Below are 288,358 nucleotides of genomic sequence, written 5' to 3'. Positions count from 1 at the left end.
TTTACCCCAGTACAGAGATCTGGGCCTAATTCCATTGCTTTTTTGCTCACCATGCCATTCCAGTTTGGAACCAGCCGTATGCAAATTAGTCTTGACCCTGCGCCCAATGGGAAAAGTCCAGCCCAAAGTGCCAGGTCAGGTCCTCTCCGGACTGGAAAAAAGCATCCTAGGACCGATTTCGGGCTTTCAGCCCTCATCAGCCAGAATAGCTTGAATTAAAAGGCATGGAGGGCATGGGGACCCACGTCTGGTCATTCCTGTCCCACTCGGGGTGGAAAATGCAAAAAGAACAATTGATGAACAAACTGCAGAACAATGTTATACATTCACCCCAGTACAGAGATCTGGGCCTAAATCCATCGTTTTTTTGCTCACCATGCCATTCCAGTTTGGACCCAGCCGTATGCAAATCAGTCTTGAGCCTGCACCCAATGGGAACAATCCAGCCTGGACTGCCAGGCCAGGTCCTCCCTGGATTAGAAAAAATGTATCCTAGCACCGGTTTTGGGCCTTCAGCCCTCATCAGCCAGGATAGCTTGACTTCAGTGGCATGGAGAGCACGGGACCCACATCTGGGCATACCCATCCCACTCGGGGTGACAAGTGAAAAAGGAACAATTGATGGACAGAATGCAGGACAATGTCGTACATTCACCCAAGTACAGAGATCTGGGCCTAAATCCATTGTTTCTTCCCTCACCAGGCCATTCCAGTTTGGACCCAGCCATATGCAAATCAGTTTTGACCCTGCACCCAATAGGAACAATGCAGCCAGAACTGCCAGGCCAGGTCCTCCCTGGATTAGAAAAAAGCATCCTAGGACCGGTTTCAGGCCTTCAGCCCTTATCAGCCAGGATAGCTTAATTCCAGTGGCATGGAGAGCACGGGACCCACGTCTGGGCATACCAGTGCCACTCGGGGTGGCAAATGCAAAAAGAACAATTGATGGACAGAAGATTGCAGAACAATGTCATACATTCACCCCAGTACAGAGATCTGGGCCTAAATCCACATTTATTTGCTGACATGCCATTCCAGTTTGTACAAAGCTGTATGCAAATCAGTTTTGACCCTGCGCCTAATGGGAATAGTCCAGCCCGAACTGCCATGCCAGGTCCTCCCTGATCTGGAAAAAAGCATCCTAGGACAGGTTTTGGACTTTCTGCCCTCATCAGCCAGGATTGCATGACTCCAGTGGCATGTAGAACACGTGAATCATGTCTGGGCATACCCGTCCCACTCGTGGTGACAAATGCAAAAAGAACAATTCATGGACAGAAGGCAATACAATATCATACGTTCACCCAAGCACAGAGAAATGGGCCTCATTCCATTGTTTTTTTGCTCACCATGCCATTCAAGATTGGACAAAGCCGTATGCAAATCAGCCTTGACCCAGCGCCCAATGGGAACAGTCCAGCCCGAACTGCCAGGCCAGGTCCTCCCTGGAATGGAAAAAAGCATCTTACGACCAGTTTTGGACTTTCTGCCCTCATCAGCCAGGATTGCATGACTCCAGTGGCATGTAGAGCACGGGAATCATGTCTGGGCATACCCGTCCCACTCGTGGTGACAAATGCAAAAAGAATAATTCATGGATAGAAGGCAGTACAATATCATACATTCACCCAAGCACAGAGACCTGGGCCTCATTCCATCGTTTTTTTGCTCACCATGCCATTCAAGATTGGACAAAGCCGTATGCAAATCAGCCTTGACCCAGCGCCCAATGGGAACAGTCCAGCCCGAACTGCCAGGCCAAATCTTCCCTGGACTGCAAACAAGCATCCTAGGACCGGTTTCGGGTTTTCAGCCCTCAGCAGCAAGGATATCTTGACTTCAGTGGCATGGAGAGAAAGGAAACCACTTCTGGGCATACCCATCCCACTCGAGGTGACAAATGAAAAAGGAACAATTGATGGACAGAATGCAGAACAATGTCATACATTCACCCCGGGTACAGAGATCTGGGCCTCAATCCATAGTTTTTTTGCTTACCGTGAAATTCCAGTTTTGACCCAGCCGTATGCAAATTAGTCTTGACTCTGCACCCAATAGGAACAGTTCAGCCTGAACTGCCAGGCCAGGTACTCCCTGAACTGCAGAAAAGCATCCTAAGAGCGGTTTTGGGCTTTCAGCCCTCATCAGCCTGGATAGCATGACTCCAGTGGCATAGAGAGCACGGGAACCACGTCTGGGCACACCCATCCCACTCGGGGTGACAAGTGAAAAAGGAACAATTGATGGACAGAATGCAGGACAATGTCGTACATTCACCCAAGTACAGAGATCTGGGCCTAAATCCATTGTTTCTTCCCTCACCAGGCCATTCCAGTTTGGACCCAGCCATATGCAAATCAGTTTTGACCCTGCACCCAATAGGAACAATGCAGCCAGAACTGCCAGGCCAGGTCCTCCCTGGATTAGAAAAAAGCATCCTAGGACCGGTTTCAGGCCTTCAGCCCTTATCAGCCAGGATAGCTTAATTCCAGTGGCATGGAGAGCACGGGACCCACGTCTGGGCATACCAGTGCCACTCGGGGTGGCAAATGCAAAAAGAACAATTGATGGACAGAAGATTGCAGAACAATGTCATACATTCACCCCAGTACAGAGATCTGGGCCTAAATCCACATTTATTTGCTGACATGCCATTCCAGTTTGTACAAAGCCGTATGCAAATCAGTTTTGACCCTGCGCCTAATGGGAATAGTCCAGCCCGAACTGCCATGCCAGGTCCTCCCTGATCTGGAAAAAAGCATCCTAGGACAGGTTTTGGACTTTCTGCCCTCATCAGCCAGGATTGCATGACTCCAGTGGCATGTAGAACACGTGAATCATGTCTGGGCATACCCGTCCCACTCGTGGTGACAAATGCAAAAAGAACAATTCATGGACAGAAGGCAATACAATATCATACGTTCACCCAAGCACAGAGAAATGGGCCTCATTCCATTGTTTTTTTGCTCACCATGCCATTCCAGTTTGGACAAAGCCGTATGCAAATCAGCCTTGACCCAGCGCCCAATGGGAACAGTCCAGCACGAACTGCAAGGCAAGGTCCTTCCTGGACAGGAATCCAGCATCCTAGGACCGATTTGGGGCTTTCACCCATCATCAGCACGGATAGCTTGACTACAGTGGTATGGAGAGCACGTGCCCATGTCATAGCATACCAGTCTCACTTGGGTGGCAAATGCAAAAAGAACAATCGATGGACAGAATGGAGAACAATGTCATACATTTACCCCAGTACAGAGATATGGGCCTAATTCCATTGTTTTTTTGCTCACTATGCCATTCCAGTTTGGACCCAGCCGTATGCAAATCAGTCTTGAGCCTGCTCCCAATGCGAACAGTCCAGCCCGAACTGACAGGCCAGGTTTTCCCTGGACTGGTAAAAAGCATCCTAGGACCGGTTTCGGGTATTCAGCCCTCATCAGCCAGGATAGCTTGACTCCATTGGCATAGAGAGCACGGGACAAACGTCTGGGCATACCAGTCCCACTCGAGATGACAAATGCTAAAGGAACAATTGATGCACATAATGCAGAACAATGCCATACATTCAACCAGTACCGAGGACTGGACCTAAATACATCTGCTTTTTGCTCACCAATCCATTCCAGCTTGGACCCATCCTTATGCAAATAAGTCGTGATCCTGCGCCCCTTAGGAACAATCCAGCCCGAACTGCCATGCCAGGTCCTCCCTGGACTGCAAACAAGCATCCTAGGACTGGTTTCAGCTTTCAGCCCTCATCAGTCAGGATAGCATGACTCCAGTGGCATGGAGAGTACAGGAACTACTTCTGGGCATAGCCGTCCCACTCGGGTGACAAATGCAAAAAGAATAATCGATGGACAGAATGCAGAACAATGTCATACATTCACCCCAGTACAGAGGTCTGGGCCTAAATCCATTGTTTTTTTGCTCACAGTGCTATTCCAGTTTTGACCCAGCCGTATGCAAATAAGTCTTGACTCTGCACCCTATAGGAACAGTTCAGCCTGAACGGCAAGGCCAGGTACTCCCTGAACTGCAAAAAAGCATCCTAAGACCGGTTTCGGACTTTCAGCCCTCATCAGCCAGGATAACATGTCTCCAGTGGCATGGAGAGCACGGGAACCACGTCTGGGCATACCAGTGCCACTCGGGGTGGCAAATGCAAAAAGGACATTTGATGGACAGAATGCAGAACAATGTAATACATTCACCCAAGTACAGAGATCTGGTTCTAAATCCATCGTTTTATTGCTCACCATGCCATTCCAGTTTGGACCCAGCCCTATGCAAATCAGTCTTAACCCTGCACCCAATGGGAACAGTCCAGCCCGAACTGCCAGGCCAAATCTTCCCTGGACTGCAAACAAGCATCCTAGGACCGGTTTCGGGCTTTCAGTCCTCAGCAGCAAGGATAGCTTGACTCCAGTGGCATGGAGAGCACGTGCCCATGTCAAAGCATACCAGTCCCACTCGGGTGGCAAATGCAAAAAGAACAATTGATGGCCAGAATGGAGAACAATGTCATACATTTACCCCAGTACAGAGATCTGGGCCTAATTCCATTGTTTTTTTTCTCACCATGCCATTCCAGTTTGGACCCAGCCGTATGCAAATTAGTCTTGACCCTGCGCCCAATGGGAAAAGTCCAGCCCAAAGTGCCAGGTCAGGTCCTCTCCGGACTGGAAAAAAGCATCCTAGGACCGGTTTCGGGCTTTCAGCCCTCATCAGCCAGAATAGCTTGAATTAAAAGGCATGGAGGGCATGGGGACCCACGTCTGGTCATTCCCGTCCCACTCGGGGTGGAAAATGCAAAAAGAACAATTGATGAACAGACTGCAGAACAATGTCATACATTCACCCCAGTACAGAGATCTGGGCCTAAATCCATCGTTTTTTTGCTCACCATGCCATTCCAGTTTGGACCCAGCCGTATGCAAATCAGTCTTGAGCCTGCACCCAATGGGAACAATCCAGCCCGGACTGCCAGGCCAGGTCCTCCCTGGATTAGAAAACATGCATCCTAGCATCGGTTTTGGGCCTTCAGCCCTCATCAGCCAGGATAGCTTGACTTCATTGGCATGGAGAGCACGGGACCCACATCTGGGCATACCAGTGCCACTCGGGGTGGCAAATGCAAAAAGAACAATTGATGGACAGAGGAATGCAGAACAATGTCATATATTCAAGCCAGTACAGAGATCTGGGCCTAAATCCACGTTTTTTTGCTGACATGCCATTCCAGTTTGGACAAAGCCGTATGCAAATCAGTTTTGACCCTGCGCCCAATGGGAATAGTCCAGCCCGAACTTCCATGCCAGGTCCTCCCTGGAATGGAAAAAAGCATCTTACGACCAGTTTTGGACTTTCTGCCCTCATCAGCCAGGATTGCATGACTCCAGTGGCATGTAGAGCACGGGAATCATGTCTGGGCATACCCGTCCCACTCGTGGTGACAAATGCAAAAAGAATAATTCATGGATAGAAGGCAGTACAATATCATACATTCACCCAAGCACAGAGACCTGGGCCTCATTCCATCGTTTTTTTGCTCACCATGCCATTCAAGATTGGACAAAGCCGTATGCAAATCAGCCTTGACCCAGCGCCCAATGGGAACAGTCCAGCCCGAACTGCCAGGCCAAATCTTCCCTGGACTGCAAACAAGCATCCTAGGACCGGTTTCGGGCTTTCAGTCCTCAGCAGCAAGGATAGCTTGACTCCAGTGGCATGGAGAGCACGTGCCCATGTCATAGCATACCAGTCCCACTCGGGTGGCAAATGCAAAAAGAACAATTGATGGCCAGAATGGAGAACAATGTCATACATTTACCCCAGTACAGAGATCTGGGCCTAATTCCATTGTTTTTTTGCTCACCATGCCATTCCAGTTTGGACCCAGCCGTATGCAAATTAGTCTTGACCCTGCGCCCAATGGGAAAAGTCCAGCCCAAAGTGCCAGGTCAGGTCCTCTCCGGACTGGAAAAAAGCATCCTAGGACTGGTTTCGGGCTTTCAGCCCTCATCAGCCAGAATAGCTTGAATTAAAAGGCATGGAGGGCATGGGGACCCACGTCTGGTCATTCCCGTCCCACTCGGGGTGGAAAATGCAAAAAGAACAATTGATGAACAGACTGCAGAACAATGTTATACATTCACCCCAGTACAGAGATCTGGGCCTAAATCCATCGTTTTTTTGCTCACCATGCCATTCCAGTTTGGACCCAGCCGTATGCAAATCAGTCTTGAGCCTGCACCCAATGGGAACAATCCAGCCCGGACTGCCAGGCCAGGTCCTCCCTGGATTAGAAAAAATGCATCCTAGCACCGGTTTTGGGCCTTCAGCCCTCATCAGCCAGGATAGCTTGACTTCAGTGGCATGGAGAGCACGGGATCCACATCTGGGCATACCAGTGCCACTCGGGGTGGCAAATGCAAAAAGAACAATTGATGGACAGAGGAATGCAGAACAATGTCATATATTCAAGCCAGTACAGAGATCTGGGCCTAAATCCACGTTTTTTTGCTGACATGCCATTCCAGTTTGGACAAAGCCGTATGCAAATCAGTGTTGACCCTGCGCCCAATGGGAATAGTCCAGCCCGAACTTCCATGCCAGGTCCTCCCTGGAATGGAAAAAAGCATCTTAGGACCAGTTTTGGACTTTCTGCCCTCATCAGCCAGGATTGCATGACTCCAGTGGCATGTAGAGCACGGGAATCATGTCTGGGCATACCCGTCCCACTCGTGGTGACAAATGCAAAAAGAATAATTCATGGATAGAAGGCAGTACAATATCATACATTCACCCAAGCACAGAGACCTGGGCCTCATTCCATCGTTTTTTTGCTCACCATGCCATTCAAGATTGGACAAAGCCGTATGCAAATCAGCCTTGACCCAGCGCCCAATGGGAACAGTCCAGCCCGAACTGCCAGGCCAAATCTTCCCTGGACTGCAAACAAGCATCCTAGGACCGGTTTCGGGTTTTCAGCCCTCAGCAGCAAGGATATCTTGACTTCAGTGGCATGGAGAGAAAGGAAACCACTTCTGGGCATACCCATCCCACTCGAGGTGACAAATGAAAAAGGAACAATTGATGGACAGAATGCAGAACAATGTCATACATTCACCCCGGGTACAGAGATCTGGGCCTCAATCCATAGTTTTTTTGCTTACCGTGAAATTCCAGTTTTGACCCAGCCGTATGCAAATTAGTCTTGACTCTGCACCCAATAGGAACAGTTCAGCCTGAACTGCCAGGCCAGGTACTCCCTGAACTGCAGAAAAGCATCATAAGAGCGGTTTTGGGCTTTCAGCCCTCATCAGCCTGGATAGCATGACTCCAGTGGCATAGAGAGCACGGGAACCACGTCTGGGCACACCCATCCCACTCGGGGTGACAAGTGAAAAAGGAACAATTGATGGACAGAATGCAGGACAATGTCGTACATTCACCCAAGTACAGAGATCTGGGCCTAAATCCATTGTTTCTTCCCTCACCAGGCCATTCCAGTTTGGACCCAGCCATATGCAAATCAGTTTTGACCCTGCACCCAATAGGAACAATGCAGCCAGAACTGCCAGGCCAGGTCCTCCCTGGATTAGAAAAAAGCATCCTAGGACCGGTTTCAGGCCTTCAGCCCTTATCAGCCAGGATAGCTTAATTCCAGTGACATGGAGAGCACGGGACCCACGTCTGGGCATACCAGTGCCACTCGGGGTGGCAAATGCAAAAAGAACAATTGATGGACAGAAGATTGCAGAACAATGTCATACATTCACCCCAGTACAGAGATCTGGGCCTAAATCCACGTTTATTTGCTGACATGCCATTCCAGTTTGTACAAAGCCGTATGCAAATCAGTTTTGACCCTGCGCCCAATGGGAATAGTCCAGCCCGAACTGCCATGCCAGGTCCTCCCTGATCTGGAAAAAAGCATCCTAGGACCGGTTTTGGACTTTCTGCCCTCATCAGCCAGGATTGCATGACTCCAGTGGCATGTAGAGCACGTGAATCATGTCTGGGCATACCCGTCCCACTCGTGGTGACAAATGCAAAAAGAACAATTCATGGACAGAAGGCAATACAATATCATACGTTCACCAAAGCACAGAGAAATGGGCCTCATTCCATTGTTTTTTTGCTCACCATGCCATTCCAGTTTAGACAAAGCCGTATGCAAATCAGCCTTGACCCAGCGCCCAATGGGAACAGTCCAGCACGAACTGCAAGGCAAGGTCCTTCCTGGACAGGAATCCAGCATCCTAGGACCGATTTGGGGCTTTCACCCATCATCAGCACGGATAGCTTGACTATAGTGGTATGGAGAGCACGTGCCCATGTCATAGCATACCAGTCCCACTTGGGTGGCAAATGCAAAAAGAACAATCGATGGACAGAATGGAGAACAATGTCATACATTTACCCCAGTACAGAGATATGGGCCTAATTCCATTGTTTTTTTGCTCACTATGCCATTCCAGTTTGGACCCAGCCGTATGCAAATCAGTCTTGAGCCTGCTCCCAATGCGAACAGTCCAGCCCGAACTGACAGGCCAGGTTTTCCCTGGACTGGTAAAAAGCATCCTAGGACCGGTTTCGGGTTTTCAGCCCTCATCAGCCAGGATAGCTTGACTCCATTGGCATAGAGAGCACGGGACAAACGTCTGGGCATACCAGTCCCACTCGAGATGACAAATGCTAAAGGAACAATTGATGCACATAATGCAGAACAATGCCATACATTCAACCAGTACCGAGGACTGGACCTAAATACATCTGCTTTTTGCTCACCAATCCATTCCAGCTTGGACCCATCCTTATGCAAATAAGTCTTGATCCTGCGCCCCTTAGGAACAATCCAGCCCGAACTGCCATGCCAGGTCCTCCCTGGACTGCAAACAAGCATCCTAGGACTGGTTTCAGCTTTCAGCCCTCATCAGTCAGGATAGCATGACTCCAGTGGCATGGAGAGTACAGGAACTACTTCTGGGCATAGCCGTCCCACTCGGGTGACAAATGCAAAAAGAATAATCGATGGACAGAATGCAGAACAATGTCATACATTCACCCCAGTACAGAGGTCTGGGCCTAAATCCATTGTTTTTTTGCTCACAGTGCTATTCCAGTTTTGACCCAGCCGTATGCAAATATGTCTTGACTCTGCACCCTATAGGAACAGTTCAGCCTGAACGGCAAGGCCAGGTACTCCCTGAACTGCAAAAAAGCATCCTAAGACCGGTTTCGGACTTTCAGCCCTCATCAGCCAGGATAACATGTCTCCAGTGGCATGGAGAGCACGGGAACCACGTCTGGGCATACCAGTGCCACTCGGGGTGGCAAATGCAAAAAGAACATTTGATGGACAGAATGCAGAACAATGTAATACATTCACCCAAGTACAGAGATCTGGTTCTAAATCCATCGTTTTATTGCTCACCATGCCATTCCAGTTTGGACCCAGCCCTATGCAAATCAGTCTTGACCCTGCACCAAATGGGAACAGTCCAGCCCGAACTGCCAGGCCAAATCTTCCCTGGACTGCAAACAAGCATCCTAGGACCGGTTTCGGGCTTTCAGTCCTCAGCAGCAAGGATAGCTTGACTCCAGTGGCATGGAGAGGACGTGCCCATGTCAAAGCATACCAGTCCCACTCGGGTGGCAAATGCAAAAAGAACAATTGATGGCCAGAATGGAGAACAATGTCATACATTTACCCCAGTACAGAGATCTGGGCCTAATTCCATTGTTTTTTTTCTCACCATGCCATTCCAGTTTGGACCCAGCCGTATGCAAATTAGTCTTGACCCTGCGCCCAATGGGAAAAGTCCAGCCCAAAGTGCCAGGTCAGGTCCTCTCCGGACTGGAAAAAAGCATCCTAGAACCGGTTTCGGGCTTTCAGCCCTCATCAGCCAGAATAGCTTGAATTAAAAGGCATGGAGGGCATGGGGACCCACGTCTGGTCATTCCCGTCCCACTCGGGGTGGAAAATGCAAAAAGAACAATTGATGAACAGACTGCAGAACAATGTCATACATTCACCCCAGTACAGAGATCTGGGCCTAAATCCATCGTTTTTTTGCTCACCATGCCATTCCAGTTTGGACCCAGCCGTATGCAAATCAGTCTTGAGCCTGCACCCAATGGGAACAATCCAGCCCGGACTGCCAGGCCAGGTCCTCCCTGGATTAGAAAAAATGCATCCTAGCACTGGTTTTGGGCCTTCAGTCCTCATCAGCCAGGATAGCTTGACTTCATTGGCATGGAGAGCACGGGACCCACATCTGGGCATACCAGTGCCACTCGGGGTGGCAAATGCAAAAAGAACAATTGATGGACAGAGGAATGCAGAACAATGTCATATATTCAAGCCAGTACAGAGATCTGGGCCTAAATCCACGTTTTTTTGCTGACATGCCATTCCAGTTTGGACAAAGCCGTATGCAAATCAGTTTTGACCCTGCGCCCAATGGGAATAGTCCAGCCCGAACTTCCATGCCAGGTCCTCCCTGGAATGGAAAAAAGCATCTTACGACCAGTTTTGGACTTTCTGCCCTCATCAGCCAGGATTGCATGACTCCAGTGGCATGTAGAGCACGGGAATCATGTCTGGGCATACCCGTCCCACTCGTGGTGACAAATGCAAAAAGAATAATTCATGGATAGAAGGCAGTACAATATCATACATTCACCCAAGCACAGAGACCTGGACCTCATTCCATCGTTTTTTTGCTCACCATGCCATTCAAGATTGGACAAAGCCGTATGCAAATCAGCCTTGACCCAGCGCCCAATGGGAACAGTCCAGCCCGAACTGCCAGGCCAAATCTTCCCTGGACTGCAAACAAGCATCCTAGGACCGGTTTCGGGCTTTCAGTCCTCAGCAGCAAGGATAGCTTGACTCCAGTGGCATGGAGAGCACGTGCCCATGTCATAGCATACCAGTCCCACTCGGGTGGCAAATGCAAAAAGAACAATTGATGGCCAGAATGGAGAACAATGTCATACATTTACCCCAGTACAGAGATCTGGGCCTAATTCCATTGTTTTTTTGCTCACCATGCCATTCCAGTTTGGACCCAGCCGTATGCAAATTAGTCTTGACCCTGCGCCCAATGGGAAAAGTCCAGCCCAAAGTGCCAGGTCAGGTCCTCTCCGGACTGGAAAAAAGCATCCTAGGACTGGTTTCGGGCTTTCAGCCCTCATCAGCCAGAATAGCTTGAATTAAAAGGCATGGAGGGCATGGGGACCCACGTCTGGTCATTCCCGTCCCACTCGGGGTGGAAAATGCAAAAAGAACAATTGATGAACAGACTGCAGAACAATGTTATACATTCACCCCAGTACAGAGATCTGGGCCTAAATCCATCGTTTTTTTGCTCACCATGCCATTCCAGTTTGGACCCAGCCGTATGCAAATCAGTCTTGAGCCTGCACCCAATGGGAACAATCCAGCCCGGACTGCCAGGCCAGGTCCTCCCTGGATTAGAAAAAATGCATCCTAGCACCGGTTTTGGGCCTTCAGCCCTCATCAGCCAGGATAGCTTGACTTCAGTGGCATGGAGAGCACGGGATCCACATCTGGGCATACCAGTGCCACTCGGGGTGGCAAATGCAAAAAGAACAATTGATGGACAGAGGAATGCAGAACAATGTCATATATTCAAGCCAGTACAGAGATCTGGGCCTAAATCCACGTTTTTTTGCTGACATGCCATTCCAGTTTGGACAAAGCCGTATGCAAATCAGTGTTGACCCTGCGCCCAATGGGAATAGTCCAGCCCGAACTTCCATGCCAGGTCCTCCCTGGAATGGAAAAAAGCATCTTAGGACCAGTTTTGGACTTTCTGCCCTCATCAGCCAGGATTGCATGACTCCAGTGGCATGTAGAGCACGGGAATCATGTCTGGGCATACCCGTCCCACTCGTGGTGACAAATGCAAAAAGAATAATTCATGGATAGAAGGCAGTACAATATCATACATTCACCCAAGCACAGAGACCTGGGCCTCATTCCATCGTTTTTTTGCTCACCATGCCATTCAAGATTGGACAAAGCCGTATGCAAATCAGCCTTGACCCAGCGCCCAATGGGAACAGTCCAGCGCGAACTGCGAGGCAAGGTCCTACCTGGACTGGAAACAAGCATCCTAGGACCGATTTCGGGCTTTTACCCATCATCAGCCAGGATAGCTTGACTCCAGTGGCATGGAGAGCACGGGAACCACGTCTGGGCACACCCGTTCCACTCGGGGTGACAAATGCAAAAAGAAAAATTGATGGACAGAATGCTTGTTTCCGTTCTGGGAAGGACATGGCTTTTGTAGTTCGGACTGGACTGTTCCCCTGGGGCACAGGGTCAGAGCTGATTTGCATATCGCCATTGTCTAACCCAGGGTGGAGTGGAGTGCAAAAAAACGATGGATTTGGGCCCAGATCTTTGGACTGGGGTGAATGTGTTTTCAACAAAACAAGGGAACCCAATAAGTACCTAGGGGCCATGGGCAATCGATTATTAAGGAGAACAACGGTCCTTAGCATTAGAAATTCAAAACAATACAATGGAATATAGACTCAAATCAGTACTATATCAGAAAGTTTTTCAGTACCCAGCCGGGCCTGAATCTTTTTAATCAAAATATATAAGCCAAGATAGGAGAGACCACCAGAGGGGTCCGATTCAGAAGCTGATAGGGTACAAGCCTGTACCTATCCAGAGCACACTTGAACAAGGTTCAGAGGTGAGAGAAATAGGAAAGAGAGAAAAAATTAAAGAATATCAGGCAAAAAGAAAGTGGGAGCCAACTGTCCCTTGCATCATTAACACAATTGTAAAGCAAGTTCAGACAAACAATTACTGTAACAATATTGACACAATCGGAAGTGATTACAGAATTGTTAAAATGTCGACGACGTTTCGATCCCTGGCTCCTAGTGAACTGGGATTATCATCAGGACTTTATAATAAATTGCCTGTTTGTACTTTTGTCAAAGCCTGTTCATAGTGGGTAAGAATGAGAAGAAAAAGACAGAAGGTTCTTGTTTAGATACAGCACTTGTGTCAGGTCATTATATACAGGAATACACATTTCAACCATCCGTGGCATGCCAAGGTGTTTGACGGTAGATTGTGCAGGCATTCTCATAAACATTACATTTATGGTGTTTTAATTCCACTCCATGCCTTCTAATAAAGTGCACGCGGATTTCAGAGCCGAATCGATCGATTACGCTAGGTGACTGTCGACAATATCGTGACTGTGGCTATGGTGTCGATGTCGATTCGGGAGCTGGTGTGGACGCTGATTGTGCATGCAGATCATGAGGGTTGAATGGATCAAGGTAGCAAGACTAACTTCGTGCCTATTGTGATTTAGCCAGTGTAATGGTGAGCAGCGAACAAACCTTTCCGAGCAAGATGCTCCAATAAGACGGCAGAAAGTGGGGTTCGGTAGATGGAGGACAAGACGCCTATAAAGGAGAAGGGCAATTATAATTGTGCCAGGTGACAGGCAATGCAGGCAGTTTGTGGCAAGACATATAAATTTACCTCGGGATTATTATCTGGTGGACAAGTTATTGTCAACCGCTCGTGGTGATGTTTTCCAATGGAAAATACGCATTGGATTCCGCAACCTAGGGATAGGTGCTCGAAATAACTCAAGGTCTGGAAAACAACGAGATTCTAATTAAATGACAACATTGACTGCCTGTGAACGGAGACGGTAGGGGCCACCTTTTTAACCCTTACCTTGGAAAACAGTCGTTACTGCCTTGCTCGAAATCGGAGCAGAATTCAACCGGCGTGCTCAATGGCCCCGTGCCGACTATGCGGGAGTCCGGAAGTGATTACCGGCCGTCATGGTGCATATAAGTACGCAGGGAAAGGGGAGTGAGGATATGTGTCATAATGGCGGCCATCTTAGAGAGGTGTCTCTTATGTGATTCGTTAGCTAAAAACGGGTGATTCAGTGCTTCTTCCGCCCCTGACATCGCCATTGCCATCCCCGATGACTATAAGATCACACGCAAGGACCGCACTGACCATACAGGAGGAGGAATCGCTATCGTCCATAAGAAATCAATCCGCATCTCAACCAGCTCTGACGCCAACCTCACTAACTCCGAACACCTTCACTTCCAGATTCACATCGACCCCAAGACCACACTCAGAGGCACCCTCCTCTACAGACCACCAGGACCCCGCGCAAAATTCAGTGAAGACATCACGGACTTCATCACCCCACACGCGCTCCCCTCCAAAGACTACATCCTTCTGGGAGACCTCAACTTCCACCTTGAAAAGATCAACGACCGCAACACCGCCACCCTCCTGGACAACCTAGCCAACCTCGGACTTAAACAACTGGTCACTTCCCCCACCCACATCGCAGGTCACACACTCAACCCCATCTTCACCTCCAGCAACCATGTCTCCTTCAGCCACACTACAGATCTCCTCTGGACTGACCACAGCTGCGTTCACTTCACCTACAACAAGCCAAAACACACCAACCACCTCCAACCAACTCTACAAATAAACTGGAACAAAATCACCACGGAGCAGATCTCCACATCGCTCCTTCAAACCTCCCCAGCCCTCTCTTCTAACGCCAACGACGCCGCCTCTAACCTCACCCTTTGGTTATCCAACACCGCCGACACCTTAGCACCACTGAAGAAACGTCAAAGCAAACCTGGCAGCAAAAAGGCCTCATGGTTCAACGATGATCTCAAGAAGTCCAAGAAAATGTGCCGCTCCCTTGAAAAGGCCTGGAAAAAAGACCCATCCACCAGCAACAAAGACGCCTTCAAAAGCGCCATCCGTACTCACCACCAACTGATCCGAAAAGCCAAGAAAACAGCATTCAAGGATCGACTTGACAACAACGCCCACAACAGCAAGGAACTTTTCAACATCGTCAAGGAATTTTCCAACCCCTCGGCCAACTCCAACGACATCACCCCCTCTCAAACCCTCTGCAATTCCCTAGCCTCTTTTTTCCACAACAGTTTCGACAACCAACCCGGAAGCCAACCCACCCTACCATCAGCTGACCATCTTCCCCCCGTTAACACCCTTAACGCCTGGAACCCTATCTCCACTGAGGACACCATCCGCCTGATGAATTCCATCCACTCTGGATCCCCCACAGACCCTTGCCCTCACCACATCTTCAACAAAGCAGACTCCGTCATAGCTCCGCACCTCCGAGACGTCATCAACTGCTCCTTCAACTCCGCTACCTTCCCAGAACATTGGAAACACGCTGAACTCACCGCCCTTCTGAAAAAACCAACAGCAGACCCCACCGAACTCAAAAACTACCGCCCCATCTCGCTTCTTCCATTCCCGGCCAAAGTCATCGAGAAAGCTGTCAACAACCAGCTCGCCGCCTTCCTCGAAGCCAACAATTCACTCGACCCCTCACAATCTGGCTTCCGAGCCAAACACAGCACTGAGACCGCTCTCATCGCAGCAACTGACGACATTCGAACTCTACTGGACAATGGAGACACAGTCGCCCTCATCCTCCTCGACCTTTCTGCAGCCTTCGACACAGTCTGCCACAGCACCCTTTTACAACGCCTTAGAAACATCGGAATCCAAGGAAAGGCACTGGAATGGATCACCTCGTTCCTCACCGGAAGAACCCAGAGAGTCCGCCTCCCACCTTTCAAGTCCAAGGCCTCTGAAATCATCTGCGGCGTACCACAAGGATCCTCACTCAGTCCCACCCTTTTCAACGTATACATGAGCCCCCTCGCGGTCATCGCCCGCCAACACAACCTCAACATCATCTCTTACGCAGACGACACTCAACTGATCCTATCTCTCACCAAGGACCCCAGCACCGCCAAAACTAACCTTCACGAAGGAATGAAAGAAGTCGCCGAATGGATGAAACAAAGCCGACTGAAACTGAACTCAGACAAGACAGAAGTCCTCATCTTGGGTAAATCCCCCTCTGCATGGGACAACTCCTGGTGGCCAGAAGCCCTCGGAAATGCACCCATCCCGACAGACCACGCACGGAACCTTGGCGTCATCCTGGATTCTTCACTCTCAATGAACAGACAAGTCAGCGCCGTATCGTCTTCCTGCTTTAACATTCTTCGCATGCTCAGAAAAACATTTCGCTGGATCCCCACCGAAACAAGGAAAACAGTCACCCATGCTCTGGTCACGAGCCGACTGGACTACGGAAACACCCTCTACGCAGGTACCACCGCTAAACTCCAGAAGAAACTACAACGAATCCAAAACGCCTCAGCCAGGCTCATATTAGACATCCCACGCAACGAACACATCTCTGGTCACCTTAAAGATCTCCACTGGCTACCCGTCAATAAGAGGATTACTTTCCGACTGCTCACCCACGCACACAAATCACTCTACGACATCGGGCCAGATTGCCTCAACTCTCGACTGTCCTTCTACACCCCCTCCCGCCAACTCCGCTCTTCCAGCCAAGCCTTCGCCACTGTACCTCGCATCAACAAGACCACCATGGGAGGCAGATCCTTCTCTTACCTGGCTGCCAAAACATGGAACTCACTCCCCGCTTACCTTCGCCTCACCCAGAACCACCTAGCGTTCAGAAAGCAGCTTAAAACGTGGATATTTGACAAATAATCCTCCCCCCCTTCCTAAGCGCCTTGAAACCCTCTGGGTATGTAGTGCGCTATATAAATTATATGACTTGACTTGACTTGACTTGCTTGAATTTATACATTTGACAATTGTTTTAAAACATATACAAACAATGAATAATGCGCTCAATTGGGAATTACTTAGACCAATCTTTTGGCCAGCATATATACATTATTTGAAACCATCCTTGAAACAATCTTTTGACCAGCATATATACATTATTTGAAACCATCTTTAAAACAATCCTCGGTTGTCATAATTGGAGATTATTTAAAAAAAGTCTTTGGTCTGTGTTTGAACAGTCTTTTGAACAACCCTCTGATACTTTAAAGAAGTCCAGCCCAATCTTCAGTGCGATTCAAACCATTCTGTATAGTATCCAGAAGTATAATACATTTCAGTTCCTCTTTATTAAGAAGCTGGCTCATGCTTCCTCCTCTAGGTGGGAGCTTTAATGCCTTCAAGACGGTCCAACGTAACTCATCCTCCTTGTGCTTGGCATTGGTGAAATGTTCCACAAGTGGGGCATTAGGAGTTTGACAGCGAATCCGACTCTTGTGCTGGCAGATTCTTGTTTTTACCTTCTGTGACGTTTGGCCTACATACATTTTGTTACACGGACATTGAACCATATATATAACATTACAGGTGTTACAGTTAGAAAGGGAAGAACTTGTAAAAGTAATGTTGTTAAATACTCTTGTCTTTCCTTCAATGGTCATATCACACCACACTGCAGTTAATAATAATAATAATAATAAAGGATTTTATAAAGCGCCTGGTGACGCCATCTCGGCGTGTCCCCGCGCTGTGGAGAGAGAAGCAGGGGAAAGTGAGCGACCTAAAGGGTGAAAAGGTGAGTTTTTAAAAGTCTCCTAAATAAGGTCTCTGTCTCAGCCAGTCTAATATGCAGAGGAAGAAGGTTCCAGTTCTTGGCCGCCAGCGCACGAAAGGAGCGCCCTCCCATTCTGGCTTTGTTTATCCGGGGGGCACACAGAAGCCCGGTACCCTTGGAGCGCAGTTCTCTGTTGGGCATATAGGGGATTGCGAGATCCTTCAGATATTCAGGGGCTACCTGAGAGGTAATCCTGTAGCATATAAGGAGCGCTTTAAACATGATTCTCTTTTTTATAGGGAGCCAGTGAAGAGCCACTAGTGTAGGCTTGGAGGCCGCTCTTCTGGGAAGCCTGAGGAACAGACGTGCCGCCGTGTTCTGGAGAACCTGAAGTTTTTTAATGTTCTTCTCAGTAGTTCCTAAGAGTAGAACATTACCGTAATCAATACGGGAGGTAACTAGAGCTTGAGTCATCGTGCGTCTGTCCTCTAAAGGAAGGAGGTCCAGGGTGCGATTTAAGGTCTTCAATACACCAAAGCACTTTCCTGCTAGCTTCTGGACGTGGCTGTCATAGGAGAGTCTGGGATCAACCCATACACCCAGGTTCTTTGCTTCCTTGCATGGAAAAGGCATAGGACCTAGACAGGAAGGCCACCAGTCCAGGGTCCAACTGGCCGAGTTACCCCCAATCACATTTCACATGTCCGACAACGGGGGACAGACCCCATATGGCTTCAAGTGTGGAAGATTGATTGGGACTTGGTAGTGCTGCTCGGACTAAATGGTCCTTCAAATTTCTACTTTTTTTAAAAGCAAATAAAGGACGTTCAATTTCCAGTGCGCCTGCATTAATGATAGGCCAGTGGTGAAGTACCATTTTCCTCATTTTGTTAGACACTGGGGAAAGAGTTGTGACACATGCAAGTCTTTCTTGTGGTGTCTTTGGGGTAGGTGTAAGCAAGGTTTCCCTAGGTCTGTACCATGCTCTCTTGAGAGCGGTTTTCACAATTCTCCTTGGGTAGCCCCTATTTTTCAGTTTGTCTGCTAGAATGGCACTTTCTTTGAAGTAATCCTGCCTGCAAGAACAATTTCTCCTGATTCTCAAGAACTGGGAGAATGGTAGTGAATCACGCAGAGCTCTCGGATGATTACTAGAATAATCTAGCAATGTGTTACGCTCTGTAGGTTTTCTAAACAGACGGGTCAGGAGGACTCCATCCTGGTGAAAGATGGTAAGATCCAGAAAGTCAATAGAGGATTTATTGGATGTCAAGGTAAAGTGAAGGCCACAACAATTGTTATCCATCCAATGCAGGAAGTGGCGTAGATCATTGACTTCACATTTCCAAATCATGAAGATGTCGTCAATGTATCTACGCCACATACTGATCCCTGAATGAATGGGGTTAGATTGGGACAGTATCACCTCATTTTCAATCTCGTTCATAAACAGTATGGCCAAATTTGGAGCAAAAATTGCGCCCATACTCGTGCCCTTTATCTGCTGGTAAAAGTGACCATTGAATGTAAAAAAGTTCTTGGTCAAACAGATTTCAAGGAGTTGCAAAATGAAAGAAGTCGGTATTGCATGTGGTCGTGGGCGTGTGTCCAAGGTCTTCTGAATAACCCTAAGGGCAATCACCTGAGGGATATTTGTATAAAGGGACTCCACGTCCATAGTACAGAGAGTATCTGTTACTGGATCAAAAGGGAGATTTTCAATCAGTGAAATCATAGACATGGAGTCTCTCACATAACATGGGGTAGAAGGGACAAATTCCTTTATGAAAAAATGAATGAAGGCTCCTAGTGGCTCGAGGATTGATCCACAAGCTGAAACAATAGGGCGGCCAGGTGGTGAAGTTAAACTCTTATGAATTTTTGGGAGAGTGTATAACACTGGTGTCTTAGGGCTTTTGATATTTAGGTAATTAAATTCTTTCTTGGTTAACAAGCCTTCCGATACCGCATCTGTGGTGATTTTATTTATCAGTTCCTGAATTTCTTTTGTGGGGTTGGACGCTAACCTTTGGTAATGTTCCCTATTGTCTAGCTGTCTCTGTATTTCCGTGGTGTAGGAATCAAGATCTTGGAGAACGATACTGCCACCCTTATCGGCACTTTTAATGATCAAAGAGTGGTTCATTTTTAGTGTGGTAATGGCCTGTTTCTCTTTCAATGTAATATTGTAAGGAGTGAAACTGCGTTTGTTTTGCAGGATGGAAAGGTCTTTTAATACCATTTTCTCGAAGGTATGGGGTGAATGTGTGACATTGATCCACATTCGGTCCATCACCTGTTTTGTTTGCAAATTCGCCATAAGTGCGCTGGGGATGCTCAGACGTGGGTCCCAGGCACTCCACACCACTGGAGTCAAGCTAGCCGGGCTGTTGAGAGGTGTTACCTCGAAACCGGTCCGTTCCTCGGATGCTTGTTTCCGTTCTGGCAAGGACATGGCTTTTGTAGTTCGGACTGGACTGTTCCCATGGGGCACAGGGTCAGAGCTGATTTGCATATCGCCATTGTCTAACCCAGGGTGGTGTGGAGTGCAAAAAAACGATGGATTTGGGCCCAGATCTTTGGACTGGGGTGAATGTGTGACATTGATCCACATTCGGTCCATCACCTGTTTTGTTTGCAAATTCGCCATAAGTGCGCTGGGGATGCTCAGACGTGGGTCCATTCCAGTTTGGACAAAGCTGTATGCAAATCACTCTTGACCCTGCGCCAATGGGAATAGTCTAGCCCGAATTACCAAGCCATGTCTTTACTGGACCGGAATCAAGCATCCTAGGACCGGTTTCAGCTTTCAGCCCTCATCAGCCAGGATAGCATGACTCCAGTGGCATGGAGAGCATGGGAATCACATCTGGGCATACCCCTCCCACTCGTGGTGACAAATGCAAAAAGAACAATTCATGGACAGAAGGCGGTAAGATGTCATACTTTCACCCAAGTACAGAGATCTGGGCCTCAATCCATCACTTTTTTGCTCACCATGCTATTCCAGTTTCGACAAAGCCGTATGCAAATCAGTCTTGACCCTGCGCACAACAGTCCAGCCCGAACTGCGAGGCAAGGTCCTCCCTGGAATGAAACAAGCATCCTAGGACCGGATTCGGGATTTCAGCCCTCAACAGCCAGGATAGCTTAACAACTTTGGCATGGAGAGCAGGGGACCTACGCCTGGGCATACCCGTCCCAATCGGGGAGACAAATCCAAAAAGAATAATCGATGGACAGAATGCAGAACAATGTCATACATTCACCCCCGTAGCGAGATCTGGGCCTAAATCCATCGTTTTTTGCTCACCGTGCCATTCCAGTTTTGACCCACCCGTATGCAAATCAGTCTTTAGCCTGCACCCTATGGGAACAGTCCAGCCCGAACTGCCTGGTCAGGTACTCCCTGAACTGCAAAAAAGCATCCTAAGACTGTTTTCGTGCTTTCAGCCCTCATCAGCCAGTATAGCTTGACTCCAGTGTCATGGAGAGCACGGGAACCACTTCTGGGCACACCCGTCCCACTCTGGGTGACAAATGCAAAAAGAACAATTGATCGACAGAATGCAGAACAATGACATACATTCACCCAAGTACAGAGATCTGGGCGTAAATCATTGTTTTTTTGCTCACCATACCATTCCAGTTTGGACCCAGCCGTATGCAAATCAGTCTTGACCCTGCACCCAATGGGAACAATCCAGCCCAGACTGCCAGGCCAGGTCCTCCCTGAATGAGAAAAAAACATCCTAGGACCGGTTTCGGGCCTTCAGCCCTCATCAGCCAGGATAGATTGACTCCAGTGGCATGGAGAGCACGGGACCCACGTCTGGGCATACCAGTGCCACTCGGGGTGGCAAATGCAAAAAGAACAATTGATGGACAGAAGAATGCAGAACAATGTCATACATTCACGCCAGTACAGAGATCTGGGCCTAAATCCACTTTTTTTTTGCTGACATGCCATTCCAGTTTGGACAAAGCTGTATGCAAATCAGTTTTGACCCTACGCCTAATGCGAATAGTCCAGCCCGAACTGCCAAGCCGGGTCCTCCCTGGACTGGAAAAAAGCATCCTAGGACTGGTTTTGGACTTTCTGCCCTCATCAGCTAGGATTGCATGACTCCAGTGGCATGTAGAGCACAGGAATCATGTATGGGCATACCCGTCCCACTCGTGGTGACAAATGCAAAAAGAAAAATTCATGTACAGAAGGCAGTACAATATCATACATTCACCCAAGTACAGAGACCTGGGCCCCATTCCATCGTTTTTTTGCTCACCATGCCATTCCAGATTGGACAAAGCCGTATGCAAATCAGCCTTGACCCAGCGCCCAATGGGAACAGTCCAGCGTGAAATGCAAGGCAAGGTCCTCCCTGGACTGGAAACAAGCATCCTAGGACCAATTTCCGGGCTTTCACCCATCATCAGCCAGGATAGCTTGACTCCAGTGGCATGGAGAGCACGGGAACCACGTCTGGGCACACCTGTCCCACTCGGGGTGACAAGTGCAAAAAGAACAATTGATGGACGGTTTCAGCCCTCATCAGCCAGGATAACTTGATTCCAGTTGCATGGAGAGCACAGGACCAACGTCTGGGCCGACACATCCCACTCGGGGTGACAAATGCAAAAGGAACAATTGATGCACATAATGCAGCCAGTACAGAGATCTGGAACCAAATCCAACTGTTTTTTGCTCACCATTCCATTCCAGTTTGGACCCAGCCGTATGCCAATCAGTCTTGACCCTGCACCCAATGGGAAAAGTCCAGCCCGAACTGCCAGGCCAGGTCCTCCCTGGATTGGAAAAAAGCATCCTAGGACCGGTTTCGAGCTTCCAGCCCTCATCAGCCAGGATAGCTAGGCTTCAGTGGCATGGAGAGAATGGGACCCTCGTCTGGGCATTCCCGTCCCACTCGGGTGGCAAATGCAAAAATAACAATTGATGGACAGAATGCAGTACAATGTCATACATTCACCCCAGTGCAGAGACCTGGACCTAAATCCATCGTTTTTTGCTCACCATGCCATTCCAATTTGGACCCAGTTGTATGCAAATGAGTCTTGAACCTGGGCCCAATGGGAACAGTCCTTCTTGAACTGGCAGGCAATGTCCACCCTCGTCTGTAAACAAGCATCCTAGGGATGGTTTTGGGCCTTCAGCCCTCATCAGCCAGGATAGCTTGATTCCTGTGGCATGGAGAGCACGGGACCCAATTTAATCGCTTAGCGATGGGCTATAAGAATAGTTCAGGTGTGTTTGCTGCCCGCAGTGCCTGTCTCTTAGACAGGGTAGACACAGATGCGTGTTCATATGTGGATGACATATATCTCATGGACGACGAGCTTTGGGCGCATCTGTATCGCGTTGACTGCATAATTTTTAACTTTGTGGACTTTGGTTACAAATGTAATTTTGCAAAGTCTCACATTGCAGAGTACACAGTGTTGTTCCTGGGCTACGAGCTCAACAATGAAGTTCGAGGATTGGCTCATCACTTCTTGGAGAAATGCGCAAATCTGCGCGCTCCTACTACTCTGAAAAAATTACAGTCCTTACTGGGATTTTTGAATTTTGGGCGTACTTATATTCCCGAATATGCCCAGCGTATCAAGCCTTTGTATGCTTTGATACAACCTACTTTTACCAAATCTTGCTGGCTGCCAGAACATTCTGCCATTTTGCGATCTTTGCAAGCTGATATTCTAGAATCTAAATTCTTGCTAACTCGTGATAACTACACCAACCTGGTGATAAGAATCATCCCTGAACTGTGGGTTTCACGTACCTTACTTTTAACGAAGGAGACACAGTACCTATTGCTTACAAGTCACACTTGAACACTTCGGCTGAAATGTGGTTTTCATCTGTGGAAAAAGTTTTGACAGCAGTGCAAATGGCGATTCTTAAGTAACGTGCACTGTCGCAGGGAAAACGCATGTTGGTTGTTACCCAGTATACTGCATTAGAGGCAGTGACGAAGTCCAGTGTACCAAATTCTAAAGCTTTGCACCCACGGTGGATACAATGGGCAGCATCATTGACATTTCCGGATGTCACGTTTAGTTTCGATGCCTCCTTACAGTCACAGGAGTTTTTGCAATATGAATTTGTTCATCCTGCGTGTGAGAAGTTGGCCTGATATGTAGTGTTTCCAATTCTGGAACCACTGGGTATCAGTCCAAACAAACCCCAAAGATGTCTGGTTGTAAGTCAACCTTGTTAGACAAGCTATCCTAGTGGTAGCATGGACTAAGCAGCCTAAAGGCTAAACTTAAGAGGTCGTGTTAAGCGAGCTGTTTTACCACATACAATCCTGTAATCAAATGAAAGGACACCACACAAGTATATATTGTAAAAATATATGTATTTATTTCTAAATTACTCCCCAGTACTCTTTATGAGGAAAGGGGCACAAGCGTTAAATCAAAAGCACTGTTAAACATATAAAGTTGGCACAATTATGGCTGAGGGCGGGGGGCCACTCAGACCATATACTAAAAAAATGGTATAAGTAACACTTATCGAGCAATGGTTAGGCCTAGGGCCTAGAGATTCGCTGGGAGCAGTCAGGACAAGCAATGAAGAAGTCGGGAGTAGCCCACAGGATACGGGTGCAGCACGGAAAGTGCGGCGCGCACCAATGTAAAGTCAATGGTGCGTAAAAGTTAGTTAAAGTGAATTAAATGATACTTCCGCTGAACCTAGGAACACAAAACTTCAGACACAGACCCTAGAGGTGTGTGCCAGTGTAAGGACACCGGCGTTGCAAAGTTACCTCACCCACAGGCCGTGGGTGCACAGGGTCGAAGTGGCGTCGGGTTCTGTCACGCAGGTTCTTGGTGCTTGGAGCTGTTGCAGCTGCGGGCGCTGTGAAGCAGAAGTGTCCAATGCGATCCAAGGGTGGATCGAAGTAGAAAAGTACCTGAAAGCAGAGGGGACAGAGTCTGGGTCACTCAGCAGTGACCAGGGTGGAACCAGGACGGAACCAGGCAATGTCGGGCGCAATCAGGCGGTTGTCGATAGGCTTCTCTCCGCTGTCACGTGGGCTCTGGGGCATCTGCGACGTCCAGGAGCAGGTCACGATCTGTCCCACGTAGGCTCTCGCCGTCAGCACCGTCGGCTTGAAGATTGTAGCAAACAGCACTTGGCAAAAGCAATCCACGCGGAACCGGGAGATTGCTTATCACTCGAACCAGGAGGGTCAGAGTGGGTGCTCCTTTTTACGGGAGCTGGTGCAGATCTGGAGCAACCAGAAAAGCAGGTCGGATTTCAAGTTTCGTCGGCACAGGGGCCACAAGCCAGCTGGCAAGTGACCGGGCCAACGCGTCGAGCACACACAGGCAGAAGGGCCCCACGCAGCACTCGTCGAGTGTGGAGGGGTGAGCTTTGGTGCAAGTGGAGCTCGGGGCTGGGGCTTCTCAAACCCCGGTGCACAGCTTCGAGGGTCACTCGTGGGCTGCACGGTCAGCGTCTCGTGGCCTTTTCAAGATGGCGTGCCCCACGCTTCCGGTCGCCTCCACGGGTCTCAGCTCTGCAGGGACTGTGGATCGGGCAGGTAGAAGGCAGGCAAGCTTGATCTCGTCGATCTCTGTCGCTCGAGTTCCGGCGGGAACTGCAACAAAGCAAGGGTCGAGGGCTGGATGGTGCCTGTTTGCACAGGGTGGTCACTCCTTGACCACAAGGGAGATTCTTCAGTCTTCTCACGTCGTGTAGAAAGTCGAAGGGTCCAGATTTCGTTTCTTATGTTTCTTCAGGATGATCTCAAGTCCGTTGGGACTGCTCCCCCTCTTATTCGAATCTAGGGGGTTGGACATCCTGCTAGGTCCCCTCCTATGGGTGGGACCCAGGAAGGGGGTGGTTACACCCCTCTCCTTTGATCCTGGCCACGCTGGGACAGGGGCTGGGAGGCCCCAGAACCGGTTTGGCCGGATCCTGCAAGGGGCAGCCTTGTGCTCCCCAGGCAGTGTCTGGTTTCTTTGAAACCTCCCTACTCCAATCCACTATCTCCTGTCTGGGGTGGTTTGACACCGCCCTGTGACAGGAAACTCTTTGTCCAGGCCTCCTCTGCCGGGTTTCGGTCAGCAGCAGGAGGCCAGACCCGTGTCTGTGGCAGGGGCATCCATTTTGTGGATCTGAGGCTCATTTTAAATCAACCGCGTTTCAGTAAAGTAACATGTCTTCTCCCTCTAGAAGGGTGGAATGCTACCCCCGTCGCCAGAACTGGCGAGGGGGTAGTATTCCAATTCGTATGACACCTTACACGACATGTTTTGATAAAGCCAAACCAAAGTTGCTATATAACCGCGAGGATTATAAGGCGCTTAAGAGTATATGGTATGGCATTATCCCGGATCAGCTTAGGGAGTTGTTCCCGACAGCTGCAGACAGGCTCAGCTCATGCCAGAGCTCCATCTCACATAAAACCACGCACTCTGCCTCCAGGATTGATGAGGCCTTCCATAGGAGTGGCTCACAGGTTATATATGTGTCCAGATATAGGTTTAGATATAGGTATACTATATCTAAGCAAGGGGTGATTACACCCACTTGCCCCAGCTGAGTGATCAGCCAGTTGTGTCAATTTAAGAACCAGCCAGGGGTGGCAAAAGCTATGCTTCAGCCCCTGGTAGGCCTTGGTGGCACCTATGCCCTGAGCACCTATAGTGCATGGTACAGGGGCTGACAAGGAGTCCATTTCCAATTGTGGTATGTACCTATAGCACATGTACTATAAATTTAGAGAGAGAACAGCAGGCTGGGGGTCTGATTAGCAGGCCCACAGCCTCAGTAAGTCGAAAACCAGTGAAGCAAAAAGCAAAAATTGGGGTGACCATAGGATAGCAGACCCTACTCTCCTACATAACCCCCCCCAAACGCAGGGACATTAAACTTAACCTTGACCAGATAAGTCTTCATGTTCTAAGTGGAAGTACCTGGAGAGACCATCTGCATTACCATGGTCAGTCCCTGGGCGGTGCTCCACTGTAAAGTCCATCCCCTGTAGGGAAATGGACCACCTGAGCAGTTTGGGATTTTCACCCTTCATCTGATTTAGCCACAAGAGGGGCTTATGGTCTGTCTGAATTAGGAAGTGAGTACCAAACAAGTATGGCCTCAACTTCTTCAGGGCCCAAACCACAGCAAAGGCCTCCCTCTCAATAGCTGACCAACGTTTCTCCCTGGGGGTCAGCCTTCTGCTAATAAAAGCAATGGGCTGGTCTTGACCATCTTGATTAAGTTGTGAAAGCACAGCTCCCACCCCCAACTCAGAAGCATCTGTCTGTACAATGAACTGTTTGGAGTAGTCAGGACTCTTCAGGATAGGTGCAGAGCACATGGCCTTCTTCAGGTCATCAAATGCCTTTTGACAGCTAACTGTCCACTGAACCTTTTTGGGCATCTTCTTGGATGTCAAGTCATTCAATGGTGTCACAATGGACCCATAGTTCTTTACAAATTTTCTGTAATACCCAGTCAGGCCCAAGAAGGCTCTGACTTGTGTCTGGGTAGTTGGAGGAGCCCAGTCCTGTATGGTCTGGATCTTGCTCTCCAGTGGTTGAACTTGACCCCCACCTACTAGGTGGCCCAAGTACACAACCTTGCTCTGCCCTATCTGGCACTTAGTAGCCTTGATAGTCAGGCCTGCCTTTTGCAGGGCCTCCAGAACCTTCTTCAGGTGGATCAGGTGATCCTCCCAGGTGGAGCTAAAGACAGCAATATCATCTAGATATGCTGCACAAAAGTCATCCAACCCAGCAAGGACTTGGTTCACCAACCTTTGGAAAGTGGCAGGTGCATTCTTCAAGCCAAAGGGCATTACCACAAATTGATAATGTCCACTAGGGGTCGAAAATGCTGTTTTGGCTTTTGACTCCTCAGCTAGTCTGATTTGCCAGTAGCCAGCTGTCAAATCAAATGTGCTCAGAAACTTGGCAGAAGCCAATTTATCAATGAGCTCATCTGCTCTTGGAATGGGATGAGCATCTGTCCTAGTGACAGCATTGAGACCTCTGTAGTCCACACAAAACCTCATTTCTCTCTTCCCATCTTTGGTATGAGGTTTTGGCACAAGGACCACTGGGCTAGCCCATGGGCTCTCTGATGGCTCAATCACTCCAAGCTCCAACATCTTTTGCACCTCAGCCTTTATACAATCCCTGACATGGTCAGGTTGCCTGTAGATCTTATTCTTCACAGGCAGATTGTCACCAGTGTCCACCTCATGGGTGCACCAGTTAGTCTGACTGGGTGTGAGTGAAAACAATTGTCTGTGGGCCTGCAACACCTGTCTGCAGTCCACCTGTTGCTGCTCAGTGAGGCTGCCTGCCAAGGCTACTCCATCAACTGAACCATCATCAGGGTTCTGGGAAAGCAGGTCTGGGAGAGGGTCACTCTCTTCCTCCTGTTCCCCATCTGTGGCCATGAGGAGACTCATGTCCTCCCTGTCAACAAATGCTTTCAATCTGTTCACATGGAGCACCCTGTGGGGGCTCCTAGGGGTACCAAAGTCAACCAAGTAGGTGACTTCTCCCTTCTTTTCAATGATAGGGTAGGGTCCAGTCCATTTGTCCTGGAGAGCTGCTGGCCCCACTGGGTCCAACACCCACACCTTCTGTCCTGGCTGGAACTCAACCATAACAGCCTTTTGGTCATGCCAGGCTTTCTGTAATTCCTGACTTGCCTCAAGGTTTTTGGATGCTCTTTCCATGTATTCAGCCATCCTGGAGCGGAGACCAAGTACATAGCCCACAATGTCTAGTTTGGGCTTTTTGAGAGGTAACTCCCATCCTTCCTTCACCAAACTCAATGGACCTCTTACAGGGTGGCCAAACAAAAGTTCAAAAGGGCTGTAGCCAACCCCCTTCTGTGGGACCTCTCTGTAAGCAAAGAGCAAGCAGGGTAAAAGGATGTCCCATTTCCGCCTAAGCTTCTCTGGTAAACCTTTTATCATTCCCTTTAGGGTCTTGTTGAACCTTTCCACAAGCCCATTGCACTGTGGATGGTAGGGTGTGGTAAACTTATAGTTTACTCCACACTCTTTCCACATTGCTTTTAAGTATCCAGACATAAAGTTAGTACCTCTGTCTGAAAGAACCTCCTTTGGAAAGCCCACTCTTGAGAAAACTGCAATGAGGGCTTTTGCCACCACAGGAGCTGTGGTGGTCCTCAGGGGAATTGCCTCTGGGTACCTGGTGGCATGATCCCCTACCACCAGTATAAATCTGTGCCCAGATGCTGTTTGAGGATCCATGGGACCCACAATGTCTATTCCAACTCTTTCAAAGGGTACCCCCACCACAGGTAGTGGTATCAGGGGGGCCTTTGTTGTGCCACCTGACTTACCACTGGCTTGGCAAGTGACACAGGAGTGACAAAACTCCTTGACATTTTCTGACATGTGAGGCCAGTGAAAGTGTGGAACAAGCCTGTCCCAAGTCTTATTCTGGCCTAAGTGTCCTGCAAGGGGAATATCATGGGCCAAGGTAAGAAGGAAGCCCCTAAACTTCAAAGGTATAACCAACCTCCTGGTGGTGCCAGGCTTGGGGTCTCTAGCCTCTGAATAAAGGAGCCCTTCATCCCAATACACCTTATGGGTACCTTGAGCATTCCCTGCAGCCTCAGCAGCAGCTTGCTGTCTGAGGGGTTCAAGTGAAGGGCAATCTAATTGGGCCTGCCCCAGGTCTGCCCTTGAGGGTCCCCCTGTCCCCAGAAACTCAACCTGTTCAGGTTCAAGCTCATCTGAGACAGTCTCCTCTTGGACTGCAGAATCAGTTTCCTGTGAAACTTGATCCTCAACCTGGGGCAAGTGGGAAGGCACAGCCTTAACCCTCTTGCTCCTCCTCTTGGGTTGTGGTTGGTCTATTGTTTCAAGATCCACCACTGGTTCAGGAAGGCACTTCTTAGCCTGAGACCTTGTCACTGCAAGGACATGAGCTGAAATCCCTAGCATTTCTGCATGAGTCCTGTACTCCACTTCTGACCAAACTGAGCTTTCAAGATCATTGCCTAACAGACAGTCTACTGGGAGGTCTGCACTCACAACAACTTTCTTTAGGCCATCTACCCCTCCCCAGGAGAAGTTCACAACAGCCACACTATGGGAAGTAGTGGAGTTGCTTGCATTGGTCACTAGGTAACTTTCACCTAGTACAATCTGTCCAGGGTCCACAAAGCCAGGTGTCACCATTGTGACACTGGCACAAGTGTCCCTGTAGGCCTGAGCCAGTTTCTCATTAATTAAGGGAGTCTGCCTATATTTGCCCAGGTTACTGGGGCTTACTGCAGTGGGCAAAGATATGTCCACATCATATAGGAGAACTGCCTGTGTGGGGATTCTGACTAGGCCAGATTCCACCTCAGTACCCAGGGTCAACCCTACTAAACCCTTTGGCTGTGTACCACCACTGCTGACTGTACTAGGGGGTGCAGTTGCTTTAGGAGCTGCAGTGGTGGGGACTGGATTTTTCTTAGTGCATTCACTGCCCCAGTGTGAAACTGATTTGCAGGTATTACACCAAGGTTTCTTTGGGCCATCATTCTTCTTTTTCTTGTTTCCATTTTGGGAACCCCCCTCCTTATTGCTAGTTTGGGGGCCTGAAGACTTCTGGTCCTTTTCTTTATCTTTCTGATTCCCACCCTTCTGGTCTGTTTTCTTCTGGTCACCTTGGTTCTGGTTTTTCTGCTTAATCCTTGTTCTGACCCATTTGTCTGCCTTCTTTCCCAATTCTTGGGGAGAGGTCAGATCAGAGTCAACAAGGTATTGATGCAACAGCTGGTTCTGACAGTTATTAAGGATCTGTTCTCTCATCATAAGATTGTACAATCCTGTATAGTCTGAAACTTTACTTCCCTGCAGCCAACCCTCCAGAGCCTTAGTGGCACAATCTACAAAATCAGTCCAGTCCTGAGTCTGTGCTTTTTGGGTGTCTCTGAACAACAACCTGTATTGCTCAGTGGTTAGGCCAAACCCTTCAATAAGAGCACTCTTCAGAACAGAGTAGTTTTTGGCATCCTCAGGTCTAACAGTGAGGAGCCTGTCCCTCCCTTTCTCAGAAAAGGAGTACCATAAAATTGCTGCCCACTGATCCTCAGGGACCTGCTGTACCATGCAGGCCCTTTCAAGAGCAGTCATCCATTTGTGGATATCATCCCCTTCCTTGTAGGGAGGCACAATTTTTGTCAGGTTTCTATTGTCATAGGCCCTGTCTTTTTCTTTAGGAACTTTGCTGCCACCAGTGGCATCTAAGCCACACAATTTTCTCTCTCTTGCTAAAGCAAGTTTAGCTTGAGCCAAGGCTACCTCTTCCCTTTCTATTTGGAGTTGGACAGCCCTCATCCTGGCCCTATGCTCTTTTCTCTGGGAGGAAGTCATTCCTCTTTGAGATTCTCTTGAGGCACTAGATAGGTGAGAGTCCCCTGATAGAGATCTCTCCCTCCTATTACCTGGGAGAATTTGGTTATGAGATCTGGGGTGGTGCTGGCCCCCCCCATTCCCATGTAGGTCCAAGTTGGCCTGGTTAAGGCTGGCAACCTGTACCTGGTTTCCCCTCTGATCCTGATCTTCAGGCTCTTCTAAATCAGAGCCTTCCTCTTCCTCTTCCTCCTCCACTACATCATCATCTGGAAGATCCTCATTCTCAGGGGAGTTTATCCCTTCACCTGATTCTAAGGGAGCCTGACTCACCTTATCTAGGTCATCCTTTTCTAGGAGAGCTATTAGGGAAGGAATGGTAGGGCCTCTGCCCTTTTTTAGCCCCCTGGCTGTGCACAAGGCACTCAGGTCTTTGTGGCTAAGGTTGTCATATCTGGATGTTGTCCCTATAGGATCAACTTCTACAGGAGCAGAACCTGAGGGTCTACCTGTATCAGACATGACTGCTAGTGAGGTGTAAGTGGTGCACTTACCTACACTAAGTGGTTTCCTACTGTACCTTGCTAGTGAGTTGTAGTCAGGGTGTGCTAATCCCTTTAATCTACAACTACTAAGTTCAGTAGAACTTAATATGCTAAGCTTTTGATTTATATGTACCTAGAGGTACTTGATGTGATCTTTCAATTTGATAAAGATTGCAATGGTAAAACAAACAGCAAGCTCAAATCCGCACCGCTGCACACCAATGTGAGAAGTTGGCCTGATATGTAGTGTTTCCAATTCTGGAACCACTGGGTATCAGTCCAAACAAACCCCAAAGATGTCTGGTTGTAAGTCAACCTTGTTAGACAAGCTATCCTAGTGGTAGCATGGACTAAGCAGCCTAAAGGCTAAACTTAAGAGGTCGTGTTAAGCGAGCTGTTTTACCACATACAATCCTGTAATCAAATGAAAGGACACCACACAAGTATATATTGTAAAAATATATGTATTTATTTCTAAATTACTCCCCAGTACTCTTTATGAGGAAAGGGGCACAAGCGTTAAATCAAAAGCACTGTTAAACATATAAAGTTGGCACAATTATGGCTGAGGGCGGGGGGCCACTCAGACCATATACTAAAAAAATGGTATAAGTAACACTTATCGAGCAATGGTTAGGCCTAGGGCCTAGAGATTCGCTGGGAGCAGTCAGGACAAGCAATGAAGAAGTCGGGAGTAGCCCACAGGATACGGGTGCAGCACGGAAAGTGCGGCGCGCACCAATGTAAAGTCAATGGTGCGTAAAAGTTAGTTAAAGTGAATTAAATGATACTTCCGCTGAACCTAGGAACACAAAACTTCAGACACAGACCCTAGAGGTGTGTGCCAGTGTAAGGACACCGGCGTTGCAAAGTTACCTCACCCACAGGCCGTGGGTGCACAGGGTCGAAGTGGCGTCGGGTTCTGTCACGCAGGTTCTTGGTGCTTGGAGCTGTTGCAGCTGCAGGCGCTGTGAAGCAGAAGTGTCCGGTGCGATCCAAGGGTGGATCGAAGTAGAAAAGTACCTGAAAGCAGAGGGGACAGAGTCTGGGTCACTCAGCAGTGACCAGGGTGGAACCAGGACGGAACCAGGCAATGTCGGGCGCAATCAGGTGGTTGTCAATAGGCTTCTCTCCGCTGTCACGTGGGCTCTGGGGCATCTGCGACGTCCAGGAGCAGGTCACGATCTGTCCCACGTAGGCTCTCGCCGTCAGCACCGTCGGCTTGAAGATTGTAGCAAACAGCACTTGGCAAAAGCAATCCACGCGGAACCGGGAGATTGCTTATCACTCGAACCAGGAGGGTCAGAGTGGGTGCTCCTTTTTACGGGAGCTGGTGCAGATCTGGAGCAACCAGAAAAGCAGGTCGGATTTCAAGTTTCGTCGGCACAGGGGCCACAAGCCAGCTGGCAAGTGACCGGGCCAACGCGTCGAGCACACACAGGCAGAAGGGCCCCACGCAGCACTCGTCGAGTGTGGAGGGGTGAGCTTTGGTGCAAGTGGAGCTCGGGGCTGGGGCTTCTCAAACCCCGGTGCACAGCTTCGAGGGTCACTCGTGGGCTGCACGGTCAGCGTCTCGTGGCCTTTTCAAGATGGCGTGCCCCACGCTTCCGGTCGCCTCCACGGGTCTCAGCTCTGCAGGGACTGTGGATCGGGCAGGTAGAAGGCAGGCAAGCTTGATCTCGTCGATCTCTGTCGCTCGAGTTCCGGCGGGAACTGCAACAAAGCAAGGGTCGAGGGCTGGATGGTGCCTGTTTGCACAGGGTGGTCACTCCTTGACCACAAGGGAGATTCTTCAGTCTTCTCACGTCGTGTAGAAAGTCGAAGGGTCCAGATTTCGTTTCTTATGTTTCTTCAGGATGATCTCAAGTCCGTTGGGACTGCTCCCCCTCTTATTCGAATCTAGGGGGTTGGACATCCTGCTAGGTCCCCTCCTATGGGTGGGACCCAGGAAGGGGGTGGTTACACCCCTCTCCTTTGATCCTGGCCGCGCTGGGACAGGGGCTGGGAGGCCCCAGAACCGGTTTGGCCGGATCCTGCAAGGGGCAGCCTTGTGCTCCCCAGGCAGTGTCTGGTTTCTTTGAAACCTCCCTACTCCAATCCACTATCTCCTGTCTGGGGTGGTTTGACACCGCCCTGTGACAGGAAACTCTTTGTCCAGGCCTCCTCTGCCGGGTTTCGGTCAGCAGCAGGAGGCCAGACCCGTGTCTGTGGCAGGGGCATCCATTTTGTGGATCTGAGGCTCATTTTAAATCAACCGCGTTTCAGTAAAGTAACATGTCTTCTCCCTCTAGAAGGGTGGAATGCTACCCCCGTCGCCAGAACTGGCGAGGGGGTAGTATTCCAATTCGTATGACACCTTACACGACATGTTTTGATAAAGCCAAACCAAAGTTGCTATATAACCGCGAGGATTATAAGGCGCTTAAGAGTATATGGTATGGCATTATCCCGGATCAGCTTAGGGAGTTGTTCCCGACAGCTGCAGACAGGCTCAGCTCATGCCAGAGCTCCATCTCACATAAAACCACGCACTCTGCCTCCAGGATTGATGAGGCCTTCCATAGGAGTGGCTCACAGGTTATATATGTGTCCAGATATAGGTTTAGATATAGGTATACTATATCTAAGCAAGGGGTGATTACACCCACTTGCCCCAGCTGAGTGATCAGCCAGTTGTGTCAATTTAAGAACCAGCCAGGGGTGGCAAAAGCTATGCTTCAGCCCCTGGTAGGCCTTGGTGGCACCTATGCCCTGAGCACCTATAGTGCATGGTACAGGGGCTGACAAGGAGTCCATTTCCAATTGTGGTATGTACCTATAGCACATGTACTATAAATTTAGAGAGAGAACAGCAGGCTGGGGGTCTGATTAGCAGGCCCACAGCCTCAGTAAGTCGAAAACCAGTGAAGCAAAAAGCAAAAATTGGGGTGACCATAGGATAGCAGACCCTACTCTCCTACACTGCGCCTTTGGCTATGCGGCCTTTGGAGGATTTCTATTGCATCATATACACTGATGGTACAGCGCAAGTTGTGCATGGGTCTAAACACGCATACATTTCCGCTTGCGCCATTGTGGTAGGTGCCATGGTGAATGATGAGGTCAAGTCCAGGGTCGTGCACACGCAGACTTTAGGGGACTGCAGCGCACAGTTGGCAGAGCTTCGTGCTCTGATGCTTGCATTGGAGTACGCTGATCCTAGTGTGACAACTCTTATTGTGAGTGATTCTTACAACTGTGTTCAGTCTTATAATGAAAACCTGTTCTTTTGGATTCAGAATGATTTTCGTGATTCCAAGGGTAGCACAATAAAACATAAAATGATCTGGGTCCGAGTAGCTGAGCTTAAAGAGCAGTTGCCACTCGTTTGTAATTCACACTCTCAGTCATCAGAGCCTAGGAGTCCATGCTGTTGGCAATTCCTTGGCCGATGAGGCCGCAAAATCAGCAGTATCGACATATTTGGTTGCAGCAGTTACACTTTCCAAAAGTAAGATCCATGATGATATATTGGCAGCTGTTGCTGCAACTGAGAAGGGAAGTAAATATCCTAAAGGATTCCCTTCGAAGTATTCATACCACTTAAGTCCTGATAAAGTTCCTTATGTGAAAATACCTGACGTTGGTGAGAGGTTAATTCCCAACGCAGACCGCAGGCCCACACTGATTACAGCGGCCTATGAAGGAGTTGCGTCTGCGCTTGGGGGCGTTTCGGCTACTGTGGCTCAGTTACAACAACGTTTCTGGTGGCGGGGACTGTACAAACAGACCCATGATTATGTCCTTCAATGTGACATTTGCCAGCAGATTAAGCCTTCGACTGCTGCGCGTCTGCCCAGATACAGTTGTACATTTCGTCTGTAAACAAGCATCCTAGGACCGGTTTTGGGCCTTCACCCCTCATCAGCCAGGATAGCTTGATTCCTGTGGCATGGAGAGCACAGGACCCAATTTAATCGCTTAGCGATGGGCTATAAGAATAGTCCAAGCGTGTTTGCTGCCTGCAGTGCCTGTCTCTTAGACAGGGTAGACACAGATGCGTGTTCATATGTGGATGACATATATCTCATGGACGACGAGCTTTGGGCGCATCTGTATCGCGTTGACTGCATAATTTTTAACTTTGTGGACTTTGGTTACAAATGTAATTTTGCAAAGTCTCACATTGCAGAGTACACAGTGTTGTTCCTGGGCTACGAGCTCAACAATGAAGTTCGAGGATTGGCACCTCACTTCTTGGAAAAATGCGCAAATAAGCGTGCTCCTACAACTCTGAAAAAATTACAGTCCTTACTGGGATTTTTGAATTTTGGGCGTACTTATATTCCCGAATATGCCCAGCGTATCAAGCCTATGTATGCTTTGATACAACCTACTTTTACCAAATCTTGCTGGCTGCCAGAACATTCTGCCATTTTGCGATCTTTGCAGGCTGATCTTCTAGAATCTAAATTCTTGCTGACTCGTGATTACTACACCAACCTGGTGATAAGAATCATCCCTGAACTGTGGGTTTCACGTACCTTACTTTTAACGAAGGAGACACAGTACCTATTGCTTACAAGTCACACTTGAACACTTCGGCTGAAATGCGGTTTTCATCTGTGGAAAAAGTTTTGACAGCAGTGCAAATGGCGATTCTTAAGTAACGTGCACTGTCGCAGGGAAAACGCATGTTGGTTGTTACCCAGTATACTGCATTAGAGGCAGTGACGAAGTCCAGTGTACCAAATTCTAAAGCTTTGCACCCACGGTGGATACAATGGGCAGCATCATTGACATCTCCGGATGTCACGTTTAGTTTCGATGCCTCCTTACAGTCACAGGAGTTTTTGCAATATGAATTTGTTCATCCTGCGCCTTTGGCTATGCGGCCTTTGGAGGATTTCTATTGCATCATATACACTGATGGTACAGCGCAAGTTGTGCATGGGTCTAAACACGCATACATTTCCGCTTGCGCCATTGTGGTAGGTGCCATGGTGAATTATGAGTTCAAGTCCAGGGTTGTGCACACGCAGACTTTAGGGGACTGCACCGCACAATTGGCAGAGCATCGTGCTCTGATGCCTGCATTGGAGTACGCTGATCCTAGTGTGACAACTCTTATTGTGAGTGATTCTTACAACTGTGTTCAGTCTTATAATGAAAACCTGTTCTTTTGGATTCAGAATGATTTTCGTGATTACAAGGGTAGCACAATAAAACATGAAATGATCTGGGTCCGAGTAGCTGAGCTTAAAGAGCAGTTGCCACTCGTTTGTAATTCACACTCTCAGTCATCAGCGCCTAGGAGTCCATGCTGTTGGCAATTCCTTGGCCGATGAGGCCGCAAAATCAGTAGTATCGACATATTTGGTTGCAGCAGTTACACGTTCCAAAAGTTAGATCCATGATCATATATTGGCAGCTGTTGCTGCAACTGAGAAGGGAAGTAAATATCCTAAAGGATTCCCTTCGAAGTATTCATACCACTTAAGTCCTGATAAAGTTCCTTATGTGAAAATACCTGACGTTGGTGAGAGGTTAATTCCCAACGCAGACCGCAGGCCCACACTGATTACAGCGGCCTATGAAGGAGTTGCGTCTGCGCTTGGGGGCGTTTTGGCTACTGTGGCTCAGTTACAACAACGTTTCTGGTGGCGGGGACTGTACAAACAGACCCGTGATTATGTCCTTCAATGTGACATTTGCCAGCAGATTAAGCCTTTGACTGCTGCGCGTCTGCCCAGATACAGTTGTACATTTCTAATAAACCACTTGGCTGTGTTTATTTAGATAATTGCGGTCCTTTTTCTTCTGATGCTGCGTATAAGTACATCTTAGTAGCAGTTGATTCATGCACACGCTTTGTGTGGGGTTGGCCACACCGCAGCGCTGATTCACGGACTGTCATAAGAGACTTGCGTGTCTTGTAGGTATTTTTCCCTGTGGTACCTTCCATTCGGATCAGGATCCGGCTTTCGCCTCTAAGGCGTATTAGGATACCATGACTTCGTTGGGTGTCCAAGTCAAGTTATCGTCTCCATACAGACCTGAGGGTAATAGTGTTGTGGAACGGATGAACCGAGATTTGAAGCAGTCTTTGACAGCTCGAGTTATAGGCACTGGCAGGAACTGGCTGGCCCACCTCAATAGCATGCAGCGTGTTCTTAATAATCTCCCTAGAGGGTCTCTGGGTGGGCGGGCCCCATACGAGATGCTCTTTGGTATCAAGATGTTTGTACCGGACCTTGACGGTCTAGACCAGGCGGCTGTTGCTGCCTCTTTTGACGTAGATGAACATTGCAATGTTTTACAGGATCTACAAAAGACAAGAGACAGTCTTGCAAAGGAACATTTGCCCTCCACCTCGGATGATGCGTTGCAGATCCAGGTAGTTGGCTGGCTACCCCAAGTTGGAGAACTGGTTCGAGAGAAGATTGAGAACAAGACAGAATTTGTTCCCTCTTATCGTACTCCAGTTCCAGTGCTTGGTGTGAAGGGCACTAGAACAGTCATTTTACCTCTACTTCCAGGTCATAAGGAAAACAGGTATATCTCCATTGACAATGTCAAGAAACACAGAGTGGCCAATTCTTCTTAGTATGACACCGGTGGTCTCATGTACTTCGATTTTGAGAAATTGTGTTTTGGCCCCGGTTTCTAATCCAGTGCCTGATGTTGCCCTTGTGATGCCTGCGATTTCGAGTCCTTTATTGAGTACACTGCCTGGTGCTCAACTTGATGAAACTGACTACATTTACCCAACTGACTTATCGATGCCTGATTTGCAAACTCGCTTGGCTACAGAATCCAGATTTTCATTTGACACTGATTAACACACATCGAGAAAGCCTTCAAGGATTTCTGTTTATGTAAGACTGTTTAAGAAATATTTTTTAATACCCCTTGGACCTATATTTGGCTGGTGCTTTTTTCGATTTACCTTTTTATGTCAATTGGTTTTTTGTTTTATTTTTTTCGTCTCGTCAATAGACACTATGTCGAGGAGAGAACATGAATTTGACATATCAATGGAACACTAGCTCCCCATTCCTCATCACACAGATTGAAGAGAGACTTATCTTTTGTTAACATCACAGCTTGGCCTGAATTAGATGGGATTGTATGGGATGCTGTTCGATTTCAAATCCATGGGCCCACTGAGTTTATAAATGTCCCTAATGTTCTGTGAGTTTCTATGGGGGATGTAGTTAAACAAAATATACGTTTTGATGATTGGGATGTTCAGACCATAGAAGCTTTGTTTTCTGATTTGAAATATTATGCTGCCTTTGACGCTGAAGATTTGTATTTAGAGTCTGCTAATTACGGTGATTTATATTGTTATCAACATTTTGGCAATCATTACCTCCATAAAGCTAATACCAGGAGAAACATTGTCAATTATACGCAATGGGAACATTGTCCAGCTCTTATACAAGGCAGTTCTGCGACCTTTTTGAAAAGGTTCACTTACTTTACAGATTTTAATCAGTCGAATCCCAATGCATTTTATTTTAAAATGACTGAAAAGTCCACATCCAAAGTTAGACATACCAATACTAAATTATTGTATTCAAAGTCCTTTCTAGACCAGTTGGAGGTTGGGGGCTACGAGTTGTGGAAGGATACCATTGACCTTAAATCTGTTTGGGGTTCTAAAAGCTGGCAAGTGCAAGGCACTGAGGCTTTGCACCGTGCATGCCTCGTCCCGAACCATATGTTGTTTTTGAATTCTACAATTTTTCAGACAACTTGCTTTGGATTGGCTACTACAAAAAGATTAAATGCCCCTTCTTTTTCTGAATTAGAAGAACATTCTGGTTGCAGTAATACTACAAAATTTTCTATCAGAGAATTACAAACTCTGTTGCAAAATTCTACCTTTAACATATCCAGTTTGGATCCCAATGGCTGGTTACTCTGGCACAGGAGTGCTGACGCTTGCCAGCATCATTTTCTGGGTTTGGCTCAAGGTTTTATACAGGTCAGGGTGGATCCCAGTTTTGAAAGTGGCCTTTCTGTGACTACCTATTCTGTAGGAAAATTGTGCCAGAATTGGCTTAAACATTCTACCTTGGCGTCAGTTAAAATGCATTTATCTAAACTGACTGGCGATGTTGATCTGAATGATTTTGCAAAAGGCCGGGCTAACGGCAGATTTAAAAGAGGATATATGCTATTTACAACGAAGTCTGGAAAACGTCCCAGATTGAGGCGGCTACCCGCATTAAGGCTATAGATCAGGCAAATTTAGAGAAGGTGCTAGCTGTTATAGATAATAGCATTAACAAGCTTTCTTCCTGCATTTACACATTAGACAATATAGTGGCATCTGTTGTTGATATTGTGCAAGATGAAGTGTCTGTTTTGTACGATGGTCAAAATCATTTGCGTTCTATTATGCAGTTTGCAAGGACACTGCAGACCCTTAAGGCAGGAAAAGTGCCTTGGCATTGCATGAATGCCTCTTCCTTGTTTTTGCCCCATTTAATTTGACTGACAAGCAGCGTTTGCTTTCAATGAAATATGCATCTTTTTCTATGATGCACATTGAAAGGTTGGAGCCTTTACCGTTTTCTGTGGCAGATGCCAATACGGCAACGTGGCAGTTTCAATTTTAAAACGTTCGCGCTTTACAGCTCCCGGCTTCCGCCTCAGGAGACACAATTGCTTACAAGCGCCGCTCTGGTCAGTGGCGCTTAAGTAGTCGATTTGCAGTGGGCGTGGCCTCACGAAGGGGCGTGGCCGTGCTTCTCGCTACAATGGCGTTCTATGAGCGTGGGTGTTTGGGTCCCGTTACAGCGATAGAATCCGCTGTGCGGGTGACGAAGATTGCCTGGGATGCAGGTGAGGGAAAGTGTTGCTTTTTTAAAATCAAAGTAACAGTGACAGTTTCAATTTTTAAAACATTCGCGCTTTACAGCTCCCGGCTTCCGCCTCAGGAGACACAATTGCTTACAAGTGCCGCTCTGGTCAGTGGCGCTTAAGTAGTCGATTTGCAGTGGGCGAGGCCTCACGAAGGGGCGTGGCCGTGCTTCTCGCTACAATGGCGTTCTATGAGCGTGGGTGTTTGGGTCCCGTTACAGTGATAGAATCCGCTGTGCGGGTGACGAAGATTGCCTGGGATGCAGGTGAGGGAAAGTGTTGCTTTTTTAAAATCAAAGTAACAGTGACAGTTTCAATTTTTAAAACATTCGCGCTTTACAGCTCCCGGCTTCCGCCTCAGGAGACACAATTGCTTACAAGCGCCGCTCTGGTCAGTGGCACTTAAGTAGTCGATTTGCAGTGGGCGTGGCCTCAGCGAAGGGGTGTGGCCGTGCTTCTCGCTACAATGGCGTTCTATGAGCGTGGGTGTTTGGGTCCCGTTACAGCGATAGAATCCGCTGTGCGGGTGACGAAGATTGCCTGGGATGCAGGTGAGGGAAAGTGTTGCTTTTTTAAAATCAAAGTAACAGTGACAGTTTCAATTTTTAAAACATTCGCGCTTTACAGCTCCCGGCTTCCGCCTCAGGAGACACAATTGCTTACAAGCGCCGCTCTGGTCAGTGGCGCTTAAGTAGTCGATTTGCAGTGGGCGTGGCCTCAGCGAAGGGGCGTGGCCGTGCTTCTCGCTACAATGGCGTTCTATGAGCGTGGGTGTTTGGGTCCCGTTACAGCGATAGAATCCGCTGTGCGGGTGACGAAGATTGCCTGGGATGCAGGTGAGGGAAAGTGTTGCTTTTTTAAAATCAAAGTAACAGAAAGAACAATTGATGGACAGAATGCAGAACAATGTCATACATTCACCCAAGTCCAGAGATCTGGGACTAAATCCATAATTTTTTTGCTCACCATGCCATTCCAGTTTGGACTCAGCCGTATGCAAATCAGATTTGACCCTGCACACAATGGGAACAGTCCATCCAGAACTGGCAGGCAAGTTCCAACCTTGACTGTAAACAAGCATCCTAGGACCAGTTTCGGACTTTCAGCCCTCATCAGCCAGGATAGCTAGACATCAGTGGCATGGAAAGCACAGGAACTCGCAAATGAAAAAAGAACAATTGATGGACATAATGCAGAACAATGTCATACATTCACCCCAGTACAGAAATCTGGGCCTAAATCCATAGTTTTTTTGATCACCCTGTCATTTCAGTTTGGATACAGCCGTATGCAATTCAGTCTTGAGCCTGCTCGCAATGGGAACAGTCCAGCCCGAACTGCACTGGAAACAAGCATCCTAGGACCGGTTTTGGGCTTTTTAGACCTCATCAGGCAGGATAGCTTGACTCCAGAGGCATGGAGAGCACAACATCCACGTCTGTGCATACCCGTCCCATCCGGGAAGACAAATGCAAAAAGAATTACCGATGGACAGAATGCAGTACAATGTCATACATTCACCCCAGTACAGAGATCTGGGCCTAAATCCAGTGTATTTTTCCTAACCGTGCCATTCCAGTTTGGACGCAGCCGTATGCAAATCAGTCTTGACCCTGCTCCCAATAGGAACAGTCTAGCCTGAACTGCCAGGGGAGGTCCTGCCTGGAGTAAAAACAAGAATCCTAGGACCGGTTTCGGGCTTTCAGCCCTCATTAGCCAGGATAGCATGACTCCAGTGGCATGGAGAGCACGAGACCCACGTCTGGGCATACCTGTCCCACTCGGGGTGACAAATGTAAAAAGAACAATTGATGGACAGAATGGAGAACAATGTCATACATTCACCCCAGTACAGAGATCTGGGCCGAAATCCATTGTTTTTTTGCTCACCATGCCATTCCAGTTTGGACCCAGCCGTATGCAATTCAGTCTTGACCCAGCTCCCAATGGGAACAGTCCAGCCCGAACTGCCAGCCCAGGTCCTCCCTGCACTGGAAAAAAGCATCCTAGGACCGGTTTGGGGCTTTTTAGCCCCATCAGCCAGGATAGCTTGACTCCAGTGGCATGGATCAGATTTGTGGAGTTCTGGACTTTTTTGGTTCCGTCCAGAGGTGTCAGGGTACAACACCCAAAGACCCCGGAGTCCCACCTGCCTTGGTGCACAAATGAACAGAAACACGGGCTTCTCGATGGTGGCGTCAAAGACCAAAGGTTTATTACTGCAGGGACACAGAAGTCACAGAATCTACACACGGGCAGAATCTAGGAGACTGTTCGATTTGTACAAAGTGGGTTGCTCCTTATATACTAAAAATTGTGCTCTAGGCAAATATTTCACATGTCGGTACATTCCCAAACCTTTGTGTCTCTAAACAATAAATATTTGGCGTTACACAGGAACTGTCGATAATATCTGATACCAAACATCACGAAGAGGGGTTCCCACCAGTCCATCACAATCCCTTGTCAATATTGCATTCAAGACCCGGACCGCCTCATCGTAAAGTTCGTTACCTCCCCCTAATAAAGGCCCAGAAGGAAAGGAGCAGAGCCAGGTGCAGAAGATAGAAAAGCGGGATAAGAGATGTTTGTGGGTTGTAAATGGGCAAGGCTACCGGCTTCGGCCGCCTAATCATGATCAGGTACAATGGACAGGAAAACCAGTTCAGGTGGGCTGGCCTCGGGCAGAGGAGGCAGCCTTTGTCGAGTCATGCAGCTTCAGCGTGATCTGGTTTAAGGTGCACGTGTCACGTAAGAGGTGAATCTCCGGCTAAGGCTACGTGTCCTTAATCAAAGTGAAGTGAATGAAATGATCAGAGGCTATTGCATATGTGAGGGCAAGGAACCACAAAATGGCGGCCATGATCTAAGATGGATGCCGTGTGTATATCAGAAATGTGTCAGTGGAAGGAGTGCTCTTGCTCGTAGCGTAGCGAAAACACTAGGATATACTAAATGGATCATTTGCGGTTCGCTGATACTAATTTTATGTATTTCCGACAAATTTGAAAACACGGGTTCAAGTCGTCACGGAACCGTCACGGAACCTCAGACCCTCCTTTTGCCCTTACATAGGCAATTACTCAATCTATGTCTGAATCTAGTTCTATGCTCATCAGGTCAGTGACATGCTGTTGTATCATCATCCTTTCTCGTGTCTTTTCTCCAAATGCAGGTGGTTTCCTAAAACAGGTTGTAGCACAAAGACTACACAGAGCAGGACCACACTGGATAATCAGACAACATGAGAATAGTAATATTAAGATGACACCAATGACCATTAGAACCTTCCATCCCCACGCTGAGATCAGAGTCCAAACCCACTCCATAAAGGACCAGTTTCCCTCATCTACATGTATGGAGTCCGAAATCTTGTGCAACTTAGAGATCGCCTCGTAAACTGTTGGAGCATTATTAGGAATAAAGACACAGCAGCTCGATTGGATCATTCTGCATACCCCACCTCGATCTGCAAGTATAACATCTAGAACCATACGGTTCTGCAATGTCATGAGCCTATCCGCCTGAAGCTCAGCTGTCAGATTGCTAAGGGCACCAGCAGTTTCGGTAATAGTAGATTCAACTACCCGTGTTAGCTGACGTATGTTTCTACTATTGGCCATAGGCCCCCAGAACGGAAGGAAGCCTTTGAAGAAGTCTCCAGCTTCCTGACCAGCTGTATCTTCCTTGCTGAAGACACCTCTCGCTACTCTTGTTCTGTGGTAATCAGGTGAAGCAGTGTATGTCGGAGGCAATAATCGAGCAATATAACATGATCCTGAGAAGTCGGCAGGCAACCATGTATAAGCTCTGTCTCGACAAATGAAATAGGTACCCCTAGCAGTAAGAAAGGCAGGGGAAGAGTTAGCCGGAAACACATAAGTCTCTACGCACTCACTCCTCCCTAGCTGAGCTCTCGGATTTCTCCCATTACCTTGCAAACAGACCTGACCTCGGTGAGGTACGACCCAGATTGGAGTTGAGCTTTTACGCTTGCTTTCTCCTAAACTAAGGCGATACTCTGAAGTATTCCAACTTAAATATACTCGCAATTCGTCTCTAGGGTATGATGGAGTATTATTGACGTCTTTGACCATGTCAATAATTCCCTGGACTAAAGCTTTGTTGGCAGAGTTATATTTAGTGGAACGTGGTGGACGTGGAGGATAGGTCTCAAGAGCATAAGCAAAGATGGTTTGAAGGGCCTGAAATGATCCATTGTAGCTGAAAGGCAAAACCAGATAGGGAATACCTTTATCCATAGTGTGAGGTATCAAGCCACACACCCAACAGTCTGTCGTGTTAACTACCAGTTGGTGTTGGTGCAAGAGCTGTACAAAAGTATTATTAATGAATTCTGAGCGTCGAGCTTGCTCATGTTCCGGAAACGAGTGAAAAGAGTGTATAGAAGAAACAGTAGAAATAGCAGGATCAAGGGGAGGTACTGTAGATACTGGCACAAAAATCAAATTTATGCTAAAGACAATTCCACCCACCAGTGTTGCTAAAACAATCAAAAATGTAATGGCACATTGCATCAAGAAACATTTGCTATGAAGAATTCTATTTAGTCTGTTTCTGCGAACGTAAATCACATTTTCTCGTTGCAGCGCAGGAAGTTCCATCTTCTACAATCCGCTCGCGACCACTGATGATGTGTACGTAGATGAAAATGCCTCTGTCAGCCCTGGGAGTTCCCAGTACTAACAGAAAGATCGACCTTGTGTCAGACCCCTGCAAATTCAAACTAGGCACACAGCCACGACCCTACGGCTACCCAGACGGCAAGGCAATTTATTAAAAACAATAAACAATAGCAAACTTCCTGGCTGAAAAGCAAAAAAGTCCAATGTATATAAATATCAAAATCACAATATGCAGTTGCCTGCTTTATTTGTCCTTTTTATGGCTTCTAAGGTTGTATTTCTGCTTCGCTGGTACTGTCTGATCGGAAAATAGTGTATCACTAGCAGCTGTTGCAGAGTTTACGTTCGCAGATGGCAAAGTTTCTTCTGATGCTGGAGACAAATTTTCAATGTTCAAAGCAGTCTTTTCAAGAGGAGAGTCACGTTTCAAAGTGTCAGAAATCAAATCGGCATCGCTGAAAGGGACAAATTTCGGAGTTGTTTCAGCTTCGGAGGCATCAATTCCCTTCTTCACCCAGTCGTCGTAGGGCAGCGGCAGTGGAACACGCTTTACGTGAGAAGCGTGGATCCAGTGCTTGCGACCAGCAACACGTACAGCTGTCCTCGTCGCCAGCAGGATTTGGAAGGGGCCGATGTAGCGAGGCTGAAGATTCTTTGTCCTCGCAAAATTTCTGACCACCACGTGGTCGCCGGGTTTCAGCTGATGCCCTGGACTCTCCGGAGGTTTTGGCAAAGCATCAAAGACCTGTTGATGAATAAGACTTAATTTAGCAGTCAAGTCGTAAAGATAGTCTATCAACATAGGATATTCAATGGAGCAGAATTGTTTAGGCCTTGGCACACCCCAGACATTTGCCGGGCGGCCAAATACAATCTCATATGGAGAAAGCCCTATTCTAGAATGCACTGTTGCTCTCGTTGATAACAAGGCCAAAGGAAGTGCGTCTGGCCAAGCCAAACCTGTGGATGCTTGAATTTTGGCTATTTTAAGCTTGAGGGTGCCATTGTAACCCTCGACTAAACCAGCAGACTGGGGATGGTTCGCACTATGAAATTTTTGTTTCAATCCTAGACCAGCACACACACTCTGCATAACTTTCCCTATAAACTCACTTCCGTTATCTGACCATACAATCCGTGGCATTCCAAACCTAGGGAAAAATTCTTTGAGAAGAATTTTGGCAGTTGATAAAGCAGTGTTGTCCTTTAGTGGGTATGCTTCTATCCACCTGGAAAAAGCACAAACCACCACCAGGACGTATTTTAAATTGTTGCAGCGTTCCATGTGAATGAAGTCTAACTGTATTACTTCAAAGGGACAGGAAGGAGGAGCAAAATGACCAGCTGGAGTTGGAGTTCCCTTGCCAGGATTATGCATCAAGCACACCATACAATTTTTCACCACTCTCTCTGCACACTTACTGATTCCCTCATTCTTCCAAACCGGAGCTAACATCTTACATATCCCTTTAGAACTTATGTGCGCCAACCCATGCGCCATCGTCACTACTGCAAGCACATACGCATCAGGCAACATCCAACGCTGCTGTTCTGTCAAATCGATCCAACATCCATTCGAGTCCAATTTGCCCGTACTTTCTCTCCATACGCGTTTCTCTTCCTCAGTCGCTTCTTTCTGAATCTCTTTCACACTTTCCATTGTGTCCTCACACATTCCAGACTCAGCAATCCATCTTGCAGACGTAGCAACATACATTCTACTCATCATGTCTCTAGCTGTCTGTTTAGCGGTTTCATCAGCAAAGGCATTCCCCCGACCAACATCATCCGTGATTGCTTTATGAGCACTGCACTTCACAATCGCAACTTCAGTCGGTAAGGTTAGAGATTCTAACAAGTCGTTAACTAGCTGACCATGTTGAATCTTAGTCCCATGGGACGTAATGAAACCCCTTTCTCTCCACAACCGGCCAAAACTATGGGCCACGCCAAATGCGTACTGACTATCTGTAAACACATTCACTCTCTTTCCCTCAGCTAAAACACACGCTCTCGTAAGAGCTATTAACTCTGCAGCTTGGGCAGAATTCTGACTCACTCTTGCAGTCTCCACAATCGTCTTCAAAGTCGTTACCGCGTAGGCAGCAGTCACATCACCATTCTCCAATTTAAAACATGACCCGTCCACATACAGCGTACCATCTGGGTCGGATAGAGGAGTATCTCTCAAGTCGATACGACCTTTTGTCTCTTCTTCCGTTTTGAAATAACAGTCATGTGGCTCAGAATCACTCGACTCTTGATCAGTCGGCAACAATGTTGCTGGGTTCAATACATTGCATCTTTTGATCTGAATATGACTCGCTAATAACGTCAGCTCGTAACCAGATAATCTCGCACTAGTAAGGTGTTGTGTCTTCGTTCGGTTCATGAGTGTGTCCACTGCATGAGGAACCATGACCACTAGCATATTGTTCATCACCAAACCAGCAGATTGTCGAATGGAAGCTGCAGCTGCCGCTGTAGCCCTCAAACAACTAGGCAATGCTCTAGCTACCGGATCTAATGTTGATGAGAAATACGCACAAGGGCGTTGTTTATCACCAAACTTCTGTGTCAAGACACTCAACGCGCAACCTTCTCTTTCGTGAACGTAGAGCGTGAATGGCTTACTGTAATCAGGTGTGCCCAATACAGGAGCTGAACACAAAGCTTTTCGTAATTCAGCAAAACTCTCTTGACATTCATCAGACCATGGCACCGGACTCGGAACATTTTTCCCAGTCAAAGCTACCAATGGCTTTGCTAAAAGTGAAAAATTTGGTATCCATTGCCTACAGTAAGAGGTAATACCTAGAAAGGCACGTACTTCCCTCTGTGTGCGTGGAACACTCATCTGCGTAATTGCTTTTATTCTTTCTGGGGTCAACTTCCTTCCCTCCTTTGACAAGAGATGACCTAAATAGGTTACTTCTTGGCAGCAATATTGCATTTTGGAAGGTGACACCTTATGATTCAAATTAGACAAATGATGCAATAGTGAAATTGTAGCTGCTTTGCAAGTTTCCTTGTCATCGGCAGCCACCAAAAGATCATCTACGTATTGTACTAGGGCAGAACCTGGAGGAAGGACAAAAGAATCTAACTGGCTTTTTAAAGCTTGACTGTAAATAGATGGACTTTCACAGTAGCCTTGTGGAGCGCGTTTAAATCTGAAACTGCGACCTCCTAAACAGAAGCCAAAAATATCTCTGCTTTCCTCGGCTATCGGAATGCTGAAAAAGGCATTCTTCAAGTCGATGACTGAGAACCATGTAGCTGTAGCAGGAATCAATGTTAACAAAGCAGTAATGTCTGGCACTACAGGAAACTGCGGAATTACCATCTTATTAACTTCTCTAAGGTCTATGACAAACCTATAGACTGGAGGCTTTGTAGGATCTGTTCGTTTCAAAATCGGCAATACAGGACTATTACAAACATTTCCTCGCGTTTCTTCAACCACACCTTTTTTAATCAAATCTTGCACAATCAATAAGAGTGCACGCTCACCTTCATTCGATATTTTATACTGGGGAATTCTTGGAAATTTCACATTCGCTTTCAAAGTTACTACATACGGTGGAATCTCTAGCAGACCTACATCATTGGGACCAGTCGCCCAAAGAGAATCAGGGAGTGAACGTAGCTCCGGCGGGAGTGCGTCCATTGACAAGTACATCGGAGAGGTGAGTCTTTTACCCAAAGTAAGCTGTACTCCTTCCGGAGAACAGTACAATGTCGCATATAGTCGTTTTAACAAATCTAAACCAAGCAGATTTTCATTACAACCTGTCGTCAAAATTAAGGGTGCTTTCAATTGACACGGTCCAACAGAAATAGACAAAGGACCAGATATCGGGTTGTACACAGGGGCGCCTGAAAAACCTACGGAAACATTTGTTGAGCCAGACAAAGGTGCGCCAGGGAGTTTCGCATGCATGATAGAACTTTTTGCGGCACCAGTATCCAACAGAAACGGTTCGACTACACCTGATGTTGCTACTGCGACATAAGGCCCACTCTGATCCACTGGAACTGATACTACTCCCTCTCTCTGTCTATGGCTGTCCTAGTACCCATTTTGTTGAAAACCCTCTTCAACTTCACAATAATCCTCAACAAGATATTGCTGAGATCTATTCTGTTGAGCTGACTGTACATTTCGCTGATCAAAGTGATTAGAAGGACGATCATTAGTTTGTGGAGGCATAGCACCTCGTCCCCGACCTCTAGAATTCTGTGCAAAACCACCACGACCTCTCTGAGCTGCTGCCGCATTATTTTGCGCTAAGATCTGACAATCATTTTTATAGTGACCCTCTTTCTTACAGTACGCACACTGATTCCACTGGTATTGAGGCCTAGTCGAATTATAATCTGTCTTTTGATACGAATTCTGTTGCATATTAGTCTGATTCGTGCGAGGCGGATACGCCTGCTGTAAAAGAACTTTAGTCTTTAAATCTTTCGTTTTCTTCTCTGATTTCTCCTTTTCCTCTTTATCCCTATTTTCATAGTACTGTGCAGTCGCAAGTATTTGCGCTGTCGTAGATACAGCCCACGCACTTTCTGAGTCTTTCAATTTATTGCATAATTCGGGTAACAAATTATGCACAAATTTATCGACAAACAATCTCTGTCCTCCTTCAGTGCTCATATCCTGACCACTATGGTCTACAAAAGTCTCTTCGAACCTCGTGAAGAAGTCGGAGACACTTTCGTCTTTCTTCTGCTTGCATGCGGATAATTTATCCCAATTAACACGCAATGCTGGCATCAGAGTCTTCATTAAATCTATTATTCTACCTGGAAGATTAGCAATTAGGGGTTCGGGTTTCGCACCACCTATTTGTTGAGCATCTGCTGCAGTGATAGCTGCCCAATCACCACCTAAAGCAGCCTGATGATCCTCTCTACGAATTTTAGCCCACACTGGTTGTGGAACTACATTACCAAACAACATATCAATGTCGGCTAAGTTCATTATACAAGCCTCAACTGTCTGTGTCAATTCCTTGTAATATCCGGCTGGATTCTTACGTGGATCTGGCAAGGCCTGTTTCACTGCTAACACTTCTGCTCGCTTCCACGGAATATGTATCCATACTCTTTGGAACTGTGCTGGAGCAGCTGCAATACCCGCATTATCATCACGTTGTACTGCTTCGCGCCAAATTGGAGGAACTTCCCTCATAGGATATTGGCGACTTAGCTTCATTCTACCTTTCTCTAAATCTCTCGGCGAACGAAGAGATGGATCATTCCTAAAACTCAAAATGAGTTCCATCGCTTCCTTTATATTATCGCCCACTATCATTCCAGCAGCAAACTCTTTTTGAATCTTAATTAAATCTTCCAAATCTGATTCGACATCGTCTTCTTCTATTTCCTCACGCAACAACGAGCACATCTCGCCGAAGACGTATCGCTGTGTTGGCTCTCCCCATTGCATAAATGTCTCTAACACATCTTTCGTACTATATCTTCTAACTTTTGTAATCCATCTGAGAGCTGTGGAGTCTAAAACTCCCCGTTCCTCAGTACTTGGAAGCTGACTCCGTCTCTGAACAGAGTCAGGAGTAGGAGTCTTAATCAAGGTTTTATATATAGGAGACAGCATATTAGTAACAGAATCAGTAATTCTTCGACGAACAGAAAGTGGAGTTAGTACACTCGCAGACATAGAGAACGCAGTAGAGGTAGGAATAGATGACGAAACAGTAGGAGTATCGAGGAAAATAGTTTGAGGACCAATAGGTACAGTGGTAGGTATAGGAGCGGGCAGTGCAGGAAGAGGAGGAGCTGTAGGAACATTTACATTCACCACAGGAGGTATAGGAACTTGATTCTGAGGAACAAGAACACCAGGTTGTCCAGCAACCGGCAATTGAACATTCGGGATCAGTGGAGCCGTAGCACCTTGTGCATACGGTGGAGGCGACCGTAACAGATAAGATAGCAGAGGATCGTTTTCGGAATCCTCCAGTATCTTAGCCATTTTCGATGGCAAGGCAGGATAGCACTTGTCAATCGCTAAGTTACGCTCTCTAATGGCTACATCTATGGCTTTCTCACACTCATTAGCCTGCAACTGCTTAGTCGCTTGCTCTAGAGTTAACTCTTCTAGTTCTTTTTGCTCTTTCTTCAACCTTTTCATTTCTCTCTGTTTGGATTCTTTCCGCCAATAACGAAAAGAGTCAAACATTGCCGGCCGGGCTTTCTTCCTAAACAATTTCTCTTCTAAATTGTCGAGAATCTCTTGTTCAAAACTACCATGCAGTGGCCAACTAAGGACACCATCCTTCTTACAATAGCGGACCCATATCTCATTATAAGTTATAGGACCCACACCATACTTGCAATATAGATCATAAAGGGGAGTCCCAATCGGAGGAACCAGACAGGAATCCTCTAATTGTGAGTCACTGTTGCAACTAAAACAAGACAACATTTTCCGACTTACCATTCTCAGTCCGGAACACAAAACAAACAAAACACGAAACAAATTGTGCACTTGAACCAAGAACTTAGGCCTACCAAAACGAACTGATGTATCGATACCCAAAACTGAACCAAATAGATTATCGTAACCAGAACAACTAGTGATAATCTTACAAAACCAAACCAAACCAAGAACCGATCAAGGATTTTTAACAATCCTCACAAAAGTAACCAGCTAGCTATCACTAAATACTTAACTGAGGCACTGAAGACGTCACCAAGGAGAAACCCGTCACGTTTCGCCGTACTAAGGACTGCACCACTTCGGGTCCAAGACAGGGCGACGGTCAAGGCAACGGCCCACTGCAGCCGTCCTGAACGGGAACCCTCGTGGAAGAGAACTTCAGGGCCACTTTTGCGATATGCCGGGATCGATGAAGTGGGGCGCCTCCCTCAGGAATCTTCACACGAAGCTTCTCGAACTCTTCAGGCTTTTGGACCGGTACCGAATGACGTCGCCCCACGTTGGGCGCCAATTGGAGTTCTGGACTTTTTTGGTTCCGTCCAGAGGTGTCAGGGTACAACACCCAAAGACCCCGGAGTCCCACCTGCCTTGGTGCACAAATGAACAGAAACACGGGCTTCTCGATGGTGGCGTCAAAGACCAAAGGTTTATTACTGCAGGGACACAGAAGTCACAGAATCTACACACGGGCAGAATCTAGGAGACTGTTCGATTTGTACAAAGTGGGTTGCTCCTTATATACTAAAAATTGTGCTCTAGGCAAATATTTCACATGTCGGTACATTCCCAAACCTTTGTGTCTCTAAACAATAAATATTTGGCGTTACACAGGAACTGTCGATAATATCTGATACCAAACATCACGAAGAGGGGTTCCCACCAGTCCATCACAATCCCTTGTCAATATTGCATTCAAGACCCGGACCGCCTCATCGTAAAGTTCGTTACCTCCCCCTAATAAAGGCCCAGAAGGAAAGGAGCAGAGCCAGGTGCAGAAGATAGAAAAGCGGGATAAGAGATGTTTGTGGGTTGTAAATGGGCAAGGCTACCGGCTTCGGCCGCCTAATCATGATCAGGTACAATGGACAGGAAAACCAGTTCAGGTGGGCTGGCCTCGGGCAGAGGAGGCAGCCTTTGTCGAGTCATGCAGCTTCAGCGTGATCTGGTTTAAGGTGCACGTGTCACGTAAGAGGTGAATCTCCGGCTAAGGCTACGTGTCCTTAATCAAAGTGAAGTGAATGAAATGATCAGAGGCTATTGCATATGTGAGGGCAAGGAACCACAAAATGGCGGCCATGATCTAAGATGGATGCCGTGTGTATATCAGAAATGTGTCAGTGGAAGGAGTGCTCTTGCTCGTAGCGTAGCGAAAACACTAGGATATACTAAATGGATCATTTGCGGTTCGCTGATACTAATTTTATGTATTTCCGACAAATTTGAAAACACGGGTTCAAGTCGTCACGGAACCGTCACGGAACCTCATTTGACCCTGCACCCAATGGGAACAGTCCATCCAGAACAGGCAGGCAAGTTCCAACCTCGACTGTAAACAAGCATCCTAGGGACGGTTTTGGGCCTTCAGCCCTCATCAGCAAGGATAGCTTGAATTCAGTGGCATGGTAATCACAGGACTCACTTCTGGGCAAACCAGAACCACTTGGGAGTGGCAAATGAAAAAAGAACAATTGATAGACAGAATGCAGAAAAATGTAATACATTCACACCAGTACCGAGATCTGGGCCTAAATCCATAGTTGTTTTGCTCACCATGCCAATCCAGTTTGGACCCAGCCGTATGCAAATCAGTCTTGAGCTTGCTCCCAATGGGAACAGTCCAGCCCGAACTGCCAGCCTACTTCCTCCCTGCACTGGAAACAAGCATCCTAGGACCGGTTTCGGGTTTCAGCCCTCATCAGCCAGGATAGCTTGACTCCAGTGGCATAGAGATGACGAGACCCGCGTCTGGGCATAGCCATTGTGAGAAGTTGGCCTGGTATGTGATGCTCACTACTTCTAGTGATCACCTTGTACCATGCCAAGCAACCCTTATGATGATTGGTTGTAAGTCAACCTTATAGACCAGCTATCCTAGTGGTAGCGTGGACAAAGCAGTCTTAGGCTAAACTCTGAAAGGCATGTGAAGCAAGCTGTTTTACCATACACAATCCCCTTGAATACCAAATGAAAAGACACCACACAGATATATATATTGAAAGTATATATATATTTATTTACTACAAAATCCCCTATACTCTTTATGAGCACAGAAGCAAATGCGTTAAAACAAAACACAGTTTAAATACACAAAAGGTGCACAATATGGATGAGCCCTAGGGGCCACCTATACCATATACTAAAAAAATGGTATAAGAGATACCATTCGAAAAGGAAATAGGCCTAGGGCCTTGGGAATCGCTGGAGCTGATCGGGACTAGCAGTGACTAAGTCGGGAAAGGCCTGCGGGACTCGGGTGCAGTGTTTAAAGTGCACGCATTCACCAATGCATTGTCTATGGTGCGTAAAAGTTGCAAAGTTAGTGTTTTAGGAACCTTCCGAGTGACCTAGAAGAGTGAAACTTTAGACACAGACACTAGAGGTGTGTCCCAGTGTAGGAACACCGGCGTTGTTGAGTTACCTCACCCACAGGAAGTGGGTGCACAGGTGCGAAGTACTTTCTGGTTTCGCCAGCCAGGTCGATGGTGCTTGGAGCTGGAGATGCTGCAGGCGGCTCGATGTGAAGAGTTCCGGTGGATCTAAGGGCGGATCTGAAGTGGTGAAGACCTGAGAGCAGAGGGGACAATGTTCAAAGTCACTAGTCAGTGACTACCGTGGAACCACATTGGAACCAGCCGATGTCGGGTGCAAACAGGCGATGAAGTGTAGCTTCTCTCTGCAGCCACATGGGCGAGAAGAGGTCGAGGACGTCCAGGCGTCGGTCACGAGCTGTCCCACAAAGGCTCTAGCTGATGGCGGTGTCGGCAACTTAATCGGAGCAAACAGGCCTTGGCTAATGCAAGCCACGCAGGAATTGAAAAAGGCTTATCACTCGGACCAGCAAGGTCAGAGCGGGTGCTCCTTTTTACAGAAGCAAGTAAAAGTCTGGAGCAACCAGACCCGCAGTGTAGATCATAGGTTTCGTCACCAAGTTGGCCGCTGACCATGTGGCAAGTGGCCGGGATGGCGCGTCGAGTGGCACAATGCAAAAGGGCCCCACACAGATCGTGGAGATGCTGGGGGGTGATCTTCGGTGCAAGGGCTGCTCGTTTGTGGAGCTTCTCAATCCCCGAAAGCACAGCATCGAGGGTGCCTCGGGTGCTGCGCAGTCAGCTTTTCAGGGGTCTTCCGAGATGTCCGGTCCCACATCTCTCGATGCCTCCAGGGGTCCCTTCTTTGCAAGGACTGTGGATCAAGCGGTGAGAAGTCTGGGAGTCTGGGTCTTGTCAGGCTCTGGGCTTGGGCTCCGGCAAGAGGCAGCGGCAAAGCAGACGTCGAGTTGCTGGATGGTGCCTGTTTTCACAGGGTGGCCTCTTCTAGGCCACAAGGGAGATGCTCTTCAGTCTTCTGTGCAGCAGAATGTCGAAGTCCGGCGTCTTCTTAGTTTTAAGTCGATTTCAGTATGATCTGAGGTGCTATGGCACTGCTCCCACTCTTATTCCCAATCTGAGGGGTGGATCACCTGCTAGGTCCCTCCTCTGGGTGGGACCAGGAAGGGGAGCTTTCCTTTCCTTTGTCCAGCTCCTCACCAGTCCTGGGTCTGGAGAGTCCCAGGACCGGTTTGGACTGGCTTATGCACAGGGACACCTTGTGTGCCCCGGGCATGTCTGATTCTATTCAGCCCTGTCCTACCCAATACACAAAATCCTGTCTGGGGTGGTGCTCGCACCTCCCAAGGCAGGAAACCCTTTGTCCAAGCCTCCCTCACTGGAAGGACTCTCAGCAGCAGGAGGTCAGACTTGTGTCTGTGGTGGCAGCATCCATTTTGTGATGCTGAGGCTCTGGTTAACTTTAACAGGGGTTAAGGCTATGTACATGTCGTGTCCCTCTAGAAGGGTGGAATGCTATCCCTGTCGACAGAACTGTCGAGGGGATAGTATTCCAAATCGTATGACACCTTACTCGACATGTTTTGATAAAGCCAAACCAAAGTTAGCACATAACCGCGAGGATTATATTGCACTTAAGAGTATATGGTATGGCAATATCCCGGAACAGCTAAGGGAGTTGTTCCCGACAGCTGCAGATAGGCTCAGCTCATGCTAGAGCACCATCTCACATGAAACCATGCACTCTGCCCCCAGGATTGCAGGGGCATTCCATAGGAATGGCTTATAGGTTAACATGTGTACAGTTAAGGTTAGATATAGGGATACTATATCTAAGTAAGAGGTGATTATACCAACTTACCCCAGCTGAGTGATCAGCCAGTTGTGTCAAATATGGAGGCCAGGCCAGGGGTGGCACAATACATGCTGCTGCCCCTGGTAGGCCTTTGATACACCTATGCCCTGGGTACCTATAGTACACTGTTACAGGGGCCTATAAGGTGAACCCGTTCCAATTCGTAATGCACCTAGAGTGCATGGAGTCCATTTTAAGGAGAGAGCAATAGCCTGGGGCCCAGAATAGCAGGATCCCAGGCCACCTATGTCAAAAACCAGCTAAACACCAGGCAAATAGTTTGGGGGTAACCATAGTCAGTCCTATACCCGTCCCACTCGGGGTGACAAATGCAAAAGGAACAATTGATGGGCATAATGCAGAACAAGGTCATACATACACCCCAGTACAGAGATCTGGGCCTAAATCCATCGTTTTTTTGCCCACTATGCCATTCCAGTTTGGACAAAGCCGTATGCAAATCAGTCTTGACCCTGCGCCCAATGGGAACAGTCCAGACCGAACTGCCAGGCAAGGTCTTCCCTGGACTGGAACCAAGCATCCTCGGACCAGATTCGGGCTTTCAGCCGTCATAAGCTAGGATAGCTTGACTACAGTGGCATGGAGAGCACGGGCACATATTTGGGCATACCAGTGCCACACGGCTGCCAAATGCAAAAAGAACAATTGATTGACAGAACTCAGAATAAAGTCATACATTCACCCCAGTGCAGAGAGTTCATGGCCTAAATCCATTGTTTTTTGCTCACCATGTCATTCCAGTTTGGACCCAGCCGTATGCAAATCAGTCTTGACCTTGCGCCCAATGAGTTCAGCCCGAACTGCCAGGCCAGGTCCTCGCTGGACTGGAAACAAGCATTCTAGGACCGGTTTTGGAGTATCAGCCCTCATCAGCAGAGATAGTTTGACTCCAGCGGCATGGAGAGCAATGGTACCATTGGCTGTGCATACCCGTCCCACTTAGGTTGACAAATGCAAAAAGAAAAATGTCATACATTTACCCCAGTCTGAATATATGGGCCTACATTCATTGTTATTTTGCTCATCATGCCATTCCAGTTTGGACCCAGCCATATGCATATCAGTTTTCACTCTGCATCCAATGGGAACAGCGCATCCCAAACTGTCAGGCAAGGTCCTCCCTGGACTGGAAATGAGCATCCTAGGACTGGTTTTGGGCTTTCAGTCCTCATCACCCAGGATGACTTGACTCCAGTAACATGGAGAGCACAGGACGCAAGTCTGATCATACCCGTCCCAATCGGAGTAACAAATGCAAAGAATGCAGAAAAATGTCATACATTCACCCCAGTACAGAGATCTGGGCCAAAATCCATAGTTTTTTTGCTCGTAATGCAATTTCAGTTTGGACCCAGCCGTATGCTAATCAGTTTTGACCCTGCGCCCAATGGGAACAGTCCAGCCCGAACTTCCAGGCCAGGTCCTCCCTGGACTGGTAAAAATCATCCTAGGGCCAATTTCGGGCTTTCAGCCCTCATCAGCCAGGATAGTTTGACTTCAGTGGCATGGAGGGCATGGGGACCCACGTCTGGGCATTCCAGTCCCATTCGGGGTGAAAAATTCAAAAGGAATAAATGATTGACAGAATGCAGAACAATGTAATAAATTCACCCCATTACAGAGATCTGGGCCTAAATCCATTGTTTTGTTGCTCACCATGCTATTCCAGTTTGGACACAGTCGTATACAAATCAGTCTTGACCCTGCACCCAATGGGAAGAGTCCTGCCCGAACTGCCAGGCCAGGTCCCATTCGGGTGACACATGCAAAAAGAACAATGGATGGACAGAATGCAGAACAATGACATACATTTATCCCAGTACAGAGATCTGGGACTAAATCCATTGTTTTTTGCTCACCATGCCATTCCAGTTTGGACCCAGCCGTATGTAAATCAGTCTTGACCCTGCACCCAATGGGAACAGTCCATCTCGAACTGGCAGGCAAGGTCCACCCGCAATTGTAAACAAGCATCCTAGGACCGGTTTCGGGCCTTCAGCCCATATCAGCCAGGATAGCTTGACTTCAGTGGCATGGAGAGCATGGGACCCATGTCCGGGCATACCAGATTCACTCGGGTGGCAAATGCAAAAAGAACAGTTGATGGACAGAATGCAGAACAATGTCATACATTCACCCCAGTACAGAGATCTGGGCCTAAATCCATCGTTTTTTTGCTCACCATTCCATTCCAGTTTGGATCCAGCCATATGCAAATCAGTCTTGACCTTGCGCCCAATGGGAACAGTCCAGCCCGATCTGCCAGGCCATGTCCTCCCTGCACTGGAAAAAAGCATCCTAGGGCCACGATATCCTGACTTCAGTGGCTTGGAGGGCATGGGGATCCACGTCTGGTAATTCCAGTCCCACTCTGCCTGACACATGCAAAAAGAAAAATTGATTGACAGAATGCAGAACAATGTCATACATTCACCAAAATAAAGAGATCTGGGACTAAATCCATCATTTTTTTGCTGACAATGCCATTCCAGTTTGGACCCAGCCATATGCTAATCAGATTTGACCCTGCATCCAATAAGAACAGTCCATCCAGAACTGGAAGGCAAGTTCCCCACTAGACTGTAAACAAGCATCCTAGAAACGGTTTTGGGCCTTCCGCCCTCATCAGCAAGGATAGCTTGACTTCAGTGGCATGAGAGCACGGGACCCACGTCTGGGCATACCCATCCCATTCGGGGTGACAAATTCAAAAGGAATAAATGATTGACAGAATGCAGAACAATGTAATAAATTCACCCCATTACAGAGATCTGGGCCTAAATCCATTGTTTTTTTGCTCACCATGCCATTGCAGTTTGGACCCATCTGTATGCAAATTAGTCTTCACCCTGCTCCCAATGGGAACAGTCCAGCTCGAACTCCCATGCCAGGTCCTCCCTGGACTGCAAACAAGCATCCTAGGACCGGTCTCAGGCTTTCAGCCCTCATCAATCAGGATAGCATTACTCCAGTGGTATGGAGAGCACGGGAACCACGTACGGGCATACCCAGCCCACTCGGGGTGACAAATGCAAAGAGAACAATTGATGGACAGAATGCAGAACAATGGCATACATTCACACGTGTACAGAGATCTGGGTCTAAATCCATCAGTTTTTTGCTCACCATGCCATTGCAGTTTGGACCCAGCCATTCTTGACCTTTCGCCCAATGGGAACAGTACAGCCCGAACTGCGAGGCCAGGTCCTCCCTGGACTCAAAACAAGCATCCTAGGACCGGTTTTGGTCTACCAGACCTCGTAAGCCAGGATAGCTTGACTCCAGTGGCATGGAGAGCACGTGACCATGTCAGGGCATCCCCGTCCCACTTAGGTTGACAAATGCAAAAAGAACAACTGATGGACAGTGTAGGAGAGTAGGGTCTGCTTCCTATGGTTACCCTCACTTTTTGCTGTGATTCTCTGTTTTTTTTACTTTAATCCGGTTGTGACCCTGCTAATCAGACCCACAGCCTGGCTGTTCTCTCTCTAAATTGATACCATATACTTTAGGTACATACCAGATTGGTTACTAGGTCACCCTTGTGAGCCCCTGTAGAGTGTACCCTAGGTACCCAGGGCATAGGAGCACCCTAGGCCTACCAGGGGCTGCAGCATGTATTATGCCACCCCTGGTTTACCTTACAAACTGACACCACAGATCTGTTTACCCAGTCTGAGTAAAGTGGTGTAATCACCCCTTACTTAGATATAGTATATCTATATCTACCTTATATATAGACACATATGTTCCATGTGATGCATTTCAAGTCAGGTAACGTCCCCATTATGATTGTCTCTCAGTTTCTCTTCTCTCGTGCATTGCCTGCCCACACCTAAGCTTCTACATCCCCAAAACCTAACTTCCCATACAACCCCTGCATCCCTCCCCCCCCAGAACAGGACCTAATATCAGTCTATCAGTCCCCATCCAAACTTTACAACAATACACACAATATTAACCCACAGTAGTCACTGCAGGACGCCTTAAGGGCAGTGGGATGTTGCTCCAGTGTCGACAAGCGGCCGCCCTTGCCCCAGCTCCGCCACCCTGGATCCCATCATGTGGCACTCTTTCTACTTGTATAGCCAGGGAGCGCCTGGTGCCAGTACTATGCCAGGCAGTGTCTTGTGGCCCATCACTTTGTATCAAGTAACATTAACAGTTTATTCGTTGACCATTCCATCTGCTGTCCCCGGTGTGACCAAAGGCCCTCTGCTACTGTCTGTCTCTGAAACCTCCGTGTCCAATTTCCCTTTGTCTCCATCCGAGTCTGCTCCCCTTATGGAAGATTGTCCCTGTGAACCCGTGACCTCCGCCGTAGCTGCCAATGCCCCTTGTCTGTCCATTGCCATCTGACCCAGCTGTTGTTTCTGCAGGTTTTTATTTCTTTTCCAGAGTCGTTGAGACTTGCGCACCTGATTTGGGCGGATAGGGGTGTTCCTGAGCTTGACGATCTGTGCCCTTTCTATATGTCTCAAGCCATGTCCAGGCCTCATCAGGCGACATGAAGAACTGAGTCATTCCATCGACCACAACTCTGAATTTCGCTGGGAAGATTAGGGAATACTGGATGCCCTCTTCTCGGAGTTTCTTTTTGACTGCTACATAGGTGGCCCTACGTCTCTGAATTTCTTGGGTGTAAATTGGGAATATCGTAACTTTGCTATTATCGACATTAAATGGCCCCGCTGACCGCGCTCTATGGATAAGCACATCTCTGTCTCTATAATGGAGTAATTTGGCCACCACTGGTCTAGGCGGGCAGCCAGGCAGCGGTGGCCGAGCAGGCACCCTGTGCGCCCTTTCTAGTCTAAAAAAGGGAGATAGGCCCTCTGGAGCCACGTCTGTGTTGAGCCAGTTTTCCATGTATGCGATCATGTCAGACCCCTCCACTTTTTCCAGAAGACCTACCACGCGTATGTTGTTGCGTCGGTTTCTACTTTCTGAATCCTCTGCCCTCTTCTCTAGAATTTCCAGGCATCCCATTACATCCTTCAGTTGTCGTTCATTGACAGTTTGTGCTGGTTTCAGCTCTTGGAGGGTCATTTCATGGTCTTTTACTTTGTCCGCTAATTTCGAGTGGTCCGCCCGTAGCAGTCCCAATCCTGTTGCTACTTGTGCTATGTCTTGATGTATTGACTCCTTCATGGTCGCTATGGCTTCCAGGATCTGGTCAAGGTGTTGGTGTATCCCGACTTCGGGTATCGTCTCCCCCGATCCGCCCTCCGCACCCTGGCTATTGTCCTGCATCGTGGGCTCCCCAGATTTCGGCTTTGGTTTCATTTAGATGACGTAGGTAGGCCACTATCGGGCGTATGCACTCTCTTTGTGACTCGGATCTGTGTATTTGCAGTGAGGACTCAAATGTCTCCAACTAAACAGTTTCCAGGCATTGTCAGCTCTCCCTCACAATCGTTCGCTATTACTCCAACCTTGGTGCCCCAAGGGGTGCTGTAATTCAGTTCCTGGCCACAGTCCTTTCACCACTTGAGCAGTACTGGGGGAATATCAGTTATGTCAACGTTAGCGAAGCTAGTGGCCCTGGTGCAGCAGGTCTCATGCGTCGCACCCTAGGAGAGTTCTCCACCTGTAGTATGCTTTCGGGGCTGCTGTGCCAACTGTCGATCCCCGCGCTCCCACCAGCTTTCTATTGTATCCCCTATCGGTCCCAGTTGCCAGGTTCCCTGCTTCTGTCTGTGGTGTACCCGGGGACCCTGCTGTGGCTCCCGCGCTTGCAGCTGCCGGTCTTCTGCCGTGTGCCCACAGGTCTCGATCCCCTCTGGTGCCTATCTCTATCGTGGTTCGTGTGGCTTCACAGACCTGCCCCCCACCCCCACCTCCGCAGCGCTGCGTGCAGGCCCGTTCCACCCCACTCACCGGGACTCTCTATGCACCGTAGGTCGGCCGCCTCGCTGTGCCGTCCGTGGGAGCTCATCCACCTCCTCGTCCAGCGAGTGTCGTTCAGGGCCTCTCCGCATCTCCACTGGCCCGCCGTTCTGTATCCGGCTGCCGCCGTGCACAGGGGGTCATCTAGTGCAGCTCCGAATCTAGCGCCAGGCAATCAGTACTCCAGTACCGGGGCAGTGCCCCGCTGTAGGGCCCCCCTCGCTTCCTTCACTTCCCTCTGTTTTGCCGGTAAGCAGGGCCCAGTCTCTCCGGTCTGGCGGCCGTTCTCCCACCATCCGCCATCTTGGAATCGGCGTTGGAGAACCACAGCCTTAAGGCCCGGCGGCGCAGGGTACACCTAAATCCCCGGAGTTCACCTGCCTTATCAAATACAGAGACACAGACTTTTCGTCTGACGTAGAAGATGGTATTTATTAGCTGCAGCTGGTACAGTGGTCTTAGAAGTCGTCAATGCAACAAGGTTCAAAAGAGACTGCCACTTAACTCCGTGGCGCACATGTTTATATATAGCACAACACAATGCAAAAAGGCAATTTCACAGGAGCATGAGTTATAGGCAAACGTTAGAAACAATGTTTTAAGACTAAGGCAACTCAAATTCCCGGTCCTGTTTGTCACTCGACCTCTTAAGTAAATTACAAATGAATCCACATTATTCAGTTTACGAGCAAAGACAACACACAGCTGTGTGTCGTAGGAGGACAGTCGTAAACAGGAGAATACAGGAGACATGTAGCGAAGGACAGCAGATAAGATAACCTAAAGGAAACAATGGTGTGAACCAACATGTAGTCCAGACAAGGATTAATCAGCTCAGACTGTAATTACTGTACTCGGCCAGACCCTGACACTCACTAGTAAACATTAGCAGAGAAGCCACCTGACACGCAAGGGCAGAAACAACAAAAACATTGCGTTCGCCAAGCTTCCTGAGTGAGGGCAACACAAAATGGCGGCGATCACAAAATGGAGGCAGAGTACGAACGAATTCGTAATTTTCAGAACCTCAGACCCTCCTTTTGCCATTACTCAGGCAAAGACAAACCAACTCACACTAATCTGAGTCAGAGTCAACACTGATGTTCATAAGGTCCTCAAGTTGTTGCTGCACCATCATTCGAATATTCTCTGTCTTCTAAATAGCAGATTGTGGAACACATAAAGTAGCCAACAGGCCGCAGACTGCAGGACCACATTGCACACATACACAACAAGAGAATATGACGGCTAAGATTGCTCCAAGAAACATTAAGATCTTCCATCCCCAAGTTGACAATATTCCCAAAATCCATCCCATAAAAGACCAATCTCCTTCTTCCTGATGAATCGACTCAGAGATCGTGTGCAATTTGGAAATGGCTTGGTATATTGCCGGAGCGTTGTTTGGAATATAAATGCAGCAATTAGATCGATCAATCTACAGACACCACCTCGGTCTGCTAGGATGACTTCTAATGCAATTTGATTCTGCAACGTCATGAGGCGGTCAGCCTGAAGCTCTGCTGTAATGTTACCTATCGCACCTGTAGTAACATTAATACTGGTCTCAACCACTCGAACCAGTTGCCTAATATGTCTGCTGTTAATCATCGGACCCCAAAAGGGAAGGAATCCTTTAAGGAAGTCTCCTCCCTCTTGCTCTGCCGTGTCTTTGGCATCAATTACACCTCTGCTATGTCTAACTTTGTGATGGTCTGACGGAGCCGTATATGTAGGGGGAAGGAGAAAAGCTATGTAGCAAGTTCCAGAGAAATTAGAAGGAAGCCAAGTATAAGCTCAGTCATTGCAGACAAAATACGTTTCATGTGACGGGACCAACGGAGGAAAATCAAGGGATGAAAAGAAGTATGTATATGCACATTTCTGCTGTATGTCAGCTTTCTTGCTATTCATTTGGAGACAAACATGACCTTGATGAGGCACAGTCCATACTGGGGAAGACTCACCCTTCTTAGTTTTGTCCCCAAGAATAGAGACATCGTGGGTAACATTCCATCCATCGTAAGCTTTCTTCTCATCTAATGAAATCTCACTCTTCTCTACGATTTTAGCCATTATTACTATGCCTTTTATCAGAGAGCAATGACTAAAATCTAGTCCAATCCCAGAAGTTCTTACAGGGCTTCTAAGTCTGTTGTGGTATGCGGCTGAGAACATTGTCAGATAAGACCAAACTGAAACTTCATATGAAAAAGGAAGAACCAGATATGGCATTCCCTTTTGCGCATTATGTGGCATAAGACCGCACACCCAACAGTCAGTCATGTTAATAGCCAACTGATGTTGGTGCAACAGTTGAATGAACGTATTGTTCATATACTCGGCTCTCCTAATCTGCTCATAAGGGGGTAGACTATGCATTTTATGTGAAAAGACAGAAAGACGAGAAGGCAAAGAAGATGTAGAATTAGCAACATTTCTGGTTTGCAAAATATGAACAATCCATCCTGTGCAAGCTAATAAAATACATAAAACCATCAAAACACACAAAGTTACGCCAAAGCGGCTAAGCAGTAATTTACAGTACTTGGTTCGCATTTCCTTCTTCCTGTTTTCCCTCCCTATGGTTGTTGCGCCATCCATCTTTGTCTAAAAAAAATCGTCGCTCACGGCACTCTTCCTTAATCACTCAGCTACTTCTTTCTGTAAATCCTGAGGCACAAGCCACTTACTAAAAGGTCAAAAACCAGGTTACAGTCTGAGACTCCTACCGTGACCCTGCGACGGAGACAGATGGCACATCTAAAACTAAAAAATTAACTCAACAAGGAAGCAAAAAATATGGAGAGTTCAAAAAGAAATGTCTTTAAATAGGAGAATGTTCACAAAAAATTCAGTTCCTTTTATTAATTCTGGGTCTTAAATCATAACGTGTTTTGCTCGGCACAGTCTGGCCCTGAAATAGAGCTTCTGGATTTGTAGTGTCTATCCGACGATGCAAAGGCACAGCAGCTTGAAGAATGTCATCATCCGCTTTTTCTGACTGAGTCCCATAGATTTGAGCGTCACTGAAGGGATCGAAGCGAGGGATAGCTGCAATGTCCGATTCTCTCACACCACTACGAATCCACTGGTCAAAGGGCAACGGCAGTGGCACTCTTTTACAGTGCACGCCGTGGACCCAATTTTGTTTTTCCACCACCTTGACAATTGTGCGGGTGACGAGCAAAAATTGCGTAGGCGTAGACCAGCGAGGCTCCAGATTCTTCGTCCGTTGAAAATTCTTCACACAGACCCAGTCTCGAGGTCGAATCGTATGACTTGGGTCTGTGGAGGCCTCCGGCAAAACAGTTTGCACCTGTTGACGAATAACACTCAATTTAGTAGTCAAATCGTGCAGATAGTCAATCAACAAAGGATATGGTATGTCGGAATATCTTTTGGGACGAGGGACACCCCAAACATTTGCCGGGCGTCCGAATACCACTTCATAGGGGCTAAGTCCCATATGAGAGTGTACAGTAGTTCTGGTTGACAAAAGAGCTAGGGGTAAAGCATCAGGCCAAGCAAGACCAGTGCTAACTTGAATCTTAGCCAATTTCAGTTTGAGTGTGCCATTGTAACACTCAACCAAACCTGCTGATTGTGGATGGTTTGCTGCATGGTATTTTTGCCGTATACCAAGACCAGAACAGACTTTCTGCATAATCTGGCCCTCAAATTCACTTCCATTGTCACTCCAGACAATGTGCGGCAAACCAAATCTAGGGAAGAATTCCTTTCTTAGCACTTTAGCAGTCGACAAGGCAGTATTATCTTTCAAGGGGTAGGCCTCTATCCACCGGGAAAAGGCACATGACACCACCAGAACATACTTGAGGTTGTTGCAGCGATCCATATGAATGTAATCAATCTGCAATACCTCAAAAGGATATGACGGAGGAGCAAAATGACTTGCTGGAGTTGGGGTACCCTTTCCTGGATGCATTAGACAAACAATGCAATGTTTAACCCATTTTCTGCACATTTCGGAATCCCATCATTCTGCCATACCGGGGCCAAAAGCTTACATATGCCCTTCGCACTAATATGAGCTGGACCATGAGCCATAGTCACAACCGGTAACACATAAGCGTCCGTTAATAACCATCGCTGATGTTCCGACAATTCTGTCCAGCAGCCCATCTGGTCTAACATTCCCGTACTTTCTTTCCACATACTCAATTCCTTTTCAGTAGCCTCTCCCTGAATCGTTTTCACAATCTCAATCGTGTCTTCACCCATTCCAATTTCCCTAACCCAATTTGCAGGGCCTGCCACATACATTCGGCTAGCGGTTTTTCTAGCTGTTGCTTTCTCTACCTCATCTGCAAATGCATTTCCACGACCCACATCATCTGTAACTTTCTTATGTGCACTACACTTTATGATCGCTATTTGTGTAGGTAAGGTAAGTGACTCGAGAAGATCCGTCACTAACTGGCCATGTTGAATCTTTGTTCCATGGGAAGTGAAAAATCCTCTCTCCCTCCACAACTTGCCAAAACTATGTGCAACCCCAAAGACGTACTGGCTATCCGTGTACACATTCACTCTCTTTCCGTTTGACAACACACACGCTCTAGTCAAGGCTATTAATTTAGCTGCTTGGGCTGAATTATGTTCAATACGTGTCGTCTCAACAATAGCGCATAAAGTAGTGACAGCATAGGCAGAAGTGGTTTCTCCATTCGGAAGCTTAAAACAAGAACCGTCCACACAAAGGATCCCATCCGGGTCCTTGAGCGGAGTGTCCTTTAAATCAATCCTACCCTTCATTTCTTCTTGCGTTCAGAGAAAACAGTCATGTTTCTCCTGATCATCTTTCTCATCTAGGAGTGGCAACAACGTAGCTGGATTTAATGTGTTACATCTTTTAATGTGTACATGACTCGCTCGAAGTGTCAGCTCGTAACCAGACAAACGAGCACTCATGAGATGCTGCGTCTTAGTTCTGTTCAGCAAGTTGTCCACTGTATGTGGAACCATAACAATGAGTGTGTTATCCAATACTAATCCAGCAGACTGTCTAATAGAGATTGTGGCAGCTGCTGTAGCTCTGAGACAACTGGGCAAAGCTTTAGCTACTGGGTCTAATGTAGTGGAAAAATAGGCGCACGGTCTTTGCTTAACTCCAAATTGCTGTGTTAAGACTGACAATGCGCAACCTTCTCTCTCATGAACGTACAGTTTAAAGGACTTGCTATAATGTGGGGTACCCAACACCGGAGCAGAACACAAGGCAGTACGTAAATCAACAAAACTTCGCTGACATTCATCCGTCCAAGGGAGCGGATTGGGGTGTATCTTTTAATGTTAGTGCCAGCAATGGTTTCGCCAGGAGTGAATAATTAGGAATCCATTGTCTACAATAAGAAGTGATACCCAAAAAGGCACGCTCTTCTCTCTGTGTGGTAGGTACAGACATCTGTGAAATCGCATGAATGCGTTCTGGGGTCAATCGCCTTCCCTCCTTCGACAAGAGATGACCTAAATAGGTCACTTCTTGGCGGGCATATTGCAGCTTAGAGGGTGACACCTTATGATTCAAAGCAGACAAATGATGCAACAAAGCAACAGTCACACTCTTACACACATCTTCCGTATCGGCAGCCACCAGTAAGTCATCCACATACTGAATAAGCGTAGCACCTGGAGGCAAAGAAAAAGCATCAAGCTGGGATTTAAGAGCTTTACTGTAAATAGAAGGACTTTCACAATAGCCTTGAGGAGCTCTCTTAAAGCGGAAACTTCAGCCACCTAAAGCGAAACCAAAGATGTCTATACTTTCCTCAGCTATAGGAATGCTAAAGAAAGCATTCTTTAGATCTATCACTGAAAACCAAGCTGCCGAAGCAGGGATCATCGTTAACAAGGCTGTAATGTCCGAAACAACAGGGAACTGAGGTACCACTATTTTATTGACCTCCCTCAGGTCAATAACAAATCGATAGACAGGAGGCTGTGAGGGATCCGTTCTTTTAAGGATCGGAAGAACAGGACTATTACAAACATTGCCTCTCGTTTCTTCGACCACACCTTTCCGAATAAAGTCATCAACAATAGCCAACAGTGCTCTTTCTCCATCACTTGAGATACGATATTGGGGAATACGTGGCATCCTAATATTCTCTCTAACTGTAACAACATATGGCGGGATCGCAAGACGACCCACGTCATTCGGACCCGTGGTCCAAAGACTTTCCTGTAGAGAAAGCAACTCAGGTGGAAACTGATCTCGAGACAAACAATTTCTTTCCCAATGTAAGATGCACACCAGAAGGGGAACAATACAATGTTGCATGCAATCTTTTTAAGAAATCCAAACCCAGCAAATTCTCCCCACAACCAGTTGTCAAGATAAGGGAAGTTTTAAAATCATAAGGGCCAATTGAGACAGGCAAAGGGCAAGAAACTGGATTACAGACTGGGGCGCCAGAAAATCCCACAGATGTATTCATAAAGCCAGACAAAGGTGCCCCAGGGAGTTTAGAATGCATAATAGAACTTCTCATCGCACCAGTATCCAAAAGAAACGGCTCTAAAACGCCCATAGTATTGACAGTAACATATGGCCCATTTTGATCTACTGGAATCGACACAACTCCCTCACTTTGTCCATGGCTGTCCTATTCAATCTGAAAATCGTCAACTCTATTTTCAACATGATAATCATCATTGTAATATTGTGTCGACGGAACTGCCTGTTGATCAAAATAATTCGAAGTAGATGAAGGAAAAGATCGTTGCTCCTGGGAGGACGCACCTCGTCCTCTACCTCTACATCCTGCCTGAAAATTACCACGACCTCGAGGAGCAGACATCCCATTATTACGCTGTAATCAAACCGGACAATTATTCTTGAACTAAGGTCGCTGCGCATAATACTCGGGCTTTTGTAACAATCTCTGAAACTGTGGGGGCTGTTGGAACTGGGAAGACTGCTGATTCTGATTCGAGCGAGGCGGATACGCCTGCTGCAAGAGAACCTTTGTTTTCAGATCTCTATTTTTTTTCTCCTGTTTCTCTTTTTCCTCCTTATCTCTGTTCTCATAATACTGTGCAGTAGCCAATATTTTAGCAGGGGAAGAGACAGCCCATGCACTTTCAGAACTCTTGAATTTATTCGATAACTTGGGAAGCAATTGTATACAAACTTATCCACAAATAATCGCTGACCACCTCCCACACTCAAATCCTGACCACTGTGGTCTATAAACGTCTCTTCAAAACGAGTGAAGAAATCCGAGACACTTTCGTCTTTCTTTTGCTTGCACGCGGCCAGCTTATCCCAATTTACTCGCACTGCAGGCATCATTGTCTTCATTAATTCGATTATTCTACATGGAAGAGCCGTAATCAAATCCTCAGGCTTCCACTGCCTACCTGATTCGCATCCGCGGCTCTAATAGCAGCCCAATCGCCACCTAATTCAGCCAAGTGATTTTCCTTGCGAATCCGTGCCCATATACCTTGCGGAACCACATTTCCGAATAGCAAATCAATGTTGGCCAAATTCATAATGCAAGCGTTGACTGTTTGGGACAATTCTTTATAGTATCCAGCAGGATTCTTATGAGGGTCCGGAAGAGTGTTCTTAAGTGCTAAAACTTCAGACCTCTTCCAATGTTCATGGACCATATACGCTGGAAATGAGCGGGGACAGGAGGTGGACCATTTACCACTTCTCTCCATACGGGAGGAACTTCACGCATCGGATAATTCTTACTACCTTGTTTGTTGGCGGTGTTAGCCTCAGAAACAGACAAGGACAAGAACATAGTGCGGAAAGCAATGAGTTTATTCACTGCCTCTTCAACCCCGTTTCCTACAATAACGCCTTTATTGAAGTCAGCCTGTAACTTCAGCAATTCCAAGGAAACTGTATCTGACTCCATATCATCCCAACCTTTAATAAGAGTTTGACACATAACATTAAAAACATATCTCTGCGTAGGTTCTGACCACTGATAGAAGTTACTCATAATATCTGCAGTACTGTATTCTAATCCCTGCTCAATCCATCTACGAGTGAGAGAACCCAAAACCACTTTCTCGTCCGTAAGAGGAAGCTGACAACGAGATTGTCATCTAGAAAAAGCTGGAAACAGATTGAAAGACCCGATGAGAGGAGACAGGAAACTTGAAACAGCATCCGCTATCCTCCTCTGTGAAGTAGGAGAATCCTTCAAAAGAATAGGAGGCATAACAGATGTAGAAGACAACGGAGACTGAAACATAGCAGACTGAAGAGTAGGAGCAGGAGAAGACGGATGCTGAATCACAGACTGCAAGGATGGAGCAGAAGCAGGAAAAGAAGTATTGACAGGCTGAGCCTGTTGCTGAACAATTGGCAACTGAGCGCCCACTTGCTGAGCGACAGGAGGGGGTAACGGAGGGGGTAACGGAGGTGCAGTAGCATTTTGCACATTGGGCGGAGGGGAACTCAGCAAGCAAGTCATTAGGGCATCTTCTTCTAATTCCTTATTTTTATCTGAAGAGGAAGTAGGCAACATGGGATAGCATCTATCTATCGCCATACGATGTTGTCTCTCTGACACCTCCTTCACACCATCTTTTTCATTATCTTTAAGCTGTTGGGCAGCCTGTAAAATCGACATAACTTGTGCTTTCTTATCCTTTTTCACTTGTTTAATTTCTTTCTGTTTGGCTTCTTTATGCCAAAGGTGAAAGGAGGAACATAGCCGGCCGGGCTTTTCTTTTGAAAAAAATCGTTTCTAGATTATCTAGTATAGTGGGGTCAAAGCTACTTTTCTGGGGCCATCTTAAAACTCCACTATTTTTGGTATATCGGACCCATGTCTCGGTAAGGGTAATGGGACCAATACCATGTTTCGAGTAGAGCTCATAAGTGGGAGTTCCAACTGGAGGGATCGGGCACGATTCCTCTAACTGGGAATCCCTTGTACTACCTAAACAACAAAATCTCTTATACTTACTCAGCCCAGGCATCGTTACTTCTCTAGACTGATCACAAACAACAAGGGGTATAGAACAGTAAGACAGTACAATTGTACTCACCCCTTGGCTTCAGGGATTGCAATACCTGAATGTAACAAAAACAAAACTAAACAAAGGTCTATGGGAGCCACCCACCAAATACTTAACTAAGATTCGTTCCACACCAGCGAAGGTCCGTCTATCGTCTCGCTCTACCAAAAGTCAAAAGAAGGGTCTAAGACAGTCTCCCTGGCAGTCATCAGCAGCCGTCAGAGAGGAGTAGCCGCGCTGTCAAAGACCTTCGGTCCACTTCCGACATACAGGGGTCGATCAGGTGGTGTGCCTCCTCCGGAATTTTCTTGCGGGGCTCCTCACGACCCTCGGGCTCAACCGCTACCGCTGAAGTCACCCCACGTGGGCGCCAGTTGGAGAACCGCAGCCTTAAGGCCCGGCGGCGGCGCAGGGTACGCCTAAATCCACGGAGTTCACCTGCCTTATCAAATACAGAGACACGGACTCGTCGCCTGGCGTAGAAGATGATATTTATTAGCTGCAGCTAGTACAGTGGTCTTATAAGTCGTCAATGCAACGAGGTTCAAAAGAGACTGCCACTTAACTCCGTGGCGCACAGGTTTATATACAGACACAATGCAAAAAGGCAATTTCACAAGACCATGAGCTATAGGCAAACATTAGAAACAATGTTTTAAGACTAAGGCAACTCAAATTCCCAGTCCCGTTTGTCACTCGACCTCTTAAGTAAATTACAAATGAATCCACATTATTCAGTTTACGAGCAAAGAAAAACACAGCTGTGTGTCGTAGGAGGACAGTCGTCAAACAGGAGAATACAGGAGACATGTAGATAAGATAACCTAAAGGAAACAATGGTGTGAACCAACATGTAGTCCAGACGGGGATTAATCAGCTTAGACAGGAATTAGTGTACTCGACCAGACCCTGACACTCACTAGTAAACATTAGCAGAGAAGCCACCTGACACGCAAAGGCAGAAACAACAAAAACATTGCGTTCGCCAAGCTGCCTGAGTGAGGGCAACACAAAATGGTGGCGATCACAAAATGGAGGCTGAGTACGAACGAATTCATAATTTTCAGAACCTCAGCGGTGGTCCGGGCTCTCCGTATTGCGGTGGAGATCAGAGTGCTCTCTACGCACCCGCGGCCCCGGGAAGCCGGTCGGACCCTTGCGCTATCCCGCAGGCTGGCCAGCCGCTCTGCGCGGGTCCGTTCATCACCCTGAATGCAGTACCACTCGCTCAGATCCTCGGCACTAGCTCTGCTCTGCCGCCATCTTGCCGCCATCTTGCCGCCCTCAGGCCTCAGGGATTGTTTAACCCACTTCTCGGCTATGCTGGGACCTCCTTGCAGCACCGCTTCGATCGGATATCAGCCTCCTAGGATTCCGACTTCGGTTGGTCAAATTCCGCCACTTTTCAGGATCGTTTTCAGGATTATTTTCGAGATCGGGTACGGAGCCTTTAGCTCACGCCGTCTCACTCATCGGTGCCTAAGCCACGCCCATCCCGATTCATGCCCTTGTATAGGTACAATTCACATTGCCCTAATGTAGGCATAGACATTATTCCCTTATATTAGGCATAGCCCATTCAATCCAAATAAAGGCATGGCTACTTCCACCCATACAAAACGTCACAACGATTCCTTGGAAAATCGGCTTAAGCAGTCAGGGACCTCCCCTTGCCTGAATATTGATTTCTCCAAGAACTCATGTACTTTGCACAGAATTACTATTCCCTAGAGGTTCTTTCATGGCGTTATTACGCCCGACCTTACGTCAAACTATCGCATTCCTAGACACCTTCAAGGTATAAATACCTTCACTTGCTCTAGCAAGACACACGGTGGTGCGGAGCAGTTCGACTATCTACTTGCCCGACGCAGCTCGCTACAGCAAGTACCGAAGGAAGCCAACTCACCTGTAGGCGCACTGATCAGAGATTGCCTTTCTCCTGCAGAAAATCCAGCTCCAGTGTTTCCAAGCTCCCCTTGTGGGGTGTTGGGAAATTGAGACCCGAGACAGAGATACCAGACCTCCTTCATTCCAACTAAGGTATGGGGCTGATAAGAACCTAAGAGAAATCTTGGATAGATTCTTGGCAAAGAAAACTAAACCTATGCTACACACTACTTATTTCTTCCCTCGTACTAGACTTAGACTTAGGTTAGGTACACTGCGATAGGCGTATTTTAGAAGCTCCAGTTGAGCATTTTTAGTCATTGTTATTTATGTATGTTATTTTATATGGCTTAGAAACCATACAATGCTCTTAGAGTATTATTTTATAATATTGTTCTGGCTGTACTCATTATACTTTGCATCCTGCCTAACGATTGTAGCAGTACACTTCTCTTGCATGAGAAAGAAGACTGTTCAATAAACCTTTTTGATTGAAAACACCTGTTTCTCTATATCTCAGCAACTCTGTCGAAACCAAGCATGCACGATTGACTGAGTGAAATACTTATCTATTGTTTCCGCGACTATTGATATATTTCTTATTTTTGGGAAACAAAGTTGTCATGTTTATGCGGTTGTCAGAAACTAAACCCTTCTTCTTTATTTGAGAACGTTTCCAGTGACCTCTGAGCGAGCTGGCACTCACTATTAAGTTTAGTATATTCTATAGAGACCTATTCGACCTCAGACCTATGTCTAATCTATAGGATATATTATTCCAATGCGCAGAGCCTATTTGGAATATAGGAACTACACTACATGGCACCCAACGTTTGGTAAGGCACTAATTTAATGCTAGATACTAAAGTAACTCAGTCGTGCTTTTCTCAGAGACCCCTTTCTCCCGTAAAATACTCCAATAGATGTTTGGAATGGGTTAAAGGATAAAATATCCGCCATCACTGAGTAGGACAAAAATCCTATGTATTACTTATTGGTCTGCGAACTTTAAGTCAACAAAATGCCAGATAACGATACCGAGAACGGTGGAATTGCAGGCAATATTGCCGCAGCAGGCTTTGACGTTACAGGTAACCATGGGCGAATTTTGCGAATCTCGCGTTCGCGAATTTTGCGGATTTGCGAACTCGCAATCCGCAAAATCCGCGAATTCTTGCGAATTTGCGGATTTTTTTTGTGTGTTCGCAAGGATTTCTGCCAGTTTGCGAGGGTTTCGTACCAGTTCGCAATTGCGAACTTACATTTTGGCGCGCAATGGTCGCGATTATGTTGTTTCTACGTCTGGTTCATCATCACAGTTTCCCAGCACCCTCTGTTTCACCACTGCAACCCTCTGTTACATCAATGCCACCCTCTGGTTCATCATTACTGTAGATTACTGTAGAAAAGCAAGCACACCAGCCCTGCTTCAAATGAGATGAATTAATTTGGGGTTAGTTTATTAATGTGTCACTGTTTTAAAATTCCAGTCTGGCACCTGCTTCCTTATCTGTAATTTTGCTTTCTGTTGAAGTGCATTTTTTTTCCCCAGGACCTTTGTGGCCTACTTGTAGCTATTCTATGAGCCTGCTGTGAGGGTCAGAGCAGGGTCATACAATTGTTGCAACTAGCAACTGAATTCTGGAGGAGCCCCAGTCAGGAAGCACTACAGGGAATTGTTACTAATGATGAGTTTGAACTCTTGCCCCTGCCGAGTGCTTTCAGTTTTGAAAAACTCGTTTTTCTGCAATTTCGCGGGGTTCGCGGGGCGCAAACACGCGCGAGATCGGATTCGGAAGCCGCAAATTCGTGCGAATATGCAATTTGTTTTTTTTGCGGCGTGTTAGTTGGCAAGGTTTTGTGCGTTTTTGCGAGCCGCTCGTAGCGCAAGGCGCGAAGTTACCCTCGCGGTCGTTCAAGGGCGCAGCCATCTTGTTTGCCTGATGTATTTCCGTTTCAGGGCGCGAAGTGTAATCTCGCAAAGTCTGCGGCTTTCCAGTACAGTTTCGCGCGTGTTCGCAAGGAAAATCTCGCGCGAACTTACCCGCGCGGTCGTGAACGGGCGCGGCCATCTTGTTTCTCATTCATTGCTATGGTTCTGGGCATGGTCTTTGTATCCTCTGTCAATCTCTGCCATCCTTTGCCTGTTTGAAGTTTTTTTTGATCTATTTTACTTATTATCTATCCCTCTATTTTTCTAGCCCTATATTTTTGTGTTTACTGCTACTTTTGGTTAATTTTAAACTACTTTTGTAAACTCTTTTCTTTTCTTCTCTTCCCTATTCTATTTTCTTTATTCCTTTCCGCCCAGACCATGGTGAAGGGAGCCGGGAAGCATCCCGAGAAGGGGAAGGGTCCCGCAACCCGTGTCCGGCTCCCGTGCGGGCGTTTGAGGGGGGAGCTAGTGATGCCACGGGAGATCTTTACCACGGAGGAGGTGGGCCAACTCGTTTTTTATGTTCAACGCCGCCTCCCCAGGACCATCATGGGAGGCGGCAAGATCAGTGCCGGTACGGGGCCCGGGAGCACCGGAAGCGGTGGGAGAAGGTGTGCCAGGCCATTTACCACCACTCTCGGGTCTGGCGCACCTACAACCAGGCCACCCACCGCTGGACGGATGTCCTGACCCGTGAGCGAGATCTGCTCGACCTCCTTGGCCTTGAGATCCCCGGGCTTGGTGAGTAGTAGTAGCTATTTCTTTACTACTATGTTTTCTCCTGCTGTGTTATTATATTGCAAATTTTGTTTTTTTACCAAGAGCAATAATGCTGCTCATTACATTGTAGGTAAATTATATTTCAAAATCTTCTGTGCATTTCAGGTGCACTGCTCTCCTTCTCAGTAGTGTTGCTACTATGCTTATTTGTTTTAGATTTTGTGTTCATTTCATTGGCCTGTGAAATTATGTATGAGTGTAGTTTAAAGAACTGCGTAATGCTACACACTAAGGTTCAGATTTTTAATTACCGGCGCATCCCTGCAAAGTAGCAGGGATGCGCCAGTAATTGTGCGTCACGCCACCATCACCCATACAATGCGGCGCACCATGGGCCCAAAACGTCACCAAAGCGTAAAGGCGTCGCAACGATGGTGCAGCTCCATCAATGCTCTGGGGTGCCCTATCTCCCCAATGCTGCGTCAAACCGTACGTGTGCTTCAAGCAGGCGCAGGGTTTGAGTCACGCATCATTGTCCTCAAAGTGACTGATTGAAATCTTGTAGATTTCCCTCAGCCACTTTTAGGATGCGTTCCTGTGCAGGAACCCCCTCCCTTGCGCCGGTACGCCCCCTATTGGCGCAGGGCTTTACAACGTGATGCATCTCCCATATGCTACACGTTGTTAATATACGCCGCACCATTGTGCCTCTTTTGTGCTGTCGCTGCGTCACAAAAGTCACACAACAATGGAGCAAAAGAGCCGCAAGGGGCTTCTAAATCAGCCCCTACAGACTCAAGTCCAGTCCTTCCTTTGTACACATTGCGATAAGAAGAAATAGTGGTGGTGGATTAATAGTTTGAGTATTTTAATGACTGGTTAATGTAGTAGGAAACTTTAGAGTTGTCGCTGATCTTCAATCACAATGGACTTTGGCTGTCACTTTTCGTGCTGCGGACTGCTGCCTGCCAATCCTAGGCAAACCTTTTTAGTACTTTGTTTAGTGAGTTACATAGGGTAGTTTCCAATTCGACGGTCCGCAAATCAATCAATACTAAAGTAATGACGTAGCCGACCACATGAGATTGGTCAATAATATATCCCGTGGAGTCGTTCCCTATTTGCTATTTCGCAAAATTATTTTGTTAGTTCTTTTGAAATGTTTGATTTGGTTGAGAAATATAATCCATGTTTTCTGTTTTTCTTTCTTTCATGTTGTACATCAGCTTCCCCCAGGGGCAAGAGGAGGACACAGGAGGAGGAGGAAGAGGGTGCTGTTGACGATGCAGGCCAGGACCCGGCAGGCGAGGGCTCTAAGCATGAGCGAATTTTGCGGATCTCGCGTTCGCGAATTTTGCGGATTTGCGGATTCGCAATCCGCAAAATCCGCGAATTCCCGCGAATTTGCGGATTTTTTTTTTTTGTGTGTTCGCAATTGTTTCTGCCAGTTCGCGAGGATTTGGTACTAGTTCGCAATTGCGAACTTACTTGTCGGCTTGCAACGGTCGCGACTATGTTGTTTCTACGTCTGGTTCATCATCACAGCCCCCCAGCACCCTCTGTTTTACCACTGGCACCCTCTCTTTGACCCATGCCACCCTCTGTTACATCAATGCCACCCTCTGGTTCATCATCACTGTAGAAGATGGGGGGGAAAAGCAAGCCCACCTGCCCTGCTTGAACTGACATGAATTAATTTGGGGTTAGTATATTAACAACACCTGCCCTGCCCCAACTGACAATAATGAATTAGGGGCTAATTAATGTGTCACTGAAAGAATTTAAAGTTCCAGCCTGGCACCTGCTTGTCTGCTCCTTTAGCTGTAAATCAGGACCTTTGTGGCATACAGTTAAGGTCAGAGCAGGGTCACACAAAATAGTTGCAAGCAGGCAACCGAATTCTGGAGGGCCCCCTCAGGAAGCACTACAAAGAATCGTTACAAATCATGAGGTTGACCTTTTGCACCTGCTCATTGCTTTTGCTTTTGCTGAAATCGTTTTTCGGTTTTTTTCGCGCTATTCGCGGGGCGCGGCGTCGTGCGAAACCGACCGCGGAAGCCGCCAATTCGTGCGAATGAGCATTTTATTTTTTTTGCGGCTTGTTGTTTCGCGAGTTTTTTTGCAGTATTCGCGAGCCGCTTGCAGCGCAACACGCGAATTTACCCCAAGGTCGAGTACGGGCGCGGCCATTTTGTTTGCGTGCCGTATTTCCGTTTCCGCCCGTAATGTATAATCTCGCGCAGTAAGCGCATTGCGAGTAGAGGTTCGCACGAGATCGCGCGGAAAATCTAGAGGTTCGCACGAGATCGCGAGGAAAATCTCGCGCGAACATACTTTCGCGCCTGTGAACGGGCGCCGGCCATCTTGTTTTTCATTCATTTCCTGTGTCTGGGCATGGTGTTTAATCCTCTTGGTATCTTTGCCATCCTTTGCTTGTTTTCAGTTTTTTTTTTACGATTTTGCTTCTTATCTATCCCTCTCTTTTCCTAGCTGTATATTTTTGTCTTTTCTGCTATTTTTCTTTACTTTTAAACTACTTTTTAAAACTCTTTTCTTTTCTTCTTCCCTATCCTATTCTTTCTTAATTTTCTACTTCTTCCTACCTTACCTGCCCAGACCATGGTCAAGCCAGGCGCCGTGAAGCTGCCCAGGCACTTGAGGGCCGCAGCGGCGGCGGGTAGTAGTGCTGGACCCAGTGGCAGGACAGCATGCGGGAGATTGAGGGGGGAGCAGGTGACGCGACGGGAGATCTTCAGCCCGGAGGAAGTGGGCGCGCTGGTCTACTTCGTCCAGCGCCGCCTGCCCAGGACCATCGCGGGAGGCGGCAGGATCGCGGCCGGTGGCTACAACATGCGGGAGCGCCGGGAGCGGTGGGAGAAGGTGTGCTGGGCCATATCCCACCTCTACGGGGTCCAGCGCACCTACAGCCAGGTCACCCATCGCTGGACGGACCTCCTGGACCGCGAGCGCGACCTGCTGGACCAGCTCGGCTTGGAGATCCCCGGGCTTGGTGAGTAGTAGTAGCCATTTAATCACTCACTACTATGATGTTTTCTCCTGCTCTGTGTTGTTGTATTGCAAATATTTGTTTTTTACATGGAGCAAGCCAATAATGCCGCTGATGACGATTACATTGTAGTTAAATTATATTTCAAAATCTTCTGTGCATTTCAGGTGCACTGCTCTCCTTCTCAGTGGCGTTGCTACTATGCTTATTTGTTTTCTATTTTGTGGTCTCATTGGCCTGAGTAACAATTATGTATGAGTGTACTTTACAGAACTGCGTAATGCTAGACACTAGGGGGCAGATTACATTTACAAGCCCCTTGCGCCACGTTTACGTTGCCTTGCGTGACGCAACAGCAGCGTAAACGTGGCGCATCCCTGAGAGTCATTTACAGCGTGACGCATCTAGGGAGATGCGTCACGTTATAAAGCCATGGGCCTGCGCCACAATGGGTGCGTTCCTAGTATACAGGGTGGGCGGTCCTGCAGCTGTGCGCCTCGCAAAAGTGCCTGCGTGAAATCTACAAGATTTAACGCAGGCACTTCTGCGACGCTGCTACGTCAATTCAATTCCTTATGCCTGCTTGAAGCAGGCGTAAGGACTGACACAGCATGTTAAGTATTGGGTGGCCCTGAGCATTACTGGAGTTGCATTGCGTTGGCGACGTGACTCCAGCTATGCGCCGCTCTTACGTGACGAGATGCGTAACGCAAGTGCCTACCCTTGCGCCAGGGCGCGCCGCATTGTAAATGAGGCGCATCTGCCGTGTCGCAAGGGTAGTTTTGCGTGACGCATTTGATCTGGCGCATCTCTGGAGATGCGCCAGAACACGTAAGTAAGTATGCCCCTAAGGGGCAGAATTGCAATTACCGTCGCATCCCTGCAAAGTAGCAGGGATGCGCCAGTAATTGTGCGGCCCGCTACCACCACCAAACATGGTGCGCCGTATTTGCAATGTGGCGCACCATGGGCCCAAAACGTCACCGAAGCTTTACTGCTGGAGTTGCGTCGCAACGATGGCGCAGCTCCATCAATGCTCTGGGGTACCCTATCTCCCCAATGCTGGGTCAAGCCGTACGTCTGCTTCAAGCAGGTGCAGGGTTTGTGTGACGCATCATTGTCCTAAAGGTGACTGATTGATATTTTGTAGATTTCCCTCAGCCACTATTAGGATGTGTTCCAGCGCAGGAATGCCCTCCCCTGCGCCGGATCGCCCCCTGATGGCGCAGGGCTTTATAACGGGATGCATCTCCCAAATGCGTCACGTTGTTATAATATTATACGCCGCACCATGGCGCCCTTTTTTGTTTAGCTGCTGCGTCACAAAAGTCACGCAAGAACGGCGCAAAAGAGCCGCAAGGGCTTAAATCTGCCCCTTCCTTTGTACCCCTGACAATAAGAAAAATAGTGGCGGTGGATTGATAGTTTGACTATTTAAATGACTGGTAATGTAGCAGGCAACTGTTAGTGTTGTCACTGATCTGACTGAAATCACAATGGAGTTTGTCTGTCACTTTGCGTCTTGCCTGCGGACTGCTGCCTGCCAGTCCTAGGTGAACGTTTCAGTACTTTGTTTAGTGAGTTACGTGACTTTCGAAGTCACAGGTCCGCAAATAAATGAAAAGTAACCATAATCAATATAATTTCGCGGAAATATTTTGTTATTGTTCTTTTGAAATGTTTGATTTGGTTGACATTGACAAGCAACAATCATCCATGTTTTCTGTTCTTTCTTTCATGTTGTACGTCAGCTCCCCCCAGGGGCGAGAGGAGGACACAGGAGCAGCAGGCGGCGGATGCTGTTCATCAACAGGGCCAGGATCGGGCAGGCGAGGGCTCCTCTGCTGGCCCCAGTAAGTTTTCATTTTAGACTAGTACCTATTTTTCCTAGCGTTCCTCATTTGACTTTTTTCAAAATTGTCTTTGCTCTTCTTGTAGACTGTATCTAAATTCTTATCCTGCCTCTACTATGACTCCCTGTGGTATTACTAGATTATTCTTATTAGTCTGTCTGTGTAGCTAACTAAGATTGCACGGTTGGCGAAACTCCCATGATTCTAGTCAGCAATAGCTCTATCAACTTAGTGCAGTCCTCTGGGATTGTCCATAATGTCTTTTGAAGTGTTCTATCTGGACTCATGCTTGCAAAAATTGCAAAACCTTTCGCTCAGTCACTCTAGTCTGGACCAAAAAACACAGATTGTATTTAAGTTTAAAAGCTTTATTAAAAGTAAACACATTTATTAAAATGAAGTCATAATAAAACTAAACGTTTAACTGATAATGGAAAAGTGGTTAGTGCTGACGATTAATTGAAGACATTTCTTGTGGTCGAGCCGAGCTCTCACCTGGTTTCAACTTGATCTTGTTGTTAGAAGTCCATCTTCTGTCTGTGTGGAGAAAAATGGTGCGTGTTAAAAAAACAGCCTTCATCAGTTGTGCCAAAAAGTGCAGCAAGACAACCTTCCCTGGAAAAAGGGACATTTTTTTTAACTTTAACGTAGACAGTCACAAATTACATTGTTTTCACATGTCTTCATTCCTAGACCAAATACTAGTGACTAGTGAGTGCTTTATTCTAACATTCTTAAATGTACTTTGTAGGTGGAACATCTGGTGGCGGGGCCAGTGTGGAGGTGGTGGTGCTCGACACGGAGGCGGAGGGCGATTCTTCAGGGGAGGAGGCGGCGGCTGTGAGAGTTGAGACGGTGGTGGTGGCGGCCAGAGGTAAGCTCTTATATATTCCTTACTTATTGAGATTGAAGACTAGCTGGGAAGGCAAGAATATGAGATGCATGGCTGGGTGAATGATGAAGCAATGATGGGTGGAAGGACAACAGCCTGGGTGGGTGACACAGAAACTGTATGTGTCCATATACCTGGATCATGCTACTATCTGACTCTTAGATAGCATATGTGTATCTAGAGCAGGGGTACTCCTAGTACGGCCCGCGGGCCGGTGGTGGCCCGGCAAGCCTTCCTTGGCGGTGCGCAGACCTTGCAGACAATCACTGCTCCCCCGGCCCCCACAGAGCAGAGGCTTTTTTGTATTTCACCTGTTAGCGCCCCTGCATCTCCACTCTGACAATCACTGCTCCCCCGGCCCCCACAGAGCAGAGTGGAGATGCAATGCCACAAAGAGGTGAAATAGAACAAAGCCTCTGCTCTGTGGGGCCGGGCAAGCAGTGATTGTCAGGGTGGAGAAGCAGGGGCGCTAAAACAAACAAAGCCTCAATAATATGTTAATGGTCTTTTAAAGACCTGTTAAGTACTTTGGTGTTGTTGTCTGTGTGTGCGCGTTGTGGAAGCGGTCTCAACCCGGGCTGAAGGCTGACACAGATAGACACACACACAGTGAGATGACAGAGGGAGAGGGAGGGCAGGAGGGAGAGAGAGATGGAGGGAGGGCAGGAGGGAGAGCAGGAGGGAGAGAGATGTATGTAAATGCTGGGTCTGGTGGCTCAGTGGATGAGGGCATCTGCTGCAGGGACCTGTGTGCAACCTCATGGTCACAAGTTATCGTTTTGCTTTAGCCCCGCCCCCTCTGACTCCGCCCCCACCAGTGCGGCCCTCGGCCCCAAACTACACTGTAAATGTAGCCCCTGAGAGAAAGTTTGTGAGTACCCATGATCTAGAGAGAGTAGACGGTCAGTGGATGAACTAAGTGTAACTTTGAAGAGCATGTAACACTGCACCCGCACGTCCGTTCCAGTGTAGGAAAGGCAAGGAAAAGAACTTTTAATTTTGTCCAAATACTACCATAAATAGTAGCAGTAGTTTGTATTGCAAGCACTGCATAGATCCGGTTATTATGGTGGCCACTCCCTACCTCTCTTAATAAGTTTAGTAGTACTCAGTCATTCATGTGTGGATGTATCACTGGTCACTCAATAAAAAGCAAAGCACCTAAAGTCATCCCATATATAAGCAAAAACATCCCATGTGAAGTGATAGATAATCAGATTATTTATCTTCTTCAATTTTCCATTTCTAGTACTCATTTCCACTGTAGGGTGAAAGTTAAATTAATTAAGCAGTAGCCCTTGAGTTGTAACAGAGTATTCTCAGTGCCACCCGTAATAGAAAAGTAAGAGCTTCACCACCTGCATGTACTGGACGGGTACAGTAACGCAACGGCAACACAAGTCTAGGTCACTCCTCATGGCGTGCGTCTCTTTTTCTCGGGTGCAAGTTTACTGCGCTGGCATTATGCCGGCTTGCAGAAAATAACGTACCAATTTTCCAAAACAAGAGATAAGAAGAAGAATAAGACTGGTGTACTTTCATAGTCGACTCCAATGGAAGTCCACAGTGCTCGTAGAATTTGTTCCTTAAACTCCCACTAATGTTAGAGCAAGGATGAAGAAGTGTGAGGTTAGATAGATACTGGCCTCAATAGTTATGTAATGCGCTTGCAAGTTGCTAGTTGTACTGCAACACAAATTTCTGCTGAATGATTGAGTTAATCTAAAAGAGCATTGGTTACAGACTATGTCTTTCTTTCTTCATATAGGTTCTCCTTCCAAACGGACAAGGAGGAAGGAGCTGGCTAGAGCGGCCCGGCAACGGAGGATCGAGGCCACTGTTGCGGAATATCGGCGGCTGGTGGCCCTGGAGGACGTGGAAAGTGTGCAGTCGACAACTACAACAACGTCGTCTGCATCGGCCTCCGTGGCCCCACGGGCTGCCACCCAGCACAGTGGTCCACCCAGACTGAGCCGGGCTGCCAAAGGCAAACGCCACCACCGAGCAGCAAGGCCAAAAGCCGCCTCTCACAGGCATTGCACCTGCAAGGCAGTGAAGGCACGCCTGCGCCGCACCACCCTGATGGTGTCCCGCCTTCAGCAGGAGCTCGACTTGCTCCGCGAGGAGCATGATGCCCTGGCCCAAAAAGTTAACAGCATCCACCCATAGTGTCCCTTGCCCCTTTTTTAGAGACTTTTGGGGGGTGGGAATTGGGAGTTGGGTTTTTGGGGACTTTTGAAGGACAATCGTTGGGGTTAGGGAGGGTCTTGCGGGAGATTATTTTGTTAGGGATATAAATATACTTTTTCAAACTTTATCTGAGCATACCTGTTTTTTACTGCTTGCCTGGTGGGTGGGGGTTTAACGTTGACTGTTTTCCTGAAAGTTTAGTTCCATTTTCTTCCTTTTAAGTGTAAATGCCCAAATGTTTTCAACACTAAGTGCCTCTCACAGACGAAGTGAATCCAAGAGTCCTAGGACTTTAGTAGTACTACCTTCAGTCTCTCGTCTCTCGTACTAATACTCCATTATACCCCCAAACCACCAAACGCTTATCTTACCTGTAATTTGTGTTTGAAAGTAGGGCTAGACCCAGGGCTGGCTCCACGGGAAACACCGAATAAGGTTGGCATTCTTGGTCGGATAACATTTCCTCATAGCAGTGGTACTAGTGGTGTGACACAGTGGCAGTTGCATGCCTATGAAAAAAAAGAAAATGAAATCGGGTTTGTCCTCCTGAGCAATTCAACGGTACAACTGAGAATATAGCAGGTGACAGAAGTACAGTAGAGCAGTGCCACATTGTAGCCTAACAAATGGTAAAGTATAACTACTAATTCGGTTGAAGTTCTTTCACATTAGCAATGGTTCTTTGTCAAGCAGAGTAAGAATATATCCTCGGATTTCTTCACCAGCCTGTTGCTATCACCTTATCCTCCCCACCCAGCAAGTGTGTGGATTTATTGCTGTAATAATAATTTAGTCACACATCAATCAAAACCACACAGCCCGGGGGAAGAGGGTTAGGGTTTGAAAAATGGATGGGTACGGGGGTTTTTGGGAAAGGTTTTGGGAGACAAGAAAAAATAGCACAGCATAGACAAACTATTGTGAACATAAACAAATCTTTGGGTACAAACCTATCCATCAATCTTTGAAAGTGCATGCACTACTGCATGCATGTCAGTAAAAAGTAAGTAGTACATTCGACAACTGTGGAAAGAAAGAATGCGACAGTACAGGGCCTGTGTGGAATTATTGATAACGATATTCAACATAAGGTCTCTGTAGCCAGATACCCGAGAGCCTTGCTGGTCACTATAAATCCATTCACAACAACACTCAATGGGGTTGGTCTGGAAGGTGTCAGGTTTACTCCCCGTGATCCAGTCGATGCAAATATGGTTCCACCTCCAAATGTCACCAACACCCAGAAGTGTAAACACAGGGTGTTCGAGCCATTAGGCGGGGAAGAAAAATAACAAACTAAAATAAAAAATGTGGGATGGGTAAAGGTAGGGTCAGCAGGGAAAGGATACCTGTAACAGAAGACAAGACAGGCATCAGTGAAGTGCTGTCCTAACATACAAGGGTACTCTCATATAGTCTCACTAAATAACCAAGGAAGTAGACAAGTACCTGAGCACCAAGAAAACATGACCTTGGATAGGAAATACTATAGCCCTTCTGCCACAATCTGTGAGGAAGGCCTAAGAAACACATAAACATATAGTTAACGAACACACTCCTGTCGCACCAAACACACTCGCGTTATACTAAGACATCAAACCCACTACTCACAACATACCACAAACATGGTAGAGGACTCAATGTACAAAGGGGGTTCCAAATAGTCAAAGCAAAGATGTATGGTCCAACAAAAAGGAAGAGGGAAACGGTAGTGTGTAGGAAGCAAGAACTACAACACTGCGCTCTCTAAGTAATGACCCAGTAGAGAATCTTTGGTGAAGGTCAAACAGAAAAACGTAGTTGCTGTTGCGACCACCACTGAATTCTGCCAACAACACACCCCACGGTGCACTACACAAAGAGAACTGGGGTAGCCTGTAGTTACCTCACTACATGCCCAGTTATGGAGGTCCTTTGAAATACACAGTTATACAACGGAGACGCGTAGTTGTCCTTACTACCGCGCTCCGTTTTAATAGTACAAAAACGATCCCCGATGTGAACGCTAACACGTGGTATAGACCGCCACTGTGCTCCGCCACACACAATTCAACCAAACAGGAATTCATCAAAGGTAGAATTCTGTTAGAAAACAGTCACAGAACCTCCCTTAACAATCCGTTCAGGCAGTAATCAGCTGACCGCACGGGCGGCCGAAGAGTTTAGAGCGGCTTTACCTGAAGACGCGTGAAGTCCGTCTACCGCCAAGGACAGAACACGGAAGCGCTCCCCACTGAGCCTCAGGGGGGGGGGAAGGTGATAGTCCACAGGAGACACGATAGAAAAGCATGCAGAGCATCCGCTCTCATGCCGGTGCAGAACAGAAACCAGAATAACGCACAACAGGAAGCGCGTCTGTTCCCCAGATAAACTTCCTGCAAGTCTCCCGCCTACTCATGGGAAATGTAGTTTCATAGTACGGTAGGCGCTTAGGGGCTGCGTAACCTGACAGAAGGTATAGTAGATAGAAAAGGAGAAATTGCTTTTTTTCTAGGTGTCCCCTCACTCACCAGGGTTGCCCCTTGGTGACATGCTTCATCATTGGGGCCATCCCAGTCCTCTACGGCCTGGGGCGTGCTGCGACTTGCGAATTACGTAGGAGCACTTACAAATGACTATGTGTGGTGCAGATGTGATAGTGGAGTGGACTAAGTGATGTGTTAAGGGATCAATTTAGAAGCCTAGAGAGAGCCAAGAAATGCAGTCACAGTCAGAGAAAAAGGCAAGGGATACTGTATCTATGTGGTTGTAGTGGTCCTGTTGGAAGTGGTAAGTAAGTTGCCTGCAGAAAAAAAATCCTCCTATTAGCGGCACTCCTCCATTGCAGCCGACGCTTCGTCCATCGATGTTGGTCACCAGAAGACACCCTGTAAAAAAAGCACAGCATAGACAAACAATTGAACATAAACAATTCTTTGGGTACAAACCTATCCATCAATCTTTGAAAGTGCATGCACTACTGCATGCATGTCAGTGAAAAGTAAGTAGTACATTCGACAACTGTGGAAGAAAGAATGCAACAGTAAAGGGCCTATGTGTAAATTATTGATAACGATATTCAACATAAGGTCTCTGTAGCCAGATACCCGAGAGCCTTGCTGGTCACTATAAATCCATTCACAACAACACTCAGTGGGGTTGGTCTGGAAGGTATAGTAGATAGAAAAGGAGAAATTGCTTTTTTTCTAGGTGTCCCCTAACTCACCAGGGTTGCCCCTTGGTGACATGCTTCATCATTGGGGCCATCCCAGTCCTCTACGGCCTGGGGCGTGCTGCGACTTGCGAATTACGTAGGAGCACTTACAAATGACTATGTGTGGTGCAGATGTGATAGTGGAGTGGACTAAGTGATGTGTTAAGGGATCAATGTAAAAGCCGAGAGAGAGCCAAGAAATGCAGTCACAGTCAGAGAAAAAGGCAAGGGATACTGTATCTATGTGGTTGTAGTGGTCCTGTTGGAAGTGGTAAGTAAGTTGCCTGCAGAAAAAAAATCCTCCTATTAGCGGCACTCCTCCATTGCAGCCGACGCCTCGTCCATCGATGTTGGTCACCAGAAGACACCCTGTCCACTGCCTGCCTGATGCTGAATTGTGGCTCGCTACTGTGAAGCCTGACTCCATCCTTTTTTCCCCATTGCAGAGACTGAAAACCGGCCTGTAATTATTCAACGAAAAACAGGAAGTGATATAATATTACAACACCACTGATAAATAAATATAAGGTATGTAGGCTGTGGAGTGCAAAAAGTCACAATTTGATTTTCCTAGTAGACAGTACAATATTTTTGAAAGTGCGTACTCTGAGTCACCTTTTGAAGGATAAATAAGTATGGGCAAATTAATGTAGCGGATCTTGCCCCTCAAGCTAGGTGTACTGTAAACTGTGTTTTAGAACAAAATTAGATCTTCCTAGCAGTGCTCCCACCCAGACCCTTACTAAAGCCAGTCGCAAAAATGTAGAAGACCCCCAATCAAATCTCAAAAAACGAGGCCTAGCAGAAAACTGGTGACAAAACTTACTTTGAAAGTAAAAGTAGGCCGAAGTACCCCCTTCCTAATTACCCATTACCCACCGTGGATTGCATTCAAACCACTTGCAAGCAACCAAGCAAAAGTAGCCATAGCCAGCATCGCTCCAAGACTCGAAATCCCCCCCACTCAAACACATGCAATAGAAATACTGCTAACCCTAACGAACCCTAAGTTAAGAATAGTGGCAAAGGCTTTCTTTAACTATGCCAAATCCCCCCTTTCCCACCATGGATTTTCTTCAAATGACTTGCAACCAAAATTACACATTCTCACGAGTGCTCTAAGACCCCAGAACTCAGTTGGAAAAATCTAGAACACCCCGAAACACATGCAATCCTGCTGCTAGGGCTGACCCTAACGAACCCTAAGTTACAAAAAGTGCCAAAACTAAAGGCTTTTCCGCGCGGATTTTGTCCCAACCACTTCTACCCGGTATTAGACCTTCCCAGGAATGCCCCAAGACCCGTCACAACCCACCCGCCAAGAAGCATAACACCCCCAAACAGGCCAAAAGCAAAATCTCATACTTGCAATATTTCTGGGCCTTCGGTCCAAACGCGCTGCGTAGCTAGGCCATAAGTCGGGGTTGGCACGACGGATTTCCTGAAAAGCAAATGCAATCAAGATTAGAGTGTCCCAGCAGTGCTCCCAGACCACGAAACTCACCCACAAATACCAGGAAGCCCCCCAAACAGGCCCCCGAAAACGCTACATAGAGCAAAATGTCAGAAATAGCCCCAAAAAAAATCGGCCTGGATTTTGTCCCAACCACTTCTACCCGGTATTAGACCTTCCCAGGAATGCCCCAAGACCCGTCAACCCACCCGCCAAGAAGCATAACACCCCCAAACAGGCCAAAAGCAAAATCTCATACTTGCAATATTTCTGGGCCTTCGGTCCAAACGCGCTGCGTAGCTAGGCCATAAGTCGGGGTTGGCACGACGGATTTCCTGAAAAGCAAATGCAATCAAGATTAGAGTGTCCCAGCAATGCTCCCAGACCACGAAACTCACCCACAAACAGACGGAACCCCCCCTAAGAGCACCTCAAAGGCAAGCAAGTCATCAAAAACACAAAAAAAATTCCGCCTGGGATTTGGTCCAAAACACTTTTATCCGGTATTAGAGCTTCCCAGCAATGGCCCCAGAGCCGTCAACCCAGGAGAAAACGAGTAGAAGACCCCCAAACAGCCAAAGAGCAAAAGTACAAAAATGGGGACTTAGTCAATTTTTCACAAATTTCCCAAATCATTCAGCGCGCGCTCTGCAGCTAGGCCCTAAGTCCCCTCTGCCACCATGGATTTGCTTCAAACCTCTTGCAAAGTAAAGTATATATAGCCAGCAGTGCTCCCAGACCACGAAACTCACCCACAAACACCAGGAAGCCCCCCAAACAGGCCCCGAAAACGCTACATAGAGCAAAATGTCAGAAATAGCCCAAAAACAAATCGGCCTGGATTTTGTCCCAACCACTTCTACCCGGTATTAGACCTTCCCAGGAATGCCCCAAGACCCGTCAACCCACCCGCCAAGAAGCATAACACCCCCAAACAGGCCAAAAGCAAAATCTCATACTTGGAATATTTCTGGGCCTTCGGTCCAAACGCGCTGCGTAGCTAGGCCATAAGTCGGGGTTGGCACGACGGATTTCCTGAAAAGCAAATGCAATCAAGATTAGAGTGTCCCAGCAGTGCTCCCAGACCACGAAACTCACCCACAAACACCAGGAAGCCCCCCAAACAGGCCCCCGAAAACGCTACTTGGAGCAAAATGTCAGAAATAGCCAAAAAAAAAAATCGGTCTGGATTTTGTCCCAACCACTTCTACCCGGTATTAGACCTTCCCAGGAATGCCCCAAGACCCGTCAACCCACCCGCCAAGAAGCATAACACCCCCAAACAGGCCAAAAGCAAAATCTCATACTTGCAATATTTCTGGGCCTTCGGTCCAAACGCGCTGCGTAGCTAGGCCATAAGTCGGGGTTGGCACGACGGATTTCCTGAAAAGCAAATGCAATCAAGATTAGAGTGTCCCAGCAATGCTCCCAGACCACGAAACTCACCCACAAACAGACGGAACCCCCCCTAAGAGCACCTCAAAGGCAAGCAAGTCATCAAAAACACAAAAAAATTTCCGCCTCGGATTTGGTCCAAACCACTTTTAGTGCTTCCCAGCAATGGCCCCAGACCCGTCAACTCACCTGCAAAGAGGTAGAACAACACCCCCACAAGTGCTGAGTCTTTCTTCATTGGGCGTAAACCAGCCCTCTGCTTTGATGGAAATAGGAGTCTGGAGGAGGAGGATAGAGGAGCATGTTCTTCTGAACTTGTGAACCTGAGGAATGCAGACTGCGGCACCTTCAAATAAATTAGCAAACAAGTGAAGACAGTTCTGCTGATGGGCTTGTTTTTGTGATTATCTGATTAAAGTTTGAATTATATTAACTGTGCACAACAAAGAAAGACAGACACACAGGAATAAAAGTGAATAAGGATGAAAAAGAAAGTTATTGATTCGTTGTCTCATTTTCAGGGCTCGAAGTCGGTATCACGGTCCAGGAATAAGAATAAGGCTTCGTCATCATACTCTGCGAATTCAGCCAGGGTGAGGTCAGTGTCACCTGACAGAGTTGAAATTCCCTCATCTATGTTGCTGGCCACCTCTTCATCCGGCACGCTCTCTCGTACTCTGAAATCTGGTGGTATGAGGTGCTGATTCATCTTGATCATTGTTAACCTCTCCACATTTTTGGGCGAGAGGCGGCTCCGTTTGGGAGTTACAATCCCACCAGCCGCACTGAAAACCCGTTCAGAAGACACACTTGCGAGTGGGCAAGACAAGTAGTTTAAAGCCAGGTTGGTGAGCTGTGGCCACAATTCTTTTTTCCCATGCCAATACGCCAATGGGTCAGAATTAACATAGACCTCTGTTGAGTCATTCAGATAGTCCTTCACCATCGACTCAAGGTCCTCCTCCAAGGTTCCTCCACTTTGCTTAGCTCTTGCTGTGCCTCTGACCTTTTGAGAACCAAACCCACGCAGAGCTAGCCAATCCTCTTCAGCCTCCAATGTTTCTGTTGTCTTTCGTGCAGATGATCCGGTTGCCGGTGTCTTTAACGGCTGAGAGGTCACTTGTGCCACAGCCACAGGTGCAGAAGTGGATTGTTTTGACTGGGGATGGCCTGCTGATGTACTGCCATTTCCTTCAATTTCCAGCCGTTCTGTTTCAAACTTCTTGGCTGACAAGGCTAGCCAACGTTTGTACTTTGGAACATGTTCATCATCAAAAGGAAAGAATGCTTTGCCTGCCAGCGCCTTTTTGTAGCGTGGATCCAGAATAGTAGCACAAATGTAATGCTGTTCTGAGTGGATCTTTTTAAGACGTTCATCACCTTGTAGGAGCTCTAATAATTGCTCAGCCAGAAGCAAAGAGTCTTGCTTTTTGTCATCTTTTCCAAACACAGAACACACCTCCTTCAGTTGGTCCTCCAGCATGTACAACAACGGGATAGCTTTTCCCAAATTAGAGTCCTCCTTGCTGACTGCACGCGTGAAGACCTCAAAAGGACGAAGCATGCGTGTCAGGCTTTCAACTATGTTCCATTGCGGCCCACCCATCCTCAGCTCCTCTATACCCTCTTTCAAGAAATATTGATCGAGTTCCGTATACTGCTCATACAGACGCTCAAGCATGTAGAAGGTTGAGTTCCAACGTGTTACCACCTCCTGGATGAGTGCTTTAACTGGCATTTGACATTGATATAGCATGCTCCTCAGCTGCTTCCGGGCCTTAAAAGAATGCCTGAAATGCTTGCAAATTTTTCGGCAGGTCTCCAATACACTGTACGCTGCACTGCGTTTATTACCCAAGAATTTTTGGACAACCAGGTTTATACAGTGCGCCAAACACGGCACTCTGAAATAGTAACCGTCCCTCATGGCCTTAACTATATTGGTGCCATTGTCCGTGGAAACATAACCAACCTTGCGTTTTAGTGGGGACAGACAGTTAAGGACCTTTGTGTTAAAGACATCCAAAATGTTTTCTGCTGTGTGACGTTTCTCCAAACCAAACATGGCTAGTGTTGCATGTTTCCGAGCACCTTTAAAAACAATGTTAGTGTCAACACCTGAGTTTAGCTTTGCTTTAGCCCCTGAAAAAGAGACCCAGTGTGCAGTGATGCACATGTAATCAGCGCCTGCGCCACTGGTCCACATGTCTGTTGTCAGATGTATAGTGTGAACAGCACTCTTCTGCAAAGCTGCCCCAATCACCTTCAGAACATCTTCATGTAGTGCTGGAACCGCAACTTGGGCAAAATAGAACCGGCTAGGAACCTTCCATTTAGGGCAGAGCGCTGTCACTAATTCTAGAAAACCAACCCCTTCTACAAAAGAAAAAGGGAGAAGGTCCAGAGCTAGCATTTTAGCCAGCTTAGTGTTATACAGACGGGTCATTGGGTGGTTGCGTTCATATTGCGCTTCTGTAAACAACATCTTTTTAATGTTGCCCTGGACCAAGAATTTACGGGATGATGATGATCTCTTCGACCCAGTTACGCTCGCTGATGAACTTTTCCGCATTGATGTCTCACTCTCTCCCACACTCTTAGTGTGGCTCCCATGGGGTGTGCTGCTGACAGGGGAACTGGGTCTAAGTGAAGTGTTTGAATCGTCTTCTACCTCCTCGTCATCACCAGATGAAAAAACAACGTTTTCATTGCGTGCAATTGCGGCTTCCTTGATCGTGTGTAGGTGCGCAAACCATTGGACATCGTGCGTTCTCCTAAGATGACCTCTCTGGCCTCCGGTACCATAGTTGGAACCCAACTTACCACGACTAACTCGAAGCTTACAAATGCGACAAATGGCTACGTTTTCATTTTTTGGGCAAACACTAAAGAAGTCCCAAACTGGAGACTTGAAATGTCTTCGGGGGCCGGAGGAGGCGGCGATACTGGTGGTGGTGGTCCTGCTGCTAATGCCAGATGAAGTGGAGGATGTGGATTGCCGAACTTCAGTACGTTTTGCACTTTCACCACCACGAATTGAGGTCGAGGACGAGGTGGGTACCTTCTTGCGAGGAAGAAATATGGAAGCGGTAGGTTTTGGTGTACTACTTAACTCCAAATCTAATGATTCCATTTCCATTGCCTCCTCGCCGACATCATCATCACGCTCAGCAGCTTCTCGGGATAGGGTCAAAATGTCTCTTTGCTGCATGCCCGGTGGGGCTGCAGTGACCTTTGTGATGACTGGCTCGTCGTCATCGTGAGAGGCTTCATCACCAGCAGTATCTGTCACTTCTTGTTGAGCCGCATCACACTCCATAGGTTTGAGTTTTTGGACGACCTTCCTTTTACGCTTAGGTACCGGTGTCAGATCATGGTGTGCCTCACTGTCAGACCGCAGTTGTGGTTCCCAAGACAGATCACTTGCATCAGAACGAGGTGGGCTTGAAGAAGATGTAGACACCCCCCTTGATCTTTTCCTTGCTAGGGATGTGGAAGACAATGAATGATCATCAGGAGGAGTGGCTTCCAATGATACCTCGGCTTCATTGTCGATTTCCAAATGTGCCCCTACTTCGGGAGGAACAACTATTGTGGGCACTTGTGAACCTCCATGCACCTTTGCTTGCGCATCTCCTTTTGCTGCCTCTCCTTCCACATGTACTTGGGCGTGTACTTGCACATGGTGTTGTTGTTGCGGCTGTGGTTGTTCAACACTTGTCAGATGAGTTACAACAACCTGTGTTGATTCAGGGACATTGCTGCTACTTTCTTGCGATGAGCCAACATCACTGGTCGATGGTGATTGGAGAAGTACACTGACTGCCTCTGAAGCACTCAAGGGCTTTGACTTAAGTTGGCGTGGTGGTGGAGGCACTGAACCCAATGGAGCAGGGGTGCTGCTCCCAGCTTGGTCCCCAGCAGATCCTGCTGCTGCAGGCGTACTTTTTTTTTTGCTCCCAAAAAAAGTGGCGGGTGGCACACCAGCCTCCTTGGTAACTTGCTTCTTCTGCTCCTTACTAGCAACTTTCTTGCTAGAGGAGCTACGGAGAACTTTCTTTGGGGGCGGGGCCATCTTCTTCAGAGCAGGTCAGACAGCAGGCCGCAGTTGCACGAATTGTAGAGTTGTCTGAGGCCAGACGTGACGTCGTGTGACGTTATGCTGCGCACACACACCGCTGCAGGACTTCTTCCTGGCACTGGTGGTTCTCTTGAGTCTTGTGCACATAAAAAAAATGGAAGACAGAGGAACATCAGTTCAGTTATAAAGCACCAAAAAAATCGAAAAACACTGCAAAATCAGCACAATCCCAATCCATCCATGCCCTCCATAATGTTTAAATTCAAGACAACCCACAGAAAGACTAGGCCCATGCAAGACTCACTACCCCTGGGCATAAATAAAGGTTGAAAAGTAGGCAAAATGGTTGGAGGCCTAACAACAAAGCCTGCATTTAAAATGGCCACTTGCCTGCCAGCACATGGCCAGTGCCTGTAGCTGCACTCAAAATGGCCACCAGCCACATGGCATGTCCCTCCCCATGAACACCCCCAAAAATCGAAAAACACTGCAAAATCAGCACAATCCCATTCCATCCATGGCCTCCATGATGTTTAATTCAAGACAACCCACAGAAAGACTAGGCCCATGCAAGACTCACTACCCCTGGGCATAAATAAAGGTTGAAAAGTAGGCAAAATGGTTGGAGGCCTAACAACAAAGCCTGCATTCAAAATGGCCACTTGCCTGCCAGCACATGGCCAGTGCCTGTAGCTGCACTCAAAATGGCCACCAGCCACATGGCATGTCCCTCCCCATGAACACCCCCAAAAATCGAAAAACACTGCAAAATCAGCACAATCCCATTCAATCCATGGCCTCCATGATGTTTAAATTCAAGACAACCCACAGAAATACTAGGCCCATGCAAGACTCACTACCCCTGGGCATAAATAAAGGTTGAAAAGTAGGCAAAATGGTTGGAGGCCTAACAACAAAGCCTGCATTCAAAATGGCCACTTGCCAGCACATGGCCAGTGCCTGTAGCTGCACTCAAAATGGCCACCAGCCACATGGCATGTCCCTCCCCATGACCACCCCCAAAAATCGAAAACACTGCAAAATCAGCACAATCCCATTCCATCCATGGCCTCCATGATGTTTAAATTCAAGACAGCCCACAGAAAGACTAGGCCCATGCTAGACTCAAATACCCCTGGTGAAAAGGCCACAAGTACAGGCCCAAAAAACGAAAATCACTGAAAAATCTGCACAATCCCATTCCATCCATGGCCTCCATGATGTTTAAATTCAAGACAACCCACAGAAAGACTAGGCCCATGCAAGACTCACTACCCCTGGGCATAAATAAAGGTTGAAAAGTAGGCAAAATGGTTGGAGGCCTAACAACAAAGCCTGCATTCAAAATGGCCACTTGCCAGCACATGGCCAGTGCCTGTAGCTGCACTCAAAATGGCCACCAGCCACATGGCATGTCCCTCCCCATGAACACCCCCAAAAATCGAAAAACACTGCAAAATCAGAACAATCCCATTCCATCCATGGCCTCCATGATGTTTAAATTCAAGACAGCCCACAGAAAGACTAGGCCCATGCTAGACTCAAATACCCCTGGTGAAAAGGCCACAAGTACAGGCCCAAAAAACGAAAATCACTGAAAAATCTGCACAATCCCATTCCATCCATGGCCTCCATGATGTTTAAATTCAAGACAACCCACAGAAAGACTAGGCCCATGCAAGACTCACTACCCCTGGGCATAAATAAAGGTTGAAAAGTAGGCAAAATGGTTGGAGGCCTAACAACAAAGCCTGCATTCAAAATGGCCACTTGCCTGCCAGCACATGGCCAGTGCCTGTAGCTGCACTCAAAATGGCCACCAGCCACATGGCATGTCCCTCCCCATGAACACCCCCAAAAATCGAAAAACACTGCAAAATCAGCACAATCCCATTCAATCCATGGCCTCCATGATGTTTAAATTCAAGACAACCCACAGAAATACTAGGCCCATGCAAGACTCACTACCCCTGGGCATAAATAAAGGTTGAAAAGTAGGCAAAATGGTTGGAGGCCTAACAACAAAGCCTGCATTCAAAATGGCCACTTGCCTGCCAGCACATGGCCAGTGCCTGTAGCTGCACTCAAAATGGCCACCAGCCACATGGCATGTCCCTCCCCATGAACACCCCCAAAAATCGAAAAACACTGCAAAATCAGCACAATCCCATTCCATCCATGGCCTCCATGATATTTAAATTCAAGACAGCCCACAGAAAGACTAGGCCCATGCTAGACTCAAATACCCCTGGTGAAAAGGCCACAAGTACAGGCCCAAAAAACGAAAATCACTGAAAAATCTGCACAATCCCATTCCATCCATGGCCTCCATGATGTTTAAATTCAAGACAACCCACAGAAAGACTAGGCCCATGCAAGACTCACTACCCCTGGGCATAAATAAAGGTTGAAAAGTAGGCAAAATGGTTGGAGGCCTAACAACAAAGCCTGCATTCAAAATGGCCACTTGCCTGCCAGCACATGGCCAGTGCCTGTAGCTGCACTCAAAATGGCCACCAGCCACATGGCATGTCCCTCCCCATGAACACCCCCAGAAATCGAAAAACACTGCAAAATCAGCACAATCCCATTCCATCCATGCCCTCCATGATGTTTAAATTCAAGACAGCCCACAGAAAGAGTAGGCCCATGCACCACTCACTACCCCTGGTCAAGGCCCCAACAACAGGTCAAAAATCGAAAAACACAGAAAAATCAGCACAATCCCATTCCATCTATGCCCTCCATGATGTTTAAGTTCAAGACAGCCCACAGAAAGACTAGGCCCATGCACCACTCACTACCCCTGGTCAAGGCCCCAACAACAGGTCAAAAATCGAAAAACACAGAAAAATCAGCACAATCCCAATTCATCTATGGCCTCCATGATGTTTAAGTTCAAGACAACCCACAGAAAGAATCAGTCCACCCACCACTGAGTACCCCTGGGCAAAAGGCCCCAAAACAGCCCAAAAATCGAAAATTCCAAAATTTTAGTTGCAGCAACTGTAATGCCCCAAACAAACTTACTTGTAAAATTTCTAATCCAACAGTGATCCAAAGAAAGTCAAAAAGGCCTCAAATCCAAAGATCCAGCAGCATCCACAAAAAGTAATCCTTCCAGCTCCACATCCAAATGAAAAGTGACCAGGAGATGGACAAAGCACTGGGAGGAGCCTGCTGAACAGGAACAGGAAGTTGAAGACTGTGGGGCACTTCCTTCCTTCCTCCCACCCCCCTGCCCCCCTCCCCAAAATGGACTCCTCGCTAAAAAAGTGCAGGCAAATGTCAAACTAAGGAGTTATTCACATAAAAATCATCATTTCTAGAAGGTTTATGCTGCTTGCTGGTGGATTTCTTGTGCAGAATTGCAAATTTATATTTTCGCTCGCCACATCTCAAATTTCGCAATTGCGAAGTACCGCGAGACGTGATCTCGCCGTACTCGCGTTGACAAACTATCGCTGGCAAGCCGCGATGACGTAATCGCGCTCGCCAATACCCGCGGGATCACACAGCAAGATCCAAAATGGCGCAGCACTCGCAAACTATCGAAAAAAACAACTCGGCAAACGATGATAAACGCCGCGCGCCGCAAAAATTGTATCACCAACGCCGCGCGCCGCCCAAAAAATCCGCTGCGTGCGAATTTGCGGATTTTGCGGGAAATCCGCAAATCTCGCGGATTGCGGATTTCCCGAAAATCCGCAAAATCCGCGAGCGTAACGGATTTTCCGCCCATGCTTAGAGGGCTCCTTTGCTGGCCCCAGTAAGTTTTAATTTTAATATAGAGTACTTATTTTTTCCTAGCGTTCCTCATTCGATTTTTTCTAAATCGTCTTTGATCTTCTTGTAGACAGGATCTAAATTCTTATCCTGCCTCGACTATGACTCCGTGTGGTATTACTAGATTATTCTTATTAGTCTGTCTGTGTAGCTAACTAAGATTGCATATTTAGCATTTCCATTGGACTCCCATTCTAGTCAGCAATAGCTCTATGCACTGAGTGCAGTCCTCTGGGATTGTCCATAATGTCTTTTCAAGTATTCTAAATGTTTATGCTTTGACCATTGCCAACAATAAAAAGGTGAATGACCACCAAGAAAGAATAAGATACTACTTTACTTTTGGTTTGGATAGGAGGATAATCCATTCTACTACTGTTGCAGGGACAAATCTGCACAAACAGAACTATGGACACTAAATAATGCATTGCTTAGCTTATCAATTATAATAGGTGCTGTTAGACTTTCTACATACCTCAGTGATAACAGACTTTGTAGTTGAACCCCCAATCTCCTTACTGACTAGATAGTGTGGCAGAGTCATTTAGCTTCCAAAGTCACCGATGGCAGAGGCACGGACTCATGCTTGCAAAAATTCCAAAACCTTTAGCTCATCCACTCTAGTCTGGAGGACCAAAAACCACAGAGTCTATTTAGGTTTAAAAGCTTTATTAAAAGTAAACACATTTATTAAAATCAAGTTTGTCATAAAAGTGAACGTGTAACTGAAAATGGAAAAGTGCTTAGTGCTGATGATTAATTGGACACATTTCTTGTGGTCGAGCCGAGCTCTCACCTGGTTTGAACTTGATCCTGCTCGTGTTCTTAGAAGTCAAGCTTCTGTCTGTTAGGAGAAAAAGTGGTGCATGTTAAAAAGTAAAAAGCAAACATTCATCAGTTGTGCCAAAAAGTGCAGCAAGACAACAGCCTTCCCTGGAAAAAGGGAAATTTTTACTCTAGAGTACACAGTCATAAATTATTAAATTGTATACTGTTTTTTTCACATTTCTTTCTTCCTCCTAGACCAAATATTATATAGTAGTGAGTGGTGTATTCTAACATTATTAAATGTACTTTGTAGGTGGAACATCTGGAGACGGGGCCAGCGCGGAGGTGGTGGTGGCATTGGACGAGGAGGACAACTCTGGGGAGGAGGCGGTGCAAGTGCCGGACAAGGACATGCCTGTGAGGGTTCACACGGTGGTGGCGGGCAGAGGTAAGCTATACATTCCTTAGTCATTGAGATTGAAGACTGCAGAGTGTGCTTTCTGCACGGGTGTATTATAAATAAACCAGGTAGTAGCCTCCTCTAAATGTACTTCGACTTAGCTGTGAAGTTTTTGGCGAGAAGAATCCCAATCAGATCTGAGGTGAAATTGATGGATGGGATGAACGAAAAGCGAAAGAAGGGTATAAATAAGTGTGGAAGCACGAGAAATGTAATGATGACTGGCAAAGAAGAATGATATGTGTTTGCTTGGTCCCCGAGGTGGCTGGGAAGGAAAGAAAATGGTATGGTGCATGGCTGGGTGAATGATGAAGCAAGGATGGGTGGAAGGAGAACAGCCTGGGTGGGTGAGACAGAAACTGTATGTGTGCATATACTTTGAATGGATGGATGCCTGGATCATTCATGGTACTATCTGACTCTTAGATAGCATATGTGTATCTATAGAGAGTAGACGGTCACTGGATGAACTAAGTGTTACTTTGGAGAGCATGTAACACCGCACCCGCACGTCCGTTCCAGTGTAGGAAAGGCAAGGAAAAGAAGTTGTAACATTGTCCAAAAACTACCATGAATAGTAGCAGTAGTCTGTATTGCAACTGCAAGCACAGCATATATCCGGTTATTACGGTGGACACTCCCTACCTCTCTTAATAACTTTAGTTTAGTAGTAGTACGTCATTCATGTGTGGGGGTATCACTGTTCACTCATTAATAAGCAAAGCACCTAAAGTCATCCCATATGTCATCAAATACATCCCATGTGAAGTGATAGATAATCAGATTATTTAGATTCTTCATTTTCCTTTTCTAATACTCATTTGCACTGTAGGGTGAAAGCTAAATTAATTAAGCAGTAGCCCTTTTAACAGAGTATTCTCAGTGCCACCCGTAATAGAAAAGTAAGAGCTTCACCACCTACATGTACTGGACCGGTACAGTAACGCAAGTCTGTCTCACTCACCATGGTGTGCGTCTGTTTTTCTCGGGTGTAAGTTCACTGCGCTGGCATTATGCCGGCTTGCATAAGATAACGTACCAATTTTCCTAAACAAGAGAGAAGAAGAAGAATAAGACTGGTGTACTGTCATAGTCGACTGTAATGGAAGTCCATAGTGCTCGTAGAATTTGTTCCTGAAACTCCCACTAATGTTAGAGCAAGGATGAAGAAGTCGGAGGTTACATAGATACTGTCCTCAATAGTTATGTACTGTGCTTTCAATTTGCTACTTGTACTGTGACAACTTTCTGCTCAATCATTTTGTGTTAATCTTAAGGAGCATTGGTTACAGACTATGTCTTTCTTTTTTCATGTAGTTGCTCCTTCCAAATCCAAGACACCATCAAGGAGGAAGGAGCTGGCTCGAATGGCCCGGCAACGGAGGCTGGATGCCACTGTCGCTGAATATCGGCGGCTGGTGGCCCTGGAGGAGGAGGAGACGCAGTCTGGTACAACAACAACGTCCACTGGGACAGCTGCATACTCCTCTGTGCGGGCTGCCAGCCAGCGCAGTGCTCCAGCGGTATGGAGCCGGGCTACCAAAGCCAAACGCCACCGCCAAGCAGCAAAGAAAGCAGCTGCCCCTCACAGGATTTGCAAGGCACACCGGCGCCACTTATCCCTCAGACTGTCCTACCTGGAGCAGGAGGTCCATAACTATAGGAACTTGGTGGAGGGCCTCCGCTTCGAACTTGCCACCCTCCGCAAGGAGCATGATGCCCTGGCTGCTAATTCCAACAGCACCCTGCCATAATGTCCCTTGCCCCTTTTTTAGAGACTTTTGGGGGGTGGGAATTGGGAGTTGGGATTTTTGGGGACTTTTGAAGGACAATCGTTGGGGTTTTTTCTCCATTGCACAGACTGAAACCCGGCCTGTAATTATTCAACTAAAAACAGGAAGTGATATAATATTACAACACCACTGATAAATAAATATAAGGTATGTAGGCTGCGGAGTGCAAAAAGTCACACTTTGATTTTCCTAGTAGACAGTACAATATTTTTGAAAGTGCGTACTCTGTCAGAGTCACCTTTTGAAGGATAAATAAGTATGGGCAAATTAATGTAGCGGATCTTTCCCCTCAAGCTAGGTGTCCTGTAAACTGTGTTTTAGAACAAAATAATTAGATCTTCCCAGCAGTGCTCCCACCCAGACCCTTACTAAAGCCAGTCACAAAAATGTAGAAGACCCCCAATCAAATCTCAAAAAACTAGGCCTAGCAGAAAACTGGTGACAAAACGTACTTTGAGAGTAAAAGTAGGCCCAAGTACCCCCTTACCCACCGTGGATTGCATTCAAACCACTTGCAAGCAACCAAGCAAAAGTATCCATAGCCAGCATCGCTCCAAGACTCGAAAACCCCCCCACCCAAACACATGCAATAGAAATATTGCTAACCCTAACGAACCCTAAGTTAAGAATAGTGGCAAAGGCTTTCTTTAACTATGCCAAATCCCCCCTTTCCCACCATGGATTTTCTTCAAATGACTTGCAACCAAAGGATTTTGTCCCAACCACTTCTACCCGGTATTAGACCTTCCCAGGAATGGCCCAAGACCCGCCAACCCACCCGCCAAGAAGCATAACACCCCCAAACAGGCCAAAAGCAAAATCTCATACTTGCAATATTTCTCGGCCTTCGGTTCAAACGCGCTGCATAGCTAGGCCATAAGTCGGGGTTGCCACCACGGATTTCCTGAAAAGCAAATGCAATCAAGATTAGAGTGTCCCAGCAGTGCTCCCAGACCCCGAAACTCACCCACAAACACCAGGAAGCCCCCCAAACAGGCCCCCAAAAACGCTACATTGAGCAAAATGTCAGAAATAGCAACAACAAAAAATCGGCCTGGATTTTGTCCCAACCACTTCTACCCGGTATTAGACCTTCCCAGGAATGCCCCAAGACCCGCCAATCCACCCGCCAAGAAGCATAAGACCCCCAAACAGGCCAAAAGCAAAATCTCATACTTGCAATATTTCTCGGCCTTTGGTCCAAACGCGCTGCGTATCTAGGCCATAAGTCGGGGTTGCCACCACGGATTTCCTGAAAAGCAAATGCAATCAAGATTAGAGTGTCCCAGCAGTGCTCCCAGACCCCGAAACTCACCCACAAACACCAGGAAGCCCCCCAAACAGGCCCCCAAAAACGCTACATTGAGCAAAATGTCAGAAATAGCACAAAAAAAATCGGCCTGGATTTTGTCCCAACCACTTCTACCCGGTATTAGACCTTCCCAGGAATGCCCCAAGACCCGTCAACCCACCCGCCAAGAAGCATAACACCCCCAAACAGGCTAAAAGCAAAATCTCATACTTGCACTATTTCTCGGCCTTCGGTCCAAACGCGCTGCGTAGCTAGGCCATAAGTCGGGGTTGCCACCACGGATTTCCTGAAAAGCAAATGCAATCAAGATTAGAGTGTCCCAGCAGTGCTCCCAGACCCCGAAACTCACCCACAAACAGACGGAACCCCCCTAAGAGCACCTCAAAGGCAAGCAAGTGAGCAAAAACACTAAAAAATGTGCGCCTCGAATTTGGTCCAAACCACTTTTATCCGGTATTAGAGCTTACCAACAATGGTCCCAGAGCCGTCAACTCACCTGCAAAGAGGTAGAAAAACACCCCCACAAGTGCTGAGTCTTTCTTCATTGGGCATAAACCAGCCCTCTGGTTTGATGGAAATAGGAGTCTGGAGGAGGAGGATAGAGGAGCATGTTCTTCTGAACTTGTGAACCTGAGGAATGCAGACTGCGGCAACTTCAAATCAATTAGCAAACCAATCAAGACAGTTCTGCTGATGGGCTTGTTTTTGTGATTATCCGATTAAAGTTTGAAATATATTAACTGTGCACAACAAAGAAAGACAGACACACAGGACTAAAAGTGAATAAGGACGAAAAAGAAAGTTATTGATTCGTTGCCTCATTTTCAGGGCCCGGTATCACGGTCCAGGAATGCGAATAAGGCTTCGTCATCATTCTCTTCGAATTCAGGCAGGGTGAGCTCAGTGTCACCTGACAGAGTAGAAATTCCCTCATCTATGTTGCTGGCCACCTCGTCTTCATCCGGCGCGCTTTCTCGTACTCTGAAATCTGGTGGTATGAGGTGCTGATTCATCTTGATCATTGTTAACCTCTCCACATTTTTGGGTGAGAGGCGGCTCCGTTTTGGAGTTACAATGCCACCAGCAGCACTGAAAACACGTTCAGAAGACACGCTTGCGAGTGGGCAAGACAAGTAGTTTAAATCCAGGTTGGTGAGCTGTGGCCACAATTCTTTTTTCCCATGCCAATACGCTAATGGGTCAGAATTAACATAGACTTCTGTTGAGTCATTCAGATAGTCCTTCACCATCGACTCAAGGTTCTCATCCAAGGTTCCTCCACTTTGCTTAGCTGTTGCTGTGCCTCTGACCTTTTGAGAACCAAACCCACGCAGAGCTAGCCAATCCTCTTCAGCCTCCAATGTTTCTGTTGTGTCTGGTGCAGATGATCCGGTTGCCGGTGTCTTTAACGGCTGAGAGGTCACTTGTGCCACAGCCACAGGTGCAGAAGTGGATTGTTTTGATTGGGGATGGCTTGCTGATGTACAGCCATTTCCTTCAATTTTCAGCCGTTCTCTTTCAAACCTCTTGGCTGACAAGGCTAGCCAACGTTTGTACTTTGGAACATGTTCATCATCAAAAGGAAAGAATGCTTGGCCTGCCAGCGCCTTTTTGTAGCGTGGATCCAGAATAGTAGCACAAATGTAATGCTCTTCTGAGTGGATCATTTTAAGACGTTCATCACCTTGTAGGAGCTCTAATAATTTCTCAGCCAGAACAAAAGAGTCTTGGTTTTTTACATCTTTTTCAAACACAGAACACACCTCCTTCAGTTGGTCCTCCAGCATGTACAACAATGGGATAGCTTTTTCCAAATTACAGTCCTTCTTGCTGACTGCACACGTGAAGAACTCAAAAGGACGAAGCATGCGTGTCAGGCTTTGAACTATGTTCCATTGCGCCGCACCCATCCTCAGGTCATCCTGAGCTGTACCCTCTGTTAAGAAATATTGATCGAGTACCGTATACTGCTCATACAGACGCTCAAGCATGTAGAAGGTTGAGTTCCAACGTGTTACCACCTCCTGGATGAGTGATTTCACTGGCATTTGACGTTGACATAGCAGGCTCCTCAGCTGCTTCCGGGCCTTAAAAGAATGACTGAAATGTTTGCACATTTTTCGGCAGGTGTCCAATACTCTGTACGCTGCACTGCCTTTATTACCCAAGAATTTTTGGACAACCAGGTTTATACAGTGCGCCAAACACGGCACTCTGAAATTGGTACCCAGCCTCATGGCCTTAACTATATTGGCACCATTGTCCGGGGAAACATAACTAACCTGGCATTTTAGTGGGGACAGCCAGTTAAGGACCTTTGTGTTAAAGACATCCAAAATGTTTTCTGCTGTGTGACGTTTCACCAAACCAAACATGGCTAGTGTTGCATGTTTCCGAGCAGCTTTAAAAACAATGTCTTGTGTTTAGCTTTGCTTTAGCCCCTGAAAAAGAGACCCAGTGTGCAGTGATGCACATGTAATCAGCGCCTGCGCCACTGGTCCACATGTCTGTTGTCAGATGTATAGTGTGAACAGCACTCTTCTGCAAAGATGCCCCAATCACCTTCAGAACATCTTCATGTAGTGCTGGAACCGCAACTCGGGCAAAATAGAACCGGCTAGGAACCTTCTATTTAGGGCAGAGCGCTGCCACTAATTCTAGAAAACCAACCCCTTCTACAAAAGAAAAAGGGAGAAGGTCCAGAGCTAGCATTTTAGCCAGCTTAGTGTTATACAGACGCGTCAATGGGTGGTTGCGTTCATATTGCGCTTCTGTAAACAATATCTTTTTAATGTTGCCCTGGACCAAGGATTTACGGGATGATGATGATATCTTCGACCCAGTTATACTCGCTGATGAACTTTTCCGCATTGATGTCTCACTCTCTCCCACACTCTTAGTGTGCCTCACATGGGGTGTGCTGCTGACAGGGGTACTGGGTGTAAGTGAAGTGTTTGAATCGTCTCCTTCCTCCTCTTCATCATCAGATGAAAAATCAACATTTTCATTACGTGCAATTCGGGCTTCCTTGACCGCCTCTAGGTGCGCAAACCATTGGACAGGGTACGCTCTCTTAAGATGATCTCTCTGGCCTCAGGTACCATAGTTGGTACCAAACTTACCACGACTAACTCGAAACTTACACATGCTACAAATGGCTATGTTTTCCATTCTTGGGCAAACACTAAAGAAGTCCCAAACTGGAGACTTGAAATGTCTTTGGGGCCGGAGGAGGCGGCGATACTGGTGGTGGTGGTCCTGCTGCTAATGCCAGATGAAGTGGAGGATGTGGATTGCCGAACTTCAGTACGTTTTGCACTTTCACCACCATGAATTGAGGTCGAGGTGGATGGAGGTCCCTTCTTGCGAGGAAGAAACAAGGAAGGGGTAGGTGTTGGTGTACTAGTTAACTCCAAATCTAATGATTGTTGTGTTTCCATTTCCATTGCCTCCTCGTCGACATCATCATCACGCTCAGCAGCTTCTCGGGATAGGGTCAAAATGTCTCTTTGCTGCATGCCTGCTGGGGCTGCAGTGACCTTTATGATGACTGGCTCGTCGTCATCGTGAGAGGCTTCACCAGCAGCAGTATGCGTCACTTCTTGTTGTGCCTCATCACACTCCATAGCTACGACCTTCCTTTTATGCTTAGGTATCTTTGTCAGATCATGGTGTGCCTCACTCTCAGGCTGCCATGGTGGTACCCATTCGTCATCCAGATCATCAGAAGGCGGTGGGCTAGAAGAAGATGTAGACACCAACCTTGATCTTTTCCTTGCTAGGGATGTGGAAGACAATGAATAATCATCAGGAGGAGTGGCTTCCAATGATACCTCGGCTTGAAAGTCGATTTCCTGATGTGCCCCTGAAGTAATCAGGGTTCCCAAGGCCTACATGTTCTGAAGATAACCCACTTACAATCAAGAACTGTTGGCACGGAAACTGTAAAAGTCAAAGAACAAGTTTATTAAGACCCCATGGGTTGGTGGTACACTCAAACAGCACCCTTCGGTAATGCAAGAGGTATCACACCGAACACCGGTGTGACCCCGGTTATATACAATTTTGGGGCAATAAAAGATAGGCGGCACAAGTTAAGACACATTTTAAAGACATATATGGTCATGTTTTGGAATACTGCCAGCTCATTGGAGGGGGCACAACCCCGCTGGTCAGTTTGGTGCACATTCCTGAAGGTTTACGGGTCAGCTGGAACTGCGCATGTGTGGCATGACCAATACTAAAAATAGCTTGTTGCTGGGCAGATTGGAGTGGTCAGTGGAACGGACAACGGACTAAAGGGCACGCCGGCCACGAGGCTGCTCATGATCTAAGATGGCCGCTGCAACATTCAAAATGGCGTTTTCATATATAGCCAAGTTAAGGAGGACAACGTGTAGGTTCAGCTAATCGCTAATGCGGCCGGGCCAATTACGACACCCCTACTTCGGGAGGGACAACTATTGTGGGAACTTGTTGTGACCCTTCATGCACCTCTGCTTGAGCATCTCCTTGCGCTGCCTCTCCTTCCACATGTACTTGGGCTTGTACTACTTGCACATGTTGTTGTTGCGGCTGTGGTTGTTCAACACTTGTCAGATGAGTTACAACAACCTGTGTTGATTCAGGGACATTGCTGCTACTTTCTTGCGATGAGCCAACATCACTGGTCGATGGTGATTGGAGAAGTACACTGACTGCCTCTGAAGCACTCAAGGGCTTTGACTTAAGTTGGCGTGGTGGTGGAGGAACTGAACCCAATGGAGCGGGGGTGCTGCTCCCAGCTTGGTCCCCAGCAGATCCTGCTGCTGCAGGCGTACTTTTTTTTTTGCTCCCAAAAAACGTGGCGGTTGGCACACCAGCCTCCTTGGTAACTTGCTTCTTCTGCTCCTTACTAGCAACTTTCTTGCTAGAGGAGCTCCGGAGACCTTTATTTGGGGCCATATTCTTCAGAGCAGGTCAGACAGCAGGCCGCAGTTGCACGAATTGTAGAGTTGTCTGAGGCCAGACGTGACGTCGCGTGACGTTATGCTGCACACACACACCGCTGCAGGATTTCTTCCTGGCACTGGTGGTTCTCTTGAGTCTTGTGCACCTAAAAACAATGAAAGACAGAGGAACATCAGTTCAGTAATACACCCCAAAAAAATCGAAAAAAAAACCCAGAAAAATCAGCACAATCCCATTCCATCCATGCCCTCCATGATGTTTAAGTTCAAGACACCCCACAGAAAGACTAGGCCCATGCAAGACTCAATACCCCTGGTGAAAAGGCCACAAGTACAGCCCCAAAAAACGAAAATCACTGAAAAATCAGCACAATCCCATTCCATCCATGCCCTCCATGATGTTTAAGTTCAAGACACCCCACAGAAAGACTAGGCCCATGCAAGACTCAATACCCCTGGTGAAAAGGCCACAAGTACAGCCCCAAAAAACGAAAATCACTGAAAAATCAGCACAATCCCATTCCATCCATGCCCTCCATGATGTTTAAATTCAAGACAACCCACAGAAAGACTAGGCCCATGCAAGACTCACTACCCCTGGGCATAAAGGTTGAAAAGTAGGCAAAATGGTTGCAGGCCTAACAACAATGCCTACATTCAAAATGGCCACTTGCCTCACAGCATATGGCCAGGTCCTGTAGCAGCACTCAAAATGGCCCCCAGCCACATGGCCTGTCCCTCCCCATCAACACCCCCAAAAATCGAAAAACACTGCAAAATCAAGCACAATCCCATTCCATCCATGCCCTCCATCATGTTTAAGTTCAAGACACCCCACTGAAAGACTAGGCCCATGCAAGACTCAATACCCCTGGTGAAAAGGCCACAAGTACAGCCCCAAAAAACGAAAATCACTGACAAATCAGCACAATCCCATTCCATCCATGCCCTCCATGATGTTTAAGTTGAAGACACCCCACAGAAAGACTAGGCCCATGCTAGACTCAAATACCCCTGGTGAAAAGGCCCCAAGTACAGCCCCAAAAAACGAAAATCACTGAAAAATCAGCACAATCCCATTCCATCCATGCCCTCCATGATGTTTAAATTCAAGACAACCCACAGAAAGACTAGGCCCATGCAAGACTCACTACCCCTGGGCATAAAGGTTGAAAAGTAGGCAAAATGGTTGCAGGCCTAACAACAATGCCTGCATTCAAAATGGCCACTTGCCTCCCAGCACATGGCCAGGGCCTGTAGCAGCACTCAAAATGGTCCCCGGCCACATGGCCGGTCCCTCCCCATGAACACCCCCAAAAATCGAAAAACACTGCAAAATCAGCACAATCCCATTCCATCCATGCCCTCCATGATGTTTAAGTTCAAGACACCCCACAGAAAGACTAGGCCCATGCTAGACTCAAATACCCCTGGTGAAAAGGCCACAAGTACAGCCCCAAAAAACGAAAATCACTGAAAAATCAGCACAATCCCATTCTATCCATGCCCTCCATGATGTTTAAGTTCAAGACACCCCACAGAAAGACTAGGCCCATGCTAGACTCAAATACCCCTGGTGAAAAGGCCACAAGTACAGCCCCCAAAAACGAAAATCACTGAAAAATCAGCACAATCCCATTCCATCCATGCCCTCCATGATGTTTAAATTCAAGACAACCCACAGAAAGACTAGGCCCATGCAAGACTCACTACCTCTGGGCATAAAGTTGAAAAGTAGGCAAAATGGTTGCAGGCCTAACAACAATGCCTGCATTCAAAATGGCCACTTGCCTCCCAGCACATGGCCAGGGCCTGTAGCAGCACTCAAAATTGCCCCCAGCCACATGGCCTGTCCCTCCCCATGAACACCCCCAAAAATCGAAAAACACTGCAAAATCAGCACAATCCCATTCCATCCATGCCCTCCATGATGTTTAAGTTCAAAACACCCCACAGAAAGACTAGGCCCATGCAAGACTCAATACCCCTGGTGAAAAGGCCCCAAGTACAGCCCCAAAAAACGAAAATCACTGAAAAATCAGCACAATCCCATTCCATCCATGCCCTCCATGATGTTTAAATTTAAGACAACCCACAGAAAGACTAGGCCCATGCAAGACTCACTATCCCTGGGCATAAAGGTTGGAAAGTTAGCAAAATGGTTGCAGGCCTAACAACAATGCCTACATTCAAAATGGCCACTTGCCTCCCTGCACATGGCCAGGGCCTGTAGCAGCACTCAAAATGGCCCCCAGCCACATGGTCTGTCCCTCCCCATGAACACCCCCAAAAATCGAAAATCACTGAAAAATCAGCACAATCCCATTCTATCCATGCCCTCCATGATGTTTAAGTTCAAGACACCCCACAAAAACACTAGGCCCATGCTAGACTCAATACCCCTGGTGAAAAGGCCACAAGTACAGCCCCAAAAAACAAAAATCACTGAAAAATCAGCACAATCCCATTCCATCCATGCCCTCCATGATGTTTAAGTTCAAGACACCCCACAGAAAGACTAGGCCCATGCTAGACTCAAATACCCCTGGTGAAAAGGCCACAAGTACAGCCCCAAAAAATGAAAATCACTGAAAAATCAGCACAAAACACCATCTTGTTCGTTACGGCGGCCATCTTAGATCATGAGCGGCCTCGTGGCCAGCGTGCCCTTTAGTCCGTTGTCCGTGCCACTGACCACTCGAGTTTGCCCAGCAACAGGCTATTTTTAGTAACGGTCAAGCTTGTACATGCGCAGTCCCAACTGACCAGTCACCCCTCCGGAATGTGCCGCCAAACTGACCAGCGGGGTTGTAACCCCTCCAATGAGCTGGCTGTGTTCCAAAAATGACCATATATGTACATAACACTCTGTAACTCTGTACCGCCTATCGTTTTATTACCTGCAAATTGTATAAATGAACGAGTCACACCGATGTTCGGTGTGATACTTCTTGCATTACCGAAGGGTGCTGTAGGAATGTACCACCACCCCATGGGGTCTTAATAAACCTGTTCTTTGAATTTTTCAGTTTCCGTGCCAACAGTTCTTTCAATGTAAGTGGGTTATCTTCGGAGCATGTAGGCCTTGGGAACCCGATACTACAAATTGGCGACCACGAAGGGACTCATCGGCGACTCGGATGCCCGAAGGAGAGGTCGTGACGACGGTTTGGAAACTCGCCATGGATGCGCGCGCTGCCACTGAGTGACCCGAGTCTTGGCACCCACGGTGTTTCTTCCCTTCCTTACGATCTGACCTTCCAGGTGGCGCCGGTCTCCGACTGAGTTCTCGATCGTCTGCGTTGCTGGATAAATGCCGTTTGGCTGATTCGATTAAAGACCTTGGCAGTTGGAATCTGGACCTTTGAGATTTGGGTAAGATTTGTGATCGGTAAGGTAGTCTGCGGACGCTTACTGAAGTTCTATGATTTGTGATCGGTAAGGTAGTCCTCGGACGCTTGCCGAAGGTCTATGAATTGTGTCTATGATTTGAGTTAGCTAACATTTGTGACTTTGTGACCTTTGTGATCTTTGAATTATATGTGTAGTGCACTTCACATACGCAGGCATGTAGAGATGTTTCTCTAATTTTGTTTTTTCCCTCTGAGCGGCACATTTGTGTGAAGTACTGTAAGTGCCAGTTTATGCGGTATCACGCTTTCGTGATACTTTTTGAACATGCCTGTTTTAAGCACACTCCGAGGGATGTGCTGTCTCGGAAATGGTACCACAATTAGGTTAGCGGAATCACAGCCGGCTCCCCCAGAAGGAACACCGAATCGTGAAATGTATATCAAATTTGGCCTTCCCCCTTTCATGTATAGCAAATTATGGCATAAATACACAAAAGCGGATCCTGAATTGCAATGGCCACTACATGGGTCATTCGATTTGCGAAAAGTTCAATTTGTGGAGCAATGTTTGTTTCAACGTAGGTCTAGACAGAATATGTTTGATTGTGTACGAATGTGGGAGAAAGCGGTGCGTGAACGTATGAAACGTGAAATTGCCTTGGCGGACAAAGAGCAGCGCAAGGCTGCTCGAGATAAGGCTTTACAGCTTGAGGAAAAGGAGGCACAGGAGAAGAAAGAGAGGGAGGAACGGGAACGTAATTTGCAAACGGCTGGTCGATTTCCTATTCGTCGTCCGCTTTATCCTGTCCTTAATAATGAAATTGATGATTTTTCGTTACTAGATCGTTCTCCGCCTCCGTATGTTCATCCCATGGCTCCGTCTGAGGATTCTGGTGACGAAGGTCGGGACAAGTCGGATGGAAAGGACAGATCGAGTGTCAGGTTATCTGCGGACAGAGCCGCGGAGTTGCATGGTCTTGCCAGGAAATTAAATTTAAATCATGTCACTGTAGCAACGGTTTTAGCTGAAAAGAATTTGTGGTCCGAACGAGAATTAATGTGTTTTATAACTACTTTAGCGGAAGAGGTTGTTGTTTGTTTCCGTAAATATTCAGACACTTTAGAACCCAAAGCTGTGTCAGTTTATTGTGAGAATTTGGATAAAGGTTTATTTGCTCTTGCAGATACTGATGACCTTTTCAAACGACTACTTCATCTGCGGGATGAGGCGACCAGACTGCGGGATGAAAAGAAAGATGCTACGGGGTCCGCGTCGGGGTCAACGGAGGAATCCAAGGAGTGTCCTCTTCGGGGTTCAGATAAGATTACCAAACTCCATGTTATGCCTATGCGTGAAGCTGCGCCTCTGTATGTTCCCCCGTAGGGAGAGGGTACAGATGACGATAAAATGTCGAAGGATGCGAAGGGGTACTTTATATATAATTGGGTAAATACGCCTTGGAATAGATGGGACGTTATGGCGTTAAAGAACTCCCTGCCCGATCTTCGTAAAAATCCAGCTGCGTTCTATGAAGGGGTTGAGGGGGCCATTTCTTCTTGTGTAATGACGCTTGTGGATATAGATCTCTTCTTTGGGTTAATTCTCCCCCCTGATATGTGGAGGTTGATTCGTAAAACTAATGACCAAACAACTTTTGGGGCTAATTGGAAGGACTTAGAACAGGCTGACTTACAAAGGGAACCTGCATGTAAACCGTGTGCTTTGATTCTAGATCTCTCCGACGGCTATTTTGACTAAATTAAAAACTCTGGTACCCCCTAAAAAGATCGATTGGACCATGTTGGCTTCATGCAAACAGAAGCCGGATGAATCAGTATCTGATTTCTTTACACGCTTTGAAGAAGCTTTTCATGATTACAGTGGGCAATCATTAACAGACGATACAGGTAGGCATCTGTTTGTCGATAAGTATGTGGCTAATCTCCTACCGGAGATTGCGAAACGATTGAAAATGAGGGAAAGTTCCTGGACCACGGCGACCCCTGCGTCTTTGTTAACTATGGCACAGTATTATGAGCGGCAGGAATTGGAGGCTAAAGAAAGTGTTGATAAAAAGGCGAAGGAATTGAAAACGAAGGTGATGTTGGCACAGGTTCGTGGAACGCAATCGAGAGGGAATGATAGAGGTAGACGAGGAGGGGGAAATGCGTCGTACGGGCGTACGGATATAGCGGAGGATCAATGTGCCTATTGTAAGGAGTTTGGGCATTGGGCTGATGATTGTCCGGTACTTCGTGAGCAACGTAGTCAGCGTGGTCGAGGAGGTGGAAGGTCAAGGAACAGTTATTCGGGGGCGAGAGGCGGCGGAGGTGATCGTGGTAGGTTTGAAGAGAGGGGCCGTGGCCAGGATGAGCGTAATACATTTGATAGATGGAATCAGTATCAGATATCGGAGGGTGAGAATGTGGAGCATCAAGATTATGTGCATGCATAGGACTGCGTAGGATGGGGTACGGAATCAGTTGAAGTGCCAGTAGATCAGAGTGGTCCATATGTATCAGCGGATATCTTGGGTTCTACTGATCAGTTTCTAGTTGACACAGGGGCTACTCGTAGCGCTTTGTCTAAAAACTTGGTTCCGAGGGCTCCCCTGTCTGGCGATATGATTACATGTATTGGGTTTGATGGCACACCCACTCCCAGCCCATTATCAAAGCCCCTTGCACTTTGTCTCGACAAATTTTTCAGTTTTGGCCAATTTTTGTTGTCACCTTATACCCCAGATAATATTCTGGGCATTGATTTGCTTAAATATTTTCGAGCAACAATACGATGCGCTCCGGAGGGAGTGCGAGTTATTTTGAATGATAATTACCCAGATTCAGACAGATTTTTTACTATACAAGAATGTGAAGCATTAGCCTCTCTCCCTCACACGTTGTGGGCGACCTCGGATACGGATGTGGGACAGATGCTTATTCCACCCATTCGCATTACTGTAAAGGAGGGAGTACTTTTGCCACGTGTACCACAGTATAAGATCTCTAGGGAAGGAGAAATTGCCCTGACACACATTGTTCAAGATTTGATCATTGCAGGGGTAGTGGAGGAAGTCCCCTATAATGTTTGCAATAGTCCTATTCTCCCGATCCTTAAGAAAGATACTGACGACAAAGTCTATCGATTTATTATTGATTTGAGAGAAATTAACAAAATTGTCATTCCCCAATATCCGGTGGTGTCTGATATCACGACATTGCTTACATTGGTTCCCCCAACGGCGACGACCTTTAGTGTCATTGACCTGAAAAACGTGTTCTTTTCCATTCCTATCCCTCCTGACATCAGATACTTATTTGGCTTTACGTTAAATAATAAATCGTATAGATTTTGTCGTGTTCCTCAAGGTTATACTGAGAGTCCGAGTATCTACAGCCAGGCTTTAAAAAGACAGCTTGACTCTTTTCAATTGCAATCTGGAGTTGCCCTTATTCAGTATGTCGACGATCTTTTGTTGGCTGCTGATACTTATGCTCAATGCGAGGAGAGTACGATTGCTTTGCTCTCCTTTTTGGCTCAAAATAATCATAAAGTCTCGAAGAAAAAGCTCCAATACTGTAGACCCAAGGTGACCTACCTCAGTCATCTTTTGTCTAAGGAGGGGCGTGCATTAACATCGGATCGAATCCAGGCAATTTTAGATACACCAGTCCCCCGCACACAGAGAGATGTACGTGCCTTCATAGGGTTGACGTCCTTTTGTAGACAGTGGATCATGGGGTTTTCACATATTATTAAACCGTTGTTGGTGTTGCTGTCCAAAACTACACCTATGCCTCTTGAATGGACAGATGAATGTCAAAATGCCTTTGAACAATTGAGACAAGCTCTTTGTTCTGCACCTGTGTTAGGTACACCAGATTACACAAAGATTTTCACATTGTACGTACACGAGAAAGAGGGGTGCGCGTTATCAGTGTTAGTGCAAGCACACGGGGACAAACAAAGGCCATGTGCATACTTCTCGGCGGTCCTTGACCCTGTAGCACGTGGGTTACCTGGGTGTTTTCGAGCAGTCGCAGCAACAGCGGTAGCTATACGACAGAGTGAGGGAATAGTTTTATCGCACAAATTGTTGGTGTTAGTTCCCCATGCAGTTGATGCCCTGTTGAATCAGACGAAAACCCAGTATCTCACGAGTGCACGTTTGACAGGATATGAGCTTACACTTCTGGCGCCACATATCACACTGAAAAGATGTGCTACTCTGAACTCTGCCACTTTATTGCCCTATCCGGTTGAGGAGGGTCAGGAAGAAAAACATCATGACTGTGTTTTCCTGACTGAGGAACAGACAAAGGGTCGTGTCGACTTACAGGATATGCCACTTCCAGATGTGGATGGGGAACTGTGGGTTGATGGATCGTGTTTGAGGCTGCCAGATGGTACGACTTCTGCAGCATATGCGATCACGACTCTTAAGACAGTGGTAGAAACAGCACGAATACCACAAAAATCGGCTCAGGCAGCAGAGCTGATAGCTTTGACGAGAGCCTGCGAATTGAGTGCTGGCCTATGTGTGAACATCTACACAGACAGCCGGTACGCCTTCGGAGTAGCACACAACTTCGGGCTACTCTGGAGAGAACGTGGGTTTTTGACTTCTCATGGAGTACACATTATGCACGGAGAACTGGTGCGTGATCTCCTAAACGCGTTGCTTTGCCCAAAGAAAGTAGCGATTATTAAATGCAGTGCCCATAAAAAGATCACTGATAAAGTGGGTCAAGGAAATGCCTTTGCCGACAGCATAGCGAGGCAAACAGCTATGTCCCGAACTGACTCCCCCATGTATGTAACAAAATCACAAGCTGAGCGATGGTACGAAGCTAGAGCGGAGATACTAGATATCCAAAAGTCAGCGACTGAAGCAGAACTTTCGGCATGGGCAGTAGATGGGGCGCTAGATGATGAGGGTTGTTGGAGAAGCAAAGACATGGAGAGATGGAAATTGCCTGCAGCTTTCTTGCAGGCGATGGTCCAGATGACACATGGATTAGCACATGTGGGAGCTCTTGCGATCACTCGATTGTTATCACGAGTATGGGAGCATCCCGAGATTGCCAATACAGCCAAGAGAGTAGTGCAGACCTGTCTGATATGTTTGCAGCACAATCCTGCGAAAGGGACCCATACTCCGAAAGGAGGGTTCGTACCACCATCTGCACCATTCGAGGTACTCCAAATGGATAACATCCAGCTTGAGCGTTGCAATAACCTTAAGTATGTCTTAGTGGTGGTGTGTGCGTTTAGCAAATGGGTTGAGGCCTTTCCCAAGAAAGACAATACAGCTTTGACAACAGCTAAGGTTTTGCTCAAGGAGTACTTCCCTCGATTTGGAGTTTGCAAATTTTTGTGGAGCGATAATGGGCCTCATTTTGTCGGGAAAATTGTGGAGTATGTGCTGAAAGGCTTGGGGATTCAGCAGAAGTTTCATGCTGTGTTCCAGCCTCAGTCGGCAGGTCTTGTTGAGTGGTATAATGCCACGTTGAAATTAAAACTGGCTAAGATTGTGGCGTCTACGACATTGAAGTGGCCGGATGCCTTACCGCTAGCATTGCTCTCTCTCAGATCAGTGCCCCACTCTCGAACAGGCCTCACACCATATGAAGTGGTGTTTGGAAGGCCTATGAATATTTGGGGAGTGCCTAAGCCGCGATTGATACATGATGTGCCTTGTATAATGATGAACGATTATTTGGCACAATTAACAAATGATTTGCTTTCTATTCATCAACAGGTTCGAGAAGCGCTCCCTGACAACTCTACTGGAGAGGGCCACGATCTTCACCCTGGCGACTTTGTGATGATTAAGTCGTTTGAGAGGACGAACAGCTTGGAACCGAGGTGGCGTGGCGCCGAGCAGGTCCTTCTGGCAACTCGAACAGCTGTACGAGTGACCAACAGGAAGCAGTGGGTGCACTCAACCCACTGCCGTCGTGTTTCTCCTGATCTGGTGAATCCTGCTGTGTTGACCGATTACAAGGAGATTCTGGAGAAGGAAAAGAGCCCAGCTGTGACATCGGCCGAAGTTGAGGGAGCCTTCCCGGACCACACTGTTTCTGGACGAGAGCGCTATAATCTGCGGCTACGATAAGAAGATTTTTTTTAGTTTTCGAGACTGGTTGGTTACCGCTCTGGGGTTTGTGAAACGGACGCCGGGAATCTCAAGGGGGGGAGATCAGTTCTGCCAAGAGTAGCGACACCCGTCTTGACCCCGGAGAAGAAAACAACGGCTACCTCGGAGCTCAGCACCGTATTTTTCCTTTTTAGGTGTAAATACACACACATGTACATTTGAGACTTTGTGAACTTTTCGAACTATTTAAGACTTTGAGAACTCATCGAACTATGGCGTCTTCTGCATCACGAGACAAAAGAATACTTGGTGCCATCCTTTTTGTCTTGACAATTGTGGTAATAGCAGTGATAGCTTGGGTAGTTGAACTTGTGGTGCCTGTGCGAGAACATTTGCTGCCGACTACCCCGGCTCCATCTGAACACTTTCACTTCACTTTGCCTTACCATGAAGAACGGCACCGACAGACTTATTTGAACAATAGCTTTATTCAGATCCTGCATCATACTCATAACATGACAAATACGTCCAATTGTTGGGTGTGTGGGATGTTGCCTGGGCACCAGAAGAAAGGGGGCACTCCACTCATTCCACTCCCGTTCTCACATAATGGATCTTGCAATGCCTGGTACACTCTTCTCTTCACTTTGAGATGGCCAACAAAAGGGGGGGGTGCTTTTCCGTTTGAATAAAATTTGCTACCATGACCGGGATGGGTATCCACGAGCTGAGGGTACTCGATTTGAATGGGAAGAGTACCGCCCCAATAATGCGTCTGCCCCACGTGTTTACAGCAACCAAAGGAACATCAATGTCTCCAGCTCACATGTTATTAATGTATTGCTACTAAAGCTGATTTGTGTATACGCAATAAAGGTACAATCCCGGTTGGGAAAAGCAAATGCAACACTACACTCACATTTGACAGCCCGAATGGCATATCGTTTGTAGCATCTCGTAATACGTATTTTATTTGTGGAACGAAGGGCTATCATCAGCTCCCGTTGGGATGGTTAGGCACTTGCTACGTATCTTTTGTATTGCCCCCTGTATTCATTGCCCCACCAATGTATCATAAGGACTATGTTCTTTATCACGACTTCTTGTTGAATCGTGTTAAACGTGCTGTTATTCTGGACGACATCGACCAGACTGACACTGCTTTGCAACAGTATGTGGACTTCAATTTGGGACTGTTTTCCTTTGTGGGGGCTGCTTTGAATAGTCGGAAGATACGACGATTGACCCGTGTTGTTGAGGCTGTAGCCAATGATACTGCTATTGCACAAGGGAATATTACTGAAGAACTCCAGATTTCTAGGATTGTTACGCTCCAGAACAGAATGGTTCTAGATGTGGTTCTAGCTGACCGTGGGGGGGCATGTAGAATCATTGGAAGTAGCTGCTGCGTATATGTACCTGATAACTCACCATCTGTTTATGATGCCATTTCGAAATTGCATAAGATCGCTGCTGAAATACACCCGGACAATGGAACTTGGACTCTTTCAGGGTGGTTCTGGTCAATGCTTACCACTTGGGGTTGGAAACTGCTAACGATTCTATGCATCATTGTTGGGATATTGTTCTTTGTATGTTTATGTATACAATGTGGCCCAGCGTTATGTTCCATGTGTTTATCAGCTTGCATACCATCAAGACGAGCTCTTGCTCACAACAAAATGATGCTTCATAAAGAAGTAGCTCAAATAATGCTAATTGATATTGAAGATGAACACCCTGATTATGTTCACTATGAGGTAGCTTCAGCTAAACGCTAAAAGGGTCGTCTGTCGTAATTTGACAATGGCCGGGTTAGCGCTTAGCTGTGCTACACGTTTTTCCGCTTAACTTGGCCGTACTTGGAAACGCCATCTTGTTCGTTACGGCGGCCATCTTAGATCATGAGCGGCCTCGTGGCCAGCGTGCCCTTTAGTCCGTTGTCCGTGCCACTGACCACTCGAGTTTGCCCAGCAACAGGCTATTTTTAGTAACGGTCAAGCTTGTACATGCGCGGTCCCAACTGACCAGTCACCCCTCTGGAATGTGCCGCCAAACTGACCAGCGGGGTTGTAACCCGTCCAATGAGCTGGCTGTGTTCCAAAAATGACCATATATGTACATAACGCTCTGTAACTCTGTACCGCCTATCGTTTTATTACCTGCAAATTGTATAAAAGAACGAGTCACACCGATGTTCGGTGTGATACTTCTTGCATTACCGAAGGGTGCTGTAGGAATGTACCACCACCCCATGGGGTCTTAATAAACCTGTTCTTTGAATTTTTCAGTTTCCGTGCCAACAGTTCTTTCAATGTAAGTGGGTTATCTTCGGAGCATGTAGGCCTTGGGAACCCGATACTACACCTGGGCAAAAGGCCCCAAAACAGCCAAAAAATCAAAAATTCCAAAATTGTAGTTGCAGCAACTGTAATGCCCCAAACAAACTTACTTGTAAAATTTCTAATCCAACAGTGATCCAAAGAAAGTCAAAAAGGCTTCAAATCCAAATATCCAGCAGCATCCACAAAAAGAAATCCTTCCAGCTCCAGATCCAAATGAAAAGTGACCAGGAGATGGACAAAGCACTGGGAGGAGCCTGCTGGACAGGAACAGGAAGTTGAAAACTGTGGGGCACTTCCTTCCTCCCACCCCCCTCCCCCCTCCCCAAAATGGACTCCTCGCTAAAAAAGTGCAGGCAAATGTCAACCTAAGGAGTTATTCAGATAAAAATCATCATTTCAAGAAGGTTTATGCTGCTTGCTGGTGGATTTCTTGTGCAGAATTGCAAATTTTATATTTTCGCTTGTGCGAGATTGTTGCTGCTCGCTGCATCTCAAATCTCGCAATTGCGAAGTACCGCGAGACGTGATCTCGCCGTACTCGTGTTGACAAACTCTCGCTGTGCAAGTTGGCAAGCCGCAATGACGTAATCGCGCTCGCCAAATTCCCGCGGGATCACACAGCAAGATCCAAAATGGCGCAGCACTCGCAAAATATCAAGAAAAACAACTCGGCAAAGGATGATAAACGCCGCTCGCCTCAAAAATTGTATCACCAACGCCGCGCGCCGCAAAAAAAATCCGCTGCGTGCGAATTTTGCGGGAAATTCGCAAATCTCGCGGATTGCGAATTTACCGAAAATCCGCAAAATCCGCGAGCGTAATGGATTTTCCGCCCATACTTAGTTACAGGTTTCTATGCTATAATCATACCGGAAAATTTAAGGAAAACCATCACTATAAAACTCATAACAAATGGCCTAACATCAAGAGGTTGTAGGGTAATTTTTGTAAATGAGGCACACGAATATCGTCAAAAATAGGTATTCTATTCATGGATTATCTTCCCTCAAGCAAATCCAGTAACACATGTGTTTCACTTCTACAAAGAAGAGGAACCTCCAATGGAATGCACTCCTTTAGAGGATATTGAAATTCCACTAACTTACCAAGGCATGCTCCTTGGTTTAAAGGCGCCCTCCAACATCAAAATCACATTACCAGGCTCGGTCCACTAGGTAGACCAGGAGCAACATGGCCGGTATTAGCCAGCTATACACCACATCCTGCCATTGAGGAAATGACAGATGCAGAACTATTAGTTCAACTAAAACAACTAATCAAAATACATAGACAATTGGTCCAATATGTCATGCGGACTCTAACAGTCCAACCTGCTATAAGGATTCAACAACACACCCCTTATCAGGGGACACAAATAAAATAAACCACAGACTATACAATCAGTCATTGGTAAATTACCCACAAAACGGGAACTAATTCCATTCTGGATAGCTCAAAAAATCACACAAATCGAGGCAGTATTTCCTGATACTATCCTTCATCAAAAACACAGAATTCTAACAATCTGTTTACCAATGGGGATCAAACCACATTTTGAGGATTTTGACACTTGTGGTACATTCTTTGCTGCAATCTACACCAAAACACATGGTGTTCCGTCCATGGCAGTAATATTAGACATCCTAATACAAATTCAAAATGTATACGGTGCAGAGCCTGCTTTAAACCTAGGTATGAAATTACTGAAGGATTTCAAGCAGGTCTCAGAAATAATATTAGCTAATATTAAAGATGAAGCAGCATCCGTGGCGATCCGCCAAAAGTTAAGGGAATTTGATGTGACTGAGTGACCACAAGAACTGGCCAGAATAATTGAAAAATCCTATGAAGAACTAGGTAGAGACAGTTTCGGTGGTAAACCTGTGAAGCCCCAACTGACTAAAAGTCCTGAAATGGTCTTTATTAAAAACAGTCTTACCACTCCTAAAAAGAAGTAGGAAAACACAAAGCAGACTCCTAAGGAGAAGCGTTCTCCAGAGGTAGGTCTCCTCAAAAGGAGCCCTCTGAAAAGAGGTATAACCTCAGGAATAGGTATAATTTGAGAAAACCTGAAAGATATCAAGATACTGATACACGTTCCTCTCATACCTTTCAGACGTCATCACAGAAATCGAAAGTAGAGAACAGTCAGAACACAAGTAAGAACGTGTTAAGTCCAAAGACGATCAACACGTTCCAAAAAAAAAGGAAACCCAATTCACCAAAAAGAAGGTAGCAGGTTTAAAAATCAGACATGCCAAGGATCTTGAGTACAGAACTCAAGAACGGTAAGTGGGCTCAGACAATGTTGGACAGCGCAGCAGAAGTCACTATAGTTCGCAAGATCATCTGGAGACAATGGACTTTAATGAGTACATCCAAGATGAAACTGCAGATACCAGGTTTAGTGTCCCACACAAGTTATAGAAAGTAACACTCCGGATGGAGGGGGACATAACTAGAAAAATAAGAGCACTCCTTTGGGAGATGCTTTATAAGGGTTATGACATTCTTCTAGCTGAAAAAGACTGGCCACCTGAATTTGTCAGGGAGTGCCCACATGGAGAAGATATCATTATGCCAGCCTTCTCAAATCATGTTCTAATTCATTTGAAATGTACCTATGCCAGGAAATGGGTTGTAGCCCAGGCTCCTGCATTATACAAAAATCATGTAGGATGGGATGAGGATTCTCCTCACCATAAAATCCAATTACAAAAATCAACCAACTGTACAACGGCAGTACCCAAGTAAGCAAGAAGCTAAAAAACAGGTCAGGGAGATCTAGATCAACTTGAATACTAGGGGGTGATTGAAACATGCACCTCGTCTATGAAGAATCCTTTGTTTCCTGTGTCCAAACCAGCCAATACATATGGTCTAGTTTTGGACAACAGACATTTAAACTCTTGTTGCAAAACTTTTGAAGTACAAAATGCAGACAGTGCAGCATTATTGAAGAACATTGTGCGTAAAAAATATAAAACCACATTAGATATTTCTAATGGTTTCTTCTGTCAAAGCATTGCACCAGAAATTAGGTACTCAACCGCTTTCTCAATTATGGGGACACATTGTCACTTCTGTCGTCTCCCACAGGGATTCAAGAATAGTCCAGGGTTATTTCCAGCCAGAGTAACAGAGTTACTACAAATGTATGATGATGAGGCATTATCTTATGTCGATGACATCTATCTAACAGACGATGACTTGGATAGGCACTTGAACAGAGTGAATACCGTAATACTTGGATTCGCCTCTGAAGGGTACAAATTACATTTTAAGAAATCGAGAATTGCCCACCTCAATGTCCTTTTACTAGGATATGAACTTTCAAGTGAAGGCAAAAGCCTGGCAGCAAACTTTCTAGAGAATTCTCCGCTGCTCCAACCTCCAAAAATGCTGAAAAACTTACAGTCGATTCTTGGTTTCCTGAACATTGGAAGATCTTACATTTTAAAATACGCAGGAAGGGTTAAACCTCTCTACAAATTAATAAAACCTGATTTCAAATGAGTTAATTGGGCACAAAATCACACAGAAATGTTGCGTTCAGTGCAAACAGACATGTTAGCAACATCACATTTTCAGACACGCGTAAACCTTTTGCAATCTAGTAATCCGAATCATTCCAGGAAGATGAGGATTCACGTACTTAACCGTTAATAAAGAGAAAAAGTACCCATAGCATATAAATCACACTTGTACACAGAAGCAGAAATGAAATTCACTTCTATAGAAAAAATTCTGACAGCAGTTCAAACTGCAGTAGAAAAAGAGAGAGCCCTCGCACAGGGAAAGCGCATAATGGTCGTTACACCTGTTCCTGCTTTAGAGGCAGTGACAAAAGCAAGCATTCCAAATGCAAAAGCATTACATCCGAGATGTATACAAATAGTTAATTCTATTGCTGCAACAGACGTTGAATACGTTTTTTACCCCTATTTGAAAATTCAAGAATTTCTACAATATGAACAAGAATGTCCTCTGCCAACCGAGATTCTGCCTCTAGAACAGTACGAATGTATAATTTATACAAATGGATCAGCACAACCCGCAATTAGGGGTAAACAAGCTTATAGTGCTGTGTGCGCGATTGTTAAAGGTTGTTGGCGAGATGGTAAATTCAGACCTATGGTCACTAAAACTCAATCTTTAGGAGATTGTACAGCTCAGCGAGCTGAATTACAAGCATTCAAGATGAAGCTTGAAAATACTGATTGCGAATTTCCCACACTCATAGTGTGCGATTTCTATTACTGAGTCCAATCTTACAATGAATACTTGCAGAACTGGGTACAAAACAGTTTCAAAGATGCGAAAGGTGGCACAATGAAGCATAAATTGTTTTGGGAACAAGTAGTTCTATTACAAAAAGAACTACAAAAGATTCACGTGTTACATATACTGAGTCATCAGAGTGATGGCATTCACGTTGCAGGGAATTCTTTGACTGATGATGAAGCCGCGAAGGCAGCTGTGCTAACGGGTTCCGTAGCTGCAATCACTCGTTCAAAAACGAAAATAGATGGCAAAATAATGTTAGCTGGCAATGCCACGAGCAAAGGCAGTGGTGCAGCGTTACCTCAAAATTATCCACTCAAATATTCATACATAATTGATGCAAAGTCCGTTCCTTTTGCTCGAATCCCTGCAGTGGGGGATAGACTTATTCTAAATAGGAAACGTAGAGTAGCTTTGCTACACGAAGCACATATGGGGAGGGTCTGATACATCAGGGGATCTCTAAATCTATACTAGAATTAAAAGAGATTTACTGGTGGCCAGGGATAAATGGTCACATTCACACATTTGCAATTAATTGCCATTACTTCAATAGAGATTGCAGCAGAGAACGCCACCAGATACCTGACTACAATATAGCCAGCCTAGTACCGACACCATTGTTAGACAGCATTAGACTTTCTACAAGCAGACGTCCATCTGGACAAAAGCAATCCGACAAATATTAATACAAGATTCATTTGGTTGTGGCCTCAGCGCTTGGCTGATGCCCAAACTGTTATAAAAGATTTGCGAGTCTTTTTCGGCACATATGTAGTCGGCACGCTACATTCTGACCAGGTCCTGCATTTAGCTCTCGAGCTTACAAGGAGGCCATGGCAAATCTGAGCATTGCATTGCGGTATTCTCGTCCATTCCATCCTGAGGGGAACATTCGGTAGTGGAGAGAAATAAACGGGACATAAAGCAATCTATAACAGCTAGGGTATTAGGCTCAGGTGACGGGTGGGTCAAACATCTAATAAGTGTCGAACATACTCTTAACAATCTGCCAAGAAGTTCTCTGAGGGGAATCGCTCCATATGAAATCCTTTTTGGAACTAGAATGATTGTCCAGGACCTTTATTGTCACACACAGTGGTAGAACAAAAACCCTTTGATATCAAAGATCGGCTGGCTGTTTTGCAGGACTTAAATAATATGAGGAAAATGTCAAAGCAACGTCTTACTGAAGCCAACGACCACTGAAGAGAAACCACCGGTCCCAGCCTGGATTCCAAAGATTAGGGATCTAGGCAGAGAAAAGATCACAAACAAGAAGGAATTTGGGCCTTCTTACAGACAAGCAGTACCTGCCCTAGCAATCCAAGGATCAAGAACAGTGATACTTCCGCCCCTTGCTGGTAAAAAGGAGAACAAGTTTATTTCCATCGACCTGGTCAAACCACATCATGTGGCCGATCATAAGTAGTAGGCTAAGTGGACTCCAAAAATGTAGCAGATGCCTGAATCTGGCTACTATCCAAGAGGTTCAAACTGAGAGACTCATCACCTTTGAAGAATCTGCAGTGCAAAAAGAAGGACTATGTATCAAAGCCATGGAACTTGTACCTCTTGAGACCCAAATAACAGTTTGTCAAGAAACGCCTGTCTACAATGAAATAGCAACTGGTTCCTGCGATTTCAACGAATCCTGATGCAATCACTACAATTGACAGAACTGCTTCTAGCTATTTAATTAACTTTGATACGTTTTCCGAGGATGCAAGCGAACTTGAAACAATGACAGTAAAAAGAACTTTCTTTCAAAGAACAAGCTACTGACCTTTTTCATCAACTGGAAAAGACTTATCTAGTTTCGCAATGGTTGGGTGTACTTTTTCTTCTACTTTGGTTGACTATGGTAATTACCTTGGGAATGCTGATAAAGGGAAGATATAGTAAAAAGGCAATAGCAAGTAAGAACATCAACTTGCTCCTCAAGCCACACAAATCATCTCATCGCGAACAGAGAGACTTGTCATAAGTGAACATCACAGCCGTTCCTATACCTAGTGGTATAGCATGGGACAGAACTGATTATGACATCTTTGGTCCTGCAGAGCTGTTGAAGATTCTACACCAATTCAAGGTTTCCTTGAGTGACTTTGTTTCAACTAGTCCCTTTTCTGATGATTAGGACTTCAAAACTGTTAATAATATCATGTCAGACTTGGAAATGTCAGCAAAATTTACAAAACATGAATACTTAGAAGGTTCATCAGATTATGAACAAATGTACTGTTATAATCACTATGGTCATCATTTTTTGCACAAATCTGCAAATCCTAGAAATATTTTGAAATTTAATCAATGGGAACATTCAGCCTGATTCATGAAGCGAAATAGCGCCCGCAATGGCTGCGAAAACGCAATTGCGGGTGCAAAACACGGAATCGGCATTCAAGTACGAAATAGCGAAATCGCTAAAAAATAATAGCGATTGGAATAGCGATTACGCAGTAATAGTCGCAGACTCCGGGAAGTCGAGCATTAGCGAAACGGAAATAGCGACCAACCACGGAATCTGCAAAATGATTAGCGAAACGCAATATTGTCTCAATCGGCATTCATGAAAGAAATACATTAGCGAAAAAGCGCTAAATCGCACGTTTGCGCGGCGCAATTTAAGGACAACTCAAAGCAGGTGGTAACCATAAAAGCCATGATGAAGCTAAATTTGAAAAACTGTTAGCCAATCACCAACAGGTCCAGGCCTGACCAATCACACATAAGGACATTCAGCAGCAGCATTAGGCGTTCCACAATGCCTGGGATGTACATGGTGGTGAGGCGGCGAAGGCTACAGCGAGCAGCACGGAGGAGACGCATGAGGCAGGCAAGGATTTACCGGCAGCGGGTCACCTTGCTGGGCCAAACCAGAGAACAGATTTATGCAAAATACAGGCTGAAGGGGAAATGATCACCTGGCTGATACAAGAACTCGACCCCATCATGCAGCACCCAACAAGGCGAAACAATTCTGTGCCCACACATGTGCAGGTATTGTGCAGCCTGCACCTCCTGGCCTCCGGCAGTTTCCAGGGCATAGTAGCCGCTGCTGGGGGGATATCCCAGCCCACCATGTCACGCTGCCTCCACACTTTTGTTGACGCCATGCTCAGCCAGCTCCACCGACACATCACATTTCCCACGAGCCAACAGGAATTGGACCTCACTAAACTACAATTTTATAATGTTGCCCATTTTCCCCATGTCCTCGGCTGCATAGACTGTACCCACGTCGCCATCTGCCCACCAGCTGGCACGGAGTATATGTACCGCAACAGGAAGTCCTACCACTCCCTCAACATACAGATGGTCTGCAATGCCAAGACCATCATCACTGACAATGTGGCCCAGTACCCAGGGAGTACCCATGACTCCTTTATCTTCAGGCACAGCGGACTCCACACACGACTGATCAGGGGAGAGTTTGGGGAAGGACACCTACTTGGTAAGTACACTTTGTCGACAATGTCATATTGCTATGAAGTAACTGCGCTGCACAGGCAATCAACATCTGCTCCTCTCATTCAGGTGACAGTGGCTACGCCCTATGGGAATACCTCCTGACCCCTTACCTCAACCCTGCCACACCTCAGCAACGGCGCTACAATGTTGCGCACATCCGGACAAGGAACTGTATTGAAAGGACATTTGGCCTGCTCAAGAGCAGGTTCCGTATACTGCACAAGACAGGTGGGGCCATGTATTACAGTCCTGCAGCGTGCTGCCGCATTGTGGCTGTCTGTGCAATGCTTCATAACATTGCAACCAAGCGCCGGATACCAGTTGACATCTCAGGCAGTGAATCTGAGGGGGACGACCGGCCACCAGCACATGCGCACCATGCACGCGGGGAGAACCCAGCTGAAGGCCACAGACGTCGCAACCACATCACAGCTAACAATTTCTAGCCCACCCCCTTCCCCCACCCCACATATCACAATTGCATGCAAAATGTAATGATTACACAAGGCGAATGTGTGCAGCAAAATAAATGTATTTGTTTGAATCACAAGATAAAAGGGTCATGGTAACAACTATTTACAAAATCCAGTATTCCAGCATACTGCATGTAAAGGTTCATGGCAGGCTTAGCTTCAGCCTGCGCCTGTGTCCCTGACACAATGTCATTGGTGCTTCCGGCGCACATTTCCCAGGCGCCTGTGAGGCTCTTCCTCATCCTGGGCAGCTGGACCAGGCATAGCCCTGGTGCTGCGCCTAGGTGGGGGGGCCTGCGTGGCAGAGTTGCTGCTCACGCTGGAGGCAGCCTCACTCGCATCATCTCCCCCTACGATGGCCGGTAGCACAGGTGTAAGCAGTGGGATCACGGCGGTGGTCAAGTCCTCCAGCACCCGGGTAATCTCCTCGCAGCACTGGACCAGTTGGTGCTGCTGGGTCATAGAGCGCCGCGACAGCTGGGTGGTGGCATTTGCTGCCACATAATTTGAGCGACTATAGGTCGACAGCTGGCTCAACAGCTGGTGGTGGCGCCTGCGTGCAACACTGCGCTGCTTCCCCAGCGCTGCAGTATTGGCCTCCATTGCCGCCGTCATGCGCTCCATGGCCGCCGTCATGCGGTCCACCCGCTCGCCGACTCCCGCCACATTGCGGCCGATCTTATGCAGCTGGAGCTGGATGGCTCCTTGCTGCTGCGACTGGCGCTGGTGTAAACGGAGCATTCGCCGCTCCACGCTCATGCAGGCATGGAGATGCCCATTGCCCCTCCTGCTGTTCGGCCATTGTGTAGCGGATGTGGCTGGCCCAGATCGTGTTGGACGAGCTGCAGGTGTTGTAGCAGCTGGTGTCGCAGGTGCGGCAGGCACTGGAGGCACATTGGTTGGGGGCCTGGCCTTGGCAGCCGGTGGGCCTGCAGATGTTGCAGCAGGTAAGGTGGGGGGCCTAGCCCTGGCAGCCGGTGGGCCTGCAGATGTTGCAGCAGGTAAGGTGGGGGACCTGGCTGCTGGTGTTGGCGCAGCGGCAGGGGCTGGTGGCTGGGTAGCGGGTAGGGATTCCTCCTCCTGGGCCTCCTCGACGATCACCAGCCTCTCGCTGTCACTGCTATCATCCGCACCTGTGAGGGTAAGTGGATACTCATTAGGTGCATGTGACTGTCAGACGTGCAGATGTTACATGCATGCTGGGTGACATTCCCTGGATGGCTGTGGATTTGTGCGCTTAGGAACCTTTCTGGCCGCATTGTGGTACTACTACATTGTGGACATACTACGTCTCCCACAATGCCTCAGGGCATTTCCTGATGCACAACATAGGCATGATTAAGGGCCAATGAGTGAGCCTATTTGGGCAGGGACGGTCATAGGGGACAGGGTCGCAGTCGCATGCCACTTACCTTGGGTGTTTTGGGTGGGGCGGGAGGAGACCAGAGTGGTCACGCCAACACACGCCTCCCTCTCCAAGGTGTCCTCTACCTGGTCCTCCAGGGGGGTGTTGGGTGGGACAGTCGGTCCACCACCTCCAGTGCCTGATGCCGCACCAAGGTGCTCCGCCACCTTCTCCTTGGCACGCCCTCGGAGGTCGTACCAGCGTTTTTTCAGCTCCTCCACCGACCTGTCCGCAACGCCCACAGAGTTGACGCTGGAGGGAATCCCCACCCAGATCCTCCGCTTCTCCTGTTCTGGGACCCTCCTGGAGTTGGCACCAAAGAGCTGGTCGTGTTTGGCCACCACCCCTTCTATGAGGTTCTCCAGCTCCTGCTCGGAGAACTTTAGTTTGCGCTTGCGGCCAGCGCTGTTGCTGGGGCCAGGCAGAGGTTCGTCGGACATGGCGGTCGCTATTTCGGCCGGGTCGGGAGTCGCTAACTGAGGTTTAGCGGCATATTTCCGTCGTGTACACTCGAATGATAGCGTCACTGTGGTGTTTGGGGGTAGGATTTGGCTGCTTCCTGGTTGTGATGTCATCACGGTGCTCGGAATGCGTCTTCCTGTATTTCCAGATCCCGCGAGAATGCGACTCGCAATCCCGATCGCACGGGATTGCGAGTCGTAATCCTGTGCGATCGGGATTGCGAGTCGCTATCCCGTGTGATCGGGATTGCGAGTCGCAATCCCGATCGCTGGTTGCCGGAAATAGCGATTATTCTGCGTTTTTTGTAGGTCGCTAACGGCTTTAGCGCCCGTGTGCGAGTCGCTATTTTTTCCCCGAAAAGTACATGAATGCCGTTTTGCGTTTTCTCAATAGCGAGTCGCTATTATTCGCTATTAGGGACACGCAAAACGGCATGTACATGAATCAGGCTGATTGTCCTATGCCACCAAAGGGTAGCTCCAAAACATTTTTGGGCAAATTTCCGTACTTTTCAGGTTTTAATGTTTCAAACCCTGAATCATTTTACTTTAAAAATGTTGATAAGACAGAAATGAAAAGTATGTTGACTAATACTAAGCAAATGTATTCTGAGGCCTTTTATGCTCAGCTGTCTTCACTAGGTTTTGACTTTTGGAAAGACAACATTAATTTGAGACAAATACTGTCTGGGGCACAAAAGACGGGGAAGTGCAGGGATTAGAAGCTTTATTTAGGACCTGCATCATCAAAGAGCAAATTATGTTTTTGAATGACACTGTTCAACAGACATCGTGTCTTGGGTTAGCCAACATAAAAGATATAAACAAACGGTCCATACCTACACCTACACCTGATAGTAAGAACACTTCAGAGGGGGTGGTCGACGAAAATACTATTTGTCTTCAAAACAGAACTGATCGTAATTGGAAAAAATGGTTAATATGGCCCACAGACACAAACATCTTTCAAGATAGATTCCTGAATAAGACACAAGTTTCACATTCACTAGGCCAGATCCAGGATATGTCCAGGGACAACATCCAGGTATAGTAACATCATACAGTGTAGGAAAACTGTGCTTGAGTGGCTACAAAAATCTACATTAAAGGAAGTAAAACAACACTTATCTTTACTTAAGATGGCGTTGATTTGAGGGACTTTTTACAAGGACCTGCTAAACCACGTCATAAATGTTTTATATACGTCAGTCTCTATGCCGTATATATAACGCAAGCAGAGACTGCTGAAAGAATATGAGACATTGATGGTATTAGCTTAGAGAAAACTCTCTCTGTAGATGACAATGGGTTAACGACTCTGTCATTCAGAATATATTCTTTGGACAGTATAGTATCCTCTGCCATAGACATAATGGAACAGGATTTGATCATGTTGCAACATGGTCAGTCACAATTGCGTTCTATGATGCTATTGGGCTGGACATTACAAAACCTTCATTCTGGCTACGTGCCTTGGCGTCTAATCAACACCACGTCATTGTTTTCTGAATTTCACCTTACAGATAAATAAATCACTTTAGCACAAAGGGGAGCAGACTATACGGTGCTGAGCATTGAAAAACTGGAAAGAATACAATTAACTGTTTCTGAGAAGTCAGCAACAGAATGGATAATACACGGTACAATCACTCTGACAGTTACAATTTTCCATTTTCAATATTGCTTAAAACATATACCAGCAGGCCTATATGAAAAGTTGGATAAAGAATACATCAAGACATCTTGGGATTTACCTTTTACACACAGATGTTGGAGTGCGGGTAAAGAAGTGTTTCTTAGTGGTACACATTTTGAAAATGCACTAAGCGATTCTCTTCTATATCAGGGTATTAATTTACACGGGGCCTGCGATGGTTCCTCAAACAACTTATCCTGCCACCTACAAGGTTCTCCAGCTGCAGTGATTGATCCAATTTTGGGCAGCTTTCTAATGGAAGTTATTTAACCCCCCCTGTGCTGCGCGGATTTTCCCCCCGGTGCTGAACGTTCCATTGGGCCTATGGAACCATGACGGAACGGTTCCGTCATAAGCACAGGCCACCTTATGCTCATGACGGAACTGTTCCGTCATGAGCATGGAAGGGGTTAATGTTGAATGATCACAGCTGCTGTGGCATGTTGCCAAGAATAGCCTATCTCGTAACTGTGTCAGCCAGGGTCACTTGCTGTATGCAAGTATTGTTTCCAAAAACCAAGACAGACTGGGAGTCACCGTTATGGCCTTCACTGAACATCTCTTCTATATGAATTGATACTTTAAGCAGAATGAAAGCAATGCTTTTACAAAAAAATGTACTACTGACTTCAGCTAAAGAAACGTATGATCTGCAAGTTGCAAGGACTTCCGCAGAGATACATGCCCTTTTATCCACAAACTGCCCCATACATTTCTCAGAAATGTTAGGTCGTTTCTTAAACATGTCTGATACGAGTGGTATTGTACCTGTATTTAAGACAATTTTTTCGGGACTATAAGCACCCTTTGAAGCAGTCCTAGGCATATTTCCAAACTTTGCGCACTCTGTGTTCGGCGGACTGCCTCTCATTTTGGGACTTGCATTAAGGATACTATTTTTGCTCCTTCTGCTCGGATATGGCGAGCCAACTCACTTTCGATACCTAGATAACATTAGAGAACACCCTCCTGGCAATGAAGTGTCATGAAAGCTCATGATACAGATACTTGGATTAACTCACTTGAGAGATTTGAATACCACCTGGTTTGTATTGTTCAGACCAATCTGGCAAGATTGCATCTTACCTGTTATATGATGCCTGCTATGTGGAGAAGAATGCGTGTTAGACATCTGTCTTACACTCCCATCAGTCCTGCCAACTGATTGTGATTCTTTGCTTGGACCAGTAACAGCTCATGCACTGTGTTGTCCCCAACGGCTACCAATGCTGATGACGGCATTTGTTGAGATCTCAAAGACGCAACCTGCTGATGGTGCGATACCTGATACAACAGGCGCACAGGTACCATCTACTTCGAACATTGCTAATGCGACTGACGCTGACGACGATGCTTCACATCTAAGTGCGGTTGATCTGCTTAATGAGGTAGTCAAACTTTCACCTACAGTAGTAGACAAATTCTTTGTCAGCTTAGTAGATTTGATGGTTTCTCCTAACAATAACACTGACTTTTGAAGTTGGCTCACAGTGTTCTGAGAGACTCTGAATTCGGTCTTCATTTTTCAAGACAATCTTCTAACTTTGGCACTCTATTTTGTTCTATGATCAGACTTTTTCCAAATTTAAAATGTCTTTTTTTTTCTTTTGGCACAAAGTAATCTGCTTAAAGTAGAACTATTCATAGAGAACTAGACATTCATTGAAAAACTTCCAAATAGAAAATTTATGACCATGTCCACATTCAAATAGTTTATATATTCTGCCAGGGAATGGTCTCATCCTTTTTCTTCTGTAATTAAGAGCCATTTCATAAATGTGTTTTCGTGATTCATTCGGAGAGCATTTTCAAATGACATACTATATGCTTTGAATGAAACATTGCTTTAAATGCGTACAGCACAAATACTTTTTTCGTGTACAACCAATACCAATGCATTTTTGTGTATTATGGGTGGGTTTTAACGCATCATGTTTTAGATATGTTTAAATATGTTTAGAACTTAGTAATGTCGTACATTATAAAGTGGAGTTGGTGTTGTGTGGCGTTTTAAGCTCCGAGTGAATTTTCCCGATTCATGCCCTTATATAGGTACAATTCACATTGCCCTAATATAGACATAGAAATCATTCCCTTATTTAGGCATAGCCCAGGCAATCCAAATACAGGCAAGGCTACTTCCACCCATACAAAACGTCACAACAATATCTTGGAAAATAGGCTTAAGCAGTCATGGACCTCCCCTTGCCTGAATATTGATTTCTCTAAGAACTCATGTACTTTGCAAAGAACAACTGTTCCCTAGAGGTTCTCTCCTCATGTTATTATGCCCTTTGGAAAGGTGGGATTTTCACTCTAGAATCGGAATAAGAATTCCAGAATCCCACCACAGGTCGAATAGACCTTTTTACCTGCCATAGAGTGTAGAAGGCAATCTATCATAACATCATAAGGTCAAGTTTAGGTCCCTCCATCCGTTTCCCCTAAGAACCACTGACAAAAAGTCAAGTTTAAAGATTTATTATAAAGCCAAAAGCAATTGTGTATATAAACACCTCAGTAACAGATTCAAGAGATAAACAGGCACTAATACAAACAGACGGAAAAGTCTCAATCGACTAAGAAACAGGACAAGTATTAATGCCAAGACCACAAGACTAGCAAGACTTGCTATAATTTGAGTCTTAGTAGACATCGAAGAAAAGAAGAAATACATCCAGATTAATCTCTCCCTATACTATACTAAATGACATCCCTACTTAGCAAAGTTCCCTCCTAACAAAGGTGTCAGCCGTGGTGACTTCCAAAGAAGCACACTCACTTGATTCGGACTTAGCCTAAGACCCCATTTCGCATAGCAAAGCTCTCTGTCTACCCAGCATCTTTCTTCGCCCTCGTGCGCATCTGCTCTGCTCTCCTACCAGGGTGCTGTCCCTAATACAAACCCCACAATATGGACGACACGCCCTAAGGTACGCCCCTCTCAAAAGTATTAATTTTCAAAGTAAATCCATTACGACATCTTCATCCATGTTCGTTGAAAAAGGGCCTTGGGTCCCAGAGTCTTCTCCTTTTGAAGTTGCTTCCCTAAATTCCGCAGCCACTCCTCCATGTCTTGGACTACCATCCTAACGCTCATATACAATGGGCCCTTCTCTAATATGTCTAGTTAACCTTGCACCTGCAAAGGAACGCAAAGCTGGGTGACTGATTAATAGCCACTCCGCTTCCTGTTTTTAAAATTGTATCTTCACCTTACTAAGCCAAACATCGAATGCATGTTCGAGCGAAAACCACCTTTTTAAATCACTGCGCCAATTTGATTTTACAAAATTGCACAAAGTAAAGTCATTGTGGAAATTTAAACTTGCAAATACCTGTGACTGAAAGTATAACTTGTGTCCCTGTAGCCCCGGTCCTCCGCAAGCGCTAGGCTTGTTGGTGGGGAGGGTGCTGGGCGGTACCTTATTCCGGCTTCCTGGCTGGGGCGGGCACTGATTGGCCAAATTGAGTTGTAGAGGCGGAGCTGAACAAACGCCCGGCCTCTACAAAAACCAGTCACAGTATATGACGAGCAGCGAAGACGCGCAGCAGCCGCGCCAAAGCTGCGCCAAAGACTAGCCTATGACATGCCCGTCTGGGCCCGTCCGGGACAGGACGGGGCATGGGGCAGAGAACCCTCTACAGACAACCTCCCAGGTATGATCTCCACGCAACTAAAAGCTCTACGTCCCGCCCCACATCATAATTGTATTGTACTCTCACCACTGGGTGACACACACTGCTCAAATTGCACAGTCCACCTTACAAATATCCAACCTTACCCAGACCCTGCAATCCATACTCTAACCTCATCTAAACGCCCCAAACGCTCGAGCTGTAACTACTCCTTTCTTTCTGTAAATTGCAGATCCTTGCCACAGCACAAACTAGATATCTTCACTCTGCTACTAGAAAAAGCACCCAGTGCGCTCTTCCTCACAGAAACTTGGCTACATGACAGCTCCGGTCCGGATGTAGCAACCGCTCTCCCTGCCAACTATGCCATAGCAAGGAAAGACCGACAAGGCCAAGTGGGCGGGGCTATCGTGATCATACACTGCAACAACTTTATATGTAACATGCTCCCAGTTAACATCCCAGACTGTGAAGCCGCTTCCTTTCAAATCATCCTGAACCCTATTTTTACATTCTCCGGCCTCCTCATATACAGACCTCCTGGGAATGCCACTACCTGGACAACCAGCCTTGCAAACTACCTCTCGCCATTTCTGTTAGACTTCAAAAACTTTACACTCCTAGGGGACCTAAATCTGCATCTTGAGGACCCAACCAACCTGGCCTGCTGCAATCTAATAGATGATCTAATGGCCTAAATCCATCACTCCTAAACTCTGGTCCCACGCACAAGGCAGGACATCTATTAGACCCCATATTCACAAACCTCCCAGACCTAAAATGGGATACAACAAGTCCTCTATGCTGGACAGATCATCATCTTATTAGTTTCAGTCTAACCAGAACTTCCTCGCCAAATAATGCTGCACGGCCTTCAAACCTCATGAGAAACTGGAAACTACTCGACATTAATAAACTGAACCAAATGTTATCAACTAACATGCCCTCCCATGACTGAAATGTGGAAAGTCTCGCTGTAAACACCAACCAGTGGCTCGAATCCACAGCCAACCAATGCCTCCCCCTAACGAAGGCAAACAAAAACTTTCACCACCCTCCAGCCCCCCGGTTCAATGAATCTCTCCAAGTAGAAAAATCTAAATGCAAAGCGCTGGAAAGAAACTGGCGCAAAGATTATAACCCGGGAAAAAAGATTCTTTACAATAAGGCGAGAAACGCATACCACTCCTCTTGCATTAAAGCAAGGGCCCTATATGTGGCAAACTCCATCAATAAAGCCACAAACAAAACAAAGACTCTATTTAATACAGTCAAGGACCTAGCAGGGGCACAAACAACTGCTACGGCCCATCCCCTAACCAACAAACAATGCCAGGACCTTGCGACATTTTTTAATGATAAAATTGAGAACATCATCACCAATATCACCACCAGACCCTTAAGCAACTTTTCACAACAGGATATCCCTAGGTCATCAGACATAGTTAACACCCTGGAAAACTGGCCTCTGGTAACTTTGGATTCCCTAAAAACCTCCCTAAAGTCCATCTCATCAGGCTCCCCCTGTGACCCCCTCCCTGTGAGTATCTTGAAACAACTTGACCCTACCCCCCTGACTGTCATAACAGACCTGCTTAATGCATCCCTCCAAGCCTCCACCATTCCATCTAGCTGGAAGCATGCAATAGTAACTCCACTACTGAAAAAACCTTCATCAGACCCCACAGTTCTTTCCAACTACCGACCCATATCCCTGCTCCCTGCTTTTTCCAAGCTCATGGAAAGGCACATACACTCTGCCCTTACCACCTTCACAGAGGATAACAACCTCCTCCACCCTTCACAGTCAGGCTTTAGAACAGGATACTCCACGGAGACTGCCCTACTGGTTGTGATGGAAACAATTCGACAACTGCTGGACAAGGGTCAAACGGTCGCACTCATTCCTTTAGATTTGAGTGCGGCGTTTGACACCATATCTCATAAAACTCTTCTGGCTACCCTAGAGAAAAACGGCATACAAAATGACGCCTTACAATGGATCAAGCCCTTTCTTTCCGAAAGAACCTTCAAGATTAAATCCAGTATCGCAAGCTCGGACATCTTCCCCGCCCCTCATGGAGTACCACAGGGCTCTATCCTGAGCCCGTTGTTTTTTAACTTGTACCTTAGTCCACTAGCTGACCTGGCTGACGGCGTAGGCCCGTCTTTGATGACCTAGGCTGACGTCTCCCAAATCATTTTCTCCCTCTCTGAGGCAACCCCGTTAGCCCCCTCGCTACTCAAAACCGGACTCCAGGAAATTTTCAACTGGATGACCACCAACCAGTTGAAATTAAATGGAGACAAAACTGAGCTACTCCTACCGGGAAAAAACAAGGAACTATGGAACCCTTCCCACAGGCCGTCCGAGCTGAGCAATATTCCCCCGCCAGCGACGCAGGTAAGAAATCTAGGGGTCATTATAGACAACACTGGGTCTATGAAACAGCAGGCAAACAAAATCGCAGGACTCTGTTTCAGTATAATAAAATGGTTAAAAAAAATCATTTGGATGCTGCCCCTTGTCACGCAAAAAACCGTAGTCAACGCACTAGTAACATCGCGTATTGACTACGGAAACATCCTCTACCTTGGCTCCAACTTAGCAGTAATCAAGCGACTCCAAACAATTCAAAACTCTGCCGCAAGACTCTTGTGCAGGATCCCAAGGTCCGAAAGAGTATCAAGACACCTGTACGAATTACATTGGCTCAGGGTAGAACATCGGATCAGCTTTAAAACCCTGAGCTACATGTTCAAAACTAAAAACAAAACGGCTCCCTCCTATCTACAAGCTCTAGTATTTCCCTACCTGCCAACAAGAAACCTCCGCTCCCAAACGGCCTCGAACTTTGCCGTCCCCAGATTTAAATTACAAAGAAATGGCTGTAGATCTTTCTCTGTCAAAGGACCAATTTTATGGAACGCACTACCTCTTCATATCAGGAAAGAGGAAAGCTACACCAAATTCCAGAAATACGTAAAAACCTGGCTGTTTCAGAAAGAACTGCGCTAAATAAACCAACTCAGCATTCTCCTTTGACCAACTTAATGTCAAAGGCGCCGGGAAACCCTTGTTGGGTAGCTGAGCGCCAGACAAATGCAAAAAATAAATAAATAAATAAATAAATCGATTCACAGTTCCATGCTATTTGCAATTAATTTTCTAAAGCAACCTTCTAGGAAAGACATTTCAATGATTTAATGTAATGTGAAACATTCTTAGTTCGGCCTACACGGCCTTCCTCCCCACCTGGGCCTCTGCACCCCCTAACATTGGCAAACATTTTCGTTCATTAGGCCTACATCATTATAGCAAAAGGAATACATTCTCTAACTAAACACTTCTATGTCGTTACATGAATACAATAATGAATTTCTAAACATGCAGTCAAATACATCAATGCCTGTTCGAGAATTCTTTAACTGAATTAGTATTACACTACAAACACATTTCTAAGTTAACATGACATTAGTATTTTCAAAGCACTCTACGTTACAGCTCTGTAAATTCTAGCACATGGGTTCATAGCTCTGTGTCACATTTAAACATGATTATAATCCTCTATATATGGGGGTGCTGATTACTCGTGAATATGGTGCACCCCTACAATTTCTAACACAGTTTTGCGCTCTCTCAGTCCCCCCTTTGATGACCTGTGTCATCACCACCAACCCACATTCCTTAGGGTAGGGACCGAGCTACACAGCACTTGTTGCAACGTTCCCTCGCCTAAGCATTTCTAATGCCCTCAGACTTCGAAATTGATTGTCCTGCAAGTTCTCCATTCTCTGCTCTTGTACCCTCATCGATCTTGCCAGTCTATTTGATCTATACCATTTGTACAGTCTCAACAAACCCCACAATCCAATCACGCATGACACTATGATGATAAGGGGTTCAAGCACGTATCCAAGAAAACTCCTTCCCAGGTTAGCAAACCAATTTCCAACACTTCCAAACCCCTTGCCAACCTTTTCCCATGTATTCTCTTGCGTCAAATCGTTAATTTCATAGTGAATTGCAGTAATGTTGCGTATATATTTCTTCAGATCCTTGGAATTGTCCAGAATACACGTGCAACATTCCTGAACCTTTTAAAGTTTACAGACTCCGCCCTCTTTCGCTAAAAGAACGTCTAAGGCAAGACGGTTCTGTAAAACCATCGCCCTTATCAACAACATCTCACCATGAATCAACACCAGTGACTTTGCCGTACTCATCGATAATTCATCCACCACTGTTGCTAATCTCCGTATCTTTACGCATTTAAAATCACTCCCATTATTGGTATTGCAGCTCCAAACACATCTCCCACTATTGCACCAGCACTTTCTCCTCTCTTTACCCTTGTTAATTTGCCACCCTCCACCTGAGCAAAATCCTCAGTGTGATATATCTTAGGAAATATAATTGCCAGGTAACATGTCCCATACCACTTATCCAGCAACCTCACGTACTTTTTTTTCCACAAACAAAGTACACCGTAGGGATCACTTGCACCACGCTCTCCAGGAAATCCTTGGTGTAATATTCTATCTTGAAGGTGTGTTCACAAGTTGTCTCGCCCACATACACATTTTCGTAATACGTCTTTGGCCTATGCAAACACAACTTCCCTTTCTGCACCACATCCAATGCTATCGGACCATAGCTTCCTCTTGTCTTATGTCCAAGCTCCTCATCCGTCCAATCTACTTTGCCTTGACCTGACGTCTGTAACTACTTTTGTTTTTGATACCTATCTTCTACCTGTTCTATGAACTTCTTCTCCACCTCAGTCAATGAGCAGGTCAAGTGTCTGATGCACAGAGCTTGTTGTGTCCTTAGGCGGAAGCCGGGACTCTTTGTTCCTTTTAAAATACTTGTGTTCCTTGAATGTATTTGCTTTTAAAATCACTTGTGTTAATCTCACTTGGGCACCTCTGAGCGGCACTCGGCGCGTGCAGCGGATCCTAGCGCTTCCACGCTGCCTTGATCCTCTCCCAGAGCCCCCAACAAACTCGGCACCGCGAAGACGGTGGCCACGCCCCCTTTAGGCCACGCCCCCTCCCAGCGACCAGCTTAAAACGCTGATTTCTAGCGTCTGGCGCACAGAGCTTATTGTGTCCTGAGGCGGAAGCCGGGACTGTTTGTTCCTTTTAAAATACTTGTGTTCCTTGAATCTATTTGCTTTTAAAATCACTTGTGTTAATCTCACCTGGGCACCTCTGAGCGGCACTCGGCGCGGGCAGCGGATCCTAGCGCTTCCACGCTGCCTTGATCCTCTCCAAGAGCCCCCAATGAACTCGGCACCGCGAGGATGGTGGCTACGCCCCTCTTAGGCCACGCCCCTCTTAGGCCACGCCTTTCTTAGACTACGCCCCCTCTTAGGCCACGCCCCCAGGACGCTCCCATCAGCAACCAGCTATAAAACGTGCCTGGCCGGGAAGCGCAGCGGACGAGCGCAGCGGGAGCGCCATTTGCGCGCCAACGGCGCGCCTAAGGCAAGCCCGTCCGCGCACGAACGGGTCTAGGGCCAGAAGTCATGCCGGCCGCAGACATCAAGAGGGTGAGTTACTCACGTCGCGCCCTACTCAGTCTCCGACCAACAAAGAACATACAGTGTAACTATATATACGATTCTGATGGACCTTTCATCAGTTGCGCACTCTGCCCTCCAATCCACCTACAACTCCCCCAGGCACATACTCCACACTCGGGCCTGAAACTAGCAGTATTGAACTGTAGGTCGCTCCCCATGCACGCCTTGCTTATTAACCACCTTCTCGGGGACCATGAGCTAGACATCCTGTTCCTCACGGAAACGTGGCTCACGACACACTCAGACTTGGATGTGGTTGTGGCCCTGGCTCCGGGCTTCCTCATACAGTCCCAACCTCGCCCTTCCGGCAGAGGGGGTGGACTGGCCATTCTGCATAAAGATCACTTCTCATGCAGAATCAGTGACGCCCACATCATGGATTCAGAGAGCTGCCTGTTTACCATCCAGCTGGCCCCGACTACCTCACTGGCAGGCCTCCTGGTGTACCGCTCCCCCGGACACTTTGGCCCCTTTGCTAGCGCCCTAATAGAATCCATATCAACTTTGGCCCACTCTACACCCAACTTCACTGTGCTAGGGGACCTCAATATTCACTTTGATGATCCCGCAGACACAGGGGCTGTTGATCTGATTTCAGATTTGGCCGCCTATGATCTCCAACTGGTCAAGACTGGAGCCACCCATATCAAGGGCCACCTGTTAGACCCAGTTTTCACAAATGTCCATACCCTCCAGTCTAACCCTTCCTGCCCCCTCCCCTGGACGGACCACTTTTTAGGTCCTCTCTTTTTGCCAGGAGAATTTAAGAAGCCACGTAAACCTGCCACGTATACTCGGGACAGGACTTGGTCCAGACTCTCCACAGAGGACTGGTCCAGAGCCCTGCAATCAACGACCCCCGCTCCCTCAGAGGATCCTGTCTTAGCGGATAGCAATTTCAGGAAGTGGATCTCCAACTCACTCGATTCTATCCTCCCTATAAAAACCTGTGAAGATAAAAGCGGAAAGACAGGGTGAGCCCCCTGGTTCACTCCAGAACTTAGAACCCTCCGCAAGGAATGCAAAAAAGCGGAGCGTTTGTGGAGGAAGGACTGGCTCCACTCTAGCAGAGATTCCTACCGGAGGACGGTACGAACATACAAATCCGCTCTGAAACTCACTAAAGCCTCCTATTATGACGCCAGAATTAAAAATTCCACTAATTCCGCAAGAGAATCTTTTCTCATTGCCAAAGAACTTCTAAAAATACCACAACCCCCTCCACTCACCAGGACTCCTCCGGATAGGAGCAATGAACTCGCAAAATACTTCGACTCCAAGGTCTCCCACATCCTAGCCTCACTCCCACAGCTACCTAGCAAATCACCACACTGGGAAACGGCTTCGCCTAATACTTGCCCAGGAGGTGCCCCCCGCCCTCAGCTAACTGCTTTTAGGTTGAAAAGACGTTGGCTAAAATGAAAAGTGGCTCTCCGTGTGACCCTGCTCCCATGAGGTTTTTGAAAGCAGTCGCCCCTGTGATAGTGCCTCCTATCCTGGAGCTAATTAACACCTCATTGTCCCAAGGCTCCGTCCCTCCCAGCTGGAAGGGGGCAGTAGTTAAAGCACTTCTTAAAAAGCCCCAATTGGACCCCACTGACTTGGCCAACTATAGGCCGATCTGGCTCCTCCCGGGCATCAGCAAAATTGCTGAAAAACTGGTTAATGTCCAGCTCTCCCAGTTCCTGGAATCCAATAACCTGCTGCGCCGCTCCCAAACTGGTTTCCGTCCTGGCCAAGGCACGGATACCGCCCTCCTCGCCATCATCGAGGAGGCAAGATGTATCTTAGATTCAGGGGGGTCAGTGGCAGTGATCCTCCTGGACCTCAGTGCAGCCTTTGACACGGTGAACCACCGTGTGCTGCTTCATCGGTTGGCCAGGGCAGGACTTGGGGGCACAGCATTGGCTTGGATAGAGTCCTTTCTATCGGGCCGTTCGTTCCAGGTCTGGGATGGCAACTCTCGCTCCGACTCTATGCCTTTGACTAGTGGGGTGCCCCAGGACTCCTCACTTAGCCCAACTTTTTTTAACGCCTATATGGCTCCTCTTGAGGACGTGGTGGCCCCCTTTGGCATCAAGATTGTGAGTTACGTGGACGACACGCAACTGGTCGTCTGGCTCTCACATCTTGACCAATGCCCAGACAATCTCCTGCACTGCCTCCAGGAAATCCATCTCTGGATGTGCGAGTCCTCACTCAAAGTCAACGGGTCCAAAACTGAAGTTATGCTGATGGGCAAGAAATGGTCAACTATTCCACCATCAGTTTGGCCCAATGTCATGGGTGAGGTGCCCGCCCCTAAGAAGGAAATCAAGAGTCTAGGGGTCTGGCTCGAACCTGATCTGTCTATGAAAAAGGCATCTAAAACAGCGGGAACTTGCTTCGGACTCATGCGGTCAGTCCGCAAGATCCTGCCGATGCTCCCTCCCCAATCTAGGAAACTCCTGGTGCAAGGGCTTATCCTTGCCCGATTAGACTACAGTAACTCTGTCTATTTAGGAGCCCCCGAATCTACCTTGGACAAACTACAACGAACCCAAAATGCGGCCGCCCGGATGCTACTGAATATTCCCTCTAGGGCCTCAGCCAGGCCAGCACTCAGGGCTCTCCACTGGTTGCCAGTGCGAGAAAGGATCACTTTCAAAGCACTATGCACTGCTCACAAACTCCTCAATAGACAAGGTCCTTCCATTCTGGGAGATATGGTTACGCGATACAAAGCCTCGAGATCCTTGCGCTCGGACAATGAGCTCCTTGCTAATGTCCCTAAGTTCAGGAGGGCACGCACCGGAGGCCGTCGCTTTTCAGTAAAAGCATCCTCATGCTGGAACTCGCTCCCTCGCTACCTGCGGTTGGAACCTGTCTACCTACGCTTCCGCAAACAGCTTAAAACTCTGCTGTTCCCCAAATAAGTTCCCCAAATAAGTTCCTTCCCTCCCCTCTGGCCAACTCAAGTTTTCACAGTGCGGAGATGCCCCCGGGTCACCAGGTGCTCTACAAATCGTTAAATAAATAAATAAATAAATAAATAAGATGTGTCGGTGTGCATATGAGTTGTCTATTGCTCAGGTTGGAATGAAAAAGTATCTAAGTCTATCCTCTGACTTATAATAATCCCACTTGTTCAGGTGCTTCTAATTTGGGACTTCCTGTAGCACAGCATCATAATTCGAAAAGAAATATTCAAAATGACTCCGCCCATAAAATATGCTAAGCAGCAAACTACATGAAATTCCATACGTCAACGGCAGGTGATGGTATCTAATACCCTCGTCTACTGAAGCAGGAAACTGCATACTGTTGTATTCTCTGCACTTATGTTTCTCTATACCTCTTTAAGTCCTACATTCCATTTTCCCTGATGTCATCTTCTCCTGTGTTCTGCCCTGTCAGTTAGCTCCCTGCTTTCTGATGGGAACACCAGTTATTCTCTGTGGTACTTAATAAATACTTATTAAGTCATACATTTGTCCTCTGGCTTCATTTACAACACATGGCGACGATGAGCAAAGGGAGCTGAACAACCACAGAGGGAGGAGAACTCCACTGGTGAAAAGAACCACGCAAATTTTGAGGAAAAGAAGAACCTTGCATTTCAAAGAACCACGCAAGTTTTGAAGAAAAGAAGAACTTCACATATCAAATCAAAAGTACTGCGAACTAGGGACAGAAATGTCTTTGCAACTTTAAAGAGAGGAAACCCTACGCTTAAAAGACAACAGTAGAGGTCTGCAAGGTTGCCAAAACAACTGGTGAGTTTGGGAGAACATTTGCCTGTTTATACCTTGCATCTAATTGTGACTTTGTTCGTATTGAAATTGTAAAAGACGCAGACCCTGCAGAAGAAATTGAATTCTGTGCTTGAACGCAGTGGATTGTGTGCATCTTTCGAAAATCCTGGATTTAAATGAAACTTTGGCACGTTTTGGAAATTGAGGAGAGCGCAACTTGTGCAGAGGAAACGGAGTGGTTTGACTTCTTTTTGTGTTGTTTCTGTGCCATTGCTGCATGACTGTAGACATTTTTTTTTGTTTTTCTCAAGTTGACCGGCATCACCAGTACAAACGGAGACAATTTCAAGCTGCATTTTTTAAAAACCCTGCTCGAGCAGAGAGAGACACGAGCTTACTCACTGTTCGAATCTGGTGACATGGTTTCCGAACGAAGCCATTGATGCTTCTGCCGGCCAGCGTCAAGAAGGAAGCATTCGTCACTGAAAAGAAACAAGCATCATAGGCGGAAGTGACGTACCGGCAGTGACGCAGAGACGCAACGTAGCGTACGTAGCGGCCATCTTGAAGCTTAAAACGGTATCTAAGCAACGAACACCGCTTTCGAACAATTAAACAACGCATGGAACAAACATCGGAGCAATTAGAAAAGGACGCTTCCGATGGCATATTCACCTAAAAACGAGCGTCTGCAAATAACAAAGAAGGAGAATTAAAGGGTGAGAAAAATTATTTAGAAATCGGAATTGTTTTTTTTATAAGGCTCAAAGCTAATTACATTGACAGTTTACCAATTCTCTTTAATAGACTGTACAGAAAGATTGAGGAAAGCATATATTCTCTAGGGTTGCCCGTTTGATGTGGAAGAGTGAACACATCAATTGAGTCTGATCACCTCTGTGTTGAAGAAAATAGTGCCCTTGCTATTTAATTTTAAAGAATTTTGAAATGGAGAATCTGAATGTCATTGTACCTCCAATGTTCCTACAAACTACTGGAGATCCACCCATCGAGTGGGATGAATGGATAGACATTTTCGAGAACTATATTGAAGCACTTGATGGGAAGGATTTCAGTGCAACTAGGAAAAAAGACCTCTTGTTAAGCGCATTAGGCAAGGAAGGTCAACGTTCTTTTAAATACCTTCCGGTTGGAGTAAACCAATGTGTACACAGAAGCTAAAGCTTGCATGAAAAAACAATATGCAAAGGAAGTAAACATCGTCATGGCCAGGCACAAATTTTACACTCAACCCCAAAGGAATGAGGAATCAGTAGATCAATTTGTGGCTAGGTTACGTGAGCTGTCAATTAAATGCAATTTTGGAGAGATAAGGGACGAAATGATACGAGACCAGCTGATAGTACAATGCCGGAATAAAAAGATGCAGGAAAAACTGTGGGCTGCAAAAAATCCTACCTTGCAAATGGCCATTGACATTGCAAAAGTGGTTGAGGAATCGAATGCATGCATGAGAGAGATGGAAAGAAAGGATAACACAAAGGAAAATGTTCAAGGGAATGGAGTTTCTTGTGTTGATCATGACGAAGTTGCTGCTGTGAACAAGAAAAGTGGAGATCTGGGAGGAAGTAGTCAGAGGAGATTTAACAATGGGTTCTCACGCAATGACAAGAATAGATTTCAAGGAAGAATGTGCAGTAGGTGTGGGAGTACTTTTCATAGTTCGGACTTCAGGAGATGTTTTGCAATTGATAAGATGTGTAGGAAGTGTGGGAGGAAAGGACATTTTGCAAAGATGTGTAGAGGTGCAAACGCTGATAAAGTAGCTGTTGTCGAAAACAGGGAAGAAGTAAGAGACATTGTCAGTGTTGAGGGTGCCAACAAAATATTGTGTTTAGGTGGGGATGGTGCGAATGAAGGTGAGCCTGGTAGGAGATTTAGACCAAAAGCTCTATTTCTTATTGATAAAATTGAGATCCAGTTGATGGTTGATCCTGGGTCTTTGTGGACTATTATCCCCAAGGATATGTATTTAGCAAATTGGAAGGATGTGCAACTGTTTGCTAGTGATATTAGTGCCTGTGGTTATCAGGGTGAAAGTACAGATGTGATTGGGTTTATGGTATGTGTAATATCATTCAAGGATCGTTCTGCTGAAGGAAAGGTGTATGTAGCCAAATCTGGTCCTGCAATTTTAGGATGGGGGCAACAGTATGACCTCGGCATAATAATAAATCCCAGGGCAGCACAACAGGTGATGGTTGTAGATAGTATAACCACGGATTCAATTGTTGAAGGGATGAATGGTCTGTTTGATGAGCATATTGGAGAGTTGAGAGGTTATGTGCATAAAATTGTTCTGTGGGATGATGCCGTACCTATGCAACACAGGGTGAGGAAGGTTCCATTCATTGCACGCGAAGAAGTGAAGAAGATGCTGAAGGAGATGCTAGACCAGGGGGTGATAGAGCAGATCGAAACGTCACCCTGGATTTCCCCCGTAGTTATTACGACCAAATCTGATGGAAAATTTTGTTTTTGTGTGGACCTTCGCACCCTGAACCAGAACATTGTAGTAGACAACTTCCCCTTACCAAACATCAACGAGTTGGTTCTATCACTAAAAGGGGGAAAGTATTTTTCTAAGTTGGACCTTTGCAGCGCCTATCATCAAATAAAACTACACCAAGACTCAAAGGCACTGACCGCGTTCATAACAACTGAGGGAATATACCAATTTACACGAATGCCTTTCGGACTTGCCTCTGCAGCCGGGGTGTTTCAAAGAATGATGGGGGCTGTACTGAAGGGTGTGAACAACGTAGTGTATTTTCAGGACGACGTTCTGATATTTGGAGCGACTGTTGAAGAACACAATGTGATTTTGAAAACTGTTTTGGAGAGGATGGAACAAGCAGGATTGACTCTTAAGAAAGAGAAATGTAAATTTGCAGTGGAGGAGGTTGAATATCTTGGATATACCTTGTCTGTTGATGGGGTAAAACCCAAGAGAGACTTATTGGACTCCATTAGGAATGCACCAGCTCCGTGTGACAAAGATCAGTTGAGGTCTTTCCTCGGCCTCATCGAGTACTACGCTAAGTTTGTCAGAGATTTTGCAGAGAAAACCGAAAAGATCAAGGTGTTGTTGAGGAATGGATGCAAGTTTGTGTGGGGTGTGGAACAAGAGGAGTGTTTTAAAAAAATCAAGGTTGAAATTTGTGAGGCAGGCATCTTGACACCGTTCGACACCAACCGCAAGTCAGTCTTGACAGTGGACGCGAGTGCTGTGGGGGTTGGTGCGGTTTTGGCTCAAGTACACGAATCTGGTCTTAAGACTGTAGCGTTTGCTTCAAGGACACTCACTACGGCCGAGAGGAATTACTCAATAATCGAGCGTTTAAGCCCTAGCTGCAGCATGGGGTTGCGAGTATTATAGGATGTACTTGTGGGGGTTCAAATTTACGTTATTGACAGATCACAAACCCTTAGTTAAAATCCTTTCACCTGGCGGGGCTGGCAAGGGTTCTGCCAGGTTAGCTAGACTCGCTGCTAGGATCCAAGAGTATTTGTACACAGTCCCTCACTAAGAGGAGAGTCAGAGAAAATGTTTGGTGGCCCGGAATGGACTCCGAAATCTCGTAGTGGGTGGAGAGATGTACAGATTGCTTGGAGAGCGAGAAGAGACTTAAGGTTGGTAGTCATACTGGTTGTGGCTCAATAGTAGACCCAGGTTGTCCATGGCACACCATATGTCTTGATTTTATTGGCCCGTTCTACCAGTTGAGTCAAGATATGAGGTTTGGGTTAGTAGTAGTTGATGTATCTTCCAAGTGGTTAGTAGTCAAATTCATGAAGGAGATCACTACGAACAGCACTATTGCTGTGCTGAGTGAGATCTTTAGGGAGGAAGGCTTTCCCACAAGGATCATTACTGATAATGGGACGCAACTCACCTTCCTGGAGATGGCAAATTTCTTGGGAAAGTGCGGTATTGCACACTCAAGGACCTCACTTTACAACCCCCAGGGGAATGGCATAGTTGAGAGGGCAAACCGGATGGTTAAAGGCGCCATTCAAATGGCGATTTCTTCTAGGACGGATGTGAGGAGTTTGGTTAATGACCTGGTTTGGGCCTACAGAACTACCGAAAATAGTGTAACCGGTATGATTCCGTTTTCTGTCATGAGGGGACGTTCAGCGGGCACTAAGCTTGTTGCTGCTTGGATGAAAGATTATCTGAACGCTGACGTTCCTGTTGGTCCTGGTAAGCCTGACACCGCATGTGAATCAGATGGAGAGTGTAAATTTGCAGTGAATGATTGGGTGAAAGTCAAACCTGGTCGTGTTGGTGTTGGATTGACAAAGTTCAGGGGACCATTTAAGGTCAGGTCTGTCCATAAAAGATTTGTGACTCTATTTAACGGCGAGAGTTGGAATTTGAGGCGCGTAGCACTGTATAAGAAAGCTGAGCGTGAAAGTAATGTGTCTACCAATGAGACTAGTGCCAGTAGAACCCTGAGAGTGAGAAGACCTCCGGGTTACTTACGTGATTTTGTTTGTAAGGTCTCTCCCTGCAACGAAGAGCATGTGCTTAGTATTTTTTTTGTTTTATTTAGACTTTTCTTTGTTTTTCTATATGAAGGGAAGAGGATATGTTGTATTCTCTGCACTTATGTTTCTCTATACCTCTTTAAGTCCTACATTCCATTTTCCCTGATGTCATCTTCTCCTGTGTTCTGCCCTGTCAGTTAGCTCCCTGCTTTCTGATGGGAACACCAGTTATTCTCTGTGGTACCTAATAAATACTTATTAAGTCATACATTTGTCCTCTGGCTTCATTTACAACACATACACACATAACAATCTTTCGCATCCATTGCATCAATGTACTCATACAACAACTTGGCATACGCATTCTTCCCAAAATTTCCTTTAGACAAATCTGCATGTAATCCACGGCTTTCTTCTGCTAGCAAAGCTTTTTCGTCTCCTATGTTTACCTATTTCTGGCTAGGAGTGGTAGGTGTAGGTGTTCCCTCGACCTCCGCTTCCTGCTCTTGTGGTGCTAAATAAGAAACTAAAACTACTAAAAATATAAAGAATATCACTACCCCTATAAGTGTACCTATAATACATTTTGCCCTACGAGTCGGGTTCCCAGCCTCCATGGTCTCAGACAGTATGATTCGTTTCTAGCAGCAACACAAAGTCTCTTCTTTGGCTTTATGAACTTTCTCGAACCACACCGGGAAGCATGAATCCCCTTTCATTTCCATTTGCATTCAGGCAACCCTGACCCTTCTCCGTCCTCTAAGAGTTGTCCCTAAATTTTTTCTACTTCCACTCGGCTCTAAGTAACTTTAGCAGCTATTTACAAAGTAATAAGATTTTCTCCAAGTGCACAGAGTACGTAATCCAAGAGTTCCATGTGAAGGACTATTGATTCATAGGCAGGTATTTCAGGGCCAAATTTAGGAAAAAACAGTCTATTTAGGATAAAGTCATTTATCTTGCTTAGGAGAGGGGGATTAGGAACAGTGATTGTCAGTATACCTTCAATTTCCAGTCCAGGTACCAACAGTATCACTTCCAACTTAGGAGTCGTATCGGTCACAAGCACTGACCTCACCCTCCCGGATCTCAGTACACCTGGCATTTGACAAAGGGTAGGTCCACTCCGGGGTGGCGTATCTCCGACAAGATACTCTCACCCTCCTAGATCTCCTTGGACCTTTCTCCTCTGACTCTTTGCTTCCCCCCTCCGGGTCTGATCCTTCAGATACAGGTGCGAGGTCTCTTTCAGAAGTCAACCTCACGTTCAGCCTTTTCCGTCTTTCAGGCCAACTTGCCTCAGTGCCGTTCACTCCTCTGCTCCTCGTCGGCACAACCTGCTCATCTCTGCCTTCAGCTCTTTCAGGGTTGAGATCACCTTCACAGCGGCTTCCCCATTCGGAGGCAGATTCGGTGTCACTGTCGTTGCGATCTCCCTCAGCTCGGTCAGATGAGTTACCAGCTTCTTCAGACACCCCCATAGCTTGACTTGTCCCCTCTAGTGGATCTTCCTCCACAGCTGGATTTTCTTCGACGAGAGGAGCTGTTTCTTCCAGGGGCGCTGGGACTCTTCGGGTGTGGGAAGCATGTATCCAATTTGGCAATCCACCGCACTTCACGGCAGTGTTCGTCACCAGGATGACTTGGAACGGGCCTCGCCAGCAGACGTCTGTTATGACCAGATTCTCAGACCAGATAGAACCAGCTCACTGAGCAACACCAACCTGGCCAAAACGTAACCACCTCCCTCCTCAGGACCCATCTATCCAGGCACCTGGGTACCTACTTGAGGATGGGGAACTCGCAATATACGAGCTCATATCATCAGAAACACCACTAAATCTATAGGGATTACTAAGAATACTCACTGATTACTAAGGACGTCCATGCCCTACACCACACTCATACCTCATATTCTCGCGACCACATGGGTCCAGACTAATCTACCCTAGGGCAGTTCTGATTATTTACCATTACACACTGATCACCATCAGTGCTCACTCAACACGCAATCCGGCGTGTCTACACACTAGGCTGCAGCCCTAGTGCTCTCTTCCTTCCAATCCGGTCCACAATCCGGCGGACCTACACATCAGGCTTCCACCTGATGCTCTCACTAACGCCACTTTCCCTAGAGGCAATCTCATTACACACCGTATCCCCCCGGTGCTCTCTCAAGCCACAATCTTGCGGGTCTACACACTGACCACAATCAGTGCTCTCACTAACGCCGCTACACAACGACAATCACTTTCCTATGGCTCTCTCTCTCTCTATATTGGGAAGTCTCTCTCACTTATTCACTAAGGGTTCGCTACTACAATAATATTATGGGATGGCCGAATCACTTAGTGTCTATCTATTTCCTTAGCTCAAGGGCTCCTCTCTCTCCCTAATTATTCAGTGGCTACTTACCGGATCAGGGGCATGATCTGTTCTGGCTGTAACACCTGACTAGAAGGAAAGGTTACCTGTGCTTTAAGAACAAGAGACACACACTGTACGCAAGAGTTATTTAAACGCTCTCTATCATAAGAACAACACATGCACACTAAGAACTGGGGTATCTGTATTACAATAACAATAAAATGGAAATAAACATATACACAGATCTGTGGGGTCACTGTAACTAACAGGAACTGTAACACACAGCTGAAAGAAAAGGGATTAGACATATAACAGGGACAATGTTATCTGCGAGGTCTCTGTAACTAACAGGAACTGTAACACACCGCTGAAAGAAAAGGATTAGACATACAATAGCCTAGGGAATAAAGATAAGATTACGGTGTAAGTGTAAAGCAAACTAGTTTAGACTACCTCACCTATTAGAAGGAAGGTTTATCTCTCTCTCTGGTAGGATCAGGGCTCTCTGTCTCTCCCTCCGTCACCACAGCTTCACGCCTCTGGCTCAACTGCTTCAGCTGACAGCCTCAACTCCTCCATCTGCTTTAATGCATTCTGATAAACTGGCAGCCCCAGCTGATAGTTCCAACTTTGTTCATATGACTGCTCTCTCCAGCTTCAGCAATCACCTTCTTTCTCCATTCCAGAAAACCAATAGAACTGAACTGTACTCTGCAGCTCCAGCTAACATCCTACTCTCCACTCTTCAAGAACCAAACTGAACTGACCACTCCTCCTCTTCTGCACTTCGCTAATATGGAATCCTCTCCTCTAGTGGAAAACTCCAGCCAGTAGCCTCCTCCCACCAGGTCCATGCACCTGGCTTCTTGCTCTAGACGCTCCCACAGTGATCAGCTGCTTGTTTCGTCTAGAGACCTGAGCCCAGGGACACTTCTTGATTAGATTCAGCTCTGGCCGGTTCTCTCCGGTTCGCTTAGGACAAACAACAGCTCAAAACCAAAATATTACCTTTCCCCTTCAAGCATCTCAGCTCTGCAGGGACAGAAAGCAAAATGGAGTCTCTCTAGTTCTGGGCCTTGTAGGCCTGAGAAGGATGAAATAACCCTTAGCTCTGTCAGAGTACCTACACAAACCATACCAATATGTAATATAAAGTCAGGACCACAGGATCCACCCTCTACTATAGGCAGGATAATGAAAGGACGCATAATTATGTCAAAGCCAATAGGCAATAGATGGATTAGAGTCAAGAATAAGGGATCTATCATCATATAAAGCAGCTATCCTCTTCTAGGTCTGGAAAAAGGGCTTAAAAGGGCCAACACAAGGTAAGAATACAGATTGTATTGTATTGTATTGTAAGGGGTGCTTGTAGAGCGCACTGACACCGAGGGTTTCCTGGCGCTGGTTGGATGCAGAGGGGACAGGGGGACTTAGTTAGATTGGGGGAAGAGCCAGGTTTTTAAGGATTTACGAAAAAGAATCAGAGAGTTGGAGATTTTAAGGGAAAGAGGGAAGGAGTTCCAAAGTTTGGGGGCCTGATATGCAAATCTCCGGCCTCCAGATCTGCAGAGTTTAAAAGAGGGGATGATCAAGAAGTGAAGATGGGAGGATCTCAGGTTCCGGGATGGGCAGTAGGGCCTGATGAGAGATTTCAGAAAAGCGGGACAGGGCCCAGCTAGCGCCTTGAAGGTAAGGCAGCCGATTTTAAAGGCCGCCCTCGAAGTGACAGGGAGCCAGTGCAGTTTGGAAAGGAGGGGTCTGGCGGATTGCCACTTCGAGATCCCAAGGGCCAGTCTCGCCGCTTGATTTTGAACAGCTTGCAGTCTGGCCAAAGATGTTTTAGGCAGACCGTGATTAATAGCGTTCGAAAAATCTAAGCGGGAAAGGACGAGGGCCATGATGACTTGCAGGAGGGCGTCAGGTGTAAGGAGGTAAGCCACGTTCCTAATCCTGCGTGGCTGGTAAATGCAGGAAGAGGCCACCATCCCCACCTGAGGCCCAAGGGATAGACCGGAGTCAATGGTGACCCCTAGACTCTTCACCGAGGCCACGGGGATGGGAGAGGGGCCAAGTTCCGCCGGCCACAAGTGCGGCCCCCAGAAGGTGGCGCTCCTACCGGGAAGGAGGAGCTCCGTCATACTGGGGTTCAGTTTTAGCTGGTTCTGGCCCATCCACTGGAGAATGTGGGACATGACTGCCTGGAAGTTGGAGATAGCGGAAGAGGAATTGAGAGAAAAGATGAGTTGCAGGTCGTCAGCATAGTTAAAGACGGTTACGTCCCACTGCCTCAGAGAAAAAAGAAGGGGTCGAAGATAGAGGTTGAAGAGAAGAGGGGATAAGGAGGAGCCCTGGGGAACCCCACAGGGCGAGTGCTCCTTAGGAGCCCTGAAAGTGCCCAGGCTAAGGGTCTGAGACCTCTTGGTCAAGAAGGATTTGACCCAAGCCAGCGCCAGGCCTGGATGCCAGCCTGCTCGACACGGTGGAGAAGGATGTTATGATCCACCGCGTCGAAGGCGGCTGACAGGTCTAATAGTACCAAGGCCTGGGGGGTACCCTTGTCGACGTCGTCTCTCAGGGCGTCCAGCATGGCCAAGATCACTGTCTCTGTAGAGTGGCCGGGTCTAAAGCCTGCCTGGTTAGCCTTGAGAAAGTTGGAGCTCTCGATAAACTGTGAGAGAAAGGCGGTGACGTGGGCTTCCAGAATTTTAGAAAAGAAGGGCAAGAGGGAGATGGGGCGGTAGTTCACCGGGACGGTGGGGTCAGCCCCAGGTTTCTTCAGAAGAGGCACTAGCACAGTCTCCTTGAAGGAGCTAGGCACCGTGCCGGAAGAAAGAGAAGAGTTTAGCAGGGGGAGGATGCAGTCGGGTAGAGAATGGCAGATGTCCCGGAGTATGGAAGGGGGACAGCAATCATCTGGGGATCCAGACTTAGTGCGAGAGGCCAGGGTGGCCAGAGATGTAGGATCTAGAAGAGGGAATTGTGTGAGTGAAGAGGTGTTGTGGGGGGGGGGGAGACAGATCCAGCGCCAGGAGGAGTGACTGGGATGGTGTCCTTTATCAATACAATTTTCTGGATGAAAAAAGTGCTAAGAGTTTTGCACGCTTCCTGTGTGGGGGCCTGAGTCGGGAGCATCCTGGGATCGGAGGTAAACTCGTTGAGGACTTTAAAAATTTCTTTGGACTTACAGGGGGCTGATAAGATTTTTCCTGAGGCATAGGCTTTTTTGGCTGCAGAGATGGAAAGTGTATACCTATTGCGGGCGGCCACATAAGCATCTCTACTTAAAGAGCAGTAGTCTCTCCTCCACTTGCGCTCGAGTTGACGGAGTTCCAAATGGAGGGTTTTAAGATGGGGGTAAACCATTTATGGGAGTTGCAGTATCGGGATGGGGGGAACTTGGTTAGGTGAGCGAATATGTCGCTGGCTGTCGTGAGCCAGTCAGCCACATGCCCATAGAGCTCATTGGAACCGATGTCATTGGGAAGCAAGGGGCGGGTTTGGGACAGGTGAGACAGCAATTTAGGGGAATCGACATCCCTCCACTTGAGGGCAATGCCACCCTCCCGCGGGGGGGATCCTGATCTGGCCAACCGCCGAGATTGTGGTGTCGATCAGATGATGGATGTGAGCAAGCTTAAAGTCTTCATCACTCCGAAATAGAGCCAAAAAACCTGTCAAGACAACGTCCAAGCAGCTCTTCCTCCCGTGCTTCCGCACCAGAACCCAGTCACCTGGACACAGGACAAAGGTCTTCAGAAGCCGGGATTTCAGCAGTCTGCACCTGAAGGGACACAGAATGGATGACGTCAGATAGTCCCTTGCAGTAGTCAAGATTCAGATCATCTGTGATATTTAGCAAGGCTGCTGAAGGGACGGATGGCAATCTCATAGCTCTTCCCATCAGCACCTCATGAGGTGAAAGTCCTGTCCTCCTGTCTGGTGTACTACGCATGCTCATTAACACCAACGGTAAAGCATCTGGCCATTTCAGGGACCTGGATGAACACACTTTCGCCATTCGTGTTTTGAGTGTTCCATTTATTTGCTCGACTATACCAGAAGCCTCTGGTCGATAGCTACAATGCAGTCTCTGTTCAATGTTCATTGAAGCGCAGAGCATTTTCACAACTTCGCTGTTAAAGTGTGTCCCTCTGTCCGATTCCAAAGAGGTCGGGATCCCAAATCTAGGGACTAGTTGCCTCAACAATAATTTTGCTACTGTGAGTGTATCGCACCTACGAGTTGGGTATGCCTCAACCCATCTGGAAAATACACACACAATCACCAAGACATATCTGAGGCGATTACACTTCGGCATCTCAATGAAATCCAGCTGCATTCAGTTGAAAGGCCCTCCAGACCTCCCAACATGACTTAACATGACTGGTGTCCTTTTCCCAACATTCATCTGTTGACACGTAACACACCTCTGACACACCGCTTCTGCAGCCGTTCTAAGCTTGGGATTATACCAAGTCTGCCTGAACACTCATATCATTGCATCTCTTCCCAAATGCACAGGACCATGTATCTGTCGCGCCATTGGGCTCACTAGTTCATTCGGCAACACAGCTCTCCCATCAGCTGAAATCCACAAGTCCAGATCCCCTTTGGTACAACCAGAAGTCACCCACACTCTTTTCTTGAAGTCTGACGCTTGCTCTTGTATCTTTCTCAATTCATCCCAAGTGTCTGCCACTTCAAGTATCATGTTTAGCTCGGTCCCTCTATGCATCCCCTCGATAACCTGGTCAGTGAATGAGTAAGCTTGCTCGGCACAATAACATGCAACCTCATCGGAATAACGATTTCCCAGGGACACAAAATCAGCACCTTTGCTATGTGCTGTACATTTCACCACAGCGATTTCTGCTGGTCCCTGCAGAGCTTCCAGCAGTAATCTGGCAAATTCTCCATTCCTGATAGGGGAACCTGATGATGTCATGTAACCCCTTTGAGACCACAACTGACCGAAGTCGTGAACTACACCAAACCCATATCGGCTGTCGGTGTATATGGTGACTCGAATTTTATTGGCTGCCAAACAGGCACGCGTCAACGCAACTATCTCAGCCACCTGAGCGGAGTGTACTCCTGCTAAGCAGGCAGCTTCAATTATCCCATGAATCGTGCAAACGGCAAAAGCCGCTCATAACTGTCCAGCATTGTCTCTTATACATGAGCCATCTACAAAGAAAATTTCATCAGGGTCTTCCAAAGGCTCATCGACAATGTCTGGTCTAGGTTTGGTGCACAGTTCAGTCACTTCAAGGCAGTCATGGTCGTCACAATCATCATCTAAAACATTTGGCAATGGCATCAGTGTAGCAGGGTTCAAAACCGAGCACCTCTTTAGGGTCACATTCTCCACAGCGAGTATAACCTGCTCGTAGCCTGTGAGCCTATTGTTGGTCGAGTGCTGCGTTTTGGTCCTGGTCATTAACAGTTCTACTGAATGTGGAACATGTACCACCAATGGATGTCCCATTACTATACTCTCACATCTTTCAATGCTGACACCTGTTGCAGCAACAGATTTGAGACATCCGGACAACGCTGCGGCTACTGGGTCTAAAGTAGCTGAGAAATAAGCAACTGGTCTACGGACACCTCCGTGATCTTGGGTTAAAACTGCTAACGCGCAACCCTCTCGCTCGCAGCAGAACAATGAAAACAATTTGGTGTAATCAGGTATTCCCAGAGCCGGAGCACGACATAAGTCCTCTCTCAACTCAAGGAAAACCATCATGCAGTCTGTGTCCCATGGTACCGGATCACTCACGTCCTTGAGCGTCAGTTTCTGTAAGGGCTTCGCCTTCAGGGAGAAATTAGCAATCCACTGGCGACAGTAGCCAACCATTCCCAGGAACATTCTAACTTCTCTCTGTGTTGAAGGGACCATCATTTTCATTATCGCCTCTATTCTGTCTGGAGACACTTTCCTTATTCCCTTCTCTATTCTGTGTCCCAAATACTATACCTCTGGGAGACAGTATTGTAGCTTGCTGGGAGATACCTTGTGACCATTTTCTGCCAGATGGTTCAACAAGGCAATGGTGTCTATTCTACAGGCATCTTCTGTCTCTGACGCAACAAGGAGGTTGTCTATGTACTGTACAAGAACCGAGTTCTGGGGCAGTACTAGACTTTCAAGATTCCTTTTCAATAATTGATTAAAGATCGATGGGCTCTCTGTATACCCCTGAGGGATACGACACCATGTTAACACACGATCTTCCAGCTTAAAAGCAAAAAGAAATGGGCTCTCCTCATGTAACGGTATTGAGAAAAATGCCTGACACAAGTCAATCACTGTGAACCACTCAGCCTGTGCTGGAATCTGAAACAATATCACTGATGGATTCGGTACCACTGGACAGCATGGAACGACAATGTCGTTCACTTTTCGTAAATCCTGCACAATCCTGAACTTCCCGCTAGGCTTCTGCAAGCCCATGATCGGAGAGTTACACGGACTGCCCATTATTTCCTTCAGGATTCCCTGTCTAATCATGGATTCAATCACAGGTTATATTCCTGCAATCGTTTCTGGAGTCAGCTTGTACTGGGGTGTTCTTGGAAATTCTGCATTAGGTCTCACTTGTATCTTAACTGGCTCCACACCTTTGATCAGTCCTATCTCTTCTCCTGTATAGTCCCAAACTTTCTGACTGTCTCTCTCAAATCTCAGGGGAGTTCCTCCACTGTTAGTGCAGGATACAGTTCTATGCACACACGTGTGTTTGCAACCTTAAAGACAGCATCATCATCATTCGTCTCTAACTCCACTCCCTTAGGTGTACAATAGATGGTACAATTACGTTTGCATAATAGGTCTCTTCCTAGCAGACACACAGGACTAGAATCACATACCACGATTGATGGTTGTCCCTGAAGTTTCCTATTCTTACTGGAACTGGCTCAGTCAATGGATTTGTCATCTTCCTATTTGCAACTCCCACAACTTGGATAGTTTGTCCGGAAAGAGGCAAGTTAGGGACCACTGCGGACCGTACAGTAGAACGAGTCGCACCCGTATCCACCAGAAAGGTGGTGGGGTGTCCGGCTACATCAGCTTCTACAAAGGGGCCTCTCTGATCTATCTCTAATGCTGCTCCTAAGGTGCACTCTTCCTCTTCATTCAGGCACAGTCCTGTCAATGGGTCAAAGTGATAGTATTCGTCACCGTCTACCAGGAGAGGCATCTGCTGGTAAGTCCTATTCCATGCCGCAATTTTCGGTGGCTGGGGAACAGGGGCTCTAGGAGTGGAAGTCCCCCCTCATTTTGCCTCCTCGAGCTTTACTACTGTTGTTCTTGGTACTTGAGGGGCCTGACTCTCCTCCTCCTCCTCCGGTACCTGATTTTCTGGGTTATGGCGACACTCGCGCCTCCAATGCCCGATCTCGTGACATTGATGACACCTCGTTGTTTTTTTCAGAGTCGCCAGGTCTACCCTTGGCCTTGGACCATCCTCGCTGTCCCTTTTCTGACCGCTCAATCTTCTCCCCAATGTTCCACTTCCAGACTGACCCTGTCCTCCTGATTGCATCTGGACTAGCATCAGCTTATCCTTGAGCTTCTTTGTTTTAGAGTCTATCTCATCACTGCTGTACCTTGCATACCTCAGGATCTCGTCTAGAGGTTTGTTCTGCCAACAAATCAAATGTTGTTGTATCATGAGACAGATCTCAGGTCTCAGTCCCAGAACAAACTTGGACACAAACTGTCCCATGTCCTTTGGATCCATCACATCCAGACCACTGCACTGCTTGAATATCTGCAACAATCTTTCATAGTAGTCATGGACTGTCTCCTTCGGTTCTTGTCTAGTTCGATCTATTTTCACCCAATCTATGTCTTGTGGTGGCACCTTTGTTTTTAACCACGTAATCACTTGCTCGTACTTTATCATTACTCTTGGTGAAGGTCCATTTGTGAGTGCATCTCATTCTGGCTCCTCCGTGGGCCATTCAACACTGACCTTACATGCTACCCACAGATCTCCCGGAACCACAATGTCAAACAATGTGTTCAAATCAACCCACAGTACCTTTGAAATCTTAACAAACCTCTCTACCTGCTTGTACCATTCTACTGGGCTTTCTCTCAATTTTGGAAATGTGTTCGTAAAAGCAGCCAAATCTCCCCTGCTCCAGGGTACGTACACATATCCTCCGTGAGCTACCTCCCTCAAGGGATATGCTTCTGCATGCCCCAGCCCCGCTCCTGGAGATGTCTCTATAGTGCTCCTCCTAACACTTTTTTTTCCCGACCATTTTTCCTCCCATTTATCCAGTTGCACCCATATTCGGATTCCCACTATTAATTCTCTGATGTGGGTTTTTAATCCGATTACTCTCTTCTCGTCTAGATCTTGGTCTGTATACTGCAACCTATGGCCACCCTGAAATGCCTTCGTCCTGGTCAGATCCACTGAATATTTGTTCTCTATTTCCATTAGTTTCTCGTGAGCTGCCCTAGCTCTGCGAGTAACATCTTTTGCTACAAACAACAGTTCATCTGGTTCGTAAAGTTCTATTCTCTCCAGGGGTATTGTACCTTCCACTATCTCCTCCACCTCTGACTTGAGTCTTAGCACATCTATTCTCCTTGCCTTTATCACCGCTCTCATTGTGCCTTGACTAGAGGTTTCGCTCGGGTCTTTCCCTTTACATTCCTGACTCACTCTTCTGTCTTCCTCAGGGGTGTTATGAGGAACACTTCCTCGCTCCCATCTTTCGCAGTCCCAATCTTGTCTTCTCTCTGCAGTTCCATAGGTAAACGTACCCCTATTTTCCTCACTCCCACGGTCCCCTTCCTGTCTGCTTCCATTAGACCTGCAATGGGATTCCTCCCTATTCTCTGAACTCCAATGTCTACAATCGTCTCTTGACCTATCGCTCTGGGTATCCGCGACTGTCTCCCAAGTTCTCAAATCTGGCCTCAATTCTCTAATCGACTGGGGCCGTGGTCCTCTCAAACCCCCCTGTTCCCTAGAAGAATCTGCCGATGCTGCCAAAGGGGTGCTCCTCTCTATAGGTCTGGACCATTGGTTCCACTCGTCCGCCACGTTACTCCTACCTTCGCTGGTATTTCTTTCCCTGTCCATTTGTGGCAGACTCTCGTTTTGGGTCTGTTCTGGGTTGTACACTGATACTATAGGACCTATGGTGACGGGCACTGTAAGAGCATCTGGTAACCTCTGGGAACTGACTCCCTCTTCACAATGTACCTGCTGTACAGTGAATCTTCCCACTACTCTTGCCTCCGGGGTCCATTGAGGTACCCCCTCTCCTTCTACTGAGCCCGACCAGTCCCCTAATGGGCCCAAGTCCCTCTCTCTTAGTACTCCACCGTCCACTACCTATGTCTCTCTCCCTGTTGGTGGTGGTGACCTCCCTTCTACTTCTGGATTATATGGAGGTGGTCTCTCTGACAGCAGTCTCTCTATCAAACTGTCGTCCGTCTCGCTGTCATCATCCTCTGTACTCTTTTTCTGCACCTCCCTTTCAGTGACCAACAGTGGGTACAACATGTCTCCCTCTATGGTTTGCACTCTCCACCTTTTGGCCAGTGCATCAAACCTCGCGTCCTGTACTGCCCTGACTGATCTGTTCACTCTTTCCTGTCTCCTATCCCTGTTCTTCTCGTGAGCTGCCCTGATCCATGCATTCAATGCTTCGAACTGTGTTGGCCTAGGCAAAGGTCGCAAAGAAGACATAATCGCTTTTAGCTGGTACAACACCTCTAACCTGAATGTCCCGTACCTAGGAAAAGTCAATTCCTCATTCCCATCAGTCATCTTACACCAGTTCTCAAGCAACAATATAGTATGTAACCCAACATTCGTAGCCATGTAATGATCTGGCGTATCCTCGGGTGGAGCTTCTTCCCTACCCCGAGGTTCTAGTCTATTTTCTCCCGAAAAACAACTTCACAATCCTTTTAGACATTTCATGATGAAACCCACAACGATTCCTTGTTTACTCCGCTCGTTTTACTTCACAATGACAATCCACCTATCCCAGCGCGGCTTTACTCTAACCGCCCTATCCCAGCACGGCTCTTCCTGACGTCACTCGCTTCTCGCCAACCGCCCAATCTCAGCGCGGCTCCACACTAACCGTCCTATCCCAGCGCGGCTCTTCCTGACGTCACTCGCCTCTGTTTTGCAGCAGTTCCCCTCCTTTCTCCGCTCGTCTCTCGGTCATGCATGCGTCCCAATCATACGCTTTGAAATGATCACTTCCGACCAAGCAATCACTTCTCTGACTGTACGTCCACAGTCTGACTGTAATTGTCACCGACTGGAAAATGTCTGTCCGCTTAACGACCAAACAATCGCCTCTCTGATAGGTTTCATACACACGGTAACTTCCGACCAGCGTCCGTTACCCACGCATTCACACATTCGTTCCCCCTATCTCGGTCCTGCGGGCGATCAATGGTACCTCATGATCCCCTTTCAATGGTCGACAATTACTGTAGGTGTTCGATACACCCGAACCACTTAAACTCTCCTTGAGCTTAAGATTTTCACTGGTTGCGCGCGCTCATAACCTGTTCTCCTTTCACACTACAGGCACTCAACTCCGCTACACAATACAATTCAACAACATAATACACACCGCTATCTAACACGCATGACCCTTTTTATACTCACACTCTTACGACCTGCTGCTTTCTGCCGCACCGTCACTCTCCGTCATTTTCCGTGGGACCCCATCCTCCGTCTGAAGTTCTGCGGACGCACATCTCCAGATCTCTATGGGCCTTTGGGGAAATGTTAACCTACTCTAGATTACCCTCACTCCAGAAGATAAACCATCCTACTCTGCTACCAACTGGAAAGGTGGGATTTTCACTCTAGAATCGGAATAAGAATTCCAGAATCCCGCCACAAGTTGACTAGACCTTTTTACCTGTCATAGAGTGTAGAAGGCAATCTATCATAACATCATAAGGTCAAGTTTAGGTCCCTCCATCCGTTTCCCCAAAGAACCACTGACAAAAAGTCAAGTTTAAAGATTTAATATAAAGCCAAAAGCAATTGTGTATATAAACACCTCAGTAACAGATTCAAGAGATAAACAGGCACTAATACAAACGTGATCCTACAGAAAAGTCTCAATCGACTAAGAAACAGGACAAGTATCAATTCCAAGACCACGAGACTAGCAAGAATTGCTATAATTTGAGTCTTAGTAGACATCGAAGAAAAGAAGAAATACATCCAGATTAATCTGTCCCTACACTATACTAAATGACATCCCAACTAAGCTAAGTTCCCTCCTAACAAAGGTGTCAGCCGTGGTGACTTCCAAAGAAGCACACTCACTTGATTCGGACTTAGCCTAAGACCCCATTTCGCATAGCAAAGCTCTCTGCCTACCCAGCATCTTTCTTCGCCCTCGTGCGCATCTGCTCTGCTCTCCTACCGGGGTACTGTCCCTAATACAAACCCCACAATATGGACGACACGCCCTAAGGTACGCGCCTCTCAAAAGTATTAATTTTCAAAGTAAATCCATTACGACATCTTCATCCTTGTTCGTTGAAAAACGGCCTTGGGTCCCAGGGTCTTCTACTCTTGAAGTTGCTTCCCTAAACTCCGCAGCCACTCCTCCATGTCTCGGACTACCATCCTAACGCTCATATACAATGGGCCCTTCTCTACTATCTCTAGTTAACCTTGCACCTGCAAAGGAACGCACATAAATCGATTCACAGTTCCATGCTACTTGCAAATAATTTTCTAAAGCAACCTTCTAGGAAAGACATTTCCATGATTTAATGTAATGTGAAACATTCTTAGTTCGGCCAATACGGCCTTCCTCCTCACCTGGGCCTCTGCACATTTCGGGATGTCACCCCCTAACATTGGCAAACATTTTCGTTCATTAGGCCTACATCATTATAGCAAAAGGAATACATTCTCTATCTAAACACTTCTATGTCGTTACATGAATACAATAATGAATTTCTAAACATGCAGTCAAATACATCAATGCCTGTTTGAGCATTCTTTAACTGAATTAGTATTACACTACAAACAAATTTCTAAGTTAACATGACATTAGTATTTTCAAAGCACTTTACGTTACAGCTATGTCAATTCTAGCACATGGGTTCATAGCTCTGTGTCACATTTAAACATGATTATAATCCTCTATATATGCGGGTGCTGATTACTCGTGAATATGGTGCACCCCTACAATTTCTAACACAGTTTTGTGCTCTCTCACCTTCAAGGTATAAAAATACCTTCACTTGCTCTAGTAAGACACACGGTGGTGCGCAGCAGTTCGACTATCTACTTGCCCGACGCAGCTCGCTACAGCAAGTGCCGAAGGAAGCCGACCCTCCAGCAGGTGCACTGATCAGAGACTGCCTTTCTCCTGCCGAGAATCCAGTTCAAGTGTTTCCAAGCTCCCCTTGTGAGTTGTTGGGAAATCTAGTCACGAGACAGAGATACCAGACCTCCTTCATTCTAACTAAGGTATAGGGCTGATTAGAACCTAAGAGAAATTTTGGATAGATTCTTGGCAAAGAAAACTAAACCCATGCTACACAATACTTACTTCTTCCCTCGTACTAGACTTAGGTTAGGTACACTGGGGTAGGCGTATTTTAGAAGCACCAGTTGAGTATTTTTAGTCCTTGGTATTTATGTATGTTATTTTATATGGCTTAGAAACCATACAATGCTCTTACAGTATTATTTTATAATATTGTTCTCGCTGTACGCATTATATTTTGCAGCCTGCCTAACGATTGTAGCAGTACACTTCTTTGCATGAGAAAGAAGACTGTTTAATAAACCTTTTCATTGAAAACGCCAGTCTCTCTACTTCTCTGCAACTCTGTCGAAATGAAGCATGCACGATTGACTGAGTGAAATACTTATCTATTATTTCCGTGACTCTAGAGATATATTTCCTATTCTTGGGAAACAAAGTTGTCATGTTTATACGGTTGTCAGAAACGAATCCCTTCTTGTTTATTCGAGAAAGTTTGTACTGACCTATGAGCTAGCTTGCACTCACTATAAAGTTTAGTATATTCGATAGAGACCTAGTCGACCTCAGTCCTACGTCTAATCTATCGTATATATTATTCCAATGCGCAGAGCCTATTGGGAATATAGGAACTACACTACAGTCCCACTTGGGGTGACAACTGAAAAAGAACAATTGATTGACAGAATGCAGAAGAATGTCATACATTCACCCAGTACAGAGATCTGGGCCTAAATCCATTGTTTTTTTGCTCACCATGCCATTCCAGTTTGGACCCAGCCGTATGCACATCAGTCTTGACCCTGCGCTTCCAATGGGAACAGTCCAGCCCGATCTACCTGACAAGGTCCTCCCTGGACTGGAAACAAGCATCCTAGGACCGTATTTGGGCTTTCAGCCATCATCAGCCAGGATAGCTTGACTCCAGTGGCATTGAGAGCATGGGACCCATGTCTGCGCATACCCTTCCACTTGGGTTGACAAGTTCAAAAAGAACAACTGATGGACAGAATGCAGAACAATGTCATACATTCACCCCAGTCTGGATATATGGGGCTAAATCCATCGTTTTTTTGCTCATCCTGCCATTCCTGTTTTGACCCTGCCGTATGCATATGAATCTTGACCCTGCGCCCAATGGGAACAGTCCAGCCTGAACTGCCAGGCCAGGTCCTCCCTGGACTGGAAACAAGCATCTTAGGACCGGTTTCGGGCTTTCAGTCCTCATCAGCCAGGATGACTTGACTCCAGTGGCATGGAGAGCACAGGACTCACGCCTGAGCATACCCGTCCCACTCAGAGTGACAAATGCAAAAAGATCAATTGATGGAGAGAATGCAAAAAAAGTCATACATTTTCCCCAGTACAGATATCTGGGCCTAAATCCATAGATTCTTTGCTCACATGCCGTTCTAGTTTTGATCCAACCGTATGCAAATCAATCTTGACCCTGCGCCCAATGGGAACAGTCCAGCCCGAACTGCCAGAACAGGTCCTCCCTGGAATAGATACAAGCATCCTAGGACCGGTTTCGGGCTTTCAGCCCTCATAAGCCAGGATAGCTTAACTGCAGTGGCGTGGAGAGCGTGGGACCCATGTCTGGACGTACCTGTCCCAATCAGGGTGATAAATGCAAAAAGAACAATTGATGGACAGAATGCAGAACAATGTGATACATTCACCCCAGTACAGAGATCAGGGCCTAAATCCATCTTTGTTTTGCTCACCATGCCATTCCAGTTTGGACCCAGCTGTATGCAAATCAGTCTTGACCCTGCGCCCAATGGGAACAGTCAGCCCGAACTGTCAGGCAAGATTGTCCCTGGACTAGAAACAAGCAACCTAGGACCGGATTCGGGCTTTCAGCCATCATTAGCCAGAATAGTTTGACTCCAGTGGCATGGAGAGCATGGGACCCATGTCTGGGCATACACGTCCCACTCGCGGTGACAAATTCAAAAATAACAATTTTGGACAGAATGCAGAACAATGTCATACATTCACCCCACACATTCACTGGGCCTAAATCCCTCGGTTTTGCGCTCACCATACCCTTGCATTTTGGACCCAGCCATCATTCCTCTGTCCACCAATACATGCTTCAGCCCCTTGTAGGCCTCTGGGGTACCTATGCCCTTGGTAACTAAGGTACCATATACTAGGGACTCACAAGGGTAACCTAGTAACCAATCTGGAGAGTACCTAAAGTACATGCAATCATTTTAGAGAGGAAGAAGCTAGGCTGGGGTCCTGATAGCAGGGCCCCAGCCATACTAAAGTCGAAAACAGCGAAACACCAGCAAATAGTGGGGTTAACCATAGTAAGCAGATCCTACTCTCCTATAACCCTGTTGTCCCTTTCTGCAGTCGTCTTCCTTCTTTCTGTACATTTTATGCCTGTTCTGACAGCTTAATTGTCGCTTTATGCACTTGTTTTGCTTCTTTGTACACCTCTGTGGCTTTTCAGCCATTCTCTTGCCTCTTTGTACACTTCTCTTTCCTGTTTCTGCACCTCTCTTGGCTCTTTTTTTCACCTCTGTTTTCTCTTTCTGCACCTCACTTGCTCCTTTCTACACTTCTCTTGCATCCTGCACCCCTGTTGCTTTATTCTGCACTTTCCATGCTTGTTTCCTCACCTGTCTTGCTTCTTTCTGCACCCCTGTTGTCTCACAGGTGCTTCATCCACGAGCTCGTCAGCTCCATGACTCACAGGAGTATTTTTAAACAGACAACAGGGGTGGTAGCACACCGTTCACCTCTCAGGCAAGGTTCGCCCCTGGCATTCTGGTAAATGCAGTCTCTTGTAGTGCGCTTTGTAGAAATATTATCGAGTGTTTCGCCAAAGTTGGCGCAGATGGTGCTGATCTCCAGACACATGCTTCTGGTTTGTAAAACGTCATCATTAGAGATTACAGGCTTACAATTCGGGGTTTGCTGAGTAGGCTGCCAAACATCATATCAGGTCAGGTACCTCTCCATGGCAGGCAGGTGTCTAGAGATCAGCACTATCTGCGCCAACCTTGGCGAAATACTCAAAAATATCGGAGCGAGCTACAAGAGAATGCATTTCCCAGAATGCCAGGGGAGAACCTTGCCTGAGAGGTAAGCAGTGTGCTCCCACATCTTGTTGTCTATTCCTTCTGCACCTGTCTGTACCCCTGTTGTCTCTTGATGTGCCTCTTTTGCCTCTTTTTGTACTTTTCTTGCCTTTTTCGGTACCTCTCTTCCCTCTTTCTGCAAGTCTGTTGTCTCTTTCTGCACTCGTCTTCCCTCTTTCTGTACCTTTCCTGCCTGATTTTGCATCTCACTTGCCTCTTTCTGCACTTTTCTTTCTTCTTTCTACACCTACGTTGCTTCTTTCAGCAATTCTCTTGCCTCTTTGTGCACTTCACTTGCCTATTTCTGCACCTCTCTTACCTCTTTTTGCACCACTGCTGGCTCTTTCTGCACTTCACTTTCTCCTTTATACACTTCTCTTGCCTTTTTATGCACCCCTGTTGCTTTATTCTGCATGTTGTATGCTTCTTTCTGCATCTGTCTCATTTGACTCTTTCTACACTTTTCATGGCTTTATCTGCAGTTCTCTTGTCTTTCTGTACCTCCATTGCTTCTTTCTGTACTTCTCTTGCCTCTTTCTGCATCCCTGTTGCTTCATTCTGCACGTTGTATGCTTCTTTCTGCATCTGTCTTGCTTCTTTATGCATCCCTGGTGTCTCTTTCTTTACCTTACAGTAGCAGATGCCCTCCTCTCGCTACAATCCAAGAAGTTCAAACAGAAAGACTCATCACGTTTGAAGAGCCACCTGTACCGAATCATGGACTATGCAGCAATAGTATGGAACACGTTCCTCTTGAACCCAAACTTTAAAATCAAACTCAAAGCAACACCCAGGTTGCACTTCGACCACACACAGACGTCTACATTAACATGCCTCGATGAGAGCAACATACAATTTCAACAAATACCGATGAATACTGAGTTTTTTAAAAACCCGCGTTACATGACGAGTTCAGCTCGTCATGAGCGTACAACAGGCGTACCTCATGACGAGCCGAGCTCGTCATGATCATTGAAGGGGTTAAATAACTTTCTTTACTTTTTCTTTAAAACACACATCTGGTATCGCCTTGGGTAGAACTCTAGGTAATTATTGGGATAGTGTTTTTACTTTTCTGGCGAGGCTTAGTTATAACTTTTAGCATGCTTATTAATGGAAGAAACCTACAGCAAAGATCTACAGCCACATCAATCATCACATTGTAAACAGAGACTTGTCATTAGTGAACATTACAGCAGTTCCTATACTGTACGGTATAGTTTGGGACAAGGTTGATTTCGATATATTTTGCCCGACTGAACTTTTTCTGATGATTGGGGCACTGAAACTGTTAAGAACATGTTGTCTGATTTAGAAAAAACTGCTGCATTTCCGTATACTGAAATGTTAGAAGATAATTCAGACTATGACGCATTGTACTGTTACCAACATCATGGTCAGCATTTTCTGCACAAATCTATTTCACCTACAAATGTTTTTGAATTCCATCAATGGGAATATTGTCCTACACTACCAAAGAATAGTTTGCATTCCTTTGCACAGAAATGTTCATACTTTTCTGGGTTTAACACCACAGACCCGACCTCATAATATTAAATGGTTACACCAACATCAGCACTGAAAATTATGCTGACTAATACCAAACAGGTTTACTCTGATACCTTTATTGCCCGATTGTCTGAACAAGGGTTTGACTTATGGAAAGACACAATAGACTCAAAATCCGTCTGGGGTTCTAGAGACTGGCAAGTCCAGGTAACAGAAGCGCTATTCAGAGCCCGCCTCACTTCACAGCAGATGATATTTGTAAATGAAACTGTGCAATAGACATCCTGTCTTGGACTAGCCAAGATAAAGGATCTTACTACACCTCAGTTCCCAACACCATCACAGGGGTGGCAAAATACAACTACAAAAGAAGGGGCAACAGTAGATGACATTTTACAGTACAATAGAACAGACCCAAATTGCAAAGAATGGGTGGTTTGGCCCTTAGACATGAACATATGTCATAAAAGATTCTTGGGTATCACCGAAGGGTATGGAATCCATAGGCCAGACCCACATTATGTACAATTAGAACACCAAGGGTTATTGACATCTTATAGTGTTGGGAAGTTGTGCCTTGATAGGGTAGAAACCTCCACACTCACAGACGTGAAATAAAACTTATCTGGATCTTAGGAATTTTTTATTAGGGCCCAGAAAGACAAGTCAAAAAAGTGTCATATATGCTGGCATTTATGCTGCCTATAATGAAATCTGGAAAATATCTTAACAAGAGACTGCAGAGAGAATACAAGAAATAGACAGTATTAACTTCGAAAACTTGTTAGCTGTGGTAGACAAAGGGTTAACAACTTTGTCCTCCAGAATATATTCTTTAAGCAACATTATGTCTTCGGCGATAGACATCCTAGAACAAGATTTGGCCATGCTACAACACCGGCAATATCAATTACAATCTATTATGTTATTGAGCTGGACGCTGTAATCTTTGCGTGCAGGCTTTGTGCCTTGGTGTTTTATAAATAGTATGTCTCTGTTTTCCTAATATAATAAACAGATAAACAGGTTGAAATGGCACAAAGGGGAGCTAAATATACAATGCTGTGTATTGAGAAACTGGACTGACTTCCATTTACTGTAGCCGAAGCTCCGTCTACTGAATGGCTTATCCCTGGCCACATCACTCTACCGGTCACTACTTTTCAGTTTCAATATTGCCTTGAACAGAGGCATGCTGGCAAATATGAAAAAAATGGGTAAGGATTACATTAGGGAATCCTAGGATTTACCATACAGATTTCAATGCCGGAGTGGGGATTGAAATGTGTTTTTAAGTGGTACAAACCGCAAGAACGCTTTGAGCGGTTCTCTCCTGTACCAGGACATTACGTTGCACTGGGCTTGTAATGGGTCAGTAGCAAACCTGTCCTGCCACATGAAAGGGGCTCCAGCTGCCATGATTACACCGGTGTTCGGGCTGCTCTCAAATGAGAGTTACTTGATGCTGAACTATCAAGGTTGCTGGGGAATGCTTCAGGGCATTGCCTATCTGGTCACTGCGAACTCTAGTGTTACTTGCTGTAATCACGTATTGTTTCCCCCTACAAACAGAGTCAGGCAGGTGCCGTTATGGCCTTTGTTGAATGTTTCTTTTATACAATTTAATACTTTGAGCAGACTTAAAAGCCATGCTTTTACAGCAAACTGTACCCTTAACCTCCGCTCAAAAGACCTTTGATCTTCAAATCGCAAGGACCTCGAATGAGATACAGGCACTTACACATACAAACTTCCCCATTCATTTCACAGAAATGGTGGGTTGTATTCTTAATATGTCTGATACGACTGATATTGTACTCCTATTTAAGACCACATGGTCAGGATTTCTTAGCACCTTTCAGACAATCCTCTGAGTTATTCCAAACTTTATACACTCCGTATTTGGAAGTATTTTTGTAGGTCTACCTCTGATCCTGCTCTCGATAGCTGGCATCCTGATTGTGATTTACCTGCTAAGCAATGGACGGCCCGATCACCAATGAGTGACAAAAGCGCTCCTGGAACAGAAATACTGTGAACTCATGGTACAACATATAGGTACACCTCGCCTAAGCTAACTAAGCGCCTCTTGGTTCCTATCCTTTAGACCAGTCTGAATGGACTGCATCTTACCTGTTCTTCGATGACTGTTTTGCGGTGAAGAATTTGTGTTGGACCTTTGTCTGACACTCACAACGGACATGCTGGAGACTTGAATACCAGACTGGAACCCTTGAGCTCTCATGCTCGGCAATGTCCCCAGAGTATTCCTATATTGATGACCGCATTCCTTGAGAATCTGCAGGTGCCTTTTACAACTGGATTGAGCCTTAGCCCCACCACTAGCACCACTTTGACCCAGGTATCGACAACAGCAATGGCTGCATCTACACCAGTTGTTGTAGTACTGAATATCCTCTGTGCTCCCATGACTTACTCTGCGAAGTGTTACAAGGACTGTCCCCTGCAGCAGCAAGCATCGATGATGTTGCATCTCACAGCCAAGACATTTAATCTATAATTGGCTCATTATGTGCTGGTGAAGAATTCAGATTTTCCTTTTCATTTTATAACTAACTAAATTTGGAACATTTCCTAAAATTGACACTTTCACTAGAAAAGCATGGCCTTCTAAAAAGCTGGTAGGGGTTCGACCTGTATAAGCAAACGCATTTAGGACTGACTTACAGAACAATTTTAAGAAGTGATTTTTGGGAGAATATTATTACTTAAAAAAAATGTTATTAAAACAATCTTAACGTTTTTTTTATTTTTATTTTTTAAACCTTTATTGTGCAGATAGAAGCATACAAATACGGGCCTACAACCAATCAGGCCGGCCACGACACAGTATGAGAAGCACATAAGTCAATAAGGAGGTTTCCTGGCAGTCGCCCAACGTTGTGCAAGCAAGCAGTCCAATATTAAAAAGCTGAATACGACCGCTGGAAGCAGGATTAAAGAAGGTTAATTTTATAATAGGAAGTATAGCAGGATCAGTTGCTGTTGTTAATAATCTAAGTTCCCATAGTGGGCCACGAATCAAACATCAAAACATAAAGGCATCGATAAAAACGGGTATCAGCAGCGGTTCACAGCAATCAACTTATAGATGCCATAGTTCAAATCAATGCCCACCTTGGCCCTTTGCGGGCTCATCGACCACGTAATCATTGTGCTAGTACATTACTGAGGAACCAGAACAGCAACGTAGTTACAATCATCCTCTATACTAACCCAAGTAATAAGAAAGAAAGGGGGAAGGGGAGGAGAAATATTATAAAGAGGAAAAGAAAGAACGCCGCGCTGCTGCACCCGCCCCACAGCGATAAAGGCGCATAAGACTGAAAGGCCCGCTATCGGGGTTAGGGAATGCAAGTCATGATATATATGCAAGCAATACAGTAGAAAGGAAGCAGCTCACTCCCCATCCCCACCAGCTATCACGCCATGGGAGACACGCACAGACACAGCGTCCCGATAAAGGGATACAAAAGAGCCATAGAACTAAAGAAAAAAACGAACAGGAAAGATACCCCGTCCCACCCACCCCACTCTGCACCCCTGCAGAAGGCTATGGCCTACCCCCCCAGCAGCGTGCCTGTCGCCCTAAATAGAACCCGAAAAATAGGAAAAGTTAGAAAGAGGGAAAGGAAGCAAAAGAGAAAAAAGGGAGAAGAACCAGGGGGAGAGGAGACCATCAATCGAGTCGTTCGGCCCCTACCCCCCGCCTCCACACACATTTATGCCACATCAAAACGAAATCGACACAGTCTCAGGTATCAGAAACAATCAGGTGAATCAGCCATATCGTCGTAGTTGGGGGCATGCCTCATCTCCATCTGTTAACCAGCAGTCCACCGGATTCAGACCGGCTCACCCCTGTCCTTTCCTAGTCATCGCTACAACGCGTAATAGAGTAGTGGGTAGCAAACACTTCGAGGTGGACAGGCCACAGGATCGGAACAAAACAAGCCAAGGGTGTAAACCAGGGGACCCCGGCAACCAACAGCAAAGCAAGTACTTTTTGCGGCAGTCCAGACTTTCCAATAGTGACAACAGGAGCAGCAAACAGTACGGGTGCAGTCTCGCCACCCAGGAAAGCGAGGTCTCCCCCACGAGGCAACAGTGGAACCTCACTGAGGCAGCTCGAATCGAAAATCCACCTCACTCCCCAATCATTCGAGCAGGAACGGGCCCCAGCACGGAGCCCACATCCGCGCCCGCCACAATCAAAGCTACGTGGAGATTCTGGGCCACAGGCGTACAGTCTTGTCGATGCACGGCGGCAGCACTCCTCACAGCAGCCGAGGGGGGCGAATCAGCACACACTCGAAGTCGAACCGCGGCCATGAGGATTGGCCCAGCAGAAATGGCGGCAGACCTTCTATCTTGCACAGAGACGTCGAGGGCCATGGACGCACGTAAAGACTGTAGGGCGTCAAGGTCATCGCCAAACGTGGGCTCGCGCTCACAGGACCAGGCCCCCGTGCACTTCAGCGACCCACGTTCGCCGTTTTGGGTAGATCCAGGGCACCGGTCGCCATCTTGTAGGTCCAGCCGCGTCTCCACGCGCCTCAACTTCTGGAGCGGGCTCTCAAGCAAGGCCACCGCGTGAGTCCCCTCGAGCCCAGGAATGGCAACCCGGGTGCAGAAAGGAGGGCCACCAAAAATGGGGACCGCCAGCGCCACCGTCCCACGGACGCCGCCCGCCGAGTCCGGGCGCAAGGCTTCAAGATGGCCGGACAGGGCAACAAAGGGGGTATGCCTCCTGCGCGGTCCTCCCCCATCCACGGCAGGCCGCGCCCTACCACAGGGCCCCCAGGCCGCCAGACCGGGCCCGGTCAGTCGCCACCTGCATAACCGCACAACGGCCTCTCGCCAGCCGACCCCTCTCCTCCACCAGGGGCCGCCGCCGAGACCTTCACTCCGGCCGACCTTCACAGGCAAGTCCCCGGTCTCCACGCCGCGGAGGCCCCGGACCAAACAGGGGCACAGCTTCGGATCTGCAGCTCGCAGGAGCCCCCGGGACAGACGGTGAGTACGAGCATTTCTTCACCTTTCTATTTCTTCCCGAGTGTGTCGCCTCGGGCAGGATACATATCAGGATATGCGTGTTGGGCAGGAAGGTTGGCGGAGCCGAGCTACAATGCGGCCATCGCGGTCGCAAGCTAGGCTCCTCCCCTCAATCTTAACGTTTTTAAAGAAAAGTTTCAAAAATGGCGTATTGATAATTTTATGAGCTGAAACCTAGTAAAATGAGCGGTTCACATGCATATTATTATTGTTGACTATTCGGAAGAGGAGTAGGCGAGATGTTTCATATAGGTACCCCAATATAGGCCCAGGTAACATCATGCACTTTCGCCTACATCACCTCCCCTACTTTAAACAGTAACAAGCCTTTTAAGGATTGAACGCCTTTGATGGACTGAACCTTTTCCCTAGTTCGAGGCCTGGGTGCAGAAGGAGGGGGTGCCGGAACAATAGTGTTTTATGACTTCATCTTTAGATTGACACAGCATGAATGATTATTCATAAGGCTTCTTGGAAACCAGGCGGAGGCTATACACCACCTTCCTAATATCGAGGCACAAGGCTCATCACACACATCATCCTCATACCCAACAATGGCTAACATCACAACAAGGGAAAAAGGGACTCCATATACTTTTCTGTATAAAAACAGCACCTCTTGCTAGCAGTAGTTAGAGGGAACCAAGACATCCCAGCCGGCACACTGACCAGGGATGTTGAGGCTCCTGCATGCAGACACTCCAGCTGACAGTGGGCTGAACACCCCTTGCAGGGTGTCCAACTCGAGACCAAGAAGGTCCTCGACATTCTCACACTTCAGGTAATGGGGTTCGACTAAATCCTAGTGGGATTCTTAGCTTTACACCTACTCAAATTCTAGGTACCCTTAGGTACATCTAGATAGGCATCGTAGGAGAATGCACACTTTTATAATGTATTTTATATTCATGTATGTTTTCATGCACAATGATAGAACTGTACTATACTTTTATATTGTTGGTACTGCTAATAATATATCTCTGCTACTGTCTAATGGTTGTTACAGCTCATATATTTTACACAAGAATAACAACTGTTCAATAAACTCTTATTGAAATGCCCAGGATGTTTATTCTATGTATCTCTGAGATAAACAAAATGAGCACCAGTAACTGAGCGAAAAGTATTGCATTGTTTCCACGATCTTGAGGGATCAGGGTTGTCATGTTCTAAGGTTGCCAGACACTAATCTCTACCCGATAAGAGGAGACACTAGTGGCACAGTGGGCTAGCTTAAATGCAAATAGGATAACACTTCTCATTGGGGATGTACGGAACTAGTCTGCCACCATTCCTACAGTTTATGTTTTCCAAATGCGCAGGTCCTACATGGGTACTATAGGAACTGACCTGAAACACCGCCCCAGGGGCATCGCTTGCTGTACGCTTGCTGCACGCCGCATTTCCAGCCTACCTGCTTGCCTCCGCCGCCGCAGGACACACGCGGCCGTCGAGAGGGGCGAGCAGGCAAAAAACTACACTTCCCAGCGTCCCCTCCTCTGCGGGGACCCCGACTGCCAGCTGGGGCTTCCGCCGGGAGGCGTATTTCATCGAGCCCTTCCTCCGGTGGAGCGGGGACCTGAAACACCGCGCCAGGGGCATCGCTTGCTGTACGCTTGCTGCACGCCGCATTTCCAGCCTACCTGCTTGCCTCCGCCGCCGCAGGACACACGCGGCCATCGAGAGGGGCGAGCAAGCAAAAAACTACACTTCCCAGCGTCCCCTGCTCTGCGGGGACGCCGACTGCCAGCTGGGGCTTCCGCCGGGAGGCGTATTTCATCGAGCCCTTCCTCCGGTGGAGCGGGGACCTGAAACACCGCGCCAGGGGCATCGCATGCTGTACGCTTGCTGCACGCCGCATTTCCAGCCTACCTGCTTGCCTCCGCCGCCGCAGGACACACGTGACCGTCGAGAGGGGCGAGCAGGCAAAAAACTACACTTCCCAGCGTCCCCTGCTCTGCGGGGACGCCGACTGCCAGCTGGAGCTTCCGCCGGGAGGCGTATTTCATCGAGCCCTTCCTCCCGCGTCGCGGGATGCGTGCAGGCAGTGCCGGGCGGAGCCCGGGCAGAGGGCGGGCCGTCTAAGGCCGTCCAAGGACGACCAGGGACGGGACGGGCTACATCCTTAACAACATCATCATGGGTAAGCGCAAATTGGTTACTCCGGTGACGGGAGAAGCTAAGGCCAAGGTCCCAAAATATACGACCAGCATTATTACTTACTTGACTTCAAAAGTGGATGAACTATCCTCCCAGATAGCTGTTTCTGAACGTGCACTGGGCTTGGACTTGGAAACCACATCAGGAAGAATTAGCACTACAGTTTCTTTGCCCATCACTTGTGTACCATTGGAGCCAAGGGTAATAATCGAATCCTGTCGGACCAACTTGGCATTGATCCCTACTGTCCTGCCTTCCCCAGAACTTCCTATTACTGTAATACCTCCTACTACTGAGGTCATGGGTGTTAAAGAAAACACGGTTAACATCCAATCTGGGGGTCAGCAGGCTTCCTATATCACCGAGGAGGGCCTCACGGTACTTCTGGAAAAACTTTTCACTGAGAGGCTAGAATCCGCTTTAATTCAGATTGCTACAGACATTACAGAGACACTAAAGGACTGTGTCAATAACTTGTTGAACAAATGTGCTTGCATTAACGATTTTCTGATTAGCCAGGCCCCGGGTTCAGTACCAATAGAAATTGACCCGCCACTTAACCCAGTTATTATTACACCGGCAGAAAACTCTATGCCAGCTAAAGGGAAAGTGGTTAATGGTAGATATACACCCTTGCCGCAAGTAGTGCCTAACCGTGTTCTATTGGAAAAGCCTCTATTGGAAAAGCCATCAGGGCTTCTGGGAGACCAGAGGGGTAGGGTGCCCCCAGTGCACCTACCCCCTGATGCAACACCTTTTGTGGCTGTATTGGTTAATGTACCCAAATTGGATGCGGGTGAGGTAGAAGACCATGATACTCTGCGTAACCACACGGAGAAATGGTGCAATGCAAATTGCATGGGTGAAAGTAATATCGCAGCTAACATATTGATGTCTAGAAGGGTCAACTGGGTTGGTAAAACCAAGAAGTGTGTGGCATGTGATTGTGTCATAGTTAATTTTAAATCGCGTGATGTCACAAGCCGCCTCTTCTGGGACGCTTCTACTTTGGATCCTTTAGGCAAGGGTGTGCGTGCTATGCCGCTGGGTTTTTTCTACCCACCTGCATTTAGGATAACTGGGGGCGGGTATGGTAGGCCTCAGCCAAATAACAACCTTGGGTCTCATGGTAAACAAAATTTCCATCTGCAAGGGAATGAATGGGTAACTAAGAAGGCCAAGGGAGACGGTGTAGACACACCTGTAATGCATACATACCCAGATAATCTGCGTCTCTCAAATAGATTTGCGACTCTCGCCAATCAGGATGTAATGGACTGACTAGAGCCCAAGCTAATAAATCAGTCAGCCAATGCCCAGGTTGATCTCACTAACATCCCTGCAAAACTGTCAACATCCCCACCCCGTGCAATGTGGCATCTAACGAAGGGGAGGAGACAACAGTGGGAGGCAATAGAAAAATTAAGATTTTGTCCTGGAACATTGCGGGCTTACGTGCCAAACAAAATGATCCAATCTGGCTGGGTAAGCTGAACGAACATGACATAGTAGCCATGCAGGAAACATGGGCTAGGGACAATTTATTTTGGCTGGATGGCTATTCCTCATTCTTTGTTAAAGCACAGTGTTCCGCGGCAGGAAGGGATATTGGTGGCCTGATGTTTTTGGTGTCTCTCAATATAGCTGGGAGTGTGAGAGAAATTCCAAGCTCCTCACACTATTTTCAACTGATTGAGATATACCACGTAGATAAAAATAAAACACTCTTTATTAACTGTTATAACTCTTCACAGGGTGGTCCCCAAAATTTTGTTTTAGATTGTTTAAATGTATTTGTATCTGATTACATGTCAAGACAAACCACTTTTGTTCAAATTATTTTAATGGGTGATTTTAATGTTCATTTATGTGAATTACATTGCCAGATCAAAGACTTCGATGGGCCTGATCTTACGACCCCTCCCCACTTTGAGCATTGCCTGAAGGGTTCAGCCATGGAATATTTGTTATCAGCAAATGACCTGTATGAACCAAGTTTTGCTGATCCAAAGGATCGGGTGGTCACTTACAACGCAAGGGGTAGTGAATCTATTATTGATTACATCTTTATGTCCCCAGGGCTCCTCTATTATGTCCACTTCTATAACGCCATTGAAAGCGGTTTTAGTGACCACAATCCGGTGTGTTTAATGCTGGATGGATTGCTTGGTTTGCCACTTCTGTGAAGCATGTTAAGAGCAAAGACCAAGGGAGGCGACTAAAATGGTGCAAAGTTTGCCCAGAAGACTTTATGAATCTTATTGAACAGGAAATGGTGGTGGAATTCCAGACCTGTAGGCACCCTGCTAGGGGGGATAAAGAGATTATTGCCGCCTTTTTAGGCTATTTGCTCGAAGGTGGAGAAAGAGCTTCCACTTAACCCAAAAAGGGGACCTGCTCCAGCCTCCGGGTGGTTCGACCATTCCTGCTCAAAAGCCCACTCTGCACTGATAGCAGCACTAAAACATCCCCCTAGAAATAAGCGAGTGATAGCTCAACTAAGGAAAAAATTATGCAGAGGCGGTAAAAATACGTAAAAAAGTTGTAAAAGAAGAAGCCTGGGATGCCTTAATGGATTCCACCACCCTTTAACATAGCTCTAAATTTTGGTCCATAATAAATAACCCCATATTTGCCAAAACATGTAACACAGACCTTGAGGCAAATATACCTGAGTCAGATTGGCTTAATCACTTCTCTGTTATTTATGGGAGCAATCAGGTTTATGAAACATTCTGTATACCTTGTTATTCAAATATGCAAACTACTATAGATTTGACTGAAAACGAGGTCAAGGTCGCATTAATTGGGTCTGCCAAGAATAAAGCCCCGGGACCCGATGGGGTTCCTCTGGACTCATACAAATCAAACCCAGAGCTGTGGGCAACTGTATTAACGAATGTATTTAATAACGTACTTAAAGGGGGTTTCCCTAACACCTGGGCATGTTCAATCATTGTCCCAATTTTTAAAAAAGGACTAAAAAATGACCCTAAATGTTATCGCCCTATATCTTGTCCAATGCCCAGTATGGTTTCCGGTCAGGTAGAGGGACAGAGGACCAATGCCTGAACCTGCACATGATAATTTCAAAATACACAAAGGCAAAAAAGGGACAATTTTGTTGCTTACATGGATCTATCCACAGCGTTCGATCTAGTGAATAGAGCCAAGTTGTGGGCTATGTTATTACAAATGGGATTGGACCCCCCTTAGGTCCACTTCTTGGCTGAACTCCACAAGGATCTTAAGGCTTCCATTAGAATGGACCAAGAAGGACATCGTACAGCATGGTTTAAATCTGGCAGGGGTGTGCGACAGGGTTGCATCCTTGCCCCTATGCTGTTCACTCTATACATAAAGTCTCTGGAAAAAAATCTACTGGCTGCATCTTTGGACACCCCGCGTGCAGGAGACACTCACATCCCAGTGCTCCTGTACGCGGATGATGCTGCCTTAATAGCTAGGACACATCTGGGCCTCCAGAGACTTCTTAATGCATTCAGTGACTTCATGTCCTCTCTTGACCTTGTGGTTAATAACGCTAAATCCCATGGCATGGTCTTTGGGGCAGCTAAAAATAACACTAAATCATTTTACTGTAAAGGGGAAGTGATTACTAACGTTAAAGTTTTCACTTACCTCGGTGTAATTTTTGACACTAAGTGTAGCTGGGTCCCCCAGATATTAGCAAAGACAAAAGCAGTGAGGAGCTCTGTTAACGCCATTCTGAGCTTTTCAAGGAGATTAGGGGGGAAACCAAGTGGTGCACTTCTAGCTCTGTATAGGGCAAAATCACTGGCTATAGCTAGGAACGGTGCTGGATTATGGGGTTATGTAAAAACTGAAACCATTCAAACGGAGGTTAATAAGTTTCTCTGTTCTATATTAGGACTCCCCTTATCAACAGCCACTTTTTCTGTCCACCAGGAGCTTGGAGTAAGATACATTACTGATATCCTCTATGGCATCTATACTTCTGTGGATAAGAGTTTGGACCAATAACAACTTAGGTCTCAACCACAAAATCTTGATGGACTGTTTAAAATTGGATAAGTTCAAAGACATTGCTTGGCTGGCATACATTAATAAGTGCTCAATAGAACTAGGACGTCCGGAGATCTTCTCCTCCCCGCTTGATTTAAGAAAAGGAGACCTAGCTTGGGTCAAGGAAAATTTTTACAAACTTAAGTCCTTGGAGAGAGAACAACTCCAGTTAACAAAACCCATGATCAGAGCACATTATATGACAATCACCTGTATTGCCATCCAGCCGTATCTCACCCTAGTCAACATCCCGTTCCACAGATGGCTTCTGGTTAAGTTTAGATTTAACCAGATTTACTTGGTACTCTGTGATAGACAGGGATGGTTTAAGCTTGAGGATGCACCTGTATGTGAATGTGACAACTTTTCCATACAAGACAATATGCACCTTATGTTATTCTGCCCTTTTTATCATGTTCCCAGGCAAAAGTATCTGTTACCCTTGTTGAAGGGGAAAGCGTTTACGCAGGCAAAACCCGCTCTTCTGTTCCTACAAATGCTTGATTCGCCCTTGGTAATGTTCAGTGTGGCAAATTACCTTGTTGCCGCTGTGCGGATTAGGAGGAAGAAAGTACAAGCCTAATTGCGGGGACTGGGATGAAATTGGTATTTTTTGCTTTTTTGCACATGATGAGTTCTTTTTAATCTGATCTTTTTATTGATCTTTTTATTGTTTTAAATTGTATTGTGTCATATGAAATTTTAAAACATGTACCAGGAATGAATTTTTTAACCGTTGTAGTATGCTTTTATGATTTTTAACAAAATCGAATAAAGTGGTTTTTGACTTGACTTGACTTGACTATAGGAACTACACGACATTACAACACATGTCACAACAACGCATGCCATTACAACGCATGCCACTACAACACATGACATTGCAATGCATTATAAGGTAATTAATGGGAAACAGTACTTTTCCCCCCTACACTATCCAACACTTACCCTACTGTTGCACTCACTGGAGTGGGAATAGTCAGTTTTACCCCTACACTATCCATCATTTACACTTCTGTTGCCCTAAAAGTATTATTCATTGTGATGGTATGCGTTTTAATAGAACGCGTTGTAAGTGTAGTTTCTAAAAATGCGTTGTGATGGCATGTGTTGTAAAATCATGCATTGTAATGTTTGTTGCGATTTAAAAAACACGTTATAAAGGCATGCGTTGTTAAAGTTTGCGTCGTAATTTGTCCTATTCATTCAAGGCGACATGAATAACAGCTCTTTTTAGAACAGGGGGAGCTCGAATATGTATTGAATACAGCTTCTCTCCGAGTTTAGAGCTGCAATAACGATGTTAATCAGAGGCTTAGAGCACTATTTTGTGGCTTTCTACATATTTCCCCAAAACAGCCAATGCCACAATAAAAAGCAGAAGAACGATTCACATATCCCTTAAGCTGTACTCCCTAGGTAGTGCTGCAATGCCTGAAGCACTTAATTATTAGCTGTTTTAGAAAGCCACACTTTGTTTTTAACCTTCCTTGAAATTTCCATCGGTCCCAACAAGCTGCTGAAAATTTACTATGCCAGCAATCTTTGAAAATACCAGAGAAGCAACTGTCCCACACAGGAGCTCCAGTGAAGCCTCTGTCCCACTCAGGAGCCCCAGAGAAGGATCTGTCCCACTCAGGAGCCCCAGGGAAGGATCTGTCTCACTCAGGAGCTGCTGAGAAGCCTCTGTCCCACTCAGGAGCCCCAGGGAAGGATCTGTCCCACTCAGGAGCTGCTGAGAAGGATCGGTCTCACTCAGGAGCCCCAGGGAAGGATCTGTCCCACTCAGGAGCTGCTGAGAAGCCTCTGTCCCACTCAGGAGCCCCAGGGAAAAATCTGTCCCACTCAGGAGCCCCAGGGAAGGATCTGTCCCACTCAGGAGCTGCTGAAAAGCCTCTGTCCTGCTCAGGAGCCCAAAGGAAGCCTCTGTCCCACCCAGGAGCTTAAAAGAAGCCTCTGCTCCACTCAGGAGCTCCAGGGAAGCCACTGTCCTACTCAGGAGCTCCAGTGATGCCTCTGTCCCACTCAGGAGCTGCTGAGAAACCTCTGCACCACTCAGTAGCTGTTGAGAAGCCTCTATCTCCACACCAACAAGAGCACAGCAGCCAGACTCATCCTCGGCCGACCTTGCACTGGCCGAAATCGCAGAGCCAGAACAGGAGGAAGACCCTTCTTGTACATCTCTGCCAGGACCTGTAATGATCTCCCACTCAGTATGAGACTATCCCCCACTCTGCAAGTATTCAGCAAGAGCCTCAAGACTTGGCTCTTTGGATGGGAGACAGCTGTACAAACAACACCCCCGTGCCTTGAGACCTTCACGGGTGAGTAGCGCGCTTCACAAATCCCTGATTGATTGATTGATAGCAAAATGATGCCTGTGTGAAGGGGATGACGCTGGTGAATATTGTGAAATTGTGATCTGGGCGAACACTGATGATGGTGCTGCAAGCTGCTGTAAACAGGAGCTTGAAGTGTATGTCAGAGGATGATTTTAAAGTGATGGTGTGAGTGACTGAGGGTAAAGAATGAATGATGATGTGATATATTACACAATTAAAACAACTATTAAAAGCCAGGTTTGTATCTTTTAATTCAGATTTATAATTCTAAACACCAAGAGCCTGATGTATCAAAGACTAGTTTTGCGATTCTCAAATACCGATTTTTAGAGAATTGCAATTTGAGTATTCCTAAACTATTCTTTCCTTAGGATGGAGCGCCATCTAGAGCATGTCGAGTAGGGAAGGTGTTGGAATATTCCTTATGTTGGAGTGCCATCCAGAGCATGTCGATCAGGGAAGGTGTTGGAATAGTCCTTATGTTGGAGCGCCATCTAGCGCATGTCGAGCAGGGAAGGTGTTGAAATATTCCTTATGTTCGAGCGCCATCTAGAGCATGTCGAGCGGGGAAGGTGTTGGAATATTCCTTATGTTGGTGCGCCATCTAGAGCATATCGAGCAGGGAAGGTGTTGGAATATTCCTAATGTTGGAGCAACATCTAGAGCATGTCGAGCAGGGAATGTGTTGGAATATTCTTTATATTGGAGCGCCATCTAGAGCAAGTCGAGTAGGGGGGGTGTTGGGGCCGGTCTGGCCTGGATGTCCAGATGAGTGCTCGTGCACCTCCCCAATCCCAGCCAGGGCTCCAGGAGTTCAGGCACATCCGATCCTAGGATCCCCTGAGTCTCGCAGTGTGCACAGGTTCCTGCAAAGTAAAGTAGTCTTCCTCCAGATTACTAAGGGCATGATACGTCGGAACACCCCTCCCGGGCTGGAGGTTCTTTGCCAGGGACCGGATGGGGTATGCCCGGACAACACCTCTCCTCAGTCCGGGGGCTCCGGACCACTGTGTGGCAAAGCGCCCAGGACAGGCTCCATGGTTCCAGGGCAATCCTCCCCCAGCCGACCGTGACCGAGAGCTCCGGTGCTCCTCCCCATGCCTGAGGCCCAGCCGGGGTCCCCGAGCCCCCAAGCCCTGCACTGCATGGGCAGGTAGTAGCCCTACCATGATAGCTGGGGTGGGAAGCTGGGAGTCCATTCGATCCCAGTCATCTGGTTGCACGTATTGCTTTCCAATAGGACAACCAGATGGCCGGGCTTCCCTGGAAGTCCTGATGAGGTGCCATTCGCCTCTCTGATCAGAGCGAGGGCTCCAGGAGGTCGGGCACCTGTGCGCCTTGGGTTTCCTCCGTCACTCGGTGTGCATGGATTCCCAGAAAGAGGGGTAGCCTTCCACCGGATTACTATGCCCGGACACTCCTCCCGGGCTGGTGGTTCTCTGCCGGGGACCTGATAGGCAACACCTCCCCAGGCATCCAGGCTCCCACCTCCAGGCCAACGGCATGGCAAAGTACCCGGGACGGACTCCATGGGTCCTGGCCTGGGCAGTCCTCTCCCGGGCATCCGGGGCTCCCACCTCCAGGCCAACAGCATGGCAAAGTACCCTGGTCGGGCTCCATGGGTCCCGGGCAGTCTTCCCCTGGGTTTTCGGGGCTCCCACCTGCAGGCCAACGGCATGGTCCTGGGCAGTCCTCCCCCAGGTGTCGGGGCCTCCCACCTCCAGGCCAACGGCATGACAAAGTACCCATGGACAGACTCCATGGGTCCCAGGTATCCTCCCCCGGGCGTCCAGAGCTTCCACCTCCATGCCAACGGTATGGCAAAGTACCTGGGTCGAGCTCCATGGGTCCTGGGCAGTCCTCCCCTGGGCTTCTGGTCCCCAAGAGCTCTTGGGTCCCCTCCGGCACTCGCTGCGCACAGATTCCAAGAAAGAGGGGTAGCCTTCCTCCGGATTACTAGGGACAGGGTGTGCCCGCACACTCCTCCCGGGCTTAGAGTTCTCTTCCGGGGACCAGATGGGCTATGCCTGGGCAACACCTCCCTAGGCATTCGGGGCTCCAACCTCCATGCCAACCATATGGCAAAGTATCTGAGACGGGCTCCTTGGGTCTCAGGCAGTCCTTCCCCAGATGTCTGGGGCTCCCTCCTCCAGGCCAACCGCATGGCAAAGTACCCAGGACAGGCTCCATGGGTCCCGGGCAGTCCTCCCCTGGACGTCCGGGCTCCAAGAGCTGCGGTGGTCCTCCCCATGCCTGAGGCCCAGCCAGGGTACCCAAGCCCTGCCCTGCCCTGCCCTGCGTGGGCTGGCAGGATCCCTACCGCGTGGGTTTGGCAGTGGAAAGCTGAGAGTCCTTTCGATACTGGCCATCTGGTCACACCATTCCCATCGGCCATCTGGTCCCATGCAATGCTTTCCAATGGGGTGCCCAGATGGCCTGGCATCTCTGGAAGTCCCGATGAGGTGCCATTTACCTCACCGATCCTAGTGAGGGCTCCAGGATGTTGTAATTTAGCAGCGATCAGTTTAAGCATTAGCAGAAGACATGCTGTATTTAGCAACTATTGTAATATTGCACAGCTTCCATTTTGCATTGCGGCAGCCATTTTGTCTGCCACATATTGCAATGTGCTCACCATGCTCTTTGTCCTACCTCCTTGTTAACTGCATATGATATTTTCCCAGCAACAGGCTATATTTAGCATCCCCCACTTTCAGACATGCTCAGTAGGGTCTGCAGCTGTTACTGATTAGTCTCAGATAGGAATGTGTTTACCACTTTCTGAAAACTGTTAACTCCAACCACTCATCGATTGTGCCTTCCAAAATGTCCTTAAATGTCCCTAATGTGTGCCCTAGTGTTTTGTACCGCCTTCTTTTGAGCCCCTGTGAGGGTATAAGAGAGGTATGCTTCCTTTGTCTGGTGTGCTACTTCATACAATACTAAAGGGTGTTGTGTGGACTGTAGTACCCCTCATGAGGTGTAATAAATGCTGTTTTTCTATTTCCAGTTTCTGTGCCAACTTATTCCTATGGTCTGAGGACTGTCTGCAGAGAAGGGCGAACCCCTTGCATTGGTAGACCTTGCTGAGGCTCATCTCTACAAGGAGGTCGGGCGCCTGCCTGCCTTGGGTCCCCACTGTCACTTGGTGGGCACGGATTCCAAGAAAGAGGGGTAGCCTTCCTCCAGATTACTAGGGATAGGGTATGCCCGGACACTCCTCCGGGGCTGGCGGTTCCCTGCCGGGATCAGATGGGCTATGCCTGGGCAACACCTTCCTAAGCATCCGGGGCTCCCTCCTCCAGGCCAACGGCATGGCAAAGTACCTGGAACGGGCTCCATGGATCCCGGGCAGTTCTCCCCCAATCGTCCGGGGCTCCCTCCTCCAGGCCAACGGCATGGCAAAGTACCCCGGACGGGCTCCATGGCACCCGGGCACCTCCCCTGGGCATCCGGGGCTCCCACCTTCAGGCCAATGGCATGGCAAAGTACCCGGGATGGGCTCCATGGGTCCTGGGCAGTATTCCCCCGGGCGTTCGGTGCTCCCTCCTCCAGGCTGACGGCCAAATGGTAATACTGAAATCCCTAATATTGAAATTGTCCAATAGTAATTGTAATAACACATATTAATAAATTCCTTAGAGGCCAAATTATGTTCCTAAAACTTTGGCTTTAAAAATATTAGGTAGAAATTTGGTAATTTGATAGGCAAACGTTGTTTAAAAACCAACAGAGCATAATTACAATATGTCCAGCCTTTATAAAATTTTGGATAGGCGGTGTATTGTCCAGATGTTTTGGAAGGACCATCATGGAAAATTATTGCTAGTGCTACAAAAGTCCTTCCTGATATTGATAATTGACTTGCTACAAAATGTTTTATTAATGTGTCCAATTTTCTTCCATCAGCTCTACAACGTTACATCATTAAAATTATATATTATCCATATCTTTGTATAAATAATGTTGATAACATGTCTGATTTGCATTAGCTACACTCCATGTTTTGATTTGCTGCTTTAACTAGTTTATTGAAAAACACTGATTTACAGTCTGGTAATGTCAAATATATAAATCTTTCAGTGTCTATATTAGTGCTACATGTAAACATACCATTTTCACAATTATATTTGCATTGATAAAAAAGTCCAAAAATATTTTCAATTTCTATGCCTGCATTTTCCAATATGATAAGCATATACATTAGAAATTCCTGTGTATCTTGTTGGATATTCTGTGTATATTGTGTAGGACCAGAACATTCATCCAAAAGATTACGAATATCACAAACGCTTTGCATTGTACTTTTATCAGTTCTCAATTTTTCACAAATACAATGCAACAAGGAACACAATCTTTTTTCCCGATTCTCCATAATTTGCTGTTGTAAACCTTCAAGGAGAAAAAAACAACATTGACCACCACATTAGCATAGCAGTTGACACCTGGACTATTTTCAAACTGATAACGAACAATCTCTTCAACAGTGTCCTTTTTCTTTTCGCTTGCAATCACAACATTATCATGTTTTTTTTCCTTCTGTATATGCTCACTACAGATATTCTCATACCTTCTTTTTCGACCTACGACACGCTTTTCAAATACAGGATATTGACTTAAATTAGGAGCATAAACTCTTCTTAACCTATTATCCCTATTATACTCTTTTAAACAGTTGGCATCTGCAGTTACCTTTGTTTCATCAAAATCAATAAAAAAAACAGGTAAAGTTCTGACTGGGGACAAAGCAACAATGTGCCATACCCTCCTTAAACACGGTACTTCCAATCTTCACTAAAGCACTGTCTATACTTAAACTTTGAGATTTATGATTAGTTACTGCATATGCCGGAGAAAGTGGAAACTGTTTTCTACGGACATATAAATCTTTAACAATCAAAAAACAAACTGAACAATGACCAATTTGCTTTACTTCTTCAATCTGAACAAATTTAATTTTAAAAAATTCAATTCCATCTTTATTCTGATAATTGCCGCTCATCGTTGGATTATCCCTGCCACGAGGATCGCTTTTGGGCGTCTGTTCCCTTGCCTGCTCCCTGAGGCTGTCGCCGCTGGTGTGAGCGGCTCCGCAGTCGGTGGAGAGCTAACTCGCTCCCAGCAAGCTCCAGTACAGGTTGAGGACTATTGGTGTGCACTTAGCCTTGAAGCCTACCGGGGGACTGCGAGGACCAGCATTCTCCACTCAGCAGAGCTGGTGCCTTTTCCCCCGGCGGCCACGCCCTCTGACTCGAGCCCTTATCACCTTTCGCGACACCCGCTTCGAGGGTGCCGCTCATCGTTGGATTATCCCTGCCACAAGGATCGCTTTTGGGCGTCTGTTCCCTTGCCTGCTCCCTGAGGCTGTCGCTGCTGGTGTGAGCAGCTCCGCAGTCGGTGGAGAGCTAACTCGCTCCCAGCAAGCTCCAGTACAGGTTGAGGACTATTGGTGTGCACTTAGCCTTGAAGCCTACCGGGGGACTGTGAGGACCAGCATTCTCCACTCAGCAGAGCTGGTGCCTTTTCCCCCGGCGGCCACGCCCTCTGACTCGAGCCCTTATCACCTTTCGCGACACCCGCTTCGAGGGTGCCGCTCATCGTTGGATTATCCCTGCCACGAGGATCGCTTTTGGGCGTCTGTTCCCTTGCCTGCTCCCTGAGGCTGTCGCTGCTGGTGTGAGCAGCTCCGCAGTCGGTGGAGAGCTAACTCGCTCCCAGCAAGCTCCAGTACAGGTTGAGGACTATTGGTGTGCACTTAGCCTTGAAGCCTACCGGGGGACTGCGAGGACCAGCATTCTCCACTCAGCAGAGCTGGTGCCTTTTCCCCCGGCGGCCACGCCCTCTGACTCGAGCCCTTATCACCTTTCGCGACACCCGCTTCGAGGGTGCCGCTCATCGTTGGATTATCCCTGCCACAAGGATCGCTTTTGGGCGTCTGTTCCCTTGCCTGCTCCCTGAGGCTGTCGCCGCTGGTGTGAGCGGCTCCGCAGTCGGTGGAGAGCTAACTCGCTCCCAGCAAGCTCCAGTACAGGTTGAGGACTATTGGCGTGCACTTAGCCTTGAAGCCTACCGGGGGACTGCGAGGACCAGCATTCTCCACTCAGCAGAGCTGGTGCCTTTTCCCCCGGCGGCCACGCCCTCTGACTCGAGCCCTTATCACCTTTCGCGACACCCGCTTCAAGGGTGCCGCTCATCGTTGGATTATCCCTGCCACAAGGATCGCTTTTGGGCGTCTGTTCCCTTGCCTGCTCCCTGAGGCTGTCGCTGCTGGTGTGAGCAGCTCCGCAGTTGGCGGAGAGCTAACTCGCTCCCAGCAAGCTCCAGTACAGGTTGAGGACTATTGGTGTGCACTTAGCCTTGAAGCCTACCGGGGGACTGCGAGGACCAGCATTCTCCACTCAGCAGAGCTGGTGCCTTTTCCCCCGGCGGCCACGCCCTCTGACTCGAGCCCTTATTACCTTTCGCGACACCCGCTTCGCAGGTGCCGCTCATCGTTGGATTATTCCTGCCACGAGGATCGCTTTTGGGCGTCTGTTCCCTTGCCTGCTCCCTGAGGCTGTCGCTGCTGGTGTGAGCAGCTCCGCAGTTGGCGGAGAGCTAACTCGCTCCCAGCAAGCTCCAGTACAGGTTGAGGACTATTGGTGTGCACTTAGCCTTGAAGCCTACCGGGGGACTGCGAGGACCAGCATTCTCCACTCAGCACAGCTGGTGCCTCTTCCCCCGGCGGCCACGCCCCCTGCTTCTACGTACTTTACTGGTGCAAGCACCACCGCGATGCGGGATGCGCGCGGGACGGAGCTCGGGGCGAAGACCGGGCAAAGAGCGGGCCGTTTGAGGCCGGTAGAGACCGGCGGAGACTGGACTGGGCTATTCCCCTTGGCCTCAACTTTGTTATTGCAAATCCACCTGTTAGAGGCGCTCACAGATGATAAGGTGCTATGTCCACGCGTGAGTATAGAAGTAGGGCAGCCAAAGGGAAGTTGCAAAATGGGACACTTGATGATTTTATCACCAGGACTAATACCGCCATAGATATGGAGATTAATAAAATGCAGCATAGGGTCTCCATTAAACTTGATGCAGCAAGAAGGTTATCCCAGGAGCTGGCCATGGCCAAAGAATCCTCTCTAGGTCACTTTGCCCTAGCCAAAACACCTGACCACTCAATGGGCCCAGCTCCTATTTTGACGCAGGCAGTTATTCATCAGCCAGCAGTCGCATCCCTTCCAGCCCCAGCATCCATGGTGGGGTCTCCACGTGCATCCCCCCCATCCTTAGTCTATCATTGGGTGGGGTGGCTGGGGTAGAGGTTAGGGTTGAGGGGGCCCCTTTGGAGACGGTACCGATTGTTAAGTGTAAGGTAATGAGCGGGAGGATTTCCCTTACCCCCCAAAAAGGTGCCATCCACAAACGAAAGCGTAATAATACTTCTGCCTATTCTAGGAAAAAGGCTAAGGTTGCAAAGGCTCAGTTACCCTTTCAAGCACTATCTCAGGTATCCCACGCATCCCTTCCCAAGGGAAATATTTGCCCCTCAGTATTAGAATCTAGTTTAGCAAAATCGGCGGGGGAATATGATAATTTTGCAATAGAAAGTGAGAATGGTGGGCTACCACTCTGCACGATAGAAGGAAAGGATGTGGAATTTTAACGATTGTTTGGGAAACGCAAAAAAACTCCTAACCCCCTTGGAAGTTAGACTCTCGCGAATAGAAACCCAGCTGCTTGAGACAGAAAAAAGCATCCTAAATTTAGCCACCCTGAACATACCCGATAATAAACCGTCTAGCCCACCAGTCACTACTCATACTCCATCACTACCTGCTGTTATTCCATCAGTAGCTCCAGTGGTTAAACCCATTCCGAAACCTCGGCATAAGGTCATTACAAGCACTTCCATTAATAGAGTAGCGGAGGGTGCAAATCAGCTGCCGGCTCAATCTGCACCAGCCCCCAAAGCCATGGCAGTTCCGAGGGCTAAAGATCATAAAACTCACCACTCCACTTCACAGAGAATAAAACCTATTAAAAATCACTATAGGGGTTATGTTGATCTTCCCCCAGATGTAAGACCGTATGTAGTTGTGTTAACGGGGGTGCCGGAAATTCCATACCAACAGCAGGAAGATTTTGGGTCATTAAAAAACAAGGTAATCCATTGGCTTAATGTAAACAGGCCGCTACCCAATCACCTGAGAAGCAAAATTCTTATGGTGCGACGGGTCCCTTGGATAGGCACCTCACACAAGTCTGTCACAGGTGATTACGTTATTGTTTCTTTTGAAGACCCCAACACTGCACACCATATTCATTCATGGAACAATTATGGATTAAATTCGTCCATAACACCTAAACCCCTAACTTACTTTTATCCCCCGCGTCCACACTCTAATACGGGGGGAAATTGGAATTGGATTCAGGCGCAAAACTGCGTACAGGGTGGGTTACCCAACTACTGGCAAGATACACATGGCGGGTGGACTGGGGCACCCACTCATAACAGATTTGGGTGCCTTGAGGATGTGGATTGACTTTCCCATAGGGTTACTGACACACCGTCCTTGGCAGACTCATACTGTTCTTTTTCTTGCTCTTCATCGCGCTCTGCTTCTCCACTATTACAATACCTCCCTGGAAACTGCAATCAAATTACAGGTGAGACTAGGCACATAGAGGGGGATGTTGCTGAATATCGTGCGGGCGGCACATTCACTGAGCCAATAAATGATAAAATTACCCACCTAGATCCAGCTGGTCAAAACAATAAGGATAACCCCCTTTCTAAGGCGCCGTATGTAATATGTTCGCTGGCAACAGAGGGATTGTCCTGCCCTAAGCACAGCCAGTGCAGGGCAAGCAGGTGCATCTCGGTATCTAATACTATTGATAAGGTGGGGGCTCCCGGCGTAGTTTCCATACTTTCTTGGAACGTTGCCGGGTTGGCCAACTAACTAGATTCCCCAGAGTGGGCGGAACTCATTGAAGAACATGACATATGCTTGTTCCAGGAAACGAGGGCAAGGGAAAAACAGTGCCGCACAGGGTACGCTTCTTTTGACATTGCGGCCAAATGGGGTGGGAAGGGTCGACCGTCTGGTGGCCTGCTGATTTGGGTAGGTTCCCACCTCGGATGCAGGGCGAAAAACCTTGAAACCAACTCAGCGGACTTTCAGTGCGTTGTTTTGGAGTGGGCATCTGGTGCGAGTGTAGCATTGATAAATGTATACTCAAGACCGGTTGGGATAACAGGTACCTCGGGGACAATCGAGGATATAGCTCTGTTCCTCGACTCTGCCATCCTCTGCCCTTCACTTATAGTTGGGGGGGACTTTAATATACAGTACGAGCCCCTCCCGGATCATCTGGAAGGGGGAACTAGTGAAGAAGATAACCTCTGGGAGATACTCACCCAGCCGGGCCCCCCTGTAAAGTCATGGTCACCTCTAGCCACCCAAATAACATCCTTTACTTTATCCCACTCACTGAGGGCCTGTAATGGGCGGCTCAAGGGAGATATTCCACCTAAGCCCACCTTTAATAGAGCAGGGCAGGAGTCACGGATAGATTATATCCTGGTTTCAACGAAGGATTGGGCTAAAGTGAGGGACTTCGGGATAGTCACAAGGACTGACAGTGACCACAATGTACTATCATTGAGGTTCGCGGTCCAGGGAATGCCCTCTGGTACCGCAGAAGAAAATTTAGCATTTCCTGTTGGTTTTAGTCACAACTGGGGGCAGAGATAGTCCCCATATTTAAGAAGGGCTCGCCTCTGCTCCCAGCCAACTACAGGCCAATAAGCTTGATAGACGTTTCTCAGAAGCTTTTTACTAGGCTAATTCTGGATCGTCTGTCGGAATGGATGACGGAATATGACATTCTGAGCCCATTTCAAGCGGGGTTCAGAAGGAAGGTCTCCACCATAGACCAGGTCTTCCGGCTCGCCCTTATTTTTTGGAAAATGGTACAGTTGGAGGGTGGCAGCCTCTACACTGTATTCGTGGACCTAAGGGCGGCCTTCGACCTGGTTCCCGGTAGAAAACGCTGGGAGGTGTTGGCCAATATGGGGGTCCCTAAGGGCTTGCGGGAGATGATTATTCGTCTCCATACTGCCAACTTTGCACAGGTGAGGTGTGGCAAGGAGGGGGCGCTGTCGAACAGGTTCCCCGTTGACAGGGGGGTAAGGCAGGGCTGCGTGCTTGCACTGACCCTGTTCTGCCTCTACGTCAATGGGGTAATCCCCCACCTGAATGGGGTTGTTAACTCTGATGCTCCTAAGCTGGCAGGCGGCAGGGTGCCGGCGATTATGTTCGCTGACGACACCCTGCTGCTTTCAAAGTCTCTGATGGGGATCCAGCGCGTTCTTAACGGCTTTGTGGATTTTTGTGGGGAACATGGTTTAGAAATTAACACTCTAAAGACCAAATTTATGGTCTTCAATCCCCCACCAAAACTCTGCTCTAGCCCCAACATTGGGCAAAGTAGACTCGAAAGGGTGCGAACCTTCGAGTACCTTGGAGTTATGTTAAATGATAAAATGTCCTGGTGCACACACCAAGAGAAAGCACTACTCAAATTGGTTCAGTACTCGGGTGGGATTATGAAGCTCGTGGGAAAAAACAGGTCATCCATCCAACCCGTTGGTCCACCTCTCCAGATCTACAGAGCACAGGCAAGGGGGGCTGCCATGTACGGTTGTGAGCTCTGGGGTCATGCAGTTTCTCCAGACCTGGTGAAAGAGGAGAACAAGTTCATCAGGCGGGTGGTAGCACTTCCCCCCAGTATGCCTCTTGTTCCACTAAGGCTAGATCTGGGGATGCGACCTCTTGATGAAGAACTGGCATTGCGTCCCTTGGCTTATTGGCGTAGGTTGTGGGCAGTTCCATAACTGATTAGTTATAGGAAGGGGCTCCAGGAGGTGCTTGCTATGCCTAACGCAGGGAAAATTAAATGGCTTAAATTCATTAAAACTGAGTTGGAGGGTCTAGGCCTATCGACTCTCTGGTCTGACCCCTTATCCACCTGCCCATTAATTCCCAAAAAGAGACTGGCAAAGGTTTACTTCGACAGCAAAATAGCGGCACTCTGTCGTCGACCAAACCTTGGGACATTCACGGAGTCATTTTTACGTATCAAGGACATCGACAGCTTTGAACCAGCCTTGGACAAATTATATCCTGCCTTACTCAGGAAACTCTATTTGCAATGGAGGCACAGGACTCTCCCACTCCAAGCCCTTACTAGTAAGTGGAGCGAACCAGCAGTCAGCTTATGTCCGGCTTGCAGAGTGGCCAATGAATCTGAGCTGCACATAATCTTTTTCTGCCCGGCTTATAGCGTGACTCGTAAGAAATGGATTGTTCCTGTATGCAGGAATTTGGGGTTTGTAGAGTGCCTGGCCGCATTCAGAGTGCTGAAAACAGACCTGTCGGAACACATTGTTTTTGCCATGGTTAAATACCTAGGTTCAATGTGGTCTCTGAGAAGACAGTGTCTTAAGGCCGGTCACTGAACTTTACTGTAGTAACACTGTGATACCTTGTACCAATGAAATATTTTTATGGACTCCGATGGATGTTGGAATGTTTTAACGCTTTAATGTTTTAATAATGTTTTATGAATGTTGTTTTAATATCTTTTATGGTGATAAATTACCGAGATAAAGATTTATGAAATGAATGAATGAAATGAAATGATAATTAACAAGATCCACAACTTTGCCCATTGGTCCAATAACTAAACCTTTTTGTACGCCTTAAAATTACCTGACAATTTATACATGCATATCGATTCTTTTCTAAACCAGCAGTTTTAGATATCGTTTTTTTCTAAAGAATCCAATTTTGTTTTCAATGTTTCTGTCAAAATAATAGTGATTCCTTCATCCTTTCTTTTATCAATGGCATCCATTTTTATTATTTCTTCATTTTCCAGCTTCAAAAGTTGTTCATTGAATATACAGCACTCGTGCAGTGTTGGCATTAAGGAGATGATAAATTAGTTTTCTGCAATTTTCATATATATTTTCTCAGGAACTATATTTTCATTTGGAAACAAATTGGAAAGTAATTGACTCTGCCAAGCTTCTTTGCCATGTTCTGTCAGTACTCCAATTCTTATATCTTGAAGAATAGTTCCATTATAAACTCGTCTTTTGCACTTTCCTAACATCCACTAATTCCTGTCAGATTTTCTTACTCTTAGTAGGCACGCCATTAACTAGAGAAACTAGTGGTTCATTTTCTATACACTATACACCAATAGTTTTAACATTATTCTTTACATCTAGAGGTAAATATACAACTCTTCCGTTTAATCCTCTCAGTAAATCTGAAGGAGGCAATTTACCTGTTTTAGGCTCCATACAAACATTATCCTGAAATGGGTGCACAGATTGAATCAGAATAGACTCATAGGTATTTAAGTCTATCAATTATGGAGGAATTACCAATTCTAGATTATTATGGACAGCTCTAGCAGGCATTTTATTCTCTTCTAATTTATTGTAACAACATTTTTTTTTTCTTCCCCGGGTCCGATGATTATGCCCCTACACTCCATGGTCCAGATGGGGGTTTGCTGCCCACGACAACGATTAATCCAGGGCTGACAGGCTGAAATAGGCCTTGATGGAGTAAGATCTTCCTGAAAGTACCTCCCGTCAATTCGGTACTTCTATCCGGGAGACGGTCGGGATCCTTTTATGGTACCTCCCCTAATGGACAATATGGTGGTTGGATACTTCTTGGAACGAGGTTGCGGCAATTGAGAACAAAAAAAAACAAACAAAAAAAAAACATTTACAAATACGCTGATCTGAGCCCATATCAAAACAATTCTCTACCAACAAATAAGTTGCAAATTCCTCCCACTTATCATTATTTTCTCTTTGACTTTTTAAATACAGATCAACAGTCCTATGTCTGATTTTTATAGTGAGATTGTCGACAAAAAATACGAGAATAATTTGGTCTTTCACCTGAAATCACGGTAAACTTTGTAATTTGTTCCTCCAAATTTTTTTGAAGTAGCATTTTGCACATTCTCTTCAACATTTTCTTCTTTTAGTGTCTCAGTTTCTGCACTCTCTTGTTCAGGGTCAAAGTAACAAAACTCAATTTCATCACAAACCTTCTACACATCTGAAACTGACCTGTGCAAAAGAGCACTATTCAACTCAGTTAATGTCAGTGCTGGACTTTTTGCATAATACAATCTTCTGACTAACTTCTGCATTTGAGAATGATGTACTGCTAACGTCCTGAAATTATGAAAAACACTTTGACATACTTTTCTAGAAAGACAAGCCAGAGAATGAACTTGCAAACCAGTATTCTTTCTCACTCTGCAAGGGTCTAGTCCTTGCAACCTTTTAATGTTTTGTTTAAGACTTTTTTACTGTATTCTCATAAGAAATTGTGTAAAATATCAATAGAGTCTTGTCGTACACTACAAATACTACTACAATCCCAAGTGTACACTGGGGCTTTAGGACGTCTGCCTAGAACTTCATCAGCTAACACCTCTTCTGCATTACTGTTTGAGTTTGAGTTTGAGTTTGAGTTTTAAAATACTTGTAAAGCGCTCATACACCGGCGGTTTCTTGGCGCTACAACTAACAAGATCCAGGGCTAAGAAGGCGGGGGAGACTGTGGGGAATTAATTAAAAGACTTTGTGAACAGGTGGGCCTTGAGTTGTTTCCGAAATTGCGGGTACAAGGTGATGGTCCGCAGATCCAGGGGAAGGGAGTTCCAGAGGATCGGGGCGAGGGTAGAAAATTTCGAGCCACCCCACTTCTTTGTCCGGTAGCGTGGGATGGTGAGGAGGGATTGAGAGGGCGAACGGAGTTCCCTGGTGGGTACGTAGGGAGTGATCTCTGAAGAGATAAATGCTGGAGCCAGGTCCAGGCGAGCCAAGAAGGTGATGGATGCGAGCTTAAATTGAATCCGGGCTCGCACCGGGAGCCAGTGTAGGGATTTCAAGAGGGGGGAGGAACGGTGGAATTTGGGAAGATTGAAGACCAGGCGGGCCGCCTGGTTTTGTATCTGCTGCAAACGCTGTAGGCTGTATGCAGGGATGCCTGCATACAGGGCGTTGCCATTATCCAGGCGGGACACCACCATGGCCAGGGTGATGAGTTTGAGAGCTGAGAAAGTGAAGAAACGGGACACCCTACGTATAGTACGTAGTGAAAGGAAAGAAGAAGATACCACAGCGCTAACCTGGGAGTGAAGGGTGAGTTGAGAGTTGAGTTTTATGCCGAGGGTTTTGACAGAGGTAGAGGGTTTAGGAGAGGGACCAAGAGAAGGAGGCCAGAAGAGAGAGGACCAGGGACTGGATGAACCACCCGTCAACACCAGCTCGGTCTTATCGGGGTTGAGTTTAAGGTGATTGTGGTTCATCCAGTCCCGGATGTGGAGCATGACAGATTGAAAATTAAGGACAGAAGAGGGCGAAGAGGAGAGGTTAAAGACCAGCTGGAGGTCATCCGCATAATTAAATACGGCGACCTCCATTTGTTGAAGAGAAAAGATAAGAGGGGCAACATAGAGGTTGAACAAGAGGGGAGAGAGGGAGGAACCTTGGGGGACCCTGCACTGGACTTTCCGGGCGTCCGCTGTGAAGTCACCCAGGCGGATGGCCTGGGTGCGGTCACTCAGGAAGGAGGATAGCCAGACCAAAGCAGTGCCCCCGATCCCGGCCGCCCTGACACGGGAAAGCAAGATGGTATGATCTACCGTGTCAAATGCGGCCGAGAGATCTAGGAGCACTAGGGCCTGGCGTTGGTTGGTATCCATACCCTCCCTGAGGTTGTCCAAGACCGAGATGACAACGGACTCCGTGGAGTGTGCGGGGCGGAAGCAAGCCTGGCGGGGAGCAAGGGCTCCATTGGTCTCAACAAAGGAGCTTAGGGCGCAGGTGACATGGCGCTCGAGCACCTTTGCCAGAAAAGGCAACAGGGAAATGGGGCGGAAGTTGGCAGGGACAGAAGGGTCTGCCCCTGGTTTTTTTAGAATTGGCACAATAACCACAGACTTCAAGGGGGAAGGAACCACCCCTTGATTCAGAGAACTGTTGAGGAGGAGGAGGGGAGGGGCCGGGCAGGTGATAAAAATATGGCGAAGGATATGAGCTGGACAAGGGTCAAGTGGAGAGCCAGATTTGACCAAAGGAACTAAGGAAGACAAGGCTTCCTTAGAAATGGGGGGAAGGGCAGTGAGTTGTCCCTTGGGAGGGGGATATTGGGGGTCGATAAAGGAGGCAGAAGGGGGTGGAATATTAGCTTTGATAGTGGAAATTTTTGGGATGAAGTAGTTATTGAGGGAGTGGCAGAGTTCTTCGGAGGGGGCCGGCTTCAGAGTTGTTCTGTCCGTGAACGCCAGGTTGTGGACAATCGTGAAAATCTCCTTGGGCTGGTTTTCTGCAGCAAGGATTTTGGAGGAGAAGTAGGCGGTTTTGGCCTACAAGATGTCCTTTTTGTACTGGGTAAGGATGTTGGTATACTCCAGTCTGAGAGTGGGGCAGTAATTTCTCCTCCAAGCCCGCTCAGCGCGACAGACAGTGAGTTTTGTGGCCTTAAGTTCTGCGTTGAACCACCAGTTGGCATCCTTCTCACGCTTGCAGGTAATACGTTTGAGCGGGGCAACAGAGTCACTGCCAGCGGAGAGCCACTGGTGTATGGCCTCGACCTGGGAGAGGGTAGAGAGGCCCTGTAAGGAAGGGAGGGAAGTGATGAGAAGGGAAGAGAGGTCTTCCGGTTGACACGGCCCCAAGCTTGGGCCCAGATGTTTTTGGGGCGAGGGGGCTTAGCTGGGGGGTGAGTGGGTAGGGAAAATGAGAGGAGGTGGTGGTCGGACCATGTGCAAGGTGAGATGGAAAAGGATTCCACGGGACAGTTTAAGGACCAGATTTGGTCTAGCGTGTGACCTTTGATGTGGGTGGGGGAATGGACATGAGGAGTGAAGTTGAGGGACTGGAGGGTTTCAGAGAATTCCTAAGAGGACGGACATTCAGCTGGGTCAGAAGGCCAGAAGTTGAAGCCGCCAAGGAGTAGGATAGAAGCATTGTTGACTGTAATGGTAGCCAAGACTTCCAAGAAGTCAGAGAGAAACTGTAAAGGGGATTGAGGAGGACGGTAAGTGAGAAAACAGGTCAGAGGAGGAGAAATGGAAGTAATGCGAATAACCAGGTATTCGGTGGTCGCGATAGCAGGCAGGGACAGGATTTGAAAAGGAAGATTGGTCCGTGCGATGACCGCTACACCGCCCCCAACTCTGCCGGGAGGGCAGTCAGCCCGAAGAGCATAGTAAGAGGCAAGTAGGGCGGGAAGGGAGTCATCGCCAAACCAGGTCTCCGTTAGGAAGAGAAGATCAGGGGCTTCAAGATCCAGCAGGACCGAGAGTTCGTGCGCATGGGCGACTGCTGACCGGGTGTTGAGGTAGAAGACCTTGAGGGATTTTGAGGGAAGGGTGATGCTACTGGCCAGGGGAGAAGGGTCAGCTGTAGGAAGGGGGATGTGTGCGGGAGCGACAGGGGAGAGACCAAGAGAGAAAATGTGGGAACAGGTGGAGGCGGCGATGGCCCAGGGTCCCTGGAGGTTGTGGAGTTGGTCCGGGGTGTAGGTGATGAACGGGGCAGAGTGTCGCGCCCCTAGCCCCGGACAGTCGCGGACGGGCGCAGACGGGCTTGCCTTAGGCGCGCCTTTGGCGCACAATCGTCGCGCCCGCTGCGCCCGTCTGCTGTGCCTCCGGCCCAAGCACATCCTTTTATGCGGGGATCAGAGGGAAGGGGAGAGGAAGGGGTCGTGGCTTGCAAGTGGGCGGAGCTAAGTCGCTTGCGGTGAATGGCGGCAGCGAAGGAGGAACCCCAAAAACAGCACTCAAATCGGCTGTCTGGGACCTCGTGTGCAGGCTAAGATCTTTGGCAGTGCCAGGTGAGTTTAAAAGACACAGCAGTGCAAAATACAATATTTAAAATCACAAAAGATAAGTAGCAGCGCTCCCGGCTTTTCGCCTCAGGAGATTTGTCAGAAGGACGCGCTAGTGGTCAGCGCTCCCTTTTAACCAATGGGAGGGGGCGTGGCCTGCAAGTGGGCGGAGCTAAGTCGCTCGCGGTGAATGGCGGCAGCGAGGGAGGAACCCCAAAGGCAGCGCCCAAATCGGCTGTCTGGGACCTTGTGTGCAGGCTAAGATCTTTGGCAAAGTGCCAGGTGAGTTTAAAAGACACAGCAGTGCAAAATACAATATTTAAAATCACAAAAGATAAGTAGCAGCGCTCCCGGCTTTTCGCCTCAGGAGATTTGTCAGAAGGACGCGCTAGTGGTCAGTGCGCCCTTTTAACCAATGGGAGGGGGCGTGGCCTGCAAGTGGGCAGAGCTAAGTCGCTCGCGGTGAATGGCGGCAGCGAGGGAGGAACCCCAAAGGCAGCGCCCAAATCAGCTGTCTGGGACCTCGTGTGCAGGCTAAGATCTTTGGCAAAGTGCCAGGTGAGTTTAAAAGACACAGCAGTGCAAAATACAATATTTAAAATCACAAAAGATAAGTAGCAGCGCTCCCGGCTTTTCGCCTCAGGAGATTTGTCAGAAGGACGCGCTAGTGGTCAGTGCGCCCTTTTAACCAATGGGAGGGGGCGTGGCCTGCAAGTGGGCAGAGCTAAGTCGCTCGCGGTGAATGGCGGCAGCGAGGGAGGAACCCCAAAGGCAGCGCCCAAATCAGCTGTCTGGGACCTCGTGTGCAGGCTAAGATCTTTGGCAAAGTGCCAGGTGAGTTTAAAAGACACAGCAGTGCAAAATACAATATTTAAAATCACAAAAGATAACTAGCAGCGCTCCCGGCTTTTCGCCTCAGGAGATTTGTCAGAAGCCATGGAGCCAAGTCAGGAAACCATCTCTTTCTCAATTGGACAACCATTTCTAACCTCATAAGTTCGGCCACTGGTATCAACTGCATGCAATAAATCATTTGTCTGAAAATAACTCTCTTCATTAAAGAAAGGCTCTGAACTTGAACTGTCTTTCCATTCACCCAAAAAACCCCACAAAAATGACTTTTGTTATTTACTCTTTTCCTCTTACTTTTGGTCTTCATTAAATGGATTGGTTTATCTATTGATCGAATTCTGTTTAAAACTAAAATGAATAATTTCCTTTTTACTTCAAAAGCCTTTTGAACAATGGATTCAATATGGTTCTTTTTATAAAATAGTGCTCTTTCTCTATATGTTTTTCACCTCTTTGAGCAATTTATATACCACTCTATTGTAGTATTTTTTAACGTATTTCTTTATACTGATTTTGCCTACTTTTACCATACGTTGTATCTTTTGTCTGTAAATTTACTTTTTTTCCTTTCCTGTTATTTTTATTATTTTTCTGGTTGAATCATTGTCAGTAGTTTCCACATTCTGTACACTGTTCTTAGTCTTAGAAAGTTTTTTAATGAATCCCTTTGTTGTCTTAACTGGAGTTATTTGCTTGTTACCCACATGATGTTGGTCATCCAATACTTGTTGTTGAATTTTATTCAAATAATTGTCCTTTTTCTGTAATTTTCTCTTTCTTGATTTTTCAGGCATGATAACTTTATTTTAATGATGATAAACAATATCTGTAAAAAATAAACATACAATAAATGCATTTAAATAAATATATAAATTATACTTTTCTATTAGGATACAAACACATTCTATATAAAAAAAATCATTTAACCACTTTATTTTCTCATCACTAATTGAAATTGTAATACAAGGTGTATACATAACTGTATAGAAATGCAAGGGGAGTAACAGGGTGTTGGCAGCAGTGTATGGATACTGACTGGGGAATTGTAGGCCTGAAACACAGGAGTCTAGGTGGTAGAGCACTACATGCATAGTGCATAGGAGTTTGAAGCACTCCAAGTCCTAAAGCCTGGCTGACAGCATGAGTACATGGCTACTAACTGCATAATTAGACGAGTACAAGGACAGACACTGGGTGAATATATAATTGGTTGAGTTTTACTTCACTGAATGGATTAGTACATGGTGCTGAAAAGGTCACTAAAGGAACGCAAAGGGAGAACAGTGTGTTTGCAGCAGTGTATGGATAGTGACTGGGGAATTCTAGGCCGGAAACACAATTGTTTACTTGGTTAGAACACTACATAGATAGTGCATAGGAGTTTGAAGCAGTCCATGTCCTAAAGCCTGACTTGCTGCATGAGTACATGGATACCGTCTGCATGATTGGAGTACTATAAGGAGAGACACTCAGTGAATTTATATTTGGTTAAGTTTTCCTTCAGTAAATGGATTAGTACATGGTGCCTAGTGCATAGGAGTTTGAAGCAGTCTATTTCCTAAAGCATGGCTGCTGAAAGGGTCACTATAGGATTACAAGAGCAGTGACAGGGTGTTTGCTGGACTGCATGGATACTCACTGGGAAATTCTAGGCCTGAAACACAAGGGTGTAGTTGGTTAGAGCACTACATGCATAGTGCATAGGAGTTTGAAGCAGTCCATGTCCTAAAGCCTGACTCGCTGCATTAGTAAATGAATACTGGCTGAATGATTGGAGTAGTATAAGGAGAGACACTCAGTGAACTTATATTTGGTTAAGTTTTCCTTCAGTGAATGTATTAGTGCATGGTGCCTAGTGCATAGGAGTTTGAAGCAGTCTATTTCCTAAAGCATGGCTGCTGAAAGGGTCACTATAGGATTACAAGAGCAGTGACAGGATGTTTGTTGGACTGCATGGATACTCACTGGGAAATTCTAGGCCTGAAACACAAGGGTTTAGTTGGTTAGAGCACTACATGCATAGTGCATAGGAGTTTGAAGCAGTCCATGTCCTAAAGCCAGACTCGCTGCATTAGTAAATGAATACTGGCTGAATTATAAGAGTAGTATAAGGAGAGACACTCAGTGAATTTATAATTGGTTAAGTTTTCCTTCAGTGAATGGATTAATAAGTGGTGCTGAAAGGGTCACTATAGGATTGCTGAAGTGTATGGATACTGACTAGAGAATTCTATGCCTGAAACACAATTGTGTAATTATTTAGAGCACTTCATGCATAGTGCATAGAAGTTTGAAGCAGTCCATTTCCTAAAACATGGCTTTCTGCATGAGTACTTGGATACTCACTAAATGATTAGAGTTGTATAAGGAGAGACACTCAGTGAATTTATAACTGGTAAAGTTTTCCTTTAGTAAATGCATTAATACATGGTGCTGAAAGGGTCACTATAAGATTACAAGAGCAGTGATAGGATGTTTGTTGGACTGCATGGATACTCACTGGGAATTTCTAGGCCTGAAACACAAGTGTGTAGTTGGTTAGAGCACTACATGCATAGTGCATAGGAGTTTGAAGCAGTCCATGTCCTAAAGCCTGACTCGCTGCATGAGTACATGCATACTGACTGAATGATTAGAGTAGTATAAGGAGAGATACTGGGTGAATTTATAATTGGTTAAGTTTTCCTTCAGTGAATGGATTAGTATATGGTACTGAAAGGGTCACTATAGGATTGCAAGAGAAGTGACAAGGTGGTTGCTGCACTGTATGGATACTGACAGGGGAATTGTTGGCCTGAAAAACAAGTGTAAAGGTGGTTTGAGCACTACATGCATACAGCATAGGAGTTTGAAGCAGTCCATGTCCTTAGGCCTTGCACGCTGCAAGAGTACATGAATACCTACTGAATGATTACAGTACTATAAGGAGAGACACTGAGTTAATATATAATTGGTTGAGTTTTACTTCAGTAAATGGATTAATACATGATGCTGAAAGGCTCACTAAAGGAGTGCAACAGCAGAACTAGTGTGTTAGCAGGAGTGTATGGATAATGACTGGGGAATTGTAGGCCTGAAAAAGAAGTGTGTAGGTAGTTAGAAGACTGCATGCATAGTGCATAAGAGTTTGAAGCAGTCCATGTGCTAAGGCTCTGAATCGCTGCATGAGTACTTGGATACTGACTGAATGATTAGAGTAGTACAAGCACACATGAAATTACCAAATGCTTCTCTCACGATGGTTCCCAAATGTACACACACTCACAGTGTGATTCTAGACAAGCAACACTATTCACTAGTCCAGAAGAGGTAAGTTGACTGTACACATTTCACGTATTTCATTACTGCACTTTAGAGTAGAAGCCTGACACATTTTCAAATACATAAGCAATGACTGGTTTCAAATTCTACCAAAACCTGTCAACAGGATAGGTTTTTAACCAGTTATGTATCTGCAAACATATGAAGTAACCAAATGCTTCTCTCATAACGGTTCCCAAATGTACACAGACTCACAGTGTGATTCTAGACAAGCAAGACAATCCTTTGGACTTTATCTAAATACATTTACTGGTCTAGAAGTAAGGTGACTGCACACATTCCACATATTTCAGGACTGTATTTTAGTGTGAAAGCCTAACTCGTTTTGCAAATACATAAGCAATGCCTATTTTCTAATTGTATTAAAACTTGACAAGATAGGTTTTTAAGCAATTATGTGTCTGCAAACACATAAAGTACCCAAATGCATATCTCATAAGGGATCCCAAATGCACACAGACTCACTGTGTGATTCTACACAAATACCAGTACCCATTGGACTTTACCAAAACACATTTACTAGTCTGGAAGAGGTAAGATGAGTGCACACATAACACATATTTTAGAACTGCACTTTACTGTGGAAGCCTAACTCATTTTGCAAATACATAAGCAGTGACAAATTTCTCATTCTACCAAAACTTGAGAACAGGATAGGTTTTTAGGCAGTTACATGTCTTCAAAACCATGAAGTACCCAAATGCTTCTGTCACAATGGTTTCCAAATGCACACAGACTCACAGTGTGATTCTAGAGAAGCAACAGTATCCCTTGGACTTTACCCAAAAACATTTACTAGTCTGGAAGTGTCAGAAGGTACCTGAAGATTCCGGCTCCGCTGGAGTATCAGACCCAAGGAGAAGCTAAGCTCCCAATTCCCCTTCACCACTGTGCCGGATTTCTCTTGCAACAGTGATAACAGGGAAAGGGGAAGTGGATAACAAACAGAGAGACTGCTCACACATATATCTTCTCTCGCTCAAGGAATGGTGTAGATTATTCTGTAAAACATAAAGACAACATTACTAAGTTCTGACCTCTAAATACCCTAGTTCCTAAACTCTCTCCAAGGAAACCTGACCTCAATTACCTGTGTGAGTGTGAGCTTTAGCTGCTCTCTTATAGACCTTATTTCTCTACTGTTTAGATGATGATGGATGAACTGACCAGTTGACCAGGAGAAGTTGAAGGTAGTGAACTGTCCAGCTGCACAGGAGAAATTGGAGGTACACAAGAATATATATATATATATATTTTCATCTACATGAAGTAACTGTCCTTGAATTTGCGTTAGCAGCTCCTGACATAGTTTTCACCGAAAGTTCAAACTGGGAAGCTCCAAGAAGGCAATGAAAGTTTATGGCTGTCAAATAGTGCAAGTCTTCAAATTAAGCTCAAAGAACACTGTGAATCTGCAACAGGAATACAGTTCTAGAATAAACCAAACTGGTTCGAGCTCACCGACATGAGGCAGCTAGCCGCTTGTGAAGGCTCAGCGGGATCTGGTCTGTGGAGTACTCAGCGCTCGAGTACAGCTGACTGAAGAATGACGAAGTCACACCAGGCGCCCCCGTGAAGAAACCAAAATGGAAGAGTGAGGACAAAGGGGCGGAGAGCTGCAAGCTAGGCTGAGGGAAAGGGAGAAGCCTCGATAAAGTCCGAGAGGCTCAGGGGAATAAAACGTGAGGAAAGGGGAGCAGCCGGGAAAAGCCGCCGGGCTCAGGAAAATGTTCAGAAAGGTGAAAGGAACTATGGAAACACCTATCCTGACTAAACAACTCACTATAGTTATGAATAAATACTATGAGAGAGAGCGCGAAGGAATACGTTCGCCTCTCAGGGATAATACCGTTGAAGTGCGCCGTTATTCGAACGCTCGCGCTCCAAGTCACAGAGACGGCGTTCTAAGGAAAACACTAGAACGCTAACTGGTCCCCTGACACAGGCAACAAGGAAGTGGATGTTCCAAGGCGAAACGATAACTCGCCACTAGTAATGTCCAGTTGAGGGAAGGGGGGGAATACTTGCTGATGGAGGAAATCTGCGAAGAACTGCCTGCCCTGGGTCCAATCCTGACAGTACCCCCCACCAAAACCCCCTTCCTAGGCTTGTGTGGATACGTTTTGTGAAACTCTCTCACTAGTCTGGCTGCATGAACATTAGAGCTGGGTTCCCAGGATTGTTCTTCTGGACCAAAACCTTTCCAGTCCACTAAATAGAAAAGCTGTCCCTTCCTGATCTTAGAGTCTAGAATTCTCTTAACTTCATATTCCTCCACTGAGTCTACCTGAACTGGAACGGGTGGAAGAACCTTACGAAGATTAGGTGGATTTTTCCGAATCAAAGATACATGGAATGTTGGATGAATTTTCAATGTTTTTGGCAAATGGAGTCTCACACTAACAGGATTTATCATTCTGTCCACTGAATAGGGTCCCACATACCTGGGTTGAAACTTCCGATTTCCCCGCAAGCGCATATGGCGCGTGGAAACCCAAACCTTCTCCCCAGGAAGATAAACTGGATTTGCCTTGCGACCCTTATCTGCTTGCTGCTTAAAAGCTGCCTTAGCCTTGACCAAATTTGCAGTTGCTGACTGCAAGGCAATCTGTAACTTATGGATAACTTCCTCAGCAGCTGGAACATCCCCTACAACTCTGCCCACCAGCATATTGGGATGTCTACCAGAATTCAAGAAAAAGGGAGAAAACCCCGTGGCGGTATGCACTGAGTTATTATAGGCAAATTCCGCTGGAGCTAGTAAAGATGGCCAATCTCCTTCCTGGTCCAGCAAATACAGACGCAGGTACTGTTCTAAATCTTGGTTTACTCTCTCCGTCTGTCCATCGGTCTCGGGATGATAACCAGTTAACAAACGAGAATCCACCCCCAGACCTCTTAGGAAAGATCTCCAAAATCGGGACACAAACTGGGACCCCCTATCTGAGATCACTACTTTTGGAATTCCATGCAACTTGACTATGTGTTGGACAAACAGGGTGGCCAAATCAGTTGCATTAGGGAGACCCTTGAGAGGAATGAAATGACTCATTTTGGAAAATTGATCTACCACCACCCAAATGACAGACATCCCTTGACTAGATGGTAACTCAACAATAAAGTCCATGGAGACGGTGTGCCAAGGATAAGGTGGGACTGGTAAAGGCATTAAAAGGCCTTGTGGGGATTGCCTGAGACTTTTCCCTTTCAAACACAGTTCACAAGTGGCTACATACTGTCGAACCTGAGCTTCCATGCCTGGCCAAAGAAAATTTCGTTTTACCAGCTCCAAAGTCTTCAAAACTCCCTTGTGGCCCGCCAAGGACTGATCATGGAACATTCGAATGGTCTCTTCTTGTAGTTTCTCTCCAGGGACAAACATTTTTCGTAAAAACCTGAAGACACTGTTGTTTGCCAACTCCTGTGTACCTTAGCTTCCCCGTCTGTCACCTCTCTGGTTCAACCCAGCGCTTGGACGCCTACGGGCAGCAATCGCGCTTAATAAAACTTTTTACAATTTTTACAATTACAATTTTCCCTTGAAAATAAGGTTTCCCATTTTCCACTAGATGATCCGGACCCTTATTCTCCCAATTCATGTATTCCTCTTTTTTGAATTCCAAGGCTATCTTCTCTTCCATCTCGTCCTCTACAGTTACTGCAACGATCTTATCCGCAGGGATGAGGAATTTCTCAATTTTCTCCTCAGAATTCTCTCCCACATTTAGTCGAGAGAGGGCATCAGCCTTTCCATTGGTCACACCTGGCTTGTATGTGAGAACAAAATCATAATCAGCAAAGAATAAAGACCAACGAAGCTGCCTCGGGGTCAAGGTTCGCGCCGACTTAAGAAACTGCAAATTCCTATGGTCTGTAAACCCAGTTACCACATGCCGGGCTCCCAACAAATAATGTCGCCACTCAAGAAACGCCACCTTTACTGCCAGCAACTCCTTGTCAGCTATAGCATAGTTTATTTCGGCTGCAGTAAGTTTTCGAGAGTAAAAGGCGACTGGATGAAGTTGCCCCGTCTTCTTATGGCGTTGGGACAAAACTCCCCCAATGGCCAGATTGGAGGCATCTGCCTCCACAAAAAATGGTTCCAACGGATCCGGGTGTTGCAAGATGGGTGGCGAGACAAAGGATTCTTTGAGGAATTGAAAAGCGCCTTCTGCCTCAGTTCCCCATACAAACTTTTCGTTCTTCCGCAGCAAGCGAGTTATGGGGCTCACCTTTTCTGAAAAATTCTGTATGAATCGCCGATAAAAATTGGCGAACCCTAAAAAACTCTGGATTTCTTTCACAGAACTTGGAGCTGGCCACTCTCGGATCGCCTTGAGTTTGGATTCATCCATGGAAACTCCCTCTGGGGAGAGTATGTATCCCAAAAACTCCACCTTGGTTGCATGAAACACGCATTTCTCCAACTTCACAAAGAGTTGATTCTCCAACAGACATTCCAAAATGGTACGTACATGCTGGATATGTTCCTCGGTATTTTTGGAAAAAATAAGAATATCGTCAATATACACCACTGCGAAGCGGTCCAAAAATTCACGAAGGATGTCATTCACAAAATTTTGAAATGCCGCTGGCGCATTGCACAACCCAAAAGGCATGACCTGGTATTCGAAAAGCCCATAACGAGTTCTGAAAGCCGTTTTCCACTCGTCTCCTTCTGCCATCCGGACCAAGTGGTAGGCCCCCCTCAAATCCAATTTTGTGTAGATCTGGGCCTCCTTTACCTGATCCAAAAGTTCTGAGATAAGTGGCAATGGGTATCGATTCTTCTTGGTCACCAGATTCAAGGCCCTATAGTCTATACAAGTCCTCAGACTTTTGTCTTTCTTCGGAATAAAGAAAAGAGGAGAGGAAACTGGGGATTGAGAGGGCCTGATGAATCCGTTAGACAAATTTTCATCTAGGTATTCTTTCAAATGCAGATTTTCAGATTCCGAAAGAGCATATATGCGACTACAAGGAAGCGAGGCTCCTGGTTCCAACTCAATTTTGCAGTCATATTCCCGATGGAGAGGAAGTCTCTGCGCCCCTCGTTCATCAAAAACGGCTTTTAAATCTTGATACTGTGCAGGAATTTCGGGGAGTTCCACCAAACAGATTACCTGTGGTTGATTGGCCAAACAGTACATTTCACTCGACTCCGTCTTCACAGGATGAGAGTGGAAACAATGTTCCAGACAAAAATCTGAGGTCAAATCTACAGTTCTCCTAGTCCAGTCAATCTTCGGATTATGCTCTGTTAACCAAGGCAGACCCAAAATCAGTTGGAATTGAGGAGCATCAATTAAACTGAACCGAAGATAACTCTTATGCTCTCCAGGACCAATCACTGAGATGGTTTCTGTATCGAAAGCTATCGGACCGGAAGATAAAGGGGTTCCATCCACAGCTCGCACAGGTTCCGGCTTTTCCTTCCTAACAAAATTAATGCCCAATCTTTTTGCAAACAGAATATCACAAAAATTTCCGGTAGCTCCAGAATCAATCATGATTGCTACATTGGCACTTTGTTCTTTTCCAAATATTATTTGACAAGATAGGATGAGATGAGGTGCCGATAACTGAATGGTGTTTGACAATGACTGAATTAAAGGAGTTGTCTTACATTCGGCTTCCACCAGGGCAACCCTGTCTACTGGTGAAGCTTGTCTTTTACCCACGTCGAAGTCTTGGGTCTGCGTGGACACTCCTTGACGAAATGCCCAGAACCTCCACAGTACATACATAACTTGCCTTGTCTTCTCTTTTCCCGTTCCTCCGTACTAAGAGGTCCCCGGACTGTTCCAATTTGCATTGGTTCCTCTACTGTGACTTCTTCCTTGGACTTAACACTCTCAGGCCGCATGCGATCAAATCTTGGAGGAAAGGTCCGAGTTTCTTTTCGTCGCTCCTGACGCCTCTCCGATTGCCTCTGGTCAATTTGAAGTACTAAGTCTATGAGTTCTGAGACGTCGGTGGGTCTCTTGGGAATCTGGGAGAGTCCATCCTTCAGTTTGTCACGTAGACCTCTGTAGAAAATTGCTGCTCTTTTTTCTGAAGGCCAATTAGTCTCCACAATAAGCTTATTGTACTGCGCTAAGTAGGCCACCAACTCTCGATTTCCTTGCTTTAAATCCAGTAACTCATTGTCTGTGGTTTGAGAGATTGCTCTCCTATCAAAAATTCGTAAGAATTCTGCCTTGAATTCCTGAAAATTGTATAACACAGGATCATTTGTAGACACCAAAGGCAATGACCAAGAAGCGGCATCTCCACTCAGGTATGACAGCATGAAGGCCACCTTGGACTGATCTTCTTTGAAAATTATTGGCTTGCAGAGATAGTGCAAAGAACACTGAGTGACAAAAACCTGTGCCTTATTTGGGTCACCCAGAAATCTTTCGGGAGGGGCTAATGGAATAGTGGGGGACATGGCATGCACTACCTGTGTGGAAAACTCACTGGTGGCAGGCGAAGGATTAAAGGTTTGTGACTTAGGACCCCCAAAATCAGGACTGGGACTAACCGTGAGTTCATTTATCTTTTGACGAAGAAAACTAGTCTCCTGATTAGATTTCCTAACCTCCTCTCTGGTTTCTATCAACTGTTTTTGTAAATCTTCTAAAATGGATCCCAAAGCTTTTAGGTCGAGTCCTTCGGCCATGACACCCAAGCGGAAATTTCAGCTGTCACTTCAATCTGTCAGAAGGTACCTGAAGATTCCGGCTCCGCTGGAGTATCAGACCCAAGGAGAAGCTAAGCTCCCAATTCCCCTTCACCACTGTGCCGGATTTCTCTTGCAACAGTGATAACAGGGAAAGGGGAAGTGGATAACAAACAGAGAGACTGCTCACACATATATCTTCTCTCGCTCAAGAAATGGTGTAGATTATTCTGTAAAACATAAAGACAACATTACTAAGTTCTGACCTCTAAATACCCTAGTTCCTAAACTCTCTCCAAGGAAACCTGACCTCAATTACCTGTGTGAGTGTGAGCTTTAGCTGCTCTCTTATAGACCTTATTTCTCTACTGTTTAGATGATGATGGATGAACTGACCAGTTGACCAGGAGAAGTTGAAGGTAGTGAACTGTCCAGCTGCACAGGAGAAATTGGAGGTACACAAGAATATATATATATATATATATTTTCATCTACATGAAGTAACTGTCCTTGAATTTGCGTTAGCAGCTCCTGACATAGTTTTCACCGAAAGTTCAAACTGGGAAGCTCCAAGAAGGCAATGAAAGTTTATGGCTGTCAAATAGTGCAAGTCTTCAAATTAAGCTCAAAGAACACTGTGAATCTGCAACAGGAATACAGTTCTAGAATAAACCAAACTGGTTCGAGCTCACCGACATGAGGCAGCTAGCCGCTTGTGAAGGCTCAGCGGGATCTGGTCTGTGGAGTACTCAGCGCTCGAGTACAGCTGACTGAAGAATGACGAAGTCGCACCAGGCGCCCCCGTGAAGAAACCAAAATCGAAGAGTGAGGACAAAGGGGCGGAGAGCTGCAAGCTAGGCTGAGGGAAAGGGAGAAGCCTCGATAAAGTCCGAGAGGCTCAGGGGAATAAAACGTGAGGAAAGGGGAGCAGCCGGGAAAAGCCGCCGGGCTCAGGAAAATGTTCAGAAAGGTGAAAGGAACTATGGAAACACCTATCCTGACTAAACAACTCACTATAGTTATGAATAAATACTATGAGAGAGAGCGTGAAGGAATACGTTCGCCTCTCAGGGATAATACCGTTGAAGTGCGCCGTTATTCGAACGCTCGCGCTCCAAGTCACAGAGACGGCGTTCTAAGGAAAACACTAGAACGCTAACTGGTCCCCTGACACAGGCAACAAGGAAGTGGATGTTCCAAGGCGAAACGATAACTCGCCACTAGTAATGTCCAGTTGAGGGAAGGGGGGGAATACTTGCTGATGGAGGAAATCTGCGAAGAACTGCCTGCCCTGGGTCCAATCCTGACAGGAAGAGGTAAGATGACTGCACACATTCCACATATTTTAGAACTGCACTTTACTGTGAAAGCCTAACTCCATTTGCAAATACATAAGCAATGACAGATTTCTAATTCTACCAAAACGTATCAACAGGATAGATTTTTAAACAGTTATGTATCTGCAAACACATGAAGTACCCAAATGCTTCTCTCACAATGGTTCCCAAATGCAAACAGACTCACTGTGTGATTTCAGACAAACAAAACTATCACTTGGACTTCATCAAAACAATTTACTAGTTTGTAAGAGGTAAAGTGAACACACACATTCCACATATTTTACTCATTTTGCAAATTCATAAACAATGACTGGCTTCTAATGCTAATAAAACTTTTTAAATCAGTAAGCTGTCAACAAACACATGAAGTTACCAAATGCTTCTCTCACAATTGTTCCCAAATGAACACAATCTCACAGTGTGATTCTAGATTCTGACTAACAGGGAACAGAGTGTGGCGATGGGGGAGTACGTATCTAAATCTTTTGTTCTACCATGTGGGGTTCCTCAGGGCTCCTCCCTAAGCCCCACTCTGTTCAATACATATATCTCCTCCTTGGCCCCAATTATTAAGTCCTTCGGGTTTGATCTAACCTCCTACGCAGAGGACATACAAATTGTGGTGTCAGTGCTGCCAGGAAGGGAAGATGGAGTGTCCTTACAATTTCAGGAATGCATGTTGGCGTTGGGAAGGTGGATGGGTGAAAACTGCTTGAAGTTGTAGTTTTTGGCCTCAGTAATGACTTTTGGAGCCCGCAATGGTGGCCAGAAGAGATGTGGATCCTCCCTCTTCCCGTGGCAAAGGTGAAGAATCTAGGGGTTCTAATAGATGACCAACTCACATTCAGGCCCCAGGTCAATGCTTTAACATCTTCAATTTATTTTCTTCTTAAAATGTTGTGGAAGATACTTCCTTTTCTCCCCGAAAGCAGTAAAAAGACAGTGGTTACAGCCCTAGTTCTACCTCGGATTACTGCAATAGCTTGCTGTTGAATTATTAACAAGGTGCAGGTCCTGCAAAATGCAGCAGCGAGACTCCTGAAAGCATTCCGAAGTACGCCTCTGTGTCGTGTGAACTCACAAAACTACACTGGTTGCTAGTGCAGAAGCGGATTACTTTTAAGGTCTTGTGTCTGGGTTTTAAGGCCCTTCAAGGCCTTGGACCGGCATGTCTGAAAGATTAGTTTCAATGGTATAACCCCCGCAGACAGCTAAGATCATCGAGCTCGCGCCTGGTCATAGTTCCTCGCATAAGGAAAGCACAATGGGGGAGTAGGGGTTTTGTGTTGGGGGCCACAAAGGCCTAGAACGCCTTGCCCTTTGCCCTGAGAAACACCACGGATCTTATGACTTTTAGGAAAGGCATCAAGACTTGGTTATTCACACAGTAATCTTGTTGGCTCATACCCTTTGGGAGTATTTCATTAGCGCCAGGACACCTCCGGGTAACAGTGCGCTCTATAAATGTCAAAAATAAATAAATTAATAAATAGACAAGCAAGACTACTCCCTAAATCTCTGTACTGCACTGCTCTCATCAATACCAACAAATGGCAATGTTTCCCTCTCATTCTGCACACATATACATGTAAATATCAAATCACATTGCTTCCCACATTAATTCAAAAGCTAACACACATTTCTATTGGTTACACATTTCAACCCTTTCCAATTGACATAAATTTGAACCCTACCCCCAATCTGTTTACTGCCTGTTACCATAGTAACAGTTCATGGAACACTCAACAGAGCACACAGGTCACAAGTTCAACACACAATGGTGCTAATCCAAACAGCAAGTGTGCTTGACTTTTCAAAATATCACCTTATCCTATGTAATGTTCCTTTCAAACTGTTTTGTAAACCAGTAAGAAACATGCTTTAAAAAAACTGAAACATGCAGCCTACTTTTCAGTCTAGAATGTTGTCAAACAGCCAATCATTTATTTTCCTATTTCAAAACTGCATCTCATCCACCATTTCAGAAAAATCTTACTTATCAAACTGCCATTTCACACACAGACACCTTCTGAGTGCATCCAGACCTCACTTAAAGATGCTTAGAGTGTGGATTGTGGTATACAGCTATATTTTCTGGAGCCAAAGTTATGCAGAAAATAGAGGCATTGACAAAGACCTTGCTTTGCCAAATGTAGACATTAAATGGATTGGACAGAGAATTTTAAAGTGGCACCAATTGATGCCATTGGTGAAATCATTTTTGCATCTCCAACACCCTGACCTCATAATTGTGCACTGTGATGGCAATGACATAGGCACTTTGACTGGGGTGGGTCTGAAAATGTTTATGATGGACCCCTTTAGAGAATTGATGTCACTTTTCCCCCAAACTACCTACAACTACAAACTATTCTAACATATGCCAAAGGCAGAAATAAACTGGTCCAATCAATTTTGTCCACAGATTGAGAAAGCTAAAAAACATGTCAATAAATCTGTTTCTGCTATTCTCCGAGATTATAGGATGGGGTCCATTTACCAGAACAATTTGCGTTTCAATATGGATGGCATTTATAGGAGAGATGGTGTACATTTTACAGATGAGGGTAACACAGTCTTCCTCATCAACTTTAGACTCTGCTTAGGTACTTACTTGTCAGTACCAAAATCTTTCAATAAACACAACAGCTCTTTTTAGAGCCACCCAAGATCCAAACACATAAGCTAGATGTATATCTGAAAAATATTACTTTTTTTTGCTTGGAGTCGAGCACCCAACACTTTAGAGTCGTGCACCCAACCCCCTGGAGTCGTGCACCCTACAAGTTAGGAGTCATGCAACCAACGCTTGCACACCAGGGGGTCGCGCTGAGCGCTGCGCTGGGTGCACGACTCCTACTTTTACTCCCCGTGTCCTTCAAGAGCCGGCATTGCTTTTCCATACGGGGAGCTGCTAACATGCAGCTCCCAGTATGGAAAATCAATATGATTTGCATTTTGAAAGAGAGAGCAGGGAAACCTGCTCTCTCTTTCAGAATACACACCAAGTTTGCTATGGCAGGGCAGGAGCCTCTTCTCTTGCCCTGCCATAGCAAATAGCAGTGTCCCGGGGGTGGGCACCCCAGGACACTGCAGGAGCCAGCCCTGGGGGGTGGTGGTCCCCAGGGCCCTTGACAGCTCCAGGAGGGGGGCCACTTGGCTCCCCTCCACAACATACTAAGCCCTGGGGGTGGTGTTCCCCGGGGTTTGGAGGGGCCTTTGAGCACCCCCTAACAATTTTTTACAAAGCCCCAAGGGGATACGGTCCCAGGGGCTGGGGGCCCTTGAGCCCCCCACCCATGTATTTTGCTGGGGGGTGGTGATGGAGCCCCCCAACCATTTAGTTAATAACCCCAGGGCTTGGAGTCCCCGGGGCTAGGGGCTCCCTCTGGGCCCTCCATTAAATTAAATATTTTTTGCTCCAGGGGCTAATTATTAAAGAATTGCGTGCTTCAGGTTGTAGCTTTAGCATCTCTTGAAGGAAATCTCCAAAATGGAAGAATCGCTCTTGAAAAATGCTGTGGTCGGAGATGCCAAGCGGAAATTGAAGGAGGTTAATCTAGAGCTGGGCTCCTTTAATGAGTGGAGGAGTGTGGCTCACTGATTAGAGCAGCAGACCCTGATGCAGAGGTCTGGCCCGGGACCAGGGTTCAGTTCCCGACGCGGCAGGGTCCTGAGCCCAAAAATGTCCACAGACTCGATAATTCTCGCCTCTGTGCCTATTCTAATCATGGGGTCCCACGCTGCAACTCTGGGCAATAGCTTGCTTAATCTCCCCTACGGCGGTCCACCTGCTGCGGGATGCCTGGCTTTCACCTTGGGGGATGCCCAGTAGGGGTTATTTCACAGGGAAAAAACCAGGACGGGTTCCCAAGGCAAGCGCCTTGATGCCTTCAGGTGATACGTGCGCTATATAAGTTGCAATACATTTATATTTACATTTACATTTACATTACATTTACATTTACATTTACGTAGGAAAACCGATAAATTAAAAAAGGACATCAGGTATTTCTCAGAGGAAAGGGTATACACCTATCTTAATGCCCAATACTATTCATCTAGGGATGCGCAACAAGGAGACCAACAGTTTTGGTCTAATAGGCAAATCCGCAACTTCTCTGAGACCTCAGAATCTGACAATGAAGGGCCATCGGGTTCTGGTGATAACTTTTCCAACAGACGTGCCCGTTTCAATGGTCCCCAACGATCAAATCATTTTTTGGGGAACCGTCGAGGCACTACCCGGGTAAGATTCAGACCCCAGGAGAACACACGTTTCCAACAGACTAGATACCAACAAACAGAGAACCCACCACATTTTCTGGAGACCAGATGGAATCAATTTTGGTGGGAATAGTAAGTACGCCTGATACCTCCATAATTACTATCTTTTATTTGTAAAACAAACCATTGGAGAAGATTACCTCTGATCTCCTCTCACGTGGACTCTCCTTTATTCCTACAGCCCCTTTCAATGCGTTTGAACTCCACAAAGATGTTCAGGCTTTCTTTCGCAAGATCAGGCTTAAGAAATTCTTCATGAATAAAGAGACTGAACCTTATAACAACGTATCAGGTTTCCGACACCTTCTGTATTTACTCCAACTCTCAAACAGGTTGGCCCAGAAGTTGGTATATTTGAGAAAGCAGTATGTGTCAAAATTCATGACCTTACCAAATGTGTTCCGAAATCAGCCTATAATCTTAGCTATGACAAATACCATGCCCTTAAGAAATTATCTGCTGATAATTCACTTACCGTAAAACCGAGCGATAAGGGTGGCGGTATTGTGGTGTTAGATAGCCTTATCTACAAAGATCGAATTGTATCTATGCTTAACTGCCCAGAACATTACAATAAGGTCATGACTTACCCTTCTAGAAGGATTATGTTGGAAATTTTTGAGGTCACCAATGGTGCCTTACTTCGAGGCTCCATTTGTAGACAGGAATTTGATTTTTTCAATAAAACCTTTTTTAAAATCCCGGTTTTATATGGACTTCCTAAACTGCATAAAAATCTCCTGGATCTGTCATAAAGACCTATTGTGTCTACTATCGGATCCCTGATGGAACCATTGTCTAAATTCGTGGACGCCTGCCTATCCACTATTATTTGTCGCCTTCCCGCGTATGTTCATGATACTGGCCATCTAATCACTAAGATTGAAGGCTTAGAATTCAACTCTCCCACCGATATACTTGTCTCAATGGATATTGAGGCATTATACTAAAACATTCCTCAGGAAGGCGCATTAGAAGCGGTCAAAAAGATACTTGATGGGGCAGATTGTCCTTCAGAAAAAGTGTTCATTCTCGAATGTTTAGCCATTGTCCTCAAAGAGAACTTTTTCAAGTTCGACAAAGTCATTTATCAGCAAGTACTGGGCAGAAGCATGGGGGCGGCATGTGCCCCAATGTAGCAAACCCATACATGGGTGCATTCAAAGAAAAGTACATTTACAATGAGATTGCCCCGTTTTCTGAAAATGTCACCCACTACAATCGATATATCGATGACATTTTCTTTATTTGGCGAGGCCCTCAAGAACAACTGGATGAATTTATTCTGTGGATAAATCTGTTTGATCCACATATTAAATTTAGTGCGAATATCAGCTCGTCTAAGATTGAGTTTCTGGATGTGTGGATATTAGTGAATAACAGTCGCATTGAAGTGTCTCTTTACACCAAACCTTCAGCCCGGAATACGTTGCTCCTTTACGACAGTTACCACCCACGGAGCCAGAGAAATAGCATTCCATTCAGCCAAATTCTCAGGCTCCATCGTAACTGTACTGATATGAGCAATTTTGAGTACCATGCTGGACAGATGAAAATGAAGTTTCTAGACAGGGGATACCCCAGGAGGTTGATTAGAGATTATTATAAAAGAGCCAAATATTTTGACAGGGAAACTCTCCTGAAACCTATAAGGAAAAAAGATTATAACAAACTTGTCATGGTCTCTACCCATTCCAACTTCAATGAAAAATTGAGATTTATCATCAATTCTCAGTGGCATCTCCTTAATATGGACAAATCTACGGACAAATTGGCTAAACCCATTTTTGCGTTCCGACGCAATAAGAATCTGAGAAACATGCTAGTGAGGGCATCTCCTGCTGACCCCTCAGGTCCTATCCAAAGGAGCATTACTGGAACGAATCCTATTACAGGTAGCCATAGGTGCAGCGGCTGCCATGCCTGTGATCAAGTCATCTGTACCCCTGAACTGAAGTGGGATAAAAGGAATATCCAGTTAAGAGAAAGGACCAATTGCAGGACAAGCAATGTGGTGTATCTCCTGACTTGCCCTTGTTCTAAGGGCTACGTTAGTGAAACCGGGAGGGAATTCCGTACTCATTTTTCCAAGCATAATTCCTGCATTAGGAACTCGTATGGGAGCACCACTGGTTGCACACTGGAAAGCCCTGAGACACTCGGTTGAGGATCTTAAATGGCTTATCCTTGAACGGATTCACTGTCCAAAAGATGGAAATATCGATGCCCTTAGGAGTAAAAGGGAAGTTTACTGGATTTTCTTTCTTGAGACGGCTGTCTCAGGACTGATTGAACATATTCCATGGGAGAATGCGATCCATTGATTCTAATTCTTGGTTTCTGTACTTTGGACTTCTGTTCTGCGGTCACTATGTCATACATTTTGGCTCAGAGATGATTTAATTATGCTACCACAACTTGTGGTTTTTTCTATTATTTTTTATTTTTCGGTCTTTTTCATAATTTTTTAATAGTCCTTTTTTTATGTCTTTTGTTATCTTTTTTGAGCCCATCCTTTTTCTTTTTGAACTCTTCCCCTTTTCCCCCTCTCCTTCGTGGAACCTGCCTTATTTTGTTGCAATCTTGGAGCTCTGTCTAACTATAAACATCTAATTTGAATGCTCCGAATATACTGCATCGGTGTATATTCATCTTTCCAATATGGCCGCCAGTGTTCTCACTTAGTCGGTGCCGCCACCAGCGGTCTAGTGTTTAGAATGACCGTTCACGTCGTCCTGATCCAAACAGGTGCCGTGAATTGCAGCATTTACCGCCACTATTTATACTGTCCGGTCGTACCTCGGGTTGAGCTATCTCCGTTGACGTAGGATACTGACCCGTGTGGCATGGATATCGAGATCTTTTGAACCTTAGGTAAGCATACTTTGGCGTTGTTGACTTTACATTTACTATGGAAGCCTTGGCTGCTTTCTAAGTCGTGCACTCTTTTCTTACCTCGTAGGATCTTATCAGCGCTCTCTTTTTCTTTGACCACGGCGACCTCATCTACCCTGGTGGATTGGAGGGCGCAGTTACCGAAGTTTATGCATTACGTGTCTGTTGCCGTATTTAAGGTAAATTTTGCACGAGGCAAGTTTTGCTTATTTCGGGAATTAGGTCCCGTTTGTTTCACTCCTGTCTGATCACTCTAGCATATAATTGGCCATTCTACTATTTATCGTATCTGTTGTCAGGTTTATGTTGGCCCTCCCTGGGATTTGTTGCTGTTTATCATTATTATCACTGTTAAAATCTATGTATCTTTACCATCTTTGATACATACCTTTAGGCAAACGTATATTTTCTGTTTTCCTTATCCAGAATGCATATTCGACTACTTGGAGTTTCGAACATTTACCTTAACGTTGCCCGTACTAAGCATTTTGGGCTTTTGTACTCTCTTGGAACACGCGTCCTTTTGAGTATTCAGTTAAGCCTCCTCCGTTTTTAGGCATTTAGAGTCTCTGGACATAGAAGCACCCTCGGCATATTGCTCTGGTATGCTGGAATCTGACATTGAGTAATACTGTTTGTGTAATGTGCCATTTTACAAAATCTATATTTAGATGGCTCCCCATTTTCTTTTTATGCACTGATGTCCAGATTTCTCCTGATGCTTCCACATGGATTCAATTTCGACTATTTAATGTCGTGAGGCTGTTCGTTCATTATTCCTCTGTTCCAGCCTTGTTGAGAGCTTATTTTCTGTATGTAAATTTGTAAACATTTAATACTCTCTTCTTTATTTATGAGTTAGTTTTCCTTTTTCCCAAAAACTTTTTTGCTGATTCTGTAATTCTCATTGGTCAGATATTTCTACTTGATCAATGGAGCATTTGTGGTTCTTTTGACTCTGATGTTTATATTGTTGTATATATTACATTTTGTACTATTGCTTCTTATAAAAAACAAATTCACAGTATGTATGTTGGGGACTGTATGGATTATAGCTTGATTATACTTTATTTTACTTCATACCATATACCAATGTCTCCTTCCCTTTATTAGGGTATATAAATAATTTTTGCTATCTTTATTGATTATACTTTTTTTCCCACAGATATGCTATTGCCTGCCCAGAACCTATGAACGGGAATTAATTATATTAACCTGGATGTCTGGGAGACCGTGCTTTTCCTATGTACCTTGATGAATTGCGCCCTGATGAAGGAATTCCCCACTGGAGCACTGTTCCGAAACGCGCGTCAGCGCTTTTTCTGTCTGGTTGATGAGAGTTTTTAGTTGGTTGAGTCAATATGGATGTATCGGTTTTTGAGTGAGTCAGTGATTGGTAGAATGAGTGAGTGATGTAGGTTCCTTTTTTATTGTTCTTCCTGTTCCTGGACTGATGTTACATGAATTATATGTAGTACTCATGCAATGAAATATGGATTTTGCTCTATGTACATTTAATATATATTTTTCTATGAATACAAATGACAATAAAATAATTTAAATATATTTAGCTGTTCTGTGGGCAATTGCTATTATTGGAATTATTTGGTCCTTGATATTTGGGAACCTCCCTTTCATGTTGTTGTATACACATATTGCCCTGGTGGGTTGTTCCCCCTTCCCTTATCCTTTTTAGGTTCAGGTCCCCTCTCATGTTCTTTGTACTTTTTTTTTTTTAATGGCAGGACCTTGCGCGTATTTTGCCGTTTAAAAAAAAATACATTTTTGGGAGACCTCCTAAGCAAGTCTAGTGGGTCAGGGTACCCTGCCCCCTTTATACGTTTTGCATACTTGTTCCACTGACTTCTTCAGCCTCGCTTCTACCGAGGCACAAAATGGCTGCCAACACTTCCTGGTTTTGAGTAGCTTGCAGCTCGTGAGCGTAAGGGTGCGCTTAGGGTGCACTCAGGATGCGCGGATCCACCGCAGCCATAGATATATAGGTGATTTTACTTGTGATTTTCTCTGCAACTACTGAACAGATTTATGCCATTTAAGCAAAAGGCACGAGTCTGAACCAAGGGCTACCTCTTTGCCAAATTTGCTGTAATTCTGTTCAGCATTCGAGCTGGAGCTGTGACTAAAGGTTCCTATGGAACATTGCATGGGGAAAACATGTTTTGGGACCCCCATTTTTCACAGCACACGCTTGACGAATGACCCTGAGACTTACAGGATAGGAGCGGACCGGAGCGCCCCACCAGCAAAGATTCGTAAATCGGCGCCAAAGTTATTCCAAATAGAATGTTGAGGATTTCCTATGGAAAATCGGTCCTAACTATAACTACCTACTGGCGACCTCCAATAGGTTATATATACATATATATATATTTGCTGAAAAAAACATAGGTGTCAGACATGTTGTAGTTAGGAATTAGCTTTTAAAAAACCTTAGAAATTCACAGAAAAAAACATAGATTTTAGGGGTGTTATAGTTAGCTGGACATTTCACTCGTACAAAACCATTGAAATTCCTCCATTATAGTTGTTTGTAGTAACTATAACCTGCGCGCCCGCAATCCACTGCTGATGATGGCACATATTACATCGTTCATGACATGGTCAGTGACATCACTGATGACATCACTGTCCATGGGGAATTTTTTCCCCAACTTAAAGTGCCACAGGGCGTGTTTGCACACATCACCTCAGGCCCCGTCCCCTCCCTTCACCACTGTGTAAACGCGCCCTGTGGCAATTCTAAGTTGAGAGATTTAGTCCCCTTGAATCCTAAGGGTCCCTAGAGTCAAACCAGCCCACTGGGTACCTCCAAAAAGCGCCACAGAGCTCTGTTGTAGAGAGGTGTAAAAAGCAGCATGGCCTCTGAACACCTGTCTGTAACGCTGCTCCCTGGCGCATACTGAAGATACCTGTTGGGTTATTTGGCCCTCAGGGACCCTCAGTATTGAAAGAGAATTAATTCCCCAACTTAAAATGCCCCATGGGGCGCTTTAGCACAGTGGTGAAGGAAGGGGGCGTGGCCAGAGGTGACATGTCTGCAAAAAGGCCCTGTGGTGCATTTTAAGTTAGAGAATTAATTCCTCCTCAATCCTTTGGGTCCCTGGGGGCCAACTAGCCCACCAGGTACCTCCAGTATGCGCCAGGGGGCTGCATTGCAGAGAAGTGTTCAGAGGCCACGCCCCTTTTTACAAAACTCTGCAAGGCAGCTCCGTGGTGCTTACTGGTGGTACCTGGTGGGCTAGTTGGCCTCCAGGGACCCTCAGGATTGACAGGGAATTAATTCCCCAACCTAAACCGGGCCACAGGGTGTGTTTGCACACATGTGAACTCAGGCCCGCCCCATCCCTTCACCACTGTGCAAACGCGCCCCATGGTGCGTTTTAAATTGGGGATTAACTCCCCTTGAATACTAATGGTCCCTGGGGTACAACTAGCCCACCAGCTACCTCCAGTAAGCACCACAGAGCTGCGTTGCAGAGAGGTGTAAAAAGGGGCATGGTCTAAGAACACCTCTCTGCAACGCAGCTCCCTGGTGCATCCTGGAGGTTCCTGGTGGGCTAGTTGATCCCCAGGGACCCCCAGCATTCAAGGGGAATTCGTTCACCCTCCTCAAACATGCCAGGGGGCATGTTTGCAGAGTAATGAAAGGAGGGGATGTGGCCTCCAGCACAATGCTGGTCTTTTTTTTATTTTTTAAGAAGTGGGCTTTGTAGCCCTCCTTCTTTTTCTATTTTTTTGGCCCTGGGGACCCCATCCCCCAGGGCCTGCCCCCTATTTTTTTTTATTTTAAAAATGTGGAAGGGGTCAGATAGCCCCCCCTCCTGAGGCCTTTATCGGCCCTGGGGACCCCATCTCCCGGGGCATGGCCCTTACCTCTATTTATTTATTTTTTAAAGTTGGGGAGGTTGGCTGTGTGGCCTCCCTCCCAGGCCACTAAAAAAGAAAAAAATACTTTTGGGGAAGAGGGCTGCGTGTCCCCCTCCCGGGCCACTTGTAGCCCCAGAGACCCCATCCCCCGAGACTGGCCCTCTCCGTGGGGGCCTGTGGGGGAGTCCCCAATCCCCCCACGATCTCAGCCTGCTTCCCGCGACCTGTGGGAGCCGGCATTGCTTTTCCACATGCTTTTACACATGGGGTTTACAAAAGGGGGTGGTGATGAACAGAGTGTCTGAATTGAGCAGACCACTCTTACCCAGTCCAAAGATCAGGGCTTGATCCATCACCATTATTTATCTCACTGCCCCATCCCAGCTCAGAACCTGGCTATATGCAAATCAGTCTGTCCCTGGCCCAGTGCATCATGGGAACAGGGCAGACTAAACTACCAAGCCAATTCTTTACCAGAAAGGAGACAAGCTACCGAGGACCGGTTTCTGGCATTTCAGCCTCTTCGGCCCGGCTTGCTTGAATCCTGATGGAGCAGTGAGAAAGGGACTCATGTCTGAGTATACCCTGCCACACCTATAGTGGCCAAAATCGATTTACAAAAGGGGGTGGTGATGAACAGAGTGTCTGAATTGAGCAGACCACTCTTACCCAGTCCAAAGATCAGGGCTTGATCCATCACCATTATTTATCTCACTGCCCCATCCCAGCTCAGAACCTGGCTATATGCAAATCAGTCTGTCCCTGGCCCAGTGCATCATGGGAACAGGGCAGACTAAACTACCAAGCCAATTCTTTACCAGAAAGGAGACAAGCTACCGGGGACCGGTTTCTGGCATTTCAGCCTCTTCGGCCCGGCTTGCTTGAATCCTGATGGAGCAGTGAGAAAGGGACTCATGTCTGAGTATACCCTGCCACACCTATAGTGGCCAAAATCGATTTACAAAAGGGGGTGGTGATGAACAGAGTGTCTGAATTGAGCAGACCACTCTTACCCAGTCCAAAGATCAGGGCTTGATCCATCACCATTATTTATCTCACTGCCCCATCCCAGCTCAGAACCTGGCTATATGCAAATCAGTCTGTCCCTGGCCCAGTGCATCATGGGAACAGGGCAGACTAAACTACCAAGCCAATTCTTTACCAGAAAGGAGACAAGCTACCGGGGACCGGTTTCTGGCATTTCAGCCTCTTCGGCCCGGCTTGCTTGAATCCTGATGGAGCAGTGAGAAAGGGACTCATGTCTGAGTATACCCTGCCACACCTATAGTGGTCAAAATCGATTTACAAAAGGGGGTGGTGATGAACAGAGTGTCTGAATTGAGCAGACCACTCTTACCCAGTCCAAAGATCAGGGCTTGATCCATCACCATTATTTATCTCACTGCCCCATCCCAGCTCAGAACCTGGCTATATGCAAATCAGTCTGTCCCTGGCCCAGTGCATCATGGGAACATTCAGAGACTCTGTCCCTCACCACCCCTTGTTGTAAATATTTTTGTCCACCCTAAGCGTGGAAGGGTATTCTCAGATGTGAGACCCTTGCTCATTGCACCATCAGGATTCAAGCAAACCGGGCCGAAGACGGCTGTAATGCCAGAAACCGGTCCCCGGGAGCTTGTTTCCTTCCCAGTGTAAGAATTGGCTTTTGTAGTTTGGTTTGCCCTGTTCCCATCATGCACTGGGACAGGAACAGACTAATTTGCATACAGCCAGGTTCTGAAACTGGGATGGTGCAGTGAGCTAAAAAACGGTGTTGGATCTAGCCCTGATCTCTTGACTGGGTGAGAGCTTTCTGCTTAATTCAGAGACTCTGTCCCTCACCACCCCTTGTTGTAAATATTTTTGTCCACCCTAAGCGTGGAAGGGTATTCTCAGATGTGAGACCCTTGCTCATTGCACCATCAGGATTCAAGCAAACCGGGCCGAAGACGGCTGTAATGCCAGAAACCGGTCCCCGGGAGCTTGTTTCCTTCCCAGTGTAAGAATTGGCTTTTGTAGTTTGGTTTGCCCTGTTCCCATCATGCACTGGGACAGGAACAGACTAATTTGCATACAGCCAGGTTCTGAAACTGGGATGGTGCAGTGAGCTAAAAAACGGTGTTGGATCTAGCCCTGATCTCTTGACTGGGTGAGAGCTTTCTGCTTAATTCAGAGACTCTGTCCCTCACCACCCCTTGTTGTAAATATTTTTGTCCACCCTAAGCGTGGAAGGGTATTCTCAGATGTGAGACCCTTGCTCATTGCACCATCAGTATTCAAGCAAACCGGGCCGAAGACGGCTGTAATGCCAGAAACCGGTCCCCGGGAGCTTGTTTCCTTCCCAGTGTAAGAATTGGCTTTTGTAGTTTGGTTTGCCCTGTTCCCATCATGCACTGGGACAGGAACAGACTAATTTGCATACAGCCAGGTTCTGAAACTGGGATGGTGCAGTGAGCTAAAAAACGGTGTTGGATCTAGCCCTGATCTCTTGACTGGGTGAGAGCTTTCTGCTTAATTCAGAGACTCTGTCCCTCACCACCCCTTGTTGTAAATATTTTTGTCCACCCTAAGCGTGGAAGGGTATTCTCAGATGTGAGACCCTTGCTCATTGCACCATCAGGATTCAAGCAAACCGGGCCGAAGACGGCTGTAATGCCAGAAACCGGTCCCCGGGAGCTTGTTTCCTTCCCAGTGTAAGAATTGGCTTTTGTAGTTTGGTTTGCCCTGTTCCCATCATGCACTGGGACAGGAACAGACTAATTTGCATACAGCCAGGTTCTGAAACTGGGATGGTGCAGTGAGCTAAAAAACGGTGTTGGATCTAGCCCTGATCTCTTGACTGGGTGAGAGCTTTCTGCTTAATTCAGAGACTCTGTCCCTCACCACCCCTTGTTGTAAATATTTTTGTCCACCCTAAGCGTGGAAGGGTATTCTCAGATGTGAGACCCTTGCTCATTGCACCATCAGGATTCAAGCAAACCGGGCCGAAGACGGCTGTAATGCCAGAAACCGGTCCCCGGGAGCTTGTTTCCTTCCCAGTGTAAGAATTGGCTTTTGTAGTTTGGTTTGCCCTGTTCCCATCATGCACTGGGACAGGAACAGACTAATTTGCATACAGCCAGGTTCTGAAACTGGGATGGTGCAGTGAGCTAAAAAACGGTGTTGGATCTAGCCCTGATCTCTTGACTGGGTGAGAGCTTTCTGCTTAATTCAGAGACTCTGTCCCTCACCACCCCTTGTTGTAAATATTTTTGTCCACCCTAAGCGTGGAAGGGTATTCTCAGATGTGAGACCCTTGCTCATTGCACCATCAGGATTCAAGCAAACCGGGCCGAAGACGGCTGTAATGCCAGAAACCGGTCCCCGGGAGCTTGTTTCCTTCCCAGTGTAAGAATTGGCTTTTGTAGTTTGGTTTGCCCTGTTCCCATCATGCACTGGGACAGGAACAGACTAATTTGCATACAGCCAGGTTCTGAAACTGGGATGGTGCAGTGAGCTAAAAAACGGTGTTGGATCTAGCCCTGATCTCTTGACTGGGTGAGAGCTTTCTGCTTAATTCAGAGACTCTGTCCCTCACCACCCCTTGTTGTAAATATTTTTGTCCACCCTAAGCGTGGAAGGGTATTCTCAGATGTGAGACCCTTGCTCATTGCACCATCAGGATTCAAGCAAACCGGGCCGAAGACGGCTGTAATGCCAGAAACCGGTCCCCGGGAGCTTGTTTCCTTCCCAGTGTAAGAATTGGCTTTTGTAGTTTGGTTTGCCCTGTTCCCATCATGCACTGGGACAGGAACAGACTAATTTGCATACAGCCAGGTTCTGAAACTGGGATGGTGCAGTGAGCTAAAAAACGGTGTTGGATCTAGTCCTGATCTCTTGACTGGGTGAGAGCTTTCTGCTTAATTCAGAGACTCTGTCCCTCACCACCCCTTGTTGTAAATATTTTTGTCCACCCTAAGCGTGGAAGGGTATTCTCAGATGTGAGACCCTTGCTCATTGCACCATCAGGATTCAAGCAAACCGGGCCGAAGACGGCTGTAATGCCAGAAACCGGTCCCCGGGAGCTTGTTTCCTTCCCAGTGTAAGAATTGGCTTTTGTAGTTTGGTTTGCCCTGTTCCCATCATGCACTGGGACAGGAACAGACTAATTTGCATACAGCCAGGTTCTGAAACTGGGATGGTGCAGTGAGCTAAAAAACGGTGTTGGATCTAGCCCTGATCTCTTGACTGGGTGAGAGCTTTCTGCTTAATTCAGAGACTCTGTCCCTCACCACCCCTTGTTGTAAATATTTTTGTCCACCCTAAGCGTGGAAGGGTATTCTCAGATGTGAGACCCTTGCTCATTGCACCATCAGGATTCAAGCAAACCGGGCCGAAGACGGCTGTAATGCCAGAAACCGGTCCCCGGGAGCTTGTTTCCTTCCCAGTGTAAGAATTGGCTTTTGTAGTTTGGTTTGCCCTGTTCCCATCATGCACTGGGACAGGAACAGACTAATTTGCATACAGCCAGGTTCTGAAACTGGGATGGTGCAGTGAGCTAAAAAACGGTGTTGGATCTAGCCCTGATCTCTTGACTGGGTGAGAGCTTTCTGCTTAATTCAGAGACTCTGTCCCTCACCACCCCTTGTTGTAAATATTTTTGTCCACCCTAAGCGTGGAAGGGTATTCTCAGATGTGAGACCCTTGCTCATTGCACCATCAGGATTCAAGCAAACCGGGCCGAAGACGGCTGTAATGCCAGAAACCGGTCCCCGGGAGCTTGTTTCCTTCCCAGTGTAAGAATTGGCTTTTGTAGTTTGGTTTGCCCTGTTCCCATCATGCACTGGGACAGGAACAGACTAATTTGCATACAGCCAGGTTCTGAAACTGGGATGGTGCAGTGAGCTAAAAAACGGTGTTGGATCTAGCCCTGATCTCTTGACTGGGTGAGAGCTTTCTGCTTAATTCAGAGACTCTGTCCCTCACCACCCCTTGTTGTAAATATTTTTGTCCACCCTAAGCGTGGAAGGGTATTCTCAGATGTGAGACCCTTGCTCATTGCACCATCAGGATTCAAGCAAACCGGGCCGAAGACGGCTGTAATGCCAGAAACCGGTCCCCGGGAGCTTGTTTCCTTCCCAGTGTAAGAATTGGCTTTTGTAGTTTGGTCTGCCCTGTTCCCATCATGCACTGGGACAGGAACAGACTAATTTGCATACAGCCAGGTTCTGAAACTGGGATGGTGCAGTGAGCTAAAAAACGGTGTTGGATCTAGCCCTGATCTCTTGACTGGGTGAGAGCTTTCTGCTTAATTCAGAGACTCTGTCCCTCACCACCCCTTGTTGTAAATATTTTTGTCCACCCTAAGCGTGGAAGGGTATTCTCAGATGTGAGACCCTTGCTCATTGCACCATCAGGATTCAAGCAAACCGGGCCGAAGACGGCTGTAATGCCAGAAACCGGTCCCCGGGAGCTTGTTTCCTTCCCAGTGTAAGAATTGGCTTTTGTAGTTTGGTTTGCCCTGTTCCCATCATGCACTGGGACAGGAACAGACTAATTTGCATACAGCCAGGTTCTGAAACTGGGATGGTGCAGTGAGCTAAAAAACGGTGTTGGATCTAGCCCTGATCTCTTGACTGGGTGAGAGCTTTCTGCTTAATTCAGAGACTCTGTCCCTCACCACCCCTTGTTGTAAATATTTACACATGGGGAGCAGTTAACATGGTGCTCCCCATGTTGAAAAGCAATCTGCTTTGCTTCATTGAAGTGAGAGCAGGCTTCTCTGCTCTCGCTTCAATGAAGCAAAGCAGTTTGCAATGACAGGGTGGGAGCCGCGAGGCTCCCACCCTGTCATTGCAAACAGCAGTCTCTCGGGCTGGGCACCCTGGGACACTGCAGGAGCGGGCCCTGGGGGGTGGGTGTTCCCAGGACAAGGCTTCTGTAGGGGGACGCGCATACCTCTCCCATATTTTACAAAGCCCCAGGAGGTGGTGGTTCCAGGGGCTGGTGGTCTGACACAGACCCCCCAATTTGAATCTTAAGTGCCCCAGGGTGGTGGCTGTTCCTGGAGTTTTTGGGGGGCTTCTCAATTGCAAATATTTAAAATAATGATTGGACTGCAAATGAAATTTCACCTTCAAAAAAACAAAAGATGCCATTTGCCCGAGATCAGCCAAATTGCCAATCTCCTTCAAACCAAGAGATGTCCTAGTAATTGCCTCCCCCTCTTGAAATATCACTGGCAGTAATCCAGAAGCATTTAGTGGGGTATAATAATTGAGCTTAGGAATATGAAAATGGCGGCAAATTTTTTACCATACCGAAAATAATGCCCACAATACCTTGAATTTAGTTTTTTTTAAATAGCTCGGTTCGAGGATACGAGTTAGTACACCTTTTGCGGTATATCCCAATGATATTGAATATATTGATGGTGACAGATGTACCGGAAGCTCAGCAGCATCACCTAATAGAGGAAAGGCGAAGTGTTGGATCATAGCTGCCCAGTAATAATACATTAAATTCTGAACTGTCCACCCCCCACGATCCTGCTGGAGACAGGTCCACTTAGCCGCCCTCCTTAATTTACGATATGACCATAGAAATCGTTGACATATCCTTTCTGCTTTTGTTAAAATTAAACTAGGAATTAAAAGTGGAACGGATCTGAAAAGATATAAAAATTTAGGGAGGACAAACATTTTAAGGATATTACATCGGCCAAATAATGAATGATGTAAATGATCCTGCCGTTCTAACTTATTATGAAGAGAATCGATAGTGGGAGAATAATTCAGATCCAGGATCTGATCTACATCAGGCGAAATTTGAATACCGAGATATGTTGCCTCTGTAGTTATAGGAACATGAGAGATTGGCAGGGTCGTAAATTGCAAAATTTGGGTATTTGCAATAATTAGCTTATTGCCCAAAATTAAGCCGAATTGAGCTGCCAGAGACTCCAGTGCAGGAAAAGATCGGGCAACATTATCAGTTAATATTATAATATCATCGGCATTTGCCAATGCCTTATATTCAATTCCATGAACAGTGATAGGAGAAATAGTCTGAGATGCTTCTATCAAACATAAAAAAGGGTCAATGAATAAGGCAAAAAGACGGGGGGAACAGGGGCATCCTTGTCTGGTGCCCCTGCTAATAGGAAAATGATGTGATTCGCTACCCGAAATACGGATTTTAGCAGTTGGGGATATGTACAGAGCTTGTAAAGCCTAGATAAACTCTGGTGTGAAGCCCTTCCAGCGTAAAACACCCCATAAATACCCCCAGGAGACCCTGTCGAACACCTTCTCGGCATCCAACAGGATCACCCCGAGGGCAGAGTTTGTGACCTTTGCCCAATCTAGAAGGGCTACAACACGCCTGATGTGATCCATCAAATCCCGTCCGGGAATGAACCCGTGCTGGCGGATAGAGACCAGAGGGAGAATTGTTTGGGTTAAACGGAAAGCCAATATCCGTGAGTAGATTTTGCTATCTGTGTTGATTATCGCTATCGGCCGATATGATGCAGGCTTTAATTCGTCCTTACCTTTTTTTTTTTAAAAGAACAATGGTCGATTGTCACCAAGAGTCTGGGACAGACCCAGTCTGGGCAAGGCGGAAAACTTCTAACATTTGCTGCTTAAATAAGTATGAAAAAGTTTTATAAAATTCCAAATGGATAAGATCCGGCCCAGCAGCTTTGCCGTTAGAGAGGGATTTCATAGCAATTACAACTTCCTCCCAACTAATAGGCTCAGCCAAAATTTGATTCTGATCATCTGTGACCTTCTGGGTGTCCATAGATTGAAAAAAATGGTGCAAGCTAGTTTGTTGTTGCAGAGTTATGTTCGTATCCTCTGTATATAAAGTTGAATAAAAATCATCAAAGGCGTTTACCACACCACTAGTTGTGTCTTGTATAATACCAAACTGGTCTTTGACCCTAATGATCTGACTAGCTACAGCCCTTTGTTGTAAACGTTTTGCTAAAACCTTGCCAGAATTTTCACCCAGCTCATACATTGAGGCTCGAAATTAAAAATATTTGGTTGCTATATCTTTAGAAAAAAGCTCTAGTAGATTAGACTTTTTTATAACAACCCATTTCAAACTTGCTGCTAGGTCTTCCCCCATACGGATGTTAAGACTTAGATCCAATTTGGCTTGTTGAAGAGCTGCAAGTCTGGTTTTAACTATTTGCTGCTCTGTTTTCCAACTGTAAGAGGCAAATCTCTTAGTTTCTCTGCGCAATGCGGCTTTGAATGTATCCCAGACAATACCAACCGAGGCAGTGCGGCTATTAATTTTGAAAGAACTCTAAGATCAAAAGAGTGAGTTGTTCCTGATAAGATTTATCTAATAGGAGTGTCCTATTAAAAGTCCATGGTCTAATTTGATTGACAGGACGATCCCAGGGACAACTAAAAATAATAGAATTATGGTCAGATATAGTCCTTGGGTTAATTTCAATCTTGACAGACCCTACAGTTTGAAGAGAGGTAAAGACAAAATCGATGCGGACCATTTTATTATGGGGTATTGAATAGAAAATTTAGCCCTCTTGATTTGGATGGTGATAATGCCAGAGATCTGTCAGACCATGTTAAATTAAAATAAATCCGAAGCCACTTATAAACTTGGAGCTTTCGTCCAACATATGCGCTATTTTTTGTTATATCTAAGTGACTGGGGATATTGATATTAAAGTCACCACAAAAAAACATTGGATGGGGCCAAGTAGCTAACTCTATATTTCAATTCCTCAGAACTTGCGGGTCGTCGAGATTAGAAGCATATACCGAACAGACAGAGAAGAAACAACCATTAACCAATAACTCTGCTATTACCCATCTACCGAAATTGTCTTGCTTTACCCTTTTAACACACCCAACCCCGGTTTTTAAGATGATAGCAATGCCCCTAATTGTAGAGGTTTGTCAGGTATAGGCCACTAAATCATAACCCAAAAATTTGAGATAAGCCTGGTTGCCCCAAGGGATATGGGTTTCCTGCAGGCAAATTAAATCCACCTGCATCACCTGCAGCATCTTATGAAAAATCCTACGTTTTTTAGGGTAATTCAATCCGCAAATATTCCAAGGTTATTCTTTCTCGCCCGGTTTTCAAGATCTGAGAGCTTCCATAAAATGTCCTTGCGTTGTTCTTTGACCTCTGTAACTAGATCTTTCTGAGTGGCTGCGGCATCTTCGAGAACTGAAATCCGTTCTTCAGCTTCGGCAATCTTAGTGGTGGTCTCAGTGCAGGTTTTAATGACACGGCGAAGAGAGTTCTGCATTTTGCGGCAAGCCCCCTGTGTGCGCATATTTTCTTGTTTAGTTACTTCTCTATGCATCGTTATGGTTTGATAAATCGTTACCAATGAGACCTCTTCGGGGGTACCTGACACGGCCTCACTAGTGTCTCCACACACATCCCGCATATTTAATTGAGACTGTTGCTCGGATAAATCCTTCTGCAAATTTTGCTGAGTCGATTGGGATGGTACCTTAGCACCTGGGGCTTTGCAGACTGTGGCAGTGTTCAGATCATTTGAGGCCTCGCGCCAGTCAGCAGAGTCACTATCATAGTCTGACCACTGGAGCTCTGGGTGATCAGCCTCATCCTCCTCGGATAAAGAGCGATCAGAGACAGAATAAAAGTTTTCAGTAGACTCACTAAGCACAGACCCTCTGGTGTCATGGGAACGCTCTGTTGGCAACTCCATAGAAGCAGCTATGAGGCTGTTGGAAGACTGGATTTCATTACCCAACATGCACTGGGAAGGAGAGGGTATAGCAGCAGAGAGGTCTAGAGCTGAACCTGGAGTCAGGACTGCCTCTTTTAGCAAACTGCTGTAATTAGTTATTGCAGGGAATTCAAGAGGGTCAATATGGGGGTAGCTTCCAGCATTTGACAATGCGATAATGGGTACTGTTACAGGTACTCTTACAGAAAGACTCACCCCCTCCTTTCCAGCCAGGTCTCCAGACGTCTGTAGATCTTGTTCTTGCAGTATATCAGGAGAACCGGCATTTGTAGCAGAGGCTTTTCCCTTAGCTCCGAGCCTGTCAAACATCGCAGGCAGCGTCTGATCCTTGGCAGTGATCAGAGGAGCGGCAGCCGTTGCCGCAGGGATCGCTGGTGATGGCTTGTCCGTACCTGCGAGACGCGTCTTCTGAGCCCCAGCCGTAGAGCCCTTCGAGTCCGCCTCCTGCTGACCGCGGGTTGAACCGCGGGATTTGAGAGCGGCAGCTGCCGCTTTAGAAAGTACTTTTGGCGGCATCCTGTTTTTAAGAACCAGCAGCGTGAGGTGATAGCCAAAAGAGCTGCTGTCGAGCTTTGAAGACGAGGATACCTCACGAAACGCCGATCCAGGTGAGCAACTGCTAGGACGGTGCACACCCCGCCAGAACCACCAGAGCTTCCAGGGGATTCCAGGTCTAACGAAGGCAAGGCGGAAAATAAGTGCCATAGACAGAGTCAATACTTTCCCTGCTGAATAAGCGATACAGATTTTTTAGGCAATATTGCAGAAGCCGGGCAGAGAAGTCATTTCAGGGGTCCACTGTAGCTCAGGAGAGCAGAACGCCGCCTCACTCGGCCGAGAGCACGGCCGCCATCTTGCTCCGTCGTAATAGTGATTTTATAACCCACTAATTATGAGTTACTATCTATATGAATACATGAAGAGGTGTTTGTATAAGTGTGCAGCTGAGTAAATGCAAGTATAATGAATTGTTTGTATAAGTAAGTAGGATAAATGCATAAGTGAATAAGATGTGTGCTGGTGTGTAATGTTGTTGTAGGTGTATAAGTGTATTTAATAGTATTCTATTGATCTTTATTAGCATGTATGAGTGAATATATGGGTAAGTGTTTAGATGTGTGTGTAGATGTAGGACTCACTTAGTGGGTTTTTAGAAACTTGTATTGGTGTGTCAATGCATGCAGATAATATACTTCATGTTTGAGAATGAGTGTTGAAAGATTATGCAAGTGTATGATGTGGTGTGTCTGCTTTTTTCAGTGAATTTCTAAGGTTTTTTAAATGCTAATTCCTAACTATAACATGTCTGAAACCTATGTTTTTTCAATGAATTTCGAAGGTTTTTTAAATGCTAATTCCTAACTATAACATGTCTGAAACCTATGTTTTTTTCAGTGAATTTCAAAGGTTTTTTTTGAATGATAATTTCTAAATATATTTCTTGTTCTATTTTTTTATTTTCTTTACCTACATTTTGTAATCTACTTATTTTTAGATATATATTTTTTAAATTACACTGCACATATTTTTAAAAAATATATTTTTTACAAATAAATATATATGTTTTTGTATTATTTTATATTCTTTTAAATATACTTATATTCTGTTTTTAATTGTTTTTTTGGTTTTTTTTTGGAGTCGCGCACCCAAAGCGCACCCTTCTCGTTCACTGCACGGAACGTCTCCGCCATTTTAGGATTGATGTGTAGGATCTGCGTACGGTGTGAGACAAGCATCATATTCGTATCAGATGTGGGGGGTGCGTGAAATTTGCGAATTGTTTTAATGTTCAAAAACTTATATATGTATATTATATATATATATTAAGACAAGACATTATCTGAGCTAATCATGAAAATAATATTCTTTAACTTTCAATAAAGTTACATTTCTTTTAAACACAATTTCACAAAGTCGCGCTGGGTGCAAGTTAGGTGCGACCTGCGTGCAGGCACCCTGCGTTGACCCAATGTGACCAGAAAAAAAGAGATTTGATTGGTACATTACACTTCATATTGTAAGTAATGAAGGACCCCACCTATTTCAATCACTGTTGTTAGACCTTCCTTGGGAGAAGACATCTGCTAGCAAGAACTGCTCTTTTTGGTAATTGCACACCTGTTTGTCCTCAAACTTGGAGAAATGGCAGCCAATCAACCATCATCAGATTCAGAACATTCTGAGAATGATGAATTTGTACCTGAACCTCCCCCTCCAGAGAAGTACACTTCAATTGTCTGGAAGTTTTTAACTTTTCCACCTGGGCAGAAAAAGGTTAATGCAATCAAAGTTACTTGCAAAATCTGTAAGGTGGTTCTCTCAAGGAAGACCCTACTAAGAAATACTCTTGTGGGATGGAAAGTATGAGGAAACATCTTCAGACACAACACCTGGTCAACTCTCAAGAAAAGAAATACACCACCGGCTGCTGCTAGTACATCTGGGGCAACACCATTGACTTCAACTTGGGAGAGTCAGGATGCATTGTGTGCAATGCAACCGTCTAATTTCATATGGGGAGCAGTGAGTGGACCTTGTTTGTCATGCCATCGACAACCACCATTGCTAGTTTCCTTTTTTTTCTCATCCCAGTTTTTAGTTTTGTTTGTCCTGTTGACATTTTTCCCTCTTTTAAAAAAACCCCACAAAATCGTTCAAAAAATAAAAAATAAAAATATAAAACAACAAAAATAAAAAATAAAGTTTTTTTCAGAACTAACTACTCTGGTTAAAGAAAGAGCTAAACTTGTATGCTAGTGTGTGAATGTTTACATGAATGTATGTCTAGTAGATAATTGACTGAAAGAAAACATTTGTGGTGTATGGTGAATGGATAAGTCCAGAACTATAAGGAAATGCTGCAGCATGACACTGTAAAGTGTTTAGCTACAGTGTACTGTGGTGCTTCCGAAGCACAGGGATATAACATATGTACATAAATATATTGCGAGTCTGTGCTACCCTCTGCACAGCTGCCTAAACTGCAGCCATGTGGTGACACAGGCACCCTTGCACCATGGTGCAAGGATGTCTGTGTCATGCGGACATTGTCTTTGTGCAGGAAGGCACACCTTCCTACCCAAAACAATCAGTAAGGGCATTTTTCTCCTGCAGTATATGTTGTGCATTGTAGCATATATTGAAAGAGAAAAAATAAGGAGAAGTGAAAACAATTCTCCTTGTTGTGCCTTGCTACACCAATTGGAGGATGGTGCAGCGTTCACACACATGTCCAGATGTATGATTTTTGATAAAACTAGAGATGTGTCTTGTTCTAGGAGTGTTCTGTGCAAACACGCACCGCAACACCTATAGAACGCCTTTTCAATGCAAAGTGGTGTGTATGATGAGATTGTATTTACATGGAAAACAAAAAGGTATACCGGGTGCCCTTTCCTCTCCTTGTAAATATGAAAGAGAGTTAATGGCTAGGCCAATTCTTATCATAGGAGTACATTTCTGTACTGCTAACAGAGAACAAGATAAATTCATAAGTTGTTACGTTTTAGGAAACTTATAGAACATGTTTATATATTATTGAAGGGAAGAGATGGGGCCTAATGTGACATGTGCAAAAATACCCAGTGATGTGCTTTAAGTTAAAGAGTTTTATTTCTTTTAATTCTGAAATTACCAGGCCCTTCAAGTCCACCATATCTCTCTATTGTATTCTATACCATGTGTCTTGCAAACAGGTGCTCTGAAGCTGTGGCCTATTTGATACCTGTCCACAATGGAATTCTCTGGCACAAACATACTCCATCCATCTTCCCTTTTTTCAACCGTGTGCAAACACACGCCATTGTGCATTTTAAGACTTACTTAAGCTTACCTCAACAGTAATGCATCTAAAAAACGCTACACATTTTATTCAGTTGTTTTGTATAATATAAATTGTGGTAAATTGCTTATTTTAGAATTAGGATCTGTGAAAGAAAAGAAAAAATAGTTATAACATGTAATAATATATTTTTAACAACACAGCATAATTTAAACATTTTAATTTCTTTGCCTTTTTTGCTGTTCTCAGAATATATTGAATTTCACTAGAAACAGTGATTTCAATCGTACTCATCACATATCAGCGGGCAAAAAAAAAAATCAATAAGATTGTTTAAAAAAAACAACAATCCATTCTCAGTAAAATACGGGATAATACAAATCACACATATATAAAATGCGTACAGCTAAGAAAATGTTATAAATTAAATTTATAAATACTGTAAATGTTGTCGCTTAAAAATATACACCAAGGCAATGTGCAGAAAAAAGTCCATAATTCAAACATATAATCAATCAATCAATCAGAGTACTTGCAAAGCACGTTACTTACCTGTGAGGGTCTCAAGGCACTGAGGGGAGGGGGGTTGCTGCTACTGCTCGAAGAGCCAGGTCTTGAGGAGTCTTCTGAAGGTGAGTAGGTCTTGGGTCTGCGGTAGGTGGGTAGGGAGGGTGTTCAAGGTCTTGGCGGCGAGATAGGAGAAGGATCTGCCACCGGAGGTCGTTCGTTGGATGCGGGGGACAGCGGCGAGGGTGAGGCTAGCGGAGCGGAGCTGGTGGGTGGGGGTGTAGAAGCTGAGTCTGCTGTTCAGGTAGGCTGGTCCGGCATTGTGTGTGCTTTGTGTGCATGGGTGAGGAGCTTGAAGGTGATCCTCTTGTCGACGGGGAACCAGTGTAGGTCTCTCAGGTGGGGGGTGATGTGGCTGCGGCGGGGGACGTTGACGATCCGTCGGGCGGAGGCGTTTTGGATGCGTTGTAATCATCATAGGTGTTTGGCTGGGATTGTATAGAGTGCATTGCCATAGTCCAGTCTGCTGCTGATGAGGGCATGTGTGACCCTTCTTCTTGTTTCGATAGGGATCCACTGGTAGATCCTGCTGAGCATGCAGAGGGTGTTATAGCAGGAGGAGGAGATGGCGTTGACCTGCTTAGACATGCAGAGGAAGGGGTCGAGGATGATTCCTAGGTTGTGTGCATGGTCAGTTGGTGTTGATGCTGTTCTCAGTGTGGTCGGCCACCAGGAGTTGTCCCAGGCTGAGGGGGTGGGTCCGAGGATGAGGACCTCCATCTTGCAAGAGTTGAACTTCAGACAGATGCTCCTCATCCAGTCAGCGACGGCTTTCATTCCTTTGTGGAGGTTGGTTTTGGCGGTGTGTGGGTCCTTGGTGAGTGAGAGGATGAGCTGGGTGTCTGTAACATGCGGGGTAGAGAAGAACAGGAGACGTGTCTTGGTTTTAGAGGGATTTATTTGGTGATATAAGAAATCGGTACAGGTCTTTCGTGGGGCGCTTCTTCGCGGTGAAGGGCTTCTCTCTCGTCTGGTCTTTCGGAGCAGTCCCTCCTCCGGATCGGGCTGCTCCTTCGGCTGTTCTCCTCTGGCTCCGTAATGACCCAGGCTCCACAAGTGAGGGGGAAACACAAGAGAGGAAAGTATCAGTCCACACTCTCACCTATATACAGGAAGCAAGGGTTGGGGAGTGAGGGAAACCGTAAGTGCTGAACTGTACACAGGACGTGGAGGTGGAGGATCCCGGGGGACGGGATGGTTTAGGTGAGGCTTCTGTCTTTCTTGTTAACCCAGCCCACGATACGGGTACGCACCTCAGATAGCCACACCCCTCCTGGCGTGCGTCTGGGCGAAGCGTGGTGATGTTGGCCTCCCGGCTTTCTCCACTCAGCTGCGTTTCATCAGTCTTCTGCTTCAGCTCCTCCTCGCGGCTCCTCCGCCTCCAGTGGTACTCGAGATTCGAACGCCTCGGTCCCTTCACCAGCCTCCAGCTTCTCCTTCTCCTCCACTCACGGTTCTCCGATCTCCGCACTGCTCCACACCACTCCGCTCTGCCACTCTCTGTCCGCTCCTCCGGTGTAATAACACACCTGGGGTCTCTCACTGCTGCCACTTAACAGGGATCGGGACTCCTCCTCTTCCATATGCCAGCCCATCCAGTTAAAGGGCCCGTTCTCGTCTTCTTTATCACAGCTAAGCATGGCCGTAAAATCAGTTCCGCTCGCAGAATTTGCGGATTTTCGGCAAATTTGCGATCCGCGAATTCTCGCGAATTTGCCAAAAAATCGCAAATTTGCACGCAGCGGATTTTTTTACTTGGTTGCGCTTGACAAATACAATATTGCTGCGCGGGGCGTTCACTTACCGTCAATCAGCGTTTGTAGAGTTGTTTTTATCCATATTTGCGTGTGCTGCGCCATTTTGGATCTTGCTGCGTGATCCCGCGGGAGTTTGCCGACCGCGATTACGTTATCGCACCCGCCACCTTGGACAGAGAGGGTTTGTCAACGCGAGTTCGTCATAAAGGCTCGTGATCACGCATCGCAGGAGTAAACAATTGCGAACACGTAGATGCGGCAGGCAGCAACAATCTCGCCTTCTCGAAATTGCAAAATTTGCAATTCTGCACAAGAAATCCACCAGCAAGCAGCATAAACCTTCTGAAAATGATGATTTTTATCAGAATAGCTCCTCAGGTTGACATTTGCCTGCACTTTTCTTTGCAAGGAGTCCATTTGGGGGGGGGAAGTGCCCCACAGTCTCCAACTTCCTGTTCCTGTCCAGCAGGCTCCTCCCAGTGCTTTCTTCATGTGCTGGTCACTTTCATTTGGATTCTTGACCTGGAAGGATTACTTTTTGTGGATGCTGCTGGATATTTGGATTTGAGGCCTTTTTGACTTTCTTTGGATCACTTTTGGATTAGAAATTTCACAAGTAAGTTTGTTTGGGGCATTACAGTTGCTGCAACTACAATTTTGGAATTTTCGTTTTTTGGTCAATTGTTGGGGCCTTTTGCCCAGGGGTACTCAGTGGTGGATGGACTGAGTCTTTCTGTGGGGTCTCTTTAATGTAAACATCATGGAGGGCATGGATGACAGGGGATTGTGCTGATTTTTGTGTGTTTTTCGATTTTTTGGGCTGCTGTTGGGGCCTTTTTCCCCCAGAGGGAGTGAGTGGTGCATGGACTGAGTCTTTCTGTGGGGTCTCTTTAATGTAAACATCATGGAGGGCATGGATGGCATTGGATTGTGGTGATTTTTGTGTGTTTTTCGATTTTTTGGGGTGTTGATGGGGACTGGCCATGGGGTGGAGAGCATTTCAAGTGCTGTTACAGGCAGGCCTGGCCATGTGCTTGGGGACAAGGGGCCATTTTGAATGCAGGCAGTGTTCTCAGGCCTGCACCCATTTTGCCTAGCTTCCATCCATTATGCCCAGGGGTAGTGAGTGGTACATGGGCCTAGTCTTTCTGTGGGGTATCTTGAATTTAAACATCATTGAGGGCACGGTTGGCATGGGATTGTGCTGATTGATGTGTGTTTTTCGATTTTCTGGGCTGCTGTGGGGGCCTTTTGCCCATGGGTAGTGAGTGGTGCATTGACTGAGTCTTTCTGTGGGGTCTCTTTAATGTAAACACCATGGAGGGCATGGATGGCATTGGATTGTGGTGATTTTTGTCTGTTTTTCGATTTTTTGGAGTGATGATGGGGACTGGCCATGTGGGTGGGGGCCATTTTGAGTGCTGGTACAGGCAGGCCCTCGCCATGTGCTGCGGGCAAGGGGCCATTTTGAATGCAGGCAGTGTTCTCAGGCCTGCACCCATTTTGCCTAGCTTCTATCCATTATGCCCAGGGGTAGTGAGTGGTGCATGGGCCTAGTCTTTCTGTCTAGTCTTTCTGTGGGGTGTCTTGAATTTAAACATCATTGAGTGCATGGATGGCATGGGATAGTGCTGATTTTTATGAGTTTTTCAACTTTTTGGGGTGTATAACTGGTGTTCCTCTGTCTTCCATTGCCAGGAAGAAGTCCTGCAGCGGTGGGTGTGCAGCATAACGTCACGCGACGTCAGGTGTGGCCACAGACAAGACAACTCTGCAACTCGAGCAACTGCAGCCTGCTGTTCTGACATCTGAAGAAGATGGCCACAAAAAAGTTTCCCGTAGCTCTTCTAGCAAGAAAGTTGCCAGTAAGGAGCAGAAGAAGCAAGTTACCAAGGAGACTGGTGTGCCGCCCGCCATATTTTTGGGGAATAAAAAAAAAAGTACGCCTGCAGCAGCAGCGGGATCTGCTGGGGACCAAGCTGGGAGCAGCACCCCCACTCCATTGGGCTCAGTGCCACCACCACCACGCCAACTTAAGTCCAAGCCCTGCAGAGGCACTTAGTCTAGTTGTCCAATCACCATCGACCAGTGATGTTGGCTCATCGCAAGAAAGTAGCAGCAATGTCCCTCAATCAACACAGGTTGTTGTAACTCATCTGACAAGTGTTCAACAACCACAGCCGCAACAACAACCACATGTGCAAGTACAAGCCCAAGTACATATGGAAGGAGAGGCAGCGCAAGGAGATGCGCAAGCAGAGGTGCATGCAGGGGCACAAGTGCCCACAATAGCTGTTCCTCCCGAAGTAGGGGCACATCAGGAAATCGACATTCAAGCCGAGGTATCATTTGAGGAAGCCACTCCTCCTGATCAATCATTGTGTTCCACATCCCAAGCAAGAAAAAGATCAAGGATGGTGTCTACATCTTCTTCAAGCCCCCTTCCTTCTGATGATATGGATCCAACTTCAGAACCACCACTGCCATCTGAGAGTGAGGCACATCATGATCTGACAAACCTAGCTAAGCATAAAAGGAAGGTCCCCGAAAGACTCATAGTTATGGGGTGTGATGATGACGCTGAAGAAGTGGCGTATACTACTCCTGCTGATGAAGACTCTCACGACGACGACGCAGTCATCATACATGTCACTCCAGCCTCAGCGGGCATGCAATATTTACAAAAAGGGGTGGTGAGGGACAGAGTCTCTGAATTAAACAGAAAGCTCTCACCCAGTCAAAAGATCAGGGCTAGATCCATCACCGTTTTTTAGCTCACTGCACCATCCCAGTTTCAGAACCTGACTGTATGCAAATTAGTCTGTTCCTGTCCCAGTGCATGATGGGAACAGGACAAACCAAACTACAGAAGCCAATTCTTACACTGGGAAGGAAACAAGCTCCCGGGGACCGGTTTCTGGCATTACAGCCGTCTTCGGCCCGGTTTGCTTGAATCCTGATGGTGCAATGAGCAAGGGTCTCACATCTGAGAATACCCTTCCACGCTTAGGGTGGACAAAAATATTTACAAAAAGGGGTGGTGAGGGACAGAGTCTCTGAATTAAACAGAAAGCTCTCACCCAGTCAAAAGATCAGGGCTAGATCCATCACCGTTTTTTAGCTCACTGCACCATCCCAGTTTCAGAACCTGACTGTATGCAAATTAGTCTGTTCCTGTCCCAGTGCATGATGGGAACAGGACAAACCAAACTACAGAAGCCAATTCTTACACTGGGAAGGAAACAAGCTCCCGGGGACCGGTTTCTGGCATTACAGCCGTCTTCGGCCCGGTTTGCTTGAATCCTGATGGTGCAATGAGCAAGGGTCTCACATCTGAGAATACCCTTCCACGCTTAGGGTGGACAAAAATATTTACAAAAAGGGGTGGTGAGGGACAGAGTCTCTGAATTAAACAGAAAGCTCTCACCCAGTCAAAAGATCAGGGCTAGATCCATCACCGTTTTTTAGCTCACTGCACCATCCCAGTTTCAGAACCTGACTGTATGCAAATTAGTCTGTTCCTGTCCCAGTGCATGATGGGAACAGGACAAACCAAACTACAGAAGCCAATTCTTACACTGGGAAGGAAACAAGCTCCCGGGGACCGGTTTCTGGCATTACAGCCGTCTTCGGCCCGGTTTGCTTGAATCCTGATGGTGCAATGAGCAAGGGTCTCACATCTGAGAATACCCTTCCACGCTTAGGGTGGACAAAAATATTTACAAAAAGGGGTGGTGAGGGACAGAGTCTCTGAATTAAACAGAAAGCTCTCACCCAGTCAAAAGATCAGGGCTAGATCCATCACCGTTTTTTAGCTCACTGCACCATCCCAGTTTCAGAACCTGACTGTATGCAAATTAGTCTGTTCCTGTCCCAGTGCATGATGGGAACAGGACAAACCAAACTACAGAAGCCAATTCTTACACTGGGAAGGAAACAAGCTCCCGGGGACCGGTTTCTGGCATTACAGCCGTCTTCGGCCCGGTTTGCTTGAATCCTGATGGTGCAATGAGCAAGGGTCTCACATCTGAGAATACCCTTCCACGCTTAGGGTGGACAAAAATATTTACAAAAAGGGGTGGTGAGGGACAGAGTCTCTGAATTAAACAGAAAGCTCTCACCCAGTCAAAAGATCAGGGCTAGATCCATCACCGTTTTTTAGCTCACTGCACCATCCCAGTTTCAGAACCTGACTGTATGCAAATTAGTCTGTTCCTGTCCCAGTGCATGATGGGAACAGGACAAACCAAACTACAGAAGCCAATTCTTACACTGGGAAGGAAACAAGCTCCCGGGGACCGGTTTCTGGCATTACAGCCGTCTTCGGCCCGGTTTGCTTGAATCCTGATGGTGCAATGAGCAAGGGTCTCACATCTGAGAATACCCTTCCACGCTTAGGGTGGACAAAAATATTTACAAAAAGGGGTGGTGAGGGACAGAGTCTCTGAATTAAACAGAAAGCTCTCACCCAGTCAAAAGATCAGGGCTAGATCCATCACCGTTTTTTAGCTCACTGCACCATCCCAGTTTCAGAACCTGACTGTATGCAAATTAGTCTGTTCCTGTCCCAGTGCATGATGGGAACAGGACAAACCAAACTACAGAAGCCAATTCTTACACTGGGAAGGAAACAAGCTCCCGGGGACCGGTTTCTGGCATTACAGCCGTCTTCGGCCCGGTTTGCTTGAATCCTGATGGTGCAATGAGCAAGGGTCTCACATCTGAGAATACCCTTCCACGCTTAGGGTGGACAAAAATATTTACAAAAAGGGGTGGTGAGGGACAGAGTCTCTGAATTAAACAGAAAGCTCTCACCCAGTCAAAAGATCAGGGCTAGATCCATCACCGTTTTTTAGCTCACTGCACCATCCCAGTTTCAGAACCTGACTGTATGCAAATTAGTCTGTTCCTGTCCCAGTGCATGATGGGAACAGGACAAACCAAACTACAGAAGCCAATTCTTACACTGGGAAGGAAACAAGCTCCCGGGGACCGGTTTCTGGCATTACAGCCGTCTTCGGCCCGGTTTGCTTGAATCCTGATGGTGCAATGAGCAAGGGTCTCACATCTGAGAATACCCTTCCACGCTTAGGGTGGACAAAAATATTTACAAAAAGGGGTGGTGAGGGACAGAGTCTCTGAATTAAACAGAAAGCTCTCACCCAGTCAAAAGATCAGGGCTAGATCCATCACCGTTTTTTAGCTCACTGCACCATCCCAGTTTCAGAACCTGACTGTATGCAAATTAGTCTGTTCCTGTCCCAGTGCATGATGGGAACAGGACAAACCAAACTACAGAAGCCAATTCTTACACTGGGAAGGAAACAAGCTCCCTGGGACCGGTTTCTGGCATTACAGCCGTCTTCGGCCCGGTTTGCTTGAATCCTGATGGTGCAATGAGCGGGCATGCAGCAAACAGACATTTTTACCCTAGCCCGAAAAGCTGCTGAGCGTGATCTGGTCGACGAGGAGGCAATGGGACCACTGTCATTGGCGTTAACTAGTACTAGTACACCTACCGCTTCCATATTTTTTTCTCGACAGAAGGGACCTCCATCCACCTCGACCTCAGTTAGTGGTGGTGCAAGTGCACAACGTAGTAAAGTTCGGCAACACACATCCTCCGCTTCATCTGGCATTAGCAGCATGACCAGCTTCGCCTCCTCCACCCTCCGCCCTCCGGCCCCTCCCCCTGCAGTTTGGGACTTCTTTAGTGTTTGCGCAAGAAGGGAAAACATAGACAGCACACTGTCCAATGGCATGCGCACCTAAAGGAGATCAAGGAAGCCCAAATCGGAAGTCAACAAACTGTATACGTTGATGTTTCATCTGATGATGACGAGGATGAGGAAGAATCAAACATTTCTTCACCTACACCCAGTACCCGTGTCAGCAGCACACCCCCTGTGAGCCACACTAAGAGTGTGGGAGAGAGTGAGACACCAATGCGAAAAAGTTCATTATCACCGAGCGTAACTGGGTTGAAGAAGTCATCATCATCATCCCGTAAAATCATGGTCCAGCCCACCATTAGAAGCATGTTGTTTTCAGAAGCGCCATTTGAACATTTGAACGCAACCACCCAATGACGCGTCTGTATAACACTAAGCTGGCTAAAATGCTAGCTCTGGACCTTCTTCCTTTTTCTTTTGTGGAAGGGGTTGGTTTTCTTGAATTAGTGGCAATGCTCTGCCCTAAATGGAAGGTTCCTAGCCAGTTCTATTTTGCCAGAGTTGTTGTTCCAGCACTACATGCAGATTAAGAGTGGGTGTAAAATCCGTTTCGCGGGCGAATTTGCGGATTTTCCGCGATTTCGCGATCCGCGAATCTCACGAAATCGCGGTAAAATCCGCGAATCAGCGGGGACGAATTTTCAGCCAAGCAAGGCTTACAGCAGCAGGTGCAAAAGTTGAACCTAATTTCTTTGTAACCTTTTACAAATGGGTTACAAACAAATTAACTTCAACTTGGACACCTGCTACTTATTGCTTCCTGGCACCTTGTTGCCTAATTGCAACTATTCTCTGACCCTGCTCTGACCCTTGAAGCAGGGTCATAGAATAGTTACGAGTAGGCAACGAGGCACCTGTCCAAGGAATTAAACCTCATCAGGAAGCACTTACAGATATAAAAAACAGGAAGAAGGGAGAGGATGGCAAATACACCCATTTTGAGTTGTCAGGAGGGGTTAAACTAAAAGAGACCTTTACAGCACAATTTTCATATGCATTTTGCTATAAATAAAAAGCTGTATGTTCTGTAGGGGCAACTCAGGAATCTGGCCCTTCAGAGATCCGGCCTCTCTTTCTTTCTCTCGTTCTCTCTCTCCCTCTCTCTTACCCTCTCTTTCTCTATCTATCTATCTATCTATCTATCTATCTATCTATCTATCTATCTATCTATCTATCTATCTATCTATCTATCTATCTATCTATCTATCTATCTATCTATCTATCTATCTCTTCCTCTCCCATAAACGACTGCATGGGTAACTTCGCTATGCAAGCGGCTCGCGAAGATGCAAAAAGCCCCGAAAACATGCAAAAAACTCCGCGAACACGCAAAAAACCCTGCGAACATGCAAAAAACCAAAAATCCGCAAATTCGCACAAATTCGCGAATTTTGCGGATCGCAAATTTGCAAATCCGCAAATTCACAGATTGCGAATTCGCAAAATTCGCCCATGCTTAATGCAGATGTGCTGGAGGCGATTGGGGCAACTTTGAAGAAGAGTGCTGTTCACACTATACATCTGACAACAGACATGTGAACCAGTGGCGCAGGCACTGATTACATGTGCATCACTGCACACTGGGTCTCTTTTTCAGGAGTTACAGCAAAGCTAAGGGCAGGTGTTGACCCGGACCACGTTTTTAAAGCTGCTCGGAAACATGCAACACTAGCCATATTTGGCATGGAGTCAAGTCATACAGGAGAAAACATTTTGTAGCAGTTTAACACAAAGGTCTTTCAATGGCTGTCCCCAAAAAAACGCAAGATTGGTTATGTTTCCACGGATAATGGTGCCAATGTAGTTAAGGCCATGGATAAGGGTAACTATTTCAGAGTGCCGTGTTTGGTGCACTTTGTTAAAAAATTCTTGAGTGAAGAAAGTCCAGTGTGCGAGTTACTGACCACCTGCCGAAGAATGTGCACACATTTCAGCCATTCTTTTAAGGCCCGGAAGCATCTGAGGGGCCTGCTACTTGAACTTCAACTGCCAATAAAAGCACTCATCCAAGAGGTGGCAACACGTTGGAACTCAACCTACTGCATGCTTGAGCGTCTTTATGAGCAGTTTACGGTAGTCGATCAGTATTTCCTTACACTGAGTACAGCTGTGAAGGACCTGAGGTTACATGCAGAGCAATGGAAGCTAGTTAAAAGCCTGACAGACATGCTTTGTCCTTTTGAGGTCTTCACGCATGCAGTCAGCAGGGAGGACTGTAATTTGGGAAAAGCTATCCCATTGTTGGGCATGCTAGAGCACCAACTGAAGGTGGTGTCTTCTACGTTTCAAAAAGATGAAGAAAAGCAAGAAGCTTTTGATTTGGCGGAGAAATTATTACAGCGCCTACTTAGCGATGAACGTCTTCAAAAGATCCACACGGAACAGCATTACATTTGTGCTACTATTCTGGATCCACGCTACAAAAAGGCACTGGCAGGCAGAGCATTCTTTCCTTTTGGTGATGCAGAAGTTTTAAAGTACAAACGTTGGCTAGCTGTGTCAGCCATGTGGTTTGAAAGAGAACGGCAGGAAATTGAAGGAAAAGGCAGTACATCAGCATCAGCAGGCCATCCGGAGTCAAAATAATCCACTTCTGCACCTGTGGCTGTGGCAGAAGTGACCTCTCAGCCGTTAAAGACACCAGCAACTGGATCATCTGCAACAGAAACAACAGTAACATTGTGTGAAGAAGAGGATTGGCTAACTCAGCTTGGGTTTGCTTCTCAAAAGGTCCCAGCAAAAAGTAAGCATAGTGGAGGAACCATGGAGAACCTTGAGTCGATGGTGCAGGACTATCTGAATGACTCAACAGAGGTCTATGTTCATGATGACCCATTGGCGTATAGGCATGGGAAAGAAGAATTGTGGCCAGAGATCTCCAACCTGGCTATAAACTACTTGTCTTGCCACTCGCAAGTGTGTCTTCTGAACGTGTTTTCAGTGCTGCTGGTGGCATTGTAACTTGCAAATGGACCCGCCTCTTGCCCAAAAATGTGGAGAGATTAACAATGATCAAGATGAATCAGTACCTCATACCACCAGATTACAAAGTACGAGAATACATGCCGGAAGAAGACAAGGAGGACACCAACTTAGATGAGGGAATTTCTTCTCTGTTAGTTGACCTACTACCGCCTGCATTGGCAGAGTATCTCTTCTTCCCTGACACCAAGCCCTGAAAATGAGCCAATAAATCAATAACTTTCTTTTTCATCCTTATTCACTTTTATTCCTGTGTGTATGTTTTCTTTGTTTTGCAAAGTCAATGTAAATAAAAACCTTAATCACCTAATCACAAAAACAAGCCCATCAGCAGAACTGTCTTCACTTATTTGCTTAGTGATTTAAAGGTGCCGCAGTCTGCATTCCTCAGGTTCACAAGTTCACAAGAACATGCTCCTCTATCCTCCTCCTCCAGACTCCTATTTCCCTCAAAGCAGAGGGCTGGATTACGCCCAATGAAGAAAGACTCTGCACTTGTGGGGGTGTTCTACTTCTTTGCCGGTGGGTTGACGGCTCTCGGGCCATTGCTGGGAAGGTCTAATACCGGATAAAAGTGGTTTGGCGAACATCAGACTTGAAAAAGTTTTTGCCTTTTTGCTCACTATCATGTTTTCGGGGGCCTGTTTGGGGGCTTCCTGGTTTTTGTGTGTGGGTTTTGGGGTCTGGGAGCACTGCTGGCACAGTCTAATGTTGATTGCATTTGTTATCCAGGATATCCATGGTGGAAAAGTGGAGTCATGACCTAGCTGCACAGCACGTTTGGACAGAAGGCCGAAAAATATTGTAAGTATGAGATTTTCCATATTTGCTTTTTTCCTGTTTGGGGGTGTTGTGCTTTTTTGCGGGTGGGTTGGTGGGTCTTGGGGCATTACTGGGAAGGTCTAATACCGGATAAAAGTGGTTTGGACAAAATCAATGCGGAAAAAGTTTTTGCTTTTTCTGACATTTTGCTCAATTTAGCATTTTCGGGGGCCTGTTTGGGGGCTTCCTGGTGTTTGTGGGTGGGTTTCGGGGCCTGCGAGCACTGCTGGGTATGGATACTTGTGATTGCAAGAGGTTTGAAGCAAATCCATGGTGGCAGAGGGGAGTTAGGGCCTAGCTGAAGAGCGCACGCTGAGATTTTGGAAATTGGGCTGAAAATGACTGGGTCCCCATTTTTGTAGTTTTGCTTTTTGGCTGTTTGGGGGTCTTCTACTTGTTTTCGCCTGGGTTGACGTCTCTGGGGCCATTGCTGGGAAGGTCTAATGCCGGATAAAAGTGGTTTGGACAAAATCCATGAGGAAAAGGTTTTTGCTTTTTCTGACATTTCGCTCAATTTAGTGTTTTTGGGGCCTGTTTGGGGGGCTTCCTGGTGTTTGTGGGTGGGTTTCGGGGTCTGGGAACACTGCTGGGTATGGATACTTTTGATTGCAAGAGGTTTGAAGCAAATCCATGGTGGCAGAGGGTAGTTAGGGCCTAGCTGCAGAGCGCGCGCGTAGTGATTTTGGAAATTGGGCTGAAAATGACTAAGTCCTAATTTTTGTAGTTTTGCTTTTTGGCTGTTTGGGGGTCTTCTACTTGTTTTCGCCTGGGTTGACGGCTCTGGGGCCATTGCTGGGAAGGTCTAATACCGGATAAAAGTGGTTTGGACAAAATCCATGCGGAAAAAGTTTTTACTTTTGCTGACATTTCGCTCAATTCAGCGTTTTTGGGGGCCTGTTTGGGGGGCTTCCTGGTGTTTGTGAGTGGGTTTCGGGGTCTGGGAGCACTGCTGGCATAGTCTAATGTTGATTACATTTGTTTTCAAGGACATCCATGGTGGAAAAGTGTAGTCATGACCTAGCTGCACAACGCGTTTGGACAGAAGGCAGAAAAATATTGTAAGTATGAGATTTTCCATTTTTGCTTTTTGCCTATTTGGGGGTGTTGTGCTTTTTTGCGGGTGAGTTGGCGGGTCTTGGGGCATTGCTGGGAAGGTCTAATACCGGATAAAAGTGGTTTGGACAAAATCCATGCGGAAAACGTTTTTGCTTTTTCTGACATTTCGCTCAATTTAGCGTTTTTGGGGGCATGTTTGGGGGGCTTCCTGGTGTTTGTGGGTGGGTTTCGGGGCCTGGGAGCATTGCTGGGTATGGATACTTTTGATTGCAAGAGGTTTGAAGCAAATCCATGGTGGCAGAGGGGAGTTAAGGCCTAGCTGCAGAGCGCACGCTGAGTGATTTTGGAAATTGGGCTGAAAATGACCAGTCCCCATTTTTGTAGTTTTGCTCTTTGGCTGTTTGGGGGTATTCTATTTGTTTTCGCCTGGGTTGACAGCTCTGGGGCCATTGATGGGAAGGTCTAATACCGGATAAAAGTGGTTTGGACAAAATCCATGCGGAAAAAGTTTTTGCTTTTTCTGACATTTCGCTCAATTTAGTGTTTTCGGGGGCCTGTTTGGGGGGCTTCCTGGTGTTTGTGGGTGGGTTTCGGGGTTTGGGAAACCTGCTGGGTATGGATACTTTTGATTGCAAGAGGTTTGAAGCAAATCCATGGTGGCAGAGGAGAGTTAGGGCCTAGCTGCAGAGCGCGCGTGGAGTGATTTTGGAAATTGGGCTGAAAATGACTAAGTCCCCATTTTTGTAGTTTTGCTTTTTGGCTGTTTGGGGGTCTTCTACTTGTTTTCGCCTGGGTTGACGGCTCTGGGGCCATTGCTGGGAAGGTCTAATACCAGATTAAAGTGGTTTGGACAAAATCCATGCTGAAAAGCCTTTTAGCATTTATGTAACTTAGGGTTTGTTAGGGTTAGCACTAGCAGCAGGATTCCATGTGTTTGGGGGTGTTCTAGATTTTTGCAACTGGGTTCTGGGGTCTTACAGCACTCGGGGGAATGTGTAATCTTGGTTGCAAGTGGTTTGAAGAAAATCCATGGTAGGAAAGGGTGGATTTGGCCTAGTTAAAGAAAGCGTTTGCCACTATTCTTATTTTAGGGCTCGTTAGGGTTAGCAGTATTGTATTGCATGTGTTTGGGCGGGGGTTATAGATTTTTTCGACTGGGTGGGGTCTTGGAAAACTTGTTGTAATATCTAATTTTGATTGCAAGTCGTTTGAACATAATCCATGGTGGGAAAGGGGGGTTTTGGGCATACTTTCTGAGTGCATTTTGACACGATTTGAAATTAGGCCTCTGTGAGGTAGCAGCAGTATTCTGCACGTTTTTGGGAGGATGATGTGGGGTGTTCTAGATTTTGGGGATTGTCATCTCTGAAAGTGACAGTATAATTTTTGCACTACACAGCGTGCCTAACATATTTTTTTCTACGAGGTGTCTTTAACACTTACTGTTGTATTTTTCCACCATCAATTACAGGCAGGCTTTTACCCTGTGCCATCGATGTACTACTCAGGCTTACAATTAGCGATCCGCAAATCCGCATCAGGCAGGCAGTGGACAGTATGTCTGGTCACCAAGATTGATCGACTGAGCATCCGATGGAATGTAGGAGTACCGCGAATAAAAGGAATGGCTGGATGCATCGACTTCACAAATTCAACGGGACAACTACAAAAAACAGTTACAGTATCCAAAATTCTCCTTATCTTTTAAATGATATTGTTGTGAACTTGAACTTACTCCTACGAGTGTGACTCTGTCCATTTGTTTGATCTCTGCTTCAAATTCATCCCTCCCTCCAGCAATTAGATACATCTTTGCTATGTTAAACACTAATTTAATGTTCTAAGTGTTTATTCTCCCTGAGGGCAGAGAGGCAAGTGAAATTGCGTAATGACTACATCCCTGTACTGTCAACTTGTTTTTTCGTAGTTACTAGTAAGTTGCAGTAAGTAGTAGTACTACTTTTCAGTAACCTAAACATCCATTTACTACTTATGGCATGCAGTAGTGCACTTCCTTTATGTCCCTTTCAAGATTTATCAATATCTTCTAATCCAAAGATTTGTTTCTCTTCATTTGTTGTTTGACTGTCCATGCTGTGTTTTTTTCCTCTCTACCAAACTTTCCCAAAAAACCCCATTCCCATCCAATTTTCAAACCCTAACCCTCTTTCCCCGGGCTGTGTGGTATTTCATTGAGGTGTGACTGACAACAACAATAAATTCCACACACTTGCTGGGGTGGATGAGGTCAAAGAAACCAGAAATTCATGTGCGCCATTGTGGATTGATAAGAACATCCTCCTCATACACAACGTTAATAACAATGAAATCATTAATGCTTACCTTATGTTGGCACTGCTTAGGCTACGGCACTGTTCTGTACCGTACTATCTATTGTACTGTTTCTAATGCTACGCTCAGGTCACTCAATGTTTAATTTCCTCTTTTTTTCATATGGTGATACTGCCAGTGTGTACCACTACTGCTACCAGCACAACAATGATATTGCATCCGTCGAGGATTCAAGTCAACAACCAACCTTATTCACCAACCGTGATTCGCAAATCACAGGTAAGATAAGCATATTGGAGAGGTAGTAGAATAATTGGCTAGGACTAAGTTGGGAGGAGAGCAGAGACTGACAGTACTACTAGTAAAGTACAGTAGTAGGGCTACTGAATTGACTAACTCGGTTACTTGCATTTTGGTACATTTCAGGACAAGATGTTTCATTCATGCTGGTAAGTTTGAAAAACCAAACATCCAGTAACCACCGCCAAGCCCCACACAAAATAATATGAGCGCATATTCCTTGCTTTTGAATTAAAAATATAGTTATTAAGAAATATAAATTATGGATGTTGTTGTCGACACAAAAATAGAATTACCCCAACTCACCACCCTCCCTAACCAAACCAATGTCCAAAAATCAAAAAGTACCCTTTCCCAAAAACCCAATTCCCCCCCCCCCAACAGTCTTTAAAACAGGGACAAGGGACAGTCACTTCCTCCGGTGGCGTTTGGACAGCTGGTGCTGCACGTCCCGCAGCTCTTTGCGGAGGTCCCGGAGTTGGCACTGATGTTTTTCGGCCAACCGCTCCAGTTAGTCCACTCGCTTTCGGAGGCGGTGCTGGCGTACCATGCTGGGGGGCAGTTGTTGTTTTTGCTTCTGTGCGGCGGCGGGCGGAGGCTGTCGGGCCACGGCTCCGTTTGACTGGAGGCTTGTGGCTGGTGGACCCAGGGGCAGTGGAGGAGGATGGACTGGAGGTTGTTGTAGTTTCCTCCTCATGCTCCCGAGCCCAAAACCATCGATACTCGACACAAATAGCCTCCAGCTTATGGGCCCTGGCCCGGACAGCCCTCTCCTTACGGGTGAGCTTTTTGGGAGTAGCATCTATGAAAAAAGAAAGGAAAATACGGTAGCCAATAGTCTTTAACATAAAGTCTAAATAATTCAACAGAAAGTTGACACTCAGTAAAACCAGCATCAGTAACACCAGCAAGTAGCAAACACAGTTTAACATTTTGAAGATAACGGACCAGATATTTTTGATTGTTGATCCACAACTGGCGCCTCCCGTATGTGACGTTATTTATAATTTCTAACTACTATTTTGAGGGTGCCCCAGATAGGAGGAAGAACATAAACCTCCAATTAGAAGCACCAAGATCCAAACATAATTGATTCAGCAGGTATCTGTGCACACGTCGCCTTTTACAGAGTAAATGCTGTTGGTAATCAAATAACACAACCAATAGACAAGCAATGTGGAAGTAGTCTTGATAGAAGTTTTTCTTCAATTCAGATTTTATCTACCACGCCCAGCCAACACGTGTTTCGTCAGGGCTAGTAGCCCGCGGCTTCATCAGGGCTCCCGCGGGCAGCGGTTGCAAAGCTATTGCCACAATGGCTAGGTGCTCTTAGCCGGTTCTAATTCCGACCCGGCTACCGGGTACTGTTGAGGTTCTAGCTGATTCGTCTCAGCCATCCTTGTGATGGTTAATACCAAAGATGCGACACACCATAGGAGTATCCGTGTGAGCGGCAGGTTAAGCCGTACTGCTTTCCAGCGTCTCCGCGTGTAAATGCAAAAGTAATTTACAATTTACACGCGGAGACGCTGTAAAGCTGAGACAGCTGAGACGAATCAGCGAGAACCTCCACAGTACCCGGTAGCCGGGTCGGAATTGGAAGCGGGTGAGAGCACCTAGCCATTGTGGCAATAGCTTTGGAACCGCTGCCCGCGGGAGCCCTGATGAAGTCGCTGGCTACTAGCCCTGACAAAACACGTGTTGGCTGGGCGTGGTGGATAAAATCTGAATTGAAGAAAAACTTCTATCAAGACTACTTCCACATTGTTTGTCTATTGGTTGTGTTGTTTGATTACCTACAGCATTTACTCTGTAAAAGGCGACATGTGCACAGATACCTGTTGTAACAGTATAACATTTTGGCATGTATCTTTCCGCCATCTTTGTAAGCCTGTGACATTACTGGGAGTTTCAGGAATTCCTCTAGCAGCACTATCGGTGGACTCACTACTACATACATAGTCAGAGAGTACTAAAAAAAGGCCTTTTTTTACTTTTTTTCTCTTGGGTTGCAAAAGAAAGTCCATGATGATGCTGACTCGCAGTACTTTAAGCAGTACATACAAGTGGGGATCTGAATGTCTTACTTTTCTATAGGGGTGGCACTGCCACTGGCCATACTTCTTCCTCTCAGCGCCTGCTCTACTACATCATACACCTCTGCAATCGACGAGGAGGATAAAGAAGATAACATCCAGGCTTCGAAAGTACGTCTATGATTCTTCTTGATGTCTCAAATGTACCAAAATGTATTTTTGTCAAAAACCAACTAACACCCTTTTCATTATATTTTGGAAAGCGCTGTCTTCTTATGTTGAATTGCATTCAACAAAACCATTCTTTACAGTCGAGGAGGAACATGGCGGCGGCAGGCTAACGGTTGCTGTGAGGCTCCGTTCCCTAAAGCCCTATGAAGCACAGGTCTCGTCTCCGTTATGACCACGGATGATTCCGGTTTATTTAACGGTGAGATGAAGAGTTTCTACTGATCAACGTGTATATCCAGCAATACTGAGTTTTTTTCCCGTATTTTTTCTTTTCCCTGCACGGTTTGCGGTCTGCGGTCTGTGAGGCTGCTGAGCAGGAAACACAGGGACGCTGAAAAGCCGGAGGTGCTAGGACCTACTCAACTACCCAATCTACCAGGCATATTGGGATGCGAGGGGAAGACCGAGAGCGAGAGTCCAAGCAGAGGTACGCTGAGGAGCCTAGAACGGGGCAGCTGTATCGGGTTATGAGCCACGAGGAGTCCCTGAAGCTAGGGGGGACAGGACATGGCAGTAACGCCACGCAAGTAGTGCAATATACAGGATTACGGGTAAGCTGTTATAATTCATGGCTGCGCTCGAGAGCAGCTTTCTGGTATCGGGCAGCAGCAGTATTTGCACGCCGCGCTCCTGTTACAGCTATAGTGTCTCTTGCTTGTGGTGATTTGGCTGTGTGCATGGAGGCAGACAAAGCAGTTACAGCGTGCTACCCTTAGCTTAGAAGTTGCCTCCAGTGGTGAAACTATAGTTGGCTTTCCTGAGTTACCCTCCAAAGAAACTGTTAGTACTAGTAGCAGTGAAATAAGTGAAAAAAGAAGTGCTGCAAAAAATCGTTATCAGCTGCGTTCTAAACAAGAACTCAAGAAGAAAGGAGTTCTTAATACCGCCGACTTACATGAGGGTGGAAGTAGTGGCCCGGTGCCTATCTCACCCTGTAAGCAAAGTAAGAAAGGGGGGCACGAAGGGGAAAAGCTAAAGGATTAAAACAGACCCAAACTTTGAAAGGGACCCCTTCACTCAAGAGCTATTTCAGTATCATCTAAAGTAACCAATATTGAAACAAATATTGAAACAAATATCGAAACTACAGAGGAAAGTGAAATAAGAGAAATAAATAACCAGCATGGGCTTGTGAAGTCCGCAGGTAACTCCACTGATAGAACGAACATGGTCACAGTCTACCCCCTTCTAGTTACTTTCCCTCTCAGTAATAAATATGCGGCTCTGGAATCAGCCAACTCTTCAGAGGTACCTGGGGCGGCTGGAATGGTGGGGGGAGATGGGGGTTCGGTACAATCTCCCCCGAATCACACCAGTATACAGCCTGGCGAGGCTTTAATGAATGGTGAACAAGTACCTCAGACCACAGAGCTCCAATCTTCTCTTGTAGCACCCCACACAGTGCCTATACTGAGTCTGGAAAGCGATGGATTGTTTTCGCCCTTAAATGAGGAAGCTGGGGCTTGCGGAGGAAGCGAAGCAGTAGAGAAAAGTCTGGGTTCCCTACTTCACTCATTAAGAGGAGATTTGTTGGAAAGATTCGAGATCTCCGAAAAAAATCAGAAAGGATTGCATGACAGATTCGATCTTTTGGAGGCCAAAATTGAGGGCATCAGTATTAGAACAGGCGCTTTGGAGGGAAAAGTATCTTCTCTTACAGAGTCCTCAAAAGTTAACTCCCAAGATATAGATGCCTTAAAAGCTCAGAATCGGACCTTAACAATGGATCTGGAGAGGTTGGAAACTCAATCACGACGTAATAACCTGAGGATTTTAAAAATTCCGGAAGGGGCAGAAGTGGAAGATATAAAGGGATTTGTTTGCAGACTGTTACGGGAAGATATTCTTAAGGATCGACCTGATATTAATTTGGAAGCTGAGATCCAGCGGGTCCATAGAGATCCATTTAGGTTACATCCAGATCGAAAGGCACCTAGGAAGATCTTGGTATACTTTCAAACCTATAGCATAAAAGAGCTGATTCTTACTAGATGTTTATCTCGCACTTCCTTACATTTCCGAGCTAATCCCTATCACATCAGATCTGACATAGGTAGTAAGACTGCCCAAAGACAATGTGAGCTAGGCTCAAAAATGCCAGAATTACGTTCTTATGGGGCACAGGTCCAAATGAAATTTCCAGCGCTCCTCAAAATTAATTGGAATAATAAAATGTACACGTGCCATTGTCCTGAGGAAGCTGACGCAGTTTTAGCTAGGATGAAAGAACAGACAGAATAGTGTACACTTGGGTTGTCCGCTGTACCCCCTATCACCTGCCTAACTCTAAGTAATCTCAAAGAGGGGGAGAGTGAGGGTATATAAAAAAAAACATATAACATGTTGTGGGGTGATTAACAAGGGTTAAAATTTTTTTTTTTTAAAATGAGTGTGGTGTGGTCTGTTTTAGTAAAATAGGGAGATAAAGTAAGGGGAAAAAAAACTCTAGGTAGTAAACAAATACATACAGGTACAGACAGGGATATAGAGACCTATACTTTTTTTTTTCTTTTTTAGGCAGGGCAACAGGGGTTCAGGGCCTCTTAGGGTGTATTTTCGCCAATCAGGAGGGAAGGGTTCCTCGGGGGGTGGGGGGGTGGGTTCGAAAGGGTTGGGGGGAAAAAGCAGATAAAAAAGTCCTCATGCGCCTTAAAGTATCATTTTTCTTTTAAATTTAATTGTCATCACAGGTTAATATGCTCTGGACAAGCCACAAATTATAGCTTGAAACTCCGTTATGTCTCAAGTTAGGCATACTAAAATCCTTTCCTGGAACTTGAATGGTTTAGGGAGTCGCAAGAAACAAATAATGTTCTCCATTTTTTGGAAAATAAGGGGGCTTCTTTAATTCTTCTACAAGAGACCCACTTGGAAGCAGATGAATGTAGAAACATTTTTACTAAGAATAAATGGGTTCAGGACATTTTCTGTTCAAAACAATCAGGCAACACGAGAGGGGTGGCAATAATAATCTGCGCCAATAAAGGAATTGTTATGCACGACTGGGCCACAGATCAGTCAGGCAGGTGGTTAGTTGCAATAGTGTCAATTAGTGCAGTTAAATTCTTATGTGGGGTTTACTATGGCCCCAATGAGGATAAGCCCTGTTTTTTACAGAAATTAGAAAACTATATGTTGCAATATACGATACCTATTGTATTAGGAGGTGACTTTAATTTGTAATTAGATCCTGTAGTAGACCGCACTTCAAAATCTAAATATAACTGCCCTAAGAAATCCCTGTCTGTTCTGAAAAATATTATGAAGGCTGCATTTGTTGAGTGATGTATGGAGAGTATTCTTTCTACAGTAAAAAATATCATCAGTTCTCTAGGATAGATTTTTTCTTGATTAACAGATTACTGCTAGCAAACACCGAATCCATTTCTTACATTCCAATTGGGTTGTCCGATCACTCAGTAGTTGAGTTAAACATTAATTTTCAAAATAATTTTTCAGAATACAGGTGGGCTCTAGACAGGACCATCTTGTTAAATGAAGAGCACAAGATTAAAATCAAGAAGAATATATTAGAGTTTTTTGTGTTTAACCATAAAACAGCTCCAGATTATATTATATGGGATGCATTTAAATCCGTTTTAAGAGGAATATATGGTCTCAAATGGCCCTGACAAGAAAGTTAAATAAAGACATGGATATTAATGATCTCAGAGCGATTAAATCAAAAGAACAGCAACTCCTTTCTGCCATTTCTAACGATCAATCTGATATATCAAGACTGGAAAAATAACTTTTTGACCTACAAACAAAGTTTAGGTTAAGAAATGAAAAAATACTTAAAGATAAATGGGAAGCAAGCAAATTAAGTAATTTTGAATACGGTAAAAAATGCAGGTCATTGCTAGCCTGGAAAGCCAGGTCGGAGAGGACCAGAAACAACATCAAAACTCTAAAACAAAGAAGGACGGGTTCTGCTCTGTCTGAAGATTGCGAGATTAAGGAGGAAGCTAGATCCTTTTAGGAAGAACTTTATTCTGAAAATATTAATAGCTCAACGGTCGACTTAGAAAATTTGGCTATTCTGAGAAACTTACCACAACTGAGCAATGAAGACATAGCCTCCCTGGTAAAGGAAATAACTGAGGGGGAGATCAGATCTCAAGTGAAGAAGATGGCAAGGAATAAAGCTGCAGGTCCAGACAGTCTGCCATTAGAGATTTATAAGGACAATATAGATGAAATTTTAAGCCCACTTCAGAAATTATTCAACAATATTCTTATCCAGGGAGAACAAATTCGGTCCTCATGGTTAGATGCTACAGTTTCATTAATGGCAAAACCTAATAAAGACCCGGAAAAAATAGGGTCATATCGACCCATTTCACTTTTGAACTCTGATTTGAAAATTTATTCTGGTATATTAGCAAGCAGATTGGCCAAAGTCATAAAGACTATCATTCACCCTTATCAGTGAGGATTTATCCCCGGCCGACAATTGAATGAACTTACATTTCAAGTGATCGTAGTGATAGACTATGCAATCCAGAAGAAGAAGCCACTCCCTATTGTTGCGATAGACGCTGCCAAAGCCTTCGACCAAGTGAACTGGCTTTATCTATAGAAAGTAATGAAGAAATTTGGCTTCCCCGATATTTATATAAAAGGTGTTGAAACTTTATGCAGGGGCCCGAGAGCCAGGATTTTGGAAAATGGCGGCTTGTCAGACTGGTTGAATGTCTGTAGAGGAACAAGGCAGGGATGTCCCCTGTCCCCACTATTATTTGACATGTATATTGAGCCCTTTGTTTGTTCCTTAAGGCGAGACCCTATAATTTCTTCGTTTAACATTGGAGAGCTATCAATTAGGACTGCACTATATGCAGATAATCTTCTCCTTTATACCTCTAACCCACTAGAAGCAATCCCAAGATTATTCTGCCTAGCTGAGGATTTTGGTTTTGTCTCAGGTTGTCGTATTAATCGGGATAAAACTGACGTTATGTGTTGGAATATCCCAGTTCCTATTCCAGAAGCTAAACCAAAGATGAGATACTTGGGTATCCAATTAACCCATAATCTTGAGGGAATTCCTAAGACTAGTTGGGAAGAGGTAAAAAAGACATTATTAATTTGCAAAGCAGGATAGGATCTTTTATTTGGGCAACTAAAACTCCAAGGATAGCTTGGAAGAAGTTAAGGAGAGGATTGAAATTAGGCGGATTATCTCTTCCGGACTTATTACTCTATTGTTATGCCTTCCAACTTAAAAATTTTAGGTTATTAGCCAATAAATTGGACTCAACTTCTAACAGTTTATTGTTTCAGGCTATGCTGCAAGATCTCCCATATGATGCAGACTTTTTTCTGTTTAAGTTTGGTGATAAAAAATTCTTCAAAAAGGTTAGACTAAAGCTCTTGAAGGCGGCTCTATATTATTGGTCACAGAGCAGTAAGTTGTTAGGTATTCCCTACTACCATCTATACGCCCCGATTTGGGACTCCCCTGGCACCCCTGAATGCTTAACTGACCAACTGGCCCTTTCCCTAAAGAGAGCTGGCCTTTTTAGAGGGGGGGATTTCTGTGATGAGTCGAGAGTCTTAGAATGGGACTTTTTGGTTGCTATAACTGGCGGCACTCTCACGAGATTTAAGTTTTATCAACTTTCGGCTTGGTGGGGAAGCCAATATTGGGATACTGTTACATCCTATCATATTAAACAGTCATGTGCCTTTAATTAATGTTCTGTGCACATGCTCTGGCATGAGCTCCTGCATGTGCCAAGTTATTGTTTGAATGCATTCTTAATTCTGATGCTTATCTCTGTAGTGAAATATGTTCAGTTAGGGCATTTGTAAGTTGGTTTTGACCTGGAGCTGATCCATGTTACGTGCTGCAATAAAGAAACCTTTTTTAAAGACTTTGATCTCTTCATGATTATAACAGATACAGAGGATGAGAACCCCCAGTTGAGGTTCATTAGTAGCTCTAGTGGCAGGAAAGGAGAGACCGCTCAATGTTATAAAATCTTATTAGATTACAAAGATAATCTGGAATCAGAAATCACCAAACTATGGGATCCTAGTACGGTTCCGATTACAGAAAACTTAGAAAAACTGTGGATAGATTCTTTTTCGATATCTCAGAAAGTCATCAAACCATCCAATTTAAGAAGAAACCATTTATACACAATGTATAGAGTATATTGGACTCCAGCTAAACTTTCCAAATTGTCAGCAACCCAGTATCTCTGTCCCAGATGCAACTCACAAGATGCAAATGACATCCATATGTTTTTTGATTGTCCTAACATAAGTAACTTTTGGGGACAAGTGTGTAGGTGTTTGGAGGAGGTGCTAGTATTCTCAATTATATGTACCCCTAGATTGTTTTTTTTGGTCTTACCCCTGACTATGTTCTTAATAGTAATCTATCACAGTTTATCTTATATGTAATAGTGATCGCTAGAAGAGAGATCTGTAAAGTATGGAAGTCGGTGCTCCCTCCGACGTTTGCAGACTGTCTTAAAAACATCATGGTGGTGAGTAAACTAGATACTTTATGTGGGGGTGAAAAGTCTGCTAAATTGTGGTCGGAGCTAAAAACCTGGAGCGAAAAATAATCTAATAGTCCAATGATTATGCCAGAGGTTCTGTGGTCCTGTCCTTCCTATGTAGCAAGTACCATTACGAGAGGAAGTTGGACGGGTAACAACCTTACCTCTGGGCAATCTTCAATGGCTATCCACAAACATGAGGGCCGGGACAGAAGGTTTGTGTCTGTGGCTTGAAGAGCGCTAATTCAGAGTAACTATTCACTGGTGGCATGTATGAGGACAAAAACAAAAATAAAAAAAATTCTTTACAGTCATAAATATTAAGACTCGCTCGTCCTTCGTTTCACCCTTCTTTAACTTTTCGTTCTTCACATCCCTAAACTTCATCTGATATGACTTGGCTTCACAAATCACAATAAACATTTGCCAGCAAAGTTGAAGTGAAATAGAGGGGGCCATTGGTTACCAGAGAAGTACTGCAGCTAATGCTATTAACATGATAGCCCAAAAAGTAGTTCTAAATTAGTAAATGTTCTTGACAGTACAGTGTACTTATACTAGTGTACTGTGTACTACTGTACAGTACATCATCCACTCATTTGCGATGTTACCCAAAAAAAAATTCAATAAGTAAGTATTATAATAACTCACCACCGTCTGCCGCCGCTGAGTCTTCCCCCCCCAGCTCCTCCTGTTGGTGCCGCCGCATCTTGAGTGGACCCCTCCGCACTGCTGGCCCCAGCACTGGTTGTCATCTGTGCCGCGTCAGATGTTGTGACGTCTGGGAAAAACATGTCATATTTTCAGATGCCATACACAACCCCCTATTTTGTCTTGTGATGGAAGAAAATGTTTCATAACACATTTTTTTTATTACTGGGATTGAAAAAAAGTAACGGTTTTGGGGAGGGTGTTAACCTTTTATATGCTTATTCCATTAAATGCTACACTTGTTCTTATGACAACTGATGAATGCTTGCTTAACGGGCACCATTTTTCTCATTACAGAAAGAAAATTCCATTGCCCTTCTGCCAGACAATTCTTCAACTACTAGTAAGTCATCACCAGCAGTACTTTAAGTACTTTAAAGAAGGTGGGGGCTCCCGCACAGTTATTCTAATAATTTCGTGTGTCTATTAACTATTATTAATTTTGAGTCACACTACTTTCATTCATGGGAATGTTGTTGCAACTTTAATGTCATCTTCATCCATCAGAATACTACGCTATTAAAAATAAAGAACTAGTGTTTTCATTTCTTAATTGAAAATAAAACTTTAAAACTAACAAACACTGTGTGGTTTTTGTTTACGAGTGAGTGAGCGGAAAGGTTTGAACTACTGCAATTGGCAGTCATGTTTCAGTGACTCAGATAGGCCGGGACTCGGAGGTAGTCTTCTTCTGTTCTTCTGGGTCGTAAAATCATTGGTCAGACATTCTAGATAGTCGGTCAGGGGATTGGGGGTTCAGCTTCTGTTCGGACTGAGGTATGTCGAAAGATGAACTGCACCTATCATCTTGTCCATACTTCTTTGTGTGCTTACAGAATAGTCCCTGAAACACTAGCGGTATGGGATGTCCTCCACTCAAATCAAAAAGGACACTGCTACCTTTTACTTGGTGTAAACAATTAAATTTTGTTGTTGCAAATTGTCAAAGCACTTACATTAAGAAGACTGGAATAGACAGCAAGGGCAACCCAGAGGACTACACTCAGTGCCTAGAGCTATTGCTGTATCAGAGTTTTGTTTCACACCGTTTGCCGAATGGACAAGCTTAGTTACCTACACAGACCGACTCATAATTGTAAATAGTAGTAGCACAGAGAGTGATGGTAGAGGCAGGATAAGAATGTAGAAAGTAGTCTACATTAGAAGATAATAAATAGGAGCTGTAAAAGTTAGGGAAGTATAAGTATTGAGATAACAATAAGACAACTTACTGGGGCCAGCAGAAGAGCCTGGAAATGACTGCTCCTGTCCGACTTCTGCCACCGGAGTCTCTGTCGCCGCCGTCGCCTTGCCCCTGGGAGTGGCTGGTGATCATGAAATAAAGAAACACAATATGGACGATTGTTTTTTGGGAAATATTTGATTTCTTTGTACTCAATCTAAAATTATGTCGGGGAAACAAATTAACATCAATTGCATCTGATCAACTAAGAGGATAGTAGTACAGTATTGCAAGATTCGCATACCGTCTAATAGGAAAGTTATGTAATTCACTAACTACATCAACAACAAAAAGGTTCTACTATGACTGCCATCACTCAGCAGCACAAGACGTTGCGTGACAGACACAATCCGTCATCATGATTGCAGACCACTAACAAATGTCCTAGAACAAGTAATAAATAGTATACTCAACGTATCAATCCACCACGATCTCTTCAAAGTAGCAGCAGCAGGAGTACAAAGAAGGACTAGACTTGAGTCTACTGTTTCTAGCATTATGTAGTAATGCTCTCAAATGACTAAAAAGTTGCAAACAAGTAAGCATAGTAGCAACGCCAATAACCAGGCGAGCACCTGCAATGACAGAAGCTATTTAAACATTAATTTACCTGCAATGTAATCTAATCAGCAGCATTCGTACTCTTCAGGAAAAAAATAGATTAGCAATATAACAGAGCAGAAGGAAAAAAAGTAGTTATTAAATAGCTACTTACCAAGCCCAGGGATCTCCACACCAAGCTGGTCGACCATATCATGCTCCCGGTCCGAGATGTCACTCCACCGATGCGTCACTTGGTGTTAGGTGCGCCGGACCCCAGACTCCTTATACATGCACGGGCACACCTTCTCCCACAGCTGGCGACGCTCCGGAGGCCGTAACTGGAAGCAATCCGCCCACCTGCTGCCACAGTCTTAGGGAGGTGGACCTGGACAAAAACCAGCAAGGCGGCCACCTCCACCGCAGAAAAGATCTCCCTTGGCTGCACTTCCACCCCCCTCCAACGCCCGCAAGGGAGCCGGGTACGTGGGGCTGGGCCCTTCCCCTTGCCCTTGTCGCCTCCCTTAGCCATGGTCCTGGGCACAAGAAGAAGGAAAGAAGAATATGTGTGAAAAAAATAAGAGAGAGAGCTTTTCAATCGTGGCTCAGGGAGGTACTTTGGTAGCAGGTCTTTTATGCTACAGACCGCCCTCTCTGCCCACGACAGCCCTCCAATCCCTGATTGATTTGGTCTACGACCTTTTCAACTCGCATACCAATTTTCTAGTACTGGGTGACTTTAACCTGTGGCCTTCTGGCCCTCATGACCTGGCTTTTCGAGAACTGTGCCAAGCCTGTAGCAATATCCAACTTGCTCAATTGGTCCAGGTACCCACCCATGATAGGGGACATATACTAGACTTGGTGTTTGCCGATAAAAACTTAGCTGTGGTAGATAAGGCCGAGGCTCAGGGTTGGACCGATCATTCACTGATTGTTTTGTCCCTTCTCATGCCTGCCCCATGGAGACCTAACAAACCGGCCAGCAGGAAGTTGAATCGGCAATGGAATCGTCTCCTTAGGGAGCCGATTCGACCCACACTGCTACCGGGAACCTTTCAGATGGAGGAGAACATGGACAAGAGCTATGCTTCTCTTTGTCGGCATATGGTATCATCTCTTGATGACCTGGCCCCTTTGCGTAAGGTGAGAGACAGGCCCAGAGGCCTAAATGCCTGGTTCAGTGAAGAGCTTGGGCAGTTTAAACTTCGCTGCAAACAGGCGGAGCGTACATGGAGGAGAGGATATAGGGAGCAGGATAAGGCAGCTTATAAAGCAGCCCTGCATGAATACAAGGCCCAGTTAAGAATCGCAAAAGCTAAGTTTTTGGAAGACACTTTGGCGAAGGCCTCTAATAAATCTCAGACCCTGTTCAGACTGGTTAGGACTTTGTCTGACCCGCCATGCACGGCGTCTACTATCCCGGCCTCGCAGGCACTGTGCGACTCGCTGGCCCTTGCATTTGAGGAGAAAATCAGGACTATCCTGACTGGACTCAAAAGTTCTGAACAATCTGTAACATCTGCAGGCTCTCTTCTGGACCCCTCTGACAATCTGGGCTCCAAATGGGCACCTAGCAAGGAAGGTATGCCTCAGTTGTCCAGCTTCCCTGTTCCCTCGTTAGAGGAATTTGTTATCCTGGCAAGTAATGTATCGTCAGGATCACCGCTTGATCCAATGCCTCATAAGATCTGGAAGGCCTTTCAAGATGAGCTCTTCCCTCCGTTGCACTCCATCTGCTGTCAATCATTGACCACAGCGACAGTCCCAGACAGCTGGAAGATGGCAATTGTAACACCTTTGTTGAAAAAGGCTTCTCTGGACCCTCTCTGTTCGGCTAATTACAGGCCAATTTCGCTATTACCATTTGCGATAAAAATTCTCGAGAGATGGGTTACAAAAGCCTTATCCAACTTCCTGGAAACAAATCTCTGTCTGGATGCTGCACAATTTGGCTTCAGGCCAGCGCACGGCACCGAAACGGCCTTGGTCACCGTGTTGGATGATCTGCGAACACGAGTCGACAAGGGCAAGTCTGCATTTCTGGTGCTACTTGACATGTCGGCCGCGTTCGACACGGTGGACCATGAAGTACTACTTGGCTGTCTTTGGAATGCGGGAATGCGGGAGTGAGTGGTCTGGCCCTAGACTGGCTCACTTCTTATTTGGACAACCGACAACAAGCCATGGCATTACCACCATTTCGATCAGCCACTAGGCAGGTGAAACAGGCAGTCCCTCAAGGATCGGCAATTAGTCCGATCCTATTTAATATATATCTCCGCCCCTTGGTAGCACTGATAAAGTCATTCGGCATATCTGTCATCAATTATGCCGATGACACTCAGTTGATTTTTTCATTTGAGGGATCAGAGACCATTTCAAGGGATGCCTTTCACCGTTGTATGGCAGCTACAGCAGCATGGCTGCGAGCCAATGCGTTGCAATTCAATGGGTCAAAAAGAGAGGTACTCTACTGCTCCTTGGACCGAACTTCCCGTACACTACCGGCCGATTTTTGGCCAGTGTCTATCCCGGGCTCGGTGGAGGCGTCAGAGTCAGCTCGCAATCTGGGAGTTCTATTCGAACCCAATTTGCAGCTTGATGCCTCTGTAAACAAGACGGCAGCGACGTGTATGGGTTTGCTCCATGCTCTACGGAAAATCTTGCCACTTCTTCCACGGGGCTCCAGAGCTGAGGTAGTGCGTAGTTCCATTCTCAGTAGGATCGACTACTGTAACGTACTACTTCTGGGTGCCCTGAAGATTCTGGTCCTAAAGCTCCAAAGGATCCAGAATATGGCCGTCAAATTGGCCTTGTCTCGACAGCGGTCTGCCTCTTCATCGGCAGCTTTGGCCGATTTGCATTGGCTCTCAGTCCAGCAGAGAATCGCGTTTAAAGCTCTTTGCCTTGTTTTTAGGGCCCTGCATGGACTGGGACCAATACCTCTTCAGAATCTCTTCCTCTGGTATCAGGCAGCCAGACCTTTAAGATCGTCCTCGGCGTTCCTGGTAAAAGTCCCTAAAATTAATAGAATGAGAATGGGTGGTCGCGCTTTTAGTTTTACGGCTGCCACACTGTGGAATACTCTCCCTCTGGCATTGAGGAGTTGCCATGATCTGCTTACTTTTAAAAAGGACCTTAAGACTTACTTGTTCCCCAGAGTAATGTAGCTTATGTAACAGATGTATGGATAGGTCTCAGCGCCAGGATACCCTTTGGGTGACAGCTGCGCTTAACAAGCAATAAATACATACATACATACAAGAAATAAAGTAGGTAATAAAGTAACAAAAAGTTAAAAAAACACAACATATAGATGTAGGAAATTGAAGAGAGAGATAATAAGCAAAAAAAACCCAAAAAAGGTCAGAAAAACATAGGATTGCAAAGATGTAAGGTGGAGAGAAAGTTAGCATGCCCAAAACCATAGCAGTGAATGAAAAACAAGATGGCCGCGCCAATAGAGGACCGTGTGGGTAGGTTTGCGCGATATTTCCCCCGCGAGAACGCAAAAACGCCCACGAATACGTAATCGCGTGCCGCATACGACGCGAACTTGCAACGAGCGCCCGGAAATGGAAACACGTCAGGCAAACAAGATGGCCACGCCCGTACTTGACCTCATGGGCAACCTCGGGGTCGGTGCACTGCAAGCGGCCCGCGAATAAGCAAAAAACCGCCCGAACACGCAAAAAAAAGAAAAACCGCCCAAACATGCAAAAAAAAGAGAAATCAGCAAATTTCCACGAATTTGCGGATTGCAAGTTCGATTTCGCATCCCGCAAATCTCGCGAAATGGAAGAAAAACACATTTTGGAAAACTGAAAGCACTTAGCAGGTGCAAAAGTTCAAACTAATTTGTAACCATTCCCTGCAGTGCTTCCTGAGGGGCACCTCCAGAGCTCAGTTGCCTACTTTCAACTATTCTCTGACCCTGCTCTGACCCTCAAAGCAGGGTCAGAGAATAGTTACAAGTATGGCACAATGCTCCTGTACAAAAAATAACTGCAACAGGAAGGTCTTACAGATAAGGAAGCAGGTGCCAGACTTGAAGCACACATTCAGTGACACATTAACCAGCCCCAAATTAATTCATCTCAGTTGAGGCTGGGAAGGTGTGCTTTGCTTTCCCCCCATAATCTACAGTGATCAACCAGAGGGTGGTAGTGATGAACCAGAGGGGGACAGTGAGGATCCAGAGGGTGGCAGTGGCAAACCAGAGGGTGGCAGTGGCAAACCAGAGGATGGCAGTGATGAACCAGAGGGTGGCAGCCTTGAATCAAAGGGGGACAGTGATGATCCAGAGAGTGGCAGTGGCAAACCAGAGGGTGGTAGTGGTGAACCAGAGGGTGCTTTGATGAACCAGAGGGGGACAGTGAGGATCCAGAGGGTGGCAGTGGCAAACCAGAGGGTGGCAGTGGCAAACCAGAGGATGGCAGTGATGAACCAGAGGGTGGCAGCCTTGAATCAAAGGGGGACAGTGATGATCCAGAGAGTGGCAGTGGCAAACCAGAGGGTGGTAGTGGTGAACCAGAGGGTGCTTTGATGAACCAGAGGGGGACAGTGAGGATCCAGAGGTTGGCAGTGGCAAACCAGAGGGTGGCAGTGAAGAACCAGAGGATGGCAGTGATGAACCAGAGGGTGTCAGCCTTGAACCAGAAGGGGACAGTGATGATCCAGAGGGTGGCAGTGGCAAACTAGAGGGTGGCAGTGATGAACCAAAGGGTGCCAGGGATGAACCAGAGGATGGCAGCGATCAACCAGAGGGTGGCATTGATGAACCAGAGGGTGATGTGATAAACCAGAGGGGGACAGTGATGATCCAGAGGGTGGCAGTGATGAACCAGAGGGTGGCAGCCTTGAACCAGAGGGTGGCAGGGATGAACCAAAGGATGGCAGTGATGAACCAGAGGGTGGCAGCCTTGAACCAGAGGGGGACAGTGATGATCTAGAGAGTGTCAGTCGCAAACCAAAGGGTGGCAGTGATGAACCAAAGGGTGGCAGGGATGAACCAGAGGATGGCAGTGATCAACCAGAGGGTGGCATTGATGAACCAGAGGGTGGCAGTGATCAACCAGAGGGTGGCAGTGATGAACCAGAGGGTGCTGTGATAAACCAGAGGGGGACAGTGATGATCCAGAGGGTGGCATTGGTGAACCAGAGGGTGGCAGTGATAAACCAGAGAGAGGCTGCGATGAACCACAGGGTCGCAGACAGGCTGGACACGTAGAAACAACATGGTTGCGACCGTTGCGACCACACAAGTAAGTTCGTGTTCCCGAACTTGTACAAAACCCTCATGAACTGGCAAAAACAGCAAATTTGCACAAATTCGCGAATTTCGCGAATTGCGAGTTCGCAAATCTGCAAATTCGCGGATCACGAATTCGCAAAATTCGCCCATGCTTATTCACAGCTGTACTGCTCCACTCGGTTCCATTCCTGTAGTCTCGGTGGCTGTGGAGACAAGAGGGGGGGTCACATGTTATAGGTTCACGCCGGGTATAGGGGGAGGCGGCCCACGATTGTCCTCCTGGTTACAGTGTCGTCATCATAGGAGATAATGTTGAGGTTGTGATGGCGGGCCACTTGTGCGAGGGAGGCCATGTAGATGTTAAACAGCGTTGGGATGAAGGATGAGCCCTGGGGGATGCCGCAGATGATGTCAGTGGCTTCGGATCGAAAGGGTGGGAGGTGGACGCTCTGGGTTCTGGCGGAGAGGAAGGACGTGGTCCAGTTGAGGGCCTTCTCTTGGATTCCGGCTTCTAGGGGGCGTGTCTTTAGAGTGTGATGGCAGACAGTGTCGAAGGTGGCTGACAGGTCCAGGAGGATGAGGGCTGATGTTTCGTCGTTGTCTAGTTGGCGCCTGATGTCGTCTGTGGCGGCGATGAGGGCTGTTTCGGTGCTGTGGTTTCATCTGAATCTGGACTGGGATGCGTCCAAGATGTTGTTGTCTTCAAGGTGGCGGGCCAATTGCATGTTGATGATTTTCTCTATGACTTTCGCCGGGAACGGGAGCAGGGAGATGGGCCGGAAGGTCTTGAGGTCCTTGGGGTCCGCCTTGGGCTTCTTGAGGAGGGCGTTGATTTCAGCGTGCTTCCAGCATTCCGGGAATGTCGCTGTTTCCTGGTATACCTTGCCCAATTCTCTAGCCAAACACATGTATGGGAACCATATTTTGACAACATATAGGAAGCAGGCGTTTTCGGCGGAGGAAGTAATTTTTCCTCTCTTGTTACTATCGCTTTGTCCTTTTTAAACATATTTTTCAATTTCTTAAACAATGAAGGTTTCTCCTTTTCTTCTCCGTAATAATAATGAATTTTTCTGTAAATTCCCAGTCTTTCAAAAGATTGCGTACTCCTCTTTTGCTGTTCCGTAACACCAACCTATCACAGCGCGGTTTACACTAGCGTACCAATTAGAACAAGCTACGTCTCCTTAGTGCTTAACAAATAGTTTTGCTGCTTTTCGTGATGCACCAATCAGCCCTTACTCTGTCTTGGTCATGAGGACCAATCCCTGTTACGTCAGCTCCTGCTCCGGCTTCTGCAGCTTCGACTGACCCCTCCTTTACAAGGTTTATCGAGAAGGCGTATTTACAAGATATACAACTGAATCAGTTAGTAACTTACACACAACAACTCCATTCGTCTGTTTCGCTAAACAAAGTGATAGATTTTCAATCGTACAAGTATTCTGTAAATTCAGTAGACAGCACTTACCTATTCGCTACCACAGAATTTTAGATTCGTTGATAAAGTAGCACATCCCTCTACCTTACCCTTCACCGAAGCTCGGGTTAAGCTCTATTACTCTCCCAGCAGAAAGTTTTAAATCAGGATACACAATGATCCCGGTACTTGAAAGCTAAGATTTTATTGACTGTCCTCGCTATGCATTTATCCTTTCACACGTAAAGGTCCCTAAACTTGTGATGTACGACGACACCACTGTGTTATAGGACGATACCACTATACTATACAACAATATTACCTTTTTGAAACAGACTTTGCGATGTGCAGCTTCACTTGCCAAGCTTCCTTTGCCTGCAGACAGAGTAACGAGCTTCACGCATTCCTCGGAAGCCTTTTCAGGACTACATATAATGTAATACAAACTCAGCAGATGTTAGTCACAATTCTGTACATCAAAACCCTTATATAACACCTTATACATAATCCTAGATAATTCTATAGCAACCAATGCTCTGCTACCAAGTTAATAACTGATGCAGCGCTACTCCGGAAATGTTTTCTAAAACCATGTCACCTTTCCCTGAAGTACCAAATCATACATTACTCACCAGTGGTGCACATGACACTGCGAGCTTACTCACAAACACTCTCATCCTACTTCATGGATCGCTGTGATTCAAAGGAGAGCTACTGGATCATAGTGGAGTGTCTAAATCAAAAACTACATTTTTGTACTATATACACCTGCAATTTAAAAGAATTTTACGATGGTTTTTATTAACAAGACATTTTATTCAGACACACCACCATGATGGTCACTGGATCTGCTAGTAAAAAATTTGGCTAAGAAAAATACAAGACGAGCTTAATTCTCCATTTATCTAATTTTTATTCAAAGGAAAGTTTAGCATGTCTAACAGTAAGTTTGTTTCATTTATTTCTTTATTCAAAAATAACCTTAAAGGAGTAAAAGTTTTATCTCAAACAGTTATATTCATTTTATTTCAAAGATTCAGAAATAAACATTATTATTTAGGTTTCAGAACACAATTATTAGCAAAAGACAGATAGTTCCCAAAATTCATTTTCTCCTAACTTCTTTAACTAATAACCTCAACTAAAGCTCCGTTCTCACTCAAAGAAATAATACATTTATTCAAAAAAATATTACATCTCAGGAAAATCAGCATACCGACAGCATCTCTGGATGAAATCGAAAGAGTTTTTTCTTAAGAAAAGTTACGTCCTTTAATACCCTATTTCACTAACTTTATCTATCTACTAAAGAAACTGTCAGTACAGACTCAAGTCCTGATTGGGCAATTTGATGGTGGATGAGCATCACCTCATCATTCTATTATTCATTTTGAGAAAGTCTTTGGCCGAGTCACATCCTCAATTGGCTATTACAAGTTCCTTTATCACGATCAGTAACTCAAATTTGCATTCTGTTGGCAGACATCTGGACTTCCTGGGCAAGTCGTCCTTAAACTGCTTTCGCTTAGGCACAGGCAGCTCATATTTAATCCTGGTCCTAGTCGCGCATTCGCAATATCTCTCATTGCCACAGTGATCGAGAACTTCCATTTTAAATAGGCCTCATGAGCCAGAATGGGAACTATCATAGAAACAAACACAAATAAATGTTAATTTCTGAAATATAGCCCTTTTGTTTACCTCCCCCCATACTAAGTTAGTTGTTACCTAGCAAATAAGCAACACATATGCATGATATACTCACTTATCTTCATGTTTTTGCTACAAAATACATAAACAGACAGCACATTTATGCTGCTTTTGATTAATTTAACCCCTTCCTTGCTGCCGTCGGCCATTGGCCGATGGCAGCACTACCTTCCCAGTGTTGCCGTCGGCCAATGGCCGACGCGGCCCCGCCCGTTTTGCGGAAGTGCCGCACTGCGGGAAAATCGGGGCCGCAGAAAACGGGTTAAAGCCTTTGCGTTAATAAACAACATGACGATATTACTGAATTAGTCAGTTATAGTTTTCCATACAAGGCGATTAATATTCCTGCGTTATTTGTGTATGCGTTGATTAGTATTTAAAACCACGGAATTAATAAAGGTTACAGTTATGAGGAAATGAATTCACGAGGGGTAAACAACATTTTGTTTCTCCACCTCGCTCCATCAAGACACCAAATCTCGTTTGTGCTTGTCAACTTACCAGTGGCAAAATCATTTCCACTACACAGCGTTTGACAGAGTTTTGCCGGAACCTAATGTTCCAATCATAACGCAAAGCAAGCAAAACTCTGTGAGCTCTACCAGTGGAGTGGAATGTATTACACACCCTACCACAATTATGATATTAAACTTGAGTAATAAATAGTAATTTTGGGCACAAATCCTCAAGCAGGAGCACAAGAATAACAAACTAAGAGAGAACAAGTAGTTACTCCTCTAGCATTTTCTTGGCGCAAAATACATCCACAGGCTTGTTTTGGACGCAAGGGTAAATTTTACACTAAGGAAATAGCTCCAAATACATATTAAGCTTCTCACATAATTATGCATAATGTTGAGTATGTTTTCAGTAATTAGGAGTAATTACACTAGAGAGAGTGGTACAAGTTACGCCCACCCCTACTTATAATTGTTGAGGACACTTCAACGGGTTCCTGCCATGAACTCTTAGGAAGGGCCAATAACCATCTCCCTGCTCCCCCTCCACCCCACCCAGCCCCGGTTCCAGTCTAATCATGAAAGGTGACATGGTGGTTAATCCTGGTAGGAAAAGAGAAACACCCTAACTCACATTCATTGGTGGTGTCCACAGAACTTGCATCACAATGTAGTAAACACTGGACAATTGTGCAATAACCTGATTCATCTCTGTAGATGAGAGAGTGATATTGTCTCAACCTGTTAGGGATCGATTTGTCTTCACCCCCCACTAATCCAATCAGGTTTTTGTTCCTTCTTTGCAAATGTTGTCTGCATGGTTTTGTCTGAGTTTGATACAATCAGCACCTGGGACCGTTACCTTATCCCCTGGTGTCTGACATGTTTTTATTCTATGTTGTACAAGTTTGTCTTTTTAAATAGGTTTTTAAATTTTATTATTACATGTGTGTGGTTTCTGAGCTCGCATTCGCAAATCAGCGCCCTCTGTTGCATATGTAATAAGTGTGAGAAGTTGGCCTGATGTGTGATGCTCACTAATTCTAGTGATCACCTTGTAGCATGCCAAGCAACGCTTATGATGATCGGTTGTAAGTCAACCTTATAGACCAGTTATCCTAGTGGCAACGTGGACAAAGCAGTCTTAGGCTAAACTCTGAAAGGCATGTGAAGCCAGCTGTATTACCATACACAACCCCCTTGAATACCACATGAAAGGACACCACACAGATATATATTGAAAATATATATATATATTTATTAACTACAAATATCCCCTGAACTCTTTATGAGCAAAGAAGCACAAGCGTTAAACAAAACTCAGTTTAAAATACACAAACGTTGCACAATATGGATGAGCCCTAGGGGCCACCTAAACCATATACTAAGAAAGTGGTATAAGAGATACTAATCTAAAAGGAAGCAGGCCTAGGGCCTTGGGAATTGCTGGAGCTGATCGGGACTAGCAGTGACTAAGTCGGGAAAGGCCCGCGGGAATCGGGTGCAGTGATTAACGTGCAAACACTCACCAATGCAAAGTCTATGGTGCGTAAAAGTTAGAAGGTTAGTTAGTTAGGAACCTTCCGAGTGACCTAGAAAGCTGAAACTTTAGACACAGGCCCTAGAGGTGTGTACCAGTGTGGGAACACCGGCGTTGCTGAGTTACCTCACCCACAGGAAGTGGGTGCATAGGGTCGAAGTAGTGTCGGGTTTCGTCACGCTGGTCGATGGTGCTTGGAGCTGAAGATGCTGCAGGCGGCTCGATGTGAAGAGTTCCGGTGGATCCAAGGGTGGATCTGAAATTGTGAAGACCTGAAAGCAGAGGGGACAATGTTCAAAGTCACTAGCCAGTGACTACCGTGGAACCAGATTGGAACCAGGCGATGTCGGGTGCAAACAGGCGTTGAGGTGTAGCTTCTCTCTGTAGCCACATAGACACCAGGGGATGAGGATGTCCAGGAGTCAGTCACGAGCTGTCCCATGCAGGCTTCTCGCTGTTGGCGGTGTCGGCAACTTGATTGGTGCAAACAAGCTTTGGCTAATGCAAGCCACACAGGAATCAAAAAAGGCTTATCATTCGGACCAGCAAGGTCAGAGCGGGTGCTCCTTTTTACAGGAGCAAGGGCAAGTTTGGAGCAACCAGGCCTGTAGTGTAGTTTGTTGGTTTTGTCGCCAAGATGGCCGCTGACCACATGGCTAGTGGCCGGGATGGTGCGTTGAGTGACAAAATGGAAAAGGGCCCCACGCAGATCATGGAGATGCTGGGGGGCTGATCTTTGTTGCAAGGGCTGCTCGGTGGTGGGGGTTCTCAGTCCATAAAGCACAACATCGAGGGTGCCTCGGATGCTGCACAGTCAGCTTCTTGGGGGTCTTTCAAGAGGTCCGGTCCCACTTCACTCGGTGCCTCCACGGGTCCTTTCTTTGCAGGGACTGTGGATCGGGCTCTGAGAGGTCTGGGAGTCTGGTTCTTGTCGGGCTCTGAGCTCGGGCTCCGGCGGGAGGCGGCGGCAAAGCAGACAACGAGTTGCTGGTTGGTGCCTGTGTTCACAGGGTGGCCACTCCTAGGCCACAAGGGAGATTCTCTTCAGTCTTCTGGGCAGCAGAATGTCGAAGTCCAGTCTTCTTCTTTGTTTCAAGTTGATTCAGGATGATCTGAGGTGCTCTGCCACTGCTCCCACTCTTATTCCCAATCTGAGGGGTGGATCGCCTGCTAGGTCCCTCCTCTGGGTGGGACCAGGAAGGGGTGCGGTTACACCCCCTTTTCTTTGTCCATCTCCTCGCCAGGCCTGGGTCTGGAAAGTCCCAGGACCGGTTTGGACTGGCTTATGCACGGGGACACCTTGTGTGCCCCGGGCTTGTCACAATCTATTCAGCCCTGTCCTACCCAATACACAAAATCCTGCCTGGGGTTGTGCTCGCACCTCCCAAGGCAGGAAACCCTTTGTCCAAGCCTCCCTCGCTGGAAGGACTCCCAGAAGCAGGAGGTCAGACTTGTGTCTGTGGTGGCAGCATCCATTTTGTGATGCTGAGGCTCTGGTTAACTTTAACCGGGGTTAAGGCTACACACATGTCGTGTCCCTCTAGAAAGGTGGAATGCTATCCCCGTCGACAGAACTGTCGAGGGGATAGTATTCCAAATCGTATGACACCTTACTCGACATGTTTTGATAAAGCCAAACCAAAGTTAGCATATAGCTGCAAGGATTATAATGCACTTAAGAGTATATGGTATGGCAATATCCCGGAACAGCTAAGGGAGTGGTTCCCGACAGCTGCAGACAGGCTCAGCTCATGCTAGAGCACCATCTTACATATTTCCAAGCACTCTGCCTCCAGGATTGATGAGGCCTTCCATAGGAGTGGCTGATAGGAACATATGTGTACAGTTAAGGTTAGATATAGGGATACTATATCTAAGTAAGAGGTGATTACACCAACTTACCCCAGCTGAGTGATCAGCCAGTTGTGTCAAATATGGAGGCCAGGCCAGGGGTGGCACAATACATGCTGCAGCCCCTGGTAGGCCTTGGAAACACCTATGCCCTGGGTACCTAGGGTACAATGTTACAGGGGACAATAAGGTAAACCAGTTCCAATTTGTAATGCACCTAGGGTGCATTGGCAGTAATTTAGAGAGAGAACAGCAGGCTGTGGGTCTGATTAGCAGGCCCACAGCCACATTAAGTCATAAACCAGTGAAGCAAAAAGCAAAAATTTGGGGTGACCATAGGATAGCAGACCCTACTCTCCTACACAACCCCCCCCCAAACGCAGGGACATTAGACTAACCTTGACCAGTTGTGTCTTCATGTTCTAAGTGGAAGTACCTGGAGAGACCATCTGCGTTGCCATGGTCAGTCCCTGGGCGGTGCTCCACTGTAAAGTCCATCCCCTGTAGGGAAATGGACCACCTGAGTAGCTTGGGGTTTTCACCCTTCATCTGATTAAGCCATAAGAAGGGCTTATGGTCGGTCTGAATCTTGAAGTGAGTGCCAAACAAGTATGGTCTCAACTTCTTCAGGGCCCACACCACAGCAAAGGCCTCCCTCTCAATGACTGACCAACGTTTTTCTTTGGGGGTCAGCCTTCTGCTAATGAAAGCAATGGGCTGGTCTTGACCATCTACATTAAGCTGTGAAAGCACTGCTCCCACTCCCAACTCAGAAGTATCTGTTTGGACAATGAACTCTCTTGAGTAGTCAGGAATCTTCAGGATAGGTGCAGAGCACATGGCCTTCTTCAGGTCATCAAATGACAGTTTACTGTCCACTGAAACTTTTTGGGCATCTTCTTGGATGTCAGATCATTAAGAGGAGTCACAATGGACCCATAGTTCTTAACAAACATCCTGTAGTACCCAGTCACGCCCAAGAAAGCTCTGACCTGAGTCTGGGTAGTTGGAGGGGACCAGTCCTTGATGGTCTGGATCTTACTCTCCAGTGGTTGAACTTGGCCTCCACCTACAAGGTGGCCCAGGTATACAACCTTACTCTGCCCTATCTGGCACTTTGTTGCCTTGATAGTGAGGCCTGCCTTTTGCAGAGCCTCAAGCACTTCCTTCAGGTGGACCAGGTGATCCTCCCAGGTGGAGCTAAAGACAGCAATATCTTCCAGATATGCTGCGCAAAAGTCATCCAACCCAGTAAGGACTTGATTCACCAACCTTTGGAAGGTAGCAGGTGCATTTTTCAAACCAAAGGGCATCACCACAAATAGATAATGCCCACTAGGGGTAGAAAATGCAGTCTTGGCTTTAGACTCCTCAGCTAACCTGATTTGCCAGTAGCCAGCTGTCAAGTCAAATGTGCTCAAATATTTGGCAGAAGCCAACTTGTCAATGAGCTCATCTGCCCTTGGAATAGGGTGTGCATCTGTCCTGGTGACAGCATTGAGTCCTCTGTAATCCACACAGAACCTCATCTCTCTCTTGCCATCTTTTGTGTGAGGTTTGGGGACCAGAACCACTGGGCTAGCCCAGGGGCTCTCTGAAGGCTCAATGACACCTAATTCCAGCATCTTTTGCACCTCAGTCTTTATACAGTCCCTGACATGGTCAGGTTGCCTGTAAATCTTGCTTTTTACAGGAAGACTGTCACCAGTGTCCACCACATGGGTACACCAGTTAGTCTGACTGGGTGTCAAGGAGAACATATGCCTGTATGCCTGCAGAACTTGTCTACAGTCATTTTGTTGATGTTCAGTGAGGCTGCCATCTAAGGCCACACCATCAACTGAGCCATTCTCAGGGTTCTGAGTGAGCAGGTCTGGGAGAGGGTCACTCTCTTCCTCCTGTCCCTCATCTGTAGCCATGAGCAAGCCCATGTCTTCCCTGTTGAGATATGCCTTTAGTCTGTTGACATGGAGCACCCTGTGGGGGCTCCTGGGAGTTCCTAGGTCCACCAAGTAGGTAACCTCTCCCTTTTTCTCCAGAATTGTATGGGGTCCAGACCATTTGTCTTGGAGTGCTGCTGGGGCCACTGGCTCCAACACCCATACCTTCTGTCCTGGCTGAAACTCAACCAAGACAGCCTTTTGGTCATGCCAAGCTTTCTGTAGTTCTTGGCTAGCCTCAAGGTTTTTGGATGCCTTTTCCATGTACTCAGCCATCCTGGAGCGGAGACCAAGTACATAGTCCACTATGTCCTGCTTAGGCTTTTTGAGAGGTAACTCCCATCCTTCCCTCACTAGACATAGGGGTCCTCTTACAGGGTGCCCAAACAACAATTCAAAGGGGCTGAAGCCAACCCCCTTTTGAGGGACCTCTCTGTAAGCAAACAAAAGGCAGGGTAGAAGGATGTCCCATCTTCGCCTGAGCTTCTCAGGTAATCCTTTGATCATACCCTTTAGGGTCTTGTTAAATCTTTCAACAAGTCCATTACACTGTGGATGGTAAGGAGTGGTGAACTTGTAGTTGACACCACATTCCTTCCACACAGCTAATAAATATCCTGACATGAAGTTGGCACCTCTGTCAGATATTACCTCCTTAGGAAACCCCACTCTAGAGAAAACTCCAAGTAAGGCCCTGGCCACAACAGGAGCTGTTGTGGTCCTAAGTGGAATTGCCTCTGGGTACCTGGTGGCATGGTCCACCACCACCAGTTTGAATCTGTGCCCAGATGCTGTGGGGGGATCCATTGGACCTACAATATCATTCCCCACTCTTTCAAAGGGAACCCCCTCCACAGGTAGTGGTATCAGGGGGGCCTTTGTGGTGCTACCTGCTTTACCACTGGCTTGGCAGGTTACACAGGAGCGACAAAACTCCTTGGTGTCTTCAGACATGTGAGGCCAGTGAAAGTGAGGAACAAGCCTGTCCCAAGTCTTATTCTGGCCTAGGTGTCATGCTAAAGGAATATCATGGGCCAAGGTAAGTAGGAAGCCCCTAAATTGCAGAGGTATAACCAACCTCCTGGTTGTACCAGGCTTGGGGTCTCTACCCTCTGAATAAAGGAGTCCATCATCCCAATATACTTTATGGGCACCTTGAGCATTCCCAGCAGCCTCAGCAGCAGCCTGCTGTCTGAGAGGTTCAAGAGAAGTACGTGTTAACTGAGCCTTCCCCAAGTCTGCCCTAGAAGGTCCCTCTGTCCCCAGAAACTGAACCTGGTCAGGTTCAAGTTCTTCAGAGACAGTTCCATCAGGGGTCTCAAGACCAGCTTCCTGTGAAGTCTGATCCTCACTTGTAGGCAGTTGGGAAGGCACAGCCTTTACCCTCCTGTTCTTTTTCTTGGAAGGTGCTTGGTCCATTGTTCCAGGATTAAGCGTGGGCGAATTTTGCGAATCTGGCGTTCACGAATTTTGCGAATTTGCGAACTCGCAATCTGCAAAATCAGCGAATTCTCGCGAATTTTTGTTTTTTGTGTGTTCGCAAGGGTTTCTGCCAATTCGCGAGGATTTGGTACCAGTTCGCAATTGCGAACTAACTTGTCGGCTCGCAACGGTCTTGACTATGTTGTTTCTACGTCTGGTTCATCATCACAGGTTCCCAGCATCTGTTTCACCCATGCCACCCTCTGTTACATCAATGCCACCCTCTGGTTCATCATCACTGTAGATTATGGGGGGGAAAAGCAAGCACACCTGCCCTGCTTCACTGACATGAATTAATTTGGGGTAATTTTATTAATGTATCACTGTTTTAAAATTCCACGTCTGGCACCTGCTTCCTTATCAGTAATTTGCTTTCTGTTGCAGTGCAATTTTTTTTCCAGGACCTTTGTGGCCTACTTGTAGCTATTCTATGAGCCTGCTGTGAGGGTCAGAGCAGGGTCATACAATTGTTGCAACTAGCAACTGAACTCTGGAGGGGCCCCAGTCAGGAAGCACTGCAGGGAATGGTTACTAATGATGAGTTTGAACTCTTGCACCTGCCGAGTTCTTTCAGTTTTGCAAAACTCGTTTTTCTGCAATTTCGTGGGATTCACGGGGTGCGAACACGCGCGAGATCGGATTCGGAAGCCGTGAATTCGTGCGAATATGCAATTTGTTTTTTAGCAGCGTGTTAGTTCGCAAGGTTTTGTGCGTTTTCACGAGCCGCTTGTAGTGCAAGGCGCGAAGTTATCCTCGCGGTCGTTCAAGGGCGCGCCCATCTTGTTTGCATGACGTATTTCCGTTTCCGGGAGCGAAGTGTAATCTCGCAAAGTGTGCGGCTCACCAGTACAATTTCACGAGTGTTCGCAAGGAAAATCTCGCGCAAACTTACCCGCGCGGTCGTGAACGGTCGCGGCCATCTTGTTTCTCATTCATTGCTATGGTTCTGGGCATGCTTTTTGTATCTTCTCTAAATCTCTGCCATCCTTTGCTTGTTTGAAGTTTTTTTTGATCTATTTTACTTATTATCTATCCCTCTATTTTTCTAGCCCTATATTTTTGTGTTTACTGCTACTTTTGGTTAATTTAAACTACTTTTTTAAACTCTTTTCTTTTCTTCTCTTCCCTATTCTATTTTCTTTATTCCTTTCCGCCCAGACCATGGTGAAGGGAGCCGGGAAGCGTCCCGAGAAGGGGAAGGGTCCCGCACCTCGTGCCCGGCTCCCGTGCGGGCATTTGAGGGGGGAGGAGGTCGTACCCAGGGAGATCTTTAGCCCGGAGGAGGTGGCCACACTCATTTTTTATGTTCAGCGCCGCCTCCCCAGGACCATCATGGCAGGCGGCAGGATCGGTGTCGGGTACGGGATCCGGGAGTGCCGGAAGCGGTGGGAGAAGGTGTGCCGGGCCATGTACCACCACTCTCGGGTCCGGCGCACCTACAACCAGATCACCCACCGCTGGACGGATGTCCTGACCCGTGAACGAGATCTGCTCAACCTGCTTGGCCTTGAGATCCCAGGGCTTGGTGAGTAGTAGTAGCTATTTCTTTACTACTCTGTTTTCTCCTGCTGTGTTATTATATTGCAAATTTTTGTTTTTTACCAAGAGCAATAATGCTGCTCGTTACATTGTAGGTAAATTATATTTCAAAATCTTCTGTGCATTTCAGGTGCACTGCTCTCCTTCTCAGTAGTGTTGCTACTATGCTTATTTGTTTTCGATTTTGTGTTCATTTCATTGGCCTGTGAAATTATGTATGAGTGTAGTTTAATGAACTGCGTAATGCTACACACTAAGGTTCCGATTTTTAATTACCAGCGCATCCCTGCAAAGTAACAGGGATGCGCCAGTAATTGTGCGCCACGCCACCATCATCCATGGTGCGCCGTATTTACAATGCGGTGCAACATGGGCCCAAAACGTCACCAAAGCGTTACGCATCTGTGCCGTAAAGGCGGCGCATTGCTGGAGTTGCGTCGCAATGATGGAGCAGCTCCATCAATGCTCTGGGGAGCCCTATCTCCCCAATGCTGCGTCAAGCCGTACGTCTGCTTCAAGCAGGCGCAGGGTTTGAGTCACGCATCATTGTCCTCAAAGTGACTGATTGAAATCTTGTAGATTTCCCTCAGCCACTTTTAGGATATGTTCCTGCGCAGGAACGCCCTCCCTTGCACCGGAATGCCCCCTGATGGCGCAGGGCTTTACAACGTGATGCATCTCCCATATGCGTCATGTTGTTAATATACGCTGTACCATGGCGCCTCTTTTGTTCTGCCGCTGCGTCACAAAAGTCACGCAACAATGGAGCAATAGAGCCGCAGGGGGCTTCTAAATCAGCCCCTTTAGACTCAAGTCCAGTCCTTCCTTTGTACACATGGCAATAAGAAGAAATAGTGGTGGTGGATTGATAGTTTGAGTATTTTAATGACTGGTTAATGTAGTAGGAAACTTTAGTGTTGTCGTTGATCTGCAATCACCATAGACTTTGGCTGTCACTTCGCGTGCTGCTGACTGCTGCCTGCCAATCCTAGGCAAACCTTTTTAGTACTTTGTTTAGTGAGTAACATAAGAAGTTTCCAATTCGACGGTCCGCAAATCAAGCAATACTAATAACGTAGTAGACCACATGAGATTGGTCAATAATATATCCCGTGGAATAGTTGTCTATTTGCTATTTCGCCAAAATATTTTGTTAGTTCTTTTGAAATGTTTGATTTGGTTGACAAATATCATCCATGTTTTCTGTTTTTCTTTCTTTCATGTTGTACATCAGCTTCCCCCAGGGGCAAGAGGAGGACACAGGAGGAGGAGGAGGAGGGTGCTGTTCAGGATGCAGGCCAGGTTTGGGCAGGCGAGGGCTCCTTTGCTGGCCCCAGTAAGTTTTAATTTTAATATAGAGTACTTATTTTTTCCTAGCGTTCCTCATTTGGTTTTTTCTAAATCGTCTTTGATCTTCTTGTAGACTGGATCTAAATTCTTATCCTGCCTCGACTATGAATCTGTGTGGTATTACTAGATTATTCTTATTAGTCTGTCTGTGTAGCTAACTAAGATTGCACATTTGGCAATTCCATTGGACTCCCATTCTAGTCAGCAATAGCTCTATGCACTGAGTGCAGTCCTCTGGGATTGTCCATAATGTATTTTCAAGTCTTCTAAATGTTTATGCTTTGACAATTGCCAACAATAAAAAGGTGAATGACCACCAAGAAAGAATAAGATACTACTTTACTTTTGGTTTGGATAGGAGGACAATCCATTCTACTACTGTTGCAGGGACAAATCTGCACAAACAGAACTATGGACATTGAATAATGCATTGCTTAGCTTATCAATTATAATAGGTGCTGTTAGACTTTCCACATACCTCAGTGATAACAGACTTTGTAGTTGAACCCCCAATCTCCTTACTGACTATATAGTGTGGCAGAGTCATTAACTCCCAAAGTCACCGATGATGTCAGAGGCACGGACTCATGCTTGCAAAAATTGCAAAACCTTTAGCTCATCCACTCTAGTCTAGAGGACCAAAAACCACAGAGTCTATTTAAGTTTAAAAGCTTTATTAAAAGTAAACACATTTATTAAAATCAAGTTTGTCATAAAACTAAAAGTTTAACTGAAAATGGAAAAGTGCTTAGTGCTGACGATTAATTGGACACATTTCTTGTGGTCGAGCCGAGCTCTCACCTGGTTTGAACTTGGTCCTGCTCGTGTTCTTAGAAGTCAAGCTTCTGTCTGTTAGGAGAAAAAGTTGTGCATGTTAAAAATAAAAAGCAAGCATTCATCAGTTGTGCCAAAAAGTGCAGCAAGACAACAGCCTTCCCTGGAAAAAGGGACATTTTTACTTTAGAGTAGACAGTCACAAATTATTAAATTGTATACTGTTTTTTTCACATTTCTTTCTTCCTCCTAGACCAAATATTATATAGTAGTGAGTGGTGTATTCTAACATTATTAAATGTACTTTGTAGGTGGAACATCTGGAGGCTGGGCCAGCGCGGAGGTGCTGGCGGCATTGGACGAGGACAACTCTGGGGAGGAGGCGGTGGAAGTGCCGGACAATTCTGTGGGGGATAACACGGTGGTGGCGGGCAGAGGTAAGCTATATATTCCTTACTTATTGAGATTGAAGACTGCAGAGTGTGCTTTCTGCACGGGTGTAATATAAATAAACCAGGTAGTAGCCTCCTCTAAATGTACTTCGACTTAGCTGTGAAGTTTTTGGCGAGAAGAATCCCAATCAGATCTGAGATGAACTTGATGGATGGGATGAACGAAAAGCAAAAGAAGGGTGTAGGTAAGTGTGGAAGGACGAGAAATGTAATGATGACTGGCAAAGAAGAATGATATGTGTTTGCTTGGTCCCTGAGGTGGCTGGGAAGGAAAGAATATGGTATGGTGCATGGCTGGGTGAATGATGAAGCAAGGATGGGTGGAAGGAGAACAGCCTGGGTGGGTGAAACAGAAACTGTATGTGTGCATATACTTTGAATGGATGGATGCCTGGATCATTCACGGTACTATCTGACTCTTAGATAGCATATTTATATCTAGAGAGAGTAGACGGTCACTGGATGAACTAAGTGTTACTTTGGAGAGCATGTAACACCGCACCCGCACGTCCGTTCCAGTGTAGGAAAGGCAAGGAAAAGAAGTTGTAATTTTGTCCAAATAATACCATGAATAGTAGCAGTAGTTTGTATTGCAACTGCAAGCACAGCATATATCCAGTTATTATGGTGGACACTCCCTACCTCTCTTAATAACTTTAGTTTAGTAGTAGTACGTCATTCATGTGTGGGTGTATCACTGTTCACTCAATAATAAGCAAAGCACCTAAAGTCATCCCATATGTCATCAAATACATCCCATGTGAAGTGATAGATAATCAGATTATTTAGCTTCATCATTTTCCTTTTCTAATTCTCATTTGCACTGTAGGGTGAAAGCTAAATTAATTAAGCAGTAGCCCTTTTAACAGAGCGTATTCTCAGTGCCACCCGTAATAGAAAAGTAAGAGCTTCACCTCCTGCATGTACTGGACCGGTACAGTAACGCAAGTCTGTCTCACTCACCATGGTGTGCGTCTGTTTTTCTCGGGTGCAAGTTCACTGCGCTGGCATTATGCCGGCTTGCATAAGATAACATACCAATTTTCCTGAACAAGAGAGAAGAAGAAGAATGAGACTAGTGTACTGCCATAGTCGACTGTAATGGAAGTCCATAGTGCTTGTAGAATTTGTTCCTTAACCCCTTCCCTGCGGATGACAAAGCCAGCTCGTCATGGGCGTTACCTGCGCTGCGCGGATGACGAGCTGGCTTTGTCACGTTACGTGGGATTTTTAAAAATGCCACGCACAGCGGGAAAAGCCGCCGCACCGATGCGGTTAAACTCCCACTAATGTTAGAGCAAGGATGAAGAAGTCGGAGGTTACATAGATACTGTCCTCAATAGTTATGTACTGTGCTTTCAATTTGCTACTTGTACTGTGACAACTTTCTGCTCAATCATTTTGTGTTAATCTTAAGGAGCATTGGTTACAGACTATGTCTTTCCTTCTTCATATAGTTGCTCCTTCCAAATCCAAGAGACCATCAAGGAGGAGGGAGCTGGCTCGAATGGCCCGGCAACGGAGGCTGGATGCCACTGTCGGTGAATATCGGCGGCTGGTGGCCCTGTAGGAGGAGGAGACGCAGTCTGGTACTACAACAACAACATCCACTGGGACAGCTGCATCCTCCTCCGTGCGGGCTGCCAGCCAGCGCAGTGCTCCAGCGGTACGGAGCCGGGCTACCAAAGCCAAACGCCACCGCCGAGCAGCAAAGAAAGCAGCTGCCCCTCACAGGATTTGCAAGGCATGCCGGCGCCACTTATCCCTCAGACTATAAACTTTTGGGGGGTGGGAATTGGGAGTTGGGTTTTTTGGGGACTTTTGTAGGACAATCGTTGGGGTTAGGGAGGGTCTTGCGGGAGATTATTTTGTTAGGGCTATAAAAATATACTTTTGGTAACTTTATCTGACCATACCTGTTTTTTAATGCTTTTGAGTCTGATGGGTGGGGGTTTAACAGTAAGTTTGTTTTCCTGAATAGTCCTAGGACTTTAGTAGTACTACCGTCAATCTCTCGTCTCTCCTAATACTCCATTATACTACCTCCAACCAAACGCTTATCTTACCTGTAATTTGTGTTTGAAAGTAGGGCTAGGCCCAGGGCTGGCTCCACGGGAAATGGCGATTAAGGTTGCAATCCAGGGCGGATGAAATTTCCTCCTCATTCCGGTGGTACTAGTTGTGTGACACAGTGGCAGTTGCATGGCTATGGAAAAAAAGAAAATGAAACCTGGTTTGTCCTTACTGAAGCATTACAACGGTACAATAGAGAATATAGCAGGTGACAGTACACTAGACTACAACAGTGCCACAATGTAGCCTAACAAATGGTAAAGTATTGATAGTATAACTTGTACTTGTGTAGGATTTCTTTGACATTGGCTACTACTACAAGAAATAGTACTGAAGCTACGTAAGTCTAGTATATATCCTCAGGTTCCTTCACCAGCCTGTTGCTATGACCTTATCCTCCCCAGCAAGTGTGTGGAATTATTGATGTCATTTAGTCACACATCAAGCAAAACCACACAGCCTGGGGGAAGAGGGTTGGGGTTTGTAAAATGGATGGGAATGGGGGTTTCTTTTTGGGTAGGTTTTGTTGAGAGAAAAAAAAAAGCACAGCATAGACAAACAATGTTTGAAGATAAAGAAATCTTTGGGTACAAAGCTAACCATTAATCTTTTACGTGACATAAAGGAAGTGCATGCACTACTGAATGCATTGTTACTGAAAAGTAAGTAGTACTTTCGACAACCGTGAATGACAGAATGCGACAGTACACAGGGCTACATTAAATTAGGTTTAAAAAATAGCCGTAGTAAAACCTATGGAATGGCTGTAGGGATCAATTTAGAAGCAGAGAGAGATCCAAGAAATGCAGTCACACACACTCATAGAAGAAAAGAATGGATACTGTATCTGTATTGTTGTATTTGTCCTGTTGAATTTGGTAAGTAAGTTGCATGCAGCAAACAATTCCTCTTATTAGCGGCACTCCTCCATTCCAGCTGACGCTTCGTCCATCAATGTTGGTGACCAGAAGACACCCTGTCCACTGCCTGCCTGGCGGATGCTGAATTGAGGCTCGCTAATGTGAAGCCTGACTCCATCCTTTTTTCCCCATTGCACAGACTGAAACCCGGCCTGTAATTATTGAATGAAAAACAGCACTGATAAATATATATAAGGTATGTACGCCTTATAGTGCAAAAAGTCACACTTTGATTTTCCTAATAGACAGTACAATATTTTTGAAAGTGCGTACTCTGTCTGAGTCACCTTTTGAAGGATAAATAACTATGGGCAAATTAATTTAGCGGATCCTTCCTCTCAAGAAATGTTCCCTGTAAACTGTGTTTTAGTAAAAAATTAGACCTTCCCAGCAGTGCTCCCACCCACACCCTTACTAAAGCCAGTCGCAAAAATGTAGAAGACCCCCAATCAGATCTCAAAAAATGAGGCCTAGCAGAAAACTGTTGACAAAACGTACTTCGAAAGTAAAAGTAGGCCCAAATACCCTCTTACCCACCGTGGATTGTATTCAAACCACTTGCAAGCAAGCAAAAGTATCCATAGCCAGCATCGCTCCAAGACACAAAACCCCCCCACCCAAACACATGCAATAGAAATACTGCTAACCTTAACGAGCCCTAAGTTAAGAATAGTGGCAGAGGCTTTCTTTAACTATGCCAAATCCCCCCTTTCCCACCATGGATTTTCTTCAAATGATTTGCAACCAAAATTACACATTCTCACGAGTGCTCTAAGACCCCAGAACTCAGTTGCAAAAATCTAGAACACCCCGAAACACATTAAATCCTGCTGCTAGGGCTAACCCTAACGAACCCTAAGTTACAAAAAGTGCCAAAAGGCTTTTCCTTATGGATTTTATCCCAACCACTTCTATCCGGTATTAGACCTTCCCAGGAATGCCCCCAGACCCACCAACCCACCCGCTAAAAAGCACAACACCCCCAAACAGCCCAAAAGCAAAATCTCATACTTACAATATTTCTCTGCCTTCGGTCCAAACGCGCTGTGCAGCTAGGCCATAACTCCAGTTTTCCACCACGGATTTCCTGAAAAGCAAATGCAATCAAGATTAGAGTGTCCCAGCAGTGCTCCCAGACCCCAAAACTCACCCACAAACACCCGGAACCCCCCCAAAGAGCACTTCAAAGGCAAGCAAGTCAGCAAAAACAGACAAACATTTCCGCCTCCGATTTGGTCCAAACCACTTTTATCCGGTATTAGAACTTCCCAGCAATGGCCCTAGAGCCGTCAACCAATAAGAAAATGAGTAGAAGACCCCCAAACAGCCAAAAAGCAAAAGTACAAAAATGGGGACTTAGTCATTTTTTTCCCAATTTCCCAAATCATTCCCCGCGCGCTCTGCAGCTAGGCCCTAACTCCCCTCTGCCACCATGGATTTGCTTCAAACCTCTTGCAAACTAAAGTATCCATAGCCAGCAGTGCTCCCAGACCCGAAACCCACCCACAAACACCAGGAAGCCCCCCAAACAGGCCCCCGAAAACGCTACATTGAGCAAAATGTCAGAAATAGCAACAACAAAAATCTGCGTGGATTTTGTCCCAACCAATTCTATCCGGTATTAGACTCTCCCAGGAATGCCCCCAGACCCGCCAACCCACCAGCCAAAAAGCACAACACCCCCAAACAGCCCAAAAGCAAAATCTCATACTTACAATATTTCTCGGCCTTCGGTCCAAACGCGCTGTGCAACTAGGCCATAACTCCAGTTTTCCAGCACAGATTTCCTGAAAAGCAAATGCAATCAAGATTAGAGTGTCCCAGAAGTGCTCCCAGATCCCAAAACTCACCCACAAACATCCGTAACCCCCCCAAAGAGCACCTCAAAGGCAAGCAAGTCAGCAAACACAGACAAAAATTTCCGCCTCCGATTTGGTCCAAGCCACTTTTATCCGGTATTAGAGCTTTCCAGCATTGGCCCAGAGCCGTCAACCCATGAGAAAACGAGTAGAAGACCCCCAAACAGCAAAAGTACAAAAATGGGGAAAGTCATTTTTTTCCCAATTTCCCAAATCATTCCGCGCGCGCTCTGCAGCTAGGCCCTAACTCCCCTCTGCCACCATGGATTTGCTTCAAACCTCTTGCAAACTAAAGTATCCATAGCCAGCAGTGCTCCCAGACCCGAAACCCACCCACAAACACCAGGAAGCCCCCCAAACAGTCCCCCGAAAACGCTACATTGAGCAAAATGTCAGAAATAGCAAAAAATAAAATCACCGTGGATTTTGTCACAACCACTTCTATCCGGTATTAGACCTTCCCAGGAATGCCCCCAGACCCACCAACCCACCCGCTAAAAAGCACAACACCCCCAAACAGCCAAAAAGGAAAATCTCATACTTGCAATATTTCTCGTTCTTCGGTCCAAACGCGCTGTGCAGCTAGTCCATAACTCCCGTTTTTCACCACGGATTTCCTGAAAAGCAAATGCAATCAAGCAGTGCTCCCAGACCCCAAAACTCACCCACAAACACCCAGAACTCCCCCAAAGAGCACCTCAAAGGCAAGCAAGTCAGCAAAAACACAAAAAAATGTCCGCCTCCAATTTGGTCCAACCACTTTTATCCGGTATTAGAGCTTCACAGCAATGGCCCCAGAGCCCTCAACCCATGAGAAAACGAGTAGAAGACCCCTAAACAGCCAAAAAGCAAAAGTACAAAAATGGGGACTTAGTCATTTTTTTCTCAATTTCCCAAATCACTCCGCGCGCGCTCTGCAGCTAGGCCCTTACTCCCCTCTGCCACCATGGATTTGCTTCAAACCTTTTGCAAAGTAAAGTATCCATAGGCAGCAGTTCTCCCAGACCCAGAAACCCACACACAAACACCAGGAAGCCCCCCAAACAGTCCCCCGAAAACGCTAAATTAAGCAAAATGTCAGAAATAGCAAAAAATAAAATCACCGTGGATTTTGTCACAACCACTTCTATCCGGTATTTGACCTTCCCAGGAATGCCCCAAGACCCACCAACCCACCCGCCAAAAAGCACAACACCCCCAAACAGCCAAAAAGGAAAATCTCATACTTGCAATATTTCTCGGCCTTCGGTCCAAACGCGCTGTGCAGCTAGTCCATAACTCCCATTTTTCACCACGGATTTCCTGAAAAGCAAATGCAATCAAGCAGTGCTCCCAGACCCCAAAACTCACCCACAAACACCCGGAACCCCCCCAAAGAGCACCTCAAAGGCAAGCAAGTCAGCAAAAACACAAAAAAATGTCCGACTCCGATTTGGTCCAAACCACTTTTATCCGGTATTAGAGCTTCCCAGCAATGGCCCCAGTGCCCTCAACCCATGAGAAAACGAGTAGAAGACCCCAAACAGCAAAAAAAGCAAAAGTACAAATATGGGGAAAGTCATTTTTTTCCCAATTTCCCAAATCATTGAGCGCGCGCTCTGCAGCTAGGCCCTAACTCCCCTCTGCCACCATGGATTTGCTTCAAACCTCTTGCAAACTAAAGTATCCATAGCCAGCAGTGCTCCCAGACCCGAAACCCACCCACAAACACCAGGAAGCCCCCCAAACAGTCCCCCGAAAACGCTACATTGAGCAAAATGTCAGAAATAGCAAAAAATAAAATCACCGTGGATTTTGTCACAACCACTTCTATCCGGTATTAGACCTTCCCAGGAATGCCCCCAGACCCACCAACCCACCCGCTAAAAAGCACAACACCCCCAAACAGCCAAAAAGGAAAATCTCATACTTGCAATATTTCTCGGCCTTCGGTCCAAACGCGCTGTGCAGCTAGTCCATAACTCACGTTTTTCACCACGGATTTCCTGAAAAGCAAATGCAATCAAGCAGTGCTCCCAGACCCCAAAACTCACCCACAAACACCCAGAACCCCCCCAAAGAGCACCTCAAAGGCAAGCAAGTCAGCAAAAACACACAAAAATGTCCACCTCCGATTTGGTCCAACCACTTTTATCCGGTATTAGAGCTTCCCAGCAATGGCCCCAGAGCCCTCAACCCATGAGAAAACGAGTAGAAGACCCCTAAACAGCCAAAAAGCAAAAGTACAAAAATGGGGACTTAGTCTTTTTTTCTCAATTTCCCAAATCACTCCGCGCACGCTCTGCAGCGAGGCCCTAACTCCCCTCTGCCACCATGGATTTGCTTCAAACCTCTTGCAAAGTAAAGTATCCATAGGCAGCAGTTCTCCCAGACCCAGAAACCCACACACAAACACCAGGAAGCCCCCCAAACAGTCCCCCGAAAACGCTACATTGAGCAAAATGTCAGAAATAGCAAAAAATAAAATCACCGTGGATTTTGTCACAACCACTTCTATCCGGTTTTAGACCTTCCCAGGAATGCCCCAAGACCCACCAACCCACCCGCCAAAAAGCACAACACCCCCAAACAGCCAAAAAGGAAAATCTCATACTTGCAATATTTCTCGGCCTTCGGTCCAAACGCGCTGTGCAGCTAGTCCATAACTCCCGTTTTTCACCACGGATTTCCTGAAAAGCAA

This window comes from Lissotriton vulgaris, chromosome 6 (genome assembly GCF_964263255.1).
Source record: "Lissotriton vulgaris chromosome 6, aLisVul1.2, whole genome shotgun sequence".
Classification (NCBI taxonomy): domain Eukaryota; kingdom Metazoa; phylum Chordata; class Amphibia; order Caudata; family Salamandridae; genus Lissotriton; species Lissotriton vulgaris.
The sequence above is the reverse complement of the archived record's forward strand: the minus strand, read 5'-3'. Positions refer to the sequence as shown.